The sequence below is a fragment of the Fringilla coelebs genome (genome assembly GCF_963513975.1).
Source record: "Fringilla coelebs genome assembly, chromosome: 1".
Lineage (NCBI taxonomy): Eukaryota > Metazoa > Chordata > Aves > Passeriformes > Fringillidae > Fringilla > Fringilla coelebs.
In genome coordinates, this window is record NC_140028.1 from 23,543,657 (window position 1) to 23,832,014 (window position 288,358).

Genomic DNA, 288,358 nt, shown 5'->3' on the forward strand with positions numbered 1-288,358 from the left:
TGGGAGAGGGCAGGATCGCACAGGGCTGGGGCACCCACCCCTCTCTGCAGGCAGGGGATCCCACCCGCCCAGGTGGGGAGGGGTGTGTGACCCCCACAGCCTGGGAGGGGGCTGTGTGTGGGTGTGCATGTTTGCATCAGTCAGAGAAGGTAATTTAGAAATTTGTAGCTGCATGTTACCACTTGTGGCTGGACTGTGGTTATCTGTTGTGGCTGATATTGATCCTGAATGTACTGTTCGAGATTGCTAGTTCATTACACATCATTAAAGAATCAATGCACCACTCCAACCTTGATTTGCCTTAAACTGTGTGGATTGATTGGGATTTGCTACTATGTTTAGTCAGTGAGAGCAATAACAAGCTGAATTTTGTCACATCCTCCTCAATTTGTCTGGATAACCTGGCTGGTGAATACTGAGAAGGTTCTGATGCATCCGTAGGACCATGATGGAGAGCACCACCTTTTTCCTCCAGCCTCAATCCTCCCTGCATGTGCCATTGCAACAGCACACCCTGAAGGCAGACTGCAGGGTCTCACTGCATAGACACAGTTGATCCTCTGCACAGCCAAAATGTGGGCTCTTCAGTCTGGGAGCAGCTGGCTGATTGCTCTGACAGCCCAAACACTGTTCTGCCAAAGTCACCTGGGATGACATCTTGTCCACCTCCCATAGCCTCCCTTGATTTTTTTCTGTTTTGTTCCATTGTCCATTCTCTCGAGTCCAGTGGAGCAGGGCAGAGTGCCTGTCTGTGCCCCAGCAGAGCTGTGACGGTGCCAGCAGCACTCTGGGTGCCCCAGCAGCACTCTGTGTGCCCCAGCAGCAGCTCTGTGTCCCAGCAGCTCTGTGTGTGTGTGTGCCCCAGCAGAGCTGTGTGTGTTCCCCAGCAGCTCTGTGTGTGCCCCAGCAGCTCTGTGTGTGTGTGTGTGTGTGCCCCAGCAGCTCTGTGTGTGTGTGTGTGTGTGCCCCAGCAGCTCTGTGTGTGTGTGTGTGTGTGTGTGTGTGTTCCCCAGCACCTCTGTGTGTGTGTGTGTGCCCCAGCAGCTCTGTGTCTGTGTGTGCCCCAGCAGCACTCTCCATGCCCCAGCAGCCCCGTGTATGTGCCCCCCATCAGTGCTGCAGACAGTTCATTTGTGACAGGGGTGTGAACACCATCCCTACTGAGTGGTGCCTGCAGGGGGGATGCAGAGGAGCTCTCACTACAGGATCAGCATCCTGCACTGATGATAAGTTACCTGCAGTTGTCCTGCCCAGAAAAAGGGACCTTTTTATCCTACGTGCATTTATGCTGGGCAGCAACCAACTCACAGAGAAATGGGAAGCAGTTTAACTTTGATGGCTGATTTTAAGTTTTCCCACTCTACCCCATGAAAATACAGTTGGCAGCATATGTTCTCAGAGACCACATTAGCACTGAATTCATTCAAATCTCTCCACATGGGCAGGAAAAGGATTGGAGCTATTCTTACATTATTCATGACCAGCTTTGGCAACTCACTTGATGTCAGCATTCACAGCTTCTGCTCTGTAGTACCTCCATTGTCCCACGTCTCCCATGTTCGGGCTCAGCATTTCCAGCACTAATAAAAGCATTTCAGGCTTCCAGTGCCATTATGAAAAGGCAGGATGAAAAGCACTAAGGCAACCTGGACTCCAAAAGACAAAGAAAGCATCTCCTCCCTCTTTTTATTTTGCTGATGATCATGCGCCTCCTTTTCAAGAATGCAGCTCATCCTTTTGGCAGGATAGGACATACTCAAACTTTGTCTTCACTTTTTAAACTTTCTTTTGTGCCATTAAGCAGTTGTCCTTTAACTTCTTTTGGGCAGGATCATACAAGGAAAAAACTTGGGAGAGGGGAAGGAATGGCAACTGAGACCCAGCAGCAGTAAGCGAAGGTGTGTAAATGCCCATTGCAAAAGTCTTCCAGAGTCTTCAGTTTGTCAGTAACTCATTGTTATCCCAGATCATCCTCATTCACCCCCACCACGTATAATTTAGAGGTGTTACTCTTTCTGCTGACATATGTATGAAAATTGAAAGCTCCTCAGCTTTCTACATCTATCTACCACCAGATGAATATGGAAATTATTTTAAAAATTATTTATTTAGAAATGTCTTCCTTTGGTTTTCTGATGCCAGCTGTATTCCTTTGAGAATAATGTGCAGGATGACTTTTGCAGACAGGGCACATTTGTTGGCTGTCAGGAGACTTTGGTTTCAGGTGAGATGTCCTTCTCTAGGAAAAGAGGTGTTTTCTTCTCTCTTCCCCATGTTTCCTCTGTTAGCTCTGCTGCTATGTTCATCTTCAGAGGACCTTTGTGAAGGCAGCCTTCTCACTTCTCTTTTAATATCTCCTAGTCTTGAGTGATGGAGAAATATCCACACAAAATTGTATGGTTAACATTTTCAATAGCCACAAAGTAGCTCTAAAGGGCAGGTCCCAGCATGGTGTGGGACTCCAGCATATTTTTTTAAGATTATTTTGAAAACATTTCCTTGTGTATCACAGAGTTTTTCTCCAAAGCACGTGATTGAACTGAACTTCAATGGCTTTTTCGGATCCCTGTTCACAAGTTTTCCTTGTAACACACTTGAGATGAAATAGAACAGCTGAGGCTCCTTTAAAGTTGCAAAATGTGCTGTCTGAGACTGTTGCCCTGGGGTTTAGAGTGGAAGTAAGAAAAATGGAAAATATAATTTTCCCTAAATCCCTGCAGTCCTTTGAGCATTTGTCTCTAATCCTCCTTACTCATAAGAAGTTTATTATTTGGTTAATGTTCCTCTTGCACCCATGAAAGTAACAGAATTAAGAGGGACAGGATGATTAGTAGTTGCCTATGGAAATAATGAAGTGCACTGACAGCTCATTCCCATCAGCAGAGTGCTCAGGCCAGCTGCACAGGGACAGGGATGCTGTAAAACCAGGAGCCCATGCCCAGCCTGGCACCAAAGCTTGTAGTGCAAGCTGTTGGAGACCTTGGCTCCAAATCAGACCTAATTCACACTCAGTCTTCCTCATCGTGGCCAGGAGACTTCCAGGACATCACCATTGCTTATTTTTGAGGAGGACCAAGGACACAGGGCCAGTGATCCCCAAACAGAGGCCTCTAGGACCATTGTCTGTGAGGATCATTTTATTTCACTCACTGACGACTCTCCTCCAGTTTGTTCAATGGGTGTCTTAGGTCTTCATTGCAATGAAGCTCGTGGTCTGTGAAGGCAGCTGAAAACACATATTGCTTTCTACTCTATGGCCACCAATCCACCAGCAAGTGGAATCCAATTTTATATGTAGTGAATGTACCAGGGGGAAAAGCAAGAGCTAATAGTCTTTCATTCCTAACTGCTGTAATGCTGTTCTCTTTTTCCATATCCACTCGGAGAGAAAATTCAATTAAAACATCCTTTCCAATTTAGAAAATGATTAACATGTTAATGATTTCACAGTTTTACAGAAGGGCAACAAGGAGACAGAAAAGAGCTTAGCAAATCCATCCATACTATGGTGATGAAGAGTGGGCGCTGCATTGTTTTGGAAAATCCCAGGCCTGCACCAGAGCTGCTTCCAACAGAACAGTCTCTTCCACCACCAAAAGCACAGCCAAGCAGTGCTGGGATGGCAGGGAGGTCAGGAGGCAGATGCAGGTGAGGACAGACAAACACAGGGTAATTCTTATCAGCAGAGGGATGAGAGGAGCACGCACAGTTATGTTAAACCCACAGCAATTCAGGGAACATTCTTTCACACTGAGAAGGACAGAGACTTATCCAGAGTCTCTGCCCTCATTTGAAACCCACGTTAGGGCTGAGCCACAGTTTCTGGAAGTGTTTTTGTGATATTTTATAGGCACAGCAGGACTCCAGCCCATTGCTGGGGGTGATAGTCCAGTGTGGACAGACTGAGAGACTCTTGTTTCAGAGTACACCAATGGCATAAAAACAAGTAGGGAAAAAAGCACAGTCCCGAAGACAGGTTACTGCACAGCTCCACAAAATGCTCTGGGATGCCTGGTGGCCCCTTCAAGGTGGCACCCTGAGAACCTGCAGAGTAAACAGGTGACAGTGACAGGTGTCATCTCTTCCTGCACGATGGCTTTGCTCCTGCCACCCGCGGCAGCAAAGGGCCAGCAGGGACCTCGGGCGCACCTCCATGGATGGTTACCCTGGTGGTCTCTCCAAAACACTGGGGGTTTTTCACATGCTCAAAGTACACAATGCCTAAGTAAATCATCAACTATCTCCTGATTTGGAAGATAAAGGGTTTTTAAAATTTATTTATTTACTCCGTGTTGAGTTTCCCCTTGAGCACCAGTAGTGGCAGCTGTCTCCCGAAGGGTAAATTGTCTTTTCAAAACCCTCTCCCTCACCAAATGCCCTTACTTGCACAGGAAATAGTGGGAGCTGGGCCTTTCCTTTTCTTTTCCTTAAAGGAAATACAGTATTGCCAAACCTCAAATCTAATGTGCCATTTATGCCTTCTACAGGGAAATTTAGGAAAGTAAAGCTGGCAACAGCAGCTGCTGATGATCTTCCCATACTTTGGAAGTGGGAGTAAATTGAGTGAGGATCTGCCTGGTGAAGTGCAAGAAAAAGAAAAGAAGGAAGGAAAGAAAAAAAGAGGAAGAGACAAAGAAAACAGGAAAAGAAAGTAAATTAAAAGAGAAGCTCCTGCAAAAAAAATCAACGTGAAAAGAAAAGGCATTAGGATTCCTTCAGTGGCTAAGGGTTGAGGATGTGCCTACATGATGTTGCTGATGATCATGGCAGCAAGACACATATTCTTGACCATTGTTTTTGCAAGAGCTGTGGGCAGAAAATCTGAGGGTCTTGGCTGAACTTGCCTGTGATTTCATTTTGTCTGGTCTGTCCCTAGATTTATACAAGACCATATTTGTACAAACCTTGGCACTTCACACTGCAGACTGCTAGTGAAAACTGGTCAATTTGGGGAGCATCAAATGTAAATTAAATGGATAATTTCCTCTTGCTTAGGACTTTCTACGAAAATGACCCACATATTTCTGATTGCAGCTTGCATAAACTGATGGCAGCTGAGGGATTAGCCTAAAGAGCAGATTCAGCAAACTAAGCAGGACTGTAACGCTAAACCGTAGCTGCTGTTAGGAGATGCTATAACCCAGCAGCTTTTCAAAAACCCCGAGCTCCCCCCTTCACCCCAGGCCCCCTCCCAATTTGTAAGCTTTGTAAAATTGTCTAATTAGAGTATATTTTACAAGGACCTTTGGCAGCAGCATTGACTTGCAAGCTCGATTAATGTGACAGAGCATGACAATGGCTTCTCTCTGAAGTTTGCTGGACCCCACAGCTAGATCAGGACTGCACAGTTTATCTTAGGCAGATGCAGCTTCAGCACCAGCAAAACAGTTCAAAGAAGTGGGAGGTGACTCCAAAGCCACGGCTGTCTGAGAGTATTAATGGCAGTGCTTGGCTGCTCCACCTCCCAAGCCTTCCTTCCGTGTCTCCAAAGGCTCTGCTTGCCCTGGTTAAGGTTTTTCTGAAAGGCCTGACAAGTTTCAAATGGAGCTTTTTCTTTTGGTTGGACAAATTGCTCAGGAAACAAAGACGACTTTTTCAACCCACCAGCCTGCCGCGGGGCTGCTGAGGCTGCCTCCCCTTGTGCTGGAAGCACACAGAGAGATACAGCTCCTACCCACATGGGTGCATCCAGTGCTGGTCTGCAGATATGCTTGTTCTAGAGAGAAAATGAATTTTGAGCACAAGAGACTCAAAACTTGGAGATGCTTGGAGAATTTGGGAAAGAAGGCCAGTGTTTGGACTACTCCCTTGTAGAGAGCAAAGCACTCAGGTGTTGGGAAGATGGACAGCCCTGGCATACCAAGTCTTCCCTGGCTGTCCAAGATAACATCCCTGCACTTCAGAAACCTCCTGTGACTGGGAGATTTCTCCTCAAAAGGGCAGACACAGGAAGGAACAGCTGAAGAGGTCAATTTAACACCACTTAAACATGGCGTTCCAGATTGCAAGGCAAGATGTATTCTATTGCCATCTGTATGGCAGTTGTCTGGTGTCAAGTGGGCAATTCTCCTTATCTCTCTTCCTGAGTGATCATAATCAGGGTCCCTCAGTAGGGAACATCTGCTGATAAGAGGCTATTGAATGTCACCACATGACTGATAAGAACTACAGCATCCCATTGTGAGATGCTCCGCCCAGAGGGAGGAGCCAAGCATTCCTACCCAGATATAACCTGGAGATTCTGACACACACACACAGCTCTTCTCCACTGGACTCCCTAGAGGAACAACAGCTGCTTCTACTTCCATGGATCTGCACAGGAAGAATACACCCCTTTCCTACAGGATCCCTGCTCTAACAGAACCATGCCTGACACTCCAGGAGGACTGCAGCCCCTTCTCCAACTGGACTGCTGCCAACACCCTGACCCACAGGGTGTCAGGTTGTGTTCTGACTCTGTCAGTGTTGTTCTAGTGTATTGCATTGTTTTTATTTTATCCTTTTATTTTTTCCCTTCCCTATTAAAGAACTGTTATTTCCTGCTCCCGTATTTTTTGCCTGAAAGCCCCTTATTTAAAATTCATAGCAATTCGGAGGGGTGGGGAGGGTTTGCATTCTTAATTTCAGGGGAGGCTCCTGCCTCCTTTAGCAGGCACCTGTCTTTCCAAACCAAGACACATGGAAAAGAGACGTGGGCCTTCTCCCCACCAGAAGAACACCCTCTTTCCCCCTCCTGTACTGAAGGTGCTTTTCATTATGTAGTCCTTTGGCTGGCAACATTTCTGAACATGAAATGACAATGCATGCCTGCCCCTGGGATTAATTCTGAGCAACACTCTGCAGACCATAGAGTAAAGTAGGAAAATAACTTCTGAATGTGTTGGGAATTCCCCTGTACCCTTCCTTCAAGCCGGAATAGCTCCACTGTGGGATTTTGGAGACGTCCCAGTTACCCCAGAGACGCAATGGCCGCTTGGCCACATTCTCCAGGTGTTTGCTGAAACACCCAGGAAGCATCTGCCCTCTCCTGGTGTGCTCTGAGGGGCTGGTCTGACTCAGGACCAGGTCCCTCTGGTGCTGTTCCCCAAGGCTCAGGGGTGGCTTAACCATGGAGCAGTAAAACCAAAGCAGAGCTGCATTTAAAGATGGAGGTTGTTTCTTCTGGCTTAAATTGCAAATGAAAATGTAGATGTTAGGTTCCTTGGGAAGATGCTTATTCTTCAAATGCCAGTGAACTGGCTGTAGTTCTAGTGAGCTTTCTGAATAAGTAATGAGAATAGAATGAAAGAGAAGAGGTGTAGTTTGAAAAGAAGAATTTTCTGCAAGTAAAATGTGTGTGACAAATGCAAGTAAAACACTACTGAAGAAGAAAACTCTCACTATGAAAAATTTTATATCAAATGCAAATATAGATCATTTCTCTGGAAGAGGAGAACAATGTATTAGTCATAGTAGTGCTTTGTGAAATAACAGGTTTTATTGTTTATTCCAGGTAAAATTTTGAATCTTGAGTGAGAATTGACCTGGGCTCACTCAGGCAACTGTATTAAGCATTGGCCCTTCAGCTTAAAAAATAAATACTCACATCAGATTTCCTCTCCTGTCCCAACATAACCTGCTCTTTCCCTGGAAGGCCGTGCTGGCTGACAGACTTCAGGATCGCTGGCATAACTCACTCACGGTTTCCTGCCTGCAGCGGTTCAGGGGCACATGAGGGTCTGGCATTTGTGTCAAGAGAGGTAGAAGCTACTTTGAATGATGTGAAATTGCAGGTGCTGCTCAGTCCTGCAATTCATAAGATGAGCTGAATAATTTGACTGCCCTTCTCTGAGAACAGAGAGAAAAAGGGGACAAGAGGTAATTGTGGCGTCATCTACCACAGCAATGTCACACAGGACTTTACCCTAATTTAAATCAGACTGATGTGAGGGACAGTGCTGTCTTGGATTTGCTGAAGTGGGTGAACGTGGGAAACCTCTGAGAGATTCCTGTAGCACTCTGCTTCACATGAATGCTCTCCTTAGAACAAGACAAACCCTCCCCTTCCTCTGACATATCATTCAGTACAATATCACTCCAAACAAAGCCAGCAAAGCTCCTCTCCCAAAACAAATGCCTCTTCTCTCATCGAATGGTATTTCAAAAGGGCAAAATCTTCAAATAACAAAGGCAGACATCCTTGCCTTCCACCTCTTTCAGCACCCAGCATGGGCCAAGGCAAAGTGAGCAAAGGGAGCTGCTGGCCCCCTGCTGCCCTGTGTGCTGCAGGAGCCAGGAGATGTGGAATTTCAGTGCTGTGTGGTACAGCCAGCAAGGCCACATGCTGAACTCTGCAGATAAATATTGAACAGCTGTGGGTTCAGGCAGCATCATTCACCTTGTAAAGGAGGCAGGGGTCCAGGAAGAGGCAGCCTGTAGCTGTAATGCACATAGGATGCTGCAGATGTGGAAAGAGAAGCTGTGGGTCCCACTACCATCTTCTGTCTTTCCTTGATTCAGATGTTTGTGTTTTACCTTTAAAGTGCTCTGAATGTGATCTAATAATAAAAAAGTTCTTTCTGGCATATCTTTGTCACTGCTAAAATAGAGCATAGCACTGCTAAAAGCCCCGGTTTCATCACTGCCATTTCACATTGATGTGCCACATTTTTCTTTCTGAGCTGTGGGAGCGCTCTGTCTTTCCAGAGCTTGTGCTGATTTCCAGACCTTACCCTATTGCATGGACCTCTGAACTAATCCTGTCCTTACCTGCTCAACATGGAAAGTCTGGCCAGAGCTTTTAAGTGCCTTCTCCTTCATGAGCAAATGTGGCAGTGAATGGCTTAGGCCATTTGCAAACTCCAGCTGTGGATGGGGTACGCTGTCACCACTAGGGCAAGCAAAGAGCAAAACAAACTAGGGATGGGGAAGCCTTCAATCTACCCTATCCCTTTCCTGCTAGCACTTCTGCCAATACCAGAAAGGAAATGGGCCAGAGCTTGATGATTTTTAATGTGAATAAGGCACTTTGATATTCCTTGAGAGGGAGATGGTCAGGCAGGCTCTGCTATTCTTAATTCTGGCAAACAAGGAAGCTGTATGTTATCAACCTCTGCCTCAGGCAAGGCCAGCTTGGATCAAGCAGGAAACTAAATGTTGATGTTTCAGAGATTTCTTAGCTCTGAGGTACTCTAACACTCTGAGATATTTGTGCCACAGAATGAGGTTCAATGCACTCGTTATTTTCTCCCACTGTGTGAACTCCCACGAGGAGTTCCCGTGAATGCCTGCCTGAAAACAGGCAGGGGGTGGCTGATGCCATAACTGTCTTGAAATGGTGGCATTGCTTTTTTATTGGATTAACGTTAAAAGCCCAAATATGAGCTTTCTGTGGGATGCTTCACTGAAATTAGATGTTAGATGACATGTAAATGTATATATGCCAGGGCAGAAGCTAACTTGATCTGTCATTTATGAGCAGGCAACAGTATCACTTTGTCATCTCTGCCTTGTGTCGAGTCACCGTGTGAGCCCTGAGCTGGAGTTTGGGGTTGCCAGTGAGCACAGGTCTATTTAAAGTCACTTAAGACAGCAGCTAAACAAAGGATTAATATGAGTCTGACAAAAATCATGTGTGAAAATGTATTTATTCTGTCAGATTTCATGAGTGGTAGCTATTGCTCCATTCAAGCTGAATGATAGCATTCAGCTTTTGCACTTACTCATCCTGACAGCTAACAAGATAAACATGTCAGCATGTGATTTGGCAAATATTTTCTTGTGGAACTCAGGCAGGAGTTGCCAACAGAGCTGGCTTTCGAGGGGAGGGACCGAGACATTTGAGTGTACGCACACATGCACCATGCACAGCCAGCAAAACCCACACCCAGCCTGTGAGGGACAATTCTACCACAGCAGCCAGTGCCCACTGTAGCTTTGCCCACCACAAAGCTCTCTCCTGACCCTATAGCAAATCTCCAAAAGTCCTGGTTTTGTGGCACAGGATAATGGCTGGGGTAAGATCAGACATTGATGCAAGTTCAACAGTTGCAGGGAGCTGGGCAGTGTCCATCAGGCCTTGGTACAGGGGATGCAAAGGGCAGCCCTGGCAACCCCCAAATGGGCTTTACCTTTCATTCAGGGTAATTCTTCCTGGAGACTGAGCTAGTGACCTTTATCACAGGGAGTTTTATTTACAGATTGGAAAATGGCAGTGTGTCCTTTAAGATGAAAGGAATCAAAACACAAGGGAAAAAGAAAGATTTTGCAGAAGCAAAAGATCTGACTGGAGAACTATTTAGAGAAGTCTGTATAAACAGACCCGTTAGGCTGATATCTCACATTTTAGCCACAGCTTTTTGATGCCTTAAACTGGATAATGAAGGGATTTTCAGGCTTTGGGCTCTCTGGTGTATCTTTTGTTTAATAACATAACACCTATTTATTTCTTCAGGCATTTCCAGCTAATGCCAGTAGAAGTTTTCTCTGCCTTCTCTGTTTTATGTTCTTTCTCTGCCCTCTTACTCCTTACCAGCAGATAATAGCAACTGCTCTAACATTTTTTGTCTTGAAGATGCTCCAAAGCATTTTGCAGCCTCCTGGCCTCACCCAAAGGTCTCTTCCCACCTATGAAATAGGATTAACTGCTATGTTGCTAATTATGGCCCCTGTGTGGTCAGCAGGGATCATGTCACAACACAGAAATGAATCCAGGCTCAGTCAGAGGCAGGTGGCTGTTGCAGAGATGTCCCTGCCAGCCAACAATTATGCATTATACCAAAAAATAACTAGGAGGATAAATTATTGATTTTAGTAAATACTTAATCCTCAACTGTTCTCAAAGGTGCAAATCTCTTGTAATCACTTCTGGTTGTAAATGACCAACCCATCTTTCAGGCAGCCCATTTGTTTTGTTCACAGAACAGTGAAGGTCGCTGGCATCCCACAGACATGAAATATAGTGTGGCTTTCTACCAACAGTAAAGACTTGAGACTCATAGCTCTGATTTGAGATGTCTCCAGTGGAGGAAGGAGGGGCTGCACAGGAGAGGATGGAGCAGAAGTGAACACAGATCTGCCGGCCACCTGGCTGAGCTCCCCACCTGTGTCTGTCTCCAGTGCCTCACCCTTATTTCCCCGTCAATATGTCAAGAAAATATGAGATATCTGGGTGCTAAAATAGGCAGTGAAATAAAAATTTAATCTGTCAATAAGGATTTCCTAGTTCCCAGTATTTTTGGCTTAGCTTGCTTCCAAAATACTTCATCAGCATTTCAGTGCAGGATGCCTTTCAAAGGAGCTCACCCTCTGCAGAACTTGTAACAGTCCTAAGAAAACAGAGGGCTCTTGTTTCTCACTTGTGCAGCTTCTCCCCAACCCATGATGTGTCCCACCCATCCTTTCAAGTGTTCACCACCCTACCCCAAAGCCACATCCCCCACCCTGGCCCAGCTTTGCTGTGGCTGTGCTTGAAGGGTGTCTCTGCAGTGCCCCAGGGGCCAAACCAAACACATTGTCTTCACCATGCTCCTGTGAGTGTTTTGACAGACTCTGCATTTTTGGCCTCCCTTTTCCCTACTGCCTGCAAGAAAAGTGCCCCCTCCAGCAGGACACAGGCGGTCCAGGCGATGCTTGCTCCACAGGAGCAATATGTGAGCTACCTCAGTGGAGTTATGCCTGCACCACAAAAGGTAGGAGATGGCCAGCTCTGCCAGGGTGCTTACCTAGTCCTGATTGTGATTAAACAGAAGACAGAATGCAGACATAGCCCAACAGCAGCTAGGTTTGCAGAGGGACCATCCTTCTGGCATCTCTGACTCCTTTTGAGATAGACCAGCCTTCCCTCCCATTCTTCTGATTAACTCACATGCTGATAAACCCCAGTGGTGACACACAACAAACAAGAGCTGTCTCATCTCAAAACCAAGCCTCATTAACCTGGTCTTCAGTGCATGCTCAGAACAGGTGATCTCACCTCGAAATTCCATATTTGCTCTTCTCTGGTGGACAGAATGGCCTCTGTGGGTGGCAGTAGGTTTTGGACAATTGGCATGCCCTTGCTCTACAGGTCTCCTCTTCCAGAACTCCAGTGATTCAGCACTGGTGAAGCCAACATGCTGAGGAGAGAGAGGCATCTCCCATCTCCTCTTGACCTGCTGTCAGCTGGAGAGGGGTGAGAACTGAAACCTCAGCAGCATCTTTGATCAATCAATGGAAACTGAAGGCTTGAGGTATGCCATTATTTTGTACAGTGCAGACACTTGGGCAAACCTGCAGAAACATGAGAGCAAGTTCAGGCAGTGGTCTGAGGGGGGCATGGATGGAGGCTCTGAAACTGCCTTTAAGGTCCAGATGGAGGGGGGTGCTCCTGAGTCCTACTTGCACTCCACGTGCCAAGAGAGACTCAGAAAGGAGAGCACTGTGGAGGGCTTTTTGGGAGGTTTGGTGGTTCCAAGAAGGGGCAGTGTGGACACTGCATGCTCTCAACTGGATAGGGTCTAGCTCAGTCCTCTAGGCACAATCCCTGCTCATAAATTTACTCCTCAGTTTTCTAGAACTTGGGCACAAGGCATGCACTTCCCAGAGCAGCTGTAGCTGAAAGCTTTGCCTCTGCTGGTGACAGTGGTGGTGAGACAAGCCCTTCTGAGGCAAAGAGGTTGTGTCCACCCCCTTTGCACAGGATGGGAAGGCAGCTTGTGTCCCTTTCCTGTTTCACCCTTAGGATAAATCAACACTCTGGCTTTTGATTTGATCCAATGGTATTTCTAAAGGAATCTACAGCCTTTCAAGTGGGTTGTTTTCCTGAGTTAAACTGCAAAGGGGTATAAATCCTTATACCAGAAATATACCAGATATACCAGAAATGTGTAAGCTGTGATGGAGATCTATGGAAATACACCATGCTGTGCACAAAGGGCACAGACTCCTGTAAAAATCCAGGAATTAGCTTGTGCCAGCATGGTCTTGGAATGACCTGAGGGTGCAGAGGAGGGTTTATTCCCAGGACAGCTCAGTTGGGTGTAGTGTCTGCCCCAGTGCCTGCCCAGAGAGGGAGTCCAAGGGAGAGAGGAGGAGAGGCTGGGCAGAGGGTTTTGGCAGTGGTTTGGGATATGTTTCACTCAGTTAAAATAGAAAGTGAATTGGATACTGAGCAAAGTTAAGAGGAATAACTTGAAGTTTGCTGCTGCTCAGGCACTGGAGAACCAGCCACGAGCTCCAGCTGCTCTGAGCTCAGATCCACCCCTCAGCTGAACATACCTGGTAATTAGAGGCTGCAAACAAGCAGCACACGATGACAAACAGGGAAAAATATAGCCTATCAGGAGTAACTCAAATCACAGCTATAAATATGATTGAAATGTAGTTTAAAGTTCTGAGATTTGCTGTAATTCTAAATGTACTGGAAATGTACTATATTACATTTTTAATTTTACCGTAATGTAATTTAATACTAGGCTATTTTTCAATATTTCAAGACACTGTCAAAAGGGTGAGCTGAATAAAGGAAAAAAGTATAATGGAAAAATTCAAAGAAATGTAACATCTGAAAAGAAAATCCCACACACCAATATATACATATTAAAAAAAAGTCTGAAAAGGAATTTGTGAGTTGTCTCCTGAATGCATTAGCATAGATAACATAGAGGAGTTTCACCTTTCAACTTTCTCTTCTACTTCCTCATTGTTTGAAAAGTTAGTGAGGGGAGTAAAAGAGAGTGGAATCTCAAAGACCAAAGATTTATGCTGCCATATTCAGTGTCAGAAGAAAGATGGGGGGGAAGGGGGTGGGGAGGAAAGGAAAGAATAAACCCCATTTAAGTGTCAAATGTGGAAATACATAAATGTTTGGTTTGGGGCATTCCCCTCCCCTTCCAAACATTAGAAGAAAATGAATTTTCTTCACAAATCCTTCTTTGGGGAAAAAAAGGAAAATGATTCATGCAGAAAACTTCCACTGGGTCCAGTAGTAACATCTTTGCTATTTGAACTGGTATGTAATCAAACTGCATTCTTACATCCATTTATGGGTATTTATGTTATACAGAGTATGCAGCTTTGAACTTATCCATTTAAATATAAGAATATGAGCTGATATCAGGTTAATTAATTTTACATCATCTTGTAGGGATATTTCACTAACATTTCAAAAAAGGGAGTATCTTGACAAATGAAACTAGAACTGGATCTTGCTGAAGTTACAGATTAAAAAGGATTCATATGGGTGGAAAGTAACACAGCCCAGGAAGAGAAGATGATGAACCTCTACAATGCATGAAAATAGAACTATTTTGAAGAAAGTCATTCCACAGCAATTTCTCTTTATAGGCATGTACTGTGCAAGTCAGGAAGTACACAGTGTGAAGCATGCACTGCAATTTATTTTCACTCATTTCCAAAACAGTGTTTATATCAATGCCATTTTAGATTTCTAGTCAGTATTTCTTGTGTGTTAGTTAAAAAAAAATAAATTACAAATTCCAACAACAAACAGCTAGTGGATATTTAACTATAGTTTCAGCTCTAAAGCACAAGGCCTGATGTTAAGGCTAGGGTAAGGTCCCACTGAAGTCAGTGAAATATTTGTCCAAGTGACAAAGCCAGGCTGGCTCTGTAGGTCAGGTGCATAAAATCTGCTCAGTTACAGGTTTGGCCAATTGCATTTGCAACTCCTTTTTGGATCGGGGCTTGCCTGATAGAGCAAGCACACAAAACACAGGCCCAGGATGCTAATTTGTGTTTTCTTGCTTTCACAACTTTGGTACTGCTAGTTCTGGGTTTCCTGCATGGCATTTACATTCACATATGTCCACAGATTTGCTGTTCCAGGGAAGAGAGTGACTCACAGGTTTCTACCTGAATTACAGCTTATTACAATAATTAGGACCTGCAGTTTTACTCTAATTTTGAGTACAGCTGTGGGAAGGAGACGAAGGGATGAAAGTTTATTGTTTCAAATTGTTTTAACTTTCAGTGTATTTTGGTAGGAGTGTTATGAAAAGACATGACTGGGTTAATTCTGCCAACATTTTTAATACCTCCCTAATGTAATTAATATGTTAGAGCTGTGGAAAACAAACAACCAAACAGACAATGTTGTCAAAAGTTGAAGAGGGTAAGTGGGGACAAAAACCTTTACCAGGTCAGTTGCTTGGCATTCCTGACTGTGGAATAAGCCATAGCCAGTCAACCAAAAATATGCACTCTGTACACCAGATTCCAGCTAATTTCCAACATTTGACATTATTAACGCACTCTGGTCCCATTTACTAAATTATACTTAATACAGTTTGTTCCTCCTTTGAAGAATATGGCATTCAATTGGCAGTTGCTGCCTAGATATGGGTGCATGTATTTTGATACATCTCCAATAGGATCTGCCTGTATTTCCAGCTGCTACACAGGCCAAGTAAATTCCTGCAGTATGTTCAGTTCTGCAGTACATTCAGTTCAGTTCTGCAGTTCTACTTCCTGAACGATTTAAAACCTCAAAATTGTTCTCAAATGTGTAGGCCATCCAAAAACTGAGACACATTTTGAAAAGGCTTGAATTCTAGGAGATTACATTAAGGAAAGCTTCTTTGCTTGACTTGTGCTGATGGCTGTCAATGCAATAATTCTTAGATGATGCAGGGAGATATAAGCCCCTCTTGGTGAAGGGCAGCTGGAGGGGTCTGCTCTCTTCTTTATCTGAAGTGCTGTAAAAGAAACTGAAAGAAATCAAAATACTGCAATTCTTGCAGCATCTATCACCCAGTACAAGAAGAATAAAAAATAAGGAATTGTTTTATTAAACACTGTGATCAGCTGTCAATTGCAGCCTGTTTTTTTTACGCTGGCAGAAACTGACTGTCCTTTCAGCTGATGCTTTTATGTCCCTTGATAACTTTGATACGAGAAAAAGTCAAACAGAAGGTAGAAGGGAAATTGTCTTCTTCTCATTTGTATGTGAAAAACCATCCAAATGTGGTGCTGGTCCAGCTGAACAGGACTGCTGCTGAAGGCTCTGCCATGCTCTGTAGCTGGTTCTGCTCACATGAGGAGCAACAAAGATAGAAAAGCTCTTAAAGCACAGCTCTACCTGAAAACAGAAATCTATACCTGGGAGGACTAAATGAGTGAGGTGAATAAGTTCTGTACCATCTCACTGTTTAGACTCCTTTTCACATCACTTGTCCCCACCAGTTTGCTTCTTCCAAGAACTACTCTGTCTGCTTGGTGCACTGCTTGGTGCACTGCCTTTTACACTTGGAAAAAGTCTGCTACTTCAATCAAAACATCTACTACGTACTTTCAACTACTTTTGTCCTAAACATTAAAAGAAGCATAACTTTATTTTTTATTTGCTAAAAAAGCACTGGGGCTTGACTTTAATTTAAAAGCAATTAGTAATTTCTCAGATTATGTGATCTGATTTTTTTTTGACTTCACAACCCCTCTTAAGTAACTGTAAGTCAGGAATGTGCGTCCAGACATATCCTTTATACATCTAATTACTTTTCTCATAGGTTCAAAAACATTATATTCTTTGTAATATTAACTTGCAAGCAAAATCTGTATTTTCTATTTAATAAGTTCGATACAAACCCCTACATATTACAACATCACTGTCACAGACATGTTTTATGAAAAATCTTTTCTTTAGGATTTTTCCTCCTGAGAAGCTGAGAGGCCTCAGGAACAAATGATTATCTGCTGCTGTGGAATGCAACAGGTGGATCTGTGATTGGTCTCATGTGGTTGTTTCTAATTAATGGCCAATCACAGTCCAGCTGTCTCGGACTGTCTCAGTCAGTCTGAGCCATTGTTATTCATTCCTTTTCTATTCTTAGCAAGCTTTCTGATGAAATCCTCTCTTCTATTCTTTTAGTATAGTTTTTAATATAATATATATCATAAAATAACAAATCAAGCCTTCTAACATAGAGTCAAGATTCCCGTCTCTTCCCTCATCCTGGGACCCCTGCAATCACCGTCACACATCCCCTTAAAAACACACAGTACTTTAATGTACACTTTGTTAACATTGGTTTAACAGACCTAAACAGGTTTCCCTCTACGTGGTTCTCAGTAATCACCCCTTCTCCCAGCCTGGTATGACCTGTGAAATACTTTCACACCCATATCTTTTTATTCCAGTGGCAAATAAGCTTTATTTCTTTTAATATCATACGAGTTCTCCTTGAAGATCATGCGTAACTGCTTTCCTTTTAAAAAACCAAAACATTTGCACGCTTTCTGTGGGCTCTTGGAGAGTCTCCACTTCCAGCAATCAAGTAGGAGAGTGCAAGAGCCAAAGCCCTGCTTCCCTATAGCTGTACCATCCAACAACTCACTTGGATGCTGTTGAAGTCCTGCATGCCTGGACAACACACTTGGAAGTGAGCCCCTCAGAGAAATAATATTGGAACAACTCTTCTTGTTTCAGAAACAGCCCAGGCTAGGGGCATGTGTCACCAGTGGTCCTTTCTCAGTGCTACCAGGGACAGTTTTGGAACCCTTTTTGCTATAGTATTGTTATTTCACCCTTATCAGACAGGGTTTGCTGATCATACATGAGCACACCTGCCAAGAATGGGCAGCCAGTGCTACAGACCATGAGCACAGTAGCAGCAGGGAACCTTAGGGGCTTTTCAGGAATAGAAAGTCTCACACTAACCTAAAATTTGCAGTGCAAATAAATGAAAAATCTTGGGCAAGCACTGTTTTCAGTGATGTAAGCAAATCTAATTCACTTAGGTTTCAATTTCAGAGAAGTTACTATCCTTTTATACCAGTTTCTGTAAGTGAGTGTAGCTTTGAGTGTTGCACTCTGTTGGTGCAAGATCCTGTGTTTAGAAGATCTAATAGAGAGTGTATTTGAATTTTGTCTGGAGTGGAGCCAGCCTGCCTGTGTGCATTACAGATCTATGACTGAATTTATTACATTTCCAGGTTTATGAACTCTATATAATACATTGTAGGGTCTTCTCTATAAAACACGAAGCTGTACTGAATGTAACAGACTTTGTGCCATAACATCTATTTCATTACCAGCTTTCCTAACCTCCTATGCCTTTACATGAAACCAGGTACACATGTAGCAACAACCTACAGCCACTGAGGGACTTTATGGTTGTTCTACCATATCTTCTTCATGAAGCCAAGAGAAACACCACACTTGTCTATAGGGAAGTCTCAAGGGACAGACTCTTCTCTGCTTTTCAAAAATTTTTCGTATTTAATTTCTTATCCCAAGACATGGTCAAGATTAAAGGGATGCTTGCAGGCTGTCACCATCCAAATCCAAAGAAATCAAGATGCTGGAGAAAAACATACAAAACCTTCTGGAAAAGGAAACTTCAGGAGCCTGCCAAGTGCTAGTGAAACCAGCACCAGAACAAAGCACCACAAAGCTGCATAAATATGTTATGGTTTATATCAAACATTCAGAAGGCCTTACTGTAAGATAGGGATGGAGAGGAATCTCTTGATATAAACAGCTTCAACCTTGGAGGCTGGCTGTGTTTAAAGGTAAATAAATAGCTGTTTGAAAGAGGAAAGAAAAGTATTGTGAAGTCTTAAAATACAGTTGTGTTTTCTTTGTTGTTGTGGTGTTAAATCCTTGTTTGGTTTGAGGTCTTGTTGAGCTTTGGTAATCAGGTCTAGGAAATAGGGACAGGTCGGAAATAAAGACTTTTAACAGCACAATGAAAAACAATCTGCAGTGCATTCACAGGAGTGCTTGTCTTTGTGCCAGGCACAGTCCTTTCATTTCACATATTACAAAGGAAAGATAGTAGTGGGCTTTTCTCAAGACCTAATGAAACAATTCTTCCCTCTGCAGCCAGTTAGGGAGAAAATGCAGCTTTTTGTGAAGGGATGCCAATAATATAGTTACTTTGAGGGAATGATTTTCAATTTCTTGTGAAAACTATGTTTTTGATGAAATTAGTGTGTTACAACACATTGATTTTCTTCACAGAAGTTTTGATCATCTTTTTCCCCCAGACACAAAGTGATTATGATGTGAGTGCTTGAAATCTTTCAGGGATGCAAGTTTGCATTAGAGTACTTCTGATTTAATGACTTTCCATTGGCTTCCAGGAAACTGATGTGTTGATTTAGAAGTTCTTTTTATTAACTGCCATTAAGAGACTTACAGAGGACTTGATACGTCGGAGCTCTTTGAGATTTTTTCTGTTGATTAAGGAAACCATTATTTCAAATGCAGACTGGCTGGCTATTTGAATTGACCTGAATTTGTGGATCGTCACAACATTAAGGGGAAATTTGTTATAAGACATATCTTCAGGCAAATTCAGTGGTGAGAAAACATACACCTCCCTTTTATCTCATGGAACCACACCTTCCTTTGCCAGGAAATGTCTCACTTTATCTGTGCAGAACCTTTGCTTCAACCATGTACAAAAATGAACAATAATTTTCTTCTAAAGATTAAAGTGTACAAACAATTTTTGGTGAGATTCTATTCCTGTTGCTTACATTAATGTATCAGATAACAACCTATAGCATTAGACAGCAATGTTACACACATGAAGCCCTTTGTGGGGAAGGAAGGCAGGTTTTGGTGTTTCAGAACATCCTTTACAAAGGAAGGTGAAACATGAATAATACCCCTTGGCTTTTGGAAAGCTTCTCTGAACTGATGTTGGGATACTGAATTTGCAGTGTCATACCAAAGGCAAATAGCCAGCACAGCAATTGACTGACAAGCCTTGCCTTCACTCTCCACACAGCAGTTTTCCTTTCACCTGCTATTCCCAGGCTGCTGCTGAGCTTCCACAGAGGCATTGACCTCAAAAGGCTGGAGAAGCAGCAAAACAGTTGAGCTTGCTTTCTTTATATCTTCAGTCAGGAATCCTTGTATGTAATACAAATAATCAACATCTGAGGTTGCATTATTTTCTCCTAAAAGACATATTCAAGGGTAAGTTTTTTGGGCATGAAATTTGAGCAAACACATTGAATGCCAGTGTAATCACACTAGTAAGCTACAAACTCCTAAGAAGTTTGTAGAGAAGATTCATTGCAAAGAAAACTTGCTTAGGGGAAATCATGGGATGACCATCACTTTCAAACTTTAAAGTAATCCTTGATGAGAAACAGCATTGACTTCATTAAACAATCCTCAGCAAAAGGAAAAAGGAGAAAAGCCCTGCTACAGCAGTGATACATACTGCAGTTTCCAACTGCAGCTTCACCCAACAGCTTCACCCAACAATTCTCTTGTATCAGGGACTGTTGTTCCAAATTTCTCTTGAACCAATTCTAAGTGCACTGAGATCAGCCAGTTTCACTTTCTTGGGTGATGAAAAATAATGAATAAGTTACACATCTCTTCCATCCAGCTGGCTCAGGTTTGCTTAAAGCTGCTTTCAACTTCCAAGCCTACAATCAGCATGGCCCACCTCTTGGTCCTGTAACAACATCTGAGACAACTGCAGGGTTTCCTGGATTATGATTTTCATATTTTTATTTGGATGTACTGACTACAGGCATTTTTATCTTCAGCTTCTCATTTGTTTTTTCCAGTTGCCATAATATTTAAGTGATTCAGGTACTTGGGCATAGTAAGAATTTCTTATCATCCCATTTGCACTTCTTGCTATTTTAGCCTGTGCATCCCATTTCCCTAGAGATGTTTAGTTTTCTTCCATTCTAAATACAAGACAAGAATTTATTTTTTGTTCCTGGAACAGCAGCATCTCAAACATATTGTATACAATTGCTGTTTCTACTTTTTAAATCACTATTTTTGCTAACATTAGTGGCTGCAAAAAGAGGGAGTCCTCCCTGCTCTAATTTATTTCAGCTGTGTGGATTGTGAATGCGTATATTACTAGGGATAGAAACTGAAATGACTTTTTAAAAAAGGTATTTGGAAAAAAAAATTGGGGCAATGGGTATTTTAAAGACAGTTTTGGTTTCAAAGTTCTTTCACTTAAAGCCCAAAGAAGAACTGTTTCATACAACTAAGTTCTGTTGCAATTTCCTTTTCCAAAGAGATGCCATTTAAACCACCTACCAAATCTAGAGCCAGAGTTGACAGATGAGAAAGTGAATAATTGATATATTGTGCAGTTTGAAGACCAAGTTATCAGTAAACTCTCTTCTTTAAGCCACTGGCATTACTTCAAATTTGAACCCTAATTTATACTCTGAAAAGTCTTCAATGCTATTAATTGTATCCACTAAGCAGAATCAAGAGGACAGCACATGAATTTGTAATAAACTGGACATGGAAGGGAACCCTCTGACATTTCACTAGCTTCCAACTGTTTCATGAGGGATGACTCCTAATTACTTGTACTATAGGCTCAGTAAGCATCAGCTACAGAAGCAGAATCAGTGTGATTTGTGTAGATTTCTGTCTAGGATAATGAAGAGGGGTGGGACGTTTCCTGTTGAATTTTGTCTGAGTTGACTCCAGTAGGGCATATTTACTGTAGACATAAGAAAGTGAATTAGAATTAAGAACAAATTAGACACATTATTAAAATTACTTTGAACTTTTATTAACTCTCACTCTTTGAGGAAAAAAACCAACTAACTCAACACTTCTACAAGCTTGGAATATATTCCCTGTTTTCAGGCTCATGATATTACCATACAAGACAGTTTTTGTACTAAAATTTCCTAGTTTTTCCCCTTAATGTTATTTTCCAGAAGTGTTTTTGCAGAACCTTGAAGGGAAAGAGCTGCAATTTCATGTGCAGAGAGTTTGTTTTTTAATAAACAGAAAACATCCCCAAACTCCAAGGTTTCATTGGTCTTGAGGTCAAAAATCCACCAAATTTTGATGTCTTTTCCACTCCAAATTGTGAATCAGCCACAGTGAAGATGGACCACAACTATATTCACATTTCTGCCAAGCTGTAGTGTTATTCATCAGAAAGGTTAATGCACCTATGGAGCATAAATTAGAAAATGCCCAGATCTCAGCTGTTTTCAGCTGTGAGTGAATTTAAGACATCTCATTAAAACAAAACAGTGGCCCACACTTCTGGCTGCATCCAGGCTAGGAAATAGATGGTTTTGGGGGGTTTTCAGTATGTAACAAATTAAGTCCACACAGAAGGCATACCTTTAGGGTGTGCCAAGACCACCCAGCAAGATGGTTACCGCAGCAGAATTAGAACTTGGGAGTTCCTGGTTTATTGTCTTAAGTTAAAACCACTAAACTGAGCTTATTCAAAGGGGGAAAAAAGTGGCCAGAAAGTAAACTTTTACAACATGGTAGTAAAGTTAGAGCTTGTTAGAATATTTGAGACTAACAGCAATAGGAGGATTTTTGTCAAAATCAGGATAACTTTGGGAAAAAGAAAATGTCTAATATAACTGCTTTCTCTGTTAAACTCTTCAGAAAACCCCAACACCATATGCTCACATTTGCAAATATTTTTGAAGAAATTCCTACTGAGTTGACCAATGATTATCTTGAGCTTCAATCTTTGTTTCTTGATATTTTAAGCCAGTGTAAATCAAAGGACCCCTGGGAACTCTTTCTATAGTTATTTTAAGCTAAGCTGATGGATTTTTTCTCATAGAGGAATCTAAAAGTGTAAGTTTAAAAAACCCAGGTACTAATTTTACTTTTGGCGGTTTATTACAATAAGGTAACAGCAGTCTTACAAAGCTTTAGTTTGTCACCAGAATGTTTCTGCAAATACTATAAGCCACTTACACTTCTGTTTTAAAGGATCACTCACTACTGTGTGAATAAACACTATGCAATAAACAATGTTGCCACATTTGTGATTTCCCTGAAGTTTGCCAAATTCTGATATCTCATATAATCTTATGCCTCAAATTGATTCAGTAGTATTGTAGCAGCCAGTATAACTGTTGCAGAATCACAGAGCAGTAATATTCTCCCCCTCCATCACTTCACAGATGAGGCAGGGAGGAATAAAATTTTTGTTGACACCTAATAGAGCACACACAGCAAATGTTTACTCAGCTCTTCTGCTTTGAAGATATTGTCAAGCACTCTGCTGACAGCCATTACTGTTCCTGCTTGTTTAGACACAGCTCTGAAATGCAGAGATATGGAACATGAAAAGTATTAGACTTCAGTGATTCCACGTGGGATGACAATGTTGTATATTACAAATCCAAGTCTAAAAGATATACAAGTACTGCAGCTTGGGAGGCAAAAAAGAGCTTGAGACCACAAGCTCTTCCTGAACTTTGAGAATTTGGAGAGCAAAAAAAGAGTACTCACCTCCAGATGGTCCCCAAGTACGAAAACTTTCCTCATTCTAGTTCTATGGGATCATGGATGCAAAGGCCCTCTTCATCCAGGGGATGAACAGAAAGGTTCTGTATGACAGCCCCACGTTCCTGGTATAGAAAAAGCTCAACAAACACCTGGACTCTCATCAGAATCTTCAGTTCTCCTTCCTCCACGTGAAGCCTGGAGCACTCACCCATCCCACAGAGCCACACAGGCTCAGGGGCTGGCTGAGCTACCAACAGCTGGTTCACTATTTGCTTTCACATGAAGATGTGGTGTCAAGAACAGCTGTGTCACACGCTTCTTGCAGAACATTCCCAATAAATGCTTCTGGTCCTCACCCCATAAATTCAAGCTTACATAGTTCTGGGAATATGGCACACCCAGTGTTATCAAACACACTGGGGATGGACAACCCCCTAACCAGAGGGTCTCTGGAGGGGCAGCCTCTACTGATGCCAGCAAGCACTCTTGGAATTTTGTTCAACAGGGAAGGCCATGCACATCCTCTCTAATTCCTCCTATGAGTTCTAGCAAACACACTATGTGGAACACCTGAAATGAGATTTTGCTGTATTGAAAGTAAAAGTTTATACCTCCTTCTACCACATCTGTTTCCTTCTAACAAAATTAATCCTCTCTTCATATTTAAAAGCTAGTCCCTGTTGACAAATGTTGATCTAAGTTACATTTTTTGTAACTTAGGCTGTGGATTAATACATGTGGTACTTCTACAGAACTTACTGAATGACTTCATTTATTATCTTCTCATACCTATAAAGACACTCCTGTTTATGAAAGAAAAGAGTTCCAACAACTGCAAATGCTGAAACCTAAGTTCAGCTGTTTAACAAATCAAAGGCATTTGTGCATTAACCCCCCACAGTTTCACTGTTTTAGAAAGATCTAACAAGACCAACATTTTAAGTAATTTCTTCTACTCCTTGTAGTTATCCTTCCAAGGACTTGCTATATAGCAGCCAGTGGCAGTCCTGCTTGGAGGGACAGCAGTACCAAACCTGAGCTGAATTCCCAATCGAGCTGCATCCTGATTATGTTGAGAGAAAGGAATATAGGAATTCACAGCTAATGTGCGTTTGCATCTCAGCATTTCATGTTAAGGGTTCAGGCTACATCATAAAGGCTTAAAATACCTTCTACACAGGACCCAGCACTGGGAATCCCTGCTGAAGAAAACCAAGCATTTTCTTGTGGGTATTTATAGCATTGTCTACTTCTACAATGAACAATTTTGAGGCGTAAAGCATTAACATTTAACTTTACGTGGTTAAATGTCTCACGACTCCCTTTCTAGCAATTCCTCTTGTTAAATTCACCTTCCTGATGAGCTAAAGCTCAATAATAGCCATGGAAATATCAGCATGACACTTTATTAAGAGCTATGAATATTTTGTTACCTGTTTTTGAACAATCATTAGTCTCTGCATCGTGTCTCATATTAAAATTTGTGAAACCTTTCTGTCCCAGTGACAGTAACTTAAAGCAAAATAAAAAAATGATGAAGTGTAAAAGAACTGTGAAATTTGCTTTTAAGTACCAGTAATTATATGAATTCTCTGCAGCTGTATTACTGACATAATATCTCTGGAAGAAGCAAAATATATAGACAATTTAGAATAAGCAAAATATTGCATAATCACACTCACAAAGCTGAAGCTGACATATTCCAGAGATTATAACTTGAGTCACAAAAAACCTCCCTGAAATCAGTTTCAAAGACTTTCCCAAGAGTTCAGTCCACATACATAATCAGTCAAAAGTGTCATTTTTGCACAAAATTTTGCACTTCAGCTACAAAGTTTTCTCAGTAATATAAAAAGAAAGTAGCAACTCATTTATGGGGAGCACAGATTGGCTGAAGCAGAAACTAAACTATACTTAGCTTTCGGACTGACTGGCTGCATGACTGTTGGGAAATCACTGAACCTATTCCCTTTTCCCAAACTGCCCCAGTGTGTGGCCCCTGATTCTGTGAAATACTTGGCATGTGTGTGATAGTTCAATGCAGTGAAATGATATATATAGATGGCATTTTGTGTGACCATTTTGCACACATAATTGTCCCGCATCATTCCCAGATGCAAAGTACCATTAATTTATAACTGATGTGCCTGATGTCCAAAGTTATTTTGAAACAGCAGTATCTGAAGGAGGAAAATTTCTTTTTGTTTTCCATGACAAATAGTAAATGCAAATAATGTCAATAATGCAAGTATTGCAAATGCAAACAGTAATTACTAAAAGACACATTCTACAGATGAATTCTCATGTAGCTGGAAGGTGTTTACTTCTTATTCCCTTCCTCCAACTGAACCTCACCTCTGCTAGGAACTTAGATTTTACTTGCATCATGTCTTTTAACAGTGTTGTTAAATCAGGCTACACAACACCAGCAGCAAACACCACTACCAGCATTTAACAGTGGAACTGAGGGGGGTTCCCCAACTCACACAGCAAAGCACAGTAAAACATTGGTACTTGAAGCCACAGTTCCTAAGTAAGCATAACCTTGCTCTTTTTGTGGATTTTGTGGTCCCTCTTCCAGAGCTTCCCTCTTTGGTTTTCACATAAGCCTGATTTTCACACAGTTATGGAGACAGCCATGACTAGTGAATAAAAATTCACTGCATTAGTTACAAATCTCTGTCTGCCAGTAACAGAGGTCAGTGATACTGGCAAGTGTTGGCCCTGATGGAGCTCTCTACCATGTGCTTATGTGCTTATGTGCAATTGAGTCATCTCAATTGGATCTCACAGTTCCTGAGCCCTAATGCACAAAATACGCAGATTTTTTTCAGTCAGTTAGTCATTCCTAATATCTATGGCACAGTGCAAGTGCTGAGAAATAAAGGGAAAGATAAAAAACCCTCCAGATGACATAAACTTAACATAAACTACAGTAGGTTGATCTGTGTTGCAGTGAAATCAAACTGCAAGCTGGACACAGAGTTGGATATAAGGCCATCATCAAGGCCCCTTCTCCAAGTGCAAACACGATTGACAAGAAACCTTAATCAGGTGCTAGCACAATGTACTTATTAAACACTTGTAACTACAAACCACAGGCCCATAGCTGGCCATACCTTTGTGCAAAAACCTTGGAGTTTCCAGAAATAATGACCATGAAAAAGTCCACAGTGTGTGTGTGGACAGTGCTTCCATGTATTTGCAGTAGACAGAAGCCTATAAAAGGTGTCATTTCCTTTCTATTATCCATATCTATTAGATTATATCCATTCCTTTTTGTTAGAATGTCAAGGTTTGAGCCTGGCGCAATGCCAGTGCCCCCATGAAAAGGCTTCCCTGGTATCTGCTGTGAGATGTGATCAGAAATAGAGCAAAGCAGGCTCCAGCTTAGGAATAAAAAAGGGAAAACTTTATTTACCTACAACTATACATAAAGAGAAATACACACAATTTGGAATGAAAACCTTATATGTCTCCTTCCTCCTCCTCCCCTCACCAAATTTCCCATACATCCACCTTCAGATCATCCACTCTCGACCTATCACCACCCTTTAGATAATCAATTCTCAAATCATCAAGGAGAACAGAGTCTGTCTTGCACCATGGGCTTCCCCTGGAAACACAGCTGAAACCTCTTGTGTTTCCCAGTCACACGTGGCACCACCCGGAGATCATCTGCCAGCGTGACATCTTCCTTCCATGCCCAGTGCTCTCACCACTGTGCATGGACCAGAGCTGCTCCTAGGGTTTTCCTTTTCAAGGATGCTTTGCCCAGTTCCAAAGAAGGTACAGTCCCTCACGTTTGGGACACATGTCCCCCCCAAATTCACCCCCTGGGGCCGAGGGGTCCCGAGAACAGAGATCCTCTTCTTCTTCCCAGAGGGCACCACCACCACCCTCCTCACCCGCCGTCTCTGTTCACGCCTTCCATCACATCACTGCACTTCCTTGGCTCCGAGTCACTGCCTCCCCCTAAATGCAGTCTCTGTGTCACAGGAAAACGTGGTTCCATCCATGGCTATACAAGAAAAGTCCAGCCAGAGGCCACTCCATCACCTCCTCCCACCTAGGATTCTTCTCAACTCTTCTGACCTCTTCCACTTGCACAGACTTTCATCGCACTTGCCCATTTCCTGTTATTTCACCTCTATCTCTCTTCTCATTTAACTCCAGGAGGAATCAGCATTTGTAAGGTTCCCATTATCCAAAAAAGGGTTAAAAGTCTCAGGCTTGGCCTGTCCAGAACTCCCAGGGCTGCCCTGCTGGGCACCTTCTCCCCGCACTCCTCCCTTCTCCTTCTTGGCTGGCCGTGCTATCAAATCTCAAGGTAGCACAGGCACAGACACCAGCCCGCTCTCTCGCTCTCCTCTGGGGGGAAAAGGCTGCCCGATGTCTCTTGGGGTTCCTCCATCCTTCCATCCTGCAGGGCCTTCTCCTCCCTTCTCTGTCTCTCACTCAGGCCTCGTGGCTTCCCCTCCCCACCCAGCCCGGAGCTGGGCAGGGCAGGTCCGAGCTCTTTCATGGACCAGAACCAAGAGAGTTTTCCCCCGGGAGTTCTCAGCTTTTAACCCCCTGTGTTCTCAGAGGGGTATCCATATCCTCAGTGGCCACACCAGGCGCCAGTATTCAAATCTGAGCACCTATTGGTTTGACCACAGCATCCCAAAAAAACCCCACCTACTTCCTCTCAAACCACTTCATATATATGATCAGTGTCTCCTAACATTTAGCAGAAAAGAAGGGAAAAAATCTTCTCTCCCAAAAAATCTTGAGTTTTCCCATTCAAGAGGTGCAATGCATCATTAACTTCTATGCAGAAAACATTGTTCACTCCAACCAGCAATTAGTGTCAACATTTCTATCCTGTGCAGTGATGAGATTTTTATGCTAATCATTACACAGCAGTAAATTAATCTTTTGGGCACATTTAGATGGTATGTATATTTCATGAGACAGATATAGATATCAAGATCAGTTTGATATTTACTTATGGTAAATGGAAGTGTCTCAAATCGCTATGGGGGAAGCATACTAACTAAATACACAGCCAAGGATGTTTGCAATGGAGCAGCAGAATCAGCATTGCTTCAGCTTTCTCTTTGTTTTTAATTATTTTAAGGGAGTTAAAAGTCTTGTGAGAACACATAGAATCATTCAAAGAGACAGTGAAATGTCACTATTGTCTTGGCACAATGAAGGACAAAAGCAAACCTACCCTACAATCCTTCTTTTATTACTGGCAAAATTACTTGCATTACATTGTGCAATATTGAAAACAGATTTTTCATCAGCATTTGTACTATAGTCTAGGCAGGTAAATGAATTATGTATTGGCCTCATCCCTCTGTAACTATGTCTGAAAGCTTCGAGTTGTAGCTGAAAGGAAGACTACCCTGGGGCCTCCCTTCCCAGCAGATGCAAGAGATTTGTAAAACCTTGAGGAAAATTATTATTTGAAATTTAAATTTTCGACATATATTTAAATACTAGTGCTGGCTTCAGCTCTCACCTCACAGATCTTCGCAGGAAAAACCCCAAATGTTTATTGGAGGGAAATGTACCCCTGGTCCCTTTGACCTAGAACATTAGGAAATTATTTATGATAAGCACAGATTTATGGCAGGTGACCATCACAATAATATTAATATAAATAATGTCCTAAGCTACTACTTCCTCAATTCAAAGTTGAGAAAGATTCTCAAAGATTAATGGTATGTGAGTGGAAGGAAAAGTTATGTTGGCTTACCTGGATCACCTCAGAAGTGCTCTTGAATTGAAAATTGACCAAGTGATCCATGTTTAATGGCCACTAATTGGAATAACATAATTGCTACACTGAGCAGTGATAAAGATAAGCTATTGCACAGATGGTACAAAATCCCACTGGGAAGAAAAGAAATTTATTAGCATCTCCTTGTTTATGGAAAGTTTTGAGGGAGGTACATCTGAACAGGAAGATTACCAGGAGAATACTATGGACAGATAGGTCTGACAACTAACACACATCAGGATAAAAAAACAGAGAATAAGAGAAAATGTCTTATTTTAATGAAATCTGGTTTTACAAGTTAAAAAAAAAAAATCTTTGTTTTTCAATCTCAGAAATAAGATATTTTTATTTTCATTATTTCTATAAAAATAGTTTTGGGGTTTGAAACTTTTTTTCCAAAACCAATGCATCTCTCTAGAGCTGTGTATCTGAAGCTGACAGGAAGGTTACATTTTCTTCAGGGGCAACATGGTCTTGGTTTTTACAGTCTATCTTACATAGTTGTGTTGCTTTTGGCCTGAGAATGGTTAATTTTTCTTACTTAGGAGCTGACAAGCACATCTTGACATGTGCTGTGGTGCCATGTGCACACTTGTAGTGCTATTCTCCTCTGCAGAGGAGTACTCTTGACTCCAGAGATTTTCCGTTTGACTTGAGGCAATGGAGAAAAACACAAATAAACACCATTTCCAAGAGAGCACAGGTTAAGATTTGGAACAATATAGGTAACTTCACAGAACATCCTTCTGAATTTCTGATGTACAAAGCCTCATACCCTGAGGGAAAACAATTTGGAACAACAATTCAGGAAACAGTCAGTCACATTGTGTGAAGGACAAAAAGCTGGATTTGGAGACAGCTGAGGATCTGTCAGTGGTGAGACCTCCAAGTATGCTCTTGTCAAGCAAAAAGAAACACAGGCATCATGCCTTGAAAGCAGAGGAAATCTTTGCTAACTCTATTTCAATATTGTTTCTTTAGAAAGATAGAGCAGTGTATCTCCAGGCAGCTTTTATGGTCTTGAAATGATTTGGAGGGAATATTGAAATAGTTAATAAATTTGATGGAAAACAGCTATTATCACAGTAAACAGATACCATGATTATGAATTCTATAAAAATGAATTGTTCATGATTCAGCTATTGCTCAACAGCAGAACTGATTAACAGCACCAGGGACTGCCTGCTATTTGGTATAATGCTCCATGTTTGTAGCATTAGTTGTTTGGTGCTGGCTACATTGCAGCAGTTATTCACACACTAAGTTTGATTGTTGTAAAATTTAAAATCACAAACAAGGATCACGTCACAAGGAAATGAGCAGAAATCATACGCCTTAAAATATTCCCTAAGACCAGTTATACCTTCTCTACAGATCTGCCTGAAACTCATCTGAATGTTCATAATCTCAGTAAGCAAGGAAAAACCCCAACCCCCAAACCAACAAAGTATATGAGAATCAAATTTCCAGGTTAATCCCTCCATCAAAGTAAATTTGTACCAGCATCCTCTGGCCCAGCTTCAGCACGGGAGACCATCCCTGCAAGCCAGGGGCAGCTAGGAATGGCTTCAGGATTCTGAATCAAAATCTGCTCTTACATTTTGTTTGGATATCAGCTGGCAAGTACTGAAGGTCACAGATCACAGCTGTGTGTTGTTTCTGAAACATGGCATTTCATAGAAAACCTGCCACACAAAATTCTCTGCCTGTCATGATGGTGAGTCTTCCATGAGAAAGAAAAAGACAAACATGGCTTTCCATGAGGAGGTGCCCAAAAAACCACAGGAGAGCTGGGAATCCTCTGTTGGCTTTCTATGTCTGTGTCCTGGTTTATCTGAGTCTTTGGTGAACCTCTCATAAGACATAAAAATGGACCTGAGTGAAGCTATTATACTATTTAAGCATTTTGACTATAATCTGACCATTCTACCATATATTACCATTAAAAAAGACAAGATTTACTTGTCCTATAACCTGAAAACTTCTAGAAACTACAGTATTACCTTAAAACAGTGGAAAGAAAGAGCTGTTTGGTTAATAGTACATAATTCCAATGCATAGAATGAAAGACAGAAACAAAACCAATAAACATGTACTCAAAATCAATACACTAGTCTGAAGCACAAAATTTATTTGGTATATTTTTCCTGCTGCTCAAGACCACTGTGCATACAAATGGTTATTATATCATAGTCAAAGAGGCATCATATCTTCATCTCAAATATAAGAAGTACTTAAAGGAATACATTTAAGTGAAAATCACAAGTGGAAGAGATCAAAACAGCAAAAGCAGGAATGCATAAAAAAAGAATGTGTTTTGAGGAAAATAGTATAATAATAAAGCAAAAAACCAAGGGTAGCAGAATTTACTACAGCTGCAGTCCACATGCATTAGTGGACTTACAATCTTTACTGAAGAACAGAAATTTTCTTTCTTGCTGTTTTATTACCTTGGCAACATATCCTCCATGTCAGCAATTACATAGGAGACAACAGTCCAAACAGCAGCACAGAGATTCATCTGGTTTGGATCCTGAACTGTCATCGTGTCCCCTTGAGAATGATGAAACCAGAAGTATTTATTGATGTCAGTATGCAAGCTGGCACCTACAGAGAAAAATGGGCAAAGCTCCATTATAGGAATACAAATATTTAAAGAGGAATATAAACTTGAATCTGTTCCTTGGCTGTTAATGATTAAAGCCACATGCAACTGTATAAAATTCATAATACATTTGAAATAAAATCTCTGTACAGAGCTGTGCCATGTGCAGTTTGTAGGGTTTAGGTTAATTGACTCTTGTGAGCATGAGGCAGCACAAATTCACACTGGGGAAAAGCCAAGCCTCCCCTGGGAGACTCGTTTCCTCAGCAACAGTATGCATCCATTTTCTTCTGAAACTAACAGAGTTCAAGCAGGAAAATCCCTACAGTAACTCCACAGCAGCACTTCCCCTGTTCTCCACTGATGAATTACAACTGATTTATGAATCCTTTCCTTGCTGTTATTTGTGTTGGGGAACACTTTGGAATGTGCTCCTGCTTTTGAGCCCCTCTACAACTTAAGGATGTGCTGTTTCAGAACAAGTTTCCAGATAATCTGGGGTATCCCATGTAGCCCAGGACTACATTCCTCTCACAGTCAGGAATCCTCCTCAGCTGGGGTAGAAGGAACTTGAGTGAAATCACAATTCTTTCCATTCAGGAACAACTGATTTCCTTTAGGATGACCTGGGCAGGGAAAGGACTACTTTTTCCCAAGCTAGGTGGGTTCAAGGAGTACAAATAATGCTTGCAAGGCATCACTCAAGGCAGACCAAAGCCAAGATGAGCTGGAGAATCTGTTACCCGACTAAGAGCTGCAACAGAGATGCTGGCAGAGGATTATTACCCTGGCTATTCTCTGCTCCAGTACCCACTGACCCTCTCTAACCCCCTATTCTCTTGAATTTCCTTCTTTCCCAGTTCATTACCTCTGCCTTTCCTCCAATTTTATCAGCCTCCTTCAGCTTTGTTGTAATGTCAACAACCATTCCAGCATGAACAGAATTCCACATTAAATTTTGATATTAAGTAAATTTGATATTTTCCCTCACCACACTCATTCACTGCTTGCAATTCCTTTGCATTGATTCCTTTGTCCTGCTCCCCGACCAGGGCTAGGAGGTGCACAGCTCCCAGGGGAGGACTCAGCACAAGACCCACTCCTTTCTTGGTCTACAAACCCAGAGAACTGTGTGAATTCACAAGTAAGAGCTATGGGCTCTGGGCAGAAACACAAACTGAGGATACTCCTTTCATGCCAAGTAAGAAGGAAAAAACCCCAGGACTGTTTGACTATAAAGATGAAGTACATAAATTATTGATATATTTATTTACATGCAGTGGAAATCAGTATCAGATGAGGAAGGCTTTGATAAGCTCATGTGTGCTTGTAAGACTCACTGTTATGATTTTTCTTGGTTTTCCTGAAATGCCTGAAGCCTTTGAAGGGAATGAAAGCAAAATTTCCCACGGCATAACTGCACAATCCTATAATACATATCTTTTGATCACTCAAACCATCATTCAGAGTCCAGCTCTCCCTGTGGGTAACAGGCAGGTTTCTCTTGCTGTAATGGGGACTGACTTGGATGGCTCAGTTCACTGCTATTTTAGAGAGAGGGAATAGAAAGTTAATGCATTTTAATTCCACCCAAGGTGAAGATCCCTTCACAAGAGTGATGATAAGCAGAAAGACCAAATGCTACAGCATAAGGTTATACAGTATTGTGATTGATTTTATTTTAAAAAGCTCTTCTAGATCTTAAATGACCTGTTTGCTCCTGACTTGAAGTATTGCAATCCCACAGAAGACACTGGGTCGGTTCCAGGTACTGAATTACGTTCTAATAATTTTAGCATTCAATTTTTGTCAAGTCATAGTCACTTTTAAAATTTTCTCCTGAATCCTTTTAAATATATGCAATCATGAAAGGATCGAACAACGGTAAATTCTTTAACTGATGGACTTCTGCACTACAGACACATTACAAGTTAAGCTGTTGAGGCAACCCCATTAGTGTTTCTGTACACTTCTGTAAGACACAAGACAAAAATTGCCCAGATTTTGTCACAGAAATTTCACTAATCAGAGTAACTATGGATTTACAGAATAGCACTTTATTTCTGTGAGTGGAACAAAAACAAACAACCTTTGCTTTGTCATGTTTAACTCTCTGAAACATTGGAAAAGATTTTTTTTTTCTCTGAATTGATTTTATAAATCAGAAAATTACTGACTTTGACATCAAGCAATTACTGTGCAAGAAAATCAAAAGGTTCTCAAACCGGCCATGCTGTCTCTGTCATGTTGTGGGTTAGCACTGAAACCAGTGACCTGCAAACATCTTGAGTGACTAAGGAAAAGACCCTAGGAAAGTAGCTTTATCCTCTGTAATTAAAAACTAAAGTGAAAATCCATGTTCTTGGCTTTGAGCACAGGAAGAGTTTATACCCTAGGGCTTCACACAAACCTCTGGACATGAAGCACTCTGGGGCACAGGTATGACTGCAAGCAATTTTCATTGCAAGGAAGTCTCCTGCTTCAAGCTTGAGACTCCTCCATGCTGATGCCAGCTGCCTGCAGACATTGCTGCTGCCAGAGATTGCCAGGCTCAGTGAGACACTGACAAGTGCCCTTTCACCAGCAAAGGCTTCCAGGGCTGAAACCAGCCCCTGCAGATGACCATGAGGAGGGAAGTTCTGCAGGGTCCTGCAGACTGCAGTCATGTTGGGTTACCTCAATAAAGTCCATAGGGGGACCTTCAGCCTCTTTTCTAAAAATCTAACAGAAGAAGCAATGCTGTGAGCACAATTTTTTGTTGTTGTTGTTGTTTTGTTGTTGTTGTTATGTAACATTTGTCTCAGGAACAACAGTCAATAACAAAAGGGGGCTTATTTTTACCAAGCTAGGAGTCAAGTAACAGAGATGAAGAGCCATGGCTCACAGACCTATAAATTATTCACCCATGTCCATGCTAGCCACCCAGAAAGGGAATGGCATATAGCCTTGAAAGAGTCCAGAAGCTTTAATTAAATACTTAAAAATCCTCAGTTGGGTGGTGTTATGTAGGTGAGTACCACATATCTAATTCTGATTTCCAGGTGGAATCAACACTTGAACAGAAAACCAAGAGATGGGCTAGGTGCTACGCAGTCACATTTCATGCACTTTGCTATTTTCCTGAGTTTGCAGAGCAGCCATAAAGAAAAAAAGGCAATGTTTGCCAAACAACCCTCTTTAATTGTCCTTTAATTGTCTGTTCATTTTTACAGTGATGCAAGTCACATGAGGAACTGCTGACCAAAAAGGAGATCAGTGAGAAAGTGCTTCTAGCTGGATATAATAGGTGCTGTGGCATGAAAAGAGGTAATGTTAAAAACTGCTGTCAAAAATGCCATATAATACTTGAATGCATCAAAAATACTGGAAATTAAAAATGGAAGAAAATAAATAATTTACAGCTTCAATAAAATAATACAAAGATAATTCATAGCACTGTTACAAGGTGACAGAAAACCCTCTTTAGCACAGCTTAGTTACCTAATTTAAAGCATGTTACTGCATCAGCAGCTATCTAATGCCACTAGATAGTGGCACTAGATCTAGTGCCTGGTGATCCCCTGGGGTCAAACACTAGGACAAGTTGCCCAGAGAGGCTGCAGAGCTTCCATCCTTTGACAGAACATGGTCCTCAGCAGCCTGGTGCAGCTGACCCTGCTTAAGCAGGGGAGTTGGACTAGGTGAGCTCAAGGGGTGCCTGCCAAACTCAGCCATCCTGTGGCACTCTAACCCATGGTGCCTTGGGTCTTTCAGACATCTCTTAGAATTCACACAACAACAACAACAAAAAATTCTTCAAGTTCATTCCTGCCTTGAACTCATTTGATGATTCTCTGCATAACCAGCCATGTCATACTTGTTTTGATGCACTGCATAAGTCAGGGAAAAACAGCTGCTTTAGTAATTCTTACTGACCATGTATTTTAAGTGATCAGCTATGATTACTAAATGAACTTGATGAAAATATACACAAATTGAAGAATTCTGAAAAACACTCCATCCCTTCTAGCTTCTGATCTCAGCGTGAAATGCCCAATGCAAGCACTCATTAGCTGATTATAAGGATATTATTTCCTTACAATGTGTTCATATCAAATACCAATTCTTCACACATTAATAAACTGACAAAGGTCTTATTGCCAGCTTAAGAAGATGAGATGCTGCTGTTGAGGTAAAAGGACGCATGAACCACAAAATGAATGATGGGCATGTCAATGATGACCACTGCTTCTTGTCACTCTCCGTCAGGCACTACTGCCTTCATAAGCACTGCTGTCATAAGTCATAACTAGAATGAAACTCCATTGCCAGATATTCAAGCACTCAAATGACTGCCATTTGTGCAAAAAATGACTGGAAAAGCAGATAATGATTATCAGAATGAATAAAAAGGCAGTTTCCATAAAACTGTGTTCCATAAAACACAGATATCTTCAAGGCGGAAAATGTGGTAACTTCAGAGTAATTTTACATCTTAAAACATTTTGCATTACACTCCTCCCTATATTTTCTTTTTCTTTTTATACCCCAAACAGCATTCAATTGGCAAAAGAAGTCAAATGTGAGTTGTGGAGTCAGTACACATTTGCTACAGAGTCCTATCAATAGCTTCCCAGTTGTCTTTGCTTTCAAGTGAACTTCACAGCTATGCCATGAATCTTTCAGATACAATGGGAAAATCCCCACTGTTTCTATAACTTCTCTCAGGTGTCCTGGGTCTTCAATATTACAGCTAGACCTCTGGGATACTGACCTCTGCACGTATGTTGCCTTATACAGTGAAGTTAATATGCTAATAGTTTATAAAAAAGTGTGTAACTTTTCAGGTTTCATTTTATAGCAGTCCCTAGAGGACCCAACAGAATTGCCACTCCATTATTTTATGTGGCATATATACACCTCTCCAAAGAGAAAAGACTCCAGCTCAGAAGAGCATACACTCTAAACAGACAAGAGGGACTGAAGGATGATAGGGGCATGCAGAGATGAAAGGACAGATTAATTTTCTCACAGCAGCTGAGAAGGGAATAGATGCCAGACATCTGAGCTGAGGCCAGTGTCCTGTTGAGTAAGCTGTACTACCTCCTAACAGCAAACTTGGAAATGCCTTATTTAACAAGGCATAATTTGCTCAATGTTTCCAAAAGTTTACTGATAGAAAGAGGCTATAACACAGGCTTTACTTGCTCCTTCCAACTACCTGTTTGAGATTCTTCTTTGTGTGAAGACAAACCTACATGCTAGCAAAGGTATTGATTGCTTCTAGCAAGATGTCAAGATATCAAATGCTTGATCTGAGACCTTATTTTTATTTCTGCAGTGATTTCCCTGGCTATAAAAGACAGATTCATTTTTTCTCCCCTATCTATTAAATACTGCTTTTGTTTCCTGCTTTTTCTTTAAGAAAATGCAGGAAAAATGTTTTGACTTAATTTTCAAGTTTATTCTAATCTCAGACCTTTTTCATGCCAATGACACTATTCAGGAATGTACTAAAAGTCTATAAAGCCTTAAAAATAAAGCAAATCCTGATGAAATATACATATACTTTTCTTTTATATCATCAAAAACAAGGAAATAAGAGGCAAAGGGACATACCACAATCTCCTATGCAGTTAAAAACTCGTATGTAGCAGGAAAACATAAACACATAAGTTTAGAGCATTCTATTCCTCACACACAGTAATAGAATCAATAGCCTCTCCTTTCTCCTAGCTGCAGCATTTCTGCCTCACACATTTTGAAAAGTCAAAACTTCAGGGTGGAAGTAAGAAGACACATGGCTTTTCCTTCAAAGGAGATGTGCCAAAGACCTACAAAAGGAAAAATGGATGAAAGAAAGGAACAGGAACACAATTTCTTATTTTTATTTTTATTTTGTGCCTTTCTAAAGCCCAAGAGGTCACAAATCTCAAGTGGTCAAGGAGTAAATCTTCTGCAATGGTAACTGTGTTTAGGATGGGCTGGCTGGAATGCTCCATAGGTACCTCAACATCTCTTCTGCTGCAAGCCCTGCAGAGTGCTTGACTGCTTGTTTTAGGTGTTGGACAGATGTTTTGTGTGCTGTCCCTGCCTAACCTCAGCCTGCAGAACTACTACTGTAATGAAAACCCAATTATTGTGGGCATCTCTTGCGTGTATTTTGGTGCTCATATGAACCTCTTCCTTTGTGGGATAACCTGACAGCTGGCTTTAATGCCAATGATTTCATTATCCATTTTTCAAGTAAGCAGAGGCAATGGAGAATGCTAATGCTGTTTAGTGGGCACTGACAGCATTTGTTTTCTTGTCACTTAGTCTGAAATGATGAAATTACAGGCTAAGTTGCTTGAGTTTCATGGCTACCGACACTGAAATAGTTTCCAGTACAGAGCCTATAAATGACATCAGAAGCCCTGCTGCTTCACCTCCTGAGTCACTCTCTCCAAAGTCTTTAAAATTCATGATTCGAATAACAAGACAGAGGGAAAGCTTTCAGGAGGTTGTTTCAGTGACTAACTAAATGAGACTACAGTATAAGGGAGACAATATGAAGTTTGCATTACTTCTTGTTTTGCTTAATGCATTTCAGAATGAGTCCTGTGGATACACTAAATGGACTAAATTACAGCTCAGGATTATCACAGTTACTTTTGCAATGCATTAACCTTTCACTTATTGCATCAGAGGACCAGTGACAGCAGGGGATCCAACCTAAACTTGCATGAAATGCTGTGAAATGAGGTGCCAGGGAAGGAAGCAGTTCTACTTCATAGAGCACAGGCTGACTAGACTCTAAAATAATATCCTAAACAGCCTTGACTGGGAAAAACCCCACAAAACCCCAGATAAATCTTCAGTAGTAAACAGCACTGAAAGTTCTTCCTCCATTCATCCACCCTCCGTCTTAAATTGTCACGGTTCTTTTTTTAATAAAAAAGAGAAAAGGGTAAGTCTCCCTAGCTGGTGCTGCCTGAACATGACCCACTTGCAGGTTCATTCTCTGGGATGGAGAGATCCTCCACAGCCCACTCATCACTAAGTTTTGAACCTGTTTACAGTTCTGCCCACGGCTCCCTGCGGCAATGCATGGTGTGCCTGAGCATTTCCTGTGGGCTCAGTACAGTTCTCACTTCCTGAGCTGTAGGAGCAGCACCTTCCGTTTTTTCATTCAGCTTCCTGCAACTGGTGGCTTAATACAGTTTAATCAGAATAATCCTCCCCTTGCAGAAACTATTCAGCATCTCTTCAGGCTTCTGGTGATTCTTCTTCTCCCTTTCCTAACTGTGTTTCACCGTTCCTGAGATGAGAGGTCCAGTACTGCCTGCAAACACCAGCACGTGAATGGACTCGTGATGTGACTACAGCACACCAGACTTGATCTCCTTTCTGCTTTTTCTCTCTTCCTTCCTCCCTCAGCTGCATGAAACACTGTTTTTTACCTTCCCTGGGTATTGACTTGACAATTTCAGACAATTATCCACAGTGATTCCCAGATCATTCTTCTTCAAGATAACATGGATCCTGTTGCTCTGTATCCATAGTTCCTATACTGCATCACTCCACATTTATTGACACAAAAATGTCAGTGCTTGTTGTATTCTTTATGTATTTTCTACTATAAGATTACTGTCACATTTTCACAATCAGCTTTAGTTTTGATATCAAATATTTGAAGCAAACTTTGCCAACTTGCTATGCTCGCTGTTCACTCCCTTTGCAGCTGACATGGAGTTTTGTGAACATCCAAAGCTACAAAAAAAAGTGACTGGGCAGTCTAATAAAGACTTTCTCCATTAAGAAGACTGGCAATTTATTTTCTACCTTTTTAAAATCAGGTATTTACCACAAAAGAGGAAAATACCTCTCACCTCACAGTACCTTCTTCCTCTATAGTCTTTGATCCAGGGGCTTTTGAAGACTCAGCTATACTTCATTGACCAGATCCAGCTACAGAAATGGTTACAAACTCTTCTGAAAATTCCTTGCTAGCCTGGTGAGGCATGACTTCTTTCTTCCAAAGCAACATGGACTCTTGAATTACTTTTGTATTTTGTGTTCTGGCTCTGTGACCACCCTGGTTAACTAAACCACAGATCCCTGTTTAGGGGATTCCCTATTTAGAAGGATTATGTACCTGTATGATGTGCCTGTTTATGTTTGTAGATATTGTGTATATTTTAATATAATTTACTTAATTTGTGATTTCTTTAAAATTATGCATATCCCTACATATGTTGTGCAGAGACTATTGAAAAAGTTGATAGTTGTAAAAGTGATTGTTGGATGTATTAACACTTACATTTTGCATTCTCTTTTAAACACTGTAAGTGGAATGAAAGTCATTGCAAAATCAGCAGTTTCTCTAATTTAGAATTCTTTTTCAAGTGTTTGTTTATGTCTCAGCTCAGTAAAGCAGTTAAATATTGAGCATGTGATTTATTTTAATGCCATTAAGCTTTAAATGTCACACAAAAGGGTCAAGTGAATACTGGGACCCATTTGAACCATCCTTTCCTGACCAAATGCATTTCTGTGTTTCTATACTCTCTGTATAACTGCACCATGTAACTGACATTTTAAGGCTGCTTAGAAACCCAAACTATTGAAGTGTTTTCTTCAACATTCTCTGCTAGCCAAAGAGCCTCCTGCTAACACCCAGGGCTAGACCCTTGCTCCACCCTGTTCCAACAACTTCCAAAATCACCCCAGAAATGTTGTGGAAAGAGACACTCCCTAGACTGTTTAGAAGTCACATGTGGGGAGAGAGAACCACGAAAATGACCCATTTGTCAAGATTTTGAGCAGCATTTCTGTTTGCAGTAATTATCTGCATTCATTTGCATTTTCAATCCATTCAAGAAGCTTCCTTGTATTTTACAAGAAATGGAGCTATTTCCTAACTCACAAACCAGTTTAAAGCAAGCCTTCAGGCCTGCTTTTCTAGAGGATGCTGGAGGCAGAGAGGAAACACAGAGGTTCTCATTTGCTGTAGCCTTCACTCCTCGATACGATTACAGCAGTTTAATCACAAAGTTCCTGTAGGAGCCTTCCCACCAAGCAGTCCACTCCTAGAAATGCCAATGGTCATAGGACCCAACTAAGCAGGGCTCCCTTCTGCTGAGATGGTGCTGAAAAGAGTCAGTTAATGAACATCCTGGTGCTCAACTAGTTATGAAAAAAAATCCCAAACCATCAAACCAGGCACCTAATTAAAGTAAAACACATCCTAAGCACACTACAAGTCTATTGTATTTTATATCACAGAAATCAAAACTGCCTTTATTCAAACACACCCACAGGATGAGCATGGTTTTACTGTCTCTATATTTGCACCCCACTGAGACTATCAAACTCTTCAAGTTCATGATGGATTTTAGATGTAGGACCATTATACAAAGCTGGAAGGATATACTATGCCTACAACAATAAAATACCATTTAAAATATCTGTGTTACTTGAGTAATGCTTACTTGAGTTCTAGACTAGTAAGTTATTTCATTACACGTTAGATGCTCCAGATATTGGCGATGAAATATCTTTTGCATTTGATCTCCAGTGTATATTTAGTTATTTCATTAGTAACAGAAATGTTGAGAAGATCTTGAAACAAAGTTCAAAGCTTACTGCAAGGTTCAGGACTATCCAAATGTGGGAATGTTCAGGTTTTAGGGTTGGGGTTCTGAGAGCCACAAAGCCCACAGGTCCAGGGACACTTTCTGGGGCTGCAAAAGGCATGTGAAATGGAGCACAGCACTGCACCAACACTGTTCCCTTTACACCTTTCTCATCCAGCCAAACCATAGTGCAGGGCACCTCAGCTGCAAGCCACCACTGAGACTAGGGTTCAGAGAACCCCAAAACCTTTCTGCTCTAGTCTAAAATCATGTTATCCAGTGTGTGATGAACAAAAAGTAGCAGGAATGAATATTTATTCAATATTTTAAGCAACAGATGGCATATTTTTATCAGCAAAACTACAAAAGAAACCACACGTAAAAAAAAAGAAATACAAAAACAATTGAGGTACAGTGAAGACACCTGCTGCAACATTGCTCTTCACAATCTCAGAATCTCTCTGTTTTAATAGTCCATGAAATTACATGGGGCTCCATTTGGAAAAGAAAGGGGAAATTGAAGAATTTCTGGCCTTAAAAGTAAGGAAGTAGAGAAATTCCTCACACGTAATCTGACTCTGCAGTGTATCACTACTTGTACGTGGGCTCTGGCTAATCCACAGAGCAGAACTAATCCTAGAAGAAGACAAAGCAAATGAGGCAATGACCCTAACTAGCACAACTCTTCCAGCCTGTACATTTGAGTTGCTGTGATAGCTATTTTGCCACAGAGCAAATGTGCTTGTCATAATGCTGATATATTAAGAGAAAAAAAAAAAAAAGCGCATATAAGCTCAGGAAGAACACAAAGAGAAGCTGACAATTAATTTCAAGTTGAAAGTTTAACCTGTTTGTTTTCACTGAAAGATCCTCAGTCTGTGCATCAGTAAGTGCCAATAACATTTTTGTTAAAACAGGCTTACTGCATTCTATGCTTTACTACGCTGCTTTCTTATGAAGCTGAGCTTTACTTTGGTTTTGTTCAAATTAAACCTATATGGTTGAAGGCCTCATTTAAAACATGGAAAGCAAAGACTGATTGGGTGAAAGAAACAGGACAAGGCACAAGTGAGTCCAGCTGGCATGAGTGTGTCAAGCTGCCGAGTACAGCTTTGAAAATCTTCCTCCAGAATCAGTATGATTATCTCCATCACAATCACAATTTTGCAGAAATCAAGGATCAATATACACATTTTTCTCCATTTGTTAATAATCTGCAAAGGCCTATTTAAAATTTTATACCTCTACAAATTTTTTTAAAAGGCATGTTTTACATATGATGCAACAATTGCAGATAATTTGATAACAGTGACCAAGCTCTACACACTAAAAAGAAAATACACCTCTATTAGCTCACCATTATTATACCTCACCATCCTACTGATATATTGTGTCCATGCTAAAACTAAAAACAATGTTTACAGCTGTTTAAATGGAAGTCATTTCAATTTGGATTTAGCGAAAGAAATCAAGAACAAGCACATTCTCATGAAGTTGTTTATGTTGCCACAATCAAATACCACCTATAGACTAATGCAAAGGGACAGAAAGACCCAGTGATCATGATTGTTAACAGCCTAGAGCAAGATTATTATCAAATGATTAGAGAGAAGCTAGAATTTAATACATTCATTAAAAAAAAACAACCCTTAATCTCTGCATTGCTATGCTTGCCTTCCACAGGAGAAAGACATGCTCCCCAAATGTGAGTTTTTTTCACCAGAATACCATTAGACTATTGATTCCTTTCAGACACAAAAATTGCAGACTCTTTTTACAGAGCAGATATATAAAAATAAATATTAACATATAGATACAGATATATCTACCAACCTACACATAATTAAAAACCTTTCAGGAGCCAAATGCACATTTGCAAAACAGAATGGCATGCTATATGTTCAAAGGACTGCAACAAATACTCAGCAAACTGGGATTATAAACCTTACCTAAAAATAACTTGAATGAAAAAGTTTTACATTTTAGCAAATATTTATTTTAGATTGACATCCTCCCTTTTACATTCTGGCTTTAAAACTAACAGGAATCTGATAGTTAAAAAAAAAAAAAAAAGACAGGATGATTTTTCTTGCTTTAAGGCCCATCATTGCAAAATAATTGTGCATGCTTATTGGTTGAATAGTTTCCATTTCCCACTCCTAAAAGAGAAAGAAAAAAAAAGAAGAAAAAGTGGTAGGTCTCATTAGTCCTTGGTAGTCTAACCTTAGCCTTATCTATTATCAGATTTGTCAGAAAAGGCAAAGAAAAAGCACAACCCTTTTGGAAATGCAGCCACTGAAATTAGAAAGCATTGAGTGAAGAAGAGAATATTTCCCCTGTCACATATTCCTTTCAGGGTCAAAAAGCACACAAGTGAGATTTTAAATAAGTAACTCATTCCAGGTAAATCCAGTCAAGTGGTTTCCAGGCTGACAGACTGCCATTACATCCCACCACTGCCAGCAGGGTTCACTGCTGTGACTCCAAAGGTGGCTCTAGGTTTGGAAAAATAGGGTGTAGTAGAGAAGACAACAATAACTACTTAATAATTAGATTCTTGTGCTGTGTATCGAGAGCCCAAGGCTTTTGTGGAATTAGATGAGGCACCCAGAGTGTCTTTACCACCGTCTATTTCAGCAAATGGAGTGGCCAAACATTCACTCCTTGAAACAGCAGAAGAGCAACACACTTTTCCCTATCTCAATGAATTTAAAACGCAATGCAAATCAAAAGAAAAAGTGAATGATCTGGAAAAAGAGCAGCAAAAGGCAAGGAATAATGCTATTCCTGATGGGGACATGTATTTAACACTTAATTTTTTTTTTCCTGCAAAAATGATGCTCTACACCTAAAACTGGGGGGGGGAAGATGTTTTTGCCCAGGTAAATGTAAAGACAGCTGGAGCCAAAGGCCAAGCCACAACTCGCAGACCTCAGGCAGGTGAAACCAAAAGAGGTCTGGGTAGGGGGGATTGACACAAGCCATGGGCAAAGCAATGATCCTGCCCATTTCCACAGATGCAGGAGAACTGGCTCAGCAGGCAGGAGCTCTCATACCTGTTAAATTATTACAGTGTTCCTTAGCAGTCTCTTAGCTCAGGCTCCAGGAACCACAGGCAGTCCCTTCCCTCTTGCTCTCTAATTAGAAACCTGAAGTCATTACTTGGGTTAAGGGATAGCAAAATTGTCATTGGATTGAGTAGGCTGAGTGAAAAAGTTTTTAATCAGAGATAATGCTCTCAAAAACAGCATTATACCTCAAAAGCATTATACCCTTAACAAATTTCCTGGCAGCTATTTGTCTGACTGAAAGAGACAAGCTGCATGGCAAAGATACAGAAAGCAAATGACATTTTTAACTGTGTGATGATCCCTTCTTCCCCTCAAGCATCCTGAAATAAAAGACATAAATGCTGAGCACTTGGAAGCTTCAACAGCATCCAATGCTTGTGCTTTTAATGATGACTGCACAAGAACATCTGCCCTAAAATCTAGCCAGCAGTGCTGGTGGACAACAAAAGTACCCACAGTAATTAGGAACTCTAGAAAGAAGCAGTCAGACTAATTAAGTTTTCTCAATGTTTCCCATTTAGCATATCTTAGGGATTTAAAATTAAAGATGTGTATAATTCAGGCTGTTTTCAAGACTGAGATGTTTAAAACTTGTTGATTAGTTTTAGCTGCACAATTAAATCTGTTTCTTAGTTGAAGTCAGAAGGGCTAAAATTGTTCAGGCCAAGAAAACAAACTGCTGCAGTAGGATGACAGGATCAGCCTGTGATCCTCACACTGCAACTCAGCAAGAGACTGAGAGCTGCCCTGTCCAACCCCATCTCTTTGATGTTGGTGGTTCCAAGCTCAAGAGAAATGGTGCTGGAGCACAAATACCAATTTCAAGGCTGGCAGTGGCAATTCTGTGCAAATATCTCAGGACCTCCCTGGTCCTTCTGCGTGGGGAAAAAACGCACCTCAAAAACGAATCAAGGTTTTGCCAGAACAAGGGGTTTTGGCTATTAGTGATCATCTATTTCTGCTACCTTTGAACAGTGAACACAAAATGAGGGACCAGCATTGGCTGTGTGAGTGCACAGAGCAGCCCACAAGATTGTGCCTCTTTCTCCAGTGGCTGCTGTGGATGCAAGGGCCTGGGTCAGGCTGCAAGATGCATCAGTCAATGCCTGGGTGCAATAAAAATCACCATCACAACTGCCCAGCCTTCAGTAGTATTTGTCTACAGACTTCCTTCAGTGACACCTGTAGCACATACAGCAGCCCTTAATTCTGCTCTGAAATACAAATGAAAACACAATGTGTTAACAACTGTCTTTTATTATTTTTTAAAATATGTTTCAAATCCATATAGCTTATCTCAGAGTCTCTGTAATTTAGAAATGAAGGGCTGCTGCTGCAATGTATTATCTGCCCACAGATTTAGTTAGCACTTTTAAAGCACAGAACAGAAACAATGCACAAGGAGTCAATAACAGTAACTGGAATCATTAACACTTCTTGCTTGTCTCTGGCTTAATCTGAAAACCAACTAAAAGATGCTTTAGTTTAAGAGTAGTTATCCTAGAAAGCTGGAAGTCCAAGATCTTCCACAGCTCTATGCCTGTCTTTCCCTCTTACCCTTTTCCTTTCCCATCTGCCATACACTACCTTTCTGCTTGAGCCAAGCAAAAAGCTGCAGGTGCCTCTCTACAAAGGCTCAAAGGAAAGACTTCATCATAATTTACATTTACCTCTTTAACTAATTCATCTAACACTTTAACTAACTCCCAGAACATTCCTGCATCTAAAAGGGTACTGACTGTAACATCTATTGTCAGCCTGGTTACCCAGACTACTTAGCAGTGCTTGGTCTCTCAGCAGACTAGCACTACACAGGACAGAAAACCAGATGAACTGGGGAAAACCTCAAAGGTTCAATCAGCCTTTTCCCCCCTCTCTGGTAGAAACCAATGTTTTGAGAAAAAATGGCAGAAAGGGGTCTCATCCTTCAGCACACCTGTCTAGCCATCAGCAGATTAAGGACTTTCTGAATAGGAGCTTGCCTTTATATCTCTGTGTGGACAGCCTTCTCCCATGCAGTATTCCATCCACGTTAAATGTGTGTTTGATCTTGGTCTTCAAAACATCTTGTGATGCTCATTTCCTCCATTCAATTATGTCCAGAGAAGTGTCTCTCAAAGCTGGTTAATGCTGATGCTCTGATCCTCTGGTTATATTACAAAAGGTGAATAGTTACTCTCTATCATACAGTAGTGTTGTTTATATATATCTCTCATATAGTTTTCTTTTTTTTCCCCCAGAGATTATAATAGTTTCGTTGGGGGATTCTACCTTAAATGATTTGGTCAATCTGATCAAACCTGGAACGAGCCTGGTTCCTGTCTGCATCAAACTCCAGACAGCAGTTTGTACAGGATAAAGATGGGTTTCCTTTGATTAAACTAATAATTTGTAACCCATATTATCTTGCTGCAGTGATACATAGTGCAAAAACTGCAGCTTCCTGGAATCATAGGAGAGGCAGACCATGAAAGGCAGAAGTAGGAAACACTGAGCTTTCCATTTTGCAGCAAATGACACAATTCTGCTTTTCTCTTTTCCAAACTCAAATGAAAAAAGGCACACAAAACTTTTCTCATAAAGTAAAATAAACCAGCAAAAACAAATACTCAAATCATGTGTATTTTCTTGACTCAATACATACATGAAATAAGATCTTGAAAAATTAATATTTGTCATTAGTCTATATTTTATCTAAATGCTTATTCTTAGTGAAATATTCAGAATTCTGTTATCCTCTATTCTAATTTCATCAAAATACATCTTGTTTATATAAATGAACACATCTCAGTATCTTTTTTTTTTTAACAAAAAAGATAATCTACTGAGAGAAACTACCTCTGCAATGCATTCTAGCTACGAAGAAGCCCCGAAACACACACCTAGGATCAATGCCTTTAATGTCAGGCACTGTGATCTCCAGATGTTACCAGAATATAGGATGGTCCAGAACCTTGGTGTACATAACAGCTCTCTTTGAACTAACTTTCTGATCCTATAAAATATGTATAGAAGTTCAAAGTTATGTTAATCACTAAGGATACCAGAAGTGGAAAAGGAAATTATGTATACTGCAAGGTTGATCCGAATGGCATGAAAAATATACTCAGACATTAAAAAATGGAAGGATTTTAGATTGGGGCATCATATAGATCTGAGACTATTTTCTATCTTCATTCTAGACCAAAGCAATGGAGTAGAGTCCTCCTTCACTATGAGATGGCACTAATCAGGGACATATGGCAGGGGCACTGAGAGCATGATGAGAATTTGTTAAGTGATGTTCACCAATGAGATACTTGAAAAGGCAAGTCAGGATAATGATCAAGAGGTGCAAGCATTAACTACTACACCAAGGAAGGAAAAAATCAACTTCACATAATAACCTGCTGCAAGTGGAAAGAAATAACCATGTCTTTGGGTTCACAATGAAAAGAAATGAGAATTAAAGCTCTTAAATTGCAGCAGAAATAAGGTAGATAGGAGAAAAACCTTAAGCACTAAGAATAGCACTGGGACAGGCCATCTGGTCTATAATGTTTCCATTACAGTAAGTCTTCAAGTTCAGTTTAAACAAATGCAAAAGATATGACAGGGACATTGGCAAGACCATGCTGGAATCAAGAATATTTAGAGGTTCTCTAGACACCTCCTTGCCAGCTCTGTGGTTCTTTGAAATCTCCTCTGTTTGTGTGGCTTTCTGGAATAGCTGCTGAACAGACTAGAGCTCATATTTTTCTGGCAATTGGCTAGACCCATGGCTCCAGCCAAGTTTGGCTTGTGAGGCAGAAGGAAATTCAGGATCACTATGCCAAGCGAACCCTGCAAATAGCAAGTAGACACCAAATTTCTGGAGTAACCTTGTTCCATTTTATGAACAATCAGAAAAATGCCCCACTCCTGAAGATTTCACATGAACTTCAATTCATATGTGTGTGGAAAACAGCGCTAAAAGTTATTCCTCTAGAAGTTACCCATTTAAGGAATTTAAGGCAAAAAAATTCTTGAAAGTCACTTCTGTGACTTCACCAGTGATAGCTTTGGTTTGTGTTTCTTCAGATGTCTCTGATCAAAGATGGACAACTGAGCGCTGTCCTTTCTCAGCCAGCTCCCATCAACTCCCATTGTGCTTTGTTTGCTGTTGCTATAGGCTTGGATTTGGGGGGAAACAGGCAGGCAATTGAGACAACTCTTGTTTAGGTAAAACCACCCTGCTTTAGAATTCTTCATTGTCGCTGTCGAGGCGGTCACGACACAAAGCAGAGACTACAAGCAGTCTCAGTTGGCAACTCTTTATTTCTGAACATGGCTGATCTTTTATACACTGTTCAGTTGTTTATGGTTCTTCTACTTGTACTATTGGTCACTATACATCAATATGATTCTATTGGTGCAACGTAGGGTGACTTAACTAACTTTCTAAAAATACTTTGTCCAGCTGCAAAGGTGTTATCATTCTTCCATTCCTCTCTTCTCTCGGTCTCCTTGGTGATAGCCTTGGAGAGAGCTCCTTATCAGCTTTTTCTTGCTTCTTCTCGCTCCTTTCTTGCTTCTTTTCGCTCCTTTAGCTGACAGGCCCGCTGTCAGCCCCTTCCACACTTCATAATAACCTTTGTCCTCAGAGAATTTAAGTTTTTCTGTCTCCTCTCTCTAATTAACAGCTCTAAGTTGTTTTCAGTATCTTTCAGGAGGTGAGGTGCTTGCGCACATCCCCAAAGGAATTTGGGATAGCTGCAAAATGCCAATGCTCCAAACTCCCATGTCTTTGCTTGCAGGACAGAGAATCTACCCACTGAGAAATCAAGTTGCTCAACTTCTTTCTCCTCCACAATGCCACATTAATGGTTTTCAACTGCTTCCAATTTAAAATCCATAATCATTTTCTAACACACAAATTATCCCAACTGACAAGTGGATAATCAAGTTCACTTACAACAAACTTGTGCTCTTAGCAGCAGATGAGGTTCTACATTTTTAGGAGTAATCCACAATCCCTCAGGAGTCTGGAGAGCAGAGTCTGAAAATCCCTAGCTTTCTTTACTTCAGCTTTCTTTAAAAAACTACAAAAATCCTTCTGTCTCAGAAGGTCATTGCTTGTGTTTAACATAATTAATAGAACTGAACTGCAAAAGGAAAAGTGCCTATTTTCTTAGGTTGATTTCCAAGGCCCCACATGGCAATTGAGACAGAGCTCTGTCATGGGCACTGAAAACAGCTGAGAGCTGTGAACAGACTGGCCCTGATGTATAATAAATCTTAATTAGGTTTTCTGCCTCTACATGGGGAATTCCAATAAACTGCTTTTCTTGTTGAGATTCATGCTTTGTCCTTGCAGAAAGATTTGTTTATGTATGTTTATGTTTTGTATTGTTGTTAAAATACACATATAGGAAGCTTATGATTCCACCTAGGCTCCTCTTTTCTTTACACTCCACAACATTTGCCCAGGTGAAGCTCTTATGCTAAATAGCTGCAAGGTCTGATGAATCCAGCAGAAGATGGACCAGCTTAATTAGGAAGGTAATGATGGCTCCTTCCTCTTTATTGCACCTTATAGACAGAAGGTAACTCACAAGTGGCCCTTGGGTAACTGTTATCATTAGGGAAACTGAGGAACTATAAATTTTTCAGTGATTATGGCAGATGACGTCAAAGACCTCATCTGTCTCTGTACCTTGTCTCCTATGCAGCCTGTGATCCTTTCTTGAGGATTTGCCAATACAAAATACAAATGTATATTCAGTTTCTTTCACACTTAAGTATTTTTCTGTGGTCTGAATTGACCATGTCTGAATTGACTGAAATTGTTACATTAAAACACATATAACTGGAAAGGGGTTTATGGGAAAAATAAATTGGTATTCAATAAATTCTGCTCTTTAGAAATTCAATTGCACTGAAGGCCCAACCTGTAGAATGAGTTTTGAAGACAAACACTTAGAAAGGTTCCAATCCTGTGGTTTATAAATGTTAACAATGTCCTGGAAAGGCTGCCACTGGAATAATTTCGAACCTGCTCTTTTGAGGAAGATGCCTTTATAAATTATTTCTGAGCTTTGTACTCATTCTGTTTGGACTACTATCAAAAGCATTCTTCAAAGGCCTCAGACATTTACACCTATAATGTCACCTGCAAGTGAAAGTGTGTTGTGTTTGCTGCTTCAGGAAGGAACAAGTTTTCTGATTAATATCTAAAACTCTGTCACTAAAAAGTATTCAGATCCTAAATCAAAATCATACTTGGTTCAAAACTCCAGTGTGCTCTGCACAGTTAGCTGAGATGTTTCTACAGCCTCCTTGTAAAACTTGTGGAACTTTGGGGAGAAAACTGCTGTTGAAATGCTATATTATTTGCTATATTAGCTATAATAAGCAATGAAAGAATACTAAGAAGGTAACTTCTGAAGCTTAAAATTAAAATCACTCAGGTCTCTGCATGGCAGCAGAATTGGAAAGATGGGAAGAGGTACTGCTCATGCTATAGGAAAATTATCTAAGGGATTACTTAGCCAAATTGGACAAATAAAAATCAGTGTTGCCGGATGCATTGCTTGGGGCAGCTGGCCAATGCCACTGGGAAGTTGCTATCTATCATCTAGGAAAAGTTGTGGCAATTAGGGGAGGATTCCAATGACTGAAAAAAGGCAAATGTCATGCCTGTTATAAAATCTAAAGCAATAGGATCAGAAGCATGTCCAGAGGCAGCCACTAAGTTGATTGGAGGGATGGAGCACCTCTCCTATAAGGAAAGGCTGAAAGAACTGGGATTGTTCAGCCTGAAAAAGAGAAACCTTTGGGGTGACATAACTGGGGCCTCCCAGTACCTGAAGGCAGCCTACAAGAAAGATGGAGTGGTACTTTTTACTAGAGCGTGTAGTGACGGGACAAAGGGGAACAGATTCAAACTGAGAGCAAGTTTAGATTAGATGTTAGGAAGAAATTCTTTACTGTGGGGGTCACGAGGCACTGGCACAGGCTGCCCAGAGAAGTTGTGGATGTCCCCATCCCTGGAAGTGTTCAAGGGCTCTGAGCAACCTGACCTGGTGAGAAGTGCCCCTGACCATGGCTTAAGGGCTGAAACTAGTTGATCTTTAAGATCCCTTTCAACACAAGCCATTCTATAATCTTGTGATGATTCTGTGAACTATAAACTAGAAAAACTCAGTCCCCAGGAAAATTGTAGACTGGAGGAGTGGGATAAAAGAGGGTGGAAAACAGCCTGGATAGCTGGGCCCAAAGGGTGGCCGTCAGCAGTTTGAGGTGGCTGGTTCTGAGCAGTGTGATGCCCAGGGGTCCCTGCCAGCTCAGACCCTTTGCATCCTCAGCAATGATCCACATGACAGGGGTGGCCTGTGTCTCCCTAAAATCTGTCAAAGTAGCAACTGTGTATGCTGGAAGGCAGAGTTGCTATTCAGAGAGCTCAAAATCCAGAAGTGGCCTGACATGGACTTCAGAAAACTCATCAAAGACCAAACCAAAATCCTGTATTAACCAATGGCCACAGAACTGGTGGGAGGTGCACCAGCAGTTCTGCAGAACAGGAGCTGCCGTGCAAGAGGCACCATCAAAACCTTGCGGCAATGAGGTGATGTAGGGGCCTCTTTGGAAATACGGCAGCCAAGAGGTCCAAGGAAGTGATATTTTCTAAATATTACACTGTTTGTGACTCCAGAACAAGAAAGGTGTGAACAGACTGGCCAGAGGAGACATAATCACCCTGGCTGGCTGATCAGCTTGTTCTCACAATTCTTTATCAATCCAATATAGCAATTACATCAGCTGTGTTCTGCTGTAGCTTTAAACTTGACTCCAAACCAACGGAAACTCTAAATAGTTGAGGATGAAGCAAGCCCTGAAGAATCCTATTAGAAACACTCATCATATGACTTCATGTAGGAAAGTACTTGGAGAGCTGCAAGCCAGACCTTAATACATTTAACCTCTGTCCTTCCCATCAAGAGTAGTATACCTGTGGTCTTCCTGGAATGCTACTGAATGCTTTACTCTTACTCAGCTTTTAATACTGATGCCATTACAATTTGTTTTCCAGGAATGAAATCTATGAATCCACAGATATTTCTGCTGTTGTTACTAACAAATATTCTAGGTCATTATACATTTGGGGAGAAATCTCACAACCACAACAGTTCATTACTATCAATGTGTCTTATTTTTCATACAGTGAAATTTCTAAGCATAAAAAAATAAATAAATTGTGGATAGAATCTTATTTTACTTCCTCACTTTTTTTCCAATTGGCAAACATCTCCAAATTCCTTACAGAACTCTGACTAAACTCTTTTTTAATATTATGTTTTCTTTCTGTTTACTTAATTATTTGCATAAGCTTCACCAAAGCCAAGGACAGTTCTAGGAACAACGTTTGACTAACTTGTACTTCCGAAATGCCTATTGAACACTGAGCTCTGTGTGTTAATGTAGAACACTTGTTTTTTAGGATCAACAAATGGCAAATACTTCCATCTGAAAAAGAATATTCCCACCCACAGAAACAGAATTCAGCTTTCCTAAGCAGCAAACAATTGAGAATTAAGATGCCTCTCAGAGGCACAGCCAGAATAAAAACAACCACACCCCACATCCGAATGAGATCCTCAGTTGGATATTTTCAGTGTTTCTTTTCCAAGACAAAGCATATTCTGATACTAAAAAGGTGAGTTGGAGAAGCAAATTTATTGATGTTTTTTGAGCTGTTTAGGAATTGCATATGCAGGAATCTTCCTGCAGCATCCAGGAAGAACCTATTTATTAAAAGGGTAATTTACGCCAGTCCGTCTCATGTAAGTTTTGAAGAGTAAGCATCTAAAAGGAAAGAAGAAATCAAAACTTAGTGATGTTCAAAGGAAGAGTGACAAAATAAGAGAAAGAAGTCTACTAGCCAAAAAGTGCAAGAACCATTACAATTTATGATTTTATTTTAAACACCACAATTTAAATTTTCATTGCTAGATTAATGAACTTATATAATATTAGTACCGAGTTGAAAGCACTGGAACAGTTTTACTTCTAGGATCCTAAAAGCCAATCAGAATGTCAGTGTTTCAAACTAATTTATTGTAATATTAGTACAAGATTATTTTAAAGCTGTCTTGCCTAAGTTTATTAAAAAACAAATTTTAAGAGCCATGTGCTGTAATTCTTTACTTGTGACCATCAAAAAAACTTTGCCAAATAAAATGCATCACAGATACTGAAAAGAGTACCTAGAAATGAAATAAGAAATTCAGCAACGTGATTAGAAGTTCAGCAATGTATGATAGCATTTTGCAAATATTTTTGGTTTCCCAGTTCAAATTTCCTCTGGGATCAAGTTAATGATAGTTCTATTTTTGTAACTGTAATTAGGATTATTTAAATGTTGTACAAATGAAACACAAGAATTTATGATATTAAAAAAGCTACTCTGAAATGGGTGAGGCTTAAATAAGAAAGAAGCATTTCATTATGAAAATGCTTGTAATATTTGGCAGACTCACAGATATTTTAAGGCCAGCAAAAGCCATTACCATCACACCTTCTGAGTAACACATGGCAGAGAATTTCATCTTCTGTCTACTGCACCAAGCCCATCCCTCCTGCTTGAATTACCCTGTACTTTTTGAAGGACACCTAAGTCTTCTTTTACACATTCAAGATAACAGAGACTTCACCAAGTTTGCAATGTTCTTCTAGAGCTCACTAACATTATTAGAAGAAGGGGTTTGCTTTCATCCACTTTGACTTTGTTTAGACTCAAATAGCCTGAATTTCTAATGAGAAATATAATACAAAAACCCTCTTAAAACTACCAGGAAAATTTGCATTCAGGCACTGTGCCTAATTGCCTGACTCCATCCCTCTCTCCAACAGCATTATCCCAGATGTATTTTTGCATGGTCTGTGTCTAGTCTGTGCGAAATAAAAATACCCTTGCAAATCTGATGCTTCCTGTAAATGATTAGAAGTAGACAATACTCCATTGTGCCAAAACAAGACTAAACCAAGCAGAGCAAAGGCGGAAGGAATTGTATGTACAGTATTGTCAAATTTGTCTGGTAGTCTAAGAGCACAATTTATGAGAACACATCATAAGTTACAGACTATTCCTTTCATTAAATGATTATTCTCAAGGACTTTATTAACTTTATTAAGAACAGAGCAGGTCATATGAAAGGCTAATATAACTGAGATACTATGTTAAACTATGTGCCTTTTAAGGAATTGACCTTCATAGAAAAGTTGCAACATATTAAATTTATTTAATTACTCTAGAGTAATTTCCAATTTCAAAAGCCCATTTTATTGGAACAATGATAAATTAGAGAATAGATGAATTATTTTACAGATTAATACACACAGTTCTTTCTGCAATCAAGATTTTAAATGGGTCTAATAGCCTTAGCACTTACAGTAGGTTCCTAAAGTGCCAAGCAATTATAATTGTTCTCTTAGCATACTGGTTTAATTTAATACCACCCAAGTTGCAAATGATTTGGCTTTTGCAGTGGAACACACTCATTCACCATGATGATAAATATGAATTTATGAATGATAAAATAAGATATTTTAAAGGAAAAGAGTGCCCTGGAAAAAGCAATACCATATTGCTAATTATGAGACAACAGTTCTGGTATATCTCAGACTTATTGAGATCAAGACTGAAGCAAGACATGTATGTACACCATAAGTCCTTTAGCCTTCATTTCCACATGCAAATAGTAGTTTGTGTTGGCACTCTGCTCAATAGATGTCCAGAGCAGTGGGAACTCAGCAAATACAAAAATATAGCACCTATGGAGTAACTAAAATTATCTAGGTACTTACAATAGTGTCCCTAAAGTTTAGTTTTGTAAGTAGTGTTCAAGAGTTTTGTCCAGCTTTTTGCTTTTTGCAAATGAGGAGGCATTGGCCTTGAGTTTGTCACTTTGTCAAATACCTGGAGCCCTACATGTGGTTTCCCGCGCTAAACATCTCAAATTGCAAGTGACACAAATGCTTCCTAGTAAAGTTTAATGCCTGCTGTTCAGAGATTTTTTTTTTCCCCTTCTCTCATCTTGTAGGAAGGTTTTGTCAAGTGCAACACCCCTTACCCCTGCAGCATCAAGTCCAAGGCTTTTCAGCATTGGCTTATGAAGCCCTAGACTGTACACCTAATGTTTCTTCTGGGTTTATTCTTTTGGAAATAAAGAGATGCTTAGAAACTGGATCCAAAGAGCCTGCCTGAACCTGTAGGCAGTACAAAACAGGTCATCTGACAGGCAGCACTTCATCTGACAGTGGACAATCACTTCCAAACAGTGACACAGCCAAGAATGAGCAGAGGTTATTCACTTATAATTTGGGAAAGGGAGTTTGCTCACTTCTTCATGTCCAGCTGGCAACCTCAAGTCCAGGAGTTTTCCTGCTATGCTGCTTTCTCAGACATGTCCCTGGCAGACACTGAGCAGAGGAGCAGGCTTGGCACCAGTGTGCCATCAGGCTTGCACCTGAGTCTGGTGCTACAGGGATGATGGGGACAGGGGTAAGAGAGGGCAGCATGCTCCAGAAAAGGGGTAGATTTAACCTCTTACATAATACAGAGGGAAATAATCCGAATCAAAATCCAGTGTCTCAGGCCAAAATACAGCATATTTTAGATGAAGGTAATAAAAAAGCACAATGAACATGCAAAAAGGAAAGAAGTTATATATTATAGTCTTTGTTTGCCACATCTGAATGACTAATAGGTTGGGTTAGCAATGAATTTTTGATTTCTGAAGAAACATTAAAATTAAATGGACTACTGGTTTATTAATTTCTGGAAGAACAATTCTTCCTTTTATGCAGTGTAACAAAACATCAAGTCGCTGTGGAGACAGAGAAACACAAACAAACATCAAGGTTCAAAGTGATAGTGTAAAAGGAGTTTCACCTTTAGGCCACTGGTTGATTTTTAAAAGAGAACTTGAAACATGCCTTTGGGGAGTTGTTTGATGTCCGGGGTCAGCTTGATCTCAAATACAGCTCAGTTCCTAACAGACAATTGTTCCCATCATAAGCACTGCAGCAACAGATAACCACCCTGACAAGCAGAAAGGAGCATCCTTGAACCAGTTTTCCTGGAAATAATGTGTCACAACAGCCACTTCTTTGCAAAAATACAAAAGCACCTGTTTTCATCTCCCCAAACACCTAAAGCTGAACTAATGTTTACTGGGTTTCATAATACAAATAAAACCGCTTCATCCCCCCTTCTCAGATTCTTGCAGGGAAGGCTGATCCAGACCCAGGGCTGTTACCTTAGGAACTGCCCTAAATCACGTTCAGAGAATTTTGGTCATCATCAAGTATCTGTGATCATCAGATACTTCACTTTTTCAACAAGAATATCCTAGCACTGATTTAGCAGGGCTTGTTTAATAATTTTTTAACCCTTTCAGACACTGAGGAAACCTGTTGTGAAAAAGTATGTTAACAAACCCAATAAATAAGGCAAATCAACCTATCTTCCCACTTATATCTGCAAATTCTAGCCAATTTTAATCTGGGATTTAGTGTTGCAAAGGAACAGCTTTATGTGCCACTATCTGGATACATCCCTAATTAAAAAAAAATATGGAATTGAACACTTTAAAAAAAGATGAGGAACATAATTGCATAATTATTAAGTGAGCAGTCAATGGTCACCTCAAATTGTAAAACCACATCATAAAATACAACACCCCAAACCCCCCCCCACCCCTTTCCTCTGATTTATGCTTAATGAAAAAGCAAAACAAATGTTATACAAATATTTTCAGTAACTGAAAACTGGCTATCAGTGCAAAACCACAACACCAGACATTCCTCTCTGCTGGGCTGAACTGTTCTCAAAACAATCCAATGTAAAGGCCACTGACAAATATTTCTAACATTCTGCAGCCACAAAGAACCAGAGCGCCGTGTTGGGTACAGATCACATTGCTTGTGCTTTAGAGGTATTATTTAGGCTTCAGTCTCTGGTTTGCTAAGGACTCTGAACTCATGGCCTCTCTCATCCTAAAATCTCAGAATAATCACTGCTGTTTAGTAGCATTTCATTGCATGTCCATCAAAAATAAACATGCTCAAAATAGCAGAGATTAAGAAGCTACAGTCTCTTTGCCTACCTCAGCTATGAACAGTTCTGAAAAACACATTTAGTGTTGCCCTCTGTGGATCTTTCAGACCAAAAGATGTAGGCGAAGAATATTAAGAGCATCTAATAAGATGGAATCTATTTCACACTGAAAAGGGGAAAACTCAGGAGAAATTGTCAGAAACCATTCTAACTGTTCAAGAAGTACACCATATTTTGTCTCCCTGTTGCAGAAACAAAGCCATCAAGCATATTTTCAAGAAAATATTTAAATAAAATTGATGAAGTGTCAACACTTGACTGCTTGTTTAAATTGAACATAATTATAAAAGCTGTTACAGAGTGTTCAATTTGTTTCAATGTTATTATATATCATAAAGTCTCATTCAAGCAGGGAGAATAGTGTAGACAAGGCATGAAGATTAGAAGATGTCTTACACTTCTCCCTGGAACAGCATGAAATACAATCTAAAGCAGCCAAAATTCTTTTAGTGGAGCTAATTTCTTTTCAGTAGGGCTTTATGAAGAAAAGAATCAGTGTTCCTTTATGCTGCAAGAACACTTTGCTATCTGCTTAACAGGAAGTTAAATGAACCAAAGCTACAGGCAGAAAAAAAAATTCCACCATCAATTAAAGTGACAAATTCTTAATAGGAAAACAAATCAGATTTATTTAAAAACTGAAGTCTTGGTTCTGGTGTATTCATGTTTTCCCAAGGCTGAGTTTATATTCCCAAGGTTTATATTTTTCATAGTTTATGCTTTCTGAGGAGTACAGATGTCCATGGGAGAGGGCTTTTTCCTGCATCGCTCCTGCTGAGTAGCCCAAAGACTAATCAAGAGGACCATGGCAAGCTGTAGCTGCTTATGCTCCAGGTGCACCACAGCTGATGAGAAGTGGTGTGCAAGAGCTCAACACCCACTGCCATCACAAGCACCACTCATATCATCAACTGAAAATAAGGCATTTGAATGTTAAATTTTTCTCTCTTCTTCCATAATCTGTCACATTCAGATGGGAAGCACAAGGCAAGTCCCCAAGAACCCCCTGGAATGCTCCCAGCACCTTACCTAGGAAATAATTCTGATACCCTTGCATTTTCTAAACATAGGCTGAGTGGTGAGTTCTTCTATTCCACCTACAAGACAGATATGTTGGTCTGAAATTCTGGACCAGACATCTTTTCACAGGCTCTTCCAGGCTGATGCTTGGCCACAGCCTCTCAGTAGTGCTTACAGCCTCTCCAGTCAACTCAGCACGCCATTGTTACAGCTGCATGACATGGTACTGAACGGATTCCACTTCACCCAGAGAGCAGGACAGAAGCTGAATTCCTAACTGTTTAATAATATCCATTCATCCATACTTTTTGCCCAGTATAGATATTTTTGTTTCAAAATTAGACATCCATACATTTATCGAAGCAGCCAACTTTATGGTATCTCGGCACACCCTGAGTGAGAAGCAAAGGTTTCTGACCATAAATAAGAATAATATATTCCATGATTCACTCTCTTCCACAAGGTAAGAAACAGCAGTTAATTAAATATTAAAAGATTCTAAGCATATAGTAGCAAGTAGTAACACTAGCATGAGAAATGTGCCTGCCTACTTCAGCCGTAAAACACAGGAGAAAACCTTAAAATTTAAAAGTGATCATAACTTTTTTAGTACCACTGTTATGAAACTTTTCTTTCTACTATTATTCAAGTGGAAATTCACTAAGGCTTCACTCAGGCTGGCCTCTGGTTGGGATTCCTGTGCTCTGAAAGCCTCTGTGCTAGTGTGGGGGGTCTCCTGCATGGGGGAGCTGCCAGTGGTGGATCTCTCTCACAGCTCACAAGTTTCTTTGCCAATAACCTGCTCCTCACTTGGAAACAGATAAAATCCTCGAAATAAACCCCTAAACTACTTCAAACTTTTCAGAATTTTACCCCTTTATCACACTTTAATGACTCATAGCTTTTTAAATGTCACATCTCAAAAACATTGTTTCTCCAGCATATAAAATGGAGAGAAAAAGTCCTGAATTTCAAAGTAAAACTAATAATAATTAAAAAAATATTTCTTCTGTATTGGAGAATTCCCCTCTGCCTTGGTTTACTATTTATAAACCACCAGTCTGGGATTAATTATTATAAATCCTTAAAGCCGAAAAGAAGATTTTAGGCATTTTATTCTACGTATAATCTATACCATTATTAAACTGCAGCTCAAATGCACTTTGTGTCCTATTTCTGTTGGTCACCTTTTAACATTTATGCATTTTGCCTATGGTAAATTTTACTCTCTGGGAGAAAGAATTTCTAGGTACTTTGAAAACACGGGACCACCCCTGTGATGTGGCAGCGCTGAGTGGGAGCAGTGTCCCCTGCCAGGCTCCAGGGACACTCACCAGGCACCCCATCTCTCATCCAGTAAGCGATGTCTGTTCCATCTGCAGGGTCGTAAACATGCGTAACATTGATGGGCCGCAGCAGAGTCATGATCTCCTTCACAACGTCCCGGGCTTCAGCACTGCCAGAAAAACCCAGTCCAGATGGCTGGAAGGTGCCCTCATCAGACTCCATAACAATATCAAAGTTGGAGATATTTTCCTAAACATGCAAGAAAAGAAGGTATTATGCTGTGGTTGTTATTTTAGCTGGCATCATATATTGGATTCTAGGTGTCTTTGTGAGCATACCTCAGCAAATTTGTTTTCAGAAGCAGAGAAATGCTTCCTGTGAACGTGTGCATGTAAGCATAAATGAGCTTGTCTTTCTGTATGGAAATGGCTGAAACCGTTCAAATTATATTCCGAGACACCGATATTCTGTAGGACCCACAACATGACTGTTCTGCTGTTCCCTAATACTTGCTTTCAGATTTCTGAAGTGCCACCTAGAAAGGTAAGCCATCATCACCATACTGCAGCTTTCATTTGCAGCTCTCCCTTTCTTCTCAGAGTTGAGACTCTGAAATTCTGTTGTAGTGGTCCTTTGGCTTTAAAATTGGAGGCATCCAAAGCCTTCATAGACTGTGAGGAACAGCCTGTTTAAAAGCCAGCTGCTGCCTGTTCAGAAACACATTATTTTCAATATAGCATATAGTCAATTCTGATATCGATTGGAGGATTAAAATGCCAAGGTTTTCCCCCAGACCTGAAGGAATAATATCTATTTTAAGGAAAATTTGTGCTTCCAAGGTAAATCCTCACAAGAAACATGAAAGGTAAGATTTTGTGTACAAGCAGCATAATATTTGCTTTTAGTGTGTACTTGGAAGAATCTTTTAACCTAAAAGAACAAATATTAGCAATTTATTTACTTACCATATTTGCTTAGATTGCTCAGTTACAAAGGTCTAATTTGAATCAAATACATAGTGTTTTTACATGAATGAAGATGTCATTTAAAAAATGAGATCTGGAGAGGCACAAAACTTTTTAGGAAGGATTTATGGTCATGTCAGGCAAAAAAAAAAAAGCTATACTTCAGGCCCCCTTGCATGTGACTAAGAGAACCTACTGCAGGTTTTACTCCTATGCCCAGATCTCATGACTGAATTTTATGGCTGCCATGGGTTATTTATTACAAGAAAATCATTACAAGGGATATGTGATAGCAGCAACTAACAGATCCATGTCACTACCAGCGTATACAAGCCTACAATTCAATAAATAATTCTTTTACATTTTTCTGTATATAAACCAAAATATGTACTACAGGTGGCTGTGAATAATTCACATAAGTTTGCAGATGCCCTTTATACAATTTGCCAAGAACTGTTTAACACTTTCCCAAAACTCTTCTCTTTTGAGTGAAACAATTCTAACAGAGCAGAGCTATTTACTTTAAACTTAGAAATATATCCAGTAGTTAAAAAATTTAATATAAAATCTTTGCATGATAAAGAAACTGTAGATGTTATAATACCTTAAGGTAACCAATTTATCCACCCATTTAACTACTGGAAATCAATGTGCAAATAACCAGTCTTGTCACCTTGTTGGCAATCACCATTTTTAAACAGTGAAAAACATCTTCATTTTGTGAAAGATTAAATGTAAATAATTAGGCTACATATGGTGTCTAGGCCTATCATCAAATGCTGTCCTGAGATTATGAGCTTCAACATGAATCATAATTCACAGACTGAGTAGAGTGGGAGAGAAGCAGGCCAAGAAAAGCTCACTGCAGGCTAAGAGGGACCAGTGATGCTCCAATGCCACAGATATAATAAAAAGAATGTCTCAAAATATAAATCTTATTTATCATATGCCCAAGGAGAATGACTTAATAAAGACAACACACATTTCAGTGTGCTTCTGAATTGCCAGTAAAAGCTAACTTAAGTGTAGTGAGCCCTACATAAATATGATGCTGTGGTACTCAGCTTCTTTGGTTGAGTTTCCAAAGCAGGATTTCTGTCCATTTTTAGAGCAGCTGAAATGAGGAAAGCAATAAGGCCAGGGGAAGGGCAGTGAAGTAAAGAGAAGAGTGAGCATGGGATCAACATGGACACCTAAAAGAAATCTCTCTTATCACTCAAAACAATGGAATTCCTAAGTTCAAGAACTTCATAAACTGTTACTACTGCAGAATTGCTGTGCTCTTCAGTTGTGTTTTCTCACATAAATGTTTGCATGTGTTTCTAATATGAAACTGAGTAAACAAACCGCCCACAATACATTACACCATACTGTTGCTCTGTAAGAAAGCTATTCAGTTCTGAGAACGTGCTGGAGAGGCATGAAAACAGGACACCCTAGGGAGAGAAACGGACTTCACTGGGGAACAAAAAAGAAACAGGTTACAGCTACTTGAAATACCACGTGTCCTTGAGAAAGCTTTTTCCATATTGGGTCCACTAGAAGATAGGATTACTTATAAAACTACTCACCATCAAATTTGAAAGTTGCAGTCTTAAAAAAAGTTAGGTTGGCTTCCCTGTTCCCATTTTTGTACATCTACATTGGCATTTCTACTTACACAGAGAGAAACACATGCTGGAAAACATGCTTAAAATATACTGCTTAAAAATAGTAAAGATGCTTTGACATCATTTGCCATCTATGATGCAGGAATATCTACCACTAACAAAGTGAGGTGAGACCATACCTTCCCCTTGACTAATTCAAAGGAACAAACAAACCAGACAGATTTTAAAAAATAATTGCAGGCTCAGCTGCTTCTTTCAGTCATTCTCCTAGGGAATTTACCATTTAAATAAGCATTTTAAACTCAGCAGGTATTTTTTTCAGAAAGTAATCTCATCTGCTGCATCTTGATATTGTGCCACTTCTCTTGGTACGTACCAGAAAATTAAAACTTCTCTATGTAACCTGCTGCCTAATTCTCTGAACATCAAAAGAGACTTTTATCCTTTGCCTTCTTATGACTCTGTTGCAGAGGAGGTCATCTGTCTTTATTATGTCATGTTTAGCTCTTCAATTGAATTTTTAAATGAAATATTACAATAAATACTGCATGGGAAAATTGGCTTTCTATAGCTTGCTATTCTCATTGAATACACAATTAGGCACAATCCTTACCAATACTTCTCCTTTTTAAGTTTTTAATTTTAATTCATTTTATTTCTGTTTTCTCTATAAACAATCTATCCTTTTGTGTCTGCTAAGCAGAACTAAAAATATAAGTACTTGTAATCTCTAAGGCAAAAACCTGATAACATGAAATCACAGAATCACAGAACAGGTGAGGTTGGAAGGGAGCACAGAGGGTCATCTGGTCTAACCTCCCTGCTCAAGCAGGGCCATCCCAGAGCACATGGCACAGCATTGTGTCCAGATGGTTCTCAAATATCTCCAGTGAAGGAGACTTCACAGCCTCTCTGGGCAGCCTGTTCCAGTGCACCTGCACAGGTAAAGAAGTTCCTCCTCATGTTCAGGTGGAGTTTCCTGTGCATTATCTTCTGCCCATTGCCTCTTGTCCTATTGCTCGGCATCACTGAGAAGAACCTGGTCCATCCTCTTGACACCCTCCCTTCAGATACTTACAGACATTTACGAGATCCTCTCTCACTTGTCTTCTCACCTTATCTTTTTCACTCTCTGTGTGATCCAGGAACTTCGGTAAGGCCACACCTTGAGTATTGTGTCCAATTCTGGGCCCCTCAGTTTAGGAGGGACATTGAGATGCTTGAGCGTGTCCAAAGGAGAGCAACAAGGCTGGTGAGGGGCTTGGAACACGAGCCGTATGAAGAGCGACTGAGAGAGCTGGGATTGTTTAGCCTGGAGAAAAGGAGACTCAGAGGTGACCTTATCATTCTCTTCAACTTCCTGAAGGGTGGCTGTGGTGAGCTGGGGGTCGGTCTCTTTCTCCGGGCAACAACAGAGAGAACAAGAGGACACAGTCTCAAGCTGTGCCAAGGGAGATACCGGCTAGAATTAAGGAGGAAGTTTTTCACAGAAAGAGTGATCAAATACTGGAATCATCTGCCCAGGGAGGTGGTGGAGTCACCATCCCTGGATGTGTTCAAAAAAAGACTGGATGTGGCACTTAGTGCCATGACCTAGTTGAACTGTTAGAACATGGGTTGGACTCAATGATCTTAAAGGTCCCTTCCAACCTAGAAATTCTGTGATTCTGTGATTCTGTGATCTCTCGTACTGTGGAGCCCAGAAGTTGATGCTGTGTTCCACCTGTAGCCTCACCAGGTCTGCAGAGAAGGGCAGGATCACCTCCCTCAACCTGCTGCTAGTGCTCATCCTAGAGCACCCCAGGATCCCTTTGGCCTTCTCAGAGCACACTGCTAGCTCATGGTCTGCTTGCTGTCTGCCAGGTCCCTCAGGTCCCTCTCCATGAAGCTGTTTTCCAGCAGGTCACCCCCATCCTATACTGGTGCAGGTTGTTCCTCCCCAGGTGCAGGACCTGCCCTCACCTCTGTTGAATTTCAGCTGGTTCCTCTGTGCCCTCTCTCCAGCCTGCCGAGGTCATTCTGAAGGGCTCTCAGCGCTCGGGGCTATCGGCCGCTCCTCCCAGCTTTGTGTTGTTGGGGCACTTGCTGAGGAGGCCTCTGCCCCTTCACCCAAGTTATTGCTGAAAAGCTGAACAATACTGGGCCCAGTACTGAACCTTGGGGGACACCACCAGTGACAGGCCTCTAACTAGACCCTGTGCCAGTGATTAATGTCCCACCTTCTGGGGTCTGTCATTTAGCCTGTAATTACATTAAACTCCTTCCACTAAGAAAACAAACCCTTGTAATATGTACATCTGGTACTTCTGTTGGTAGGAAAGATCTTTCTTCTAGCAGGTATACCTTACAATAGTTACTTATTGAGTCAAAATCCCAATTGTTAATTCTTTTCAGATGTTAAACTATACTGCAGTATCTCATGACTAATCCATCGAGTCACAGACAGCAATCCCTCTTACTCAGCTTAAGCTGGATCATACCTGAAAGTTTAATGCAGGGAACAACTATCCTAAAAGCCTTCAGTACATTGTGGCTGTTTAAAATAGAGTATTACTTGTCCAACAGCTCATTTACTGGTTTTCTTTTTTGTTCCACTGAGAAGAATCACCACTTTACAGGAAAAATACCAAAGTCTGTAACGACAAAGCACTTGACTAATGGTTCATTTGTTCCAGTGATAAAGGACATCAGTTAATCTGACATTGTGTTTTCAGCTTTCTGATATTGATTTACACTTTAAGAAACAACAACACTTGTATTCCAGTATTTGTCCCAGAGCAGTCAGGAAACAAGTACAGCATGGCAACCATGTTGTAGAACTCACAGGGAAGTGGTGGTCATCCCACTTGCAGTACTTAAAAAACCGTTTAAATCAGCATCCAGATTTTTTAGGCTGGCAACTAAGACTACAGGAAAGACAAGAAAAAACACTGGAAACACCTAAATGCATGTGACAGCTAGAAAGAAAAAAAAAAAGAGAAAGATAAATAACATCTTCTAAGTATTCAATAATATATAAACATGATGTAGTGTAATTTTGAGTTGCTGTTTTGTATGGAGGTAATTTAATGAAGCAAAACAGGATAAATTGAAACTAGAGAAAAAACACCACAACAGCTGTTAGGAAGCAGAGATGCACCAGCATCAAGCCATAATAAACGCCAACCACAAGTGTGATCATACCATTTACACTCTTTTTGAATGAAGACAGGGAAAATCTGGAACACTGTGAGTTATTCATTTTTGTAAATTATCCCATCATTACATGGGAGAAAGCTGATGTAAAGCTGAAGATTTAGAAGCACAATTTTTCCTAGATGACAAGGCACAAAAAGGCTCATCCTTTTGTTACAAGATAAAATATTCTTCTGCTACATTTTATGGGAAAGCAGTATGTAAAAAAGCCTACAGGTTTAGGGGTTTGTTCTGTAGGACAGTTACAAGTTCTGACCTCTGAGAAGCCAATGACAAAAGTCCCTGGAGCAATTTGGTCATGTACTTATTAGCACTTCACTCAGTAAAAACATGCTACTGCCATGTCTTGCCCTGTACAATACCACGTCTGTTTCCCCTGTGATGATTTCCCAGCACTCACAGAGATGACCATTCAGTATTGTAAGTTCCCTGGGATGACAGACAAGAGAAAGCAGAGAGCTCTGAACATGGCAGCAGGCTAAGTAAGGTATGCCTGAAGCCTTGTCTTGGGAGATTTTTTTTTTCTTTTACAAATGGGCATATCAAAGATAAATTCTCTTCGGGAAGATGTTCCATAACTTTAGACCTTTTACTGCTCAAATGCAAAGGTATCAAAACAATGTCTATGGCTCTGAATGACCATCCCACCACTGTCTTTTTTTGACAGGATTCAGGTTTTCACTAGAAAATAGGCAGCAATGCCAAAATAAAAAAAAATTGTGGTTTACATCTTTCAAACAAAGATGTAAACCACATTACTCTTTTGGGAAGCTAATGAGTACTTCTGCAACTTTCAACAAAAGATAAGTGAAAATAGGTTTGCAGCACCTTAGAAATTATCACAGCACATACATAATTTTCTACATCTTTCACAGCTGCAGGGAGTTTTTACAGGAGGAAGCCAACTTTCTTACAATTGAACATCCCAATGGACCAAGGACCTGTGGATGGGTGAATCTGCCTGAAGCATGCGCTGGAAGCAGTGATCCTCAGGAGATTCTCTATCAGAATCTCTACCAGATTCAACTGGCAGCTCTGCTGAGAGAAAGAGAAGAAAGATGCACAGAGAAAAGTTTTTCTGACACTAGACATGTAAGAATCTTATCTACATGGAATGAAGACTAGATATCCAGGAGACGCTATCATGACTGATTTGGGGTCTTCCATCCTTTAGGCAGTGTAAGGAATAAACTTGGGTTTGTGCTTTAGCAAAATCTTTCTTGTGCAGCTTTCACGAGAAAGTTTATTCCTAAATACCAGGGAATTAGAAATTCCCATGGACCTAGAACTGGTGTAAAAGAGAATTCTGACACTATGCTGTCTTTACTGTGCTTAATATAGTCAGTGGTGCTACTGCTTGTTGTGGTACTGGAGAACACAATGTGATTCTTTCTGTAGTTTTGCAAATGGACATTTTACTCTTTCTGCATTTCTTTCCCTTTGCAATGAAAGGAATCAACAGGACATCAGTGGCCTAAAAAGGCAGCAATAATTTTATGTAATTTTTGATTATAGAGAGTATTGCCTGAGGAAAGTCAAAATGCTAACGGTCAACACATTTTCCTGGCATAAAAGAATCCCCAATAAAGTCCTTTATATGTTTGGCTCAAATCAGACACAAATTCATGTCTTACACTTCACCAGAATACTTGGTACCTCAGAATATAAAGTCTTCTGAAAACTATGGTTTTAAGGAGACAATATTTTCCGAAGAATCATTTCACCAGAAAGTGATATTTTCTTCTTAGAGAAAATATTGATATTTTCTTCTTAGAGAAAGCAACGCATTAGCAAATCACAGTAGAAATCTTGTGTGATCATCAACAAAGAGTACTTAAACTAGCATGAAATAAATGCCAGCATTTCAGAAAGTCCTGTTGTCATGCAGACACAGTTTGAACAAAATATCAGGTGTTGGTAATACAAAAAAGAAACCATAAAAAACACTGGTGATTGATTTTTTTTTTAATGTAGTTAAACCTTTACTAAAGTTAAAATACTGTATGGTATTTGCACCAAAAATTGAGGTAAGGTCTGTAAATATCATTAATATAAGAATATCAACATGCAGAAATATTGAGAATGCCTTCTGTAATGGGGCTTGAATGGAATTAATAACATCTTAATGTCTCCAGTGATCACAATCAAGTTACTAAAGTAAATTTGAACATGGCCTAGGATTTCTTAGTCTTCTCATTACAAAATATATTTGCTTTCCCAAGAGATTGTACGCAATACTTCTATTCCAAAATAAATATTATCAGTCATTCATAGTCCCTTAATTCAGCTGGGTAAATAACTGTAACCTTGTTTCATGGTACACAGACCTTTCACAGAATCTGGTCCAAAGCTGAATGAAAAGGAGGAGAGACACTTCATTACATATATTTCTTTCTCCCTTCACGAAGACAGCATAAGAGTAAACACACAAAAAACTTAACCCTGGCCAAGGGCACTCAGGTATCATCGGCAAAGGTTGCAGCAGAATCTGTACTGAAGAGTTGCATCATGAGGCCTTCTAGCATTATGCTCCTCTAGTTCTTCAATTTGACTTGTATGAGAAAGCAGTGTTGCAATGTTTTATGATTCTGAAGCTATTTCATGTATTGTCTGTACAGAAGAGCCCTACTCAGCAATTGGGTCACACAACACTAAGCACTGGAAGAAGACTTCATATGTAGTGTCAAACTCCAAGCTCTACAGTCTGATTTGAACTTAGATCCTTTAATTTCACTGCTCTTTATCAAGATAAGGATCTTTAGGGAAAATCAGCTATTTTTCTAGTCTGGGATTAAATCTAATTATTGGCTGAGAGCTAAAAGCAGTGAGCACTTCAATAGGTATCTCCTTTGGAAGCAAAAGTGCTGGTAATTACCCCAAGAGGCTTCTACCCCTCAAGACTGGTCAAGACTGAGCAGGTGCTCTGTGATGTCCTGGTAGTGGCAGGTACCCTTGCACTAATGAAAGCACTAAAGCTGCTGGAATATACAGGGCTTTCATCTCTTGGAAATGGCTTAGAAAAATCATGCAAAGAAAACAATGGATGAGGACCATGTGATGCTCTCCAGAAAAACATTTGATAAACCAAAAGCATGGTTGTGTGGGTAATGGATGTGTCTGAGCTTCACCTGACTGCAGTTGGGCAAATATACTTTTCCTAAGCACATATTTACTGGATGCTATCAGAAACAGGAGACAGCACTAGACTGTCTAGAGCACTAGAGCTTTTGATCAACAAATATGGCAGCTCTTAAATTCTCATAAAGCTCTGAACAGCAAATATACTCTATCTCTAGCTTTAATAATCAGAAATTATAATACTGGGATCTAGAGAAAAACTTGAGTGTTATAAATAATGCTATTACATGGGGATACGTGTTAATTATTGGCACCATAGTAAAACCACTATGCTGCTATCTCAGTTATTTCTGCAGTAACTTATCCACTCTCTAGCAGTGACAACCTACAATGATGGATGAGGAAGGAGGACCTGAACTTAAATTGAAAGAAATAATAAATAAGTGACAAAATAAGAGCATCTGTACTTGTCCAGTACTATATTGTCTTCATTTCTTCTCCTTTGCCACATTTCCACTGACATGAGGAGGTAATTTACTATGCCAAGGAAATCCATGTCTGCCTGTGCTGAATTACTGCATTCATATTTCTACTTGTTTGTAGCAAACTAAACTCATAAGTCCAGCTATGTAGATGAGTCATACAGGCTGTCTTTCATTTTACAAGGCATCTTTAAATACCACTCTTATTTAACTTGTACTCATTACCATCAATGTGTGTGCCATACTATCCTAATTGCCAGAAATTTGAGCAAGTAAATCATTAAAAGGTTATTTTTCATGCTAAATTTAATGTACAGTATTAATCAACTTTATTTCATTATTATGAGTAATGCAACATCCTATAGTCAAATCGATTTATAATTATGCCAGATCACATGGCAGGGAGGAAACAAGAACAACAAACAACAGACGGATGTCATTTCTGCTTAAATTCTCCATGTAAATTGCAAACTGTTAAGTCAGACAGGGCTTTCTTTGCAGAGCACAACATCCAGATGGAATCTCACCAGCAGAGCAAGAACTGAGACACATCTTTGTCTCAACATTTTAAAAGCAAAGTAACCAAATATCTTGCAACCAACACTCAGCCTGCTTTATATTTCCCTATTTGATCCTTAGGTCTGTTTTTTGGTATTATTTCTAAATAGAAATCTTTGAGACAACAGTGAAAGAAAGCCATTTTGGAAAAAGATGAGACACACATGAGACAATTTCCTGTGTTGCTGACATCACCACCATAGGATGGATCTTATGTCCAACATGGACATCTACAGAGGTAAATCTTCAGATACATTTCTGATGAGTGGTGTGCACAGAACATCCTTCCAGCTCCTCCAAAATGCAGTTCTGTACATAAGAAGCATCCCTTTCATGTGCTACTTATTCCAATATTTTATTCTATTTAATCCTGCTGAATATCAGAGTACCAGTGGTAAATCCAGAGTCCTTAACATATATAAACTGTCACCTCCCTGAAGCTGAGAAAGCAAGCTCAGGAGTACCTCTTCCAACATAAATGACAGAGCTGAGTTATCCCTGTAATTTGGAGATACAAGGAGGTACAACACTATACATAGGCAGCTAAATATACTTCTTAGCAATATGAAACTAGTTAGTGGGAAATATTTGATTACTCATCAATTAGTCAGAAAACTCTAACTGCTCTAAACCTATCTCTGACAACTACTGCAGATGCAAGTTGATCTAATTTGGTTCGTCACAATGAATTTGATTCAAAGTGAGGTTTCCGTTTATTTGCTTGGATAGGTTGCCTAGCATTAAAAAATGCTCTTAAGAATTGCTTGCAAGTCTGCTTTCATGCTGTTGTAGAAAAGGTAACTTCCTAGGCACATTTGCATTCACCTTGCCTCTGCCTTGGATGTATTAGCCATTGTTGAGAGTTATACTACTTAATTAGGGAGAAGAATAAAAGATTACTTTAGAATAGTTATACAGGTATAAACTATTCTGTATATTCTACTATGCAGGTATAATTATTCAAGCATAATTTTTCTGTGGAAAAAACACTCAAACACACACATATTCCAAAGACTCATCTCCAAAATAGTTTTGGCAACTGTCCTTTATCTCATGATGTATTTTGAAATGGCAGCTGTTGGCAGGAGAGATAGATGTTATATTTTTATCCTCATAGCCATAAGTCATAGAGTTTGTGTGTTCTTTGCATCACCAGAAATCAACCTTTTAGGATGTTCCAGATCCCACAAAACTTACAATTGGTAAGTACATTATAGACTACACACTATCAAGATAAGGTAGAAAATACTTTTCTTTGTATTATTTTATGTTTTACATTGTAAAATATTATGGGAAAATGCAATGAAGCAGAAATACATAGGGCAAACAAAATTTATTTATATTGCAAACATATGCGGACCATTCATCCTTAATTCTCAGAAGGTTAGCTATGTTTGAAAGCTATGGCAGATATCATCATGAAATATCTGTTTCAGAACACGTTTCTGACAAAGTATCTTAGGTCAAGTGGAACAGGCACACGTGTGGCTGCATGGCTTATTGTTAAATGTAAAATTAGGTTTACATTTATGATTAAACCCAGAAAATATACTTTCAGGCAGAACTGGAATCACCGGTTTTGGTGAGATATTACGATGAACATCTTGACAAAAATAGGAGTCAAGTCATAAGACTGGGGAGAAAAGTGCTGTCAAGAAAATGGTGAAAAGACATATTTACCTTGTGCAACTGATAGTATTGCTTGGCACCTACTCCTCCTTGCTCCTCTCCTGTCCATAGCACCAAGCGCAGTGTCCTTTTCGGACGAAGTCCTAAAACACAGTTTTTAATATTGTTTTTAGTATTAAATACAGATATATTTTCAGCATTTTTTGCATTGATCTCCAGCCTCCATTGGATGAAAAGCCTGTATCTCCACAAACCAAACACAACTTATATCAAGCGTGGGTTTTTCTGTGAAAGACTGGGGTGTGGGGAGAGAGCCCAAATGAGGAAGAAGTGGGCAGTTGAGGTGCTGCTGCCAGTTGCAGTAGCACAAGAGAAGCACATTTCAGGGACACACTGAAAACCTCACCAGAAAGTAACTACCTTGATAGATTTCTAAAACATGTGCTGCTGTCCTTGTGGTGGTCTGCCATAAGTAATACATATCCACTCGTGGCAGATCCAGATCCAATTTTCATGAAAACTACCATTGCTTTGTCATGGTTAATTTATTACAATTAATTGAAAATGAGCTGCTGGATTTTTATGAGAAATGTTTATCAATTTCAAGAACTGAGGAGCTATGTAATATCATTTTGCTTTTTATCAGAGAAATGAAAAGCAGCAATCTGTGCTTTGGAATCTGAAAGAGTCAGCTGCTAAATGTATGCACGACTTCCTGAAACAAGGCAAACACAAAGCCATTTTCTATTTTGCTATGGTAGCTCAATCAGAAAGATAAGTTCTCAGATATATTTTGAAGCCATTTTTGCCATGGTAGAACTGATCAGATAAAAGTTGCTTCCCTCTATTTATTTGGTTGTTTCTATTCATAAATTAATACATTGAGAGAAACTTGAGAGCATGGAAGAGCAAACAGATAAAGAAAACTCTTCTCTGTGCAGTGGAATGCTAATTTTGTTAGAGAAAAAAATAAAGAAAAAACATGAGATTATCACAAGTGATAAAGTACCACACACACTATCATGCTGAAGAGAAATAATATCAGTATCATTATCAAAACTTATTTCATTTCCTAACTGAAATGGATGAAGACTGCCAATAGACTTGACCTCCATTAATTCTTTTCTTTTGACACAATGAATATGATCTGCACATTTCTTCTCTAAACTACATGCTAGCAATCCTTCAAACTGAAGGCAGAATATAGAAGGAATACCCCAAATCTGAACAAAAGATTTTCCAATATTTCATAAAGTGCAAACAAGTTTAAAGCTGTATTTTCTGAATGTTGATCTGCTGACTGTAAACAGATAGGCTGTCAAACTTCATTACTTTAAAGACAACCTTCTGCACACCTCCCAGTAGATTCCCTGCTCTCCTAAATCACAACAGTAAAGGATTAGCCTTCTTTGCTTTTCAAATTAGTCAGATGGCTTATGAGGTAAATTTGAGATAATAAAATAGCTCCCAGTTTGAAGTCAGAAAAATTTAAGCCCAAAATAACCCCAAATGTGTCAACAGCTTGGTTAGAAGAGGTGGCTGTAAAAAAGAAGTGCTGGTATAAAACATAGAGGCCAGTGCTGTAGTATGGTTCCAGCAGCCCTGCAAAGTGGAAAAAGGAGGTTTATTTGTCATATCAAAAAATGCAAAGTGAAGTCCAATTTCCAGCCCACCACACCAAGCCTGTAAGCGTAGCTTTGGTGAGAAATAATGTTCCAGATTGCAAGGCAAGACGTATTCTATTACCATCTGTATAGCAGGTATCTTTTGTCAAGTGGGCAGTTTGCCTTATCTCTCTCTCTGAGTGATCACAATCACTCCTCCCTCGGGAGGGGACATCTGCTGATAACAGGCTCTTGAATGTCACTGCATGACTGATAAGAATTATAGCATCCCATTGTGAGAAGCTCCACCCAGAGGGAGGAGCCAAGCATTGCTACCCAGATATAATCTGGAGACGCTGGAATAATTGCACAGCTTCTGCACTGGATTCCCCAGAGAAGCAGCAGCTGCCTCTTCCTCCCACTGGATCTTCGGAGGAAGACTACACCCTTTTCCACAGGATCTCTGCTCCAGCAGAACCACTGACACTCCAGAAGGACTGCTACCAACACCCTGACCAACTGAGTGTCAGGTTTGAGTTCTGACTCTGTCAGTGTTGTTCTAGTGTACTGCATTGTTTATTTTATCCTTTTATTTTCTTCCCTATAAAAGAATTGTTATTTCCTGCTCCCGTATCTTTGCCTGAGAGCCCCTTAATTTAAAATTTATAGCAATTCAGAGGGGTGGGGAGGGTTTACATTCTCCATGTCAGGGGAGGCTCCTGGCTTCCCTGGCAGACTCCTGTCTTTCCAAACCGAGACAAATGCTTAAAACAGGGAAGCAGCATCTTCTGGCTCCTCCCAGACAAAAATCAAGCTGCTTTAGTCTGCCACTACTGCCCTAAGTGGGACTTGGGCCAGTGATCAGGGCATCCTCATGGTAGGCTCAGACGGGCTGTAACCTCAGCTCCCACTCTCCAGGGGCTGGAGATGATCACAGCTCACTTGTGGAAAAGATATTTGAGATTCTTATGGCTTTCCCCCATCATTGCATCTGTCTGTCGAAGCTGGGGAAATAAAAAAAGCCCTGCTGAGCTTTGGTCTTTCCAGTCTGGGACGTGGTGTATCGGCTCTTCCCATCTCACAGATTCCTGTCAGCAAATTCATTTGTCTGTTCTACTGAATTTAAATGGGCAACTTGAAAAAAATAAAAATACATGAGCTATGGAGGCAGTTATTTTAAATACAAACAAAGTCTACAGAGGAAAATTTAATTTCCTCATTATCTTAATCTGAAAGTGATAACTATTTATCTACCTCTTATTAAAAACAGAGCTAATCTGGCCAAAGAACAGCAAATGAATCTATTGTACAGAAGTAAAATTGCTGAGAATATTCTCAATGCATGTTTTTATTAGAAAAAAATTGAAGTACTGTTTTCAAGTTACCAAAGTTTTTCAAAGTAAGTTTATCTACTTTGGTTTGCTTCTTAAAATCTACTGGTTCCTCAGCAAGGTATCATCTTCACAAAATCAAAAGTCTTTCAGATCGCAGCCCAAATATATATTGAAAAGACATGATAAAATAGCAATTGGGCTAGAAAACTGAATGGGTTTTATGATGGGTGCAACATATAGAAAGGTGGGTAGGCAATTTTAAAATGAAGGAAAACTGTTACACAAATAAAATTGTGCCTCTTTCCTTGTTATTTGAATAAATGACTTATTACATAGTATTAAAAAGAAAGAGGCTATCAGAAGAAAAACCTTACAGATGAATTTCCAAATCTCCAGTGTTTTAGAAAAATATATTATCTTTTTTTCTCCCTTCTACCTTGCCCTTAACTGAAATAAAATCATAGTTTACCACAAAAGAGCATTTTGGTGATCAGCCTCTATATTCTTATGGTTTATCTCAAGCATAAAAGATACTATGGGCATGTGGAATCACGAATGAAATAAAAACATCTATATGGTCGATCTATGACTAAGGATACATCTGCAGCAAGCACAGCAGGACACCTACTCTATTACACTCCCTCTGTGCTGGAGTGCCTGCTATCCTTTCCTTCTTCTTGGGTACCACAAACACTTCTGTCATACCAATGTGTGCTTATTGACTCTATTTTCTGTTTCTTTTAAATCATCTTAGATTGCCCACATTCACAGATAACAGCAGCAAGACCTGAATTTTATGTCCTACATGTCTGGCTCATGCTTGACAGAATTGAGACATTCCCACACAGCAAAACTGAAATGTAACATTTTGTACATGTAGAGACAAATCCTAATGGCCTGTCACATGTAAAGCAGAAAAATAAACCCACTTCATTCTCAATATAGCCTACAAGTCAGGAAGGAAAACTTGAATCATCTTTTTTAAATCAAAATCGAGATCAGTATACTGTATCAGTTTATATTACTATAAACACAAAATTTCCTTCAGTAACTATTTTCCTACTTTATAAACATAAATCCTTACTGATGGGGAGGATCACAAAGACAAAATATTTTCTAAGAAGACAGTGTGTAGATGGCTAACAGGCTTCTTCAGTGTCATTTTAAGACTGACCAGCTTACAAAACCATAAAAAGCATTCACCTTTGTAAAAATAGATATTTTCCCTGCAAATCAAGGCACTGGGATCACACACAAGCAAATCACATAGCTTTTCAGCTTATATGAGGCATACAAGCAAACTGCAAATGGATGTGAGTAGACTAACAGGTGTCAAGGTTTAACCTCAGCTGGCAGCCAAGTCCCTCACAGCTGCTTGCTCACTCCCCCACCAATGGGAGAAGGGAGAAAATCAGGGGGATAAAAGCTAAAAATTTAATAGGGAAAGCAAAAGCCATGCACACAAACAAGCAAAACAAGGAAGTAATGCATTCCTAAGACCCTGCAAAAATGGCCTAGAAAAGCCATAAAGCATAAAGTAGAATAAATTGCACTGCCAATCAAGGGAGGTGATTCTGCCCCTCTACTTCCCCTGGTGAGACCTCACCAGGAGTACTGCATCCAGCCCTGAAGTCCTCAGCACAGGGAAGATATGGACATGTTTAAGTGGGTCCAGGGGAGGGTCACAAAGATGATCAGATGGATGGAACTTCTCTCCTATGAGGAAAGGCTGAGACTAGAGAAGGCTCCAGGGAGATCTTAGAGGACCCTTCCAGTAACTGAAAGGAATCAACAAGAAATGGGGACAGACTTTTTAGCACCTAAAAAGTGGCAATAAGGTCAAGGAGCAAAGGCTTTAAACTAAAGGAGGGTAGATTTAGATTAGATCTAAGGAAATGCTTTTTACAGTGAGGGCAATGAAACCCTGTCACAGGTTGCCCAGAGAGATTGTAGATGCCCCATCTCTGAAGAAATTCAAGGTCAGATGCAAAAGAGCTCTGAACAACCTGATCAGGTTGAAGCAGTTCCTGCTCATTACAGGGGTGTTGGACTAAATGACCTTTAATGATGTTTTTCAACCCAAACTATTCTCTAAATTCTCCTACTTCTAATACATTAGTGACTTAGGGAGTCACTAATGTACTTGCTTTAGGAGCTACTAGGGAGAGGTATATACAGATATATCATCCTCAAGTATTCCTCTGCTGCACTGAATATACATAAGCTATGGCCTTTTCTGCACGGTTACCCTGTGGCTTGGAATTTGTTTAAAAGGTATTAATACAAAAATATTTTATAAGTATTTATATGAAAAAATTACCAAGTTGTTGCTGACATTCTTTAATTCTTATTACATTCCCTACCTTTTTCAAGTCTGGAGCTGATTACACATGGGGGATTTCCTGAGTGTCATTAGTTGAGATATTTCAATCACGCATGCACTTCTCATAAAACACCTGGAATTTCCATTTTACAGCATAAAATAAAATTAAAACTAGTATTCCACATTTTGCTGAAGAAGATAAGAACTCATCATCAAAAACAGTGGTACAATCTGCTAATACCTGATTTATGTATCCTGTGGTATGGGTAAGGAAGAGAAAAAGCTCTTACCACTAGCAACATGTTTCCCTGCCTAATTTCAAAGAATATACATACAGAAATAAGCTGTAATCAATAGGATGATAGTAATAACACAGTTCATTGAAGATGTCCAGACTTTTCTTCTGAAGACTCCTTTCTTCCTCTTCCTCTAGAAGAAATCTTCATTCTAAACCAGAAGGATCTTGGCTTTCACTCTTGTTAGAAACACAAGCCTTCTATGGTTCAAACAATTGATCTAACTAGTGGTGCAGAGACATACCTGTGTACTCGTTTATTGAAGAAGAAATTGTTTCTTTAATTGAGTGACAAATAATGATTTCACAAAGAAGATCATAGAATCATAGAATGGTTTGGGTTGGAAGGGACTTTAGAGATCATCTAGTTCCAATTTCACTAGGTCAGGTTGCTCAGAGCTTCATCCAGCCTGGCCTTAAACACTCGCAGAGACAGGGCATTAGCAACATCTCTGTGCAACCTGTGCCAGTGCCTCACCACCTCACCCAAGGAATTTGGATTCCTTCCAAATATTTAATCTAAACCTCCTCTCTAAGTCTGAAGCCATTGCCCCTTGCCTTGTCACTACATGCTCTCCTAAATAGACTCTCCTCATCTTGTGCACTTCCTTCAGGCCACAATCAGGTCATCCCTAAGCCTTCTCTTCTCCAGGCTGGACAATTGCAATTCCCTCCGCGTTTCCTCATTAGGAGAGCTGCTCTGTTCTTCTAATCATCTTCATGGCCCTCCTCTGCACTCACCCCAGCAGGTCCACATCCTTCTTATTCTGGGCTCCTCAGAGCTGGATGCAGCACAGGTGGGGTCTCACAAAGGGAGACCAGAGAGGCAGAATCCCCTCCCTCACCCTGCTGGCCACCTTGCTTTGGATGCAGCCCAGGACATATTTGGCTTTCTGGGCTGTAAGTTCACATTGCCAGGTCATGTCCTCCCTCTCACCAATCAGTACCCTCAAGTTCTTCTTCGCAGAGCTTCGAAGTTAAAAGCTTCCAAAAACAAGGCAAAGAACAGCTGAAAAAAACCCTTTTAGTACTTCTTAAACCTTGATTATAACATATTTCTAATTCTCTAGTGAGGCTCAAATTAGACATGGGAAACAGCTTTTAGCTTTGGAAACTGTCTTTCTTTTCTTCTTAAACCAGTCTAATGCAGTGCAATCTCCTTGATTTTTGTCTGTTGATAGCTTCTTTTTGTGGCACCGAGGACAAAGCACTGCAAAAAATAGCACTGGGAAGCAAGCAAACCTCAGAGTGTCGAAAGTCTGGAGTAAGGAGAAATGAGGTCTGGAGCAGAAGAGATGAAGCATTGCAGGAAGACAGAAAATGGTCAGGTCTGGGGCTTGGGAGGGGGAAATCAAAGCGGAGTGATGAGCCAAGCCGGATACTGCAGCTCAGCCTTGCCTGGGGCTGTCAGCTTGCTCAGAAACATGTTTTGGGGCTGGAGAGGACACGACTGCCACTGGCACTGACTGTGAGCAGCTGTTTGGACAGGCCCTTCAAAGAGGGCACAGGGGCACTGCAGTGCCCAAGGTGAGCCAGCCTAGGGAAAGACTGGACTTGCAGAGCACTGGCAGCCTTAACAGCAGTGCAGCAAGACACTGAGATTACACAAGCAATTTTCTTTTTCTGTTTTTAGGGAGCCTGATGATCTTATGACAGAAGGGCAGATTTACAGAAGAGTGGAGAAGGGAAATGTGAGAGGTTTTAGATAGATTTATTTTTAAAAAGCAAGGCAATATCCAAGAGGAAATGTCAAGGAAGGAGCTGGGTATACAAGACTGGAGGGGAAATCTGTGAAGGATTTGCAAGTCTGGTAACTAAAAATAACATGCATTAAGCCCTTTGACTGGGGAGGTGAGGGAGAGAAGAGGGAAGCCGAGCCCAGAGCCTGGTGCTTATGGGCTGCAAGTCAGGCAACAACAGTGCCAGAGAGGGGGTTTCTCTGTGGACACCTTCCTGCCACCTGGCAGCACAGCTGAGGGGCACTTCAGCTGAGAAGTACTGCCAAATGTGCTTGTCTGCACATGGGGTTTCAAACTAAGAACTGTTTCGTGTAGTGCCATGAAGCCATTACAAATCATGTGTACCAAAAAAAAAAAAAAAAAGAAGGAAAAAGAAAAAAAGGAGAAGAAAAGGAAAAAAAACTTGCCTGTGTAAAAAAGCCAAGTGCAGAGTCAGCAGAGAAGTCCTCTACCCCATGCCTAGCCTAGCTCTGGTCCTGTAAACGTGTTCTCTGAGTCCCACAAAAGGAATAAGACACTGTCCATGTTTAAAACACACTTTATTCCTCTTCAGGAAAACATTCTTCCTTAAGGGTATTTGTGATCTCATCAAACTGTGGAGCAGAAGATGCAATGTGGGGCCCACTCCCACACTCTATGGGATTACAAATATCAGACATGGTTTGATCTTAATGAGAGGTGGGTCTGTATTCTGCCTCTGCTGCCCCACTCTTTGGATGACAAAACAAATCTGTTAGGCTATTCTGAGAGCTGATGAGTCAGAAAATGAAGCAGGCACACTTCTGTCTCCATACTGAAAATATTTATACCTTAGAAAAAAAAATGACAGTGAGGACAAGATGCCCCTTACTTCATTTGGGAAGGATTTCAGCACTTCACCATGTCAACCATGTTAGAGACTTGAAAAACAAAACCAATAACACACAACAGCTAGCACTGTCAGGTTTTAAAAAAATTTTATAGATAATATAAAGCTCAGATTTTTTCTTGAATTTTCTGGGTAAATTAAATCTTGCAGAGAAGCAGCAGTCTACAAGACAGAGAGCAAAATTGCTATGGAGGGCTGTATATCCAAATTTACCACCAGATCAGCAACCTTTTGTGTTTGTAGTCACCCCTCTGCTATGTCAACACAATATGAAAATTGAAGATTTAAGTACTTGCTAAATATGCACTCAACCAAATGTTAAAATGAAGGAATAAATGCATTTGTAGTGAAACAGCATATGCAGATATTTCATACCAAGAAGATTTAATAGAATTGAAAATGTGAAGGTCAGAATAAAACACTCAGCCTTGCTGAAGTGAAAAGAATGTAAGAACAAGAAGGTAATATCAGGCATATTTGATTAAAGAAAAAACCCCAGAAACTGTAAAAGTAGTTATTTAATTATGTTTCACAACCTATCTCCTAGACAGCAAACAATTACTACAAGAAATTCAGAAAAATGTTTAACAAAATATTTTGCAAGCACATTAAAATTGCATTTATTTGACTGCAATTAAACTAGCAGAAAAGTAATTACTCTGTTGATCATATTTTTAATAACACATATCTTTAGTCCTCATATATTAGCCAGTGAATTTGGACTGCATAAATGTAGCTTCATACAAAGACTACAGTGAACTGTACAAAAATCTGTCTAACGGTTTTCCAGTTGCATTAGTCATGGGTATAATTCAGATGAGAGTTACAATTTCAATTTTAAATAAGTTTTAAAGGGGAAAAACTGTCTAATCAACTCCTTATGAGTAATAATAACTCCATACCTTAAAATTCTTACATGCATTGTTTTAAAAACATTTCTGTAGTTTTCTGTGTCTTTCTCCTATAAAGCAGTAATTTGGTCATGCCAGATCCGTGTCTACATCCCCAGGAAAGCTGATTTATGAAGCCCCAGTTAGCTTAACGCTGGCAAATAGACAAAGAAGAGAAATGGCGCCTATCATCCATCACCATACATTTCTCCCTTTTTCACGTTTCATCATCGTCTAGGAATGCAGGAAAGCTCTGTAAAAGGTGTGATGACTGGGATTAGATTTTGTCAACAATCATTCTTCCTTCATCAAGCTACTCTAGCAGCTATCTAGCTCTATCACCATCCTACCCTGGCTGTGAAAAAGGAAAATGTTCCCTGTTCATCTACTTGACTGCTGGTATTCGCTCTGGCAGCTCCCCACAGCAAATGTTTTCTTACATGGAAGAACAGGACTCTCAGAAGCACTTTGAGGCACAGTCCAAGCAGAAATTTCCTGGTCTGAGGCAGTATGCAGACATGACTGAACATGAGCTCAGTGCACAACACAACAGCACGAGCAGGGAACTGTTCACTGCATCACAACCCACTGCTGTGGTGGTCCTTGGAGTGTAGCCTTTCCTGGAGTCTGCACTGACTACTTCAGGGGAAGCAGGGCTTCAGATAGCATTCACTGGCAACCCCTCACACTGGCTGCAGTTCAAGCGATGGAAGAGAAAGAGGAAAGGTTTGTCATTTGGCAAATTCACAGCTCAGCCGTTGACTTCTGAAGATGTCCCCAGATTGAGCAGTAGCTCATGGACAGGTATGCACCTCTGGGCTTGGCAGGGAACCAAGAGCTGGCTAGCAATGAAGCAAGAGAGACCCAAACATAGCCAGGAAAAGGTAGAAAACACATTTTTTGAACAAGGAAAGAGAGTTTGTGGGTAAATGTCGCTGAAAGAAACCTGGGATGTGAACAAAGAACCTGCTAACTCTTTCATTCCTCCTGTGCTAGCAGAGATGGGACTCTGAAAACAAACTAGACTGTAGTGTCAAGTAACATACCCATCAGTTTCTATTCTCAGGAGGAAAAAAAAAATTATTCCAGATGTTTTAACTTAAAAAAGACATAACAATTATAATTTCTGAAGTATTTCAGAAGAAAGCACTGAAATTCATCTAACAAAATCAACTGGATTTCTAACACCAGTAGGCTCCCTGCTGCTGTTAGGAGACTTAAATACTATGTTTGGAAACCTGACACTGCCATACAACCAGCTTCTAAAGATCTTTCTCTATTATTGTCATTATTCAGCTCCTTCAAGCTCCCTTTAGGGATGAAAAGCCCACATTTCCAGCACTAGAGTGTGAGGTGGCTTTGGCAAGGCTGAAGGATGGCAGAACACCTGCAGCCTCAGCTGGGAAATGCCCCTCAGCCAAGCAGTGTGGGAGCACAGCTGGATTAGGAGCAAAGAGGGGAGGGAGCACTGGCTAAAGCTCTGAAATCATTGGATACATACTAGCTGCTTCTTGCTCAAATACCCAGGGCAGAAGTATGACTCCTGAGCAAGAAGAGAGGCAGGCTTGAAGTGGTGGGAAAGGAGGACAAATATCTCCTCCACAGAAACTGACAAACAACATCCAAAGCAGGATCAAGTCCTGCAAACTGTCCGACCAATGACAAAATATGGCAGCAAAATAAATGTTGTGTGATTTTATGGTGATGTTCTATGTGTAGCTGATTATTTAGTCTTTTATCTCACCTTGTGTGAGACAGGGACATGAGAAGCTGTGTTTCAAACAACACCAGAGCACTAACTGGACCAACATGAAAATGCTGAGGCAAATGGCATTGGCCAGCTCCAGAGATGCTCTTCCTTCCACATAAACTAACAAACTAACAAAAGTTTAGAATTATAAATGGAACCTGAAAACAAGTTGGGTTTGAGATTTCTAGACTGTAATTAGCAACACAGCTGTAGTTCTATAAAACTAGAAGACTGCAATTTGCTTGAGTGCTGTCTCTCCCACAGCTTCCAAAGGCCCTCATCACACTGCATTACAGCTCATCCAACACCCCATGGATTCCCTCAGCTTAATGATGGGAACCTGTTAGCCTTTCCTCTCTAAAACACCTCCAGTGTCTTCCCATCATCTCTTAATTGCCCCAAATAACTCTCTCAATACTGCCATGGAGATATTTGCAATCTATCACACAGAGTTTGCAGACAGGTTAAAAGGAAAGAGACTGGTGATTACCACCATGCTACACGGTAACCAGGTGTTTGCCTTCTTTAAGAGAAGAATAAAAGCGCCTTCTTCCTGCCTGCCTCTCCTCAGGTGGGACATAAATGCACTTGCCCGTCTCTCCTCAGTCACTCACTTGAAGAGCATATCAGAACTGCCTTTTCTAAATATTTTTATGCCTCCATCAAAATTAGTTAAAATAGATCAAAAGATTAATGCCTGCAGAGGGCTGGGCAGGGCAGCTGCTGCCAGACATCGCAGAAGACAAACTGCACGTTGCACAAGTTTACTGCCATGGACACTCTGCCTGCAAGTGTAGAAGGATAATTTCTTAAGCATCAGAAATTCAGAGCTAATCACAACTGCCTTGGCTTCCCTGAAGGAAAGGGAGTTCACCAGTTCAGACCAGTTCACGAACTGCCTCAGTGACTTTTTAAAAACTTCTTTATTCCCAGTAAAAGGAATAAGGAGTAATAACCAGCTGAAATGTTCATCTTTCTTCACATAAACAACTTCTGTGGAAACATTTCCAGTTCTTCCTTTTTTAAGCACATCAGCCATGAAGCAGCTTGCCACAGATCTTACCTATCAGTGGCATAAGTAAGCTTCAAGAATTTAATTCATGCTTTTCTTTCCTTTGTGCTTCATTACACTTCATTATTAATGGTGAGAAAAGACCCCTTTGAACACCAATAGTCAGTATGACCATTACTCAGTGAATTTTTCTGAGATTAGCTACCAGCAAAGCTAGCAGCCATAAGAGTTTAGTTGATACAGAGAACTTTATATGGATGAATTAGGGAAAATGCTTCTTTTTACTCAGGTCAGGAGATGTCTGCAGCCAGCATGGGCACCAACAGGTGCACAAGCTGGTACTGAAGTTTAACTACACCCTGCTGAAGGGGATGTTTTGAGAGTGAAATTGCAGCTGCACAGAAAACGTAGCAAGATTCACCTTGTTGAAACGCAGCCATCTAGAAGTTGAAATTTGCTCTGAATTTGCTGCCTGCACTTCCTCCCTGAAGAGATGGATGAGAGGGAATGGCACCACCAGCAGGTACCCCCTTCCCATCATCCCACTGTGGAAGATGAGCAGAGAGATATGACAGCTATTAGAAGCAAAGTATTCAGACAGACAGAAGCTTTCCATTTGTTAGCTCTTCTACTTTCCAGAGCCAACTGAATGGTTATAACTTTAAACAGTGTTCAAAAACTACAGCAGATCACAACTGGCCCTATGCTTTTAAGGTACTACTCTTATGAAATGTATACATGGGATTTTACATCAATAAAATACTTTCATTCCACTCTCTGCTAATATAATGCAAAACAGTTTCAGTTCAGCCTGACTTTCATGTAGTTGCCTTTCCCTCAAAAAGAAACAACATTCATGTGAAGCCAAAATGGAAATGGAAAAAAAAAAAGCTACCAAATATTTGAAGTCTTGAAGACTATGTAAAACTACTTCAGATTGTGCTGGACTGGTACATGTCCTTGTAGGGAGCGTGAAACTATTATGGTGTCTGAAAAGCTAGAAAACCCAAAAGCAAAACAAAACTAAGAGAAAAAAATATACCAATATAGAACAGAAATTGCCACCTCAATTAAAAAAAAATAAAAGTTAACACTGAAGATTCAGGAAATATGAGGAAGTATAAAGGTCAATACATTAAGTAACTGATTTACTTAGAAATAAAAGCAAGAACTATTAAAAAATTACTTGAGGCAAGAAAACAAACTGTATTGCCTAAAATAAAATCTTACCCATCTTAAACCATAATTTTAATGATTTTTCAATTAATTACATATATTTGGTCTTAAGCCAATAGCTACTAAGTGGTTTTGGGAGGATGCTATGTTGAAAATATGGAGTTGCATTTGCACTATAATATTCTTCAAGTATTACATGAAAATTTCAGAATCCAAATTAACAGGCATAATTTGTGTCCTGTCCATAACACATGTCCAAGAGTCACAGTGATATCATGATGAAATGCTATTAGACTATCACTGAAAACCCTGCTTTAATAGTGTAATAGTATTTTGCTTTCATTAACCCAAAGGACCATGGCAGAAGTACTGGTGTTATTTCTCACTGCCCAATACAAATTAATATTTTAGAAATCATATTTCAGAATGCTCATTTCAGCTTGAGGATCATATCACCACAGCTGTAAAATCAGTTATACTTTGGTAAATGCTGACACAGTTTTATGGCTACACAATGCACCCTGGCTTTAAGACTCTCTGGACATGATGAAATGTTTCTACACATCCATAGTCAACTGAGTTGTCTTATTTTCATTTCAAATTTATTTGGTGAACTAGTGTGAGACTAAATTTATCAGGGTCCAAAAGAACATCAAACAAAGTCTCCACAGTGCAAAACACAATGCTCATTCAAAACACAATCTGTGGAATTTATTTTAACTAGAAGTCTTTAATTTGTTTCTCACACAATCTTCACATCTTTTTACTTTGCTGTCTTTTTTTTTTTGTCAGATTTTAAATGCATAAGATATTAAATATGCATTAACCAATCTACTGTGGAGGCCAGTTTGTGAAAGGCCCCTTGATTACCTACAGCTATGAAGACCCAGAAGCTCTGTCCAGCCTTGTGTTCCTGTTGAACACTGGTACAAAGAGAAGAGCAGAACACAACAGCTGCCCAGAACAGAGGGCATCAGCAAAGGCTCCAGCATGTCCCAGCTGAGAGAACAGCATTTCACCACAGGTTGCACAGCAAACACACAGGCTACTACCAGAGGAAATCAAATATTTAAACAAGAAGAGTGCGATGCATTTCAGTCATGCGTGAAGGGAATTCACCCAGTGAATAAAAATTATACAATGCCACCATGAACTTGCCCTTAAGAAATACACAACAGCTAATTTTGAACGGAATAGAGTACCCAACGCAGCAGAATAACTTTCTTTTCCTTGAAGGAGGAGGAAACACAGCAAATTAAAAAAAAAAAATTAAAAAACAGTAAAAGAGGGAGTACACTTGGATTCTTTGTAGAAGAATCCTATTTAGTTTGCTTTTAAAAGACCAAAAAATTTAAACAGACACACTTTGTTTTGGTTACAGATTGATAATCAAATCATTCCAAAGCTGGGAAATTGAGAGATTAGAGGTTCAAACAATGCAAAGTAAAGGAATAGGAACTCACAGGGATGTCTGATGTTCACGACTGCAGTATGCAAGTAGCTAATCACATGACAGAGCTTGTCTACACAGAGCTCTTCAAGAAAGACTGAGATTGTTGAAGTGCACAAATCCTTCCACTGGGAAGCAGGGAAATATAGTTTATTGTTTAAACACTGCCAGGGCAGGAGCAGCAGTTGATTTTAGTTTCTAATGAATATGCTGGGCATCCCTCTTGACCACAGGTTACATCTGTGGAAAAAGGGAATAAGGAGGAAAAATAGCTTCCATGAAGGAGGAAAACTGTAGCAACAATCTAAAAAGTCTGTTTTGAACTAGTTTTGAGGGGTATCGTGACAAAATGAATATTTGTGCTCAGAGACATAGATAAAATAGAAAATCCAGTTTAGACATCATACAAAATGTCCTGGAAATGTAATGCGTTAAAAATATTTTATAATTAAAGATTTACCCAGATCCTTAATGAGCGATAATGCTTCCCATGATATAAATGCTCCACCACCATCATCCATAGCTCCCTGCCCAACGTCCCAGCTGTCCAGATGTCCACTGACCAATACAACCTGGAAAAGTAGTTATGAGAAAACATATCTACGTGAAAATGCTGAATCAGAAAATTTTGTTTAGAATTTAAGCATTTTAATGATTTTGTCACAAAGTTGGCATTTTCGTTTAGAAATATTTCTTTCTTTAGAGGAAAGAAATATTTCAAATAAAATTAAACATTGTTCTCTAGTTGCTGAATATTAATTTAGATTCTACTACTTTCAACTACTGTCTAAGGGGTGCTAGATAAGCTATAAGAAATGTTTAAGTGAAAAGTTTTATCTCTTACATTACAAAAGTGCATACTTTCCAGTGATGCTGGACTATTACACTGCTGAGTAGTGAAATTTTCTTTCATATTCCATCTGTTTAAGCCCTTAGGCATGAAATTTGATTAATCCTATTTTTGGTTGCATAAGGAGAAAATATGAACTTAGACTGAAGCATTCTCAGAGCTTTTTGCTTTATTATATATCTATGGTACTTGCCACAGAGGACTTCTAATTTATTACTAGATCCCCTATATGCTACAACAATGACAAGATATTTTATAGTTCATTAGTCATAAGGATATTTTAAAACACGGTAGCAAGTCCCAGATGGTTTTTCTGCAAAGAAGGTTTTGTGACTACAGTAGAAAATTGTAGTATGGGCATATCCAGAACATCTACTTTCAAATCTAAACCCTTCAAATGTTGACAAGTAGCATCAGACAAATACCACAAGTGTGACAGTTCCCCGGCTGGGCCTTGAGCTGAATGGCTGATGGATCTATGATTACAATGGAAGGGTCAAGGAGGGACAAAAACTCTGAGCCAAGCAGGAAGTGTGGTAAAATTGTACAACAGCGCAAAAACAAGAGCAGGATGTGTTCAACCTATGACAACTCAGCAGTAAGGAAAAACTGAAGGAGACCCTGGAGCATCCACCTGTTTTCTGCTCAGAACTTGCCATAAACAAAGGGATGCTTCTCACTGTCTGGTTAGCTGATGTTGAGCAAGCCTCAGAGTTGTGGGATCCAGAAAAATGTAAAAAATATTAATTCTTTCTTCCACCTTCTTCTCCCTAAGGGATGAGGATCTCCTGGTGTATTATCTCATCTACCACTCACCACTGGATAACTAGTCTAGCACTGTAAATGAGAACACAATGCATTTTTCCTGTTGTAACTCCTGGAGGGCAAGAGTCTATGCTGTAAAGTATGCAGTAAACATTACAAGGAAGTAACTTGGAGCCCAAACATTAAAATCTCTATTTTCTTCTTCATGTCAGATAAATCTAAGCATGTTTACACTGGTTATTAAAATAATGGACTATCATGGCAAGATAAAAAGTATCAAGTGCTCATCATCCAACACTGCTTTTTTCATCTAACCAAGCACAAACTCAGGTAACATAACTGAAATGCCCATAGTATGAAACAAAGGCCGTGAGAAAGTAATAATCATACCCATTGAACTGCCATGGGTCCAACCAGAATGCACCAAACCACTTTAAATTTAGAAATTAGACTGTGAGATCTTTATAAATGTGTGTGTTACAAGAAACAGAACAGTCATGCCTCAGAAGCAGAAAAAGCTTGTGATCAAAATCTGAAGAACAAATTACTCTTTCCTTCTCACGTCTCAACTCCCTTTTCTGGTTATCCAGCCTTAACATGTGTTTGCTTTCCAGCACAGACCCATTTTCTTGGTAGAAAATAGACATGCTGCAATCTTAATTCCAAAACGTCCCCTCCTACAAAAGTGCTTAAACTTGGATGGATGGCCCCTCTCTAAAAGCCTCAGAATTTCTCAGGGGTATTCCTGTGATTTTGTGATTTAATGTCATGACCCTCAAAGGGCCAACACAAAAGATTGCAAACAGCACATTTTCAAGGGACACTGCCCTGCAGTAGAAGTACTTAATAGCAACATAGCTTGAAACCAGATCATCTGAGAAAGGCAATAGGAGCTTTGGAGGTAGAAGTGTTCCCGAAATGAGAGCAGAGAAGAGAAATGCTCACTGTGGCTGTTCTTTTTGCTTTCTTCTAAGGGAGGAATATGTGCATGTTCACACTTGCTGGTAGTGAGGGCAATGTGTGAATGAATTCTGCTCTGTGTTCTGTTCATTCCTGAATGTGCAGCCCCATTGCAACCTGCCTATGCAGGAGAGAGCTCAAACACCACCACGCTTTGCAGCCAGCTGATGCAGATTCAATAGAGTCCACTCAATAAGGAATCCACAAATAATAATAATTTTTTTAAAAGAACAGAAAAGGCTCTGAGTGAAAACCCAGTTGTCTGTGGTATAAAGGACGTCTATTCCACAGCTTCAAAATCACAATGCAGCTTCTTTGTTCTTAAAGCAAAAATTGGTTTTAAGAAACTAACTATTTTGTCTCCCAGGAAACAGAGCTTAAAGATTAAGTGAATTATTTAGAACAAGTCTGTAAACTCATTGAGAGACAACTGAGTTTACAATAGGATGTCTTTTCTTTAGCAGTGAAAGAATACATCACTAACGCTGTTCCTTGGAGCAATCTCAACAGTGTCTGAGAGGGAATTACTCCTCATTTCTGTGGAACAACACATATTGCAACAGCAGGAAATTCTGAATCAGAAGAAAGTGGTGTAATCTCATTTGGGGTTACAGACTCCAATTGTAAAGCTTCTTCACCAACTCCAGACCATTACACCAAAACAGATCAAGGTTCAAGTGGATTGAGAAAGTCAGTTAATTTTATGGATGAACTTCAACTTAAATTTACTGAAGCTGTTGCCAAGAGCAGCTACATAAATACAACCATTGTATCTCTAAAGTTTCTTCAAAACAGTTGTTTTTGTAGCAGCTGATGAAATGAAAGTTTCACTGATCATGCTGATAGCCGTAGACATTCTTAAAATAAGACACAGTTATAAAATAACAAAACCCACTGTGTTTATCTTGGTCTTTAAGTAGATGGAATGTGTCTCACAAATGAATGGAAATATTTCTGAAATTCAGTCTAAACCACTATATTCTTTAAAGTAATATTATAAAGTAATAGTATTAAAATACTCTGTATAGGTGGGCTAATAACAAAGGCAGTTAAAGCTATCAAGGACATATGATTATCGCATTTTCCACATTGCTTTCAAAGCTGTTATGTGATTCTCAGCTCCAAATCTACACATACACTTATAACTTAAACAAAACAAGCCTATAGGAACACCAGAAGAGCACAAGCATTGCAAAGCAACGCTTGTAAGTATCTGTAAGTATAAGTATTTGTTTTAAATATGCAGAGAAACTACAAGCAACAGTGCAGGGCAGTAGAAATACATATTTGCCAAATCGACTAAAAATAAATTTGGAATAAGACAGCTTGCATGCAACATGACAACTTAAGATTAATCTTTCCTATTCTATTTCCTTCTGCATCAGCATGATGATTTCTATAGGCTGCCTTTAGGTCATGTCCTGCATTTCAGTCAAGCATATTGAAATATTTTGGAAAAAAATTAGTATTCTAAATTCAAGAAAATTAGGAAGAGGAAATACACATTCACATGTATGTGCATGTCTCATCCTTTTCTAAGCAGGATGGTTTATGCCACTAAAAAATAATCTCCCATCCCATATGTAGTCACACAGGACAATTGCATTTGTCCTGCAACAGCTTCATAAAATGCAGGTGAACTATCTTCTGCTTGATTAAACAGAATTTTAAGAAATGTCTATCCCATTTTTAGCTAAAGCAAAGGCTTCTTTCTATGCAACCTTAGAGATCATAAATATTAAACATTTGGAAAGAACTACGAGCAACATTTTCAATCACTTCATTTAATCTATAATAACATTTGTATTAAGTTTTGAAAACCACCAGGGTATTTCATGTCCCTGAGAGAGATGTATATCAGGTAATGTAAGAGTACGGGAAGAGTAATGGTTCTTCATCATTGCCCTTCAGGGATGAAGAAGACTTCATGGGTGGAGGTTTGGGTTCACAGAACAGGATTTGTATTGCATGAATCTGCCTATCAACATATTTCTCTTAGAAAAGCATAGTAATAACTTTCAGCATTCAAAACACTCAAAAGTACTTTTCTTTACATCTTCCTCCAGCAGACAGTGAAGATAAGGAGTACCTTAACTTGCAAGAGGACAGAAAACTTAAACAAGCATCACATACACAAAGAATCACATAACCACAGAATCATGGAATCACAGAATCACAGAACCAGTAAGTTTGGAAAAGACCTTTGAGATAATCAAGTCCAACCTATGACCAAATTCCACCTTGTCAACTAGACCATGGCACTAAATGCCACATCCAGTCTTTTCTTAGGCACCTCCAGGGACAGTGACTCCACCATCTACCTGGAGAAGCCCATTCCAGTGTCCAATCACCCCTTCTGTGAAGAAATTCTTCCTAACATCCAACCTAAATATCCCCCTGTGCAGCTTACGACTGTGTTATCTTGTTGCTGGTTCCCTGGGAGAAGAGACAAAGCCTTACCTGCCTACACCCTCCTTTCAGGCAGTTGTAGAGAATAAGGTCTCCCTTGAGCCTCCCTTTCTCCAGGCTAAACAACCCCAGGTCGCTCAGCCACTTGTCATGGGACTTGTGCTCCAGACCCTTCACCAGCCGTGTTGCTCTTCCCCGGACATGCTCCAGCCCCTCAACATCCTTCCTAAATTGAGGGGCCCAGAACTGGACACAGCACACTTCACCAGTGCCCAGTACAGGGCAAGAATGACTTCTCTGCTCCTGCTGGCCACACTGTTGCTGATACAGGCCAGGATGCCCTTGGCTGCCTTGGCCACCTGGGCACACACTGGCTCATGTTCAGCCTGTTGTCAATCAGTTCCCCCAGGTTCCTTCCTGCCTGGCTCCTGTCCAGGCACTCCATCCCCAGCCAGTAGTGCTGCATGGGGTATGACCAAGAACTAAACAGGATATTAGAACCAGATCAAGCAGCTTTAGTCACGACACATTCAGACCCCAAGCATCTGTATGCCAAAACACCAAGTTTAAATAGCGAAGTCCTCTAGACTGTAACGCGACTTCTTTTCAACTCTTCATATACATTTTCAGTTAAATAATGCTAGAAGTTAGTTGTTTCCTCAGGCAACAAAGGTTTGCAGTGTTCTCATCCAGTTCACAATTACCTGGAAAACCATGAAAAACATTTCTATTCAAATTTTTGTGGTTCACTTTTTCCAGTTTGCTTCCAAGTGAAATTTCCATCTGAAATTCTAAGTACCAAAACAAGGTCTTACATCTTTTAACTGGATATTTTCCTTGCATGAACCCTCTGCCAGTGCAGGGGTATTTGTGCAATACTTACCTTAAACGTATAAACAGCATATAAAGTTGATTTATGTTTGGACCAAAATCAGAGGAAAACAGAAGTCAGATAAGAATTAGGATCCCCTATTTAATCCAATTTTAAAATTGCCTATAATTTCTGTCCTTCCCCAGATACTCTTTACTCATTTTTATTCTCACAAACATTCCCTCACTTCACAATTTCCTATTCTCTTTAGTCCCAACAAAATTTATGGCACTAAATAAGCCATGACTAAAAAACTCTTGATCCCAGCTTCTCTTGACAGAGGAACCCAGCACCAAACTCAGGCCTGTGCTCCTAAGCATAAGGGAATACATTTTTAGTAATTTACACATTTGGATAGCATTACAGCTATGAACAGCCAGATGGCTTCAGTTTATAAGGACTTAGAGATTTTCTTCATTTCATGGTGTTAACAGCATGAGAATAAAGGAAAAAAGAAAGGCAGCATATCATATACCTAACTAGTGGGCATATAAAACAGCTGGCAGGACTAAATTTAAGCCCATCACACTTAACTTGCTTTCAGAACTATGACTAAGTAAAGTCTTCACATACTCAGATTTACAAATATAGAACAGTAAATATGGCATGGCAATTTTAGGATGTATTAGTATCATCCACAGTAGGAGCTTCCAAATATATTTGGGGAAATGGCAACACCAAGAAACACGCATTTGTGCTCCTTTACCACATAGCAAAGCTGGCACCAATATTCACAGCATCCTTCCTTAAAGCACTTCTTAATCTGTAGACTATATTTCCTTTCCCCCTTCTTATGGGGGAAAAGGAAATATATAGCTTTTTTTGCCCTGACTCATTCTCTTCCTACTCCACCTCAAACCTTTCTGTCTTCAAGTCACACAGCAAAACAAATGCAACTCTTCCTACTTGATATTTTGTGTGCAGGCAGAACTTCCTTCCTGTATGCAAACCAACATTCCTCAAATTTTAAAATATTTATAATTGTTATTTAATTTGTATCATGCAGCACAATTCTGTAAATCAGTCCCTTGGCTTTTCCCCAAAGGCCTTCCAAAACCTAAATAATCAGAATTTGTAATCCTGTGTGCTGTAGCACCACACTGACTGCAGCAAACACATCACACATCATCTTCCCTTCTGGAATCCAACCTAGCTCTTCCAAGAGCAGGATAAATACTTGACCAAAACTTCTCAAGCACTGCATTATAAAGATAACAATTTAAACAGTTCTTGCTGGGACACTGTGTTTTGTATACACTATCATTATTCAAGCTCAGCATTTCAACATTTGAGGAAGACAGGAGGACAAAGCTGAGTGCCCATCAGCAACACAGAGTACTGAGTACTGTAACATAGTACATATGGCATGGGATTTGAGTTAAACTAACATGAAAGGTAAGATATACATATCATGCATATTTGAATTTTAACTCTCCTGTATTTTAAGATGTGTGGGGCATTGCTACCAGAAGAAAAATACTTTGTCCAGTAATTGTTAAACACAAGCCTACTCTATTGTGTGTAATTTTATCAACTTCAACAGCTAAATTCAAGCATGGAGCTGTATCAGAAATATTCAGTTGTAAAAAACTTACTTGATTAAAACTCTTTATGACAGTCTAATCAGGCCATTCCCCAAATATTTGTTTTGGGTGACAAAGATTTGTGTGTTTTTGTACTTGCTTTTAAGAAAACACTAACTGCCCCCAGTTAAACTGCAATTAGATTAAATCATGCCCTACATGTAAATCAGGAGCATCACCACATTTAGTGGATTTTATTTTGTATATATAAGGATATTTCTTCAAATTAGTTTTAGCTTTGGTGTCCAAATAATATGACTTCACAGTACAGCTTCTTTTATTAGATTTTACGCACATTAGGAATGGTTTTTAAATAATCAGTCTAGCTGTCTCAACTAATTTACAGTCCTAAAGATATAGTGAAGTTCAGAAGGAAAAAAAAAATTATTAAAACAACAACTGTCTTTTCTATTTAATATGCAGTGTATTAAGTCTTAACTTCCAGGCTTCTGATTAAATGACAGATCTGCACATGAAACAGAAGTGACTCAGTCACACAAGAATCCAACCCTATTATTGCTAAAAATCTGATTAACCTTCAAAGAGCCCCTGTGTTACAACATACAGTAAACTCTATAAAGTTGAATCTCTACTTCATAGAAGTGATTGAAACAAAAGTGTTCTTGGAAAGTACTGCAATTAAACCTCCCTGTTTGAAGCGAATCTCAAAACCACTGACTAGTAGTTAATATGTAGTGGTAATTAATAACTAGTAGTTAATAACTAGTAGTAGTAAATGAGCTGGTATTATTTATTGTATGTATGATAGTGAATGAGAAAATTAGTCCAAAAAGAAATTATTACTGAATTGTAGCAAAGGTAATAAGACATAGAAACTATATGGGCATTCAAAAGATAACCAAGTATTGAAATGACTTCCATTTTCAGATTAAATGTTGGATTTTAAGACTTAGAATTTCCATATTTAAGTCCTCAAGCATCTTTTATTTCCTATTCCTGAGCTGTGACATTTCAGAAATAATACCACTCTTCATAATACTCTACTTTGAAAATAAGGATTTAAAATAACATATTTCAACCCACTTCTAGAGGTTTTAAAAGGAAAAATTGTAACAATAACTACCTCTAAACAAAATCAGGTATCACTGAAATATCACATACCCTTGCATAAAGAAGATGTTGTATCTGCTTTTTTCTAGTTCAAAGATCAGCAAAGAATCTCTGCAATACCCCTGTAGGAAAGCTAAAATGTCATCTGAGTTCATGTGAAGAGAGAAGCTCTCTTTTTTCTACACTTATCAAAGGAAGACTTCCCTTACATATATAGTAGATAATTTGTATAATCTAGAGTATATATATTTATATATTTTTCCCTTCAGGGATATAAAGGATTCTACATTATTATAGATCTAGCAACGTCCCCAAATGTTCTATCTTTGAAATTCCTTTTTTCAGATATCAAAACTAATCTCAGCTAAAATAAACATTAATATCCAATACTACTTCTTTTGCTGAAGCATTTACAAAGCCTACTTGTACACAGTGATACGAGGCATTACTAGCAAGCTTCCCTTTTTAAAACTGTAAAAACAGTAGATTTTTCTCCAAAACAAATTACAAATATTGTTTCCTCTCAAGAACACTAGAGGATCCCTAATTAGTCATAACCTTGCCTCACTAGCACTGCTTTAGAGCATTGTGATGACCTAAAACGTCCTGAAAGCCATCCTGAATAGCTACCTCTCAACTGCCCTCAAGAAAATAGACTTTACAAATTCCCCAAGAAGAATGCTGATGGAAGCAAGTCAAAACAACCCTTACATGGCTGTAGGAACAGCAGAGCACTGTAAGAGAGGAGGCTTAAAAACTAACACACGTCCCTGTGCAGACAGCAGGCACTGGAGAAAACTTGAGGTTGGAGGGGACTTCTGACTGTGCACTGATTTCCATATCCTGCTCGCAGCAGGATCAACTTGTATCTGATCAGTTAGAGTTTTGTCCAGTCAGGTTCTGAAATTTCTCACATTAAAAATCTGTAACTTCTCTAGAAAAGCTGGTTCAGCGTTTCTGAAATGCTATAACTTCTCAGGAAAAACTGTTTCCTTAGGAAAATATTTTTTCTAATACCCATTATAACACAAGCCTTTTTAAAAAATGTGCCCTGCTGGGCTATCACTGCAGCATTCAAAAGCCAAACTGGATTTTGAATGCGGTCAGCTGACAAGCCTGCCTTGTGAGCCGCACCTCCAGACACTTTTATTATTCATCACCACCAACTGAACACAATGAAATTGCTGCATCTCACCATTGCACATACTAAAAGAAGTGTTGGTCATGTAATCCAGCACTCTCCCAGAAGAGTCCCACTTCTACAGTCACAAGGACCTATCAGAACTAGCAATGCCACTTGCCCTTGTTTCTTTATAGTAGATAGCAGCCCCAGGCCTTTCTGTAGTGATAGCAAAGACATCCTTCTCTCACAGGTCTGTGTTCACAGCCTGTGACAGAGGTTTTCTGATCTTGCCCTTTTACTCCACAAATCCTCACATAGGTTAGGTTCTTGCCATTTCCTCCATGCCCAAAGGATTTCATTGTCTAGTATGCTAAAACACTCAATTAGTCTTTCATTTGATTACTATAACCCTCTTATATTTTTATGGCTTATCCTACATTCCTTGCACCTGCACAAGTTTTCTCAGAATTTTGCTGAGATTATCCTCTTATTAGTTACAGGGTTTTTTCTAAGAATCTCATTATTCATTACTGATTTTTTTTAATCTGCATGTAACATTTTCTCTTTCCCATACACGTTGCTTCTAAAGTGTACAATTAATGTCTCAATGCAGCACTAGCTTCAGGCATTCCCAGAACTGCAGGAACACACCATGGAATCAATCCTTGAGGGAAATGCTCATGGATTAGACCTCATAATTACGAACAAGGAAGAACTGATTGGGAATGCAGCGAAGGTCTGCAGTAAACATAAGATGGTGGGGCTCAGGAGAAGGACCTGAGCTCTGATCTTGGGGAAAGTAGTGCTTAGCCTGTTCAAGGACCTGTTTATAAGAATCCTATGGGAGACAGAGCTGGAGAGAAAAAAGACTCCAGGAGAGCTGGCTGGTTTTCAAGGAGCATGCTGGGGATAGGCTGGAAAGCAGCTTGGCAGAGAAAGGAGCTCAGGGTCCTGGTGCACAGCTAATTGACCATGAGCCAGCAGTGCACCTGTGCCATAAACAAGGCCAGTGGCACCCAAGCTGCATCAGGCAGAGTGCTGCTTGCAGGTCAAGGAGGGTGATCCTTCCCCACCACTCAGCGCTGGAGAGACACCTCTTCCACATTTTTGAGACGCATCTGTGTGCTGTGTCCAGCTTGGAGCTCCCCAGAACAAGAAAGATGTGACTACACTGGACCACAGACGTGATGGAGGTGTCACTGAAACAGCATGAGAAACAAAAACTCTCCAACAACATCTTTTCAGTGTTAGAGAATTCAGGAATTAGTTTATTCTGGCCAGGATGTGCAATAGAAATAATTTCATCCACACATTGCCCAGGTTGTGCAGTGAAAATCATTCCATCACACATGGTTCTTTACTAGATTTATACATACAAACCCAAAGCAATTCTCTGGTTCTATGTTCATTGGTCCCAAATTACACAGTTCTTAATATTTGGGTTCCTATTGGTTGTTGATCCCTTCACCTCTGATGATATTTTGGTTATTTGGCTCTTCTATTGATTTTTTCCCAGACCAAGTGTCTCCAACACACCAGGGGATGATGTTAAAGGATAATCTTTGTTAATGGTCACTTATTTCTTGTGAATCTTCTGGCAGCTCCCAGTCCACTGAGGTGTTAAGCTCATCAGCCCTCACCCAGGGAAGAGAGTGTTTTGAAAAGAAACTTCAATACCCTTCTCCCTGGGCAAAGAAGAACAAACCCCTGACTAAAGTTAGTTTAAAAAAATGGAGAAGAAAAGGCTTCAGGATCTCATTGAAGTGTATAAATTCTTGGTGGCAGCTGTAAAGAAGGGGAGACAGACTCTTGTCAGCAGTGCCCACTTACAGAACAGGAAGCACCATGCAGAAACTGAAATAGAAGAAATTCCACTTAAAAATAAGCAAAAAATCTTTTTGCTACAAGGGCTGTAGAACATTGAAACTTTTGTCCAGGGAGTCTGTGGCGTCTCTGTCCTTGAAGATATTCAAGACCCAAGCCCTACACAACCAGCTCTAGTTGACATGGCTTTGAGCACAGGGTAAGGCTATGTGATCTCCAGAAGTCACTTTTTGTAATTATGACACTGATTCCAGAAAGACTAATTCATATTTTCTTCTGGATCAATATATAATCCACATTTCTTTTGCTCAGAAAATTCCATTAGAGATACAAAAAGCAGAACACAACTTGGAAATCAATTCTACCAAGGCCCACTATGTCCTTCTAGATTCAGATGGATAAAATTAAACTGCAATCTTCAATATAGTATTTCACTAGCAAAAGACAAAAGACCTCTTTTCTGCTTAGGGTAGTCAAAATCACGGCAAAAATTAAAGTTGGTATGAAATCCATTTTATTAAATAATTTGCAATTCATTTCTAAAAGTTTTATGAACCAATGAATGAATCCACAGAAATTACTTGGCTCTCAAGATGGAAGAAAATATCTTACACTGACCATAAAAATAATTACTTTATATATTGTATGAAACATGTCTTCAAAGCATCAACACAATTTTCAAATTACAAGTCTTCTTTCACCAATGGTACTCCCTTCAGTTTCTTCTGTTGCTGTCATTAAAATAGCACTTCTACTGAGGCTTAATTGTCAACTTAAAAAATAATTATTCCTTATTTCTATGTTCAAATTAGTTCATTATATTGTATTGATTTCTTTGTCAGTAAAATGGGACTAAGCAACTGTTTATTATGTAGGAATAGAGTGAAGATTAACATTTATTCTTATATTTATGACAGCTTCCATGGAAAATAATAACAAATAGAGACTTGAAACCTCTGTCTTATTTAGAAATTATTGGAACTGTATGTCTTCACACAAGCAAGAATTCAGTCCACAATTTCTAGTACCAACCAAAGTGACATTCACAAAGACACAGCTAAGTACTTGCAAGTAACACTGGCAGATTTCCCTACTCAATGCCATTTGTGTGTCTCAAAAAACCAAAGTTTTGATACAGAGCAATAGCACACCCTGCATGTTTATCTGTCCCTAATTTCTTTGTTTATATACTCTTGTGAAACTTAAAGTATGTTTGACACAAGTTTTCACCAAGATGGAGAAGAGGCTGATTTTCAAACTCAAACAATGTCAGCAAAAGACCAGATGAGACAACTGTTGTCAGGATGATTTTCAGGGTGGAATTTCTGCTCTAAGTTAAAAGAGATTTGCTTTATTGGAAGCAGTAACCCAAAGGCTCTGGAATGCATTTAGAGTGCAGGGGACTTTGGTAAACCTGGTGCAAAGTACAGATGTGGCAAAGCAGGAAAAAAGAGTGACAATATGCACTCCAAGATGTTCGGCTTACTCCAAGGCTGAAAGACAGTTCAAGTGTGTAAGTTGCCTGGGCTCTGTATGTCTGCTGCCTGTTACCATCTTTTAAAGCATGCACAGATGTGTCCAGAGAAGGGCAACAGAGCTGGTGAAGGGTCTGGAGCACAAGTCTTATGAGGAGCAGCTGGGGGAACTCGGGTAGTTCAGCCTGGAGAAAAGGTAGCTCGGGAGGAACATTATCGCTCTCTACAACTACCTAAAAGGAAGTTGTAGCCAGGTGGAGGTTGGCCCCCTCTCCCAAGCAGTAGTAATAGGACAAGAGAAACAGCCTCACCTCGTGCCAGGGGAGATTCAGGCTGGACAGTAAGAAATTTTTTTTCACCAAAAGGGTTGTTAAGTACTGAAACAGGCTGCCCAGGGAACTGGTGGAATCAGCATCCATGAGGTATTTAAAGGAATGTAGATGTGATGCCTAGGGACATGGCTCAGTGGTGGACTTGGCAGTACCAGGTTAACAGCTGGACTCCAAGATCTCAAAAGTTTTTCTAACCTAAGTGATTCTATGATTTGATAACTCTATGCCAGACACAAACCAGTGCTTTCCCAACACAGAATAGAAAGCAGATGGATAACTCAGAGCCCTGCAGAAATGTGAAAAACAAGTCAACTGCATTAAGAGAAAGAAAGAGATACAAAGGTTCCTTGTCCTGCTCTTTTCCAAAAACCAGTGTGATTACCACAGATGGGGGACCATAAAATGGAAGTTATCTCACTTGGAATTGGTTCAGCATATGTGAAACATTTGAGTATTCATTAGAAGGAATATGTAGAGTGATTACAGCATTTCCCCAAAAACTGGGAAAGCTGTCCTCAAGGTCGTCACGCTCTGGAATCAAACTGATGTCTTACAAAGCTGTGCTTTTTACATGGAATCCAGCTCCCTTTTATCAGGTGCCTAAGGAATGGTTGCAGGTTGGTATCATCTCTGCATTTTCAGAGGCACAAATTTATTCATCTCCTCCATAGCATGAGAAACCTTTAGAGCTTGTTATTTTTTTTTCCCCCATGTGCAGCTACAGAGAGGAAATCAGAAAGAACATCTGAAACACCAGCTAGATTCAGGTTATACAGATAGGTTTGTGTGATGTGGGTTTCTGTCTACTTGGACTTAACATCAAATTTATGTCCCTAGGGCACATAAAATCTGTCAGTACTAACTAATACTCCTGTCACTTCACCTTAGACTTAAATCCCTGACCTTCATCTGAAAGGATGTGTCTCATTGCCAATGTCACCTCCCTCTAGTTTCTCCTCCTATGGCTGCAAGCTAAAATAACTTATTTACCTAACTATCCCTGCACTCCCCAATTTCACACATGACAGAGGACTGTGTGCTTACAGAAATTCTGATATCTAACAGAAAATCTGAAATCTACATAGCACTGGCTAACCAGATGGCAAGCACCACAAACTGCTATTAAACATTAGTCTATCCTCTAAGATAAGTATCAAAAAGAACCTACGTTCAGTCAGCCTCCACAACCCTGACACTAAATGCAATAAAATAGATTTTTAATGAAATCTTGTGTCATACTAAAATTATTACTGCAGTTCTATTTGTACTTCATATCTTCTTGTGTTGGAATGAATTTAATTTCTCCTTCAGGCACTGTTTTCAGAGGCTTCTATTCTAATTTTATTAGGTTTTGTGTCTCTAACTTTCAAAATTAAACACAATGGTTATCACAGTAGTACACAAAACTGATTATATGTCCTGAATTAATAAGCTTGAAAGGCATGTTTAGTAAAGATTTTATCAGGGCTGTACCTGCTTAAATATTTTAATAATTGAATGTTAAAAGAAACTTATTCTATCCTTTAAATAAACTTCTGGCAAGATTGCACAGAGAGAAATAGAGTCGCGAATAACAAGATTCTCCTAATGCATCCATTCCAGCTCTTGTTATCAGACATAACTGCATGAAAAATCTGGTTAGTATTCCTAATTAATTGAGTGCATTCAACAATTTTTACTCCCACATACTAGTGTTAATAACACAACTATTTCAGAATAACTGATAGGAATCTGTAGCTATTTCTGAACTTTTCTCCTCCCACTGATGACTTACACAACTTTCCAAGCCATTCTTGGAAGCTTCATACCTGTTGAAACAAAAAAATATGCTTGAATGCTGGCCAGCATTTCTTATGTCCATCATGTTCTTTTCAAGAGACTGAAGTTTTCAGGCAGACAGTTCATATTTTAACCATATAAGATGGAGACAGACCAAAGGGAATGAGAGTCACCAATTTGTTCAAAGGTGAGGACATTTTATTATGGCTTTTAAAAATTGTCGATTCCAAGGTAAGGTCAGAAGTGCAATGAAACTGATACATTTATTTAATTGATCTTCAAGAATAAGTAAAAGTGTTCACCTGGATTTTGCATTCTACAAGTGAAACAAAATGCAAATTAACTTGTTCAATTACTAGGAATGAAAAAAGACAAGATGACTCTGCTAGCAGGTGCTACTCCTGCCATAGCGAAATACATGTCAAACATCCTCTTAGAAAAAGCTACTCCAAAAAACGGGTTCTCTGCAATGCCCATATCCCCAAAACACATAAGTTGCATGATGGTTTTCTGAAACAACCTACATTCAGAAAACTCAGACTGTAGTTGCAGCTCTTGCTCAAGTAATTAACTTTTACTCTTCCCAGCTGCAGGATATTCGATACTAATCTATCCTAATGACACCATTGTAATCGAAGCAGAGCCACACATAAGGAAGACAGATGCAGAACTGAAATATTTCCTTTGCCTACAGACTTTGCAATTTAACAACCAACCTTACACTTCCTGTTCTACAACTGATTCACTTATTCTACATGCTCCAATAAACATGCTTTTCAAAAAAAGCTAACTAATATTTAATTTCTTTATAAATATACAAGAAGTTAGTAGAGAGAGTAAAGAAGTCAAATGAGGTAAAGAGAAAGCTGCAGATAAAAAGTTTCCACGATTCTGTGGAAAGGGTTGAGTCCAATTCAAGTATGTCCAGAGAACATGACTTGTTGCCACTATCATCAAGACAGCATAGGTTTGAGGTGAAGATATTGATAGAAACTGCTCCCTGAGAACAGATATTGGCTGGTGTTGCTGCAACATGTTCTTTGTTCTGTGCATATCAACAGTGAAAGTACAAATGAGTACACACATGAACATCTACAAAAAAACTGTGCTAGATTGCCACAGTAATGATCTCTACTGAGCTACAGCAAATTCTTGTACTAAGGACGCAATATCTTCAAATTGTCCCAAGGAAACACTGAGAAATAAAACCAGAATGGAAACCCAGGCTATAAATATGTTACAGAAAAACTTTTAAGTGTTTATGAGAGACCTGAGTTTCTTCTGGAAAGAACAACAAAGCACAATAAAAGCTCAAGGTACACTGAACAACAACTGTACTGGCAAAAGGTGGGTATTAAACACATTAGACTTTTCATGTAATAACAAAAGCTGCACTAGAGAATGCCAAAGAGTTTCCATCACCAGGTTATCTTGGCAACACCACACACCATCCTTACCATAGCTGCCATTACAGCATCTGGAGACTTTCATTTGCTAGCTCTCCAGACTATCTTCATCATCAGTTGCACCTGTAAGTACATGCTGGTTTCCAAAAGCCCAAGTACCTGGTTGTAACTAAAATTTCCCTCCCATCTTCCCCATTCCCAATTTTCAAACTTCAGGGAGGAATCTGGAAGCCAGCACAGCTGTCAGGTGTGGGTCAGTCTTCTTCAGTGGATTGCTTTGGCTACCAAGCAAATCAAAAGAGAGCATTTATCTCCTAAAGAAACTCCATTCCTCTCCCACTACCCATCTCAGGCAGAATCAGAGTAACTTTGTGTGAAAGACAGGAAAATGAATAATCAAATAAAGGACAGAGGGGAGAGGGCAACTTAAACTGGCAACCAGAGAGACTAGAAATGCAGAATTTGTATCACATTCCTGGAAAAATATTCCATCACTCAGTGTCAGCCTTTTCTCCTGCCTCTCCAATATTCAGCTTGAATTTCCTCTCAGTTTTTTCAACCAAAGAGCCCATTTATTGACAGCTTGACCACCGTGGAGGATACAGAGAAGAAAACCAGAAAACACTTCATAAAGCACTGTTCATATTTAGAACTTCATAACAGGCCATACATCTTCAGGTATGGCATGTGTGCATTCTAACCAGAAAATGTAACATTTAAACTGTCCTTAAATGTCCCACAAGTTATTAAATTTTTAGTTTACTGAATCTTATCTCAGATCATGAAAGACTCAAATCAACAACTTATATATAAAATGAGATGCACATGTTTTTCAATATGAGAAAGTGCATGCAGATACAAAATACAATAGAGTGTTACAAGATGAAAGTTCATTTCACATGACATTTGTAGCAAATTTCTTTTCTGAAGTAACATTTTGGAACCCAGAATTATACAAAAACCAGAGAACTACATTTTTCCTATACTTGAGGGGAAACATTGATGGTGGTATTATCTAGGCTGGTAATAGCAAATGTGATACAGTAAAATGAAGAATTCAGCCTCAATGACTCTGCATTTTGTTTTTGCAGCGGTTGCCTTCCCCCTAAATCCAGGACACTATACCCAACTTTTCATAAAAACACAATTTACTAGATGTTAAATCATATTTCTTGACTCCAGACTACTATTACAAATTTTAAAGGCATTTTCTTCATGACAAACATAGCAAGAAAACTGTTTTTCCAAAGGGCTCAATAGAAAGGAAATGACTAAGTGTATTACTTTCACATCAGGAGTATTTAACAGTGACCATGTTGAAATTCTAGTGAACATATGCCTGTATTTTGTTTAGAGATAGAAGCAAAAGACCTTTTGAACACAAATGTTTTTAATCCAGGCAACATATGATGGAAGAGACATTTAAAGAAATTAATATGCGAGCCAATTCTCCCTTCCATGTACTCTGCAGGGTCTGGACTATATTCAGAGGGATGGGTTATGTGTGGTTTTGCTGAGATTTTTTTTTTTGGTTGGAGGGGGATTGTTTGTTTTGTTTGCTTTGGTTTTAGGCTGTTTTTTTCAAAACCTGCACACAAGGACTATTTAATTTCACTTAGTTTCTCAGAATTCATGGAATTCAACAACTCCATGGTGCTTCTTGACATATCCAGCACCCCTATATTTTCCCTTATATAGGATGCTATGACAGCATAAAATAGTTTGCTGATTAAATAGCACTGTTTGCATGTTACACTAGTTTGGTGCAGTATGCAGTTTGACCTTTTCCCAAAAAGCTCTTCCCTCTCAAAATGCAGATGCTTACCACAATAGACTGCAAGTTTTGCCAGAGAAACATGAGTCTCTACAGAGAATAATTTTAAGCAACTTTCTGTAGGTAGGAAGTCAATAAACAAAGAACATGGTCTGACATTTGGGGTTTTTTTCTGCAAGGATTAGATTCTATTAATTGGGTTGCAATTTTCTTTTTTTTTTTCAATTGTTGTTCCTATATACTTACTTTTAAAAAGTTACTATTTTCAGTGTCAGGGGCTTTGGCAGTGCATCCATTATAAATGACAGTATTAGTTAGCTTTATTAGTTGGAACATGTTAAATACAGGCACAAAGAAACCATTGTGTATGCCTGGTGCTTTGATTGGAAGTTCCTCCTCTCCTCCCAGTGCTTGCTGGAAGTATACATCTGACACTGAGCACTAGCCACACACCTAAATTTTGTGATAAATGGCACATTAAATAACACCTCCTGCAGCAAAAAAAAAAAAAAAAAGGCAAATTTTGATAGATTTTTAAAAATAAATAAAAGCATAAAGGCAGCAGAGGACAGTGCTAACAGATTACAAAAATAAAATTTGAGAAAAAGATATACAATAATCTCAAGCATTTTTCTTTTGACTAGTGTGGCTGAAGGTGGGAGCCCCTTAAATTTTATGAAAGGAAAAGTATAACACAACTAGTGTATATTCATATCAACAGAGCAGGAAAGCAGAGAAGGAGACAGCTTTTTTACTCATGGCTTTTACAGAAGGGAGATACAAGGAAACTCTGACCCTGTGTGAAAGCATTTGAAGCTGTGTATAAACCTTCTCTACAGCAGGCAAGAAACAATTTGTTGGATCTTGTCTAAACACTTACAGCTAATGCACTTCAAATATAGTTTTGATTAGTCTGGCTGCATCCTTCTGAAACAAGCAATATTTATAGCATATATTATTTCTTTTGGTTTATATAATGTGTTCCATGCATTAACTTCCCATGTAAATAGTCAGCAATTAGGACCAATGTCTAGCAAGTGTCCTCAAATTTTCACTACCCTCCTGATGTAACACTTAGACAGCAGAAAGTCAATTAATCTCTCTTTTCCATGAGAGGCTTAGATGTGACTACAACCAGATCTGCCTTGATCCCCAAGTTGAACAAAGTGTCTTTAAAAGAATTTTGTTGTAGCTTTCAGATAATTCAGCAAATTGACCATTTTGGATAAGTCACTGTTAACATCAGCCTAAAGGCAGAATACCTTGTCCTGTTAGATTTTACTACACCATGAAGCACCTGAAGGAGCTCTAAAAGCAGGTCCCTAAAATATATATTGGGAAAAGATGGATTATTTCAGAAGGTGGAAGTCATCATCTCCAGAGAGCTGCTGTAAATAGTCCAGGCTAGTTTCAATTTCCATCAAAACAGAAGTGATCAAAGGATTGGATGAGCAAGAGAAAAACAAACTAAACTACACATTATGAATACCAAAGCAGCATCAAAGATGTACAAGGCTGCAAATGCAGGGCCAGCAGAAGTTCAGCCAGTTCCAAAGTGTCTTACAAAGACAACTGCAACGACTCTGCTCCCAACAGCTGTGCAACTTCTGCCACTGCCACCTTTGGCTCATTCACTATCTGCTACATAAACGGGCAATTATCAAATGAAAATCATCACTCTTTCACATGCTGCTTATGCAGATATTTTAGAAACAAATTTGTTTCTCTTTTATGCTTTTCTCCCAAACTTTCCAGGCCATGGAAACAATCATACACTAAATAAATGAAAATATCTCTTACTAGCTCTGACAAGCTTCTGTCATGTTCACTAACTGGAGATAAACCAAAACCACTGGCTGTAAGAAAAAGAGAAAAATCAGCTTTGAGAACAAGCAACAGTTCCCAACATCAAGCCTGATTTAATAATGACAGCCCACAATTCTGTTTGGACTGGGCATGTCTCAAGGCCTCTCCAGTAACAAGACAGCTGAGCAAAGGTAATTTTTTCATACATTGGAATTTGCTCTGCCTTTAAAGTAGAATTTAATTTAATAAGTTAGTGGAACTAACAAAACCAGACTAAAATCTAGAGGTAGAAGAGATGGAATATGACAGCAAACTTTTCTATTTGTCAGTATTTTGCAGCATTTGAAACATTTAAACATAAACCAAGCTAACTCAGGGAGTTAAGTGATCAGCCGTTCTGTAGACAGCTAAATGTCATGGTCAGGAATTGTTTCCTGATATTCCATCTAATATTCCCTGCTTAGGTTATCCCCAGCAATTATTCTTGTTATGTGCAGTCATTTTTCTTCCTCTCCCACCAACCCACTTACAGGAACAATTATTCTACAATAATTTGTTCCTGTCATTCCATATCCAGTACCTACATTTTGTGTTCTTTCCACTGAATTCTTTTAAAGTGATAAATACTATTCCTTTGCAGGACCAAAAATTGGAAGTTAAAGATAGGCTTCCAGATGAAGTCCCATCTAAGATACATAAAACGGCAACAAATCCTTGCAATTTCATTATGTGGTGGTATGGCAGCTCAAGTCAATTCAATGTCAGAAAACCTCTGTATTAGTCTGAGAAAAGAAGTGATAGAAAATAACTATCTGTTCTTGAAAATATTAGTAATAGAAATCGCCAAAAATTACTACATTAGGAGAATTTAAATCTATATGCAACCATCAAAACAAAATATCTGAGGAGGAGAGTTTGTGAGCACATGAGAAGGCCAGCTGGCAGACTCCTCTAGGACCCAGAGCAGCCTGCAAGGAATGCTGGCTTTGAGAACAGACTTCCATTTCACAAGAGCTGAATGGTTAGAGATTGTCAAATATGTTATCTGACATTTCTCATTTCTCTCTCTCTCTGTCAGGATTAAAAAAAAACTAGGGTCTTCTGTCTCTTACTATCCTGTGAAGTCATTCTTGTTTTAATTCCCTGTGCACATACCATGATTCACACCTCCCTCCATCCCTTTCATTACCTCCCCTTTGTAACCTCCTTTTTTCTGACAATCCTAATTCCACAGTTAAACATGACAGAGTAAAGGATTTCTCTTTCTACTGCCCAACCATGTCACTCCCCATGCCTCAAAATCCTCTTAGTGAGTTTAATCCCTCAGCTTCCCCCAGTTTGTCAAACAGCTTTCTGTACTTGCTCTGGACTTCTGGAACTTTTATTAAAATCTGTTTTAAAAACTTCTAAACTTTTTACAAAGCAGTATTTTAATTGCTCCCTATGTGTCATCCACTTCTCAAATCCCTAGTTTCAGTGGTAAAATCTTTGGTAGGGTAACTACCCTATTATTCTGTTTAAGTGTCCTGAAAAGCTGGAATACTATGGACACAACTACAGCTATCTGCATACAGCAAAATTAGAAGGGCAATCATGTTCTTTGTTCTAGATGAGAACAAAGCTCAGTCTCCTTTTCTTATTATTAGACTGTAAATTTGGCAAATATTCCCACAGGGGGTAACTTCATAACTGTATCTGGATTTCAAGATTAAGAAAACACACCCTAGACTGTTGAGTGCCTGTGAAATTCTACCCTACTACCAGCACAAATGTCACCTTTCAGCAACATGGACTAAAGTCAAAGCAATAAACCCATTTCATGCATTTCTCTAGAACATCTAATCAGCTTCAGACTACCAGTCCTTATTGCAAGGTGCTCAGTGACCTGAACCTAAAAACTGACAAGGATGACAAAACACTGCAGGCAGTGCTGTGTCACAGCTACTGTGGCAGAGGAAAGAACAGAACAGTCAAGGTCACAGGTGGTGTCACCACCAACATTCAGTGTGGTGAAACACAGTGTATTGGTTAAAATGCAACTAACTTCTGACTCCTTAAATAAGATTAAATTTGCACAAGTCAAGAGGACCGCTTTCAGAAAAACTACTTCCTCCAAAAAAATGAGTCCAAGTGCCTGATCCAGTGAATGCAAACAGGTTTGGTCATCACATTTGATTTTGAAGTAGCAATGAGTATAAAGCTTTTCTGTTATTTGCTGCTGTAACTAACACACTATCAACATTTATCATAAAGAACAGGCAAATAAAGTGGCATGTCACCTATGAGCTCTGTTCAAAGCATTTTCTGCTCTGATAAAAATTTGCATAAGCTAAAAAAATTTCACTGCCAAGTGAATTTTCTAAAAGACACAGTTTTGGATGAGAGAGAACACAGGAATTTCACATAGATACTTTTATATCTTGTGCACAGAGTCAGAGCTGGCATCCATCACATCTTTAACTTGCAGATTCTTCCCCTCCTCTCCTTCAGGCCTGCTGTTGGATAAATATCAAATTTTCAAGTGTTCTCTCAAGAACATTTTATCCCATCTAATATAGCTATGGTAAGTGTTTAAACCTACTCTGAATCCTGCAGGACCCACAGTATTAATATTTTCCAGCTATAAACACTGTAATTTAGCTGAATGCTGTTCCTTAATATTGCTTAGGTCTGTTTCCATTTCATCACATGTAAAACTGATCTGATATTAATGATAAAATTATAAAGACATCTATCTGCTTTATCTCCTGAAATCTCTTTAGCAAAGATTATACAGTGGCAGTTCCTCATAAATTTCACTTGCCATTATATAGCCTATTTAACTAGTTCAATTGAATGTTTCTTAAGTTCATAATAAAAGAATTAATGACTTGTAGCTCAACAGTGAGAATTCTAAGCTAGTAGCATTCACCGTATCCACCCAATTTTTAACAACTATAATGATGTTGAACAATAGTTCATTCCTATTCTCTTCCCTTAAGTAGCTTTATAAACACAACCACAAACTGCTAAAAAAAGGTTAGCGATGAGATGAAATTTCCCCAGTGGTTATTTGTAAGGATATTTGCTAATAATTCTGAAGTAAAGTTATATTCCATCACAGTTTCTTTCAAAAGCTGAGAAAACTGAAAAATAAGATAAGGGTTTTTTTTCCCCTAAAATGATTGTGCTTTGCTCACTTTATATCATGGCATCTACATTTCTGTCACTTTGTTTTAATGCTTTATAAACAATTTGTAGAAGCAGAGCAGTTCCCATGATCAGATTTTTAGATATAAGAATGATCTTTTGCCCCCTGCTTAAGCCCTTTATTATACAAACTGTAATCTTCTCACCCAATTTTTAAAGCATGATTATTGCTCATTATAAGACTTAACAGAAAGAAGCCAGTATGGTTCAGATGATAAAGTTTCTGCATGGAAGGCACAGTGAAAGCTAAACCAGATTCTTCTGCTTGTTTTTTGCTTATAAAAATATCACACTTAATTAAGGGGCTTTTAAAAAATTTCTGACTGAGCAGATTATTGGCAAAAACAAATCAGGCACCAGTCAAAACAAATAATCCCTTTGATTTACTCCCCTGACGACTCTAACTGGTTGAGTGTAACTCATTCTTGAAAGAATTTTGCTCCCCAGATCCCACACTGTGAGTGGCTTTCAGCCCTGTTAACAAAGTGAAGTGGTCTCTGGTTTTCACAGGGAGGCTCAGTGATGTGGAGAACTTTGGCAGGGCTACAAAGGCTCAGCAGAATGGAGGCAGTCTAAACAGATACGGCTGTTTGGTTTCTGTGCCGGAACTGCTGAACACAGAAGTAAACTGTGTGAACTATGAACCCTGCTTGCTCGCTCCAAGTACCACCAAAAGCACAGCTCATGATAAAGTCTGCTTTCTACTGACAAAAACATGCTCAAAACCCCCTTTAAACAACAGGCCTGTATAAATGGTAAGTATTCTGTACATACAAAAGAGCTTAGCTGAGATGGCTAAAAGCCTAGAGGAAACCTGATGAGCACAAAGGACACAAACCAAGTTAGGAAAATAAAACACAGAATTCCTCGTGTCCTGCCTGGAAAATATGGCAGAACTGACATTCTAGCCTAGGAACACCAAGTAAGGGTCTTGAAACACTTGACCTACACCCTTGTCAGAGAAACTTTACACTTTAATTCAGGAAGGAAAAATAAATAAGGATCAAAATATGCTTTAAAACCATTGTGATGTTCCAGATGTAAGACTGCCATGTTGCTTCCTCAGCATCTACCTCAATTTTCCCAACTTCATGGAAATACTGTCAATGCCATGGACTTCAAGAAAATAAAACTGGGGCAGACTGGGTATAACTGCAGTGGGGCAACTGGGTCTTGAGCAATTCCACTTGGCTTCATTCTCCCCACTGCTCAGCTTCACAGGGTGCAGATCCCACTTCACTAAGTTGATCCTACAGACTTGCTGTCACAGCACAACAGGGTAGGCAGGAGCACACTACAACCATTCCAATACTAAAACTTCATTAAAAAAGATAGAAGGGGATATATTTCTCCAGGACAATCTCTTGTGGCATCTTAATAAATGTAGTGCTCCACAATGTTTGAATTCTATATGATATCCCAAGTGTCCCCCTTCCAACCCACAGTAAAATGATTTATTCCATTAAAAAAGGGTGCATTAGGTAGTCAAGTACTGAAAGCACTGTTCCAAATATTTCATTTCTCTGTAAAAAACTTTTTTTGTTGTTGCATGATTTTTTACTTATTTAGATACAGCTCAAGTGATTCACTCCAAGATACTAAACCTGTCACTCATTAATCACTCCTTCTAGTCTAGGAATTGCTGGACAAAACACACTAAATAAAAGTCACAAACTCTTCTATCCTTGAGCAATTTTCCTTGGATACACAGCAATCCATTTACAGTATGTAGAAATTAGCTAGTGAAAGGATTATTACAATTTCTTTTATCTTCAGAAGAGTTATGGTTTCTGAGTGCAGCATCACTGGGAAGATCTTTCACATACACTTTCAAACAAGACAATAAATCAAGTTTACCCAATTTACTTTCAGTTATAGGATTTTCATTCTTATAAGACACAGCAAAAAGCTGAAAACAGTGTCACATGTTTCAAAAGATATGTCTATACAGTTAAATACTGAGAATATGTTCAATTAATGCAGAATTATACTGAAAAGTACACTGCATGGGTTACCTCTGAGACAGCAAACGGAGCAAGAAAGAGCACATGAACCTGCTGGATTTGGTCATTGCCCTTTATCCTTCACACAACTTCTTGAATAAATAACTGTATAAGCATTAATCAAAATGTAGATCCTAGATATAATTTCAGATACTATATATAGTAAAAAAAAAAAATCTCAACTAAGAAACTCAGATGGATTATAATTCCAAGGAAAAGTGAGTTGCTCTTACGTTATTGTTTTATAAGTGTGTGCTCTGGTCCATTCCCAGCTCTGACAACATTCACTAAATATCTTGCTGATTAGATTGCCAAGAACAACGTAACTCCATACCCAAGTATGTCAGATATATATTATTTGTGCACTGTCACACCCAGAAGCAAAGCATCTTACACAGCATAAATTTCTTCCAAAGTTTTCCAAGTCTTCTAGGAAAAAGCAGGTTTTAGTGGATAAAAATACTCATATTGCAGTGCAGAACATTTGCTTCCAGCCAATGATTTTTCCTAAAGTATGCAAGTCAGGCTGTACAACAAAACTTTCAGCAAAAAAAGGAAGATTCAGCATATGCTCCTTTTTTAAAAAATAGAAATAAATTTAGAAGACATTTTCCTTGGTATCTAAGATCCCCCTCAGGATTGTACCAACACATTCCCATGAATGTAAAAATAGAAATCTCTGAGTCCTCCTTTTCCTGAGACTAAGTAAAGAAATAACTTCATTCACTCATATGACTGATTGGTTGGGACAAGAATGATACCAGCAGAAGGGAAAATTAAAATCCTAATAAATGGATATAAAGTCTGATTTTTTTTTTCCTTGGGAGAATCCACTTCAACAACTATATTAATTTCTTCTGGTAGTTGTCTCCTACTGGCAGACAATCTAATTGTAGAGATTTTGACCAGTAAATTTAAAAACGGACAGTGGAGTCATGTAGAGCATTAAAGTAGTAACATCAGATCTTGACTCTGTTCAGCACAAAACTACAGAAGTCAGCAGTACACTGAGATGGGAGCTTAGCACACAGGCTGCTCCTATTTGGTATTTGCTGAATCTTTGAAAAGCTGTTTAACTTCCAGCAAAAGAAAGAGAGAAAAAAAATATACAGATCAGCATGAGTCATGGATCTGGCCTACTTTATCTTTGAGCAAACTAAGCTTAAGCCAGTGTTTACTAGCATCATGAATATTTGGGCATCTGCAAGGACTATGAAATCCAAGAGAATCCCCAGGCAAAGGAATTACTTCATCCAAGGGCAGAACTTGCATTCTTGGACTGGTGACTTGGGTTTCTCTTTCTTGACAGGTCCTGTGTGCGAACCCTTGCAGGGAGGGCTGCTCTGGGCTGTTTCCCACCATGGACATACACTTCTCTACATGAGGAAGTTCAAATGCCAGACTACACCCCAGTGGAGTTGTGATGGGTAGTCATATTCTGCTTGACCTAAAATCTATTTCAAGCAGACAAAACCATGCATGGGAATGTCTTCTAAAAAGTTTTGTTTATTCTTTTTTCTGGAGAAACAGTGTTTACAGTTGGACACGGTCCTGTATCTCTACAGCAGAGAAAGTGAGGTCAGAGAAGGTTGCCTTTCTCTGGAACAAAAGGCCAGAGAATGCCTTATTTCCTGAGCAATTTATTTCTACAGGACAAATTTTAGAAGTAACATCTCCTACAACAGCTTTGTCAGAAAGTGGCCCACCATGCAAGAAAAGAATACCTACTGACTGTGAAGTTTTCATTCTGTGATTTTAGGTAGTATAGGCCCTAGTAAAATTCAAGAGCATTAAAGAAGGATCACTACCTTAAATACAACCAAATAAAATTTACCAATATAAGGTACATATCTTCAGTAGAAGACAGCAATACCAGGTTTGTGGGTTTCTCAGCATGCCTTTTTGTCCCAGTAGAACTCTCCTCTGCCAAGTTCACTCTCATCTACCTGTTCTCCATTTGTGAACTGATCTCATCTAAGCACCAGATCAATGCAATCTTGGTCCTATTACAGTTGAAATCCATGGTGAAGGAGAAAGAAAATGTAAACTTGTCTCATTGACATGTTATTGGTAACTGAGTTTGTTTTCTTAACAGTTCATCCCACAATTCTTTGAGGTTGCTGAAAAGTAGGAAGAGAGAACAGAACAACAGGAGTTTCACCACCACTCATGGGGACTGCTTGAGGAAGGACTAGAAGCATTTTGACAGAGAAGTGAGGAAGCCATGAATGTTGTTCTCTTTTTTAACCATTAACTTCAGAACACAGGCATCTTATCTTCTGACCTGGACACTGACCATGCCGACTCTAGAAGGCTAAATCCCACCAGACAAGCTTACAGCAGCCTTTAAGTAGCACGAATGAGATGTTCAGACAGAATAGTAATTGGTACATTCAGTTTGTTTGGAGTCACTTTAATGCATAAATACCCAAAAGTAGAAACGTTTTTCTTAATACTTCATTCCCCCATTTCCTTTCAAGGTATAAACTGGAAGTGGGTAGGAGAAGCAATCCTTTGTAGGTTACCTTGAACTCGGAGAGCAGTTACTTAACATTTGTAATCAAAAGAAATGTGCCTCACTCATAATGCTAGCACTGTATGGATTACATCAAGTGGATCAGCTGAAGGCAAAAAATCTCTTCAGCAACACCCAGTGAAAGCTCCCAACCTCCAACTGCCTTTCCCCAGGACCCAGCCTTGCAAAGTCAGCACTCCCCAGGCCAAACCAGCTGGGGGAGTTGGGGAAAACCCGTTTACCACACGTGCAGGCACCCAGCAGTGGAACAGCAGAGCAGGCACACAGTTAAAGCATCACAAAAATAAGTGAGGATGACAGTAAGAAACACAACGGGGATTTCAGCACACCTCTTCATTCAAAAATCTGCTCCTGGCCCACAGAATGACCCCATTCATGGCTGAGCTGAGCCAAAGCACCACAAGGGTCACAGTCTTGTGACCTGCACAACACTTCCTTCCCCTTCCCAAAAGTGCAGCCTGCCCACCAGCTGACTCATTTGGCCGACCACCAATAAGGTTTCCATCATTTAGTACTCTGCAGGCCACAGTGTGAGAATCTGGCTGTGGCACACAGCTAAACAATTCCTGCATTTAATTTCAAACAAATGGGAGAAGGACGACAGACAATCCACACCACTTCAAAAAGGGACTGCAGTAAGCCAGATGGTGGGGATTACATCTTGGGGAAGGCTGCTGGTTTATGATGACAGGATGTGAGGCAAAGAGAGGTAGAAATCTGGCACCCCACCAATGCAATGCAGTGCAGTATCTGCTATGTAGGTATTGTTTCAATGGTAAAGGCTGCAACTCCAGGTCCAAGACTGAAGCAGGAAATAATGTCTGATATCTTGAATTCACATTTGCTTTGGATTTGTAAATTTGTGATAGCTGAATTACCTACAAAGTGGTTTCATTATTCACAATTAAATATTTTGTGTCATTTATTATGCATGTGAAAAAAGTGATGTAGAATAATTTCATTCCTTTGTTCACAGTTTGAGTCAATTTTGCTATTTATGCTACCATTTATCCTCTTTTCCTTTTCAAAAAGCATTAAAACAAAGACTGAAAAGATCCTTTTTCCAAGGTTCAAAGAAGATTGTGATAAACATTATATATATATCACATTTTAAAATACTGATCTTCTGTATGGATACACACATTCAATCAATTCCAATTTCAACTGCAGAACAAAATCATTAAGCATGCATGTTTGTTAAACCTGTGGCAGAAATAATTTTATTTTCTTCTAGAGGCAAAAGTTTAATTAAACTTGAGACACTGGAGAGAAAATGAAGAGAGCTCTGAAAAAATGGCAGTTCACTAGACTGTCTAGAGAACCTTAGATAAATGGAGGTTTCTTAATTACTAATTCAGTAGGTCAGTTTTAGAGCAATTGCACATTATGCTAATTGTTTCAGAAAAATAACTTCTGTGAACTATCATCTGACAGAGTTTCTATCTGCACTTGGTTCATCAATGAAAAAGGAGACAAAGAAGTCTTTTATTCTACACTGCAAGAGATGGATGGTTTGAGTTACATGATAGAAAAGACACAACATTATCAGAGTCACTACAGTCATATCCCAAGTCAGTGCTGCATCCATAAAGCAACATGCTGTATTTATTGAACACAGCACAGATAATCCTTTGATCTCTGGTTCTGCTTGTTTCAGCAGCCCAATTTTAAATTGGTAGTAGCAATTATGATTCACATTACAATCAAATTTGTGGTTTCGGATAAGGGAAAAAAAAATCAGTTCACTGCTTCAAAGATTCAACAATAGATTATAAAGTGCTCAAAGAAGCAAAATGAAGTTATTGCAACCATGTTAGTATCTTTTTGTACCACCCTGAGAGAAGAAATCCTTATCTATTCCTAAAAAATATACATTTAAATGCAAATGCAATTATAGACAAAGAAGATCTGTTCAAACCACTAAAAATGTATTTATAGCAATTTATACAGTTTCTATGCCACTAGATTTTAACAGCTAAAATTACTGCAAGCTAGCTGCTCGTTCTTCAACATTTTAGTGGCTTTCAGAGATCATCTTCATTAAATGCCTGAAGAGATCCTCAGTTAAGCAGAGGAAGGTTTGATTGGAATTTTCTTTTTGTTTTACCTTTAAACATATACAGCCTTTCCCAACCAAAGAAAAGTTTCTTATTAGAAACCAAAGATGAGAGGTCTCTTGTGCTTTTCAACACAAACTTGGACTCCTTTACCCTTTACCAACATTGAATTTAATAGTAAATGATTTAATTTGACAGACATGCAAATTCCGTACTTTCCCAACTATATATTGCTCTCTGGATCTTAAATAACTAATATTTGTGCTTTGTCATGTTGCAGAACCCTATGCTGCAAGGTCACTAAAGGATTTTTAAATGGGCTATCTAGATAATTAGGAAATAAAGCCATCTCTTTCATGCAGAGGCTTTTGAAACAAACAGCAGCAATTACAGCATGCCCGACCAGATGCTCTCTTAGGAACTTATGCACTCATGAAAGATTGTCTAGATGCCTCCACTTGTCCCTGTACAAACATGTCCTTCAAGTGGCTCTCTTCAATTCCCCAAGTTGTGAATGTATCTAAAATATGCTTTCTTATAGGGCAGGGCAGACTTCCAAGGAAAAGCTGGATATAATCTCATCATACAATTTGTGCCATGGCTGCTGAGTTGCAAGTACTTTAGAACTGCTTTCAGTGAATAGGGGCAAGGATCTCGGATGAGGCACCTTGCCAGGGGCACATCATACATTATATTTCTGCTTCCTAAAGATAAACAGATCCCATTTCATCCTGATGAGTATGAGTGATTCCTATGAATTTGCCAGGACTATTCTGAATTGCTGTCTTCTTCTTCAGAGTACTTAGTACTTTCATGTTTCTGACCCTGGCAACACCTGTAATCACATTCCCTCACCATGGTCCAGTCATCAACGAATTCAGAAGGTCACAGTGAAGTGTGACTGTGAACTTAGCTCAAATTGTTCTTAATTCACTGAAAACCCTGTTAGAGATTAAAGAAAATTAAAGCAATTTGAGTCCTAACCATTGCTGACTTTGAGCATTCTGAAAACATTCTCAAGCATTCTGAAAGGCTTGCTGGGTATTTTGAAGGAGCAAGAAGGGCTGTTACGTTGATCCCTAGCAGGATATTGTGTGCGTAACAAAGCTCACAGACAAAAGAATGGGAAGTTTATGTATTTTCATATAATCTAGAATATTATCCTTACCAATTTTGTTGAAATTTAACCAATCTATCAAAGACATCTTATTTATATTTCTTTATACTTAGTTGTATCTCTGTCCTGAAACTAATAATTTAAATTAGTCAAGGCAATTTTAACTTAAACTGCCAAATTAATCAACGAAAAACTAAATGTATCATACTTAGTGGATAAGGGTGCAATCCAATTATTTTGTTGAGCTTATTTGAAGGCTGGAAAGTCTAATTGGCAAGAAAAGAACATCAGACTTGGGCTTGCTATAAATAGGGTTATTAACTATAGCCTGTTTATATGCACAGCTGCAGTCTTCCAGAAGGACCCGCAGAGCCACTTGCAGAACGTGTTAAGAGACGGTCAAATAAAGTATCATCTGAACGTTCATTCCAGCTAAGTGAACAGACCCCTGCAGCACTTCAACATATAAACTAGGGTCAGTGGACTTCAGGCAGAAATGGACAAGATAAATCCAAGACTTCAGGTTCACAATGCCAAGAAACAAAGTCATACAAGCAGAACAGACCATGAGCTGTATTACATGCTTGTAAGATAAGACAGAGAGAAACATACTTGACAACAGTTAAAGATACTGGTTTTCTTTTCCTTCACAAAGAATAATGTGACCTCAGGTTCTCTTCCTGATTATTTGAAAGGTGAAAGAAGAGGATGAAGGACAACACATTTCAGACCTGAGTAATTTCCTCTTGACAAGAAGCTGGCTGACTAAGATTTCCCATTTGGAATGGTAGAATATGCTCTACTCTGCTGAGCAGCATGCCACAGAAGGCAGGGTACTATCTTATATATATACACACATCTTACAAATTCCTTTACAGTGAAAGATTATTATTTCATGATAATTATTTCATGATTATTATTTCATGATAATTCATTTCTCACACAAGCAGCATAATAAACTTGGCACACAAAGAGGATAAGAAAAATCTTTGTCCAGCTGACATCACTGAAGGTAAAAATGAAGCACAATGATCATAAGGCCAGGTACATGATTAAAAAAATAAAGCCCAGAATTACAGAAGTAGTGTGACAACACTAATATAATTCCCCACATTAAAATATTTAAAATACACAGAATTCTACATCTATTTCCTTATATGCACACTAGGGAAAAAAAGCCCACTTATGTGGTACAATTTCTAACACAGTATAGTTTTCAGATTATTTCATTTTACATCATGATATCATTCCATTTAGCCTCTACATAATATCTGAATAAATGAGTTAAAACACAGTTGGGTTTTTTTCCTGAATAATTTATACCAGAACATTGTAAATTGTTTTTAATATTTCGCAATGATGGTTGTAAATTCAAACACTGGGAAAGAATTCAGATGTCAAGGAATTATGTAACTACCAGAAGAGTACACACTTTAGTATTTTTGTACAAATCTGTAAATTAGTCTATGGGATAAATGACAGACTAAAAACTAATGTGGAAAGCCAATGCAGACTGTGAGGAACATGCTTTTCAGCATGTATAAAGAAGCAAATCTAAAAAACCTTCCCAATGTAGTACAAAATACATTTTCTGTTTAAGACCCTGAAACATCCTTTTCTCCTTTGCGACTTCAGTAAAAAATAATGGGATCTCAGTTTTAAACACATAAATAATTTTACATTTGTGACAAATACTATTGAAAAGAGGCAAGAGGATTTCTGTCCAAAATTCCATTTACCTGTTACAAGGAATTAGGATTATATTTGTGCACAATGAAATTCTAGCAAACTTACATATTATATCATGACATATTGTTATAAGTACTGACAATAATTGATACTTTATGAACAAAATTCCTTCTTTGATTTAAGATCTATGCCTGCTAGACTCATAAGATCTTTAACATTTTAATAGCAAGCATTTTGGACAGATTTTACTGGTATTATGTGTTCTACAGGGTATTTTGCTTTGCTAAACCATAGTAAATATGTTTGTACCATTGCAACTACATTTACAATAAAGCTAGAGTGGCAAAGACCTTTAAGGTCTCGGAAGCCTGGGGGGCCTTCTTCTAGACCAAAGTATAAACTACACAACAATAGAAAAAGAATTTTTAAAGAATTTTTAAAAGCTTTTAAAAAGAAAAAGAAAAAATGACAGTAACATTTTAATCATGTACTTTGTTAGTAAACCAAGGTCTTGAGAACAATTCCATCCAATGTGGTCCATTAAAGACCACACCAACTGTATCAGCTTATTGTTTACACCACCCCTCCCCACTCCCAGATCTCACGAGGCAGCAATGGGATGCCTAAAACCCTACAAGTCTATCCACAATTCAGGAGCTGGTTCCATGTTTCACCAGCTCTCTCTGTCCACCAAAACTATGACTTCTGCTACATACTCCACTACATCCTTGAGTAACCATCTCAGTTGCTGCAATCACACAGTTCTTAGAGTAACAACTCTGCTGTCCGTATCTCAATGTGACTAGCAGACCGAGTTCTTTCTCCCTTTCACCTCAGCCCCAACCTGACCATTTTTCATTTCACTTCTTTTAGCATTTCTCCTTTCATTCCATCAACAATGTTAGCTCTGTCCACTAGGTAAAAATCTCACAGTCAGATATTCCACCTTGGTCCTGCATGTGGGAATCTCTGAATTTGTGTTGAAGAACTCTCAATATCCTGCCCACATACTCTTAGACAAGCAGTTTTCCATCAAACTTGCATGACAAATATGTACTTTTTTAACATGACATTCATGGAAAGACAAGGTCTTGGTAGCCCTCCGTCAATTGTACAAGGTTAAGCATATAGTCTGCAGCTACCAAATACAAACATACAAGTACAGGTATTTGAAAACCCCTGTAGAGAGCAGTTGTTTTGAGACTAACCCTTGATACTTGGCACTAGTCTTTCTGGCACCTACTTATCCACAATGAAAAGAAAAATATTGTTTCTTTTCTCCTTCCTCCTCGATATTGTGGTGTTTCTTACTTCACACCTCAGGCAAGTTTTACATCTGCCAAACGCAGGACTACCCTTTAGACATTCTTGCATATCAGAATGCAAGAAATACACTGTAATTTTAGAAGATAACTTTTACAATGTGGAGAAAAAGAGCTTTCACAACCATTTGTAAATCCTATGTGTATTTGTAAATTATTACTGAAATAAAATCCCACAGCAATTCTTTAAACTGCTGTGTGGGAGTGGAGACAAAAGAACAGTTGGAAAGAAAAAATATTATAGCGTATCTGTTTATACTCACACCATCAAAAGGACTACAAAACTGCATGCTCTGATGAATTTGCTGGCCAACAGAACAAGCACTTTAAACGTTACTTTTTAATTTCTAGTGTCAGAATTTAATTGGCTACAGTTTAGGATGTAAAGGATTTAAAACACAACCAAACACTCTGAAGAGTAGTGCCCAGGGAAAGGTCCAGCAAGTAGCTTTGGCTAGAAACCAGTCTAGATTCAAATAAAGGAAGGAGCTGGGGTGGGCAGCCAGTGGTCATGTACAGGTGATATCTATGACCATGCTCAGGTGGAAGGCAGGAAGCTCACTGGCTAGACTTACATCAGGAGAATAAAAATAGAACATATATAGCAGGGTGACAGTGCCATTCAATTCTTCCAAACTCCACTTGACTCTAGTGAGGAAGGCCACCTACACATCCTCATCCCTTGTCACTGTCACCCTGGTGCTGCAGTGACCCAGGACACTGCCAGTTGTATGCCAGTGAGTTGAGACTCTAAGAAGGTGCTGCTCTCTGTGGAGCAGGCATTGGTAGTCACTAAAGCTAATACATTTTTCCTTCATATTGAAATGATCTATATGCAGTGACAGCAACTGTGCCTCAGCTGGCAAGAGGAGAACCCCTTCCAAGAGTTGCTGGTTTGCCCAGACATAGTGGAATACATCCCTTAGTTCTCCTCTGGTATCACCAAGCTGGGACACAGAGCAGCTTTGGGTGCCTTCCAGATCAGCAGAGACAATTACCACCCTGACCATCTCCCCCACTCTCACCTGCCCACATACGAACATGGTCTGGTGGTTTGGAAAACACATGAACTTCATAAAGGTCACAATACACTGGTGACCCTTCAAGAATTCCTTCAAGAAAAATTCTATCAGGAAATAATTTTTGAAAAATCTAAGTTGTTTTGAATCTTTCTTCCACGTCTCTTTTGAATCTTTCTTTCCCTTGTTCCACCAATATCTCAGACATCCCGCTCTAAGTAGTACAATGTTTTTCAACTGTTGCCACAAAACAACATCAACCCCATATGTACAAATGAAATTTAAATTGTAGCTATTGCATAGCCAGATACTGAAGTTTCTAAAAACAGGATTACATTAGGGTGCAATGGCCATTTAATCAGAAGGGAAACTACTGCCAAGTTTTCCCTAGCAGAATTAAATGCTTTCAGTTGGCTCTTGGGTTTTAAATAGGCGATTCAAGTTTTGGAATGTTTGCCATGCTTTACACCACAAAATCTAGCATACACTTTAGTCTTATAATCTGATAGGCCTTCTGATAGTTAAAACAAACAAACAAATAAAACTATCACATTACAAAGAAAAAAATCCTCCATATCAGTCTCATATTAATTTGACTGTTTTCAACAAGACAAGACCTCTGTTTTAGAACAAATGACAGCAATATTGCCACTCCCACAAGGCACAGGATAAAAGACAGACTCCAATTAATAGTATGAAAGCCAGTTTTTAATAAAACAAACAAACCCAGGGGTGCTACTTATTTCAGCAAATATCAACAAAAATACTTCAAAGAAAATACATTTCCTAACATGCCAATGTTCTTTCTTCACTCTTTCTCTTGTTTCTTTTTCTACTTCTCTTGCCCATCAGTTCACTGTCATGAAGTAATGGGCTGGCACTCTCAAAACTTTCAAAACCAAATCTCCATAATAATCTTCTAATTCTTTCAAATTCACTTAAATTGTAGCAGCAACAGGGATCAGCTTACAGTCACAGGAGAGAGGCTCACAGAATTGTATTTAGAAACCATTCAACATTTTGGAATGAATATCAAAACAATCCACACGGAGAAAATGTGATAATGGAGCCATAACATGATGGCATCAGGCTCTTAAAATATTTCTCCTCAAAGCTCTATTGTATGCATGATTTACTTTGAGCATAGGGATATCTGGAAGCCACATCAAAGACCTAATGGATAGACATTTTGTTAACATATGTAGAACTGATGCCAGGCCATAAAACAACACTGCACTGAGTATTACACATCTTCAGAAAAGTCTGGTTGTTTTGTGTTGATTTTTTTTTTTTTCTTGAGGTTGGGGTGGATTTTTGGTCTACAAATTATTTCTTCTGTTACGTGCATGAATGCCTAACAGGCTCAGAAGCCTGGACAGTTTTTATGTTCTCTTGTTCCCTGGATCTTTGCCCAGTATCACAAAATCTAAGACAGGGCTGATCTTTGAAACTGGGAAAGGAAGAATGAAAAAATAAATAAGCATCTATATCCTTTGCAGAACAGGCTCTGTTACATCAATCACAGACTGATAAAGAACCTCACAATCCATGCTACTACGTTAGCATCTCTGATTCTCAGGTCATCCCTAGGACTGCTGCTTTCTAAGTGCTGATCAAACTTGGCTCTAAGCTACAGTGCATTCTACAATGGTCTTTCATGTCCTTGGTGTTCAAAATGGAGACAATTTTCAAATTGTACATATTGCAGATATGGCATTCCATAAAACCAGGAGGCCAAAAAGCTTTGTAGGGTGAATTCCTGGAACAGCTCTCCAGGACTCTGAAAAGGCCACTTATAAGCTCCTCTGTTTCTGCTCTAAAGTATTTATCCTGGATCACAGAATAATGAGCAGCAAATTTATGTACTTTGTAGGGCACTTAGGAAACAGTTTTTCCATCACTTACTAACTGTAAGATAAGTAAAACAGCGCTGCACACCAAGAAACACAGAGTACGAAAAGGCACTGAAAGTCAAGATTGCAGAGGAGTTATAACTTATTCCACTTTGATACCTTTCAGTTAATCACATATTTTGTGGTTCCATGTTTGGTACATTTGGTACATTGAAGCCAGATTAACAACAAACAGCTGCTATTTATAGCATTTCCCCAAAGATGGGAACGGTTGCTGCTGCACTTTAAGACCAATCATGTTACATCTGTATTAAAATGAGAAGACAAACATGTTTTACTGCCAGCTCTGCCTGAATTTCAAATGAAAACCACATTAGCTAACTTGTGAATTTCTCAGTCAGTCAGCCTCCAGTGTCAGCTTACATAGTTTAAATAAAACATCTCACCAGCACACAGTACAGCACAAAAAGGATGCTAGCAGCATGGGCCTAGGTGCAAAAGAATTCTCAAATACTCCTCCAAGATAAAAGTCAGGAATGGACTGCAAATGTCTCTAACCTGCAATAGCCTGGACCTCAGCAGGTTCTGCTACCATACCTTTGTCATTTCACAAACTCTTTGGCTCAGTTGTCAGCAGTGATACCAGCTTAAATATGTTAAGTCCCACAACCCACAGGTTTTCTACTCTCACTGCTGTCCTAAGCACCGTGAGAATGGGATCCCAAACTCAGAAAGGCTGCCAGGACATCAAGTCATAGCATGTTTGGTCCCACTGTTTTCCATTTGTTTATATGAAGAAAAGGTGAATCTTGAATTCATAATCTTACAGGCACAGGCTCACCTCCTTCAGGTTAATCAGGCCTCAGCAGGCACTAAACAAGGACCTCAACTCCCCTGAGGATGGCGGATGTCTCTGCTCTGACCACGCGCGATCACACCCGCTCTGACATAGGAAGAGTCTTGTCTGGGGTGAACAGTCCTTTCCTAACTTAGAAGGAATAATACAGTTATAAACAGAAATTGATGACACACTGAACTTTATTGTCAGAATGACAAAATCCATTTCCTATTTCTGTTCAGATGCTTTCCACACCACCTGAAAACTTACACCTGCAAAGCTGCAGCTTGCAGTAGATTTCACCGTACATTTTTCCTACCTGGAATGTTTGTTTACTGCCTGCTGGCCAGCCAAACAGAAAGGATAAAGCAGGAAGGAAACCTGAGGTAGCAGTGGGTTTTCAAAAATATTTGCACATGGGGTACAGAGATGCCTCAAAAAGACACAGGACATGTGCTCTCATGTCACATCATCACCCCTGACGATGAAGGCACCCTTGAGAGCTTGATGCTTCACAAAGCAGTAGTAGCATTTCTTTTACTGCTTTAGGTTACTTGGAAATGCAAATGTGTTGAACTTAAGCATAGGTGCTTAAAATAAGGTTTGCAACTCAAACAATTCTGAGTATCCATTTTGATGATTTCAACATTTTTTGTGGCAGCAATGACTTTCAGAATGGTAACTTTTAGGAAAATATACCAAAAAACATGTCAACTACTATTTTTCTGTTTTCCTTAATGTTTTTCTAGTTTTACCCCTAATCCCCAATTGCTATATGCAAGAATCCACATAAAGCATCACAAAAAAAAAAACCCCAAAGCAAAACAAAAAAGAACCCCCCAAAAAACTCTAAAGAGGTATGAAAAAAATAATTTTCTTCTTTAACATATTTCAATAATAATAAATATTGTTTGTAGCATAAACTTGTCAGACATATTATTGCAGTTCATGGTGATTATTTTTAATAAATATGTTAAAGTCTCATGGAAGGAGTCAATGAATTATTTATAAATCAAGCAGTATATTAAATTCTGGTCAATATATAGATGAACACAAGTATACCTAAATGTGTAGCTACATCTTGAGCTGAATCACTTTTTACCAGACTTCACACACTTTGTTCAGTGTCCTACAGCAGCCCTCATTTTCAACTATGTTTCAGGGGTTTAAGTTATAATTTGCTGCAATACCCGTGACCAGCTATGTTGCAGAGGTTTTTACCTAATTTTAAACTGTTTTGCTTTAGACCTTTGTAAGAGCAATACCAAGCAATACCACCCACTGTTGATTTCTCACCCAGAGTTCAGAGATCCAGATTTGGGTTTGTTTCAATTCAAAATTTAAACTGAAATTTTGGCCCGTGGAAAAGGCACCTTCCTGTTCTCCAGGATTTGCAGTGCATTTTGAAACACTTTGGCATAGAGGGCATTGTAAGAGTTTGGATCTGTAATGTATTTTATTGCCTAAATAGCGAGATGGTTCCCATTTTTACCAGAGTAACGCAATGGAATGAGCAGAGAGAAGCACCCGTTAAGGCTCCAACAGGAGCTGAGTACTAAAAAACCTAAACATTCACTAGTTTTATTTTTCTGTTTCTTAGTTACATTTTCAAAGTGTGTGCACTACCACTCCCATTATCATCAGCAGGGGGCTTGTAAATAAGCCTTAACCCAGTGTTTAAGAAAAATGAGCTTGTCAGTGGAAGTAGTGGAGAGATCCCAATCCACTTCAATACTTAAAGAAACAGTGCAGGACAGCAAAGAGAAAATCAAGTCCAGGCAAGCACCTTAACATCTTTGAAGTCTGCATTTGAACACTTCATAACCTGAATTGAAATGTCAAAATTTGAAATACACTAAACATAATTCAGGAAAGATAGCAAATTAACTGGTTAGAAACATTGTTAAAAATGCAGATGACATAAAACTAAATGAAATGCACCGTAATTAGAAAGTTGGAACATTTGCTTGGTAAATATGTGTTTCATGAAGCTAGACTCACAGGTGATGTTATATAAACCAATCAACCATCAGGGTAGTTACTCTTTCCCTGCCCAGTGACCAAGCTGCTGAAACTCTACACTCATGCTAACACTGAGAATCTCTGACACCACAAGCCAGAGCTACTGAACTGTCATCCCAGAAAAGATAAAATCTCTTAAATATATATAATCTCTCACCTGGTTTAAAGGTCAGAGATAGTCATTCTTCTCCTCCATTAAAGCCATAAAAGTACAATGTTTAACAAAGCATTGTGGCTCAGTAGGTACTCCAGCAGCAATTTCTAGTGCTGCTGCAATTGAGGTTTCATCAACAATTTCACAATAATACGTACTGCCAGAAAAATAATAACCTGTTGTCAGCTGATACAGAAGGCCTTGTACCAGGCACAAATCCTTCAGCACCAAGAGTTTGGTTTGTATGATTTTTAGCTAAGAAGTTGGAAGAAAAAAGAAAGCAAGAAGAAGGGTCTTAAAAATGGAAGACAACAATGTAGAATTATGAAATGTGCAAACAGAATTTGTGGTGCAGACAGTTTATTCCAACCATACATACCTGCTAAACATAGCCAGGAAACCTGTTACTTGTAAAAGATTGAAAAGCTAAAATGTCTAAAATATAGAAGAGTGTGTGAATAAAAGTTACTTGTTTTAGGAATTTCTTCAAAAGGGCCGGTTTGGTTTTTTGATTGTTTATTCCATATTTTTAAAGAAAAAATGAGGGGGTTTCGTATATTTTCACCCACCTGCTCTGGGTACTTGCTTCCAACTATCTCTGCCACAGTGTTAAAGGACAGAGAGTCTGGAAAAGTCTTAGCTCCCATCCTCAGGTGCACAACAATCTTAGTGCCACGGAGAGACATTCGTGACATCATTTCAGCATCTTCCACAGTGATGCAAGCAGTGGGAACCTGGGGTACACCAGGCTGGTAACTCTGCCCCCCAGTATGTGGACTGTTAAAAAAAACAACAAAACACAGTGTTAACAACTTTGCTCTGTAATTTTTTTAGCATTACTGTAGAATTATTAAAAAGAATGACCATCATGACTATCCCTGCCATACTCTCAAAAGGGACATAGCTACAATATTTAATAAAGCTTTTGACAAAATACATCAAGCGTTTTTACACTAATCAGAATATCTGACTGTTACTATTAAATATATCTAGAATTCTATTCATTGTCAGCTCTATTTAGGTCATTGCCATGCTTTGATATTATACTGCATTCACTGCTTTACCAGAAAGAAAAGGAATGAAAAGTCTAAATGAACAGGTTACCAAAAGTGCATTTTTTTCCTGTGGCAAGTAATGAAATAAAAATTCACTATTAAATTTTAATGCTATTTGCCAAATAACAGAATTGCAGAACAGATGAGGTTGGCAGGAGCCTATGGAGATCATCTGGACCAGCTCCCCTGCTTGAGCAGGCCACCCAAAACCATGCACAATGCATGAAAATCTTCACCTGCGAACATTCTCACAGCAGCAGACACATTTTTTTAATACATTTAAACAAAGAATAAAAAATTTTAACTGGGTTATTTTCAAGTCTTCTAAACTGGGAAAAAACCCCTATTTAATTCCTGGAGGAGATCTGTTAAGGAGGAGAGGAGAAACCTACTTTGTAAAGTTATAGATTAAGTGAAATAGGAGAGATTATTCAGTAATATTTATTGAGAGGAATAATCCCTTTTCAACAATAACAAGTCATATGGTAATCAATAACATAACCTGCAGAGTAGATATGTATAAATATTTATTTCACATGGAAATACTAAAAATGAGTTACAGAGGTCTTACAGGAGCTTCTTCAGAGTATAGACAGATCAGTCTATACTATATAAATGACAATAGTTCAGGAATTTATTGCTCCCAGTTGTTTATAGCTGAACCCAAAGGCCAGTGTCTCTTCCCATCAGCTTTGCAGGTCAGGTGACCCATGGCTCACCTTTGAAATAACATTTAACCTGAAACTCAGCATTTCCTGTGCCATGTAATACTCCCTGAGTGGGATAAACCCATGTAGACTTATAAGTTCTGACCTTTTTTCTTTTTTTTTCTTTGTCAGATTAAAAAAAAAAAGGCACCCCTCATCCCCACTTTTAAACTGTGATAACTTGCTGCATATGTTTAATATTTCTTTGAGTGTTTGGGGATAAATCCAGCATGTTAACCAAAAGACTTTCCAAACAATGTAAAATAAACAGACTGGGAAAAAAAAAAAAGAGATGATGGTTTCATGTACTAATATTAAAAAACCCCAAACCCTACATTCAACAATGGAGCAAAAACTGTTTGTTTCTGGTAATTTTAAATTAATGTTTTTGCCTGTGTCTTCTGGCAGCTTTATGTCTTAGTACTAACATGGTGTATATGCTGAATTGCAGTAATTCAAGTTTCATCATTGATTTCAAGGTCCTTGTTATTTATCAGATGCTCAACAAAAGAAACTCCTAAAACTGTATTTGTTTCTCCAATTTAAGCAGCAAGCACATTTATTGCAGATGCTCCATCCCGATGTTCCACCACAGTTGTGGATAAGGCTTCTGACAACTCACTGTGATCTGCAGTGCTTACACACCTCAAGTGAAGGAACAATTTGCAGGTACAAAATTTACCCAGCTAGTCCAAAAAATAAACCTTGAAGTTACCCAGAAGTGCCATTTGTATGCTCAAACTACCACTCTGCCAAGATTACAAAGGTAAACCCTATTACCCAAATTAAACCATACTGGCACAGGCCAGCAACAGCTCAGACGATTCCAGGATCTGACAGGAATGGATGAGTGCCCAAATTATTTCTCCAAAAAGGGAAATGGACCCTAAGCATGACCAGTACAAAGACACAAAGCAATACCACAGTACTGTAGATTCCTAATGCTGCAAGATGAACTCGCATAGAAAACATCTGTGGCAGACACTAAGCATCCTGGGATGCACCTGATTAAAGTTTACATGCATGCAAAACATGCCATGTTTTAAGTATAATAAAGAAAATAAATTGCATAATAAATTGCTTAATAAAGTGCCAAAGAGTACATTAAAAAAATCTAAGCAAAGCAAATTAAGTTCCTTTTGTGTAGAGATAACCAAGAACTGGAAAGGCTACTGACCATATGGCAAGACCTGAGCAAGAACTAACAAAATAGAAATTACTAGCAGACTCTGTGTAACAGATGGACAGAAGCATTCCTGAGTTTGGCGCAAAACAGGGCCAACAGGATGTAGTTTGGGAAAATCAGGAGAAAGAATTTTTTTGGTGGGGGGAAGGGAAGCAGCAGGGATGACAAGAAAGCGGTTTTTTCATTGAGTCTGAACAAACATTATTCTGGGACTATTATTTCAAAAGAAGAAAGATCTTATTTAAAAAAAAAAAAGAAAGAAATTAAACTCTCTTGCATTTACCATTCCTTGCACCTTAAAAAGGAAATGAAAGGAAAGCATCACATAACAGCAGCTATAGAATTCAAAAAGAACCCTGACTCTGAATCAGAATTCAACTTAAAAACATTGGCACCTACAGGCAAACAAGGTGCACCTCTAGAACTTCCCAGTAACACCTGGGAGTGACCTTAGCATCTGCTTCAAACACACACTCTCTGAAAAATGCTGTTATCCAACAAACCCTAAATTAATTCTGCAAAACTTTAAGGCTAGTTAGGTTATTTAATATATGATACCCCAGTTCAATACCATAATTTGGTGTTCAGAAGAGATAGTAAGTAGTAGTTCTCCCATTATTTTTTATTTACTTAACAAAAGCATCTGTTTTGATTTTAGATCTACTGAATCACCTCACATCAATATTTAAACTATTAATTGTAAGCATATTAATGTTACTACAAACTCACAGTCATTTGGTCCTGACATTCTTGCTCAACAGCTGACAAAATTCAGATAAATAAAGTGGTTGAGTTTTGCTTTTGATAAACCCCTAGATTTCACATCTTGGAAAGTATTTAAGAAAAGTGTCATGGTATGAATAAAAGCAGAGAAAAGGCTTAAAAAAAACCCCACATTTTCTCTGTGAAAAGTACATGTCAGAAGGCTAGGAAGAAACAGATGTGGTTTGTATCTTACACAAAAGTGTAAAGGAGGAATAAAAAATTCAAAAAGCAGCTAGTTAGTTTCTCTTCTGAGTAAAACAATCAAATGTGGAGAAACTAAAAAAATGTGGATGAAAATATTTGCTGCTGGTGTCAGGTCAGTTCTAACTCTTCTTTCTGTGGTAGCTGACCAAGCATGCTCCATTACTTTGTTCCTGCACTTCCAACCCTTATCTCTAAGATAAGCTAAAATGCCCAGGGAAAAGTAAACTGTGTAAGAACCAGTGCTTCAAGCTAAACTGGATGCTCTGATAGAAAACAGATCTCAAGCTGAAGCCTTGGAAAACGATAGCAATCTCCTAAGGGGAGAAGTAAGCATGACATTACAAGAACTCCAACATGGCTAAAAGGAAAAAAAACCCAGCCAATCAAACCTTGATTATACAAAAACTTAGAAAGATTTATTTCAGCCATATTGTGTATGCACATACCCGCAGTGCACCATTCTTCACATCAACCTAGAAAAGCAATCTAGAGTTGGGAAATGCAAAATCAATGTTGTCTAAGAATTGCCAGTGCTAAATTTGCTCATTCAGACAAACACATTGCAAGACTCTAATTACATATGTGACCACTAATTTTCTACAAGACCTATGTAAAATTCACTGTATGAACCACATGTAAACTAAAAATTCATATCAGATCAGCCAGTTTGTTAATATTGACTTAAATCAAAACATACACTCCTGAGTAGAGCCATGACTACATTAACCACTAGCTATTCCCACAGCAAGATCACAGCCTTAACTCAGTAACCCGCTCACATCTTCCACTGACTTTGCTTTTGTTTTTTCACTTGTATATTCTACATAGCACAGAAAACCCCCTCATCACATACAAAGCTTTTCACTTTAAAGGGGGTGATGGAACATACTGCAGCAAAACAGGAGCAAAATCACCCATCTTGTTCTCACAGTTATCTTTGGAGAGTACCTATTCATGAATGCCTCACTCCTGTAACTTTCTCTGCATCACAAGCAGCATGGCACAGCCTGAACTCCATGCAAGTAAATCCCCTTTTTCAGCACCACAAACTCCTTTCAAAACAAAAGTTGCCCTTTTGTGCACTCCAACTGTGCATGTTCTTCCAAGATTCTCACCAATATCTGGATAGAGAGGCCAACCGTAATTGCAATTAGTCAAAATGTCAAAAGTATTGTTAATCTTCTCAGAAGAATTAGGTCTATAAAAATAAAATCAAGACTATTCCCCATTTACAACCATTTGGCAAAACACAAAAGAAATAAATTCAACCTAATTTTGTGTTTCTGTCATCATTTGTCCCAAGACTCACTTGCTTTGTTTGCTTCTTATATTGTCTTGGTGGAATTTGATTTGTTGGTTCACAGTAAGTTGAAAAGATATCAAGACTGTCAAATTCAAAACCAAATAGGAATATGCACAGAAAATTTTAAGAAACTGCAGAGTAAAAATACTATACAAATATGGAATCAAATAGTATAAATAAATAATAAAGTGTAACAGAGTGTAATGGAGTGTAAGAAAGGCTCCAGAAGCTACCAGCCTTACCAAGGGAAGCTCCCTTTGAAGAAGAACACAGCATTATTCTGTTACATGGACTCCAATTAAATTAACTTTTAGAAAACTGCATTTAGTGACTGCTGGACACTCAATAAAATTATGCTTTACCAAACAAGCATAATAGCTTTGCCATAATTACACATGTCCTAGGTTACAGAATATAACTTACACATACATGTTTGTATTTCACTATAATATTCAGTAACACAAGCACCAAGAGAATTCTCCAATAAGTACAGAATCTTTTAAAAATAGCATGGATTAGATATGGTTTGCCAAACAAGAAGCAGAAAATAACTCTGAATAGTAAAATGATCAAATGAAGTTCAATGCATTCTACCCTGGGACTATCCAACTGCTGGGGAAGTAGAACAGCTTTCCAAGAATCTGCAGAAAATGAAAGTTTGCATCAACTGCTCTTCAACTGAAAAAGAAACTTGCTGGATCTTAAAGACATGAGAATGACTCTCCAGCAGCTGACATCTTGAGGAAACTATTTAAGTCATACACCTGTTTGGCCTCCTCCTGCTCGGTACAAACCACCAAGCTCTGTCCTTCTGTGAGAATGCAGCTGTGTGCTACAATAGGTACATTAGGAGCAGGCTCCTGGAGTGAACACCACTGGCAACTCAAACTGCCAGCAGCTGTAAGGACTCTGGCTTCATAGGCTTTGTTTGTGACTTTTTTTGTTGAATTCCTAGCTTCTCAGCCTTGAGCACAAGTCTTATTTATATCTTCAATGACCCCCTCAATCACCAGGGACCAATGTGCACAGAGAACCAATTCAAAAAACCTCACTGAGAACAGATGTTATATTTTACACCTACAGGAAGGATATAAATAAATCCAAACAAACAAACAAAAAAGAAATCAAAACTCAAAACAACAACCCCCCCCCCCCTCATTTTCTTTATTTGGAAAGCAGCAAATCAGATAAAGAAGCATCACAAGGCTAGCAATACAAAAGCAAACTAAGAGCTAGAATATTGACCTGCTCTCCATACCATCTCCATTTAATCATGTTTTTCATTGTTATAATTACCTCATATCAAAATTATCAAGCACAAGTAGGTGTGAGGAGGCATTAGAGCATTCAGGGTGCAGTATCAGTCCTTCCAAGTCTCTAATTCATTAGAGATAGGGAGTAGCAGAAAGGGTCAAGCTCTCCCACACACAGGCATATACATACACACCAGAAACACGAGTCAGCCCTGGCACTGAACTGAGCACATCATGGGGCAGCACAGGGAGCTCCCTCCTCCTTTCAAAGGATGGGCATGGTAAAGGGTAACATGCAGCCAACACTCAGCTGAAGGAAAAGGGTAGGGATAGAGGATATGTTGTCTTACCACCATAAAACTTCTCCTTTTTAAACAGCTGACCCCTGAGGTAAACAGAGGGGAGCAAGGTCTGAAAGGAGGCAGAAGAAAGTCTCAGATTCACAGAACAGGATATGGATGGCGCTTTCCTTCTTTCCCTCCTTCTCTGTGCAACCCACTATTCAGAGCAGTGTGTTCTTTGGACACTGTCCTCCATAAAAACCAAACCAATCTTAAACTCATATGCATTTAGGAATGTCTCCCTTCAACAAGCTGTGGCAATGCAAACAAACCTCATGGAGATACACTTTAAAGTGTAAAAAATAAGACGAGTATCAACAGGAATACAAAGGTAGTCAAGGAAAAAAACATAAGGTAGAAATGGCAGTGACAGAGGGTAGACATGTTTCTCAAGTCAGCAGGAGACAAAACAGCACCAAAGGCAACTATGTGGCTGGACTAAAGAGGAGAACTTTTAAATATAAAAAAACTCAACAGTAGAGTAAAAAGCTATTATCATCTCAGATAGCATGGAATTAAATCCCAGAAGTAAAAGAGAAGAAAATAGTTATCTTTTCTGTTGGTGAGTACAAGCTTTTCCACTGAAACACTTCCATTAACTTCAACAGAAGGGGGTGGGACAACAGGGGAGAAGACTTTAAAACCTAACTGGATATGAAAAGAAAGCGAAGGGACAGGCTGGATTCAATTTCAGGGAATGAGCAAAAAAAAGCTACTGCAAAACACTTGTCCAGGTGAGCCACAATATTTTCTGAAGAAAACTGAAACTCAGAAAAATCTTCACTACATAAATGCTTTTTTCACTCCCACACTTCTAATTACTATAGAATACTAAACACCTTTTTGATGTTCTGTTTAACAATCCAATACTTTTACCATTCAAATAAAAAAGAGAATAAAAAATATGTTAGTAAAAATAACACAGAGGGGGCACAACTTATTTCTCCTCTCAACTGAAAAATTTTAGTAGTGTCACTTGAAAGGGATTGCCTTAACTATACCTGATCATTACATTAGCCTGTTATCTAGTTCACACATTATACAGTTTCACTTATGCAATTTAAAATACACTATAAATGCCTAAGTGATAAGAAAATGTTATCTAATAGTGTATTACACATATTTGATAAACTCCTTCAATAAATGGTATATTTTATTTCCAAATTTCGGGCAAGTCTTGCCTGTCGCTTCAAACTTACAGACACCCGGAATTTTTCATTTTTGAACCTGAAATCCATTGTAAGCAGAAAAGTCTTTTTTAGGAACAGAGTGTATTTTTAAAGTTTGTGATAGTATTTTAACTCCAGTGAACTACAACTAAATATTGAGCTGCCCCACAAAATGTCATGCCAAGGGTAAGTGTTCTTTATTTTTTGAAGGTAGCATATTCTTCCAAAAGCTTCATAATCTACATCAGATGATACAAAAATTGTCCCAATAGGTATGTGGATCCTCTTAACAGCTCCTCTCCTGGCAATTAGTTGTGTCTGGGAAACTAAGAGTGTCAGGCTTAAAAAAAAAAAATCCGGTAGAGACCATAGTTGAGAGAATGACTGAATAAGTTTTGGAGATCTTGCCGTGCTACGGGTTTCTTCAGAAGCATGCAGGAAGAACACCTGGCACATAGTAGATTTCATAAGGAAATTAATGTAGGGGTTTTCTGAGAAAGTAGCTCAGTTTGAGAATTGATGTAACTTTCCTTCCTCAGAAGGAAAAGAGAAATTGCTGACAAAATGCAACACTTTCTCACTGTATTTTTTTGCTCTGAAACATACACCATATAGTCATTTTGTTTTGCATAATGTTTGATAGTTTTTCCTCTTCCCATTTAATCCTGGAGATACAGCAATTCCTTCATCATCTTCTAAATGGGAGAGAATTCCCCTTTTGCAATTTATGCGTTTCTTTAATATCTAATAAAAAGTGCCTATGAGAGTCTGTGCTGCAAGAGAGACTATCTGGAACAATATAATTTTCTGTCATTTTCATTAGTTGATCCACGTTGCTCAGGAAAATGTTGTTGTAAAAAAGGTAGCAGGCTGGAGGCTGGTACAATAATGATCACCACTTTTACAGCCTGTACATAAATTAAAATACGCAAATGATTTTGAACTGGAACCAAGAGACACAGGCACACAGCCCAGTCAGATCAGATGAGTTGTTAAGGTGACATGGGTTTAGGGACATGATGAGATTCCAGACAACCTGAAAAGTGACAGCTGTGAAAATGCCAGAGCTCTCCAAGTCCACCCCTGGTAGCTCCAGGAGAAGAGGACTGCCACAGAGGACCACAGGCTTCCCCACTTCCTGCTCACCCATGTATCCAGGGTCTCATGGTGCTCAGGCAGGCTCCCTGAGGAGAGGCATGCAGCAAGGCACTGCACTCAGCCCCAGGTATGCCCCACAGCCTTAGGGCTCAAGGCAGGAAAACACTGAAGATCAAGTAGTGATCACTTAGATCTCACTGCAGGACAGCAACAGAATAAAAAGTGGGAATTTTCTTCCCAACGTTCAGGTACTAAGTAGTTATTATTCCCCCACCCCACAAAGTACACTGTGCAAGAAAATTATCTTCCTGATTGTGAATGATTGTTAACACTGAGACCATATATATAAAACTTCATAAATAATATAAACAGAAAATCTTGAAAAAACTATACCTACTTAGAAAGAAGTGCATAATATAATTTTTAGAAGCAGAAATTTTGCAAGCTAATATACACTGGCTGAATTACCTTGCAGCTGTCAAGCTAAAATTTCCTCCTCTAAAATACTCTATACTACACTTCAGTGTAAGCGTAGTGGAGTTACTTAAATTATTCGCTGGAAATTGTACTTGTTTCAAATCTAACTTTAGACAAATCTAACTTTATAGACATAAACAGGTACTGGATTCTACAGAACAAACCCAAATATGTGCAATTCATAACTATTTATCAAATAGTTTCAAACAATTGTTCTGTAAGTGCAGCGCAAAGATCACCTGCAGTTTGCAGCCTTTGTAGACCCAACTCTCAAAATGAGAGCTTTAAATAATTTCATGAAGATAAGTTTCACTGTCCTGCAGGTGAATCTTGTGATGTAGCACATACACTGGTTAATACCAATATTAACAAAACTTTTAAGGGGACTGTGCTTGATGCGTAATTGAACCACAGAACTCTTCACCTGCAATGAACAGTTGATGTGACCCAGGATACACTGCAAATCACAGGGTAGCACTTTTAGCTACAAAAATGTTGCTAAAACAACTTCTTGGAAGTTCCTGATTTGTCAAACATTTGGGGGAAACAGACCTGTCTAGGACCATCTTTATGAAACCATGACTTGGACTGTCCAGCTCACAAGCTCTGCTCCCAGCTAACTTTTGTAATGGCCTGAAAAATTCATGTGGAGGTGGAAATAACAGTGCATTTGTGGCTAAAATTTCTGCCCCAAACATATCTGGACTAAAACTAAACAAAACTAAAAGCTTCAGATACCTTATGTGGGAGATCCTAGAGGACTGAATGGAACCCTCCTTTCCTTTCTCAGGAAACTTCCATGGACAAACATCACCTACAAGTTTAATGCTTTCCAATGGTGTTCTCCAGTTCCTTGTCATCTTATTGCAATTGCCTAGATTCTGGCATCCTTTCACTAACTGTTAAGCCAGTCCATTAAGTAAAATCAAAGTAGTTAAGGAATAAAAAATACCACTCTATATGGGAAGGGTTAAAGGAATCCATCACTGATTGTCACTCAGAAGTACAAAGTTTTGCATGACTGAAACCTAATTTTAGACACTGAAAAACAGTTACAATTCTAAAAACATAAGCTGCAGCTGCACTTGTTATTCCAAGCAGCTCTGCTAAAGTTTTCTCATGGGTCTGTCTATTCACATCGCATTTCTGGCAAGACTGAAATGGTAGCATTCTCTCAGACACTGCAGCACACCACTGCTGTTTTCCTAGAGTCAGCATTATAGACTAAGTAAAAGAAGAGGGGGAAAAAAATCCCCATAGTTTAGTGGAGTTACAGCCTTGGATGGTCTCTCAGATGACTGCCCAGGACTCTGGCTGCACTGGACAGTGCTGGTCCCTTCTCAAGGTCTTTGAGCTTGAGCACAAAGGTACAGGCCTCTAATGCCCCTTATGGAGATACAGAGCAAGTACTCAAGTTGCCTGGTCCCTTCACATAATTTCTGTGTCCACATAAATTCCAGTGTCCCCCTGCAACCTCCTCAAAACCTCAGACTGGAAGCCCTGAAAATTTTTCTTTCCTTCTATAGAGACTGCAGATAGAGATACTCAGAAGGAGACACAAACTGTCCTCAAAGAAGGATCACAAACTGCTTCCTGAAGAGGTGAATGCAATAGACAGATTACAGAAGAACAACTAAAACTTCCTTACATCTCTCCTGGGAATTCACTCTTTCCAAACCTCAGATTGCGAAAATCACATTTGAATCCCAGAACCTGATTTCTAAGGTTCATGTTGTCCTTGATGATATAAAAATGTTATTAAGAAAAAGCCTTTTACTTTTTTGAAATTCCAACTCCTTTGTGCTCTTTTCAGTGGGTTTAACTCTCTCATGAGGAGTTAATACTGAATTGAAGTCAAATCCTTTGAATTACAGTCAACAAATTATTTTTAAATGTTCAGATTTGAAAATACGATATTACTACGTAATGAACTGTATTCTCTGTTATTCACCTCCTGCTAGAGCCTTCCCACAGATCTGAATCTCAATCTAGCAGAATTTAACAATCAACCTAATAAAACCCCCGTGGTTATATAATGGATTATTTATCAGCAGTAGTCACCCACTGTTACGTGGTAATACAACCATTACTTGGTTTTGGCACGTGCAAATTGTTGCAGAATCTACTACTGACTACTTAAGCACAGTTTAGAAGAGCTGACTTTTAATGTTGTCCTCTTTACAGTAAACAATGTAAAATCCTACCCTAAATTAACGTTCAAGAAATATTAATATTGGTTATAAACAGAGAAAGAGAGATAATACTGTGACCTGCTCAAGATACCACGGGGGCACAAGGCAGAGTGATGAATGGAACTTCAGAACCCCTGGGTTTAATTGATTCACTTGATTACTCTCCCTTGTCTGACAAAAGTATCCTTTTGTTCTTCAGTGCATAAATGTCTAGAATCAATCTGGATTTTTCAGAGCTAAACAGTGTGTAGTTTCAATATTTCTTGTTGAGGTGGTTCTGTGTGCTTCACGGTCACAAGCAAATTAATGTGAAGAAATCCAAATAGAAATATGTCAGAAATTATGTGGTTTTTTTCTGCTCTTTATTCTTAGAAGAAAAGTTCTTCTTTTACATTCACAATGGATTAAAAAGCCATGAAGTGCAGTCAAAGCTTAATCCTGCTTAATAATAATAATAATGAACAGAAGCAGATAAAAGACAACCCCTCTCTGTTTCACAGAGTATTTGCAGTATTCACATTAGACAGCCAAGGCAGAAGTACTGGGAATAGTGACCAGGAAATAAAGGCAAGGTGATACAGCTTGTCACAGACTACTCACCTAACCAGCTAAAGGAAACAATCTATAAATACTAAACAAAAGTCAGATTTAAAAAGCAAAGTTGGAAGAGAATGAAATTACAGCTTTAGGTTTGTATCATCATCCTAAATATAGAAACAAAAACAGAGAAAGTATAAGATGCCTGAAGGAGTGGACAACAGGCAAGTAATCAAAGCTGGCATCACTGGCAGAGCAGAGACAGGAGTTGGCACCTCTCATTTAATAAACCAGATGGAGAAGGATTTTCACCATTTAGCTGTACCCTGGAGGCAATACAAAAGCATTAGTATTTGATGCAACAAGATGGACACAACAAGAGAAACGCAGGTGACTGATTGGATTTGAAGGGGAAAACAAATCTGGAGAAAGGGATTAAAGTAATGGTTACACTTCTGAGGCACAAGACATTGCTTCTACAGGGAAGAACCCGCTACTGCTGTTGGCCATCAACACCAGCCTACATCTAGAACTCAATTCTAAAGAACAGCTGTGCAACAATTGGCTCTGCCCTCCTAAAAACACAAGTCAAAATTTGTGTGCCATAAACAAGGGGTTTCATCACACAAATAGGTCTAGCTAATTATACTTAAATGTCTGACATACACTGCAGTAAAGATAACAGCAGGGTGAGGCCATCCTATAAGAAGACAATGTCTAATGAAAGAACATTGAAATACCCTACCATATGGACAAGCCACAAGTAAGACAGGGGAAGAAACAACAGAAAGAAGAGGCCACCTGCCCTCTGAAAAATAGTGCAAGCATTCATGTAAAGAGAAATCACAATATGTTGGAATAAACCATACACATTTGATCACATGTTTAAGCAAACAAGGCAAAACAAAATGAGGAATTAGCATTTCCAAATCCTCTGCATGCCTGGAGTGTTGACCAGAGAGATTAACTGTGTTAACAGTTGACTAGCAGTCAAATATATTTTAAAAGTGGCACCTATATTTGGTTGCTTGTTTGTAAAGTAAAAAGCTATACATCAAAATAAAATTTTATGTTGTATACATGCATATAAATCCAGCCAAAGTCCCTGCAAAAGCCTCTGCTCACTTTTGGAAATCAGCAGTAAACCTTAAAAAGAGTAGAAAAGTACTTCAGGAGCTTTAGAGCAGATACAACATGTTTCCTAAATAAAACTTCAATATATATAAACTGAATGCAATATGTAGATAAATTTTAGTAACATCATTAAATTAAGAATAATGCCAAACAGATTCAGAAAAAGTATCTTGAGTAATATAGGAAGTAGAAACAATACTCACTGGGAAATAGGAACTGTAAAACCATTAAAATAATGGAAAAAGACATGAAAAAATAAAATTGGATAGGCAGGTGAATCTATAAACCTCTGTACAAGCTGTTTTAGCGCTATCTGGACTAAAATTTAAAAAGTGAGGTGCTATGTACCTTGGAAGTAATCCTAGAATACATGAAGAAAAACCTCTGCTTTACTCTTTCTTTTTCTCCCTCTTTCCTTTTTTTTTTTTTTTTTTTAATGGAAAAAAAGAGAATCTTAGGCTGGGACACCCCAAACACCCAAATTCTGTAGCATTCTGGTGCAAACATTCTGGGACTATTTAATCTTTTCCAGTTGTCCAGGGCCAAATGCTCATGTGCTCTGGATATGAACACTCCAGATAAAGTTCACAGTTACTGCACTTTTACAGAAGAAACATGCAGAATTACAGGGAAACAAAGTAACAGTCCACATACTTCTCAGATCTTATCAGCAGCTGAAAATAAATACACAGATTAAGGAACACATTCACTGGCACTGTATTAGCTGGATACATCTCTGTAATTGTTATCTGGCTTTGTGTTGTCAGGTTTTCCTTCAGTCCTTCACAAATGTGGCTGCTGCAGACTAGTGAGACCCTTGGTGATGTAATCAAGAAAACTGAATATTGTGAGGGCTTTAAAACAAACCTGAAGTTGATAGGTCAAGACGTTATAATCATGTCAGAGGGTTCTGAACTTACTAACAGGTTTCCATAGGCACCACAACTCATACAGACTCAGAAGAGGTTGGCAGCACTGAAGAAAGATGGAGCTGATTAGAGAGAAAAGGAAATCATGGGAAATTGCTGAAGTTCCTGCTGCTCAACCCACGACAAGCACAGCTGTAACTCCTTGTAGCCCAGTACACAAAAGCCAAAACTTGGAAGTTTTATACACTGAACATCTTTATATATGTGAACCAGTAATGCAAAGGTGGAATAAACTTAATCACTTCAGAATACTACCAAACCTAATCAGTGGGTGCTCATGGTACTCAAACAAGGGGGTGGCCATCCAGCCCCCAACTTAATGTATGACTCAGTAATGTTAGGAAAGTCCAGAAGACAAGGAAAAAAACAAACCAATGGAATACTACATTGTTAAAGGTTTGCCTTGGGAAGTTATTGGTGAGGCAACCAGGACTTCAATAGAGCTGTTAGCCTCAGAGAATCTTTGTAGAGAACAGAGTCTACCAAAAAAGATTTTACTAGCCCTTACCTCTACCAAGTTACAGGATACTGCTTGTATGACTAAACGGATGAAACTCTTCACAATTCCTGAACAGGAGGAGTCAAAATTAGGAGGAGGCAGAGAAAGCTCTAGTTAGTCTCATCACCATTTTAGTGACTTTGTAAGAGAACCAATATGCCAGCTGTGTGAAATTACACAGAGATTGCAGATGTCACATCAGGCTCCATCTACTGGAAACAAAAAAACAACCAAAACCCAGTTATGCAGTTCAAAGCAAAAAAGAGGAAAAAAGTTGGGCAAAAGCCAAAGAGAGATTGGGGCTGAAGAAACATCTACAGATTTCTCACTATTTGATTCCTAACCTCTGTGCAAATAGCAAGAACCTATTGCACAATACAATAATTTCCTAAAACATAGGCTCCGTTTCTTCTGACAACTTCTTCTAAGTCTCTTTTTGGCAGCTAGGCTTTGCCCAAAAGTGAGCACAAAGACTGCACTGCAGCATTCAGTGTGGCATGTTGGCCTGAAGGAAACTTAGGAAGCAAAGTGAAAATTAACAAATTGTCAGTCAACAAAATTTACAGACATCCTGGAGGGAAAGCCTCTAAGTGCAGAGCAAATCCCACAGCACGCCACAAATTCATATCTCTAAGAGCAGCAAGACAACATGGACAGTGCTATAAAACATAACTAGAATCTTTCCATGAGCTCCCCAAACACTTATAAAACATGAGCTGCTCTTATTTTCCCTTGTTAGACCCCAAATAAGGGTTTTATCCTTCCTTCCTGCTCCCTTAGTAGAACAGGAGACAATACTGCTTATATCCCATTGCCACATGATATTGCCTGAAATAAGTGAAAAGTTTGTAGTAAGTGAAATTGCTCGTAGTAAGTGAAAAGTGATCAGAAATAATCAATGGCATTTCCTGATTTCTTCAGTCATGCTACATCACTACTGTTGCATCTCTACAATCATCACCCTGCTTCCTGCTGCCCTTAGGCTTTGTGCATTCCCCAAGCCTGTGCAAAGCTTGGGGAATGGGAAGATGCTTGCCACTGCTTCCCCTTTATGGACAGCAGAACAGGTCACAAGAAAGATTCCTAAGACAGCAGCAAAAAATTGGGTATACTGGCATTCATAGTGGAAGGACGGGCAGAACAGGAGAGAAAGGAACCTTCAGGGCTCAGGACACAATAAGAAAATACAGTTTCAAAGACAGAACATTCATTTTAAGTGCCAGATGCATCTCTTCACGATTAAAACAAAACCAAACCCAAACAACTAAACCAACCCACCAAACAAAAGCCAACCAAAGAGCAAAATAAATACTAGTAAAAGTACTGTATCATCCAGAATTCAGAAAACATGGCAGAGCAAGAAGAGGAAGCTGAATCTGTCACTACTGATATGAATAAGCCCTTGCTCTTCTTGGGCATGGAGTTTTAGAGAAAGGAAGACGATCTCCTTAGAAAGCAATTCTCATGCCTGCAACCAAAGGCAGCAGACCAAGCATTGGAAGAAGTGATGTGGTAAAAAGTCCTGATTAAAGCACCTGAGAGCTGAAAAATGCCACTAATGCACACACATCATCAGCAAGATTGCGAAGGGCATGACCTGCCTAACAAGCCATAAGGAACACAATGGAAAACAATTTATATACAAAAAGGTATCCATGACTATACATGGTAGGAGAAAATAAATGAAGTGAGATTACAGAAAGAGAAAATTAAGACAATGAAAATGCAATGGAAAAGAAATGGTTTTCAAATTCACATACATCCTGTGAGATGATGTACTAGCTTTGGGCCATATGTAATGACATGGATCATCTATGCAACCTCAGTCATAAATCTTGAGTTGCACCATGCCATTAATGACTTCAGCTTTCAACCTGACAAAGTTTTTTATTAGAGTTACTGAAGCTTCACAAGCTGGTGATGTGTCCTGGCCACCTGTAGACTGAAGAAGGAAAGAAAAAGTGAAGGAAAACACTTACTTCAGGTAAGTATAAGATGCTGAATTTTGTCCAGAAAGAAAAGAACTTGACCAACTATGTGTCCTTGTTAAGAGTCTTTAGATTGTGTCAAAGTACTACTTGGTCTATTTTGGCCTTGTAATATGTTCCCTGTTTAATTTCTTGCATTTTGGAGAGATTGTTCTGCAGCATCTAAAAAACCGTAATAAGAGGGCTCTTGGTATCTATCCTGAGGATTCTTGGGAACTTCCTTTTTGAGTTCTCAGAAAAGCACTCAATTTTGCTTCTTTCTTGAGCCTTTAAAGGAGTTATGATTACAAGATACAGTGTTATGACATTATCTAATCTGTGGTTCTTGAAGAACAGAAAGATATACTGAAAGTTTTAGATTCATAAGAGTACATTCACTGCAGAATAAATACTGGACCAATAGCTAAAGGACACCTTTTTATTTACAAAATGTTTCAAAAATGTACAGCTAGGAAACAAAAAAACCCCAAAGACTTGTGGCTAGCTTATTACAGTCAATTTCAGGAGCCTTACAGCTAAACACTTCATTTCTCCTATCTTCTTTCCCTTTGATTATTTAATTATATTAACTGCTGTGAAAAAGCGAGCCTAAGGTAGCAGAAAATAATTTTGTCATCACTATTTCTTCAGTAACACTGCCTATTGTACCATGGGACTGGTCATCCAGATTACTGCTCAGCTTCAACCATACCTTGTAAACTGAGTATTTTCACTCTAAAAAAATCCACTGTGAACTGGGAACACCCATCAGTTTGTTTTACACTACAGTAAGGGTATGTATCATTAATCTCAGCACAGTTAAGTTATTAAAGCAGAAAAAAAAAAGTAAGTACCCAGATTTCTACAAAAGGTCAAATATTATAGATACTGTTGAATTACTACAATAATACATGTTATTTGAGAAAGTTCATTAAAAATAGTTCTGTTACTCTTAACTCCTAATACGCATGTTTAAATATTTGACCACCAAATTGCCAGTGCTTCGGAAAATTGTTAGTGGGAAAAGGACCCTACAAGAAAGATGGAGAGAAACTTTTTATAAGGGTCTGTAGTGATAGGACAAGGGGGAATGGCTTCAAACTGATAGGAAAAATGGGTGCTAATATCTTCACAAAAGACTCAATGGATGGGAGTCTTCACTAATGATAGCAGAAATAGGATGTTAATGTCTTCAGGAATGACTAGGTCTGAAAGAACCAACCAGAAGGGCTGTGGTGATCTTTAGGACAAATGGGTGTTAACGTCTTCAAAATGGGTCTTAATGTCTCTAGGAAAATCAAGCCACCAAGTTTATCACAGAGCCCAGACAATTAACTTTAGGGTAATAGGAGAAATGAGTCCATACAAATCTACTGCAGAGCCCAGATGGTCTGAACTTCTGATGGATCCAAAACCCAGACATCCTTCCAAACTTTAGGGGAAAATGACAATACACCTGTTTGGGGAAATATGTGGTAGGCGGTTTGGGAAGGCTGTACCTTCATCAGTGTGGAATGGAAGAGGGCAAGATGTGGTCAGGAGTTTAGAATAGATGGAGGCTGCATCCTCTAAAACCTCCAGAGAGACCTCATGGGGGAATGGCCTAGTGGACTCTCTCCCTTTATTGGAATAAAATTGCAGGACTCCTCTGTCTCCTTTAAGGACACTGGCATTTCACAGCATGGCTTTTCTGCAAAAAACTTTAAAAGAATAGCTTTAGATTAGATACTAGAAACAAATCCTTCACTGTGATGGTGCTGAGGCACTGAAAGAGTTTTCCCAGAAAAGCTGTGGATGCCCCATCCCTGGCAGTGTTCAAGGCCAGGTTGGATGTGGCTTTGGGCAACTTGGTCTCGTGGAGAATGTCCCTTACACCAATTACCTATTAATTACAGTTACCTTCTCCTACATAAAAAAACCCCATTCTTACATGCAACCAATAAAGAGAAGAGATATAAAAAACCCAAAAGAATCATTTAACACAAGAGGCACACAGTGCCATGAGACACAACTGTGGCACATTGTAACATTGCAATGCCATGTAACTACTGCCATCTCTTCATAGGTCAAGGAAGATGTGGTTGCTAATTTTATTTCCTATTCACTTAGCAATGCTGTTCAAAACGAATGAATCAACTCATTGAAACTCAACAGCAAATACTTGTCACCAGTGAGTGTCATGAGTCCCTGTACAAACACATCAATAAGTTTTCCAGAGTATAATGGCACTCATCCCTTCCTGCCCTTATTAAGAATTGGGATGCTTGAGCCCCCAGGGTGTTTCATTACTCCACAGTTAAACTACCACATCTTAAAGAAAAATAAACTGTCCCCAGGTAAAGATTCCCTTCACACTTTTTGCCTTGACAATGTGGCAGCCAAGTACCATTTCTGGGACAGGGAACAGCCATCAAGTTACCAGCAAAAGAACAGTGATTTAATTCATGTTCTGATTTCACCAATTCCACCTTGTAAGTAAGCTTTAATAATGAGCCCTAATAAGCCTAGTATGTTAATGACATTACCTAGTTTTAACCTATCAATATTACTCATATTGCAAGATCACCTGGAAATCACACCACAAAGTTGGCTTACATTGTTCCAGCAAATTGAGTAACTAAATAACAACAACCCCTGTTGAAAAGGGGTTGAAAAATTTGAAAAACAAACAAACAATCAAACAAAGAAATGAAACAAAAAAAACCCATCCACCAAACTTGATATAGTTTAGGAAAAATTGTGAAATTACGTCTTTCATTTACCTGAAACTGGGATAGTGCAGTGTGAGGAGGATGCTTTCTTCTAAGATGTTTCCAGGATATTTTGGAAAACTCCACAATCCCACTATCATGTATTTGTATTATCAGTGAACATGTTAACACACAGGCCAAAGAAGTACAGGCTCTGGTTAACAATGCAGCAGCATACAAATTGCAAGAATGCAAGACTTACTTTCACAATATTTAGAAACCTTTTATTAGCTTTTTACCTTTCATCTCTCACCCTTCTAACACACTACTCTCTGCAGCAAGGCAGTATTTTCCACCAGTCAATTAAAAAGGCAAGTGACTTGAACAAAGAGTGCCCCAGACACTGACAGATAAGAAGCACCACATCCAGCACAGACTCCATCCAGCACAGCACACTGCTAGGACAGACAAGGAGACACTCCACTGATGATTAGAAGAAAACATTGGAGAATGCATAGAGATAAGAAAATCCATCCTGCCTACAGGAATACCTACTTGTTAAAAATAAGAGAAACAGATCTAGGCATCACTGCATAACTGAAGGGAAGGACTGGACCTGAGTACCTTCTGTACTATAGGAAAAGATACAATAACCAGTCTATTCCATATTAAAAAAAAATAAACCCTAAGTGAAGGTAAATGAAGAGAGTACAGAGAGTGCCCCATAAAAAAAAAAAAGCTTAATGGCAGCATCTACATTTGAAATTACTTTTGGGAATGTCACCTCTGCTCCCAGTATCAATTAAGGATTCAATACTTCTAAATAAATATGCATTTGGCATCTACTTCCATTCAATTTTCAAATAGCTGTAATGCCAGTTCCTTCAGTCTCCACCTGTGTTCCTCACCTCTAATCTTTTCATTCCACACTAAATGCACTTTCATAAATACTGTAGCAAACAGAGACAGAAGATACAGTAACTTTTAATTGAACAATTCTGCATAGCACCCTAACTACAGCCAGGACACAGATCATCATCTGGTTTTCAGAAAATCAACACATTGCAATATTCTTTGATGATACCAGCTAAGGCTATTTCAAAACCATAGGTTTTTTTGTAAAAGTGTTTCTGAAACACATTTCACTATCTGTTCATTATTATGAGCTTTATTAGAAAGTTCCAAGTATTAGAAAATACATTGTAAACATCACATTTGCTGGACACCAAAAAATACACTAGTAATAGTTTCGATAGTACTTGAATTCAAGTCCTTCATATTTCAGAAAGCATTTTTAAAAGGTAATTTTGACTTCTTTAGGGGAATATGGAGCATTTTCATAGTTCAACCCCACCTGGCAACTGAGTACCATGGAGCTGCTAGCTCATTATTGCCCTGAGCGGGATGGGAAGAAGACTCAGAAAAAGAAATACAAAAACTTATGGGTTGAGGACTGTTAAGAACAGTTAAACAGTTTGGAAAAAGTCAGAGTGAAACATTATAATAAAAAATATCATTTTAATGACAAAAAAAAAAAAAACAACCCTAACAGCAAATAAGTAAATCCAAGAAGAACAAGTGATGCACAATGCAATTGCTCACCACCCTCTGACCAATGCCCAGCGTGTTCCCAAGATGGGGTTGGCCCCTTCTGGCCAAGCTCCTCTTCTCCCTCCCCTGCCCAGTTTTCATAATGAACATGACATCCTATGGTATGGAATATCCCTTTGGTCAGTGTAGGTCAGTTGTCCTGGCTGTGCTTCCTCCCAGCTTCTTGTGCAGCTCTGATTAACAGAGCATGACACACTGGAAATCCTTAACTTAGGGTAAGCACTGCTTAGCAACAACCAAAACATCAGTTGTGTTATCAATGTGATTCTCATGCTGAATCCAAAACACAGCACTGTACCAGCTGCTAAGAAGAAAATTAACTCTATCCCAGCTGAAACTAGAACAAGCATATAAAAATGCTACCAAGAAACTACCGGGGCAGCAGAGCTGTTCTCTGTTGTTGCATGTATTCCAATACACAGTTGGCTTTACTGACTTTTCTGACTCTCTGAAGCATTACAAATAGAGAAGCTTGCACACTTCTTATATTGCTGACATGTGACCACTCATGTTCTCTCTGAAGTGTATTCAGGCATGCCTCCAAATGCCTCCCAAGTCCCAACCTCAAGAAAGACTCAAAGCTATATCATGCTTTCCACCTACCAGCCCAGACTTCTGCAGAAAGAAAACCTAGGAGCAGAGATCAAAAAGAAATCATGGTGTTACCTAAACAGAACACAAGTCCAGGTTATGTTGTGGCACACATTCAGGGACAGGTCAGCTACTGCCAATGACTCCTCTGTGGGTAAAGAGTTACTGGGCGGGCATCTAGGGGGAGGAATAAAGGATCTGTATTGCTCTAAACATGTACTTGCCAAAGAAAGAATGTTACAAAATATAGCACCTCTTGTATAAACTGTATAATTTTCTTATGTAAATGATTTTATTAAGAGAGCTCTACAGTTCAAGCACTCCAGCTTTGTGTGTGGCATCACTTATGCTCTGCCAGTCCTGCTCAGGTTGCAGCTCAGGGACAGGATGGTGGGCAGGTGGATGGGTCTGTCCCGATCCAGTCCTCAGCCCAGCTCTCCTGCCTGGGCCTGCCTGACCAGAACTCCCATCACAGCCAGAGGCTCCTACACAAATATCACTGCAGGCATTAAGGTCACCAATAACAGTGTAAGATCCTAGAAATACTGTGTTAAAGGACAGTGTGCATCTGTCAGCCTTCCACTATATGGTGAACCCTTCTCCATTTCCTCTCTATGCCTCAACCAGTCTTATTCACAATAGATAAGCATTTTAAGTGTAAACTTTCAGAGTTGGAAAAAACTCCCAGATAAAAAAGGAATTCTGTTACCAACCAGAAAATGAAAATATATCATTTCAGTAGCATAACACTACAGCGATAAAAAAATAATGTACTAAGAAATAAAAAAATATTTACATTTTTGAAAAATTTGTCATTTCCACATACGTTACTGAAAAAGCAGTGTGAGAATTACAAACCTTCCTGCTAAAGAGTTCTAAATAATTATGTTCAAAGCAGACTACTCCTTTATCTAGCACAAGTCAGCCTTATGCCAGGAAAATTAACAATACATTGAAAACTGTACACGTACATTCTAGTCAAACACACAGAAAGACCAGTTCATATCATCACTGACAGCCTGTTGTCACTGAAGACATTTGGTTTTGGTTCTTCTCAGAATATTTATGGCAGCCTTGAGAATGCAGAAAGTTCTTTAAAACAAATATTATACAAAACTTGGATCAAGAACAAAAAAAAAAAAAAGAAAACATTCTGAAAGAATGACAAAGCACAGGGGAAAAGAATTATTGTGAAGCCAATAGTTTCAAAACCAAACACCCACTCATAACTGGCATTCTTTAAGTGATGGAGAACAAAAATTCCTGCCCAGAAATGACAAGTCAACTAACATTGAAATGTGAGTTGCAGGAAGAAAAGAGAAAAATACTTACCTGTGAATAGAAAAAGAAGCAATAGACCTAATAAGGGATGCCACTGCTCCAACTTTAGCAGCTTCCACTGCTCCCTGTACCCTGTATTGCACAGTTTCACCATAACTGACGAAAGGTTCATTGTAGACGACAATCTTCCCCTTGGCCTCCTGAGCTCGTTTGTGCAGTTCATCAAAGGAGGCTACAACTATGACTTCTGCTGTAATTCCTGAAAGAAAGCATTAGAGTGGTTTTAGCAATGCTTTCCTATAGCTCTCCTATGGCCACTTCTAACATACAGAAAAGCATGGACTGTGCAGAACTCAGGAAATCAGCATTAGGTTTTATTCCCGAGGAAGGAAGATGATGTGAAATGCTTCATCAGGGATCAGATAGATAGATGTGATAGAACCATACTGTAAACCATACTATCAGGCTGGAATTAAAACATAACTTGAAGGGCAAGAAGGATACATGGGGGCAATTTTGCTCTCTGCATAGGCTTTAATGTCTTACTGTTATCATTTGTTGTACAAAAACATTTGCAAAAGCTGCCTATGGGATTAATTAAAAAAAGATAGTAATCTTTTCGTGGAAATGTTTTGATATGTTGCTAAACAACTTTGCTTAACATAAGACAGCTGGAAGCCCATCTTTTTAGACTGTAACTCCTATAAAATTATTTAATCCATAAATGAAATTAAATTAAAACTCTGCAACGTCAACAAATTTTGCAATGTGTTTAATAAAAAAATAATAATATAATCTTTATATTTAAGTCATGAGAATATACCAGTTCTATTGGATGTCCTTCGGGGAGTTTTTCCAGGAATCCACACTCCCCAGTTCATGAAAACACAGGCAGGTTCCTGTGCAGGACTGTTCACACATATAGGTTAGATCCCACCCAGATCTTTGTTTTTAATAGTTGGAATAGTTTTAAATTGCTGTATTGTCTTACTTGAAAAAAAAAAGAATGTTATAGATAAGCCAGAGAATCCTTCTAAATTTTAAGGACATTAATTGAGGAACTATATTTCACAGCATTTGAGAAGTAATTCATTCAAATGACCACAATGCTGAAAATTCAATTTTGTTGATTGGTTACAGAGATAAGTAGAGACTGCTTAACAACATGGGCTGGTACTTTGCTTCTAATATAGAAGAAGTAATGGATGTCTGAAATTTAGTGTTGTACATTTCACCTAATAGTCACAAAATATGTCAATGGAAACTAAACTAATAACAAATCCTCTAGGAAGTTTTTCAGAATAAAGTGAAACTCTCATGTTTTTAAGAATAAAATTATTCTCCTTGAAAAAGTCCTTTTTTTTCCCAATTGGTTGGCTGTTGGGTTTTTTGTGCATGAAATAAGAACTATTTAGAGGATTTCAAAAACTTGTATTTAAAACCACAATAAATGAGAAAAACTCTTAGAAAAATAGGAAGGTAATGTCTCCCATCACCAGTATGCCCAGGCTCATGACTTTTTTAAGATAAAACTATACTTCAAAACCTTCAAGAAACCATTCCACAGAAGTTTGGTTTCATTAGAATGTACCACTAAGAGTAGAACAGACATTTAATGTTACAACGAAAGTGTAACATTAGCCTAGTGTGTAACAAATAGCCTAGTGTGAGAGGGATCAAAATTTTAACTATTCAGATTCTTACCTTAACCTGTCAATGTTTTAGAAAGGCAAACCAAAGAATAACCTTCACATATTACTAGCTGCTGTTGGCAAGCACGTGAGCATACTGGCAGATTCCAACTGTTTGTAATTAATGGCAGGTTCAGCCACCTCGCTAAGAAACATCCCAGCAACAGGATAATTTTGGGTATGAAACCATGCAACTGGAAATAAAGCCAGGTATCTGCAAAATTTCATTTTCCATGAGAGAAGTTGTGGTCTCAGTAGGTTGATACTGCAATCTCTATTTACTTTATCTCTCCCCAGTGCTCCACTTGGATCACGCAGCAGGCACTGGAAGGACACACGTCTTGGTGACTGTTCATCAAGGGAAGCAAGGAATGTAACTCTTCTGGGCATTACTGCACACATGAACAAACACCAGCTCTGCAAAGCTTTTTAAGAAAGCTACAGACAGCTAGTAAGTATCTATAATCCCTAATATGATGGTGAAATAAATGTATGGCCCTTCCTAGATGACTGGCATCAGGAGTCTGTACAGTGAGAATTACTGGAAATTTGTGCTAAGGGAAAGCTAAGGGAAAGAACACAGAGCTGCAAATTCTAGCTCAGTACCTCTACCCTCAAATGTCCCCAAAGAAGCTAAATAAAGCCATCCTTTGATAAAATGAAAAAACCAACATTCTTTCTGCAAGCTTTACTTAATGGCAGCATGGTATACATAAAACATGAATTACACTGCTTTCCATAACAAAGTAAAACTTCACTCTTGTGTAGCTTCTGACTAATTCAATTACTCATTTGCATTTTAGTGCCATTTTCTACCATTTCAAATTCTTTGACTGAAGTTACAAGAGCAATGTTTATCTTAAACAAATATGTGGACCCACATACACAAACCACCCTTAAACCTTTTGTGCAAAAGGAGAAATAAAACAAAAACCCCATCAGTTTACCTGTTTAAGGAGAATGAGTTATTCCCTTTAGAAATTGGAAACGTCTCACCTTACTGAGCCTTTAAGCAAATTAATAGAAATCTACCCTAACATCTCCTACCAATTCAGTGCCTCATAGCTCTGCTTCCCAAGTTAAAAGATATTGTCTCTTACACCTATCATTACATTATTGGCTGTGTGTTATTGAACAGAATTCTTCAGAAACCTCATGTAAGGAGGGAGACAGATTGCCTGCTTACTTCAGCAAGATATAAAGATTATAACACACACAGTCCAAGAGATGAATATAGAGTATTTGGGGAATTAGCAAAGTAAAGGGCATGAGTCATAGAAAGCAGAATTACAAACATGATCAACTTGGCTGAGTGAATAAAGCTATTCACTATTAGATTATTTATTTGATCTCATCACATGAAACATATTGTTGGGTTGGGTAAGTGAACAAATAAATCTAGGTAATACTATGGGCTTCCTCTCATTTCTCATATTAAACAGAAAATTGTACCCTATTCTTTCTGAGAATTAAGGTATAGGAAGGGTATTAATGGTGGGAACAAGCATGCAATTTTCACTTATCAACAAAATGTTATTTTATAGAGTCGTCTGTACACTGAAATGTGTGTTTCTATCTCAAAATTTGAATATGTCACAATTCTGATGATCACACTGCCCGTCGAAATAAGTAGTATGGTATGCATTAGCAATCTAAAATCTGTCACAAGCAGGATGAACACAAGACAGATTGTGTATATATATAAATATATATACATATATATTTTTATATATGTATTTTTTTTTAATATATACATACACACACATATATATAAAACCACCCATAAATCAGCTGTGTGTAACACTGCTGTATAGAAGAAGTCTGATTCCTGGCATGACAATTCTGTCTGTAGAGTCACCTCCTCACAGCTGTTTACCTGTCAGCAGTGAAAGAGTAGATTAGTTCAAAGGGGATTCCTCGCAAGATAACTTCTCCCCAAGATTAACTGCAGCTACTACTTAAGTCATTTCAGTATCTAGAGATGTGCATCTGTCTGTGTTAGTAACAGGTTTCAGTGAAGAGAAAGAAAAAAGCAAAATCCACCCTATGATCAGATTTTAGAAACTGGTGGATCTTCATTAAAACATCAATGAAATTTCATGCGGAATACATTTTTACTTGTCCCAGAAACACTCTATCCACAAACACAAAGAAATTCAATCAAATGAGTTGTAAACTATTTCTGTATTAACAGGATTTAGTAAACCCAGAAAGAAATATAATTTGCATACTGTTTAATCTTATTGGATACCAATTTCCTCATTACTTAACTATGGCCTTACACTCTTCTTTTTTCCCACAGTCCTATTTTTGTCATCCAGGTAATAGAATCAGTACCTTGGAGATCCAGTTACAAAGCCAAATGCAGTCATCATTAATTTGACAATAAATTCTTTTCAATAGCAGCAAGCAGACAACTCATTCCTGTGGACCTCCTAAACTTCATTTACTTCACACTAAAGTAAGAATTATTATTTCTTCTACAAATCACAGTATGGAACAATGATGTTACTGATCCCCATGCACTGAAGTTACCACTGTCAAATAAATAAGCTGATGGGAAAGGCAATTTTTGCTTAAAACAACTAAAATACAGTAATTCTAAGCCTAGACAAGACAAAGCTGGAAAAGAATTATCAGCACAAAAAGTCAACAACACATCTAATTGCTCCTACAACAGAGGAAATTTTGAAACTGGAGGAGATGTATCTGAAACATATCCTGGCCTCTAGCCATGAGAGCAAGGAGGAGATAGGATGTTACCTCCCCATTCACCAGAACCAGGCATCAGGATATCAGGACAGGAAATCAAGACAGTTCTTCATGGTAGAGCAGGCGCAACAGCACGCCACAGCCACAGTGCCTGACTCCCATGTGGTGATCACACATCAGCCACTCTCATGCCTCACCTCCTGCAACATCCCAGATTTCTCTGTTTCTACTTCAGCTCTCCCCACAAAGCTAATTTAGCCCAGAAGCTGCTTCATCAGGTATACTGTATTCTATGCTGACCCTGAACACATGCAAGCAGTAGCCCCAAGCTTTTCTTACCTTAGTCTGGCTATTCCCATTGTCCTTCAGACTTGATCGTCTCTCCAGATTAAAAGTAACATGCCCCTGCTTCTTTCAGACACAGCCCACAAGCACTGTCTTGTGCCCATTTGCAAGGTAGCTGCTTTCACAGAGCCTAGAATTTTTTTGCATGGGTTATATGATGCAAAGGCAGGTATGTATGTCTGGAGATAAGGTAGTTGATGGGACAGGTCAAAGGAAAGAATGTCTTGGGGAGTGGAGGGAAAATGAAAATAAATTCTTCAAAGCTAAGTAAGATTAGGGACCTGGCATTAAATCCTTTTTTAAGTTCAACATGCTCTAAAATCAGTTCAGAATACATTTTCCTTCTCAACTTCTAGCATACCTCTCTTAAAAACATGTTGCTTTCTAATACTCTCCAGGAATTAGTTCAGCTTTCCTGAAATGATCCACAGACTTCAACTAGATTTTTAGAAAAACAAACCCAAAGTCTTTGTCTCTAATGACCTCATCCAATTAAGGCTTTGTGTCAGGCTGAAGCAAATGGAAGATTAATATCATCACTCCTTTTTTTTTTCTCATTCAAAAATTATTAGCATGTACTGAAAATCGGAATATTCCAACATCTAGAAACACATTTTCTCTGTCCATACATACAAATATATACTAATATAATAAGTACAGTCTGAAGAAAACACTTAATATTTTAAGGGAACTGTGAAACGAAGAAGAGGGTTTTATCAGGAAGAAGCATTTTGTAAAATATGAACAATACTTCTAGAAAATGTGACCTTCCTACTCTGTGGAACAGCAAAGAGAATTACTTCATGAAAATGAAATTACATAGGACAGTTATAAAAAAGGATATGAGGCTATTCAGCTCTGATGCTTTGCACAGAGACTAAACATATTGTACCATTCCTTAAGAACACTGAGAAAAATATTACACTATATAATAGTTAGGTTTTTGACTAATACGACTTAAAATTTCCAGCAAGTATTGGATCTCTTTTGAACAGGTTGGTTTCAATGACTTGTAGCTTACTGTGCAGCACAAATCCTAGGAGAAAATTGGTGTGTCCCAACCCCCAGCACAAAGCATTGGATGCCAAAAGAGTGGGGCAACAGGTTAGGTTCTTCCAGGAGCAGCCCTGGACAGAGCACAGGCTTGCTATGCAATGTATAGGGAGAATGAGATACCCAAAACCAAGATCACAAAAATCAGTTTCTGAGAACACAGGTGCTCAAGGCAGGAAGAGCTGAGGACAACCATTCTCTCCTTAGTAAGTCAAGGGTGCCAGTCAACTCTGCATATCCCTTGGGATGAAGGTCACGTGGCCATCCAGCTGTGTCTGCATACCCCACACATGCAGAAAATCATATTCAAATCCTGCCCTCAATAGCTTCAGCCTGGCCTTAACATCCTTGAGGTAACCTTGAGGTCACCTTAACTCAGTGACACTGCAAAAGGACAAGACCAGAAAATTCACTTGTTGATCACTGGCCATCCACACAGTTCACCTGAACATTGGTTAAAGCAGCAACTGGAACCCATGTTCTCCCCAGACAACATGTCCACCTCAAAGCCATGCAGACACTTCTACTCTCTAAATCTTTGAAATGCTACTGCATTAACTTCTAGCCCAGATGCTGGGCCACTGAACACCACAGTGTCTGGTGTCCTTCACGAATGTCACCTTCTATGTTCCACCAAAAACAGCAGCACAATTGCCACAGTACAAGCAGTGCCACTCTAAGTAATAATAAACAATGCAGGTATGCAGTACTGGGGCTCATGGTCTCAAGATGTCCATCAATAGCTCCTCACACATTAAAGAAGAGGAATCCAGTGAAGACAGGAGGGGTTTGTTGTGCACTGTGCTCTCATGCCTACAACTCTCTCCAACCCCTGTTCTCAGCACTGAACCCCTCATCACAGGGGCACCCAAGTCCCTCCAGAAACATCACTTTTCTTCCAGGAGATCAGTGGTCATCCAAGATGCTGGCAACTTAAGGGTAAATCCTCTGATACACATGAAAAATAACTTTTTTGTTGGCCTTTTGTTTATCTAGCTGAATTCCCTAATCTACTTCACTGAGATAAAAAAGAGGATGATCAACACTGGGGAAAAAATGCATCAACAATGACAGGAGCTAGACCACTTCTTTCAGCAGCATTCCTGATTTAATAAAATGGTGGACTGACAGCAACAGCCCACACTTCAAGACAAAATGCATTATTCCCATTTTATACAGAACAGGCTGGAATTGCTTTCATATTATGTAACTGCAAAGCTCCTATCACCTATAAGAGCACATCTGGAGCAAATGTTGACAGTTAAACAAAAAAAGAAAAAAATCCCCATCACTTCAACACAAAAACCAGGAAAAAGTCTGCCAGTGCATCATCTTCATGTTTGAATTATTTCAGTTTTGTTGCAACCAACAGTATATAAAAAAACAGAGACTGTTCCTTTTTTTGAGGAGATGTTTCAGGGCAGGCTGCACTAAAGTTGGTTCTGCTTGTCAGTATTTCTTTAAAATTAAAGGGCATGGTCACCCATCAGGGTAAAAAAAGTGCATTTTAAAACATATGCAAAAAAATGAACTCTTTGATACTTTATGGTCAAACATCTGCTAAACTACCACTTTCCTTCAATTATGGGATTCTCAAAGCAACAATTATATTTGGGGGATATAATCAGTACCACCAGAAATCAACACAGTCTCTCTCTCTCTCTCTATATATATATATATATATGTTTTGCCAATGTTGAAACACTGAAAATGAGACAAGGAAAATGACTAAATATGGTAAATCTCCAGTTTTCCAGCTCTCAAAACCAAGCACTTTCTATCATTCAATCCTGTTTGCTACCTAGGAATCCATTTCTTCAAGGTGATGACTATTTTCAGCCCCTGCTGATTTCTGGAAATCCAGGTCATTCTGTTTCGTGTTTCTTCTCTCCCTGTCACTAAAGCGGGCAGTGAAGTTACTCCCTCCTTATAAAGAGATCAAAGGAAGTGAAAACTTTCTCTTTGACCCAACACCTTCATATCTTGGAATACACTTGGAGAGGGAGAATGTTGGAGGTTTTTCCTCTTCAATAGAAAAATCTAACCTTTTCTGTACTCTCCTTTTCTGCTGTGAAAATCAGATGGAATCTGGGAACTTGACATCTTGGCATATTTCCCAGTCATGAAGAAGAAACTAGGATTTTATCCACAAGATCACAAGGTACTGAAAAGCCTCCTGCACATCATCCAACTGTTCTGTATCTGAGCCAAAGTGGGCAAATCTCATAAAATCAAATAAATGAGAAAAGCTCTCTGCACATCCCAATAGGGTTTCAATGCCATAGGCATGAGTTAGAAGACCTGCAGGAAGAGACACTCCTGGTATCCTGGAGTCAATGGACTGGCTCAGACTTCATAGCTAAAAATACTGCAACTATTTAGAGCTTCCTGTTCTGCCCTGAAGGATTGTGGATTTTTTCTACACTTGCATGGTATATGCTGAAATGGAAAATAACCAACCTCAGCATGTGCTCTAGCCATTGGGTCGCTCTTAGGAAACACTGGTTTGAATTTCCATGGGCAGAAGGGAAATTAAACCCTGAATTTCCAACATCCAAAGCCAGGTGTCTTGGTTCAGGCAAATTTGGGGGGAAACCTCTGAATGGGATCCCTCTAGAAAGAAAGTAGCCCCTCCCCCAACTGGTTCAGGAAAATATTTCCTTGGAGAAAAGTGGAAGATACTGCTTATTTAACAAGCAAAGTATTCACAAGCATAAAAATTGAATAATATTAAAAAATAAAATCTCTCTCTGTTCTGAAGAGATGGCAAATTCAGAAAGTCCCTGTTGCGGGGTAACTCAGCTTGCTCAGTCTCTTATCAGTCCCTCCTGTGCTGGAGAATGCTGTGTCCCAGCCCCTGATGGGCCACAGGTGTTTTTCTGGGTTTTCAGTCCAGAGCAGGTTTGAACAGTTTCAAGAAAAAGAAAAAATACAGTCCAGGGAACTTCTCTGCCTCAGCTAGCTAAAAAAAAACCTAACTAAAAAGCAAAGAAGAGCTCTCTTGTGCTGTCTGTCCGTGCTGTGGACAGTACAGTCCAGGAACAGGAATGTAGAGGAGTGAGTGCAATTTCTGAAAACAAACTGTGCACTTCTTTTCCTCCTTCTTCGCTCTCAGAACCAGTCTTAAAGGTGCAGAACTCAATATCCAGCATAAACAGAACAGACAATTGGGGATACAAGCATCATAAAGCAACCCCAAAGACAGCAGGTTTCTAATTGCCCTTAGTCTATTGCTATGGTAATGAAGAGCCCTCTTGAGCACTTGCTTGGGGTGCTGAGCTTCAGGAGGGGCTCTGAGAGAACCAAAGGCCACCAAGTCCAGCACCAGGTTTTAAGTTTCTGCCAATGTCTCCTATTTTCTTAGCTTCTTGGGTTACAAGCCTGGGGCCAAATCATGGGAAGAGAGGAATACAGGACATAACTAAAAAGATTAAAAAGCAAGAAATGGTCTCCTGTACCTCCTGCTGGGATGGGGGAGTCAGCCCCTCTCATCTTAACTCCATTCCTAGACCTTAAAAGACAAGAAGTCCAACTCTGTCTCTAACAGGCATCAGTAGTGTCAAGGAAGGGATCTGTTTGGGCTGTACCAAGACAGTGGTTTGTAAATGGAGGATATGTCTGAAACATATCCTGACAGGAACACTGACTTAAAACTTGACGCAACTATCAAGCTAACAGCAAACAACTTCAGGAATCATCTGCACAGTCCACTTTAGAGCCAAAAATTCATCATAGAGCCAACATCTGAAGGACAGCCTTCAGCCTTTAAACATCCCTCTGCCAAAGCTCAGCACAGCAGTAGGTCTCCCTAGTTTGATCCCATGTAACAACAGTACTGTAACAACAGGATAACTGGCATCAGGCATCTCATATTGAGTTGCATTATTTTGATTACAGGGAGAGTCATACCCCCACAACTTTATGCCTAGAACAAAATGTATCAGAACTGCTGATAATCCCTCAGTGAGGAAAATTGTTCAACTATTTCTGATGCCATTTAGGGCAGCCTTCTATTCCTTTTTATTAGGAATAAGGCACTGTGGCAATCCTCAGAAGTGATAATACAGTGGTTTTAATAATAATAAAAACATTTTTTTTATTCCATGGTATGAGTAAGAGTTTTAGGACAGACACTTCACAACAGCATGCCTTCAATTCTCTTGCCTGCAGAGGCTGGTGATGAGCAGCTCTTACGAGACATTTCCGTCAGTCAGGAGGATGGTCCAGTGATCAGGAGAACAAGAGCCAAGTGCTCACCAGGGACCAGCTACCCCACACAACCTTCCCAAGCACAAAAACCTGTCACAGTTTGCATAGAGTGAGATGAGACCAGCAGAAATCAGAACAGGCACAAATGGCAGGAGAGTCAGAAGGTAAGTAATCGAATCAAAATTATTCCATGAAGTTTGAGAAATTACGCACTCTTTTGTGAGAGATCTCATTGCCTTAAAGTCTTCTAGTGCCAACACATATACCTCTTCAGAGACATGGCAGATCTCAGAGGAAAGTGAAATTGTGAGAGAAAAAATAATGTGGGGGTTTTGAACCAGGACTCAATAATACAATCACATCTTTCAAGATATAGGATCTTTACAGATGAAAAAGAAGGACATAATTAGCCTGAGTATTTTTAACATGTAAATTCAGTATATCACAAAAAAAAAAAAAAAAGCAAACCGAGGAGTAAAACTGGGCACCTGCAAATAACTACACAAGTAAGAAAGAGATGTGAAAAACAGACTTTTATGGATGTAAAGATGTTTGCTAAAATTAAATTGCAGGTTTTCTTTTCAGGTTCAGCAACACTTGCTAAATACCAAAAAAGACCTTTTAATTTTAGCTTACCTTTTAGGAAGCTTGGAATAGGACTGGAAAGAGTACAAAATAAGTTGTAGGCTTAAAATTTGCTCTAAATTTTCTCCTATCAAAGCACTAAACCTTGCACATATCATGGGACAAACAGACAGTAATGGTTCTAGTTGCTTTGCATTTTAGGCATGTTTTTACCTCAATATGACAGAACTATCTCAGATAAAATTCACAACAGCAGTTTTGCAAAGCAAGTATAATTTATTCCAAGCATATCTTAAATTATCCAGTTTTATTTGTTGCATTTTGACAAGCTATATATTTTTTCTAAACCTAACATTTTATATGTTGTTTCATTTCAAACAGAAAGCTCGCTATCACAAAAATTTACAATTCATAAAAAAATTATGAGTATCATGTTACCTTTTATTTCCTAAACTAAATTTATTTTCTCATAAAGGAATACAAATGCTTTTGAAGTGGTCTAAGAATAAATATATTGTTTTTTATGGAGAGCAGTCACAGAAGAAGGTTCTCATCTGGCCTTTAAATAACAATCCTCAAAGCCTCACATCAATAAATACAAATAGAGAATCTTATAAATCATTTTGTTTGTAGACAATCTAATATTTTGGGGTTTAAAAGACCAGAATCTTGTTAAGCACACCTAAGGGTTATTCTTGCTCCTGAGTAACATATCACACCTGATCATCTAAAAGGCAACACACAGTTCAGTGACAGGTAAGTGACAAAGTGAGCATGTAAACAACGTGAGCAGTAAGTTCCAGGCTGAGCATGAGATAGGAAAGGGAAGGCACACAGATACCAACTGCTATGTTTAGTGAGGGGCTTGAACTCTCCAAGCTCACCTCCTTTTCCTGCTGCCTTTTTTTTTTTACTGGAGTGAAGGGCTGAGCCTGGCAAAATAGGGCACATGAAGAGAAGGAGAAATCATGTGTCAACTTGACACCCAATGGAGAAATTCTTTCCTACCAACCACAATGGAGGACCACAATCTTTGCAAATGACATTCAGCAGTGTTTAAAAAAAAGGGCATAAATTTAATGGAAAGTTAGGAACCAACTCGAATTTTACAAGGCTGTTTAACCAAACTGAATTCATATAAACTGCACCAGTCACAACCATGCCATATAGAAAAGTCCCAGGAAAATAGCACCTTGTTTTGCAGAACTACTTCAGCAAGAAGAAAACCACAGTTTGACCACTGAGAGAAGTTATTAGGGGTACAAGCCAGTTTGTGCTAAAAAGCAAGTCACATGTAATTCCAAAAGGAAGTGTTACCTTCTGGAGGAGTTGCAATACTGTTGCCAAGTCCCAAAATAGCAATGCTATGATTCCTTGGTTCCAGCATCACTGCAAACTCTTCTCCTCTTTCCCAGTGTGGTACTTTCACAGGCTCTAGATGCACATTTTCCAGCCCATCTTTCTGCAGGGCACTGAACATATATTTGATGGCCGCCTCTAAGTTTTTTGAACCACTGAGTCTAGGTCCTATGGTGTCAGCAAAAACTGCTAATCTTTCATAGGATCTGTTCTGAGCCTTTCCATGAACAGCAAGATCAATAATAGCCTTAGCAATATCAGTATAGCCAGCTATCTCATTTTTAATGTCTTCAAATGACTTCAGGGAATTTCCATCTCTTCTCAAAGATTTCCCAGCATACTGGTGTAATAAATTCATGAGAAATATTAAGAGTAAGTGCTTCATTTTTTTCTCTTTCTTCTTTTCCACAGATGGCCTGTTGGAGAGGCAAAAAGAAAAAAAAAAAGCAAGTTAAAAAAATCATACACCTATCAGAAATACTTTTAGTTATTTGGACTGGCAGACAGAAATGAAATGAAAAGAAATTAGTTTATCATGAAAATGCTTTGATCAGAACTAGCAGAAAAATAAACTCAACTTGAAGACAGAGTTATTGAAAGCAAATGAAAAAGATATTTAGACCACTGGACACAATCTTTGTGGTCTTTAGAAATATCCTTGGAATGCTGCATCTCTTTAAATAAACACATTCTTCAATGAATCAAAACCAAGGGCTGCTCCCATACAGGAGGAGGTTTGCATCCTCTTTCTGTTAGGAGCAGGACTTTTCAGAAGTGTCAAATCAAATGTCTTTACACAAAACATCCATACAAAAACTCTTCTTACACCATTCATGAATAAAAGTTCTTCTTGATCTCCATCTTCATATTCAGAAAAGTACTTTCTATTGTAATAAAATGATTTAAGATTTAGATCCAATGCCTCCAGTGTCCTGGTTTTGGCTAGGATAGAGATCATTTTTTTGCTTAGTAAGTGATAGAGTGCTCTGGTTTGGATTCAGCATGAGAATCACATTGATAACACACTGATGTTTTGGTTGTTGCTAAGCAGTGCTTACCCTAAATTAAGGATTTCCAGTGTCTCATGCTCTGTGAATGAGGAGCAGCACAAGAAGTTGGGAGGGAGCACAGCCAGGACAACTGACCTACCCTGACAAAAGGGATATTCCACACCAAGTTGAGTACACAAACTGGGGGAGTTGACTGGAAGGCCTGATCACTTCTCAGGGAAAGGCTGGGCATTGATCAGCAGGTGGCATGCAACTGGATTGTGCATCACTTGTTTTTCTTGGGCTTTTTTATTTTTTATTATTATCATCATTATTATTATAACACTTTACTTATTTTCATCCACTTAATTGTTCTTACCTGAACCCACGAGTTTTTGTACCTGTTTTGGTTTGGCATGGCCTGGTTTTTGGCAGCAGGGGGGCCACAAAGATGTCTCCTGTGGGAAGCTGCTGGAAGCTTCCCACCATGTCTGGCAGAGCCAATGGTTGATGGCTCTGAAGATGGACATGCTGCTGGCCAAAACTGGGCCAAAGAGAGAGGCTGGTAATGCCTCTGTGATGACATACTTAAGAAGAAAATCCAAAGAAAGTCACAGGTTTTTGCTCCTAATCAGAGAAGGAGGTAAGAACATGTGAGGGAAACAACATGGCAACACTAAGGTCAGTGGAGGAGGAAGGGAGGAGCTGCTCCAGGCACCAGAGCTGAGATTCATCTGCAGGCCATGGTGAGGACCAAGGTGAAGCAGCTGTGCCCCTGCAGCCCATGGGGATCCATGGGGGATGCAGAGATCCACCCACAGCCCGTGGGGATCCATGGGGGATGCAGAGATCCACCCCCAGCCCGTGGGGATCCATGGGGGATGCAGAGATCCACCCACAGCCCGTGGGGATCCACGGGGGATGCAGAGATCCACCCACAGCCCATGGGGATCCCCAGGGGATGCAGAGATCCACCCCCAGCCCGTGGTGATGCACAGGGGATGCAGAGATCCACCCCCAGCCCGTGGGGATCCACAGGGGATGCAGAGATCCACCCACAGCCTGTGGGGATCCATAAGGGATGCAGAGATCCACCCCCAGCCCGTGGCGATGCACAGGGGATGCAGAGATCCACCCCCAGCCCGTGGGGATCCATGGGGGATGCAGAGATCCACCCCCAGCCCCTGGGGATCCACGGGGGATGCAGAGATCCACCCACAGCCCGTGGGGATCCATGGAGGATGCAGAGATCCACCCCCAGCCCGTGGGGAGGTGCCCAGGCTGGAGCAGGCGGATGCCTGGAGGAGGCTGTGATCCAGTGGGAGCCCCGGTGGAAGGAGCAGCCCCTGCTCCAGGCTGGAGCAGCCTGTCCTTGCAGTTCTGCACCCCGTGGGACAGTGACCCAGGGCACAGCAGTTTTGGGAGGGCCGTGTGCCTGCGGAGGGACTCACGGTGCAGCAGGTGCGGTTCGGCTGCTGCTCATGGGAGTGCACCCACGCCAGGGAAGTTCACAGAGAACTGTCTCCTGTGGGAGGGACCCCACGGCCTCACGGGGGAAGGACTCCTCTCCCTGAGCAGCAGAAGAAAATCTCAGTGATGAACTGACCAAAACCCCCATGCCCTGTCTCCCTGTACTGTCTGTGGGAAGGGGCAACCCACAACATTTATGAGAGCTTCTGATCAGCTTCCAAGAAGGGGGGATAATCCACCAGGCATGCACCCATAGGATGCCATCTGAAACAGCCACCCGGCATGCACCCATAAGATGCCATGTGAAACACTGGCTGTGCAATGCAGAAATAACACACAGAAAGAGTCAAAGTACTAACCACATTTCTAGGATCCATAAACCATTAGAATTCAGAAACAAATAAACTAAAACACCCCCATACCCACAAAAAACCATTTGCACAATCATTTTGGAGTCACCAAGCCTAGCTCATACGACAACAAACACAAACTGCCAGCCTTCCATAGACTTTATGGGTCTTTTCACAAACAGCAATTTAAACAATAGCTTTAGCAATAGAGGAATAATAAGGTATTCTCCTTAACTATTCAAATGTCCCCTAAGCTTGAGATCAAGCAAGTAATAAGTTCTTCACAGTGAAGCATTGTTTTTGCAAAATGACAAAAAAATCATCATTTATTTAATCAGTGAATGATAAATCTATCACAGAGATTTCTCTGAGACAGGGCAAAGGTCTTACACAACCAGGAGCAGAAGACTTGGGTTATCTCAGGACACTGCCTGAGAACTGCAAAATGCCTTTTATAGTCTGAGTTACTGTTTATTTGTGGTTATACTACACAGAGAGTATTGGTGTATTTTTATTGCTATGCTCTGCACTTTCTTCATGTACTTTCCCTTAACCAGTTAATTACATGCTCTTAGACATCCTCTTCTAGAGACATCAGTCATTTTCTCATGATGACAGAATGGATGACCGCGCTCGTTCAGTGATTTTTGTGAAGTTCATCACGCAGAAAGAAGCCAGCAAAAAAGTGGATAACTGCTGAATGGAGTAAAACAATTCTGCAGATTTAGTTTCAAAAACTTAATGTTTGGGGGTCTGTTTGTTTAAGGGTTTGCAAAATCTACCAGAAAAAGCAGATACACTTAGCTGTTATGCAAAAGACACAGAGGGATTGTCTAAATTGCACTGGCCACCTCAAAGAGCCCCCAGCTACCAACTTCATGCATTTTTTTCAAAGGACAGATAAAGCTGCAGTTATCACATTTCCCTTAACTAAGAAATGGTTTCCTTATTGTTCCTAGCCTCATTCAAAACCAGCGGCTTCCTCACTCCAAAGGCTGCCCCAGAGGACCTGCATTTAAGAGATATACTTCTTCCAGGAATTTCCCACTCAACACTGAGAACAGACATGTTTTCACAACTTTTGTGGATGTAACACTTCTGCGTTGCACAGCATTTCACTGCCTCCAATGCACTATAAGAGGAATATAACTCAATTCAAACCCTGGTCAAGAACATTAAAAAAGGAATGTAATTTATTATGCTTTCCTTGAATACTCCAGCATAATCTGTTCAAAAGCAGCTATCTGAAATATTTCCCTGCTGGGTAAAATAACATCATACTCAGACTGCAATACAAGAATCACTTCACTGCTAGTCCAGGGAAAGAATCACACATGTGTTTTCCCAGTCTCTGCAACTTTATCACCCCAGTGAATCATCTACCAAAGGCGATTACTTATTTTTCCACATCTAACTAGTTAAGACTCAGCAAATGAACCTCACAGTGCCAGCCAAATTAATAAAATATAACAGGGCAATTAAAATTGTTCAATGTGTTTTATTGTCCACGAAGCAGAAAGAGGGCATCCAGCCATGGTAGTACCTCGGTCCATACAGAAAGAAGGGAATCCTCTGATTATAGTTCATAGAAAAAGAGATTTTTTTCCCTGCAAAATCCTAACAGAACATTTAAAAGGGAAAGGCTGGAGTAAGGAAGCCTCACTCAAGTGAGGTGGCACTTAAAGAAACTACATATATAAATCCATGGGGCCTCATGGGTTGCACCCACAAATATTGAGAGCTGATACCATTGTGAGGCCACTCTTGTCATGCCACTCCTAACTTTGAGAAGGGCAAGAAATAAAATGAACTACAATAAGAACTACAGACCAGTCAGCCTCACATCAAGCTCTGGCAAGAGAAAAGTCCTGAAAATTACTTCCATGCATACAAAGGACAAGAAGATGACTCAGTATAGTTAGCATGGATTTACAAAGGGGAAATTGCATATTCAACATGATGCCCATTTAGGACAAAAGTGCTGGCTTGGTAGATGAGGACAGAGCAGTGAATTTGTTTCCCTTTTACATTAGTAAGGCAGTTGACAGTCTCCATAAAAGTCTCAGGGAAGCTGATGAAGTATAGGCTGGATGAGCAGACAGTGAGATGGATTGAAAATCACCTGAACAACTAAGCTCAGAGAATTCTGAGTGACATCTAGCTGGCAGATGGTATTTAGTTGATCACTTTAAGGTGATCCCTTAAAGTCCATACCTGGTCCAGAACTCTTATAAATCTCCATTAATAATCTGGATGCTTGGACAGGGCATGGCCTCCGATGATGGGAAGGTTGGGAGGAGTGGCTGTGTACTCGATGCTTGTGTGAGGAGGCAGGCAGGCAGGAACCTTGTAAGTTCAACAAGTCCTGCCTCTGGGGAAGACTAACCCCCATGCACTAAGACAGCTGGGGATACCTAGCTGGAAAGGAGCTGGCAGAGAATGAGTCAGCAAAACCTCATGTTGGCAAAAACCAACAGCCCATCAGGAGTGTTGCCAGCAGGCAGAGGGATGGGATCTTTCCCCTCTAGTCAGCATTAGAGAAGACAGACCTGAATTATTTCTTCATTCCTGGGCTTCCCCGTATGTGAAATGATGAGAGAGATGTGGACATGCTGGAGGGTGCAACAAAGGGCCACAAAGATGATTAAGGGACTAGAGTATCCAGTATCCCTATTAGGAGAGGCTGAGAGAGCTTTAACTGTCCAGTCTAGAGAAGAAAGTATTTTCTTCTACAGAAGGAGAGGGAGGGATTAATCAGTGGATAGAAATACCCAATGGAAGGGAACAAAGACAGAGCCAGGCTCTTTCCAGTGGTACCCACCAACAGAACAAGAGTCAATGGAAACAAACTGAAATATATTAAATTCCACCTACACAGAAGTGCAAGTGCACTTTTTTTTTTTTTTAAGGGGGGGTAGTCAAACACTGGAAGAGGTTGCCCAGAGAGGTTGTGAAGTGTCCATACTGGGACATATTCCAAACCTGTCCAGGCAAGGAATGTCATAGTTGTCCAGGACCTGGACAATCTGCTGCAGCTGACCTTGCTTAAAAAGGCACTTTGGTCTAGACCTCAAAAGATATCTTTCAAACTAGATGTGCGATTTGGAATATGAAAGGAGACCAGAGACACAAGCTGAAAGGCTTTTTAAAATTCAAGGGAGAAAGGTTCTAGGTCTATAGAACAAAAAGATAAACTGAAGGCAGAAATAAGTCTTTTCCAACTCAAATTAGTATGAAAGAATGAAATGTACAAAACAGTGCAATGCAGGTAGTGCAGAGGCTGTCAGAAGATACATTTATTAGTAGCTACTTTAAGGATACTTCTATTTATTGAGTGGCCAACTGGTCTGTACCTAACTGCTGTCTTTGATGATGAAGTGCAAGCTCATTGGGATTTTCATCTTTTAATGGTGCCCTTATATAAAAGAAGAGCACATCCAAACTTTAATCAGGCTAACTGGCATTTCCACCATTAAAAACATTACAAGAGAAATTACTTAAATGTTACAGATTGAAAAGAATAAAAGCAGAGGAAAAAAGAATCTCTCAGGTGAGAGATTGATTACGGTCTGATTGATTACTGTCTACAGCAATCAGATAAGAGAAAGAGGAGCAGAGGGCATAAAAATAGGATAAACAAAGCAAGAGCACTGCTTCTTCTCCAGTGTGGCAAGGTTTTCCCAAATCCCAGCTGAAAATACAGACAAAAGGATACAGACAGTTCACAGAAGTAATGGTTATGGGAAATGAGGAATGAAAACACTAAGTTGAGGCTATTAACCACTTAATTGCCAGAGATCTGCTATATCTGCAAAGTATCTATCAGTTTCCTAACCACCATTTGATTTTCCGTCAGGGACTCGAGGAAATCTTGAAATCACACAGTGGTTTTGATGACATGAGAATAGACTGAAAAGCCCCAGGGTAACAAACTAACATGCTGCAGAGTGATGTCTGATATGTTTAATAGCACTGGAAAAAAGTTTGTTGTGACAGCTGCGGAGTAGGATGGCTGGGAGGCTAGGTGAACTTGCAAAATGAGGCGGAGATTTCTGCCTAAAAATAAAGTCATAGAGTTCTTCCACCACTTATAAAGATAAGGAGGAGGGGTGGATGGGGGGAAATACAAGCTTTATGATCTTGAAGAGTGAAGCAGAAAAGCAGACATTCCTCAAAGACTGCTTTTTTAGAATTGTCATAATTCCTCATCTGGGAGAACATTTAATCAGTTGGAAAATCTTGGGTTTGGGAACACACACAGCTGAAGCTATCATTTACATTACAAAGCCCTTAAAATTAGCCTTGTGAATCGTAAACTAAGGTAAAGAAGAGTACCACACAATAAGGATATAAAGTTTTGGAAAATGTTATTACTTGGACCAAAAAGTCTAAAACCCCACCTGAGCTGTTTTACCAACTTCAGTAGAACTATTTTGATTTTCTACAACTGAAGATACATACTGAAATCCATGACCTATGACCATATAGGCTCTAGTAGTGATACTGACTTATGTAGACATAATAGGAAGTGAAAAGTTTTAAGAACTCTATAAAGATTAAGACTGAGAAAGTCCAAACATTACAAGAGACATTGCAGCCACAGTTCCCCATTTGGCAGAAGTTCATACCCTATTTATAGTCGGTATGGGGGAAGTACTACAGCTTAACACAGAAAGGAAGCAGCAAAAGGAGCCACTCTTCCCTCTTTCTTCACCTCCAAGCCTCAGAATAGTAACAGGCTACCTTGATATATTCTTATTCCGTAGCTGCTGCTGAAATGGATGGCAATAATCCTGAATAATCACGCCATAATACATGTGCTGGATACTGTATCCAGCATACTGTATCCAAATTCTGTATCAGCAAAGCCACAGAAATGATCAGCCAACTACTTCTCTAACAAGTGGTGTCCAGACAAAAATTAAATTAAGAATAACAAAAAAACCCCCACAAGCACTGAACAATGCCTCAGCCACACAACAGCTGATACTATTCTTCTTAATAAGCATGAAACACAGTCCTCAAAAGGGAATACATTATCTTTTCAGAAGCAAAAGATAGGAATTCAGTGGGATTTTTAGATGAGAACTGAAGAGAGAATAAATACTTAATGAATAGAAGGCAGTTAGGAAACAGTGACACCAAAATACAGTGTTGTTCATATTACATTAAATGCCAAAATGTACAGCTAAAGCCAACTGATAATGTTGAAAGACAACTGAGGTGAGGGGGAAGGAATGATTTTGGAAAAATAAATCAACACATACAAGAATAGGGCTACAATTATACTACCTGGTATTTTTACACTCAACTTCATTCAAATCCACTATTGTCCTAGTGTAAAAAGCCAGACAGGTATCTTGTACCATTTCACAAAATTCGTAAACTACTGAGATACAAACTCTCCAGAATTGTGTATTTTTGTGTCAGCCTTTCCTACAGGTGAAAAGGGCTCCCTTTTTAAGGAAGCAACATAATCACAGAAATCTTCTCTCACAACCTCTTCAGTACTCATGCTTAAACTTCTTGCACCCAAAATTCTAAACTAAGTTTCTTTTTGAAAACTTGTTCAACAAGAGATCTTACATGCTGTATTAAGTTAAATCATTCCCACAAATTGGATGTTAAATATTTGCCTTTTGAGTTTTTATTGAAAGACTGGCAGATTGCATGTAGCCAAATGATTCACGAAACTTATCTCCCTACCAGGAGAAAGCCTATGACAGAAGGTATGAGCCATGAGCAAATGATCAATCCACACCTCTGAATAGCAAGAGCTGCTAACATTGATGGACAGACATCGTAACCAAGGTGCAAACCAAGTTCTGTTAGTGACAGTCAGTACAGGGCTGTTACTGACAAAGGTTGGTCTGCCACTCCTGTGAAAGCCAAAAGGAATCCCACTGCCATGCATCTGGCACTTGCAGTTGCTTCTTGATGTGCCTCCAAGCACCGTTCCAGCAGAAGGCTCTTCAGTCCTACAGAACACGTGTGTGCTCTAGATTTTGGCCAGAAAATCTAAATACTTTGAGTTTCTCCTTCCAACAATTAAATCTCAGTTTTAAAGACAACTACACATTACACTACTAAGGGTCAGGACATTTGCCAAAATGAACCACCAAATTAAGCAACCGTAGTTACTAATTATGTAATGTGTAACAGGAGTTCAACAGACAAACTTTTCTACCGAATTTTAACAAAGATTGCACCAGATATTTGCAGCTACATATATATTATATACCACCTCAGAAACTTTTAAGTTAAATTCTTAGCATTTTCATATATGACAAGAATAATATGCCTCTACAGCCACACATTTACAAAGCACTTTTTGCTTTGCATATGGAACAAAATCTTTCCTTTTAAATCAGCAGGTTCAGAGAAAAGTTACGCACATTAAACACCTTAAAGAAAAAGACAAAAAAAGGGCAATACCAACATTTTCAACAGTATCCAACCATTTCAGTTACTTTACTTCATACATCTGCAGTCCCAGTGTACAAACTATAAGTAGCACAATAATTCCAAATTAAGTCAATAATCATTCAGCAATGCTGAATATAAGATATCTAAACATATTAATAAACAAAATTTCCAGATTAAAATAACTGCAACTTTTAAGTATTTAATTTGTCATGTTTTTTCATACAGTCTTTCTCTACAGTCACAAGAAAAGGTAAGTCCCTCATACTGCTACAGTAAAAAGCAATAAAGTGGTTTTGTGAAGCTGAGAAGTCTGGTCAACATATCGCTAGATTTGTTAAGAACTCTTATTTTAGTCTTTCCCCTCCTTATCTTCCCTTTCCAAAACAACAAAAATTTGTAAATGCAACTATACAAAAAAGTAAAGGATCAAGAATTTCTCATTACAATTGACAGAAAAATTATTTTTATGATGCACACTTTCTTTACTTATATTAAGGGTGGGAAAAGATATTAATTTCAATGAGATCTATTATGAAGTATGTCATTTATGATTTCATCATGTTCACTAGAGCATAATACTGGTACTCAAATACCATACTGTAGTCCAGCATACCAGCATTAGAAACAAGTGGCTACAGTTCAGTGGCAATGTACAACTGGGGCCACCATCCAACTACAGAATGCAATGAAATATAAAAAAAAATAAAAGAAAAGAAAGCCAGAAAGAATCTTAAACAGCTTGAATGCAACAGACTGCTAGCAAGATAAATACACTTTACTTAAAGAGCTTGAGAAAAATCTGGGTTTTGGCCAATTTTGAGAAATAAATTAGCAAAACCAGACCTCCTTCTGATGTGGAAGAAAGCTCCAGCACCACTTTTTCATCAAAGCTACTCCCCAGTGAGCACACATTTGATCCTGAAGCGCTACACTTACCATGCACAAGGAAGATCTGATTCTGTATTTAACTTCTAATTACTTTTTACTACCATTTAAAAGACAAAAATTATCAAACTATTTTGCTATTGCGGGATAAAAAAGCCAGCTAGGACAACAGACATATATCACTATTTATTTATTTTTAGTTTTTAAAATTTTTTTATTTTGAGCAATGTTCAACACAGCACTGTTATGAGGGTCCTCTGTGCTACTCACTGCACAGACACACTGACAGAAACATGCCTGACAACTACAGCCAAAAAGAACCAACAACTGGAAGAGGAGGGACCCAGAAGTGACACCTCCAAGTGCTTCAGTTGCCACATGAAAGACATTAGCATAACCACTCAGCCCCTTTCTTCTGACACTACCAAGAGCAGACGACCAGAAGCTTGCTGCACTGAAGCAAATGGTCACCTTACAAAATGTCAACTGGCAATCAAAGTGAAAAAAAGAAAAAACAAACAAAAAACAAACCACCAACAAAAATCCCAAGCAACCACCTCCCCCAAAACATACCATAGAGTAAACACACTAATTATATAGAGATGACAGCGACAGAATGTGATCAACCCTCTCTATAAATGTTAAGACATCTCCCTGACTTTACACATGATTCTGATACTGCACCTGAACAATACTCAGAGATTAGGTTATGCCAAGAAAGTACGGAAGGAAATAAAACAGATGGGAGTTTCCTCCTTGATCTTAAATACTTCTGCACAGTTCAGATTGCATAAGGGAAAGTGAACACACAGTGCCAGCTCCCAAACTCCAAAGTACCTGCCTCTGAAAAACCAACCCATCAGCACTGACAAGAACACACCAGGCTCAGGTGAGTGACTGCACCTGAGCTCAGGAAGCACACAGTGACTTCAGCCAGAGTCCAGAGAGACCACAGCTTCACTTCCATACCCCCACTGCTCCTCCTAGTCTTCTGCTATTGCAGGTGACAGCCACAAATTCCTCCTGGCTTTGCTGGACGTTATGCCTGGTACACAACAAAATTAGCAGAGCTCAGGGAATTAAGACATCTCTGGCTTTGGTTCTTCCTCCAAAACAGCCTTCTGCAAGCACAAGCACTGGGAATGTGGCCTTAAACTGTTTCTAGTCACAAGACCAACCATTGAGGAGACAAAAGCTTGAAGAAATAAAGCACTTGGAGCAGTCTACTTTGATTTAGCTATAAATGTTGGTTTTCAAACCCACACAATTGCTCAGTCATAACTACATCAAATTCAGAGGGCTTTATCCACAGCATGAAAAAAGCAACTATCAAACATTTGGGACTGACTATTACTAGTGTGAGTTAAAAATGAAGCCTCTGCATCCTTCAGTAAATCCAGATATTGCAAATGTCAGTCTGTTGATTAATTAAAAGCAATTCCAAGTTAAAATGGAACTGGTGCTGGAGGATCATTTACACTTGGTTTCAATTTTATCACATACATCAGCTTGCAAGCAGAGGCAATTGATGAAAATAGAGTTCACATGAAGTTACTAATGCTCCCTCATTCAAAAGCATCTTTGACTTCTTCATGAAGTGCGGATCCTTTCAGGATGATGATTTCACCACGTGTGATTAAACTTATGTTTTGGTTCTGCTTTTCTATGACAACTTCCCAGTTATTCCCTCAAACACATCTGATGGCAACAATAACCACCCCTTAATCCATGTTTACCAACAAGTCATACTTATTGAGCACAAAGTACTTAGATATAAACACCTGGAGGGCAAGCAAGGTCAGCAAAAAGCTTACATTTCTCAAGTTCACTATCCAATTTAATTCCTAGATTAAGGCCTTTTTTACAGCAGTTACATTTTGCTGTCAGAAGAGCAGCTGAGTTTACACAGACAGTTTACCCACAGTTGCAGTGATGCTTGCAGCAAACAGCCCAGTTTATTGCATCACAGCTGAAAATGTTTTCCAGGGAAACAGTTGACTTTCATCCTTCCTATGTCACTTGTCTGTGGGGACAGGCGATATAAGACAGCATGTTTCATTTTGATCATTTTTGGGAGGTAACATTAGAGAGGTGCCTACTCTAATTTTTATTTATCCAGTATGCATCTGTTTTAGTTATTTAAAGTTCACATACTGATAAGCTCCCAACAGTTATTTTTATGTAAGGTTCTTCAAAGGAACTTTCCTATGCTCCCATTCCTGTCTTCAACTGCTCAACTGCTCTTGTTCTGGATTTTCAGTACAGTCACTCCAGAGTGATAGAATGGTTTGGGTTGGAAGATCAGTCCAACCCCCCTGCAACAAGCAGGGTCAGCTTCAACTAGATCAGGTTGTTCAAAGCCCAACCCAACCTAACCTTGGCTGCCCCCAGGAATGGGGCATCTACCACCTCTCTGGACAACCTGTGCTAGAGTTTCATCACCTTCAGTATAAAAAATGTCTTCTTTATTCCTAGTCAAACTCTACTCTTTTAGTTTAAAACCATTACCCCTTCTCCTATCACAAGATGCCCTGTTAAAAAGTCTCTCTCAATATTTCTTATAAGCCTCTTTCATTGCCAGATTTGCTTGAACAGCCCAAACCTGTACAACTACCAAAGAGCCCAGTACAATCCATCTGTATTGGATACACAGCATTTGGCTGTGCCAGGTCCTCTAACAACCGCAGAGTACACCAGAGAGCACTGCAAAGAAAAATATATCTGCTGACTTGGTGGCACTGGTTGCTGGAGACAAGCACCATCTGTCCTCATTCAGTTACTCTCTGAAGGGCAGCCACAGAGACATTCCTGCTCACTACCACTCTTTCTGCAAGATTTCTCTTCAGCTATAAGACCTAAGTCCAAAATGAAGCACAAATCACAGACTCTAGCTGCTGGAGCAATGTATATTAAAATCAGTGTATGTGTATTTTACCAGCCTGGACTGAGAGGGACACAGATCTGGATCAGTAGTGGCTTAAGTACATCTAGATCCCAGCTACGGTCGTTCTGCCCTTCAAATTGACATTCACTTGCAACAGAACCTTGTCCATCTGACCAGCAGCTGAGAACCAATACCTAAATAGCAATTTTGCTTTGTTTGCAGAAATTAATGATGAGCATTAGTACTGGGAGGTTACTACCAAAGAGAAAATAAAGATGTACTACTCAAAGGAAGACTGTGCTGCAGAAGTCCCTGCACTCTGAGGAACAGACAGCTCTGCTCTTTCACTGCCACTGGGTGAGAACGGCTGACCAAAGGCCACTAGGGTGGCTGGGATGGAAAACTGCAGCAGCTGCAGGTAAAATGCACAAGGGCAGTAACCCAGAGCCTGCACAGAATTTTCCACGCCTATTCCTGAAACTTTTTTCAACTGAAAACCCTCTAGAGATTCCTAACTCAACGGCTATTTCAAGACAACCAAACTGAACAATTAAAACCATGATGACTTTGTTTTCCTTCTTGGGTATCTCACAGTGCATTGCTGAGGCAGAAATTGCCTGCTCTGTGTATTTTTCAACAGCACTGAACAGATTACCTGAGATTAGTACTGCACTTGTCTGCTTTACCTAGTTGTCATAGGAGAAAATATTAATAGCTCACTGCAGTAATATACAGAATCATTCCTAAAGATTGATCATATGATCAATCTCAAAGAAATTAGTAGCTTACAATTCTTTCTGCTTCCAAAGCAATAAGGATTTTCATTAAACTAAAACTCCAAAAAGTGTTTCATACTCTGCCAGAAAAGAGGAGTTGTGTTTTGTACAGGAGAACATGACCAGAGAGAGAACTGGAAGATCAGCCTTGTGATTCAAAACAGTATGAACCAACAGAATCAGAAACACTAATCTGAAAATGTGTGCAGAGTAGAAGGGGAAACCATTTAAGACAAATCAAATTTAAGTTCTGGTCGGCAAATGCTACAGATAAAATAGTGGATGCTTTCCCAATGGAGCCTACTGGCTCAGATCATATTTTAAGACCTCAAAAAAGAACATTTCTTTCTCAAATTACTATTGGCACATGCATAATATTATATGCGCCCCTCTTTGTGGGGCTACTTGAAACACAAAATTCCTCTGGACTCACTTGCTTTAAGTAAATTCATAGTCAAGTGCCTCCTCTGGGGAAAAAAAAAAACTAACAAAAAATTAAAGGCACAGTGTATCAATGTACATGTAGCAGATAAAAGGTAGAAAAATTCAGATTTAAACCCAGAACTGTTTTCTCATATCAGTACTAAAACAGGCTGTAATAGGGTGACAACAATTCTCAGCTGGACAAGATGATGAGTCTGAAGATCAGGTTTGGGGCAATTCCTGAGCCTGCAGAAACTCTCACTGTTGTACTGAATGCAAGATGGTCACTCAGCTAAGTTTAAAATAATCTTAGTTGTTTATAACTCCTGTGATGTAAGGAATGCCCATGATAGGTGACCTGAGATTAACCTCCTCTTAGTATAATACAATGATCATTGACTTAAAATTTATCTTAAAGAATGATATATTGTCTTTTTTAAAACAGCATTAGTATTCTCTTAAAATCAGGTTGCAAGATCAGAAGTCTTTTGCCATACCCCTGATTGCAGTGTGTAGTACAATAAAACACTTTGCCAAAATACATAAATTCTTAGAGATGTATTTTAATCTACATGTCTATTCATTAGACACTTCTATCAAGTCTCTCTTGGCAGCAACAGCACTAAAGGGATTTCTACGTTTTTCTCTCATCCACTGTGGAGAAAATTCATAGAAGAGACCTATGTTAGATAGACCTAAAGAGTCTGATAAAATATTACTATTATTAATACCAGTACAGAAAAAAGAAAGAATCCAAATGAGCCAGGTCTTCGAATATTCTTCATTAAAACAAACAAAAAAAAAGGTAGGTAGGTAGGTAGGTAGGTAGGTAGGTAGGTAGGTAGGTAGGGAGATAAATTAAAAGCAAACCTCCCACCATTTGTCCATTCTCTCCATCTCAATATCAAAAATCAAGTCTCTTGTAAGAGCAAGGTACCCAAATTACCATTTTTTTAAAAAGGCTAACATTCTTTACAGGCTAACAAGGCTAACATTTTTCTCAAGCTCACATACAATTTTCTCTTGTACTGTAAAAATGAAACAAAAAAGAGCACAGCATTCTTCAAAGATTCTGGCAAAAATACTGACTAAATCGAGTAATTGGCATTTAAGAGATTACAAATCTGAGCTAAAACTTCACTACTGCCATCACAGTGAAAATGCAAGTGACTTGGGGTCAGCTGAAGAAAGAATTTACATTTATTTCACTACTTTGAGATTACTGCAGACATTTGGTAACAAAAAAGTGAAAGATTACTGCAATGCAGTTTTTGACAGATAATATTTCCTGTCGAGACAGAACAGAAAGAACTGTAGAGCTTCAAGATTGTAATCGTTTTGTACATTTCTACCCACAAAGTACTTCTTTAGGCAAAATATTTCACCCCTGCAGCTGCTACCTCTTAGATGTACTGCCACCCTTCATCTTCATCCTCCCACAATCAGGAAGAAAGGAAGAAATGACAAGGCAAAGTTTTCAACCTTAACACAAGAAAGTTTTATACAATATAGCAGGAATAGATAAAAGAATCCCATGTGCATTATGAGTTTCTGCAATTATATCAAGAGTAAGATATTATAAGTCGCTTCCTTTCTCAAATCAGTATTAAAGACACACAAGCATTTGCAAAATCGTGTTATAAAACAAATACAGATTTATATGAGCTTTTGCTAACAGATGTCTCCCAACAGGGGTCAATGACAGGTTCTTCTTCCCCAGCCCAGATTTGCAATCTGTTCTTATCTGATTCAGTATCTTATTGTTTTGCTGTTCAAAAGAACTATATGTATTTTAAACACCAAGAAACAAGATCAGGTAAGACAAAGGCTTTGTATGAATCTCTAAAGCTGTGGTGGCTTTGATCCAAGTTTATCTGCACAGCCTTCATCTGAAAGACAGAAGTTTAAGTAAAACCGATTGCAAAGGAAATAGATAGATGCTATTCAACATAGGGTGGATATGTCAAAGGGAATTACAAAATTTACAAGGAAACAAGGAATGTAAGTACTCTCACGCACATGGGAGGCTTTGTGGGGTTTCTTTGAGGAAATAGGGTTTAAGATTTTATTAAAAATAATCTCACAGAAGGAGCAGCAGACAAGACTAGAAGGTGATTTTAAGAACTGACAGGTAAGCATGAGAAAGACTTCTAATAAAAGCTTTCATCCCTGCAAAAAATTAACCAGAACAAAATCAAGGCTAGCTTTTGTCAGCCTAACTTAAATCTTATGAATTTTCCCAAGCTAAAATAGAAAGATACATTACAGATAGATGAAGATACATGCAGTTATTCCATTTCACACATGAAGTCTGCTCTACAGCCATCTCAAGTATTGCTTTGTAAGAAGAAATGCTCACACGCTCCCCCTTAATCAATAGATTACAACACCCCTACAACAGTTATAGAGAACTATCTTCAGAAACAATTAGTAAAAACTAGTAAAACAAAAATTAGTAAAAACTAATCTAATTTTGAATAGAAGGAAAAAAACCAGACAGGCACAATTTTGAAAATTAAGGCTCACTTAACAAGACATTAGGATTTTAGGTGCCTTTGTGCATGGCACTATCTGAGCAGGCACTTTTAATGCCCATGCAGCACTTAGGAAAGTCAGGTCCTCAAAACATTGCAGATTGGAGGAAAAAACAAGTAATTAATACACAAACTGAATTCTTGTGCTTATATCTTGAATTTGCTCTTTTGCAGTTTTGAGCACACGTACAACTCGGCAGATATAACCACTACATTCAAAAGGTTCCTTTGCATCTAATGCTTCCTTACTCAAATCTGATCAAGCCCGCAGAACTTGTACCTTTTTCATGTTTCTTTATATATATTTTTAATATATCTTATTTTCACAATATTTATATATTTTTTAGCTTTTGGTCAGTGACTGCTGTCAACCTTGCTCACTTCAGGATCATGACAGAGCATCATGCTTTGCCTAACACTGACCATGCATTGCCCAAGCACTGACTGCCAACTTTGAGTCTATATTTGTTTTTAAATTACGAGGAAAAAGTGAGTGAGCAAGGGTTTTGTGGCTGAAAAAGACCTCTGAGACCTGTGAGTACAATCTCTGACCAAACATCACCACATCAACTAGACCCTGGCACAAAGTGCCACGACCAGTCTTTCCTTAAACACCTCCGGGGTCGGTGATTCCACCACTTCCTGGGCAGTCCATTCCAATGTCTAATCACTCTTTCTGTGACATTCCTCCAAATGTCCAACTTAAAACTCCCCTGACAGAGTTTAGGCTATGTTCACCTGTACTGTCGCTTGTTACATGGGAAAAAGGACTGACCCCCACGTGGCTACAATCTCCTTTCAGGTAGTTGTAGAGAATGATAAGGTCCCCATGAGCCGTCTTTTCTCCAGGCTAAACATTTCCAGCTCCCTCAGCTGCTCCTCACAGGACTTGTGCTCCACTGCCCTTCTCTGGACACGCTCAATGTCTTTCTTGTACTGAGGGGCCCAGAACTGGATGCAGTACTTGATGTGCACCCTAACCAGAGTCCCGGGGGACAATCCCTGCCCTGCTCCTGCTGGCCACACTATGGCTGATACAGGCCAGGATGCCGCTGCCATTCTTGGCCACCTGGGCTCACCGCTGGCTCATGTTCAGCCAGCTGTCGACAAGCGCCTCCAGATCCTTTTCTGCCGTGTCACCAATGGAACGTCCACGCTCCTGAGGTACGACCATGCTGGTGTCGGTCACCCCTCCAGCAAAGGGCGAACAGCAGACACAGCGAGGCGGTGCCGAGCCCCGCTGCCAGGCTGGGGGCTCCAGCCCCCCGAGCCGGGGCAGGGCCGGCAGCACCGGGGCTGCGGCCCAGCGGGCGAAGGCTCCATTGCGGGCGGGGAAAGGCAGCACACGCTGCACGGCTCTAACGCAAGGCAAGGAGCCGGGGCTGAGCCCAGCTGGGCGCCGGGAATGGCGGCGAGGTGCCTCTCCTCCGGAGCAGAAGCCTCCCGGAAAAGCGCTACAGCGCGGCGGATGAGCGCCGGCAGCCCGGGGGGACGCCCTGTGTGGAGGAAGAGGAGGAAGAGGAGGAGGAGGAGAAGCAGGGGGCAGAGCAAACACGCACCTTCCCCGTGTAGCTCGGGCGGCGGCGCCGGCACAGCCCTCACCCCCGGCCGGCTGCGGACAGGGAGGGAGGAGCCGCCGCGGGGTGGGAGGGCCCGGCCGCCGCCCGGGACCCGCCGGCGCCCCCGGCCCTGGCGCCGCGTAGCCCGCCCCGAGGTCAGGCGGGCCCGGCCCGGCCGCTGCTGCTGCTGCCCAGCCCCGGGGGCCTGAAAAACATCATCCGTCACCAGCGGGCTTTCCAGGCACTGAGACCGTCCGTGCGAGGGGCTGTGAGGGTGGTGAGGCGTTGGACGAAGCTGCCTCCCAAAGAAGTTATGGACGCTCCATCCGTGGAAATATTCAACGCCAGCTGGGATGGGGCACTGGGCAACGCGATCTGCTGGAAGGTGTCCTTACCCATGGCAGGAGATTGGAACGAGACAGCTTTTAAGGTCTCTTCCAACCCAAACCATTCCTGTGATGCTGTGATGATTCTATGATTGCGCTTTTATAGGGAATGTGTGATAGTGGTGCAAGAGCACATGGAAAATGGATGAAGCATGAGCAGCCTTTCCTGCTGGCTGCACAGTGGCAGCATCCTTCTGAGTATTTGAGAGCATGGCAATTCTTGCTTGTGTAGTTCATTGAAGTTTTCCAGCTATCTGAGAGCCTTTCCTGCCTTCACGCTCCTGGGAACTGAGGCAGGGCCGCTGCTCCTCAGATGGTGGCCTCCTGCAGAAGTAACATTGCATTCATTTAAATAAAGGTGTGTTTATAAAACACTTAGGTAAATGAGTGCAATTTCTTCTGTAGATAAGATCTTAAAATACAAACATGGGTCTTAATCTGCAAACACTTGAATTAAAGCTCTCATTTTATTCTATTTAAGTCAATGGGACTACCCAGGTGCTTAGAGGTGAGGGTTTTTAGGATCAAAGCCTTTGGTGCATTTCCAAAAAGCTGCTGTAGCAGGAAGACATTGAAGAATTTCCCTCTAATATTCAACACTGTATTCCAATATTAATGAACTTTCTGCCTCAGTGAAATGACTGTTACACTAATGAGCTTCATGGGTGTGTACCTTGAGGAGGGGTTTGAAACACATTATTATTAGATAATGGCTGTTCCTGCCAACTTGACTCCTCCACCTCTGTATTTGAGGTGACTAATTTCGTTTTTTTTCACTTGTGTTTTTCAGTACAGCATCTGAACAGTATGTTTTTGCAGCTGGAACTTTGTCCTCTGCAATACAGATCAGGGAGCCTGCTGGTGGGATGACACAATGTATTTCTCAGACTGCCACAGTCCTTAAGAGTCCTGTTCCATTGAGGGTAACAAAACAACTGCTTCAACAAAAATGTTACACAAGGAAAAGACTGTCAGATATTTTCCTGTCTGGCTCCTTCTTTGCTGCACATTCTGGATATTTACATATAAAGAATACTTATAAAGCTGTAAGCATCCATCTAGTACTGTACCTCTGGAAAAAGATTATGCAGTGATTAATGTGATAAATATGTCACTGAAAGTCATGCAAGAAAATATCCTCAAAGTTTGGCTGTTCCCCCCCAACACCTTGAACTTAACTGCCAATGTACAGCCTTCCTTTTCAGCTTCAGCAAGAGAGAACATAGGACATGTCTTCATGAACAAGCTCATGTAAAACTGTACTTGCAGTACATTAAGTATATAAATCAATTCATGAGAGTGATTTAATTTCTTTTCATTTGTTCCCTTAGCAATTAAATCACTTCACCCAACTGGTTTCCCATTATTTTTTCCTTAATTAGCTTCCTTTGTTAATCCTTCTGTACCAAGAAGTTGAGAGTCAGGCCATCTTTTTTTTCTCCTTCATCAGTCAGTAGTCAGAAGGATGGAGATATCTTGCTGTAGCTGTCATTAATCCCAGGTCAGAGGGTAGAGAACTCAGTGCTTTAGTCTTCTGCTGTCCTTGACAGAGGAGTGACAAAAGCAAGTTGAGGCATAACCTCTAAGAGGCAAAACCTAGAGCTCCACCCCTCTTCAGCCAGCAACATGCACAAATCTGTTTACAGGTTTGAAACACATCAATAGCCATTTAGCCTCGGGAGAGGTATTTCCCTTATACCCACCTCTTACGTGATTTTCTCTACTTTGCATTATTCACTAAATAAATATATTTGTTTACAACCTCAGGACTTTCAGATTGCTTGGTTTTTCCTACTCAGGACTGTAATTGTAAATCTGGGAGAGTCTGGAACTGAGGAGTCTTGTGATCAGTTTCACAAACTTTATAGGCTACTATGCTGGGCAAAATCCCAGCCCCACCATCCAGAAATCATCTTTGTCATCCATCTTGCATACTCTTGAACTCATAAAGACTATCAGGTGCTTGAAGGGCTCTGTGTGGAAGCATCTTTTACAAGACTGCTGTGATTATACTGGTAGAAACAGTGTCAGAGCCAAGAACTTACTGTTAAAGAAAGGGATTGGATATATATGAATGTCAATAATAATCAGAATTATCTGATTGTAGCTTGGTGCTTCAAGGAATAAGCTGGTACCTAGCTCTTGGAAAGGGGAATTCAACCTAAAATGAGGACATATGACACTACTTACTGTTGGATTTTTTCACCTCCTATTACAGACCATGTGAAGCAACTGGTGGAGTGTGCTGTTAGGCACAAAACACTCACTGCCTGAGCAGCTCCTGAATCTCTTCCGATGGAAATTGCTTGGTACAAGGTTTCTCCCTGCAAAGAAGGGGGAGTGACATGATGCTACTTTGCTCTGCTTTGGTTTTCCATTCCATTTAGACTGCATGGCTTTTGGAGCAAGAACTGCTTTGGTTGTCCTCCAAACTTTATTGAAGTCTCTAAAATGTGACTGTATTAAAATAATAAGAAGAAATCACAAGCATGTTCACATACTAATTATTATGCAAAGTAGGGAGGGGGAGGGAAGAAAGTATGAGATTCCTTTGAAAAGCTGCCAGCACAGGACCAAATACAAAAGGTGTTTGAAGTGGGAGCACACTGTACCAGACTGAAGAATTACCAATATACCAGTTACCCTTGTTTAGGGGTATGCTCTCAATTATCACTTTATGACATTTATTTACTTTATCATAGCATTTTTTATTTTTTGACTCAGTCTCTCAAAAGTCTCCTCTAAGTCCACAATGGATTTTAGTATCACTACAAGATATTTTCTTCATTTAAAGTTTTTCGCTGTTGCTTTGCACTGTAGGCAAGTAAAAATGGACTGCTAATTAATGCAAACTTCAGTTTTTATTTCATCTTTTTTTTTCTTTTCAGTTAAAGGAGTTGAAAATAATCACTCATAAGTTTCAAAGAATAATTTTTCTTCAGCTCTTTGTAGAAGGAAGTATTTAAGTTTGATCCTGACTTATATGTCTCCATTTATGCAGCCTAGCAGCAAATAAATATATCCTAGTAGCGCACAGAACAGGGAAAAAAAGCAGGGACTTTGTGAAAGAAAAATAGCAAGGACCTCAAAACATGTATTTTTCTACACAGGTCTGTTTGGTTTTCTGCTGCTGTGTCAGAGACTTGCTTATTTCAGGTATCAAGTCAGATCATCAGGTGAGAACATCTGCCAGCAGTGGGTTGGCAGGGGGTCCTTGCTTGGGACACATCGTAGCTGCAGCCTGGCCAGGGCAATCCAGGTTTCCAGTCAGAAGTCAGCCTTAGCTGCCTCAAGTTTCTCTGCATTGCTGATATAAGCCAACAAAAGTTGATACAAGCCAACAAAATGAGCCTTCTCCTGCCAAAGTGAAATCTCCTCTCTGAATAACACCAGCCAAAATAGCCAGCAGCAAAATGCCACTGTATATGTGCTCCTGGCAACTGCAAGCCCTTCTGCTGTTACAGCCTCTTGCAGTGAGGGCACACAGCATCTCCAAAAAGCCATGGTGAACACACATGCTCCAGGGACATAAAAATGCCTGCAACTCATGACCCCACAAAAGTTCTGGCAGCAAAACTTGCTCCTAAAGACACAGTCTGGCAGGGTGATTTCTCCTGCAGACTACTACATGTTTTCTTACAGGGGCAATGGGTTTGCCATACCACAGAAAGGATTTTGGTAAAAATTGGGGGAACATGTTCCCATTCAAATCTTCTTATAAACTGTGTGACTTGTGCTGCCATGGAAGGAAAACAGAGCGTGGGCACCTCATATAAAACCAGACCTGCAAGGAGCCCTGAACATTCCTGTGGATTTTCAGTTTTCAGGTAGCAATTGGTCCAGCAATATACAAAGATATTTGAATGTCTGACATCAATTATCACACATTTGCATTAAAAATACATTAAATACTGCCCTAAAGAGCTTTCCTTTCAATGCAGCAATTAAATTATAGTTTCTCTCAAGAACTCTCTTCCCTAGAGCTAGGTACCTTCATTCTTCTCAGTATTTTAGTGAGGATAAAACCCAGGTTCAAATTACTCAAAATCCAAATTTGACTTATTCCACCCATATTTGTCCCAGACAAGTTAAATCCATGGGTAGTTTAAAAAATGCAGATAAAATACATGCTTTATTTCGGGACTTGGCCTGAATTGAACTGTATTGAACAGACCCCCATGCCCATCACTGGAGGTGTTTAAGGCCAGGATGGGGCTCTGAGTAACCTGGTCAAGTGGAATTTCGAAGTGGCTAACAGCGGACCTGTTAGCTAAAGGAGCAAGAAGAAGCAAGAAGAACCTGATAAGGAGCTCTCTCCAAGGCTGTCACCAAGGAGACCAAGAGAAGTGAGGAACTGAAGAAAGATAAGAACTTTCAGCTGGACAAAGTATTTTTAGAAAGTTAGTTAAGTCACCATAAGTTTTCACCAATAGAATTATGTTGATTTGTTGTGGCCAATAGTTAAGGTAGAAGAAGCATAAACAACTGGAAAGTGTATAAAAGATCAGCCATGTTCAAGAATAAAGAGTTGCCAACTGAGACTGCTTGTGGTCTCTGCTTTGTGTCGTGACCGCCTCAACAGCGACAGTGGAAGGGGTCCCTGCCCAGGTCAGGGGGGTTGGAACTAGATAATCTTTAAGGTCCCTTCTAACCCAAACCATCCCATGATTCTATGAACTCATTACAGTGTTCATACAGGATGTGAACATAAAACCTCCATCTAACAGGCAGATGGGAGACTGAGTAGAAGTGTGACTTCTCTCAGTAAGCTTCAGCCAGCCTTTTTACTGGGAAGGGAAATGTTCTTGGAGTGGCAGATACTAGACAGATGGACAGGAACTCAGTGCTAAAATAGCTTGTTGTCATCTGAACAGGCCCAAAAGTGAGGGTACTTTATTTTGTGACAGGCTTTGAGCAGAGACACAACTCAACGCGTGGATTCATGCCTTGAGACCTTGCTTCACCAATATCTCATTCTAGGTTTTACTACAAGACTGTTCAAGTCACTCATTAATCATTTAAACCTAAAAAATACGTGACTCTGCAAGAGAGTTAATGTGTTACTTCCAACGAACTAAAATTTTGGAGTCCTGATCCTCTATGGCATATATTTAGAAGGTGACATGATTCCTGTTCAAATTTGCAAAGTCTGTCTGATCATGGTTTGAAAGTTTTGATAAACATGCTGAAAAGTGCAAAGTTTATAAACTGGTTGTCTAAATAAACATATTGCTCCTTTAAGAACAAGTACAGCATTTCTTAGACGAGCCAGAGGTGAACAAGTCTATGGAATTTCAGAATCTGCATTAAAAGTACCATTAGGAAAGGCAGAAGTAAAATTCTGCTTGGCTTTTAGTGGCTGAAAGTGTGTGATAAAAAGCACAGACTGGACGAGAAAAAGTTATGATTTCTATTGCCAGAGCTTTTATGAAAATCAAACCATGAACTGGGAGAAGTCACACGGCTGGGGACTTGTAACCGATTTTTGAGATGATAAAAGAAAACTTTAGACACTTTGACAGCTCTTCTGTGGGTATAATTTTTTTCAGGTGTTTTTTTTTTTTTTATAAAATCACTTAGAAGCTGAAAAAGAGGAAAGTTTGTACTTCTCCTACTTATGATAAAAAGAGAAGACAGACTGAGAGTTGCTGGTTCTAAAGTATTAACAGACATTGTGATTGGAATTACTCAATTCCAGTACTAGCAGAAATGCTTCTATGTAAAAAATAATTTACAACAATTGCACAATTTACTTTATAGTCAAAATAGTTTTGCTTATCTTTGTTCTGATGGGCCTAATGTATTTGATTTTATAAGAAGTCCCAATTTCATGCATTCATAATGAATTCTCAATTTACATTGAAAAGCAAGTTGAAACAAATAAAAGCTATAAACTGAATTAGCTGGTAAATATTTACAATTTTAACATAACAGAATGGGAAAACAAATATAAAAAATTGGATATTAAGCTTTGTAATGGTGTAAGTATGAAAATAGTCTGTACTACTGCAAAGTAAAATTTAGTGTAAAGATTAAATAAACTGTGAGTTAACAAGCCATCTTGCTTCCCAGCCAATAAAAATGAATTGTTTTTAGGAAAATATCTGCAAATATTTTGCATTTGCAAAACAGGGTGAAAACTGATGATTTAAAGACAAGTTTCTAGCTGCTGCTTTGACTGTAGTCAACAATTTAAGCTTACAGTGATTCTCAGGGAAGGTAGTCCCAGGATGGAGCTCAGCTCATGAAGATTCACCAGAACTGCTCCTGAAGTCTTGGCTCACCAGCACAGAAGTGGCGGAGCTGCCAGCCTGGCAGTGAGGCAGTACAGCAAGGCAGGGTCCTTCATTCAGGCTTTTTGGTCTGAGCAGGAGTGAGCCATTCCCTCTGCCATCTGAGACTTTTCCCAAGTCAGCATTAACTCATCTGGCACTGTGGGCTGGTCCAGAAGAAAGCACATGCTCTGCTTCTGTTCCTTTCATAAGAGACTCTTGTGTTTGCTCTGTGGTATTGAAAATTATAGGGATGAATGATGAAAACTGCACTTCGGCTGTTTTACATTCTTTCAGTACCATTTAGTGTGATGGTTTTTGACTTCTCCCTGCTGCTATACTTAGAAAGGGGAGTAGGAAGGAGATGAGTGTTAGTATTATGGGTTATGACACAATAACATCAAAAAGAAAGTCTATTCTCATTTCTCTTTGGTATCCTTTAGGGACCTGCAGTGTTTAGAAAAAGCTCCTATTCCACCACAGGAACTTAGGAAAATGGGTACCAAACTTTGTTTACACTCCAGGACTACATGTGGCCATACAAGGTGGGTGGGTAACTAGGACACAGAGCTTTTTCCTCCACTGAGCTTAGTTTCCCACCACTAGATAAACTTCAAGTAGGATGCCTGGTGGAATTATTGTTCCTTATACGTCAGCGCTTGGATTAAACATAGAAAAATATCAGAAGCTTCCTCTGCATTCATCAAATAAAAATCCATGGGAAAAAAACCTGCATAATGCCCCAGAAGAAATCTAAATTAATTAAAGTCACCCCCTACAGAGAAGTTGGGCTCTGTTTATTTTCAACAAACTATTACAGGTTTTGCAATATTTTTCTGGAAGTTTTTCACAAACATTCCTACTTCCTCTCTTTCCAGGCCAGGGCTGAACTGCCAGGATGGAGGAATTCTTTGGACCTGACCTTTAGTCATGAGAGACAGAGGCGCTCAGCCTCAGTAAAACTACAGCATTTTACAGATCTATTACATCTACAGATTGAAAGCTGCAACGTGAATTAAAAAACTAAAGACTTGTGCAAGCTGTGTCACCAAAAAATGTATCAAGAGTTCGATGCAGCGAAAGTGTGACATCTTCCAAGCATGGGAAAGAAATGGAAAGTTACTTCAATAGGCAACAGCATGTCTCAACTGCAAAGTCCCTGCTGCACATCTCATCCCTTTCTTCCCACCTCCCACAGACAAGACAACCCAGAGCCTTCCATGTGCAGCACAGCACCCCAACCACGGCCTCCTGTCAGCCTCCCAGCACCTTGTGTGAGCAGCAGGATATGAGCAGGGTCAACCCTGCACATCCTTCACCTGCTTTGCTCTAGCCAGAGTTCCAGGGTAGAGCCACCAGCAGAAGCTGTGATAGGCAATATCTCTGCTGTGCTGGGAAGCTGTGTGCATCCAGGAGCATCTCTCGGGGTATGACACCAGCACCTGCTCGCTCTCCTGCCTATACAATCTCTCTGTGAAGGACAATTTCAGTGCAATGGTAACAACTCAAGAAAACAAAATGCCTTCTAACTTTCAGTGGAAAACAGGGGCTGTCAGGACAGTTTCTCTTCCTGCCTTCTTTGCACTCACCCCCAATTAATGTCTGCAGTTCTAAAGGAGCCCTGTCCCCTCCCCCTCATTCCCACTATAAAGTAAACTCAGATACTGCAAGTACACAAAGGGATTTTCAGATTTCCACCCACGTAAGCAACTACTTGGCACATCTGATGCACATGTGAAATTGGTTCACAGGGGCCAGGGCAAGCACCCACATCTCCATTTCTAGCTCTACTGAGCTTAAATTTTATCATTTATTTGATTTCAAAGCAAAAAATACACAACTTACTTTACTTCACAGAGGAAGAAACCTCAGCAAAGCATCTTTTTTCTCCCTGGCAGGGTTTGGTTACAGATCCCCCACTCCCACCCACACAGCTGAACCCAGTGCCTGGTCAGCCTGAGAGCTGCGAGGAAATCAAATGCACATGTCAGCATCCCCCTCTCCTGCTCCAGCCACGAACCACCCCAGAACCAGAAGACATGCCAGGGAGTGGTGTACTAGCTGAGTCTTTTCTCAGATGAACTGTACAGCAAAGTCATGTTCACTCAGCCTGATGAAAGTTTTGGAAAGCCAATACTCCAAACATTCCCAGCATGGAGTTTTCATACCAAAGTTCAAAGCTCTGGGATACAGAGCCAAGAGCTTAAATGTAACAAAGTTAATATTAATGCTCATTAAAAGTGGACAACAAGTATTTCCTTAAAGGAAATTATGACAGTCTGATTAAGTAAGTGCTAATTAACAAATGAAACTGATTGCAAGTCTAAAAAAATTTGCTATATTATTTCCATCTATAATAGTTTCCACAGAGAGCTTTCCTCTTTGCATTCCTCCTCCCTTGCTTACTTAAGCAAAATACATAAATACTCAGCATAATACATAACCTGCCTCACTCCAATAGCTTTTATTTAGCTGGGTACTTGTTTCCTTACAAAAGTTTCCTGTATTCCATTCCATATTCTATATGTTGCTAAAGAATAGTATCTGTCATTTAAGACTGCACTTCACCATCATTTCCATACATAGCTTTAAGGAAAATAAAAAGGAACAACTAGTCAAAGTTACAAATATGCTACTCTCTTGTTAGGAGATACAAGAGAACAATTTTTATTTTAATTTATCCTATTTCAGTGAATTGCAATGCTCAAAGTGAAGAAAAAAACTAGCTATGCAGCTTGTAAACATGAGCTACAATTCACTCAAAGCTGACAAGCAGATGAACCATGTAGTCAACTTCTGAAGTTATTTTGCCATGAATAAAGCAGGGACGAGTCTTCTTTTGAATAAGCTTTACACTAGTTGTATTTATTTGGCTTCTTTTACTAAGAATCTAAGAGGAAGTAACAATTTATAACCAGGGTAAATCAAAGCAAAATGACATTTTGATAAACACTAGAGCTAATCAATCACAAGGAGACAGTGTATCAGATTGCTGAGGAATTCTAGAGCTGCTAGAGTGGCTCGGGCAGAGCAGAGCCAAGGGTCTCTAGGACAAGCCATCGCTAGCTGAGGGCAGGTGGCGCAGCACACAGCCTGGCACCGACACTGCCAGCTGCCCAGCAACATCCACCAGTAGCCAGAGTATTGCTAGAAACACGTCCAGGAAGCTGAGAACAAAAGGGAAAGGAAACCGAAGACCAACTCGTGCTAGGAAGCCTCAGCATAAGAGACACACACTGGGTTGCCAATTTCCTCTGAACAGCATGGCTGGGAGTTGAGTGTCTGCATCAGACTGATGAAAACTGAAGTTATGTTTATAACTAAGATGATAACTGTTAGAATTTTTCACTAATAGTATGGTTTGGCACTGAAAACAGAAAGGCAAAGAGAGCATGAGATGATAAATCCTGTTAACACACCGACTGCATGTTCAAAAGTTTCAGGTTTTTGTTAGGGAGGGTGGGAAGACTGCAACATTTCAGTTCCACGTAACACAGCTGAAGCATTAAACCTCTTCTGCAAATAACAGAGTAGATAATGAATGTGCAGGGGAAAAAAAGGTGAATGGTGAAATAAAGCTGAAAATTTACCTTTGTTTCCGTTTGTAAACAGATGCAGGAGGAACCAGACAAGCATAATATTTGGTAGTCTGCATAATTACAACAGATGTCTATGTTGGATAAAGTGGCCTGTACAATAGATATAGAGGCAGTCTAACATATAGAAATAAAATCAAAACAGCTACTTATTATCAATTTGCTTATGAACAAGGAGAAGACAGTTTATCTGGTGTTTAATATTTATAGCTATACTTACAGCAATATTCATTTCACCCTTGAAAGAAATTCAGATCTACTATCTTAAGCAAAGTGGGCTTCAAAAAACTGGATGTCAGACTATACAAATAAAGTATTAGTTTAGGCATAGTAGACTTTATTTTGGCACTTTAACAAATGCTTTATTTTACAGCAGTGGCACAGCATTTGCCAGAAATTTTCTTTTCTTGGCACAGTTATTTCAAGCAGTTATTTTACTAATTGAAGTTCACTAAATATTGCACAAGATATACCTGTTAAATTCTTACCCTGTTTTTACTTGCTGAACTTGTATGGCTTTGAAACCTTGCCAGTTAAGTATAAGTAAAAAGCAATATATTAAATATTTTAGCACAGGATAGCATTCGTTGGTTCCTAAATGACCACTGAACTTGGGACAGCAACAAATACAAGTTGCACAACTCTTATCTGAAGAGCTACCAGATCTTATTTACAATACATTGCCATTTCTGAAAAGCACTTCAGCTTGACATCCTGAACACCTGTATTTTGGGAATCTCAAAAATAAAAAACCAGGAGGTCAGCAGAGCAGAAGACGAAGCCATTTGTCTGTTACAAAGCATAATATAAGGAGGCAGACTGTCGTCTTCTCCCTGTGTCCCTCTACCCAGCACCTATCTAAGGTCTAAGCAACAGACACTTCTCTCTTCTACTTGGAATATTTCTTTCTTCTCTTATGAAGACATTCCACTTGTCTCAACTCTTCTGCTGGAGTCTGAGCAGAATAAACCAAAATTCTTCAAAGGGACGGGAAAAAACAAACGCAAATAACAAATCAAAAGCAATTACACAGAGTAAATGAACTGGGGTACTCCTTTGAATTTTACAGTAGGGAAACAACATTTGCAGGAAGAACAGGCCTGTGTCAACACTGCCATTAAACATAATGCAAAAGTCAAATGTCTCACAGCTAATACACCAGATGCAAGACTTAAACATTCCCACTTCTCTCAGCCACCTTAGCAATAAATCTGGTGTGAGGATCACCCTCATCAACAGCCTTTCTTTTTTGGTCTGGATTTTTAAGATCGACTAGATGTACTCTGTGACATTAAAACATAAGCAAACAGACATAAAATGAAAAACATACAAAAGTATATCACAATAGAATTCTCAGTATTAGGCCACATGATTTATTCAGTAGTGTTTATGTTCCCAAATTACAATTATGTCTATCCATGTAAGACTACAAAAGTTACCATTAGAATTGTCTGTGCTTATAAAATACCAACATTTTCTTTTACTGTTATATACTCATTAACACCAGTCTGCAACGAGTCACATATAATCATAGGCACTTCAAAGGCTTTAAAGACGTTTACAACTGAAATGCATTTTTAAAGAACAAAAATTTAAACCTCTACTTGTACCTTCAAATTGCAAATAATTAACAAATACAGTGGCCATAGAAATCTGCAGCAACTTCTCAAAATACTGTTAGAGTCTTTGGGTTTGCTTAGGTTCGTCAGTAGCTTACTACAAATCTTCCTTACAGGAGATTTGTTTAGTAAGAATATGACTATACAGTTTGTAGTAATAATCCAATTTTACACATTAATTTGCTGTTACAAATCTCACTGAAGCTACAGGTACGCTGAGAAACAATGCAAAGTGTAAAATTGATATTCTGACACTTAAATTTATACAAAGTGGAGGTTGAAGTTTACATAGCTGAAAAATTACATTTACACTAAAAGTTACTGTTATCTGAACTTTCTGAAGACAAATTGCACCATGACAACTACAAAAAGGCATTTTTTGGAAACAGATAAATTAATGAAATAAAAACTAACTTGTAAGATCAATCTGAGACATGCTGACCAAAATTAAACAACTTTAATTGAACCATAGGATAAAACAATAATTTTCATTATTTTATATTTATGCATAAAGTTTTAAAAATCATTCAGTGAACATCAATGGTTTTATAAAATAATGCTTTGCCACTGTTATTCACAGAACACTGCAAATGTTAAGTTTTAATTTTACATTTTTAAACGAATATGTGAAAAGTTTTAAATACAATGGGGTTTTATCATAAAGGTGCCATAACGGCTCTTTAATGAAAAAAAAACTTCATTATTCTATGCAAAAGCTTTATTTAAAAAAGTTCAGTGATCTCATAAATAGAGACACTAAATAGGAATTTTATGCATAAAACTCCTTAGTTGGTGCCTTTTGATAGGCAGCACAGGATGGTTTACGTTCACCAAGGTCGTAACTGCCTTCATCCTTTTTTCTCATGCGATACACCAGCAGCAGGATAAGGAAGATTGCAAAAAGAAAACCAATAACTCCGCCAGCAATAACAGCTGTAATCAAAGAAACAGAGATTCACAATATGCCAGTAAAACACGCTTAGCACCATACTTCTTTTTCATCTCACACAGTAAGTTTGCTATTATTTTCAAATTGCAGGAAAGGGCTCCCATTATGCAACTGTCTTCATTATTAGTATCCTGAAATATACTGTCAGAAAGCTTGTTTGCATTCATGAAGGCAATCATTTAAAATGACATTCCACTTATAAGTCAGAGATCCAGCAACCCAGTTTTAAAAAAGTTATTAAAGTTTTTTCAAAACCTAAGCTAAGACCACCACTAGTACTGCCAGAGCATAAAGCTGTCTTTCAAACTCATTTTTCAACAGTTACATTTTCAACATTAAAGATTTTGTTACCCTAGCTAAGAAATGGGCTTTTACTTTTCTCTGTCAGTTTTCACTCTGACTCTACGCTGAAATAAACTTCCTATTGATCAATAATACGAGAGAACACTTCATGCATTTGTGGGTGTGTGAGAAGCATCAACTCCCAACCAGACTTTAAGAGGAAACCCAGATGCTTCCACTGATGTAGATTAAAGGTTATTTCACATTTTGATGCTCATAGGAAGATGTGGTCCAAAACTATGTGATTTTCATGGCACCCAACTCCCTTTCCAAATACATGGGGGGAAAGTACACCTGTAAACACTGTCCTTAGGCTAGAAAAAAATCTCACACGTAGTGAATACATTGGTGGCCAGCTTGTGCCTCCCTGGGTTATGCATAGAAATAGACCCTCTTTATCTGAAGGGATTTCTGTACTCTAATGGATTGTGCTTATCTGCCTCCTTCCAACCACCCATGCCTGCCATGAGCTCCTCCCAAGCAGTGGTCATCTGCACCACATCGACCAGACAGCAATGTGCTCTTGGGAGGTGAGAAATACATTTCTTCATTACAAGCATCAATCAAATTCCAACTCCTTTTCTGAGCTCTGAAAGCTCCAGATACTCAGCTGGCAGTGTTCAGCTTGCGGGCATCAAATCAATTAGCAAAGGACTTCACTATTAAGTATTTCCCCAAGATGCCCAATTTATTCTCATCAAATCAACCACTGGCTACCCACTATGAATGTGCTTAGTATTAATGTGTTTAATAGAATGAATCTGCCAAGAAAACTCAAATGTTGAGCTTGCATTATTTGATACGGATTCTCTCTGTTTTACATTTTATTTCGTGTGAGATAGACCTTGGCAAACACTGCCTCACCTGCCAGAACTTCTGTTCTCTGGAAGAGGTTTTCTGAATGCTTCTGAGTGAACACGTCCGTGTCATCCCCTGGCTCTTCGCTCTTTTTCTTGGCATCCACCTCAGGCCTTTCCTCTTTATCAATTTCTTCAGGTGACTGTGGCACAAAAAAGAAAACTGAGCATTGCTTACAAAGAGGGCAGACCACAAGCTGGCACAGTCACTGCCTGCTGTGGGCAGTCATGTAGCTGTGGCTCCATGCACATACTGCACAATACCAACACAACACATAGGAAGCTTTTAGAGCACAGAAAGCTGGTCTAGACATTGTAATTGGATCTATTTGTCGTCATCATGTCAGAATGAAAAACGCTGCCCATAAGTTTAAAACCTCCAAAAGTACATTTAGCAAACAGCTCTTAATATCTGTGTTTATCAGAATAACAGCCTCTGAAAGAAATAACAACTCTGAAATTAACAAATCAGATATGTTATATGCAGAACACCTTTGAGAGTAACTTAGACAGTATCATCTATGGTGGTAGAAGGAAATACTAAAATACTAAATGGAACCTGCAGAGTGTTCAAACTACAGCCAAACCATACAGCATTCTCCTTTGAGAAGGAAAGCTTCACAAAGAATTTTTGAACACCTCTTCGAGAAATATAAAAAACGTACAGCTCAGACTCAAAGGTATCATGATATATTATTTTGCATCTCTCTTTTCTTTCATGTGAAATCCAGATGTTGCCACACAGACTTTCTAGCACGAATGAAACCAAACAGCTCTGTAGTCATTTAGCAGGCTGTAGTAGTAAGTGAAGTTTAGGAGTGCTTTTTAATCCATATAAATAGAAGACTTAACATCAAACCATCAAGAATGCACAGTGGAATCATTTTAAATGGTCTTGCTCTCCAGCCACGCACCTTTGTTTGTGCAGGCACCTTGGTCTGCATTTTCACTGTGGTGGTCTCGGCCCTGGATGCATCACTAGTTGTCGGTAACTTTGGAACTGTTCTGGATGTTGTTATCACTGCGCTATCCTCATCTTCCTCGGCACCTGGAGACAAAATGGAACACTTCACTGACCTGTGAAATTCTTTCAGACCAATTACATTCTTTGTTATGACACCACCAAAGTCGAGATTGTTGCACAGCCCACCCTAGGCAAGGGCCTAGATGACAATGCCTACCAAGATAAAGATGTGTGTGCAAACAGTGCACCCAAACTGTCAGGGTGATTCTTGCCCCAAGTGACCCCCTGAAAAAGGGAGTGCATCACCTGGTATAAGTAGCAACCAGGAAATTACCATGACACTTTTCAAACAGAAGAACCCTTCCTGAAAAGAGATATGAAAAAAGCTTTGACACTTGCAATAGGGGCAGAAATTCTGGAGTGAAAGCAGCAGCCATCAGGCCTGTGTGACATGGGCAGACCCCAAGTGCCATGGGTTCTGATGAGGTCCCACAGCATCAGGAGCTCTGCTAGAGCTTAGCAGTGCCACCCTCACCCTGTGGTTACCCTAAGCAGCTACCTCCAGCTTCCCCAGAGCCACCATGGGCACCCCCAGAACGCACACCCTGGGCTCCAGTCTCCTCCTGGGCATGGCAGGAGGTGTTGGTGGGGCCCCAGGCTCATATGGGGTACCCAAGTCTCCAACAGCAAGGATGTTTGGACAGAGGGTCCTGTACACTCAGGTAAGACCTGTGAGACGGGTGGCTGTGTGCACATGACACACACTGGATCAGTTACAGAAAGTGATTTAGAAATTTATAGTTGCTTGTTACCATTTTATAAATGGTAGGTATTGTGGTTGTCTGTTGTACTGTTGATATTAAACCTACAAGTGTAGTTCAGAGACTGCTAGTTAATTGCATACCATAAATAAATCAATACACTTCTTTACCCTTACTTAAGCTGTATGAACGGAACAGTTCTTGCCTGTCACATACTGCTTCAAAAGAATTTCTCTTCTACAGCACATCTGTTGAATTCTAAAAAACTAAGCAGTTTCTATCTACAGGAAGATTACTACTACTTTATGTTTCAGTCACTAGGAATTCACATGGTTTTAAACTCCACATAATTCAGAAGGCCTTTTCTTTTGAACTGAGTAAGAGGACAAAAAACTCCCTAAAGATTACCTTAAATTTAATTTCCTCCACATTCAAAGCCCTGCTGGAGTATGAAGGCTCCTTTAGAATAAGGTAATGGACATGTCTAATAAATATCCTTTAGTGATAGTGAAAGGAAGAAGACACAGGAAAGAGACTAAATTATTAGCAAGGCCTGAAAGAGGAAAAAAGAACGGACCCATTCTTGGACCACTCCTTAGGAATCTCAATGTGTTCTGCTCATTACAGGCACCGGTTACCCAAGTAACCCCTGGGTAATAAATCTAGCAAATGTGCATAAGAATAGTTCCTAACAAATAAAACACTCCTACAACAGAATAGTATGACTCACTCATTCCAAACTGATTTTTTAATTTGTTTTTTTTAAGAAAGAAGAAAGGTTGAAAATATGAGCACAATAATGAAGTTTTGAAGTCATGATCAAGAATTACATACATCTGGTGTTTAAAGGAGAGGAATTAACAAGACAATAACAAAAACAATCTCTGTATGGTAGAAAAGAAAATTTAGAATCATTAAAAAAAAGATACTGGCACAGAACAGTACTGGGAAAAAAACTTTCAGAGATACCAAAATTACAACACAACTTCTAGAATGAAGACCTCACAACAAGAATCAGGTATTTTCCTGAAATGCAACTCAAAGATCAAAAAATCAACATCCCGCTTCGAAACAGAGGTGTGGAAAGGCATCCAACATGAAAATTTTTCTGGCTGTGATTCAAGAGTTTTCTTTGAGACATAATGGCTCACTGGATAGCTCAACCTACTTTATCTTCTGAAGTTTCTCCCTATTACACAAAGCTTTCACAGGCAAGGAAATTAAAATTGATTATCAGATTAGAGATCTGATAGAACACATCTTCAGAGTACAGAAATGTATTTTCTTCTTTTTATGAAATGAAAAGTCCTACTTAATCACAACTGCTTCTCCAAATCCTTAAATGTCACCTTTGCTTCAGGCAATAGTTGTGTCTGCCAGACATAATGGAGAGCATTACAGTCTGAACCTCTTTGGCTAAGGAGCAGATCCACCTTCTCTCAACCAACGGGCAACTAATCTAATGCCTGGACTAGTCACTAGATTTGCACCACAGGTACCCAGCTCTTCTTCCATGCAGCCTCAGGGGAATTCTAACAATCCCCAAAAAGTTGAAGCAACTATCATTTAGGGCTGATTTGGATACCAGCTAAGACACATCCCCCATGGTTCCTGCTTTCTAGTTGGCTTTATCTGAGCAGGTCCCTGCTTGGCGTGGAATAGATCTAAACAAGGAAGACACTTCCCTTGCTGAACTGACAGTAGTGTTTTTAGAACTACCTGTAATAGGACTGAGAGACCAAAAAAAACCAACTCCCTAGTTCTCTCCAGAACATAGCAACAGCATTTCACACAGTGTCATGTTCCCTAAAAAGCACAAAAAAGAGCATCACCAAATCCAACTAAGATTGGAAAGAAAAAGCCTACAGTGTCATGAGTGTGACTTCCAAGCAGGTTGTCAAGAGGAATAGTGTGAAACAGTTGGAGTATAAGAACTTCTTCCTCTGGAAAATATCATTGTTACTATAGCTGGTTTCTGGATTTTGTCAGCTTGGGTTTTGGTGCTGGCTATTCACTGCCTCGAGTCCCTCTTATTGAGGGCGCCACAAAAACCCCACAGTAATTAAACCCATAACCATCTTTGTGGTAGAGCTGAGAGCTCTTAACCATCACTCACCCTCTTTTATCCACTGTGACTTCTTCAGGACGTCCAACTGCTGTCTTCATAGTGGTAAAAATAGCTCTAAATTGTGCTGTAGCACTGGAAATACCTAATATAATACCTCAGTGATTTGTCTATTAGCCATCCTTGGATGAATGTGAATACTTTCTAACACCCTTAGTGCTTGAGGAAACTTGTCAGGAAATCATGATTGTGCCACCTTAAATTACTGCATAGAAGTAGAAATTACTGTATAGATAGTAGTATTTTTTGTAGAAAAAAGCCCACAGTAGTTAGCACTTTGACTTGCAAAGCAGGCAGTGATTAACACTTCCTATCAAAAAAATCAAATCACCCTATCTTTTGGAATCTTCTTTGTTTGCTGCTGCACATCACACTCTGGGACTACCACCACCACAAGCAGATTTGTGATAAGGTGGGCACATACATAACCACCGTCTCCTTCACACCTTCCATCTCTATCAGCAATGTGACACACACCAAAATTACATATTTTTAGCTGACTTATTCACCTCCATTCACTGAACAGTCCCCAAAGCAACCCTTAATCAACATTGTGTTAGGCACCCAGAGATGACATTGTAAACATAATTCTATGCCCTGCCAGGGAACTGCAGCTGAAATAAATTGAGACAGTGAAAGGATGTCCTATCTCTGATAGCTCTCACAGAAGGGAGAAAAAACCAAGATACTTTCAAGCAGTATCACAGTAGATTTCTATGTCAGAAGACCTGGAGAGCCAGGCAGTCAATGTTATGAAGCATGCTTGGGGCTGGTTTAGCAGGTGGGCAGAAGTTGTTCTTGCTCCAAGAGAATCTGAAAGGCACTTATGAGTGAGACTGAAGCAAATAGAACATGAAACCTTGCTGTGTTGCCTGCACCATGGCAGGGGAAGCACACCAGGAGAGGTGTGCCTGCTGGGCATGCTGCCATAGAGCACCCAGTGTCAGCCCTGGACCTGTGCTGGCTCCTGGGAGAGCGCCCGTGCCCTGCAGCTTCCCCAGCACCATCACCATGACACACGGTCCCCCAGCCACATCACCCCTGTCCCCAGGCCCCACACCCTGCTCCCACAGGACTCCCAAACTGCCTGCTGGCCTTGGAGTGCAGCATCAGCTTCCCTCTTGGTCAAGAGCCAAAGCAGATCTGCTCTAGTGTTTCTTAAAAAAGCTCCAACCCCATCACAACTTTTCTGCCAGAAGAGTCCCCAGTCACAATGTCAGAATACACATAGTTCATCCTGAGCCAATGTTCCCAACTCAAGCTGCTATTGACAGAGAAATGTTAGGTTGGGGAAGAGAAGAAGGGGAAGGAACAAGACAGAAAGTTTTTCAAAGAACTTGTAGATAAATCTGACAGAGGTGGTACCTTTTCTTCATGTAATGGGTAGTCATGCTGCTTAGCAGCTACTTTCATTTATCTCCAAGACCAAGGGTCTATTAAAATCTTTTATGCCAGATGAAAAAGTAGCAATAGTTATAAAAGCATTTCAAGTTGTATATAGGTTGGAAAACAATTTCTACTTTTTATGATTATGTTACATAAAACACCAATGCAAAAAAGAGTGATGATAGACTGAAGCATCTCCTCAGAAATAGAGACTACATGAAGGAAACAACAGACTAATTAAATCCCTATGGATATTCTACTGTTTATATAGGACAATCAGAAGGCAGGCATGGCTTCTCTGGAAACTGCTGACCCATGGATTCAGATTCAACACTTGGGCAAATGCACAATAGTAGCTGAATGTACACACACACAAAAAAAAAGAGGCTATGGAAGGGAAAGAAAAAAACAGAACACCATCACCTTTGCTACTCCTTACAAAAAGCCCTCAGCCAATTTCTACTTAGAAATGTGTCATGCCTACAGTGACATTTGTCCATGTTAATGCTGTTTGAAGACCTGCAAGGGCATTAATGGTGGTGCTGACAATTCCTGTTTATCTCCATAGGCCTGGTGGCAGCTAACAATTTTCACAGCAAAGAAAGGAGTCAGCAATGTTGTCATCTTGGATCTGTTTGCTTGTACTATGCTTGCTACATAGCAAGAAAACCACTCTTGAGTGGGAAGGCTCTTCCTGGTAGAAACATTACATTACATCACTGTGTATCAAGTAAAAGAGAGACTGAACATAAAATGAGAAACATTGATCAACGGTACATCTGCAGGACACTTTCTACAGAAAACACAGAGCAGTAAGTATAGCAGGAGTAGGGTGCAAAGGATGCTACTTTGCTTCCCTGAACTAAAGACTTTTTGCTTGGTTCAAAAATATTAAATCTGGGTATGCTGTCACATGAGCTCTTCGCAGGGGCATCCAGCTTGTCTCAGTCTTTCCTGTTTTCTTGTAGGAAAGAAATGGAGACTGCCAGAGACAGCAGAAGTGCACTCCAACTTCCACCCATGCCTCAAAGCTGAGCACAGGAAAAGAAAGACAAGGTGTTACTGTTGGTGAAGTCTAGAGGTAGTTTCTGTCTTTTTGGCTTCACTTTTAGCACAGAATCACAGAATTGGAAGGCTTGGAAAAGACCTTGGGAGATCATCCAGTCCAACCCCTCTGCCCCTCTACAGCAAACTACAAAGGAATGTGTCCATGTGGAATTTGAATGTCTCCAGGGAGGGACACTCTACAACCTCCCTGGGCAGCCTGTGCCAGTGCTCTGCTTCCTTCAATGTCAAGTTCTTCCTCCTGTTGAGGTGTTCTAGTTTACGGCCATTGCTCCTTGTGCTGTCACGGGGCAGCACTGCAAAGAGTCTGGCGCTGTCATCTTGGCACCTGCATTTGAGCTATGAGAAGGGCTGTCATCAACACCTACATTTGATGAGATCCCTTCTCAGGCCCAGTCTCTCCTCAGATGCTCCAGACCCCACATCATCTCTGTGCCCCTCTGCTGACCCTCTCCTGTAGCTCCTTGTCTTTCTTGTACTGAGGAGCCCAGAACTGAGCACAGCTCTCCAGATGTGACCTCACTAGGGCTGAGCAGAGGGGCAGGATCACCTCCCTCGACCTGCTGGCCACACTTTTCATGATTCACCCCAGGATACCACTGGCACTTCTGGCCACAGGGGCACTGCTGGCTCATGGTCAGCTTGTCTTCACCAAGACTTCCAGATCCTTCTCTGCAGAGCTGGGTGAATCCCCAGCCTCTGCTGGTACCTGGGGCTATTCCTCACCAGGTGCAGGATCCTACACTTCCTTTGTTGAATCCTGGGTTAATAAGATCTGAAGCCAGTTCTTGTGTAGTCTTTTTCACTTCAAAAGCAGGTCTGAATTTTGAATCTACCATAATAGAAACAGCCAGACACCAAGGAGGGATGGAAAAAACTACACTACAACCTATTTCCTTTTCTGAAGCTTACAAAGTCACCAGCATCTGAAGACATGACAGAATGGGATGCTGACTGAAAGCACATTTTTCTGGAGATCAGAACAGCCCTTAGTCCTGGGAACTGAATGAAATCACTAAATCACTAATATATTTTTTCCAAATGAAATATTCAATTTTTCCTCAAATAGGTCTACATCAGGGAGGTCCAGTTAAGACTCTGATCACCCTGGGATGTCAAATTACCCCAACAGAGGACTCCCAAAACACAGGACATCACCCAGGTATGAAAGACGATAGGCCTGTATTTGCCTGGCAACACAATCAGATGTCTGCAGAAAAGAAAAACAAAAATCCATCTGAAAAATCTCACACGCTCCTTCCAGGTAACACAGAAAAGCACCAGAAGAAGGGCTCATTCTTTGAAAGTACACAAATTATATATAAGCATCAAGACATAGTTAAAAAAAGTAGAATAACAAACATGTAGGTAACACACTGGGAAAATAAATGGGATTTCCACAACAGCTCAGCGAATATAACAATAAGGAAATGTCTTTTCCAGAACTACCATAAAATCCTGCATTTAGCTTTTAACATTTGGAGTCTCCAAGTAAGTCTAGAAGCTACTCCTCAAAGAGACTTTTAAAGAAAGAAATTATTAAGGAGGTTTCACTGACACATTTTCTGAAAAATTTTGAGCCAGCTACATGTCTCTAATGAGTGTTTAAATCTGAGTACTCAGGATGCTGTATTTAAGAATTTCTTTATTCATTATATGGATAAAATTTCCACAGAGAAAACTCACAGTTTTGGCAGTATCTAGATTTCTAAATATAAAAGAAAGAGGAGTGGACACCATGTTTACATGAACCTGACTGCATACAAGAGAAAACAAGAATGCTGCTGCTATGTTTTCTTACAGAATGCTAAATTAGTATTATGTCATGGGAGAACTAAGCCTTCTCTAATCCTTACTTCTAAACTCCAGGGAGATCTACACAGAAATCAGAGGGAATGGAGAGAGCCAGCAGAGAGAAAATAACGCAGTGAAATGATGCAACTCAAGAGTAAGAGAAATGAGCAGAAAGTTATTGTATAAAACCCAGCCCACAGGGGTGCCCAGTGCTCTGTAAATAGCGAAGCACTCACAATATTCACTGTAAGTATCATCCCCAGCTTATAAAGAAAAACTGCACAGATTTCCCTCAAATAATTGCATTACTTGTTACACTTTTAAAAATCAATTTGTGACATGTTGTCTCACCTGAACCTGACCCAGAAGAATAATCATCATCATCAATTGGATAGACGCCTGATGCTTCTTCAACAGAGCTGTTGTCAAGGTATAAATCTTTATCAGAGGTCAAATCTGCTCTCTGGAAAAAAGATAAGAGGGAATGGTTAGAAAGATACCAGTTCTCCAGCGCAGTCTCTTCATCTTCAGTTCTATTTTCTAAGTTGATGGTGGCACACTGAAGTTTGTACTTTCAGTTTATGCCACGCATTCATCTAAGTCGCTAAAGAAATTTGTAAAAATTACAGCAGCGCAAAAAAAAAAAAAGATCCAAGGCTGCACAATGAAAACCACACTTCATCTCATTAAATGCATGAATGAATAAATAGGATTTGCAAATATACTCTGCAGAGCTTCTGTAACAAGAAGCAAATCCCAGGACTGAAGCCTTCTTTCAGGATCTCAAATAGACAAATCTATAGGCTGTCACATGAAGTCTGTTCATTTGATCTCAGATGAGAAGGAACAAAAGCATGTATGAAAAACTATCTCAGAGTTTAATCAAGCCAAACCTCACTAAACTCTCTAGTAGTAGTTAGAATGAACGACCACAAATGTTTCTAAGACAGTGCTATTGATTAAGGATTATAACATTTCCAGCCAGATCAAACAGCATCATGCTCCAATTCCTAAATGAACATCTCTCCTAAAATTTAACTGCATCTTCAACAGGTTAAAAATCAGGTGTATTGTGACTATCACCACATTTCTACATCTGCAGGTATTTCCCCACTAAAGAGAGATTCCGTTAAAATGAGCTCAAAACAAAACAAGGTATCAGCCACCTTTTTAATTGGCAATTCAGGTTTAGCCAGACTAACAATTGTCTTCCTCCACCTCAGCTTGTGCTTTCTTAACAGAATAAACTTTCTTAGGAGAGCCAAGTATCTTGGATGGCTGAGAAGGTACCTGCCACTATTATTCCTATTACTTTAACCAGCCCTTCTGTCAAAGCCTGTTTGTCATGTATTTTGAAGAAAATATTACAGTTTTAAATGAAGTTTCAAGTAAAAAAACCCTAAATAACAAAATGCTATACCAAAATTCATCTATTCAGTATCTCATATAAGCACTCAATTCTGCTCCTCTGAGTCCCAAAGTTTTCCAATTTACTTATTTCTGCTTTAACTGCCCCTTTTATTCCACCCAACATTCACTGTAACTTTCCTAAAGGAGTACCAAACTGTGAATAGGGCAACTCCTGTATGCAAAGACTCTTATCTGAGTTTACAAGGTAACGTTCCTCAGAGGTCTTCCCCAGAGGTCTAAAATTATTGTTGAAGACATTTGTGATTTCTTTTTATGATTTTTTTCTGGCAACAGATTCTTGTTTAAAGCTTCTTCACAGCGAAACACTGCTCTTAAATTGGATCTACCATAAAAAATTATTCTTTATGAAAAGCAGAAAGGCCATGCTGATTACTAGTGCATTTCAGAGTAAAAGATCTTTGCACACGGGATACCTAACGCTTCTCGGAACAGCTCTGATCTAAAACAGTATTACCCCTGTAGTTCTCTCTACAGAGGAAAAGAAAACCCACTTGATTCTTGGTCAATGTTTACTCCTCCTATGGCCACTCTTACGTGGAGGATATACAGGGGGGAAAAAAGTGCCCTGTTATTAAGATAAGCTTGCAAAGACCCGCTCTGATTCTGCTGTTGTTAGTTCACATGGTCTGTCTGGAACTGGCTGCAGTCCAAAGCAGAAATTCAAGATGATGTCTGGTCACTATTAAACAATTTAACTCCTTTAAAAGATGTCTCCAAGGGAAATAATGAAGTACCTTAGTAGGTGTATAGGTGGAATTGTAATTAAGACACAGCTGAGACTGCTTCCGTATAGGAAAACAACTCCCTGTCACAGGAAAAATATCCTGCTCTTGATCCAGCTGCCACAATGGACCAAGCTACTTCACCCTATTTTGCCTTCAGACACAATCATGGTACAAAACAGACCACTCCTCAATATCAGGCAGGAAAAAACAAAACTTTTATAAAAGGACACGCAGGTGTGGTTGGCTGTGAGTATAGAAAAGGCATACAATATTCAAAAGGTATCAAGGCAGTGAATGTTACCCAATGCTAAGTTGGGGGGAAAAAAATTAATATCTACATGCAGGAATTTCCCAACAATGGAAGTTGCTTTTGGTAAGAGATGAGAAATAGCCTGAGTTTGCAAAAGTGAGGTAGTCTTCATGAGAACAGAAGCATCACACAACTGTGCCCAGAATTTTTGATGTTCAGTAAAAATATTAACTTATCAATACATTTATTCCCAAGACCATTTCCAACTTCTGTTTGTACCAGAAGCAAACTGTACCAGCAGGATTCAAAAAACAAACACCAACTTCTCCTTCCCCACTCTAAACAACCAACCTGCTTTCTTGCTCTTTCCAGCCTCAGAGAACCCAGAAAAGACAGAAATGACTCGTGACAGTTCTTGTAACAACTCAGTTTCTGTAAGAGAGATGAGCAGCTAACCCAACACAGCCTGAGCTGCAAGTGCCTGGTCAGCCAGGCTCCCCACCTTCATATTCACTCCCTTTCTTTCAATGAATTATGTCTCTTTGGCTGCCAAAAGCTTTCATTTCTCACTATGCCAAGATGTTATCAGGATTTAAAGCAGCTGAACACAGAGGAGCAGAAATGGAAGAGAAGCCTAGGCAGCTTTCAGCAGGAATTTGAGTATCTGTTGTATTTTATTCTGAGGATGCAAAGAATACAATGTGAAACATTATTGAATATCTAGTACTGTGGATGACACAACTCCATCAGAATAAGCAAACTATTGCCCACAGTCTTATAGAACCAGCACAATATTTACTATAGGGAGAAATACATGGTACAGTGAATTGCAAATGCATTCAGATCAGCCATCAAGCTCCACTTGAGGAAGATGCTTTGCAGCCTCTCTGACCAGAGCCCCTTGCCTCAGTTCAGCCTGTTTCAGTACAAATTATTCTTGTCTGGTGGAACTCGGGCAGGACACAAGCATACTCTCTAATCAAAGGCAAAGGAAGCATATTCTAGCTCAAAAATCTACAAGCATCTGCACAGATAAATGCATTCAATGCACTGTCTTTGCAAGCTGGCTAGTAGACTCGGGGTAGAAGCACCCCCTCTGCACCCACAGCTTGCACTTTTTATCCCAGTTGCTCAGAAACACACAGATGCCTTAGGCCACTTGGAATGAAAACTGCCTTAAGGCTCAGAATAAAAAGAAAAGCCCAACAGTTAACAAAAAACCCCACAGCCATTAAAAAGAATTCTGTGAAGATTAAGCTTAAGAAAAATGAGAGAAAAATAAAGAAAATAAAAGAATACTTCGTGGTGTTTAAGTCTGTTCCAAGCACGGAAGCCATGCTTTACAATCCTACATTATGATATGTTAAAATAAACTTGATTTAGTATTTGCTCTAGAAATGTTTTCTCACTTGTCAGCTGGGAATCCATGGGGGTCCATGGATGACTTCCAGGACGTTCACAAAAGACAAGTTGGAAAAACAAATCTGTTGTCAGTAGGCTTGGATACAGAAAGGTCTGTACTAGCATTTCAATATATTTAGGAGGAAAATTTTTAAAAGTTAGCAAATTCTAGTTCTGTAAAACTATTTTTAGGTATTATGAACACCAAATATTTCAGTGACTATTTCCTGTGGCTAACAACTGAAATGAGAGCACTCATGTCCCTTTTATGTAACAGCCTTATTTTCAGACCTATTAAAACGGCAGGAACACCAGGCAAGGATGCCTCTGTTATCAGCCCTTTAATCTGGCCCTGAAGCCACAGAACTGCTCGTTACCTTTTGACAGAGATTGCATTCTTGTCTATCTTTGTTATCCCGCTTACATTTTTATTCCAAGAATATAATGCTGCAAAATCCTGTGACCTAAATACTTCACATGCTACATGCCAATGATCACTGAGTCCTGCCTGGTTATTGGCTACATTGGCATAAATCTAAATCTCATGGAAGTAGTGTAGATTAGCACCCATTTAGTACTAGATAAAAGGTATTTCCATACCAATAATAGGTTGAATTTGAAATCTCAATGTCTTTATTTTACTGTATTTTACATTTACAGTAATTTTTAATTTAATAAACTGGGATCATCCAGGACATATTAAAAAAAAAAACAAAACAAAAAAACACCCAAACCCCTCATTTTGACACTGAGAGAGAAAACAAAGTAAAAAACCCCTTTTTCCTGTCTCATCATCTCATAAAAGACATAAATCATTCATCAAAATTACAATGACAAAATATTGAAAACAATCATCAGACAAAGAGAGGTTTGGGAATGGATAGCTTTTTTTTTGTTTGAAAAAACACAAAGTGCCTTGTCATAGCCATTCCCTTTTCCAGTGCTGCTGTTACTGTCAGTCCTCTCTCATTCCGTGGGGGTGGTTTAGGAGTAGAACATTAAAGACTTTTATGCCATGTGGATGAAGCCAAGAAAGCTGGTGAGAGCAGCAATGAAGGAGTAATGTCTACCATGGCTGTTGTGGCTGTTCAAACTCAGATACTGGAGCAATGAGTAGCTGAAACATGGAAGGAAACACTTTATTATTTACAGATGAACTCTAATTTTTGTTCTCTGTCTTTGGGTATATGCATGGGACAGAGAACTTGAGTTTTGCAGCTGTGTTTCTAATGATATTTTGCCTCCCTTTTTCCCCAGATGGAATTCTTTTAGATGTAACCCATTTAGTACGCAGAGAACCAGAGACTAATATTTTAAGAGTGATGTTGCATTACAAATATCTAAGCCAGAAGTCTCTGAAAACTTGCAAGCATTACAGCTGTTGATTAGGCAGAGTTCTCCCATGTAAGAAAGAGAAAGAAAACAGATTTTCTCTTGTACTAACACACAGTGCAGTTTCATATATGCCTGTATGAAAGCATGCTCAGCTGGTGAGTCTGAGTTCACTAAAGTGCTGTACACTACATGTTTGGAAAGCTAACTATATGAATGCATTCATCTGAAGCCTGAGAGTCATTGCAGAGGTTCCCACTGAAGGCTGGAGAAAAGGCAGTTGTGTGAAGAAGCTGTTATTTCCCTCTAGGCTTCCTGCAAAAGGAACTATCATCTGCCACGCAACAGGATTGAGTCCTAACAGACCTCAGCACTGCTGACCTTGCAGTTGGCAGGTGTGTTCCTATTATTGTTTGCCAGTTCTTTGCTTTCCTTCATCATACTGGAAAGGTGAAACATTAAGAGTTCGTTAACCTTATCCAGGAATGAGAGGCATGATTTTAAACAAAAAACAAACAAACAAAAAAACCCCAAACCAAACAAAACAAACAAAAATAAAAGGAAGGAAAAAAACCCCTTCAAAATCGGATTTTTACCTCAAAACACTATGTTCTTCCAGAGAAACATGCCAACCAGAAGAGCATCCACTTTCCACTTCTCATTGTGTTACTAGTTCTCAAAGATGAGTCTCTCCTGGCTCCTTCAGTCTGCAATTTCCTATGCTGCCCACATGTATCCAGCTACACACATGTAATTTTAATGGAGGATTTTATGCTACAAGGTAAATTTACCACTAACTGTCTTTGTACATATGTCTGCCTTTCCTTTCACTGATATGCCCTAGGGTTGGCCACAGCAGAAAAGGGGAGAAGTAGTCCCCATTATTTCCTTCCAAGGGGACACTGCCCACTTTTGAGGACTCCCAGGAAAAAGTCTTCTCAGCAAACCCCACCTCAGGTGCACTGTACCAACTATGGTGGAGCCTTCAGTGGAAGTGCTGGTTGGATGTACAGTTGTGGGATTTTCTGGGAAGTAAGATGCTAATAATTGGTAACATCCTTTAAGCACAACACTCTAACGACTCCCAACTTTCTTCCTTGGAGGAACCATCCTGCTCGCACTATGCTGATATTAGCCCTGCATCTCAGTATGGGTAATTGTGATCACAGCTAAAATATCCTTTTCATAACGAAAGGCCCCAGATTGAACTTTCCAAGTTTGAGAGCAAGGATTTTATACAAAAGACAATATCTGCTCATTTCCCCAAATCATTCTGACAGTCACCATCTCCCAATTTTACATCGATATGGCTTTAAATCCTTGACAATCCTTGTGCCTAGTAGCATGCCCAGTATGAAACCTTGCAAGGGGAACTGCCTAGATTTGCAAAAGCCAGTCCCTCCTCCACTGCTGCCTTTGGCCAATTAAATAATAAGCCTTGACTGCCCTGACTCATTCTGGAGATCTCACTTCCACAGGTATTTTTAAAATCTTAGAGGACATCTGCTGTCCTTCCTCAGGTAAGAGTGGAAGAGCAGACTGGCTTTGTATGGGTGTCCCTACCAGGGTAGCGTTTGCCCTGGCGATGGTGTTGGTGCCCGCAGTGCTGCTGTCATCCTGTACGGTGCACAGCAGAGCCACCACTGTGGCTGGAGCACCTGCCAGAAAGATTATTCATGCTCCTTGTACCTCATGTATAACTTCCTGATCCTGCACAAAACTATAGCCTTAGGCCTCCAATCTCTCATGACAGATATAGAAAGGGTTTGACCATTTGTGGCTGTTGAGGAAAGGCAGAAAGCCCAAAAATAAACACAAGTACTGCAAACTGCTTCTACTACTGCTTGTGCTCAACAATACAGAAGTCTACCAGAAGAGCTGATTTACAGAGATTGCCTCATGTCAGAGCCAAGAGTCTAAATATGCTGGCTTTTAGGATGCACACAATCTGTTACGCCAGACTAATTACCAAAACAGAGGCGTGTTTGACAGGGATGGCATTAATAAAACAACTCTTGCTGGTGTCAGGAATTTCAGCAGTCTATGTCATGGCTCACACTGAAAAAAAACACACCACATCCAAGGAGACACCAACAAGCCACCACCACGTCAGCTACTGCTCACTTAAAGCCATGCACCGAAGAAATTACAGTGCTGCAGTTGATAGGTTTGAGTTCACACTCTTCAGGAAGCCACAGAAACTCATGTGCCTGTTTTCTAACAGTCATCTGTGCCTTTAGAAATATTCCCTAATGTGCAATTACATGCCGTATGGCACACTGTGTGGTAACAGAACTTAAAATGGCAACAGGCAATCTTGTTTAACCTTCAGTGTTTTTCTTCCCATTATAAAGACTCACTGATCTGTGCAGTGGGTCTTTGGCCTGCTTACAGATTTGGAGCTGAAGCCTGTTCCATCTTGAGGAGACCGATAAATGTCCTCTGAAGTTCTGGACTGTCTGTGATGAATTCCAATGGGAAAAGCCTGTCTGTCCATTTATTTTCAGGGCATCTGATTTCCAGCTGTGTATCATTTATCCAATAAATGCACAACTGTCTCTGTCCCCTCTGGGCGCCCCTCAGGAACCCCCGGCCAGCCCCAGCCGGCAGACACCGGGGGAGCAGCCCCAGCACGGCCGATGGCGGGGAGACGCTCTCGGTGCCCGAGGGGGCTGAGGGCGGCCAGGCCAGGCGCCTTTGCAGCAGGAGAGACACCAGAGACTCCGGTGGAAGAAAGGGGCCGACTCTTAGCAGGGTAAATCCAAGGGTTTATTCAGGAGCTCTGGGGAGTTCCTGCACCTTAGGGGGCCTCCCGCCGAGAGGACCCCAGACGAGCCAAGGTTACATTTAAAGGGAGGAAGAAACCGAAAGTAGATAACATCTTACCAACCAATAAATGACCCTAAGGGATGGGTACTAGGGGATAGACATGTAGGACAGCGTATAGGGCAAATCTCGGGGGGCTGACCCCTGGCCTCTGGCTAATCACTTGACGTTTTGGACCAAAACTTCTAGATGGAAGGGATGGGATGCTGAGTTATTGATAGAGAGCCAGGACGGGGATTTGGGGATGATCTCATCAAGGGAGAGGAATCACATAGGTAAAGGGAAAGGGGGTACAGTCTGGAGTAAACTATTTGGGAAAACTACAGGGATACAAAAACCAAACTACTTGAAAGTATTACAAAGTATAAAAACACACTACAACACACAACCAGACCAAACTCTAGTCCTTGCCTGTAGTGTTGTATTGGTTTTTCTGTTCCCCCTTGTGTCTGTAATGGTTTGGCCTGGTTTCACTCTACCCTCCTCCAAGCTGTCTGTCACCCTCACTCCTCCCATTTTCCCATGGCAATCTCGTGTACCCCGACTGTAGTCCCTCCCTGGTACCCTGTCCATCACTCGGCACTCCCTCCTTTCCCTCCAGAAACTTCTACCCAGAATGTCGTGTGATTGGACCAGAGGCCAGAGGCCCCCCCTTTAATGTATTCCCACTGGTTCTTTCCCAATGTCAGTTGTCTGTGTACCACTCCCTCCTAGGCTCCCATTTGCCCAGGAGTCAACTCCTCCCCGGTTTTCTTGCCGTTTATAAGCTATTGTATCCTTGCAATTGTGTCTTGAGCTTTGGGTTCCCTTGGGACCACAATAAAGTGGACTGTGCCCACAGCTGGAGTCCGCTCTCTTCCCTTCTGCTGATTGTAGCTGCAAGCCTTGTCCGTCAGAAGGAGCCGTGCCCATGATAACATAGGGCGGTTTCCTTAGGCGCTGTCCGGGGTCGCACAACTCCAGACAGTGCCCCCATACTGCAAGCAGTGCTGGTTGCTTGCCGGGCGACTGAGAAGGACGATCCTTCTCCAACCATTTACACCAGCTTGCTGCTTCACTTACCCAGAAATTGTCTTGCCCATGGTGGGGGACAGGTTGCTGTATGAAGATGCAGGAGGGAGATGAGCAAGAATGTGGGGAGATGGAATTTAAGAAAATAGTGCAGCAGATAATCTCACAGCTGAGGAGTTGCTGCAGAGCCAATTACTGAAGATTAGAAACAGGCCCAGCTCTTACCAAGCCATACCTGTATCCAATAAGAGCAAGTGCTACAAAAGAGCAGGTTGGTTAGCTGTGAGGAGAGAGCTGCAGTTTGCTAACTTGCTGTGAAGAGTGAGCTGCAGTTTGCTAGCTAGCTGTGAAGAGAGATGGTGTTTGTTGGCCGCACTGTGAAGTGAGATGGATATGTTGGCTGTGAGGAAGAGGAGTCAGATGACTGCTGCAAGGACCAGGGACAGGCAGCGCATATAGGAGCTGCATTGCAAAGAACTTCAAGGAGGCATGAGGCCCTGGAGATATAAAATCCCTTGCACTATAATGACGCTAGAAGTCGTGTTAAGACGACACAAGAATAGCAGCGAGAGCTTTCTGTCCTTACTGGAGTACCAAGAGCATGATCTGTGATGAAGGACAAATCAAACTTCCTCCATGGTCTACACATCAGTTGCCCTACAGCCTGCCTAGGCTATTAAATTAGGCACAAGCTCATGAGTAGTGTTAAATAAAGGACTCCCAGCTGAATGAGACCACAGTTACACCACTCCAAAGATATATTCATCATCTACCCTGACAAAGCTACCCGTATCTTCATTCAGTTATAACAACTTTTTGCAAAAAATAACCATTACCTCTGTGGATCTTTGCTACCACGACAGTACACTGAAGAGCAGCTCTGCACATGTTATAGGTTAGGACCAAGAGACCTTCCTAATTCCATGACCACATAAAATTTACTCCAACTTCAAAATGGTTACTTAGAAATTAGAAAAGGGCCCACCAAATCTGATGTCAACTGAGTCAAACAGTACTGCTGTGCTGTTTTTGTAAACCCCCCAGCCTGATGTTCTCTAACTTCACACCCTACAGTCTTTTCTTGTATGTGAAACCCAGAAATGAACACTGCAGTTGTCTCCTTCACCTTGAAAACCTCAAGACTGCTTAACAGTCTATTAGAGTATACATGAATTTCGTTTCCCATGCAGAAGTAGTTAAGTATCACAGTTTCTCTGGGTACCCCCAAATTACAAGATTCACAGCCCTTCCAAGCTTTCATGCCAAGCCATCAGTCGATGCCAAGAAGAGTTTATTCTTCAGCTCTGCCTCTGACATAGGCACAATACAACAGGGAAACTATTTTAAAGGGGCTACATCAGCTTCCAAAGTGCTACTCCAGACTGAAATATTAAAGGGCAATATACAAGTGAAACAGCATCAGAAGCAAGCAATGTGCATCACAGATTGATTAATCTCAATTAGCGCAGCAATTTCCTGCAAATTTTCCAAGAAGCATCCATTGGTTTCCCTAAAAATAGGATCAAAATCACCATGCAAATTGTTGTCACAGCTCAAAATGCTAATCAGTTTTTTAAGGACATGTCAGCCCATGTGCAGACAAGTTAAATTTAAGGCACAGCTATGACTGAGAAGCTAAATGCAGTCCTTTGAAAATGGTGAATGCAGAGGTCAGCCTGTCTTTGAATCACCAGTCACAAGTCTGACAGTAACAGCAGAAGCAGGTAGCTTTTTCTGTAGAGGTCCTAACTCCAAGTACCTGCCCCAGTCAGTGCTTTTAAGCCTAATGCATGCTGGCTCTTCTACGCACACCTCCTCTCTCCTTTCATGCTTTACTGATCCTTTTTGCTAATCAATCAGAACTACTAACACTTACATTTTCCTCCCTCCTCTTGAGAGTGTGGATGAATGATTAAAGCTGCCAGGGTAACCTCTTTGGCATGCATGCCAATAACTCCCCACCTAATAGCCTTTCCTCTGCCTCACTGCCCTGGCCCACTGGTGATTACTGCAATCCCTTGAAGTGGTCAAATTGCAGGGCAGACCCCATGGAAACCTATTTGGAATTGTTCTAGTTCATACCAAAGAATAATGTTTTTAATACAGATTGTTCTTTTTAAAGCTCTACAAAAGCAGCTGTAATCAATCGTAGTGAGAGCAGTGCAAACCTCCACCAGGTTTCAGAAGCCCCATATTGATTCCTTTCCAGTCCACAGATTTCAGCAAAATAACCCCACATGAGGAACTGAGAGTCAACTAACTTGTAATCACTTAAATTAAGATCTCTTTGCCATTGGTAGCAAGAATCAGCAATAAACTGTCTCAATCAGTTACATTCCTTCTGCATAAATAGGAAAGTTACATATAAAACAACTCTATCATGATGGTTACATTAATCACCAATTAAATACTGCTAGCAAGCGTTATGTACAGCAACTGAAGTTTGCCAGAGATAAGGAGGAATCAGACTTCACAGTTCAAGGAGCGAGCATTTCCAGTTCTGTAATGCATAATCTGTTACTCAGCAGGGCCTTACTCATTGAACAAAGTCTATGACTACCTCAGTGGACACTCCTGTTTGTCATCTGCAGCCACCAGCACTCCTGGTGACATCCCACCAAAGCTGCCCACAAGCAGAAAAATGACTACTGGTAAATCTACAATCGGCTTGACCTTTCTAAAATTTTGTGCAGTTGTAGCAATTAGCTGCAGGAACTTCCTCCCACAAACACATTCAACCTATTTCAGAAGGTTAACTCTACTAAATAAAGAGAAATCCTGGATTCTCCAGAACGAAGAGGAATGCTACTAGTAGCACATTTATATCCCAGACTCACCAGATTCTTAGTTAAGGAGAGCTCAAATAAGGTGTAAGTGTGCTTAAATGGAACACCTTTGTACCAGGTCTCTGTTTCACTGCAACAGAATATGTAGACTGGGCACTCAACACAAGAACAATTAATCACTCTTTAAACAAATATACAAAACCCAGCAAATCATCATCTTTACATTACTTCGGGTGCTAGTAGAGAAGATAATCTGCTCAGAAGTGGTGCTGTGTAATGATGCTAAATGCAAACTGAACTGCAGATCAATGTGAATTTTGCACTAGCCAGAACGTGCTGGATTTGCTGACTTCTTTCTCCAGTCCCGGAAAACAATCACTTTATTTATTCAGGTAACTACTTCCAGCTTGTTTGGTGGTGGTTGGAAGCACAGAGGTAGAGGTTTAGCTTGTCCTAGGTCAAAAGCACTGGTAAATTCAAAATTTGGTTAAATTAGGCCACAGTCTCTGCTGCCAGATGGATAAATGGTATCACAGCTACTCCTTCCACTGGTATAGGCTTCTCAGACACCAACAGCAAACACAGACAGCGTTGAGGCACCAGGTACACCCGTGTGAGATACCTCTTTGCATTCCAGATCCCCAAAGAGAAAGACAACAAAAGTGATTTTATTGCTATTTCCAGGTGTCAACTCATCTTGCTGGTTTCCAAGATTAAATTGTTGGATTCAGCACTGTGATCCCATCTTAACTGAATTTTTGCTACAAAGGCTTGGTTTTCATATCCTCTTTGATGCCTACAAAGATAAGAAATGAGTTTACTTCACATGGGATAAAAATCATCCTAATAACTTCCACTATAAAAGCAGTTGAGTGAAATCAGAGATGGGATGGCTTGTACAAGCTGTGTGGTTTCAGAAGCAGTCTTCTGTCTGGTACGGTGCCCTTCAGGCATGACTCCCCTCCTTCCACCACCAGGGAGAAGGAACTGGTGCAGCACTGACACAAGCCCACCTGGCTCCCCAGCCAAAGACAGCAGACAGGTTGTGCTGGGGGGCACACAGCATCCTGCCAGCAATGCCAGACAAATTCCTAGCCAGCTGGGGCTGAGGCAAGAAGGAAGGATGTTCTCTCCTACCCTCCCTCTGTCTTTGACCTTCCTGTGGCTCTCTGGGGCTTGCAGTGCAGCGTCAGACTGGACAAGGGAACCAGGGGGACACAATTTCTTCTGAAGACATACACAGCCCAGAGCTGTCTTCAGAAACTAGATGGATATACTGAGCAGAACCATTAAAAGTGAATTATAACTGTATAGTTAGGAACATCTCCCCACACGGCTGCCCATATCAACTGCGCAGCAAGACAAACCAAAGCAGAGCCTTGGTGAGGCAGTCAGTCTGCTGGGAGCCTCCATACTGCACTTCCACACTGTAACAATTAACAAGCATTTTACTTCTGAGAAGAACCAGCAAATGTGTCTGTTCTTAAAAACATCCACAAATGTATATGGACATGGAGAGCATCAGGCTGAAACTGGGCTGTAAAAGGTACACTAAAATAAAAGGGATACTCCACAAGCAGTGGAAGGGCTGACATGGGATTTCCAGCACAGGTTCCCCTTCCCTCTTTCTTTCCCTTGTGCTACTGCCTCCCTATGAATTGTGCACATGGCAGAACATGGATTAAATTACTCTGAAGATATAGGAATTTCTCAAGACTAAAGATTCAGCTGGAATTACATAAGGGACCATTTTCAAACAGGACATAATTGTTTTGGTTTAAAGCATGGTTAAGAAAGATGTTGATTTAATTGAAGTTTTATTGATAACAATCTCTCAGAGTTCTCATAAGCAACTACTTTTAATAGAACTGAAATAAGCTTCATATTGATTACCTTCAGCTTATGTTTTAAAAATTATGCCATATAAAATGAGCACCAAAAGAATTAATACATTTGTAATAAAGGTAAGGATAAATTACACTGTATTTGACAAATCTACTTCCCTTGATTCAATGGAAAGCAAGCCAAGTAAGTTGTTTGACAGCATTTTTAACAGTCATAGATCTGACTGAAGAGTAAAATACAACAAAGACTCTTTAATGATATTAAGTATCTTCTAACAAAGAAGAATTCTATCTTTCTTTCTAGCATTCATACTTTAAATAAGAGTTCTGCTGGAGGGAACAAAGATTTCTGTATTTCTATGGCCAAATCTCAAATCTTCATATATCTGTCTAGGCACCATCAATACAAGGTTAGCACCACTCCACAATCTTTACTGCCTTATCAACAGTCTACAGCTTTTAAAAATCTATATGCCTACAAAACCTCCGGGAGCTGTTACACATTGAGGATTTCACAGCATTATTGACCTGGGCAGCCTCTTTATCCTCAGTAAGTTATTTTAAGCAACTTTCTGCCAGCAAGCAAGTCTCTTTGTTAGGCTTTGTCTGTACGATTGCTAAAGCACTGCTTACAATACAGCACAAAACAGGGAGCAACTAAGCAGAAACCAGAGTGAGGTCTGTCAAATTCTTTTTTTTTTTCATTTTTTTCCTCCACTCTCCTGTTATGCTTCTAATACCCTACAGATCACTGCCCTCACTGCCCTGCTGCCAGGAATTCTTCCATGCACCTGAGCCACATCCTAAAGGGGGCAATGTGAATGCACAACAGACAAGACAGACTGAATCCATGTAGTTTTGCCCATGCTCTCTAGCTTGCACGCTTTCTTTTGCCTTGTTTGTACATATATATATATATATAGATATACATATATATATATATATACACAGTGGAGAAACAGAACCTGGCAAGTGTATTTACCTCCTGAGTAAGAAAATACATCACCTGGCTGGGGGGAAGGTGAGGAAGAGAACAATAAAGAGAGGTAAATTTCTCATACTTGGAACTCAAACCCTGAACACTCTGCTCAATTCTTAAATCCCTTATCAGATAAAGGTTTCCAGCCTGAGGATCGGATTTCTTTGGCATGGTAGGAAAAGCAAATCTCAACCTGATACATATCGGCATACATCAAAAAGCAATCTCATGGTCTTCTGCAGGCTTGTGCCTGGAGGTATCAAGAGAGAAGGCCAGTGCTAGCACAGCAGTCTTCCTTGGATGTAACTTATGAACAGCCACAGCCCAGCAGTCACATCCACGCTGCTTCCACTTTTCTACCAACAAAAATATTTACGAGGCGAATTTGACGGAGCAGCTCTTGCTTGTACTTCTACTCTGAAGCTTCGTATCTTGAAAGCTTGTGTGCCCATTCACCCATACTATCCCTTGGTGTCATCAGAACTACTAGGACCTAGATTGTTTAAATCCAAGGACACAACATAAAATCTACGAAACTGACAGCCCACAGAGGCATAGAGAAGATTTAGATTTGATACCAATTTCTGTATCACACTTGATGACTAGACTCCCAGCTGAGGACCAAGATACACAGTGGAAGCTGCCCAGGGAGAAGGGTAAAAGAAAGAGATTTAAACTTTAATCCACAAAGTCTTTGATAATGGTTTTTTATTTCTGAGTATTAGATCAACTTTCCTATTTCCTTGTTAAACCTGTACCTTGTGGAGAGAATGGAAAAAATGGATGTTTTATAAATTATAAATTCTATAATGATTGCAAGTGCCATAAAAACAGCTTTCAACCAATGTCCTATGGAAGTAACTAATTCAGCACTGACATCTTTCTGCTACTTAACATGGTTAAAAGTTGGCAAAAATAGCAGACAAAGCGAGTAAGTAACCTGTCAATCCTATGTTATTCTAGATAAAGTGCAGATGTATTCCAATTATCTGCACCTTATTTCCAACAGTTTTGCTTCAAAAATACAGCACATAATCTGCTCCATATAGCTGTCAATCAAATGGACAAATTCCCTTCAGTTTTCATTGCAGATATGTCTAAAGCAATTGCACTTTGCCAGAGTATCCCAAGATTAATAACAAAACTTTAATTCAAATCACACATTTTTCTCTGCAAGCAATAAAAAAGGTAGCGACACTGATGGCATTAGAAAGCTTCTTAGCTCCTGCTTCTGTTTGCTCCAGGAAAAGGGTCACTCAGCACTTAGAAATGGAACAAAGAAAAAGGGGTTTCATCAGTCTAAGTGTTATGGATGTCAGCTGCTTAACAGACCTGACCTTGCACAAACCTGCTCACCTCCCTGGATTCTATGAGCTTAAAAAAAAATCCAAGGACAAGGAGGGAAGGTGTAAAAACTCTGCTTAGGGAGACCATACAGCAAGATATTCAAACCACTCCAAGACAAGGCAGAATAGTTTAGCAATGTTACTAGCACAGACTTGCATGTGTACATCTAAGAAAACAGAGGTCAAGAATTACATGTCAAATGACAGCAACGCAACACGAAGCAACCTTTAAACAGAAGCATCTATACAGCTAGCAGTATAGAATGCTCAGGTAGTGTTATTTTAGTAGAAAATGTACAGGAGTGATCAAGAATAAACCTCTCCTCAAAGGGCAGGGCATAAATCAGGTTTCCTCATAAACACACATGAACATATTAGATCAAGAAGTTATCCATAAATACAATTCTTCAAACAACACAAATGGAAGCAGCTTTTTACGGCAAGTTGAGGAAGAAGAACATAAGGAGGCAATTGCAACATGTTACATCATGAAAGGCAGCATTTGATTATTTGCTCTGACAGAGGAGATCAGAAAAAACAATTTCCTATGCCTTTCTCAGGGACAGCAACTGAAGAAGGGCAGATGATGACCGCAACATTTGAGAACTGAGAAGGTGAAGATCATTTCTGCTGAAAACTAAAGTCATGTCACTTCATTCAACTTCATAATGACATTATAAAAAAGGACCACTAGGCAGAGGAACAGAATACCTACTGTCATTTGATAAAGGAGAGGCATCAACCTATTTAATTTAAGAAACATGAGTCTGTACTGGACACATCCCACATAAAGTAATGATACTTGTCCAGTGAAATACACAACTACACTTCACTTGCAGGAAAAATTGTCTTATCAAGATATGCTGACACCTCCCGAGTTTGCTGTGCTGAAACTGCTCACCTCACAGCCTGACAGAGCACAGCCCCCTCTGGAGACCGAAGCCCCAGCCTAGCTCCTGACAGGGACTGTCCTTCCTCCACTAATTACATGGGCACACACACAGGCCCACGCAGCAATCCCCTGGGAAGCCTCTAATGGGCTGGGAGAGCCGATTAGTCCTGGCTTACAGCTCAGATGTGTGCAACTGAAAGGCTTAACAAGCCTCCATTTCATTCTTTTTAAGTTAGTTTGAAGGGGGGAAAATGAATGGTTATGAAGAACATCACCAAAAAAAGTGACATAAAACACAGTGCAAAGCAGTGGGATAATGCCTCAGGTCTCACTTTCTGCAATGAGGTCTGTGTCAGACACCTCGATGCCTCCCAGAAAGACAGAACTTGCTCTTTATTTTCTCCCCAAACACTGTGTCCTTCATGAGGTGGTCTACAATTTTAAAAAGAAAGACCAAGCCATGTTCTGCAGGTCTAATATCAAAATCTGCTTTGGAGGTCACTCCCTTTTCTATGGCAGGCCATGGGGCAGAGAAGAGAGGAAAAGGTCCATCCCACCTGACCCCTGCCCACAGTGCCAGCAGCTACTGGCCATCCCACAGTAACACTACTGCTCCTCACGTGCATCATCTCAGCAGCCACTGGATTCAGGCAGACAGCAAACGGCACCGGGAGCCAAAGGTGTCCCTTTGGGCAAGCTGCAGCCTGCTTTTACAGAAAATTTCAGCAGCATTTTCCTCATTACTTTCCCAGCAGGGCCAGTTTGAAGTGGCACAACATTTGCATTCAGAGAGGAAAAAAACTCATTTTGTCATCAGAAAGCTGTGGAGAGATTTCCAGCAAGCTATCTTCAGGCACATGCCCACTGGACACTAATTTGTCCCCACTTGCTTTGTGGCAGCTCCAACGCAAGCCCAGCAAGGCACTGGCCAGCCCCTGGGACTTGCTTCTTTGAAACCCCATTTTGTGAGGATGGGAGAGGGCTGTGTTGTTCCCCTCTCTGTGTTCATTACTCTCTGTGCCACGTTTCAGAGGTAACACAAAATGGAAAGCACTTGGGTTGGGAACAGCCAAAAGCAGTCCTTTGGCAACTGCTGAAAAAAAGGATAGAAGTGGCACTTAAAGATCCAACCACAAAACCTCAAAACATACAGACTGCACAAAGAGGGAGGGCTGCAACAGTACTGCTTTTTTTTCTGTTCTCTTTTAAAAATCAATATATGAGATTTAAATAAAGGTGTAAGTTAGAATACCTCACCCCATTGCTCTATCTTACAATATCTCAGGAAACAAACTTAATATGCACTCTTGATGTATAAACAAGATATATAGTGTCCTGTATATCTTGGGATATCCCATTATCAATTTATAATCAGCCCTATCATCTATAAATTAAAGTTCACGTCACTGAAAGAGTTGCTAAAAGGAGTGAGCTTCTCCCTGACTTTCAAGCCTCCTCCACTGAATCACACAGCTGAAGGTTCCATTTTGTTGGAGAAGGCTGTCATTCACGACATTATGCAGCACTGAAGGAGCCAAACAGATTAAATGGACATCTGCATTTCCAATCTGCTATAAAAGTGGTTTAATACCAAGCAGTGTTTAAACAGTAAAACTGTCTGCAATTTCTGCTCTATAATCTGGGAGTAATCAATCAGTCTCAATGCTCAGCTTCCATTACTGCTTCTCTGCAAGTAGATGGAAAAATTTCCAGGGCACATACTTCTTATTTATACCCCAACACTAAAGAGGAATTAAACACAGATTCAGTCTGCATTCACAGTGATCCTGGCACACGTCAAGTCTCAGGCTTGTATTTTCAAAGCAAAGCACAGAAAGTACCGTGAAACATCCAGTTATGGCAGCTATTTGGCATTTTACTTCCCCTCTGAATGCACCATTGCAATAAATACCCTGAGGACTTGCCAAAACGAAACAGTAACCCATCAGAGCCCTCATCCTCCTACTCTGTGAAACCTCAGCACCTCAGAAGAGAGGTGCTCAGAGAAAGCACAGGATGCAGCTGTGGTCTCATGACACCAATGGAGTCTGGCTGCTTCTACCTTGGGAAGCCATCCCAAGCAACAGCATCAAACTCAACATCTTTCTCAGACTTGTTGTTTGATGTTGTAATGACTGTGGGATTAAGACTGTGGTGCCGGGGATTCAAAGGCTTACTTCTTTTAACAATGCAATCTGTGTTGACAAATTCTGTTTATCGTGTAAGTGTCCCTTGCTCTAGGGAGCTACACAGACACTCTGCAGAAAAGCTATGCAGATCAGCAGCCGACCTCCCTGCTCAAGAAAACTGAAGGTGTTTGTTTCCATTTAAGCAGAGGAAGACCAAGAAGGAGACATGGGCACACTGACCCAGGCTGGAGTGAGGCCAGAGCTAAAGACAGGTAGTTCCCAGAGGCTCAGTGGACCTTGTGACAGGGTCACACCTGGATTACACTGCTGTCTCAGCTGGATGTGAGCAGGCCCAGGCCAGCCCTCTTATGCAAGAGATGGCTTCCAGAGTGGATTAATGCTCAGCCTTTGCACCTTCCTTAATTCTGGTGTGCACAGGTTGTTGCAGAGTTCTCTCTGACATGGTATATAAAGCATGACTAACATCACCACCCGTTCACCCCTTTGATACCAAAAAGGGGACACCTTCACCCTGCCACAATGCCAGCTTTCATGTGACAGAGACCCTTGCTTTTACTGAAGTGGTCATACAGGTTGGCTCACAAGCACACTAGGTTACACCATTCAATTCAGTGTGGCAAAAGTGAACCAGTTCTCCCTAACAGGAATATCAGTGGTTGAATTTGCATGTCTCAGCTGACAACTACCTTAAAAGCACTGCCTGCTCCATGTATTTATTCATCAATAAATTCTGAATGTTTAGCAAGTGCCCAGCATGGTGGGCTGGATGAGGAGCTCAGAAGATGGGCACTGCTCCTCACTCAGCTCTGCTGTTGCCTGCAGTCACCAAACCTCAATGGTGTCTCCTGCATGGGATGGGGGTTTCAGTCAGCCTCACGGGACGTTCCACAGCCTGAAACATAACATAAGCCTTGGATGAAACCTAAGGTATTTTTCCAGTGTTATCTGCATCTACTCCTACTCACTGTGTCCCTCTGCTTGGCACATGGAGACAAAGGATCAAAGCAAGTCCTTGAAGAGTCACATTCACATGCCTTTCCCTCTCAACACCTATGTACAATTAGGTTTAATCACTATAGATAGAATTCACTTGAAATTTTGAATCCACTGGCCTCATGCTGGTTTATCCAGTTCAGAGCTTTGGGACTCTCAGATGAGACTGAGGAGGCGGAGAGACAAACTCACTCTTTCATTTCAAGCACCTAATTTTACTTCTATGCAGTGCAGCTAAATTTAGGACCAAAAGGTCCTTCTACACATCAATGGAGAGAGGCATACTCCAGCAGGGTGCTCACAGTCCTGATTTGATGTTTGCATTCAGACTCCTCAGGTAACAGTTGAACAGTCTTTCCAATACATGGTAAGCAAGGGAGTCAAACTCTGACTGAAACAGCATGTGTGACGTCAGGTTCCAGTAGGTCTGAGTGAGTTTTGGAATAATGGTAGAGAGGCACATTACAAAACCAGCATATTATCTGCATCTTCCAAGGGAACAATTACTGTGACGGCAGGCACATTTACAAGACTGAAAAAACCTCAGTATCTCAGAGATGCCATGAGATGTGCTGAATTAAAACTCAAACCCCATGACTTGGGGCTCCAGACACATACTTGTGCAACTGATGGTTTCAATAAGAGACCTCTGTTCATTTGCAATGACACAGTATAACCCAACCAAGTAGGTGACTTGTCTCTGGGCTGAAACAGCAAGTACTCATTTCTCTGGACACTTTATAGGGAAGGGGAAAAATAGCAACCACAGCATAATTCCTGGCTGCAGAGTTCTTTCAGCTAGAAGCAGCTGTATTTCTCTGGCCATGTACAACAGCAGCTATTCCAGCTATATAAGCACCTGGATGTCACTGTCATGAAACTAAATGTGCAGACTTGGCTGTATAGAAAACCAATTCTGCTAGATAATTAGCACAGCATCACGTGCCAAAAAAATTTCTTCCAGGTAAACTTTTTACCTTTCCCACTGCTTCTTATAGTCACTTGTTGATGGATATGAAAATTATGTTGTTCCACACTTGGAGAACTATGACTCTTCACCAGTTCCTAATTTTACCCTGTACAGTCATGAAATCAATAGCAGCACAGATCCCTTCTAAATGCCATCCAGCATGTAGAGGAGAATGCACGCTGACAATAATGCTTTAGAAACAAGATTTTTCAGGCGCCGCTTTGAGGAAAGGAAACCAAAGGAGTAGCTGCTTTGTGATAAAGTCATTGAAATCCTCAAGACACAACTATTCAGACTTATGCTATCCCAGAAGGATGCAATGGTTTGTAAAACCTATAGACTGTGTATTTTACTGTACTGTCTTATGCACAATGAGAATGAAGTATAATCTACTAAGGCTTAAAATTAAACATCCTGTATCTATCATGCCATGGGACAGAAACCAGTCAAACCAGTTCAAAATTCACAGCTCTCTTCTATGTAAAAGAGCTTGTATACCTATCAGTTACAGCATAGTAGGAAAGTTGACCTAAAGCCAACCTCTAAAAGGGAGTTGTGACTGTGTTAAAAAGTGCTTGAAGTTTCTTGCAATTATGCACACCTATTCTACCTGCAGACAATAAGAACTTACTCCCTCAGTGTAAGACAGCATTCCAGTTCCTATTCCTGTGCCACCTTCTTCACTTTAGACCCAGGCTAATGATAAATACCCACACAGTACGAAAACCCCCTAAGGATACCTGCATATAATGCATTTACAAACAATGGTGTCCTGGTCAGCACAGATGAAATTACCTTAGAGTGGCTTAGAAAACCTTCCAAAAGGGACAAACTGTCCTAATGTAATAGGAGGCTGTGGGAACAAACAAGGCGAGAACAAAACAAGACAATTATACAAAAGCAACTTCCCAACAAACGTCTGAGAGGCAATTACAGGATACTGGTGTGTTTCCTGGCCCCAAGGTGAAGTACCATTGCTGTTCATCAGCAACAGGGAAAAAAGGAAAAGAGAAAATGTAGCCATGATATTTTCTGAAAAATCCTTTCCTTAGGATTTTTTCCCCTGAGAAGCTGAGAGGCCTCAGGAACAAAATGTAAACAATGATTACCTGCGGCTGTAGGATGCAACAGGTGGATCTGGGATTGGTCCCATGTGGTTGTTTCTAATTAATGGCCAATCACAGTCAGCTGGCTCAGACTCTCTGTCCGAGACACAAGCTTTTGTTATCATTCTTTTTCTATTCTTAGCTAGCCTTCTGTTGAAATCCTTTCTCCTATTCTTTTAGTATAGTTTTAATATAATATATATGATAAAATAATAAATCAAGCCTTCTGAAACATGGAGTCAGATCCTCGTCTCTTCCTTCATCCTAAGACCCCTGAGAACACCGCCACAAGAAAAAGCACAAACAAGCATGGAGAATTTAAAATCCATTCCCAGAGAGCCCAAACTGCCCACAGGGCCAGGCCTGAAGTGGGGTATTCAGTTTTAGAGACAGCTACTTTAAGGCAGGTACTTGTATTGAGCTCTGTGCCCAAAATCCCATTTTAATCACTGGAAATCTTGTAGCTGTGGCCAGGGGAGTCCTGTTGAGCTCCCTAAACACAGGCACCTAGCACCTTGAGATGCCTCAGGCACACTGTCCTGTTCCCAGTTCCTGCTTCAGATGGACAAGTGGCTCCTGCAGGTCCCATCACACCTTTCAGACCGTGCAAACCTCCCAGTGCCAGAAGCTGTCTCAAATGTCACAAAAAGGTTTAGATGACTTGTCTTCTGTGCCCCGTGCTGGGAGGGCTGGGTTAGCAGGCAGGAGGAGGAGGCTGTCTCTGAACTGGGGACTGGCCTGTGGCATACGAGACAGAAGACCCTGAATGAAGTTGTGCAGATGTCTGAAACACTTCTGGAAGGCTCAGTTTTGCAACATAAACAAAGTTCAGCTTATCACCCTTCAGCGGCAGGACCCCTGCACTGCAAGACAAGCTTTGGGGAGCCAAATCCCCACCTGCTCCCACAGCAGCAGACATCAGCCTAAACTTCTGCATCCCATGTATGCAAGATGATTACACAAGATACAAGACCTATGCTCAGAATTTTTTTCCCCCACCATAGTGGGTTTTTTTAACTAAAAATGCCAGGCACGGAAAGTTTCCAAACCTTCAAAGCTAATTTAAGTAACTTTTTGCTTCAAGAAGTAAAAAGAACACTAATGTCTTCATAACACGAATCTATGAGACAATGTCTTTAACAAGTAGAAAACCAAGAAACTAAATCTTCTCCTTCCTCCCCACAACTTTGATTTGCTTAAACTGGTTATCCTTGCTTCTGTGAGAATCTGCAATAGCTCCTGCACCAGTGAAGGGACACGTCTGATCTCTCCCAGTGGAGCTTTTCAGAGATCACTAAGGTCCCTTCATCCCCTGCTGCCTCCAACACATCCGTGTCAGAGGCTGTGGGAGCGCAGCCTGCTGCATCAGCCACAGCTTCTTGCAGAGGGAACAATCCTCCTCCCCTCTGCCATCATGAAAAATATGTTAGGAAGGACTTGAAGGCTGCAATCCCAAACTGGATCTTATATAAATGAGCAGCTGAAGACAGCACAGTGAAGCGTTACCAGTTACCGGTATTAAAACAGGTAGATCTTCTACTTCCAGAGTTTCCCACTGTACAGATCATCAGCCATACTTACACACACATCAGCAAAAAATCTTGGTGAACAGGTCCAGGCAGAATTTGCCCAGACTGATGCCTTTCTTGGCTGGATTAAGTCAGAAACTGGCCAGACAGGGGAGTCAATAGTAGCTCTCTCTTCCTCATCAAGGTGGTGATGAAAGCTCCAAATAAGGCTTCCAAAATAAATCCTACTATGAGATTTTTAGGGCATAGGCACACCCCAAAACCGCACAAACCAACAAGAGGGCTTTTGTTCTCTTGACTGAAGTCCAAGCATTTCAGAGCACTCCACTAAAGACCAACCAGAAAGGCTACCTATTTCCTTCCTTCCTAGGCTCTTAAAAACACTAGCAATGGTATTTTTCTTCAACCATAAATCAGGCTGTCTACTAACACACTGCAGCATGGTATGTAGAATTTCATTTCTACAGGCAGTGAAAAAAAAAACCAAGAAAAAAGACTGTATACCATACCTCATTCACTTCTATTCAAAAACAGGCATTTAGCTTCATTGCAATAATTCCAAAGGAGATAAAAGGACAATTTTAGATTTTTAAAAAACACCAAAAACCTGTATATACATATACACACAAAAGAAACCCATTCAAAACCCTGTTCACAAAGTCCAGCCATCACCAGAAAAGGATAAGTCCCAGATTTTAATTCCTCTATAAGCTTGAATTCTGTGATTAAATTAAACATATGAGCAATTAACTTTTGTGCAAGTATCATATAAGCTTTACTGCATATACAATTAGGAAGCCTGGACAGCTTTCTACAGAACAGCCATTCCCACAGGGGCTTTTAATTTCTTTTCAATACAGGTACCTCTTGTGATGAACAAAAAACAATACACAAACTCCTCACAACAGCCTGAGGATCATAGCATAGGCTGGGGGAAGGAACAGAGGAATTTTTTAAAATCTTTATTTAGAAATTCAGTAATTTTTTAAATCTTTATTTAGAAATGTAGAAAACTTGCTATACTTGTATATTTCTTTGATTTTCCCATGAAGTGTTGTTGCTGCAATAACAGTCCCAGGTATCTAAAAAGTTGTAAGCAAGCTGCTTGCTCTGTGTTGTGTCCTTTATAGGCAGAAAACATGCTCCAAGTTTAAACTTGCTCAATGAACTCTTATTACCTGGGCCTAAATTTTTTCCTGTGTCAAGCAAGACATCATCTAAATGTTTCTACTGTTTTCAAATACACAGGCAAGATTTGCTTGTTTGTGTCTTCCTGATATTGCCTTGAACCAGCAGCATTAAATCAAATGTCTCTTACTTAAGGAAGGAATGAGCATTATTTTCAAAATTGATCCAGCATAAGTACTACACATAAATTTAGACTTAAGTTATTTGGGGTAACTTTCTTAAACAGTAAAACCTTAAGGCTGCTTCTGGCAACAGGAAAAAAGAACACATTCATTTTGTTGGAATTAGTGAGTGAGGGATGTCCCCTCTTCAGCACCTGTAATGAAACCCTCTGTGTTGGTTTTGGCTGGGATAGAACTTGTTTTCTGCACAGTGGTTAGTATGGATGGGACTGTGTTTCAAGTTCGTGCTGAACACAGGGTTGACAATACAGCTATAGAGTTTCAACAATCTCATTTTTGTTATTGCTGAGCAGGGCTTAAACACAGAGCCAAGGCCTTTTCTGCTTTTTGTACTGCCACAGTGGCAGGGGCCTGGGGTTATATGGGAGGGGACACAGCCAGGACAGGTTACCCAAGGGCTATTCCACAACCTGACACCAGGCTCAGGAAATGAAGTGGGGATTAGGAGGAAAAGGGAAATGTTTGGAATGACGGCGTTTGTCTTCCCTAGTCACCGTCACACCTGATGGGGCCCTGCTCTCCTGGGGATGGCTGCCCACGGGAAGTGGTGAATTAATTCCCTGTTGAGATTTGCTTGTGTGCACAGCTTTTGCTTTCCCTATTTAACTGTCTTCATTCCAAGCCATGAGTTTTCCAGCTTTTACCCTTCAGCTTCTCTTCTCTCCCTGATCTCACTTGGTGGTTGGTGGCTGGTTGGGGTTAAACCATGACACCCCACCTTGTATGTGCTGAATCCAAAGCACAGATAATATTATTGCCCTTGGAGAGGAAGCCTTAAATTATGAACTTGTTCCTGACAACCACTGACAAGAGACAAGAAAGGTAAGTTCAGGCTTTAGCATATTCTACGGTTATAGGTTGTGGAAACACTGAAGCCAAATCTGAGGGATTTTTTTTCTCTTCAGAAATAATTAAATCACATTAGAAAAAAAATAGAGCAGAGGTAGCATACAAACCTATCTTTATATCAGACACTAATGGAAAAGGATACAAAACCAAATAAGTTTAGGAAAACATTAACCTTAATTATACTGTGAAAATCCATAGCCGGTAAAACAACCATCCACATCTAATACCTACTTATTATGTGCCTTAAGAAAAACTGAGTACCTAGCTCAAGAGAACCCCTGCTTAAAAATTAAACATAAATAAACTGAAGCACAATAAGCCTCCACATTTTAAAGGCAGTGCTCTTAAGAACAGTCATGAAACAACAGTTGTACTACAGGATCTCATCTAAGATTATGTTTAAAAAGAGATGCCATTAGAGGAACAAATTTATTAGAAAGGAATGCAGCAATTCCTGCCAAGCTGTTTGATAGAAACCAGGCACCTATATAACCTAATCTGAACAACTTCCCATTACCAGTACCACTTCCTAAAAGGAAGGCATTAACTTTGAAGGGCTCTCACAGCAGCTACCACGATTCACTACACAAAGCAATCTAGCAGAATTCCTTTTCTAAAAAGTAAAATGGTCATCCTGAGATGTCTTTCCAAATCAGAATTATTTAATGCTTCTTAACAGAGAAGGACTTGTAGCATACTATAGAATTTGCAAGTAATTTAGTTGTTTACTTTTTACAGGCACTCAAATGGGACTTGTTATCCAGCCCTCCCTCCTTCTACCTTAGCTCTTGGTCATGCTGAAGGCAACAGTGCTGTCACTTATGGTTTAGATAAAGAGACCTCAGTGCTCACTCAGTGCTGTGGCGAGAAATACTCTTGACACAGCGTGGATCTGTATTTTTATCTCTTTGCAATCTCATTGAAGACTACAGCTTTCTTTTACACAGTTGAAGTATCAAGTTCTAGCAAGGAGGCTGTAACACTGAGCTCTCAGTACTCACCTCTCTTGAAACTCAGATTACCAGGAAAAAAATGCTCCCCTCTTATTAGCCTTTTATAATGAAATAGCTATTCATAGATTCCTGAAATACCTGCAATTCTTTTCATTCACTAGGAAGAAACTCATATAAAGCTTAATGAATTGCAGAAACATTATACACTAACAAAGGCAAGATGCTTCAAGAAACAGGAGGAATGCTCATTCAGCATTGCACAACCCCAAAAAAAATACAGAAAGAAGCAATGTTAAAAAAGGTATATTTTATAAAAAAGTTCCCACAAAATATATGTGGGTGGGAGATATAGAAACAGAAAACTGATTTATAATGCATACACTTTCTAAAATTGAGTAGTTTGAATTACTGGAAGAGAATGAAAAATAGGAGACAATGGTAACATACTGTTGATTCCATATACAACTGTAATAAACTGTAAATTATACCTTCCTTGTCAAGTTCTTCAAAAGGCCAGTAAGGCAGAGTGAGGTGACAGGCTAACAGAAATCCCACACTACAGAGTACACTGTGCTCTCAAACTGACACAACACTTTTTTTTTTTGAGGTGTATTCCCATGGTATAATTGAGGGGAGAGAGGTCCAAAGCTGAAGCTTCACTGGGAAAAGGCAAGGTGGAAAAACTTCCCCTGCCTATTTTGCTTTTCTCAGCATTATTCCAGCATGTGTCTCAAACTCTGAAGGACAAATAGTGGTCATACCATCAGCTGGCACCAGCTAAGTCACAACACCAATAGAGTTTGGAGACCTGCTTCCCCAAGAGTCACACCAGAAGCATGGCTACTGAAATACCTCAAATAAAGCAGACCTGCCAAAACCAAAAATCATTTTGCCATGTAGCCTACACCAGTTACTTCTACTTCACAGACACCACCCTCTCTGCATTGCTGGTGAGGCAGCCTCGGGAGCAGCCCAGCCCTCCATTGCCAAGGACAGACCCACCCATAGGAGCAGCAGGCATGGCAGTGAGAAAAACTGAAAGACAAGGAAGGAAGGAAAGGGTATAGTAGGGCAGGTGAAATAAAGGGGTAATTCTCCAGTATAGCTTCTCTTCAGTAGAGCACCTCAAATTTTACAGTAGCAAAAGCAACCCAGTAGCAAAGATGAATGATAAAAAGGTTGAGCAACTGCAAAAACAAAATATGATGAATCAAACAGTGACTGCAGAAAGGCAGCATTTCATCGCTAATACACCCCAAGAGGATAAATCATGGTGAAAGTCCTATTACATGAAAACTCAGCCACCTGGGAATTCAAACAGTTAGCAGCCAGATCTTTTTTTAATCACATTCATCTGTCATCAGGTCTAACAGCAGAGAGGGAAGGATTTGACAAAGCCAGATCCTCTGAAACAGAACAGAACTGACTGCAGGCTTCAGTCAGTTCTGCACCTACTATGTGTGTGTACGGATGTGCCTACAAATCCTGCCAGGACAGGGGCAAACCATCCTGCTCCAGAGGAACATGTGCAGGAGTGCAGCTTCAAGCAAACCCTTGACTCCAATAAACTAGAACTCATCTGTGCCTGATCTACATGGGACAAGGCACCAAAGCTTCTCTGGTAGGAAACAGGAGAACCAGAAACATCAACAACTTCCAGGGAGAGTGAGTATGTAAAAGCAGAAATGGGGTCTCAGTCCCTGTGTCACAGGTGACACAGATGTGGAGGACCCACGCTGCAACGCTGCTGAGGTTCAGGTGCACCAGTACCTACAGCTGGTGTGAGCTGGCCAGCTAGACCAAAGGCTGCAGCTGCAGATTCCCAGATGCCACAGTGAGACTCCAGCCCTTGCAAACACGCACTGATCTTGCCCTGAAGAGTACCTATAAGCAACAGCAAGGCAGAAGCAATCCTGGGCTTCAGCCAGGCCTGTGCAGCAGTACCAGAGACAGGGGACACCCCATGAGTTTATCCCTACACTGCTCAGTAATTTGAGTAATTTGGGGCAGGCGTGAGGATCTGCAAAGAGAGAAGAGCAGACAATTGCCAGTTACCAAGTAAGAAAAGCATGACTGCTTTACAAATACTTAGCTAGGAGAGCTTGGAATGGAAAGCATTACTTAACTGAAATGGGCACATGACACATGTTTTAATTCAGTCACACATACGAATGACAAGTTAACAGAGTTACACAGGAAATGACAACCACTGGTTTCCTTCATGAGAAGCACAGAAGAAACATCCTTTCTTACACTGAAGATTTGTCAAGACTCACAAACTTCTGTCATTTTGATTTCCCCTTTCAAGGGCTGACCAAAGTAAATGAGCCATTTGTACAGCACTTTCTTCTGGAGTTACTCATCTTTTCCACTGAGATAATTCCATGTTTGTCTGCAGTGATCTGCATCCCCCATCTCAGCTGCATTCCTAACTTTCATTGCCAAACACAGCACACCAACTGCCTTCAGTATACAAAATTTACTTTTGATAGGAAGCAACAGTTCATAGGACAAACTTCCAAGCAGCCAGTTGTCTGTTCTCTGCGTTTTTCAGCTCCTCCTGTTCAGCCTGCTCCTCTCAACACAACACTGTGACTTCACCTTACTTCCATCTTTTCACTCAGCACCGAATGAAGCAACCAGCGCAGTGTTAGTCTTAAGTGTTCACACAATTCCATACTCATACTGAATTTTGTACCATTCCCTCTTCCCTTCAGAGCACTAAAATTGCTTGTTATTTTTTAAGTTCATAAATAAACTAAGCAGCAGACAACAGCACGCTCTGGCCTGTCTTGGATCAATCCAAAACTGTGAAAACACTTTGTGGAGCAATAGAGCCAGCAAACCCTCCAAGGAACATATCTGGTCAATTTTGGCCCTGTACCTTGCTATCACTTCTGGATTTTGCACCTGTAACTCTGAACTTGGACCTTTATCAGATGCCTGCACTCATGTCTCACTTTACGCACAACAAGGAGTCCCACCAGGGACTCCATCTGGGCTTGCTCAATGTGCTTAACTTAGAGCATGTGCTAAAGTAATGGATTTCATCTGACTTTTAAAAAATTTTAATTCATGCTGAAATAAACTGCTCTAAAAATACAAGTTCTCTTTATTTTTTTCTTTTATTTACTTATTTACAACTCCAAAATACTTTAGGACACCACACAAGTAAGTGTTTGCACTTTAAACCCCTAAGATCTTTTTATTTAGCATCATCAACAACTGAACAGTCCTAAAAATGAGATACATGCAAGAGAAACAAAAGAATAACACTGGGGATCCATCTAACCTGAACGTCAAACCAGCCTCTCCTGACAGTACCTACACTGCACACATCCAACATGAGGCCCAGCAGGAGCCCACCTGTCACAACACAAACACCATCACAGTTACACAAAGTTTTATTTAAAGGTCAACAATCATCAGAAGCTGAAGAGATGGATCAAGCAGTATTTAGTGTTATGCAACCAAAAGACTTTTTTTCAGCAGTATCTAGTTCATAAGCAGAGACTGGGATTTTCTTAAACCACAGCAAAATAAGACCATCATCCAGCAGAGCAAAGTCTGTGCACTAACAGATGTGGACTCCTGCACAAGGAATCTCTGCCATTTCAACCCCTCTCCCCTGATGTCTGAAATCCTCAAGCATCCTAATTTATCTTGGTTTCTGTTACTGATACCACATGTCCAAGCCATGGCCCCTGGGCCCACAGGTGGCACTTATCCCACATGGCCATCACATGCCAATGATCCCCTGGTGTGGGAGGAGGAAAGGCTCAGGGACCATGGGGCACTGGGGGGCTCCCAGCCACATGCCCAGCTCACCTGCTCCCCTGCAAGAACACAGCTGGCAGCAGAACCATGAGCCCCAAGCTCTCCTCTACCTCTGAAGAGGTGACAAGGGGACTTGGGGCATGATGCCCCGGGGAAGCTGCTGGCAGGGCTCACGCAAGAGGGCTGTCCACCCCACTGTGGGCACTAGGGATGTACTTGGGAAATCAATGGTCACAATTCTCTGAATGCCCTTTTGCCAGTTCAAGCATCAACCTTATTTGGGGGTTAATTTCATTTAGCCATAACCATGAAACAGTCAATACTTGTTTGCATCTATCAAAGTTATCAATGGATACCGAGCATGACCAAAGCACCTTCCTTTCACATACACATGAAGTTCTGCTAAATCTACATCCTGTGGGCACACACAGATATTGCTACAGAAAATGGCTTGGAAGAAAAGTTAAGAGAGCTGTGAGCATGTAAGGAACTTTTTTTTTAAGAATCACTTTGGTGCAGTCTATTTAAAATAAATCTCTTTTGAAAGGCATTGTAATGAAGTTCTGCGTGCTTGTCACCATGCACTTTTACAGGACATACTTCAAAGCACTTCCTTTCTTTGCTGAGATGCCACCTAAACTTCTATCTTTTTCTGTCACGCCATATTTATTTTTGTTGCTCAAAGTTTATTCCTCTATAAATCAAAGTAGTAGAGAAATAGATGTGCATGTATTTATTATCAAAACAAGTAACAGGTCAGCTATCTTTGTCATGCTTTCACTCTGAGAAAAACAACACCGTTCCATACGCTGCTTCCTACCTGAGGTTATTCCATCCTTCAGTATCTCTAAAAAAAAAAAGCTCCAGCCTTTTTTTTTTCTTTTTCCCCTCTGGAATAAGATTTCCAATTCCTACAACACAAACTTCACTGAAGTCAATGCCATTTGCTCAGGTACAACCAACAGTAAAAGCAATACTAAGTATCCCAATAGAAATTAGAAAATGCTCCAGTAAATTTTGCCCAGAAGCAGACAAGGTGAAAGATGCTGTTAACAAGAGCTACTTTATGCTGCACTGCTCTAATAGGCAACACTGAGCACCATCCCAATTCTTCAGTAATAAGACTAACACTGATATGATGGAGGGAGAGAAACAAGTACTGGTTTGTGGGAAAGAGAGAAGAAAAAAAGTCATCATATAGCAATATATAGCTTACAAAACTGCTTTTTCCTATACAGATTCAGAACACAATAATGTTTTACAAAGCCCAAACCAATACATTTTCATCCAGAGGATACCAGAAAGTTGAGGTTTATTAATTTCTACAATTCTCTCTGCATTCAACCAAGACATCATCAGGTTAGCTTTCCCCATAACTTAACTGGCTGCAAGGCTGGCCTATAATTCCCCAAAAGCAGAGTTCCTGACTGCCCAAGTGACCCTGCCAGGATTCCCATTTCATCCTTAGGGCACTTTTCTCACCATGCACGAGACAGAAGAGTCTGGAAAAAGGCACCCAACCACAGGTACCACGGCCCCAGCGCTGCTGTTCACCCACAGCATGCTCAAGAAGGAGCCACTGAGTTTGCTGCATTGCATGAATGCCTGCAAGCTACCAGATGAATTATGCATTTCGGATAGCACCGGTTTCTATTTTTGTGGTGCTGAGATGGCCATGTGCAGCTGGAGGTCTGGACTCTATTTTTTTCTGAGCAGAAGACTTAAAATACTTCAAGTTTGCTGCCTGAGGGTGGGAAAGCAGCTTATGCTATAAAACAAGAACCTTCTCACATTGTTATGAGAGGTTCTAATTTAATGTAACTGGGGTACAATTTTAAGCGGGTGGTTTGGTTTAAATATTAACTCTGGTGGTACATAAGGCTCTATTCAAAGGGTAAGTTCAGCTGCAAAGTGACTGTCACTGTGTTACACAGTTTACAAACCAAGTGTAACACAGCAGAGAACTGCCTTGTAATTAGGCGTTTTTATTGAGTAAGAAATGATATAGATTTATTAGAAAGTTGATTGGTATAATAGTATGTTTTATATTTAGAATTAGGCCCTTGAAAGTTACTTTTAATCCTCAAAGTTTCATATGCTGTGGTTTCTTTTTAAAAAAAAAAACCCTCACACAGAGCACACTGACTGAAAAGGAAATTAATAAAATAAGAAGCATTGACTTTTTTATATGGTAAAAGCATATAACTGAATTCAACTCCATAATCCAGGCAGATCATACTGATGCGTGGAAATCCCTGAACTGCTGGGCAACAGGAACTGTACTTTTGAAAAAGTAAAGTCCCTACCTTGTTTTGACTCCTCAAGGCATGTCTGCAGCAAACTGCCACTTAATGCATAAGCAAAATATCACCTAGCAATCATTTCTTTTCGAAAAGAACACATCCCAAAGCAGTTGTTTGAGGCTAGATTGCTATGCCTTTGCTGATCATGGTAAAATCAGTTCAAAATTTGGGGCTGATCTTTTGTTTTGTTGTACCTAGTCTGTGGTTTTTTTAAGAAACAAGCCAGTACAATTTTGGGCAATTCCTTTTGGTTTCCCTTTGTTCTGCCTCATAAATGGAGTTTTGCCTTTGCCATCAAACAGTCATAATGCATGCATATGAATTACTGTTTAACGATCCTGAAAAAAATCCTGCCTGCTCCAGCCTGAACTCTATATGCATTTACACATTCTGGATGTTCTGGATAATGGTATCTGTAGAACACCCAGCCATCCTCTGACTCGAAAGCTGAGCAGCAATCCCAAATAGACAAATGCTTCATGACTGCTTTCCTACTTCCCTCTCCGCAAAGACTCTCTGGTCCTAAAGAGACACCTGTCAATTCTGGATGCTTAAGCTTCTGAGATGAATCTACTGACATTTAAAAACAGATTTTAAAAAGAAAAATGTGTTCGAAAACTCAGCTGTATGACATGCATAATATTCACCTAAATCATTAATAAAAGCCACAGCATTGCTTGAGTAGGTGATCCATTCCAATCCTCCCTGAGAAACAAACAAATTTGTATCTCTAAAAGGATTTGTCTTGGAGAACTAGCCCCTTTCTGAGTGCTGGGAAGTGCCAGATACCCACATCTCCATCCAGACCCACTGACAAGCGCTGAAAAAGGACATTCCAACAGCAAGCAAAAAGCTGCAGGTGGGAAATATACTGCCTCATGTAGATCTGGGCAGGGAGGGCAAGAAGAGAGATACCTTCCCAGCTGAAGCTGCCTCCTGGAGAACCTCATTTATCAGTCATGAATGACTGATATTTAGCAGCTACTAAATATTTATTAGGTAAGAGCTAAGTAAGCTTTAATATCTCATTTAAAATATTAGCTAATTTTCACCATGTAAGTAAGAATTTATAACCATATGCACTGTAATGCATAAACTTCAACTTGGTTAATTCATATGTTGAAAGCCCTGAACAACACAGATTTTCAAAGATAAAACTGATAAGATACAGGTAGTGTACTTCCTACATGAGCATAACAAAGTAATAACTGATTTGCTGTTGCTGCAGAAAGAGCTAGAAATTCCTTAGATTATGTTTAAGTATTGCCATGACAGCCATATCACTTCAGATGTTAAATACCACAATGGGTATTTGTGGTTTTTTCCACCCAAGCAGTCAGCTCCAACTTGCCAGTCTGTCCCATTTCTTCTCCTGCTGAAGGTGGTCTTCTGTTTGCACCAGAGCTACACAAGAACATCCCCACTTCCCTGGGTCATCCTCTGAAGTCTCACAAACAAATCCACCATTACCATCTCTCTCATCTCTCACATAACTTGCAACACTATCATGCTTCCCCGATGAAGGAAGAGTTTGGAGGAGGTGAGCAGCTCAGGGACTGGTGAGAAGTCAGCTCTTTCACCTTCTGGCACATGTAGTGGGAATGACAATGCCATGTACCCACTCATTTTCCATCAGTGCTTCACTTGGCTCTTGGACAGAGTAGAGTGAGGAAATGACCGCAGTCACATCCTCCATGCAACAAAAACAAAAAAACAAGCAAACAAAAAAAACCCTAAAAAAACCAACAGTAGAAGGAATCATAAGTTACAGTACATAGATTTTCTTCAAGGTTTTCCTTTCTTTTCAGGGAAAGCTGCCTCTCTCCTATCTACTGTTGCAGCCACTTTCAAAACATGCATAATCTTCTGGAATGGCATTAATTAACAATTGTGAGCAGTCACACAATGGTTTTCAGCATGTAAAGTCACACCGTGGCTCTTATCTTTCCTTGTGTCTCTGCACCTTTCTCAGTGCCCTCTGTACACACAAGAGACCAGCAGCAGTAACAAAGCATTACACCATCTCCTCTACAAAATCTTCAGCAGAGTTTGACACTTTTTATTAGTTGAGGGAAGATCTCTCCACATTGGAAATACAGACACCCAAACCAGCTCTGTTAGCAGGAGTCAGCTGAGAGGTGAAGGTGAACAGAAGTTGACACCTTTTTCTCACAGGAAGTACTGAGACACCATTACTGGAGTTCAGGCTACTTCACCCCTAACCTATGCTAACTTTACTAAAATTCAGCGTATTTATTTACTGTGCATCAATTCAGTCATAATCATAGAATTAAAAAGTAATTTGAAATTAAGGAAATACGGAAGAAAAATACTTGGATTTGATATCTTTGGTATTTCCAAGACTGCCTGGAATTGCAATCACAGTGAGGATGGTATGACATAGTAACTACATATTTACTTGTTTGACCATGATGCTGCCAAGAGACACACTGTCCTTTTGGAAAATGTCATCCATTTCACAACTTTCCCAAAACCACACTTTCTTATGCTTTTGTGAACACCCTAGCATACAAACCCAAGCATCAAAAATACAAGAAAACTAAGAGTCACATACTGCCAAGTTTCTTAATCACAGGCTTCTTCTCCCAGCATTAGAAAAAAATTAATCCTGCTCTGCTTGGCATGCCAGTGTATTATTTTAAATAAGTAGAAGGGCTAAAGAAAGTCTCCCTTCATTTCCCAAACCCCAAGAGAAAATGGAGGAGTTATTTCCAGAGCATGTACTCAATGACCATCCAGTGAAGCCTATTCATTTAGGTCAGTCATCATAAGTCCTGCACCACACCTAATGAACACACTGCCTTCTTCTGATGCATCTTACATTGCCTGGAGAGGATTAAAAATAATTATGGAAAAAGAAAAAAAAAACCAAAAAACAGCCTTAAAAATCTTATTAAAACAACTCTCTAATTTCCTTGGTTTGTTCCTCCTCCATTGGAAGATGTCTCCTCATGCAATAAGTCAGCCTTACAGTTTCAGATTCTGCTTATATTTTAAAACAAAAAAATCTCAAGAATTTGGACAGTAGGGACATATGGGGTCTCTGCTGCACAAGAAGGGACTTGGCACACCCCAGCCATCCTCCTGCAAAGGTTAAATAGTTCCCCAGCAAAGCCTGGATGCATTACCCAGTCTTCTGCTGATGGGGAATTTGCTATTGGGGTGCCTTGTGCTCCAGATCTTCTATGAGCAAAAGATTATGAGGTACCAAACTTGTTTGCCAGATCTTCATGCTCTCTCACTACTGAGCAGTTTCTCCACTTCAAAATGAATATCTTCCAAGAGTCTCTGCAGAGCATAGGCTTCGTTCAAGTTAGGTGCGACTGAGAAAAGACAAAAAAGTAAACTACGTGCTTTTAAACAGCTGAGGAGCTGAAACCCAGAAAACACTAAGTTCATGCTCTGCCAATAACTTAACTCTGATCTCTTTTCTTTGCCCTGACTGGAGTATCAGCACTGCTCAGTACATACTCTAAACTCTGGAAACATTTCATGTAATTGACCACAAATGAAGTAACACAGATGTGCTTTTCCTTAAGCTGGAGGCTCTTTGGCCAGGGGAAGGTGGGTTTTCAGTCACACTGGCAGTGCAGAGGACCAGGAGGGCTGCATGGAGGGAGCGAGGAAGGAGTCTCCTGCAAGCTCTGCAGCTGGAGGCTGCCCAGCTTCCCTCCTGTAACAGCCAGCTATTAAAATATACTTAGTGAAACTCCTAGTGCACTTTTTCAGATCTGAGTCAAGTTTGACTGAGATGATTTTCTCAGAGTCCTTTACTCCTTCTTCTTGTCTTCCCTAACCTGAGAGGGGATGTGGCAGTTGGATGTTACAGCTAAAGCTATGCTTTCTGTACAGTGCAGCTCAGCAATTAGAAGATTATTCTTGGCTTTACCCCCTGCAATTTTTAAGTCTCTTACTCCTGCTGTCTCTACAGATTCAGGCTTCCCAGTTCAACCTCCCTTCTTCTCATGCAGACCCTTCCCCAGGTATCAGAGAAAGGGTCCCTCTGCCTCAAAGGAAGCCACAGCTTACAGCCCTCTGACTGCTCTCAGAATAAGCCTCTGGCAGGGCAAACACTAATTCTTTCTAAAGGGGTGAATATAAAGGAAAGGCTTTGTACCAGATGATTATTCCCAAAACTTTACTCAAAGTTCCACAATAAAGCCCGGGACCAGCATATTCTAATAGTCTTATTTATCCCCTTCTTTCAAATGAACTTCTTCCCTACACAGGCCTGCCCTTCATGTCTGGAAATAAACTGCACCTAAACCTCAGCAAGGTATTTTGGTTTTTGTTTTTTTTTTCCTGTGGCTAAGACACCCACATGAGTTTTTCTTTAAAATAAAACAAATTGGTATTATTCAAAGGGACGTAAAAAAAAGGCTCAGAGAGGACTCTCATAGCCTGCTCCTCAAACAAGGCTTCTCCTGTACAGCCCATCAAGGCTATTTCAAGAAGCACCTCCCATTTTTCACCCCTGAGTACGTCAAAGAGAGTCAGCTTAAGAAGCCAAAGAAAGAAATGGTTACTTAAGGGCAAGTGCAAATACCTTGAAGGGGTGGGAGGGAGACAGGGTTGGGTTAACAGGTTGCTCACTGCAGGGTATGGAGAGGTGTGCATCCACACAGCAGCTGCTGAGCCACAGATAATCCCAGCCCTCCCTGTGCCAGGCTCAGCATCTCCAGAGCACAAGCACCCCGGGAGAAACCACTTCCCTCCCTGCACTGCAGGCCTTGACTATGGTCATTAGCTCATGCACACGTTTGCACTCTTGGGGTAGCAACACTCAACATTTTCCCCTCTGGTATCCATGGAGAGAGATTAGCACTCCCATATTTCATTAGCCAGGAGTGCTAAGTAATCCACCAACTTGTGGAAAGAGTAAAAACACTGAGGTTAATGTATTTGGTGAGGCTCTGTTGAATGGCTGGGGTATTTTGTTTCAGTATAGCATAAGGAAAGCAGCTGTCACCTTGATTCTAGTGCCCTCAGTAATCTGACACTTCAGCTAGTCCCAACTTCAGACGGCTCCCCCTCCATTTGAGCGAACACAGTTACTGATCACTTCAACAGACAAATGGTCATTTGCACAAAATAAGTTTTGAAGTGAGGCTGTAGATCAGAGGAGGAGCAATTTGCACCCATCATTCCCATCCTGCCATAGTCAGAAGGGACAACACGGAAGTCTTCCAAGAAAATCTAAAGAACAGAAAGAAATGCCAAGCTGCAACATTTGGCTCCACACACTCACTTTCCAAAAAGCAAAGGGGATGAGGGGTGCAGTGCTCAAATGATCCATGTCTGCTTAAACGCTTGGTCTGCATGCTCCAGTGCTGTCCAACGGACACAGCTGATGAGTCAAAGATGGAATTAGCATCCCTGATACAGCAACTCTTTTCCAGCACAAACCAGTCACCTCCAGGCTTCTCCTTTAATTAAGGTCTGGCCAAGACATGTCAGCAGTCCAGCATCCCCTTCCTGCCAACAGCTCTGCCAACACTTTGGTCACTCACAACCAACTCCTCCCCACTCCCTCTTTTTCACTGCTGTGAGCTGAGTGAGCAGAAGGATTCCTGAGAGTGGGCAAAGGCCCAGAGCCAGCCCAGATTTTCATCTACCTTTTCTTCTGCTCTTGGATCTTGTACTTGCAACATGAGACTGAAGAGCAGTGCCAATGCTAACAGTTACCTTTTGTGTCTGATAGCACAAAAGCAGCAGGAGGGAAAGAAAAAATCAGTCTAATGAGGTTGGAAGCACAAGAGATTGCAAAGAAAAAGAGCAAATAAATAACTTAAGGTACAAATTACAATTAAGTGCACTACAGTTACTATGTACTGTGCAGTATTGTTCAGAAATATCACCAGCACAAGTTAAAACACCACACACTGAACAGAAAGCAATACTTTTTTTCTGGTAGGAAACTGGTAGTCTTACACCACCACTGTGGTGATAATGGCATGAGAAATTGTACAAGTGACAGGTCAGACACAATTTAAAAGCCTTCAGTTTGTGTTGCTCTCTTAGTTTTTATCTTCTCATAGAAAGAGTCTACACCAATACAGACAATAGCACAGAGCACTGTCCATCCCTGCAGTAAACTCTATTTTGCCACTGTTGAAAAATAAACTTGTTTTCTCACCATTTTCTTTTGAAGACAGAAGTCCATTAAGACATGTCTTACATCTGCTTTGATTTATTCAGAGGAAAGTCAAAGCAATTATGCTTTATGCTTTAACTGATAAATCTACATAGCTACATGGACAATGCCTTATAATTTAATGATTTATTTCCCTTGAAAAGAAAGCAAACTTTTATTTATAAGCTGCTTTACATTTTAGAGGTTTTCACTAAAATAGAAGTTTGGCATAATGCGAAGCCTTTACTCACAGGTACAGAGCCAGCACTGAACTTCAATTAATCACAAAAAATAAAAAATTAAACCAGCAAATAAAAAGAAGTCTTAAGGAAAGCTAACTGACAACTGCAAAACACAGGAGGACATGTCTCTGATAAACTGAATGTCTTTTCTGTTAAGCTGAGTACTATATTTACCACCTAGCCTGCAAGGGCTGCTTTTATTCAAAAGCTCTGCAGTAAAATATATGCACATGTAGAGGATGAAGACTTTATCATTGAAACCTTCTGCAGGAAATTAGGGGAATGAGAAAGACTCACACACTTCTGCAGCAAAATTAGGTCAGGACGCCTTTGAACAGCTCCATTTGAAGGCACTGCCATTCAGATCAAATACTTTTTAGTGCATTAGACCCAACGGCTTAAGAGATGAACTTCTATACTGCTGATAATTATTACTGGTATTATGCATTGCTGCTTCCCTCTCCACCTGTGGATAATTATAAATAGCCTAGATTTTCCAGTCCCTGACACATGCCACTTGGTTAATAGCACTTCCAAAACCTATCCTTTATAACCACAGGTCACACATTCCAAATATAACAACCGCGTAACTCCACAGAGATTGCTAAATCATGACTTGCCCCACACATCCTCTTATCCAAATGCTCCTGGAATACAGAGAGATGGCTAAATGGCATTAGCATCACAGTAATTAATAATGTGAAGCTCTAAAGTGCCAAGCTGGTGATTCAAATCCAAACCTGCCTCTGCCCTCCTGTGCCTAGGTACAGCCCTGGACTGTGCAACCAGGGAACATCACTGGCAATGCCTCCATCACCTCCTGATGGGGCTGGTGCTTCCTCCATGCCAGCTCTTGCTCTTGATGGCCTTCAGGGCTATCTGCAAATAAAACACAGTCCAGTAGCCAAGCTGGGAGGGAAAAGGCCACGGATATGTCCCCATATATATAAAGCAGTTAATTATGCACCTCTTCCCTGCTCAGCTTTACTGTTCACACTCTTAAGGAACAGGCAGTAGAGCCCACCAGACCCATATCCAGTAATGTTCGTGTAAATTTTCATTTAAAAAAAAAATCAATCTATAAGTAATCTACAACAATGCCCAAACCTCAAAACTATTTCACTGCGTCATTCAGAATTTTAAGTCTTTGAAAATTCAGACTTTTCCTCGGGTTTTTTAAGGTCTTAAAATTCACAGCTGAATTCACTCTAGGAAGCTTGGTCCTTGGTAGGGTTGTTAAGATACACCAAAACATCCTACTCCAGTTTCCTACTGCTCCTTGTTTTGCTCTCCTGTTAGGTGACACTACTAATTGTACAGCTGCTACAGCTAGCTGCCAGAGACTGCTCTAAGGAGGTTTTCCAATTAGATTAGCTGAATTGAATAATGAGAGATAGAGAGAGAGAGAGATTAGCTTTTTCTGTGCATCTCTAGGAAGCCATAGAGAAATCCCCAAAAATATTCTTGCTAATCCTCCCTTAGGACCCCTCATCTCTGATCACAAATACAGAAATGTGAGCAACTTTACTATGAGGGAACTGTGCCAGCTCTGACTGTCTGTACAGCAAGGGATGTCATGACCAGGGATCCTACCTGGTTTTTTTTGAGAATGACAGTGTCTGCCAGAAGTTTTCCTCAGTCCTCATCAGGTTCCTCAAGTCAAATACATTTACCCACATACACCGGAGGAGGCAAGCCTCCAATGTTACATGAAACAACAAGAAATGGCAAAGAAGAATCACAGAGACTCTTGCCTGTGCATTATAGAACCACCACATTTCTTTCTCTAAAGTAAGGGGATTTTTGTCATAACCTAAAGCTTCCAAATTCTTTCAGTGCAGACAGAGAAGGTCAGAGGAAAAAACTCAAAAATTAAATACTGACTGGCACATGAAGTCAGTAGCGTCATAAAATACTCAGAAACACAGAAGACTTCTTTTACCCACAGACAACATTAATGGTTCTCAAAAAAAGTATAAGAAAATCTACATCACTATTAAGTTTATGTCACCAGGCAGAAGAACAATTCAAGGTGTCCACCAAAAGAGACCAACATAAAGATGCCAAGTCACCAGCTTTTGGTTAAATAGGAGAGAGATGGTCAAGCAACATTAGTGTAAGCACAAAACCCAAACCAGCTAAGGGCAGAATAATTCACAGCTTTTCAAGCTGTGAATTATCATAAGAACAAAAACAAAGAAAAGAAAGGTATTTTCCCTTTTCTAATGTCCTACAGCTTCGAAACAGACAAGAAGTGGCACTTTCATGGCAGCAATACTATTAAGAGTATTGCCTCAAACCATTTTGAATCAAATGCTCTGTTAGCAAGAGCTCAGAAGTTCCCTCCATCAGGGAGAGCCAATGGCATGGGCACAGGACTGCCTCTCCACTGCAGCAGAAAGGCTATTTATTACAGAGCCTGAGCCCCACCAAAGGCAGAGATCCCCCTCGCAGACACAGCCCTGCTCCTCAACATGGCATGGCATGGCTGGCTGGGCTAAACAGCACCAGAGAAAAACATCTGCAATAGGCAGTATGACTGGAGACAATGAGCCAACTCAGCTTCAAGGCCCAGCCTCCTCCAGCACCTGCAGACTTTAAAGATCCAAGTCTGTTTTTACCGGGTGACCAGGGAACCTACTTTCCTCTCCCTCAAACACTGCACAGTGACCATCAAGAAATACCGAGATGTCAAAACATTATCCAAACACGAATCATGACTCTAAATTATTTAAGACTGTGAAATATTGTATCTTTTCATAGTCAGTTATCAGACTTGTTCCTTCTTCCAACACCTTCACAGCATTCCTCTCCTCTGCACACCAACGGATGCTCTGTGCTGCAGGAAGGGCCACAGCTCCTACCAGAAGAGCAAAACCCATCTCATGGTTTGCCAGGGGGCTTGGTCACTGCCAAACTCTCTGGAAATTTCTGGAGACATCTGTCATACTTCCATGCAGCAGACGGACATGTCCACTGAAATATTGGTCAAAAGCCATAAAAAGGCAAATTCAATTGCAACACAGTTTCTGCTGAGCCAGGAGTCCATTCAGGTCACAGCAGCTCCGGTGGGACCTCCCAGCCTGGTCAGGTCGGGTACGGACCTATGCTAACCACTATTCCGGGTTTTTCTCCTTAGACCCAAATTTTTCCAACTCATTCACATTTTGCAGTGATGACCATGCCTATCCCCTTAGGCTTTGAGGGCAGAAAAAGGCTGTGCTGGAGAATCAAACCAAAAGCACCAATAGGAGCTACTGAGGATCAAATCATACACAAGGATGGAAATTTATGAAACTGCTGTATTAAATTACAAGTGAAGAAGCAAGAAAAAAAAAGAAAATAACACCTTTTGTTTAAGGCTTTTCTTCCTGGTAAGTAAAGTCAGAGAGGCTACCCCTTCCACACTAATTCAGGCCAAGAAAATTATTAACACAATTTTGAGAGAAAATTTGTTCTGTTTATTTAACTGGAAAGCATGTTCTCTGGGACGTTTCTTGTCCTGACACTTGAAACAGAATAAAAAAAAAATAAACAGCAGAATAAAAAAAAATAAAATATATGTAAGATAGACCTCCATATAGAATAAAGTTCTATATAAAACACATAAATGCACAAAGTTTCAAAGACCTTTCAAGCTAGAGCTGCAACAGCTGGAGAGAGGTCAGTACTGAATGCTCTGTGGAAGACAGTCTTTGTGAACACATCATTTCAGAAATTTCAAAAGTACCCCATGAGGTTTCATTTCATGACATTTTAGATATCATATTGAAAAAAAATCAGCCTTCATGGATGAGAAATAATCAAAGAGCACATGTCTGGAAAATCATATGCAGCTTCACCTAAGAAAAGAATTTAGAATGTACACATGGCATTTGAACAACTTTTCCCGTCTATCTCTAGGACTAGCCATTTTTCTTGTTATACCATGGAGAAGGAGATTTGTGAGTTGCAGATGCTACATATGCTTAAGCTACCAATTATTCTAAGGCATTAATCTTCTAACTTTGGACGCTGCCTCAGCAGCTCCTGAGAACTTTACACCTTCTCTCAATGACATTTACACAAGCCTGTAACTAACACAACCAAATTCCACACAAGCTGCTCGTGGGTGCTCCTTCTCCTTGCTGGACAAACACTTTCCTTTGTGCTTGCACTGCCACCCCCGGCAAGTACCAAGTGCCTCTGAGCTCCCAAATGGGAGAGGATTCAGTCCACAGACAGGACAGGAAATAAAGGTTTTGCAATCTGCCTTCCACAAAAATCGTCAGAAACTTGCTTCTCAGCAGCATCATCTTATGCACATCCTTGCTGTAGGAATTGTACATTATTATTATTATTTATAGGACTAAGACATACCTATTCTTATTTATGCAATGTCACAAATTTATATTCAACGGAAGCTAAGTTTCTGGCTGTCCCAAAGATGGGGTGTTTCCATTACTGTGAACCACCTTCACCTTTCCGCTTTGCTTCCCTTGCAGGCTTTCATTTTGAATTATAAGAACACCACTAATGTCACACCTCAGTGACTACATATTAGAATATGGAACCACACTTGAAAAGGATTTGAATGGAAAGGCTTTGTGGATGCTTTCACCAGGTAATCAGTTTAAGTGACATCCTGATTCTGGAATCTCCATATCCAGAGTGAGCACAAATAAACAACCTAGAAAAGAAAGAATCTGTCTGCTGGACGTCGCTCATCTCTGCAGCCTGCAACACACACCATGTATTCAAACCCATTTCTAGCCTTCCCCTGCAGACCCCAGTCCAAAAGGCAAACAGGACTCAGCTCTTAAAGCCAAAAGATATCAAGTGGGTGGGGTTTGGCTGTGCCCTTCAGGTACTGTGTCCAGCCAGCTACTCCTGCAGATACTGAAGAATCAACACAGCTGGAATTAATATAGCTCAGCCCAGGGAAAGAGGAAAGCTTGCTTCTACTTGTATAATTAATGGAAAGACATATGAGAAGAGATCCTGTTGAAGGTGGGAGAGGCAAGACCTGGTTAGGTTATTCATTGATGTGGCAGCAACTATGATACATTTTTTTCTTCTCTATTGAAGCATCCTTAGTCTTGAGGCTACACTGGTCACGCACCCAACTACTCCCTGGGAAGTACTTCATCTTCCAGGCTATATTATTTTAGCAGCACTCTTTCCTACAGTTCTGTGAGAGTCAGTCCTCCCAGTCCACATAGAGAGTCACACTTCTGAAATACACTTCAAATAACAGGGATGGGTCACCTCACACCAATCTCAAAGGTGACAAGTGACTTCCATTAGTGTGGAAGCACCTCTAGAGAAAATTATGCATTACTATGGTTAATAAAACAGGAATAAAACATGTCTGACAACATAATATTCAAATACACACAATATATTCTGGTTGTTAATCCCAGTGCTGGCCTCCGAACATTTTGATTCTGTGCCTGTGTATACCACAGGGTATTTGACCTTCTATAAGTCCCTTTGTCTCCTTACTATTAATAAAAGTACAATGTATTTATCTTCACCCTCACAACTCAAACACAGCCAAACAGGTTTTTATTTGAACTTCCCCAAATCAATTCACCTCGGGAACAAAACAATTTAGCTTAGAAGGGAGATTTCTGAAGAAGTTGTTTATATATAAACTAAAAATAGTGATTTAAGATGGAGCAGACCAGCTCAGGCTTTAGTTAAGCACAGCTTATATATACTACACTCTCATAGCCTATCTATGGACAAGGCCAATTTCTGCAGATTCATCACCACCCTATTAGTCATTATTTCACTTTAAATGAAACTCCTGCTTGAGACACCAACAAAAATAATTTGCTCAGCGCAAATGCACTTGTTGCAAATGGCTGTTAAATGCTACATTTTCTCCCACTGCAATCAGTATTCCAGTACTTCTGAGGATTACACATATTCTGTTTTTCTGCCTAAATATCTAGTACGCTTTTGAAAGCATCCCCCAGGGCTGAGCTAATCAAGAAAACAACATACATACAGAGAACTGTCATTATTAGAGGGTCAAACACCAATGCAGTCTGTACTCCAGAGCTTGGAAATTACACTTCAATGTGAGCAGGAGAAATAATGTTCCCAAATCACTGAATAGTGTCATGTAACCTATGAATAAATTACCAGTCCTGCAAAGATTATAGATAGCAATTTATTACCATCTTGTAAGCTTGAACTGAAGATAACCAAACAACAAGCTGCTCACAGAACAGCCTCCAGTAATTCTCTCATGCTTCCTACAACACTGTGACACAAAGTGACTTGAATGTAGACCAAATCACTTGCTTATGACTTGTGCATCCTCTCTCAAATGCAGCAGCACAGAGGGCATCTTTATGATTCAGATTCAAGTAGGGTCTTATATGAGGCCTCAATAAGCTTGCCAATCTCAAACACAACATTTATGTTAAAAATCACAGTCTGTCAAATCTATTCAGAAGACAAAAGAGTACTTCTCCATAACCAGACAAGAGCTCTTTGTTCAGCCATTGAGCCTTACTAAAGCCTGCAATTCTTTGCCATAAGCAAGATGTTTAAATTGCTCAATGGCAAAAGTCAATTTGTTGAGAAAATGTAATTAATAAATGCCATCCCTATGCTTCTGCTTGGCATTTTATAAAGACAACTTGCCACAAAGACTAGTGCAAATGGAGAACTCTGCAAACGACTGGCTCCTCTGCAGGCTCTTCTCCAAGCTCAGGAAGCCCTGCCAAAATGCCGTGTTCCCCACCAAAGAAGGCAGGCAGCTCTCCACCACCCAGCCCACCCTTCCAGAGACATTAGATCATGGCTGTGTGTTTGACATGTGACTTCTCATGCCTTGCACCTCTACCAGTCAAGAAATTAGGTCTTTATCTTGTCATCCTGAGATTACACTTAATTTAGGGCTACAGAAATCTCCAAGCAAAATCCAGACTTACTCCACACTCTCCAGAGTCCACCATCTTTATTCCATTAGCTGCAGTAACTGTCTCAAACCTACCACAGAGGGGTTATCTGCCCAAGAACCACAATCCCAGCACCCAACTTCAAACCCTAAGATATTTGTCCTGACTTGTTCCTGAAGATGATGCTCTCATCTACTTCTCTGATAAGGATCTAGGAAAAAATGCAGAGAAAACATCTCTGCACTTCAGGCCTCAATACTAAGTCAGTTCCAATGCAGACCTCAGGGATGAGATATTAAACACAGGAACTTCAGTGTGTCATCTGGGGTCAAGATACATCTCTTCTTTAATTTTTAAAGGCTAATCTAACCTGAGAGGGAAACCCACTTCCAGAAGGCAGCTCCTGAGAGCATCCATCTAAGGGGTGACTGTAATACCCAAGACTGGTGGCAAACCCCAGAGCACCCCAGAATTTCCAGTGCATGGTAGTGCAGGCAGCAGTTGGATGGCAGAACCCAGAAGTTCAGCCAGAGCAAGGGAAGCAAACACGGCAGATTCCAGGTGTTGCCAAACCACAAAAAGCAACGGATGAACATTTATTAATTCTACAGTGAGAAGATAAGGTACATGTGAATTGGAGGTGGGTAGAAATAAATGAAGACTGAAAAGACTTCCTCCCTTCTTTGGAACTTACTTGACATAGCAAATTTGACACACGTACAAGAGACACACACAGCATATAAATCTAAATACCAGCTATCTCTTCAGCCTTTCATTTCCTCTAATTACTATCTCTGAAGTCTAGCTGCCTTTTTCAAAAAAACATTCCTCCTCTCCAATACACTATCAATTTTCCAAATTCCAAAACCAAAGTAACCATTAGAAACAAATGTAGGGAAATTACAGCATCATGGTTCTCAAATACTAAATACTTCTGAAAAATATACCAAATACCACCCTTGGGTCATCTTTCAATGATTGCATTTATGCTGACAACTCAGCGGTCAGATGCTTACACAAGAAACTGAAAGACCACTCAGGTGATGCCCCAATGCTCTGTTTCACTGCAAGTCCCAAATCCAGCCCCACATGCATGTACTGATGATGTGAAGCTGTCTCTAGATTCCAGAAGCTTCCTGGGGAGAGACGGACTCAACCTTCTGAGAGGAGAGCAGCACCACAACACTACAGCATGCAGCACAACCTGCTAGCCAGCAAAGTTTCTCAATGCGCACTTGGGTATGCAGAGAGGATGCGACTGTCACACAAGCTCTGGAAAACCATTCGTCCCACTGCTGCAAACCAGAACGAAACGGAAAGGTTTATCAGCCTCTTCCGAATGGGAGCTGACAACTACAGCTGGATACTTGGCACTGCTCTCTGGTGCTATTAAAATCAGCAAAAGCTGGCTCCCAGCATCATCAGGACTGGCCTCAGGGGCTCAACCTTTTAAAAGATGCATCAGGCCTCTCACTCAGTTTTCCTTTTCTTTCCAACAGTTTCATGTCACTGTCTTTCCCTCTCTTATAAGCAAACCAAGAAACTTTCAAGGTAGCTAAAAAGCACATTTATTGCCATTCAGCCAAGTCTGGGTGAATCCCCTATGTCCTTCCAGACACACATAGGTTACCAGAACCCACCGTAACCTGATGTCTCACTGCACACTGCTCTGGTGGCAGCAAAGCACTCTGCAAGCCCCAGCTGCAATCCCCCAGCTTTGGTGTGGCTAACACTTGCCACCGTGCGCAGGCTGGCACTGACAGGTTGGGCTCCCTCTCTCCATCTCCATCACAGCTCCGTCCTGAAGCAGCTGCTCCCCCGGGGGAGCCGGCATGGCACAGCAGAGCAGAGCACAGCTGCGGTGCGACAGCCCACACCACGGCACGCAAAGCAGGCAGCCAGCACCGACAAACCACTCCCGGCATCGTTCGGGGGCAGGTCTCACTTCCAGGGCATTCTCAACACAGCGCTAACACCTCCTTGGCCCACCCCAGTAAAAGTGTTGGCTGGTGATGCGGACCAAACACAGGGAACTCACTGCTTTAAGAAACAAAATCTGCTGCAGCTTCCCGCTCCTCTGCTCAGAAATATTGTGGATAATTTGCTTCATCAGAAACAAGACTTTTACCATACGATTTTTATCATTATCCAGGTTTTGCCTAGATAATGATAAATAGTAGAATCTAAAAACATGAAGAAATTTAGAGCTAACTCCATTTGACAGTGGTATGGAGAGCTGGGAGGGTTTTTCAAGCATCCATATAGAATTCTTCTTATGACAAGGACAGACTTCTGCAGAGAACACAGATTTGGCATCTGTCTTTTCCCAGAGACTGGTCTACAAAAATCCTATCTTTAAGGGACTGTGAAGCTGCTGCCAGGCACAGTTAAAGGAAAAAAAAAAGGAGGTGAAAGAAAAGGAGAAAGACCAACCTCCTTTTACTTTTTCAGCCCCTCCACAACTTTCTGGCAGCAGTAAGGGCGCTGCAGCAGAGCCAGGCAGGCTCTCCCCATCTCGCTCTGCCCCCTGCCCCCTGAACCACACCGCACGGAATATGCCCCAGCAACCCACCTCACACTGACACAGCGTGTTCATCCTACGGCAAAAACCCATAAAACTTAATACTCTGCTAATTACTGTGGGCAGTTTAATAGCTACTCCACCATCAGAGAACTTCGTACTAACAGCATTTCTATAAAATTAAAGGATATTGTAGCTCATTAGCCAAGGGTGTTTCTGCAGCACGGTTATACTTAGCGGAAACAAAGGTCAGCGTTCTACCCAACCCCTTTTTAAGCAGTCTTTAAGAAAATGTTTTGCAATTGTACCCTTAGAAATCCCTAACGATGAGCCAGATTTTATGAAGGCTGTGACTTGGCTAATTTATTCAACAGCTAGAGAACTCCAAAAGTTAACCCAAGCTAGTGACGTTATTTAGTTCAGTGAAGCGGCTCATTTTAATTGGATTAAATTGTCATGGTTTTTTTTTTAATTTCATATTGAAACCTCAATTTATCATTTCCTAATATTTGCCCAAACACTGCATCAGTGTCATTTGCATACCCCTTGCCTCAAGACAATCTCAGATCCACAGATGGAAAAGACCAAAAGCCTCTGGCCGGTCCTCGCCGGCTCCTACCACGACAGGGTGGGAGGTTCGCCGGAGAGGCTTTCCCAGAGGTACAAATCCCAGCAACAGAGCTAATTGCATTAAGCAGAGGGCCCGGTTAGCGAATACACTCGTGGCACGGCAAAAGTGTAAACAGCGGCATTATCCCGAGCACCTCGCGGCGAGCCCCTGGGGAAAGGCCGGCCGGGCGCGCAGCAGGCTCGGGCTCCGCGGAGCCGGGACCGGGGGCTGGCCGGAGGCGCGCAAGGCGCTCTGTCTGAGGGCTCTGGGAGGCCCTGAGCCGCGCAGCCAGGGGTAGTTGCTGCCTTTTTTCTCTTTTTAGCCACGGGCCGTGAGGAGCGGATTTTGCAAGGGACGCTCCCACCTCACCGCCCGCGAAGCCGGGGGAGGCGGCGATGTCCTCGGGCGGCCGCTCGGACACGGGGCGGCCCGGCGGCTCCCGGCGCTGCTCCGGGACGGGGCACAAGCCCCCGCCACCGGACCCAGCCCCGCGGCCCCTCGGGCTCCCCGCCGCCGCCGGGCAGCCGCCCCTCCTGCGGAGAGGCAGGGAGAGAGGCACCGGGGGGGCTCCGGGGCCGGCTGGCGGCTGGGTCGTCGCGGCAAACTTCGGCCGAGGTTCGCTGGAGGGCGGCAGGGTGCTCCGCTGCGGCAGGGTGGTCCTCTCGGCTTCGTGGGGGTGTTTGGGGTTTTATTGTTTTTTGGGGTTGGTTTTTTTTTTCGGGGGGGAGGGAATCTCTTTTCTTGGCGGGTGGGACGGAAAGGTGCCTGCCGTTTGCAGCCCGCTCAACTATCAACAGATGCCCCCCCGAGCCAGCCCAGCGCCCCGCGGACGGCGATCCCACGGGGCAAGGCTCGGGCTGCGCGCCCCGCGCTCGGCTGGCAGAACCCAGGCGGCCGCCCTCGTCCCGTCCCGTCCCGTCCCGTCGCCTCCCGCGGGGCTGCCGCCGCCCCCTCCCCTCTGCCCCGGCACTCACCGGCTGCCCGGAGGCGCAGGCCACGAAGCTGACGGTGAGCGCCAGCCACACGCCCCGCATTATTCCCGCGGAGCCGGCGCGGCGGCCGCCGGGGGCCGGGCACAAAGGAGAAACCGGGGGCCGGAGGCGCTCGGCAGCGCCCGAGGGGCGCGGGGCAGGGCCGGTGGCGCCCCGGATCCGGCCCGCCGCGCTCCTGCCGCTGGGCTCCGCGCTCGGCTCCGGCGCTGCCCGGCGGGCCCGGTGCTCGCGGCGCTGGGGCGCGCGGGCTGCAGGCTGCGCGCTGCCGGCTCCGCCGCCCTCCCTCCGCCCCGAGTGCGCGGCGGCGGCGCCGCGGCTCCCAGTTAAACCCCGCAGAAATTCCTGCAGGATTACAACACAGATTGGCAGCTCCCCCAGCCAGTGGAAAGAAGCAGCGCGCCGCCACCGCCGGCTCTCGCCCCTCGCAAATTCAAGCAACTTTCCCCCCCTCCCTCCTCCTCCTCCGCCCTCGTCTCCCCTCTCTCGTCCTCCCCCCCAGTGGAAAACATGAGCAGCGCCGCGGACCGACTGGACCGACTGAGAGAAGGCTGGCCCCGTATAAAAGCGGGGACGTGGAAAGGCTCCCCCTTGGCAAGAGAAATCCGGCCGCGGCCGCGTGCTGTTAGCGCTGTGCTGCCGGGGCTCGCTCCGCCGCTCCGCGCCACCCTCCCCGGTTAGCCTCGGTGGCAGCTTCAAGTGTCAGAAAAATAGCAAAATGCAGGGGTCAAAAATCACGGGAAGCGGGGCTATCCCGAAATTGCCAGCTCGTAGTGAATCCCCACTTAGCTTTTTGCGTCAGGATTCACTTTTTAGAGTTTTCGCCCTCAACAATAAGACTAGAAACTTTTAAGGATGTGGGGCGGTAAAGTAAGAGAGGGCTGCGATTTGTAGCTAGTTACATGGATCCAGAAGTTATGACTTCAAAATAAATATTGCAGGAATTGACAGCACCAAGAATGTGTGCTCCAGACGCCAAAACAAGAAGTCTTGCTAGAACTAGTCCATGATATTTCTCAACTGGGGAAAATGGTGCTTTTGAATAGCTTAGGAGCCTCAGCCCGATCCACTTGCATATGCCAGAATGTTTCCACCACTGAACGTGTACACACATGATATCAGTCATTGGACATGGGAAAGGAGCAATAACCAGGAGAGCAAAATACCTCAGTCTCACTTATAATCTACAACTGGTGATTTAAGTCAGAAGGTAGCAAACAGCATTTTATAGCCTGAATCAAATGGTCACAAGGACCATAATGGTCTCTTTTGTTTTAGCAGAATCTATCTCTCTCAGATGACCCGGGTCCTGGTGAGGGTAAGAAAAGCTCAGGGAGAAACCCTGGGGAGATGTTTTTCCCAGGCAGATGTTTTTCCGTGCCCTTCACTTTGCTTGCCCTGTGCTCTGTGAAGGACTTTGGCCAACGGGTTGTGTTGAGATCCTAAGTGCCTCCAGTTCCCAATCTGGTTGCCTTCCTATCAAAAGAGGCATGCCATGTAAGAAAATAAAATAATCTGGCACAAGCAGTCTCTCACCCCACTCATCACCTCCCAGCCTCTCCCAGACAAAGACATCCCGGGCGATTCCTGCACAGTGTGGGCGCAGTGGCAGGGTCTGTGCTGGGACAAGGCAGGACCCTTCTCCTCAGAGAGGGGGCTGGCCGTGCCTGGATTGCTCTTACTGTGTGCAACCCACTCCCAGGAACGTGATACCTCTCAGCAGTTACTACACTTGCTATTTCTAGATCCACCTTCTGGACGTGCCATGTCATTGATTTTTAGGCTGCATTCCCCACTGCAATCCTGCCAGATTTTCAGTGGTCTGCTCCTTGTTGGTGTCACACACACAGATTGTTTAATATATTCTTTATATTAAACAGATTGTTTAATATAATCTTTCTCCTTCAAAGTATGTTGCAAATACTTAAAACCTAATTCTGGGTATCCTCTTCCTTTGTAGGCAGCTGGATTTCAATTCAACTAAGCAACAATTTCAGCACTGTTTGATGTGGGTGAGTGAAGTACAGTGAATAAAAAGAAGTAAAACTCCGTTTGGGCAAAATCTGTAGGACCTCACATAGGCATGGGGTCTTACAGGCAGCCCAGTCTGCAGGGAGGGGAGAGATGAAGAGGTTGCAACTTGCCCCCAGTCAAGGGGGAAAGAGAAAACGCATTCCTTAACAGTAGGAAAACAGAACACCACATTAGAAACAAAAAACATGAAAGAGCAAATGTGAGGACAAAGACACTGCATACAGGAAGCATCCTAAGGGTCATCAGACACCAAGGGGCAGGTGATTTACTACATTAGGGTATTTTTTTTAGCATTCTTGAACATTTTTTTAGTGTTCTTTAATGGGCATGTCTTCTAACGTACAAACCAAGCTCAGCTTTGCTTCCGTGTTACAATGCATGATTATCAGGGTTTTACATACTTGGCAGAATCTATCACAGGTCAAAATATCACCAGCAACAAACAAAGAGAAGGCCTTCCTCAGGCAAAGATGACGGGAGCAAATGGGCTCCTCATGGACCACCAGTGTACTTATGGGCAGTGCGCTTGAAGGATCTGGGGCTAAGACCTGAAAAACCTCCTTAAGCCTCTATGGGGACGATGTCTGATGCCAAACATGAAGATAGACACAAGACATTAATGCTAGAAGGAGCAGAACTAAAGACCAGAAGCCAGACAGATGATTTGAAAAGATAGACATGAGCATGAGGATTAAAAAATAGAAAACAATTAACCCTTGTAGTTCACAGACATAACAAAATATTGTCCTGTATCCCACTTACTCCCTGCCCACTCTCCTGGGCCTTCTATCTTGAGAGCACCGTAGAGCATTAAGAGCATTTCCGCATGTGGTGCCATGGAGAAGCAGCTGCAGGCCTTGGCATTTCTGCACAGGCTGTCAGGCGGTGTTCACTGTGGTGCCTTTGTGTCCCCCTGTCCAGCCCTGCAGGGCACAGCCCACCCAGTCACCACACTGACATTGAGTCAAACCAGGCAGGAGTGGGATTCAGGTGAGATTAAGGGACAAACTTCACCAAAGGCCCTTTTTTTTTTCCAAAATATTCTCTATGCTGGAAGGATGCAAGAAGACCTCAAGTGCAGCATGTGCTGTGTGGTTATCAACTACAGAAAACTCAAATGTCCACCAAATTTGAAAATTCAGTTTTGGGTCTCTCCTAAGGGGAGAGTTACTGGAATTTTAGGGAAGAGTCATGATTAGAAATACATGGGAACTGTGCAAAAAGCAAGTTGGGAAATCTTGGGAACAAGTTTCTAGCTGATGACTGCCAAGGCACCATTGGGGATAAATGTGCATCACAATTTTTTGAGTGCTTCCCAAGCATTCATTTTTTCATGGCCAGTCCTGCAGGTGATTTGCACAACCAGCAGGGCTAAGGAAAGAGATCTACATGGTGAGGAGAGTTCCTAATCATGCAATTTCTCCATTAAGATTTGTTCTGTAGTACAAGTTGTGGTTGAGAAGGCTTGACCCAAAGCCCAGCCGTGGGCATCACACTGCAATGGGTGACAAGGTGGTGTTGACCAGAGCTGTTTGTCATGTAAATGACTGATTTGTTGTATTTGTTGTATTTGACTGGTTGTATTTGTGTCTAGGATGGGATAGACTTGGCATCACATTCAAAGGTCATAAGAGAGGGCAAATTTTTTCAAATAACTTATTCAAAGAGAGACAGAACCTGTGAAAAGGAAAAATACAGCTGATATTATATCTGTTTGAAGCCACACTGACAATGACCTGAAAAAAACTTGGTAAGATGTGTTGGTAGGACAGTTTAAAGAGATTTATTACCACATACCCAAACTCCCAAATTTTATGCTTCTAATTTAAGAACAATAAAACTGTTTATCTCTTCTGTAGAAATATTTCTAAGTAATATTCTTCTATGTAATATTTTGAAGTGCAGTTGTGTTCATTTCTGTAGTATAATCTGAATTCAGGGATGTGGTAGAATGGGACTGGTACTCATGGGGCCATTGAACCACAAAGAGGAGCCAGCAATTTTTGGTAACACATCAATGAGTGATTCTTTTCTGCATCAGTTTTTAACAGTGTAATTACATGAACATGTGTCCTTCCTCAACAGGCTCTTGTTCTAAAGGGTAGTTCTTCTGAGCAGCCCCAAAATACCTTAGGACATGCTTGCTTCTCCTTGATCCAGAGGCCTCTTTTGCTATGCAGTTTCTGAATCACAGACATATGCGGGTTATTTAATTTTCATTGTATCTATAGTTTTACTTTGGTTAGATATGAAGTTCAAAACATGTCTGCAGAAAACCAGGCATCCCTGATAGCTGAAACAGCAGCGCAGCAGGAGCTAAGGGCATTGCTGAGCAACCAGTGCTTGTTGTGTCTGCTGTGGCACTTCTGGGGCTGCACAGCTGGACTGTATGGGGTTTGTGGTGAGAGGCTTTATATGAATGCAGCAGAAAGTCTGAGCATGGCCTGCAACAGCTGACAACAGAAACATGCAGCTGACAAAACTTTATTTTGTTCATTTTTCGTAGACAAGTATAGCGGTAGGGAGATGTAATAAGAAAATAAAAGGCTGGCATTAAAGGCAGAGCACAAGCAGCAGCCTCCTACCAGATGGTGGGTTGGGTGAAACAGTCCAGAAGTAGCCTGCAAATGGGGCTGCTTTGTGTTTGTCACTCTGCAACAAAAGGAGTGAGTATCCATGCAAAGAGACGGAGACATGCACCCGGGCTGGGGGCTTTGCTGCAACGAAGGGATGCAGGGGGGATGTGCAGGGCAGCAGGGGGATCTGGAGTCATCTGTGCTCCTTGAGAATGGTGTCAGCCAGCTTTCCAGGAGAGCTACTTTCAGAAAGTTCCAACCCCTACCTAGAGGGGAACATCTGAACCAGTCATTGCTCCAGATTCAAAGATGGCCTGTACACCTGTCATTGAAGTCTGGCTTTGGCAGCAGTCCTGGAGTAGGGCTCATCCCCTGCCAGTCAGCAACTTACTGAATCTTTTAAATGTAAAATACATGCCCCAAGTGCCTTGCTGATTTAAGAATCTCTTTTCCAGTGTAGGTGCCTACAAGAACCATAAGTAAAGTGAATGACACAATGCTGACAGCTGGAATTACCAAAAATTATAAAACCTGGCCAAAATCCACTTCAGTTATGGCTACAGAAGCTTTGTCTTTGGACGTTAACTGCAATAAGAAACTCAGTGTCACTTTGTGCTGGCCTCCTGAACAGGATAAAATTTACCACTCTGACAATTCGAGCCAAGGCTATTGAGCTTTTTTTTTTTTTTTTTTTCTTTAGCCCAAAATGTACCTTTAAAATAGAAAAGGTATTTCTTTATCTCTGGAAGTTCTATTTAGAGCCATGGCTCAGTATTTGCCCGAGACATTTGCATACATGAAAATGTCTCTTATGTGATGATCTCTGCAAATGAAATGTGTTGTTGATTTAGTTTATTATCCCAGAAGATGATATCATAGTTAAGGTTTGTATGCAGTACATCAGAAGAAAAATACAGAAGGGTTGAATTGAAATAGATTTTAATACTGCAAGGTATACTGCTCAAGTTAATGAAAGTCAGACATACATTTGGCTGCTGTTGCTAACTGAATAATACAAGTAATTACAGAAGCATCTATTCAATTTCTGATGAACATGAGTAATTTCCATTATCTTAAAATGTGTAGGAGTTATGAATTAGAGGTGCAGTGATTGCCCAACACTTTTTCATTATTATATCTTGTTGTCAGTTACTTATACATTTGCCAAAGTTTAATGCAGCAAGCTGAAATTTCCTATACTGGGTATCAACCTCCAGCTGACTTAATTTGTTTCATTTTATTTTTGTTTTGCAGGTTTTATCAAGAATGCTGCATCTGTTTCCAAGAGCAAGGTTAGGAGAAAGTATGTTATTTTGTCTATATCCCTCCAGAATTTCCCGAAGAAGATGTTTTACCTCCATGCATGGAAGGAAAGCACAAAACTTTGGCAAAAGAAGTCAACCAAACACCAGAAATTTTCTTTTCAACACATTTGGGAAATTATTCCCAGCTTTGGACTATGTCTAAGCATTACTGTCTTTGCAGTTTGTACATGCTCAGTAGAGACTTGTTAAATTCTGACATCTAAAAATCCCATCTAGGCCAAACATGTTCCAGCTCGGAGCCGTAGTGATCTTTCTGTGCTTGGTCTCCAAATAAAAGGGCTGTTGTGATACAAGGTCTGCTGTGTGTGCCTGTGCAGCAAGGGGAAAGAGAGGGGAATACGGTTTACTCCTGGAGGAATAAAGAGAGGTTCAGTGGTTGTAAGAGTTGGAGACTGAAAAAGAAGAAGAGGGGGATGTAGGGAAGGGAGAAGGACAGGAGTGAGGGTAGAAGGAGACATTGGCACAGAGGGGCAAATGTCAGGACGTGAGGCCCATGGTAGGTGATACCCATGGGGGCAGCAAGGGAGGAAAGCAGGACCGTGCAGTGTCTGGGGGGGGGCTGGGAGGAGAAGGGGAAGGATACAGTCCTGACCAAGACAAGATGATAACTTCCATCATTGAATAGCTGTGTTCTCCTCCAGACCCTGAAATCACACTGCCCAACGTAAGGCACCATCTTCCTTTGCTGTCAGCAAAGAGCAGAGGGAAGATGTCTGTTAGCCCCAACGCTCTGCACTGGCTGATCAGTATAAATAATAGGCTTTTTAGTGAGAGATAATGTTGTCAGTAAGATCCATGCAGCAATAAGATCCATGCAGTACTTTGTTGCAGAAATTTAAAGCTATGGAGACAATGACGCAGATGACTATAATTAAAGATGGTATCAAAAAGCATTAGTTGCAAGGAAAACATTAATTTTGATTTTTCTCAACTTCAAACACTTTGTTTTGTAGCTTAAATGTTTTTATAGCAAAAATTTTCTTCATATTGGTCTCAGTATATATTACCCAACCTGTCCCACTTAACTAATTTTGGTTGTCTGGCCCTGGAAATCTGTACCCATATGAGTAATGCTTGCACACATGAAAAAATCACCAGAATTGGCTGACACCACTTATCACCTCCTAATTTACGGGAGTAAACAGATCCTGAAGTACTTGCCCATTTAATTCACAGAACATGCTAAAGTTAGTCCAGCTTTGTGTGTAATTAATGAAAGCATTTTAAAACAGTATCTGCTACCTCTTGCCTGCTCCTGCTTTATTGTTCAGATATAAATATATTTTAAATAAATATATATTCCAACAGTAAGTGAGTATCTGTCTATGTCAAGCCTTATCAGAGTTATCTGGGTTTTTTACATTTCTGTTTCTCTCTCTGTTGGTGTTGCTTTTACCTTCTCAGGATGGAACTGGATCCAGAGCCAAAATAATGAAGTAAAGATGTGTCCAGGTTGTGCATGTTTCAGCACATTTATTCCAACTTCAGGATATACATCCTGTGAGCATCAAAACAAATTAGTCTACTGTACAAGGAGAGTCTACGGTCTGGCTGTTTGCAAGAGAAAATGCAGCTGGACTTTTCATGCTAGAGGAAAAGCTTCGTTTTCCTGCAGCAAGCTTTTATTTTTTAAGTCCAATTGCAAAGTCCTCAGGTATGTAGAAAAAGCTGTTTATTAGGGGTGAAATGAAATAATAACCACTGTCCCTCAGAGCTTTTAGAACAGTCTCCAGGAATGTCTGGTACCCGGGTGAGAAGAACCACCACCTACTGCCATGAGAGGGAGCGGTGTGGGGCTTCCCCTGGCTGGAGTATCCCTCATTTTGGGGTTCTTAAATCAAAGGGTAGTTGGTATGCACATTCTTAATAATGACCAGCTTTCTAAGATAGTAAAATGGCAATTATGCAGGGCTGCAAGCAAAGGACAGATTCTGAATGAGAGAAAATGAGTTCAAAGCATGTGATTAAATAGTGGTAGGCTTAAGGTCTTAATTCTCATCTCCCACTATGTGAAGCAGGAGTAACTCATTTATAGTCAGTGAAGCCACAGAGATGTAAAACAGCATTGGGGGAGAATCAGGCCATTGTTCTCTGAAAAACTCACTGATAAGATATTAATTACTAAAGAGAAAATGCCATCAAAGTATTTGAAATGCTTTGCAGAATTCAGGAGACAAACTCATTAAATACTATGTCATACAGGGAATTAGTTCCAAATTTGTGAATGTGGAGAAGGCAAATACTGCACTACAGATAAATGAAAGATCATCTTGAAAGCCTTCTTCAGAAGACCACTTGCTTTTGGAGCGGGAGCCAACCCCACACATTACATCCAGAGACGTGAAACAATTCCAGATAAAATAAATCACCCTGAACCTTGGTCCATCTCACATACTGAATGCCAGCCAACTGCAGTTGTTTAAGGTTTGTAGAAGTTCACTGGACTCTGTTTCCTGCCCAGCCTGTCTCCCCTTTCTCCTCTCCACTCATAGCTCTTATCTTAGGTCAAGCAAATCTTGGAAGCGGAAAAATTAAACACCATGTGCGGTCTCTCTAACTGAACACCCAGTGAAGGCGCAAGAAATCTCTGGGGAAAATCCCACCTCCAGGGATATGATAAAATCTATGGTAAAGTTTTCATTTGATCTCTCCAAGGGAAAGATTTTATGCTCATCCTCAGGATAATCCCCAGATTGTTTTTCAGACCCTAATTGCTGAGATAGGGTGACCAAGGATTTGAAGATTCTGATGTCTTTTTGAACAAAAGACGTGAGCAGTTAAACCTCGATTAAATCCACCATGCAGGAGATGAAGAGTATTAGTATCCAAGAAGAAGCAGCAGAGGAGTTATGAAATGGCCATGTCACAGGGCACAGTGCTCTGAGACTCAGCCACCACACATGCTGGCAGACCCTGGATGCTGAGGTTCTCAGTCCAACATCATGGTTGTCTTGAAGGCACAATTTTCCCCCAGTCTCTTTGCTCCAGGCAGGGGCAAAAGCCCTGTGGCAAGATGCTGGGAGTGAGGTTACTCAGGGCTGAGTTCCTCATCTGGCTGTGTGATGCAGCAAGCGAAGCAGGACAAGAAGATATACTTGTCACATGAGACAGGGGCAAGGTAAAGATGCCATGGTAATATGTCCCAAATAGATGACCTGTGTGCCACACTGTCCTGGGATCTGATGGGGTAATTACATTCCTGTCATGAGATCTGTATGGACAGAGCCCTTTGAATGTCCCTTACACCCAGCTCTTTCTCATCACTATTGTTCAATCCCAACTGCTCAAAGCAGAAGGTTCACTCTCTGCCATTGGCGTCATTATGTACTGATCACACTTTGGGACTGGTGGCAGGAGCTCAAAAGGATTATTCACAGTCCCTCGAGCTGCCAAAGAGGCTGTCCACTGCAGAGCGGCAGGAGTGGCTCTCTGGCTCACGGGGAGATGCGTCTGCCAGGACAGCATTGTCCTCAGCTGGGGGACATGTCTGCCAGGACAGCAGTGTCCTCAGCTGCAGGACTTGCCTTGTCATTGCCATCCAGTCCTGGGCGCCTGCAGTTCAAATTTCTGGGTGACAAGAAGCACAACAGGTACATAGCCATTGTCAGAGTGGTCATGAGAACTCAGTTTCACTCCTCAAAAGAGAGATAGATAACTTGTGCATCGGCCAGAGGCTGCTCCGATGATGTCTCTCAGTGAATGGTGCCGCTGCTTCACAGACATAATTTCCATCTTGAGTGACACAGTGGAACTCTCCTTTGCACTCTGGGATGGATGCTTTCCCACTACCACACAGTTCAGACTAATCTTTGAGTTTCCATGGTTTGGAGCAGTGCAGCTATCAATCCTGTGGTATAATTCCAGGCAATAGTGCAGATGCTCAAGGAAATCCAGTCTGACCCAGTGGGTGTAACCAGAGGCTCACAGGCAGAGTCCCTGCAGGTGCAAAGTCTTAGACACGATGCAGAGACTGACCTGGAGAGTGTCCAGCTGCAAGTTGAAGAGGGTGGAAGTTTTGGTTGTCCTGTTGCAATGGTAGTGGTAGCTGTGAGCATGCTGGTGCCAGACAGTGTTGCTCACTGAGGCAGCATGTGGCCAGGCTGACTGACTGCAGGTGTTTGAGACCATGGTGGGAAAGGAAATGTGTGCTACTGTACAGCATGAGGTCCTTCAGTGAAGGTAGCCACTGTCTTCGTGGAGTGTGGCTGACCTGGCCCCTGTGATTTCCTGAGGCAGCAAAAACACACGGGCCTGGATCAAGGTAGAACCCAGAGAAGGTGTGAGCCAGAGAAACCACCTAGTGATTCTGGGAAGGACCAGAAGTTGACATATATCAAAGGTCAGGAAAAGGCTTAGATGTAGCCACAAAGGGCTTAATTTAACAAGTGGATGAATTGCAAGCATGCCTGGAGCAGCCAATCATCACACTAACATGCAGCTCCAAGGCTAGCCAGGAGAGTGTCCTTATCCAACAACAGGTCACACATTGAGGAGACATAGAAGAAAGAGTGTCTTTTTTCTGAGTGATATATTATCAATCCAAATCTACGTGGAACCTATTTTAATAGTAAATTTATACTAAGTTGAGGAAAATTTTAGAGATACCCTTTTTTGTTCTTGCAAAGGTATCTTTTCAAAACAGACCAAAAAGTAGATTAATAGTATGGAATAAAAAAGAAAACAGCAAACATCAAAGTCATGGCTGTGCTGCTTCAGTGTCTCATCACTGGGCATCAGCTTGCTGGAGCTGTGTCCGTTCCAGTGTTTTGTTAAAACACTGCACTGGGAACAGTAATTAAACAGATTCTGATGATGGTTTTCAACACATGCCAGCTGGCTCCCAGCCAGTGTCGAAGCAGAAACATTGTGGAAACTCATGGTCAATGATGACTTTGATCTTTGAAGGGCTTTGTAGTGGTGGAAGGAAATGGGAGGATAGGAGGGAGGGAGAAGGATGCAAGCAGTAGAGAGAAAAAAGACTAATGTGCATTGGAGTGAGAATTATCACCTTGACAAAGGCAGTGGGTGCTTTCTTCTTTCCCCTCTTTCTCTACGTGGGGTAGTAGGCGCAGTCATAAACTTTATGGTAAAGATTCATGTTTGTTAATGGCAACCCATATGAGCAACAGAAGTCCCTTGAATATTTCCACATGTGTTGTTGGGATTGCTCTGTGAGTGCCTTCCTTTGCAGGCTGGCTTGCAGTGGCAGGCTCTGCCAGCACACTGATTTGCAATGGACACTGCATAGTGTTGGAATCCTTCAGGACAGGATCCAGAACAAAGATGAAGGAGAGCTCTTCTGCAACCAAGAAAATCCTAAACACACATGCTATTCAAATTATCTGCTTAGACATTGCCTGAAATGCTACAACAGCTACAGCCCTTTAGGCACAAGGAAGATCATTGCTTCTGTCCCATGAGGTTCACTTTACAAGGTTTAGGTGTTTCATGAATGAAGAACAGGAGTAATGGACAGCCACATCTGGGATGAACGAGCACATAGGGATGTTCCTACAGTTCCAACCAGTTAGCTGAAATTTGGTATGACTTTCCCATGTTAACAGCAATAGGTACAAAGAAGGAGGATAATTTTATCCTTTCAAAGCCCTAGACACTTACAGAGGTAGAGGATGTTGCTGATTTTCAGGTGTAATGCCAGCTGTGACTTGGTCAGAAATGAGCCCATGTTCCCAGCCTGTGCTGGAGGACTCTGAATACTGGTGTGGTCTCTCTAAAGTAAACCTCACTTCTGAGATTACAGATGCTTTCACTCTATTGTTCTTAGGAAATTCTTTACAGAAGTAGGCTTTGCTTGACAGGAACTTACAGAACTATGTACAGAAGTAGGATTTGCTTGTCCTTCTATAGGACCCCAGGAAAGCTGGAAAAAATTTGCAAATATCTTCACATTGAAAAAAAATAATATCTATTTGCCTTCCAAATTCTTCACTAATATTAGATGGTGACACTTGTTATTTTTCTTTCTTGTTTTCTGTAGTGAAGAACATTTTAAATTCATTAAATCCTAACTCAGGAAGGACACATTTAGCAGCCGCAGGGTTTTGGTGCATCTCCTAAGAATTTCAAAGAATAAAGTCCTTAATGAGTCCTCCTGTGCTTTTGCACACACAAAAGATGCTGTCAGTGGAAATAACCTTTATTTTAGTTCAAGGGCTCTAGCAGATAACTGAGTTAAGTAACTAACCTTGCATCAGCTGAGCTCCTAAAGATGTCAGTAATCATTTCACTCCTCACCTGCTTTAATTGCAAGGTGAGACAACTAAGCATGAACTCTGGTGGGAGCATTTTAAACTAAAGCATTTCCTCCAGAACTGAATGACAGTAGTTCAGTTTTGAATCTGAGTCATAAGAAAACAATAAGCTGGAAAAGATAACCCTATTGTTTACAGGATAGTGTCTGGCCCCACTGCGAGGAGACCTTGAACTGGAATGAGAGTACAAGCAATCTGAGAATCATTCTTGCCTTTTATATCAACCAGGTCCTCTGTGCAGACATATTTAATTGACTTACAAGTTACTAATAGCAAAGGAATTTATGTAAACCAGTTATAAAACAAATTAAGGGTGCAAGATGTATCTCATCCTCTTAATGATAAACTTATTAATTAATGTATTTTTTTGTGGTTATACAGTACATATTGCAAACTTCTTCATGTAGTATACCTTGAACTCTGACTGCAAAACCAACCATGGCATTGAGTGCCCCAGCAATATGCAGAAGTACAAATGCCATTCCCAGAAAAATATTCTGTTAATTACATCCACTGTGGACTCTTAGGTAAGATATTTTTCTGTGTGCTTCTCCAGTGTGGCTCACATAATTTGAGCATCTTTGCTTTCTGAATTTGTTTGTATGCTGAGGCAGGCTTGCAGAGATGTGAAAAAGGAGGGCAGCAGGAACTCAGAGGTGCTTCCTCAACAAATGGAGCATGTACCCACTTGGTCTCCCTGTTGGCTTGCAGGAAAGAGACCTGTCCTCATAGCAGAGCCAACTAAAATGCTCAGCCTCTTGGTAATTATCTCAGTGCTACGACAAAATCTTTGTTTAAAAAACTGGGAATAAAGAACAACTCTAGGTGCTGCAGTAGTAAGGACTGGAGCAGGTCTGCAGCCACTGCTGGAGAAGCAGCCTCTTCCTGCAGGGCTCCCAGCTCCTCTCACTCCCAGGTCAGCAGCCATGGGTGCTGCCAGGCCCCTGACATAGGGCAAAACCCCTGAAATTTGCCCACCTCGCAAGGAGCCAGGAGTAATTCTTTCCAGAGGGTGCATGGGTGCCTCTGTCTGTCCCAGGATGATGCTGCCAGCACTGGGAGGAGCTGCAGAGCTACACTGCAGCTGGAATATTGGCCACCTGCATTTTTAATTGGATTTTTCCCAGGTGGGTAGACATCTATCCATCCATGGCTGATTTTCTACAGCAGGGTGGGGTTTTGCTAAGTGAAGGTAGTCAGGCAGAGAATCTTGGTTGGAAACAAGACCTTGTTTACTGCAAGTGAAAAAGGGAAACAAGGCCAAGGTAATAATCTTCTCCAGCACTGCCAGTGAAGCCACTCTAACACTGGCCAGCCCTGGGGTGAGGGCTGGGGGGGCTGGTACCTGTGGGGAAGTACAGGCACTGCTCTGCTCTCCACCAGCAGCTGAGGCCGTGGTCCACTGTGGGAAGGTGTCCATGGCACAGGCAGGGGAGTGACAGCCACATGTGGCTTAAAATTGTCTTGTTGCAAGAGCTCAGCACCAGGCTGAGCTCTGACCTCAGGCCTCTGCTCTGCCAGGAGCACCTTCCATGAGGCTGAACGTTCAGGTAGCTCAGCTGCAGGTGGAAGGAGAAGGAGGGGGAACACTTCTCCACTGCCGAGGAAGAGACAAGGGCAGTGCACTGAGAGGCTGTCCTGTAGCAGGAGCAATGTGTCTGCAGCTTTGTGTTTTGTTGGAAGTCACAGCATGAATGGCTAGGAAGTCACATCTGCATCCCAGTGGAGAGCTAGACAAAGCACAGTAAGAGTAGCATTTCTTGATGAGCCTTCCTTCCTTAATTAATTATTATTTTCCAAAATACTTGATGAAACTAGAGTCACCATTTTCCTTGGTAAACCAGGTTGCTGCTACCCTTACTCTTCTGGACTGCTGCTCTGTCCATGTGAGAGGTGAAAGGGGATTCCTAAGAAATCTTTAGTCATAGTTTAAACAGACCTTGCTTTCTCAGTGGAGTGCGATGGCTCACAAAAAGTTACTCCTCCCTTAATGAGCCCCTGGGGATCCAGTTGTGTATTTTTTCAAGATCTGTGATGCACATATGTATCTATATGGCATCCTCCCAAATCCTTTCAAAGATAAAATGTGAGATGAACATCTGGTTTGCACTATTACAGTCCTTATTAAACACTAATTTCTTCTTCAGAAAAGCACCATCTGCCACAGCTCAAGCCCTTGTTTTCTAACATGGATTTTTCTTCAGAAGTACACAATAAAATAAATCTTCACCAGTTATAGTCCTCAGAAATTTCCTGAGATGAAAAAGCACAGTGACAGTAGTAGACTCCAAGAGCTGATTTGTTTCAAAAGTCCTACATTCTTATTTAACTTGGTAAGAAAGCATACCAGTTCCACTTCACATTATGAAGAGTACATCCAAATGTTTTGATAAATCCCTTGCTGGAGGATTTGATACTTTTTCAGCAGCTTAGAGCACTGTGTCTTCAAGCCTTAATACTCAAGGTGCAGATTTAGCAAAAACTCTCTTGTTTCTCACAAAATTTCTGGAAAAGAGACACTATGGATATTAGAAGGTTAATTTTCATGCCAGTTCAGTTTATCTTTATGACCCCTGTTCTTCAGCCCAGCGGTACCAAAAACCAGGAGAGGAAAACACCTCTGAGCCATCCATCATCTGCTGCCTTGTTCAGAGGCAACAGGATTCCCTGCATTTCCTGTGCTTCTGAGTCTCTCAAGTCTTTTACATGACATTGGGAGATTCACCTCACTCTGCTCAGGAGCTTGAGTGTCTAAAAGGATTATAGTCTCCTGGGCTCTTAGGCCCTTATTCTTGCCCATTACTAAAGCAAATCTAAATAAATGCTATTAAGAGGCTAAATTCAATTTGCTGTCTCCTGGTGTTCTGGTATCTCACCCACGAGAAGCTGTGCATATCACTGTGCCCAGGGAGCACCACAGAATCAGCACCCTCACAGGGCTTTGTGAAGTGCTGAGTGGGCAAAGGGCAGCAATGACTCCAACCTCTCCTGCCTGGAGAAGATGAAGCTGAATGAGCACATTTAGCCTGATTTCAACCCTGCTCAGGTATTGGCAGCTGAAGAGATTTGCACAGAAAGAGCTACTGCCAAGATCAATGTTGGATTCTGATAGGAAAGGAAGAAGATCAGGGTGCACTCAGTTCCTCCACCTGTAGATGGCTGAGGATCTGACTTGATGAGAACAGGCAAGCCCCTGTAGGGAGCTCTTCTCCAGACATGATACTGTGGGTCCTTTCTCTCTGAAGAGACCCCCAAACCTGCTGAATGGCTGGTGTCAATGGCAGGCTGGAGCGTGGCTGAACTCCACAAATGCCTCACAAGGATGCTTTTCCTCATGTCAACATCCAAGAGCAGCCTCCTGCGCCCCCAGCTCTCTGTGATGACAACACGCTTGCAAAACTTGTGTTTGCAAGTTCTTGCTGCATTTTGATGCCTCTGTAATGGGCAGGTGTTTGCCTGGTCCATGGTGCAGCACAGCATGAGCACAGCCATGGAGAATGGGCCTCCTGCTCTTCTCTGCAGCCTGCTCTTCTGAGCTGCCTGCCCTGCCTGCACTCCTCTCCCAGGAGTACTGGAGTTTATGGTCACAGCAGCAACAAAAAGGAATTAAGAAAAGTGACCTCATCATGATACAGCTTCATGGTGAAATTGTTAAAGTTTACATACTACATACTACATAAGCCTCATTTTTCTAGTCTTGACCTGCTCTTTGAAGATTACTAGAAAGCTGTACCAAGTAGTGACAGTGCAAGGGATGAGGGGTGTGCCTTTTTAATGTAAATCTAAAATTGATCCTAAATTTGCTGCTGATAAAAGTGCTTCAAGAAAAACCCTTGGGAGGTATGAACAGTGTAGGGGTTTTCACCAGTTAAGGCCTGTTGGGTGGAGGTTCACATCTGTATCAGCTTGACAGTAAATTCTACAAAAGTGAGGGATTAACAGGTAGCAACTGATTATAAAGAGTGGGAGAGCATCACGTGGAGTCAGAAATGCCTGCTCACACCATGGTGGACATGAGGAAGGCATGAGTGCTGGAATGCTGACTTAAGGGAAACTGTGCATTTTCCTGCATCTGATCCTGCATCTGATCCAGATCTGTATCTGATCCAAAATCTGTATACCTGAGGGGAGGGAAATGTTCAGCCTCCCATGGAAATTGACACTAGCAAGAAGGGTTCAAGGGAGACCCAGGCATGGCCACAGCTATTTCAGGGAAGAATGACCTTTTCTTAGTGGTTTCTGGATTTCAGTGTTAATCCAGCTCAAATAGTCCTCACTTGCTCTCTGGTACCAGAACCGGACCCTGAGGTAAGGTTCAAGAGAGCAGCTGAACCACTGCACCTCTCCTGTTGGACACTGCCTATGGTGCTGCCCCTCAGACACACACTGGTGCAAAGCAATTTCAGAAGCTCTGTAATTATCTCAGCAGGAAATGGGACCAAAACCACAGTGGGTTTAGTGCATTGGTATCTTCTTGAGCTGTGCCTATTGCATGGAAATCCTCCTGTTGTTCCTCCAGTGACGCATCTTTGCCAAACAGCCGGGGGTCTCAGTATATCTGCTACTAATACTGAAACACAGGCAAGGGGTAAAATTTGCTTCAGAATCACAGAGAATCCTGTTCTTGAGGGTGGCACTGGCAGAGCAGCCCAGGGCTGGCAGGCTTCTGCTCTGCCCATCACCCAGCTGGGTTCTTTGGAGGAAGGGGGGGTCAGTGGTGGAGGTCACCTCTGTGTCACCCTCCAGGTCAAGGATCAATCCTGTGACATTGCTTAAAAAACAGAGGAGTGAATGTGTAACCTCAGCAGTGTCACCAAAATTCCTTTTGACCATTAAACAAAATGAAAGAGCCACCCAGAGCCACTGGCATTGCTGTGCCTGAGAATTACCTATGCAACATTGCTGTATGGTTGCTACCAGCTGATGGATATCCACTGCAGTTTTACATACCCCAAGTGTGAAAAATCCAATACAAACTCAAATTCCTCAGGACTTACTTCACGGCAGTTTTAATTTTAAATGGCTCATGCACACAGGCAGACTTGGAATGAAAAGCAGATGTCCAGACCCAATACCTGTTGTCAAGCATATCCATAGGATGATGAGATGCAAAGCAACAAACTCTAAACATGTGACCCGAGTTAGTGGTGTGAGCCCCTTCCATGCACTGAGCTGAGAGTTTACAGGAACTTAGTGCACTGAATAATTCCAGCAGGGTACGAGGAGTTTCATCCCGTGCCTGAGGGAGGTTTGATGACTCGGTACTGCATGTTGCAATCCTCAATCAAAACGTTTCACTGTGTTCAGTTCCCCGAATGGGAACATCTGGCAATTTACAGCAGAATGTCTTGTAGCATTTAATGCCCAAGTATCTCTTTCCTACAACCTATTTTCATTTTACTGAACAGAGTCCCAATTTCCTGAATTTTTAAACAGTCTTGCTAACATAATCAAATTACCCTGATTCCTCGGCAAGGATTTCTAAAAGTCATAAAAGCGCTGTTCTGGCTTTGCAGTGAATCCTTATTACATGTAGAAGATTTTGTAAACATTTTAAATAGAATGCTTTTAATTCAATCAGACGAGTAAACAGTGTTTGGTTTTGACTATTCAATGTATTTGAGCCACAAGCATTTTTTCAAGTGAGTGGCTGTGGGAGTTTGTAATGCAGCACAAAGCAAACACTGAGAATATAAAATCACACTTGTTCAAACAGGATTAGAGAGTTTATTCTAGCAGAGTTTCCAAGGATTTCAAAGAGAAAATAGCAATTTTTTTTTTTTTTTTTTTGCTTAGAGAGGTGGAAACTATGTGATGCCTGGTCAGTGATTGTACTTGGTAGAATCCCAGCGACACCATGCAGTGGTTCTTGCTGGGTAGCAGGGCAGGGATGCCATTCATTTTTTACAGTCTCCCAGTCCTTTGCATCTCTCTCCCGTTCTGCCTTTGCTCAGCAATTGCTTTCACTGTATTTCGTTTACATGAGCTGCAAGCCAGAAAAGAACTAAAAGCCTATTTCTGGCACACATGCAGCAGCTGCTGAAAATAGGAACTACTCCGTGTGTCTTCATGTATGCTTTTTGCAAGCCCTGTGTAAGATGTGGTGGTAAGGAAGGGAGGAGTTTCCTTGGCCTGGGGTCTGGATACAGTGCCTCAACCCTTGCTTCAGCAATAGCTCTTGCTCCCCTGCCCACACCACTGCACCTCTCCCTGCATCCCTCCTCTTTCTCCATCCCTCCTCCCTCCCTGTGCCTCCTGCAAAGGTCTCCAGGTACCTTTTACCAGCATTTCCCAATAAAACATCCTACACAGGGCTGGAAACATCCAAAAGCTTGGAGTGGGCATCATCCCTCCTCCACTTCCAGCTGTGTTGGACTGAATGGTGTCTGGGCATCCCCTCTCCCACAGCCTTCCTCCCCAAGGCAGCAGCACATCAGGGTGATAACAGAGCTTTGTAGGAAATGACTGCAAAAACCTCGCCCCGTTCCAAATATTAGGCAGCACAGAGAGGTCTCTGCAGACTCCCCTAGAAGTATTTCCTAGGTACTGCATTCCAATTTCTGTGATAGGAAAGTACATGTTGTGGGGGTGTGGGAATCCTTTGTCCTGGATGGTGGATAGCAGGTCAGCTGGTGAGCCCCCACCCTTTTCTTCAGAGGCACTTGTTATTTGTAAGCAGACACTGAACTGCTTGAACATGTGATTTGTAGAATATGGGTTGTGCACAAACATAACCACGCAATTTTATATATATATATATCTAAAAAAAATATTTTTGTTTGTTTTTGGGGTTTTTTTTGTTTCAGCCACTCACTCTTCAGGATTTGTTTTATGCAATTGGCAATATAAGTGACACAGTGTCATTTCTGATCCTGGATTAGATGGCTGAAGTATTTTAAAGAGAAGAGGTGAGAACAGCAGACAGAAAACAATGCAAAGACACATTTCTTCTACAGCTCATCATCAACTTCCATGGAATTTTTGTAAGCATGAACAGTGGTACAAATACTGTCAAAATGTCAGTAAGAAATTTCCACTGTACCCAGGGTATAAAAAAAATATACTAAAAATGTAGATTTCTTTTACCAGCTGACCTCATGTGTCTGCATACACACCCACATTTGTACAGGGACACGTGTGGATGCAAAACCAGAAAAACAATATTAACCTTGTGCAAATACCATATGTACAAACAGTTTGTAGGTATTTACTGTAAAAATATACAATTTTGCAATCCTTCTGCAAAGTTTGAGGAAATGTTTAGTGTTACCTATTATTGTGCAGAATCTCTTAATGCTGCTTTGATTTAGTACTCCATTAGCAGTCCAAAATCCTTGTCAAAAAAGGTTAGAGAGCTGAATTTTTATTGTCAATTTCCTTAAAGTTGATGTTCAGAATCAAATAATCTTTAGCTACTGCAGTGGTACATAATTATTTCTACTTTTGTTCAGGACACTGGAGTGCTCTAGAGAGCCTGGGTAATATGAGTGAAAATTTATGAGTCATTATGGTGAACAGAAGCTCTGATATAAGATAAAACCAGCTATTCCCCATGGGTATTTCCAAAACAGGGTGAGAGTCATCCCAGACATTTTGGGTCTGGGCAGCACTGCCCTGTGCTGTGCCCCTCTCACTGCTCCACAACTCTTCATGCTGAGCAGCTCCAGTGCCCCACCATTTCGAGGCTGTGGAAAAGCAAAGCTTAGAAGAGCATCCTTTCTGCAAGTCCTTCCTACATCAGCAGATTCCAGAGCTAACAAAAAGTGCAGGTTAGAGCTCCTTTTCATTCATGATGTAATGCTCACTTCCATTGACCAAAGTAGGAAGAATGGGCTTAAAATAGGGAAAATGAATGCCTTCAGTGGAATATTTAGATTCTGAAGAGTTACCAAATATATTTGTCACATGGGTGGGAGAATTTCCCCATACAGCTTGCAGGATGATATTGCAAAAAGACTGCTTATAAGGGTAATATTAGGCAATAGTCATATTTTTAGCAACATTTTAAGTAATTTAGAATCTGGAAATAAGGAGAGAGAATCACTCCCAAGTGATTCACACTGTAGAATCTGCTTTGTAGGCCAGAGTTTGGGATGCTCTCTGTTCTCAGTAGTTATTTCTGCAACAGGCTCCAGTGAGATACCATGAATCATTCAGCACCAGTGTTTAGTGCTTTCTCAACAGCCTGTACCCATGTCGGACCTTTCTTAGAACCCAACCAAAATGGCAAATCTTGCACAGTAGGATCTTCAGACATGAGACTGTCTCAACCTAGAAAATCACCTTGTCCACAAATCTAATGGTGAAGAATTCCTTCATGTTTTTCTCAGCTATATGTGTGGCATTCTTTTGACAGTGGGGGGACATGAGAAAGTCTGTGGCCCTAGACAATGGTAATGGAGTGAGTTAAATGGCAACAGTTCTCCTGCTGGAAGACCTCTTGAAGTTTTTCAATCCCTCTTTCTTGTTTATTTTTATTTAGATAAGTGAAACATAAATTAACAAAATAATTACTGAGCATTTTGGATACAAATTTCAAAACTTTATAACCAGCTGATATAGTTGGCTGTTCACAAAATACTGAAGCAATGAGATTCTCATTGCATTAGTTGAGAAAGGGAGGGCTAGGGTATTAGTAGAATTTATTTTTCCCTGACCAAAACCATTCTCACAGCACATTACACCTCTTGCATCCAGGTATTGATCTTTGGGTTTTTTGTTTTTTTTTTTTCTAGATGAAAGCCTGGTACATAGGATTGTACCCTATCAGGATCACATAAAATAAATTAAACCCTCCTTTACCACAGCTGCATGCTACAGCATCCATGGGGCCTGCTGTTGGGGCCTCCAGTCAAGGCCAGCAATTCACTGACACCACAAATCAGACACTGGCAGCTAGTTAGGCACAGTATGAAACTTTCAATTCCTGCCTTTTATCATTTAATCTCATCACCTTGTTGTGGAGGCAGCATTTTATTGGTAAGCTTTGGAAGCTGGTAAATAAGGTTGTGTAGAAAAGTGGTGTGAATTAAGTGCTCATAATTGTGAGCAGTCGGAGATTTCAAATACCTCTGCAGATGGTAGAAGCAGGAGATGGGCACTGGGATGTATGCTTTTTTAAAAATTTATTATGGTTTGTGTTTGGGTTTTGTTTGAACTGCTGCAGGTTGTGTAGTTCATTTGCAATTAAAATAAGAAAGACGAGCGGCCCCAGGAACAGAGTCATTTCCGATTGTGGCCGTGGAAGACAAGAATGTTGAAATTTCAGTAAATGTTATTCACAGCCTCTTACTTATCAAAAGAGCCATGCTATTTAGAGGTAACTAATGGATAAAATATGAACAAAGATTAAACTACAAAGGCTAAAAAGGATTATTTAGAGCATTGCCATTATGCAAAATCCTGACATTAATATTTAGACGCTCATGAACACTTACATAACTGCAGCTTATTTTTAATGGTCTTCTATCTTGCTTTGACAACAGGCTGACAAAATGTAATTTAGGACTATAAGCTGTGAGCCCCACATGGAGAAGAAAAGCCTGTAATTCACATCATGCCCAGGCTTTTAAGACTTAAGAGACGATAGCAATTGTATGGCAGAGTGCAGCTTGCAGGGCAATATCCATTTACATGCCATTTGAGCACCTCGGGCTATACGAAGCGCTGCAGAGTGCATCATTAAAAAAATAGGATGAAAAGAAGCCAGTTTAGTTACAAGTGAGCTGACATGAAGGCAAATTAATTCATAAGGTAAGAAGAAGAAAGGAAGTCCTGGTTCTGTCAGTGCGGCCACATACCCACTGACTCGGGCACATCTGTGACTTCACTTTGTGTTGTTGATTCATCACGCCAGATTTTCTGTCCTTCCCTTGGTATAAAACTGCAGGAAGGGGGTAAAGCATCAGCTCAGTATTTCCCAGGCAAATAGAAAGTCAAGCAGAGCCAATGTTTTAAAAAAACCCACGGTTTGTGTGTACTAGGAAATCAAGGTTATTAGTTAACATTTGTTTTTTCCTCATCCAGCCTGAAGTTAATAATTATTAGGCCTGTTTTGAGAAAGACAGGGCCAGGGCTTGACCCCTGTTAAGCATGGATGTCACCAGTAATTAGCCGGGGTGGCCCCTGATGTGCTCCCTGGGAACTCGGCGTGGGTGACGGGCTGCGGCGGGGCTGCTGCAGCACCTGAGTGCCCCATCTGCCCCTGGTTTGCCTTGCTGCAGCTGTTTCTCACTTGGAGGAATCTGTGAGGGGTTCCCTGGGAAACACCTCCAGCCCCCGTGCGTGGCTGTGCTCTGAAGTGTGGCGGGGGAGCGCTGCTCCTGCTGCCCACGCTCAGGACACGGCGCACAGGGCTGGGCACACCGCGGCCAGTGGCTCTGCAGACAGAGGACACGGCGCCACAGGGCTGGGCACACCGCGGCCAGTGGCTCTGCAGACAGAGGACACGGCGCACAGGGCTGGGCACACCGCGGCCCCTGGCTCTGCAGACAGACCCCGGTCACCTCGGGGTCAGGGCTGATGGTGCCTTGGAAAGGCTGCCTAGGACAGAGGCTACACAGTTAGAGAATAAAGCAGGTCTTTATTGAAGGCCTTCAGTAGGCCTCACTAAAGGCCTTGGGCAGTGCAAAAGCCTTGCAGAGACTACACCCAAAATGGATGATGGTCACGAGTTTTTCAGGCAGATGTAAGTTTGGTCTGTTTGCATATCGGGGGTTAATTGTCCAATTGCAGCTTCAGGTAATGAAGTCATATTCCCCCAGTTTGCTCCTCCCCAATTCACTTCTGTTTATACTTTTCAGGCCTGAGGTGGTGAGGGTGACCTTGGTTCTCAGGCCTGGAAGGATTGTTTTGTCTGACCAAAATGTGAAGAGAGCTTACTAACATTCTGTATGGAGCTCAGAGTTAAACCCTAATGCAGCACAGGATGTGAAAAATATAGAAGCTAAAAACTTAAGGCATCAGTGATACTGCTGCTGTGCTGGGGCATGGCTGAGGGTGGCTGGCAGGGTGGCTTCCCCTTGGTTAGACCTCTCAGGAGCCAGTGACCTCTGAGGGGTGGAGCAGGAGTCCCATCTCTTTGCTTGTCATGGTATGTCCTGTTTGTCTCCAGTGTTACGGCTGCATGATTTGGCCTTGAATTTATATGCATAAAAATAAGTGTTTGTATTCCCACTCTAACAAAGGTTGGCGTCACTCAGAGATTGCAAGCAAGAGAGAGTGAGTATAAAAGTAAGATGAAGACAGAAGATCACACTTAAATGCACAGCTGACACATCTGTCATCAGTCAAGGTCTGTTGCTGCACTACATTTCCAACCTCCTCCTCAACTAAACTCCCAGTGGAGACTCATGGTGGCGTGTTGGTCTGGGTCTTGGACACTCTGGGAGAGACCTCAGACATTGTTCCTACATTGTTCCCCTCCTTCTCCTCCCAGAGCTCATCAGGGTGCTGAGCAAGGCTCTGGTTCAGTGCTAGGCTCTCCCTGTCCAAGCCCTGGAGCCTGGGCTGCAGATCACCACCAGTGGTCAGCACTTTCCACTCCTCTTCCTCTTTTATGGCTAATGAGCTCTCAGCTGGGCTGTTTGCTTTATGTCAGCTTTGCAATAACGGGTTTCATCAACACCTTCATCCACTCTGGCTGGCTACAGATGGAGGGAAGTAACAGGCAAGGTTGTTAGCCCTCTGTGTGACCTCCAGGCCTGCCTACCTAGTGCTTTCCAGACCGGCATAGGTGTCCTGAACCTGGCTGAGACCTGGCTCTTCCTTTTGTTGATGGAGCCTTTCTCAGGATAACAGCCCTCTAGAAAGTGCTTTGTGGCCTCACAGCTTTCCCAAATCACTGAGATGGTGTAGTCCATCTCCACAGGTAAAAGAAGCCTGATAACAGTGGTGACATGCTAAAGAGGTGTTGGCCTCAGTGTCCATGCAAATTGTGGGAGGGATTTGGGACAATCTTGGTGGATTAGTCTGGGAGAAGGGTGGGCACCCATGCTTTCTGCTGAGGCTGCTGGAGAACACCCTTACCCTGAAGATATACTTGATATTTCCACAGGATTGTATCACTTGGGTCATCTTACATATTGTTTAAGGATCATTCCAGAGTCAGCCCAAGGGTGTGATCTTAAGACATGATGTGATCATAGGGCTGCCTCCCTCAGCTCCTGCTGCCAGCAGGTAACATGGGCATCTCTGGAAGGACTGACCCTCCCAGATCAAACACTGCTGCAGGGAAGACAGTGGCTGATGGCTCTTTGTGGTGTTGATGCAAAGTGTGGTGGTGTAACTTCATGAGTCTCAACATGCCACTGTGTTACTGTATAAAAATGACTGTGAGAAAAAGTCACTTCAGATCTGACAGTTGTAATTTTTCTTCACTCCTGTCTATAAAAATAAAATCTTCCTCTTCCATGTTTTTCTGTTCATCTTTACTGAGAAGGTTTGTGTCTTGAAGACATTTGTAATAGGGAGCTGGAAACCCCCTGTTTAATGTGTGACAGGCAAAGGAAATCACTCAGCACAGAATTAACTTGACAGAGGACAGGCTGACCTGGTCCTGAGCTGGAGCAAGCACTGTTATGGCTCTATTGGAAAAGAAGCATCAGGCAGAAAATCTGGGGAGCCTGAACTGGGGTTGCACACAGAAACAGCACCAAATGGTATGAGCTGGGAAAGCCACACTGCCCTACCCGGAGCCATATGAAACAAAAGGGACCCTACAGGTTCTCCACCCATTAAGGGTATTGTGAAGAGCATATCATAAGCCTGGAGGGTGTCTGCCATGTCCCCACCCCGAGGGCTGCTGCTTTGGAGCAACAGAGAATGATGAAACCGGGTGAACAAACCATCAACTGGAAAGAAGACTAACATCTCCTGCACCAAAAGTGGAGAAAGTGATTGGGGGTGCCTACTCAGGCTGTATGAGGATGTCACCTTGGGTGTGCAAAGTTTCAGCTTCTCCAGACTGCAGGAGGGGGAAGAAATGCTCCTGAGACAGCCACTCTGCCTGAGAAGGCTCCAGAGACAGCTGTGGCTGCTGGCAATCTTATTCCTGAGAACATGAAGTGATGGTGATGTTACAGAACTGAGCTAAGGAACTCCCTCCACAGTGACACAGGTAAACCTCACAGGTCATGAGACTGGGCAGCTGCTGCCTGCCCTTGGACCAGGAGCCTGAATCCCACCAGAAGTACTGATCCTGGGAAGGAGGAGGCAAGAAACTCTTGAGCCTTCCCTGACCTCTTGGGCAAGTAGGGCAAATTCTAAGGTTTTTTACTATGTGCTAGGATTTCTGTTGTGCTAATAACAGTATCAGTGACCTTTTGGTTAGGCTGGGAAGGGCAAGGGAGAGGTTGGTGACAGCCCTACAAGAGGCCCACCAGAGCCAGTCACTGTCTTGTGCAGCAGCTCATGTTAGCCCTTGTTAAGTGGTTTTGACTCAGACTCAGCAGAAGCACATCCTTGATGATTCTGTTGCTAAAAGAGGTTTCTAAGCAGTGCATCTATCACCTGCTTATATTTTTATGTGTGTAAGTGTATCACTCCAGTTCTGGATAAACTATGCAAAAGCCACAGGTAAAGTAGCTGTTAGCCCAAGCACTTCAGCAGAGTTGGAAAAGGGATGACAAGAGATGCTGGGGACTGCACTTATTTTGCCTGCACTCTTAGGAGGCTGGTTGTTGGTGCTGTTTGTGAAGTTGATGTCAGTGGCATATTTTCAACACAAGGTAGTCCATTAAATATCAGATGACAAATCAATGATGTGCAAATGCTGTGTGCCACAGAGAGACTTCTGCTCGTTTCCTGTGTGAAACTGTTTATTTATTTTCTTCAAAACATGTAGGCTGGAAATTCAGGCTTCTAAATTGAATGTAATTCATCCATCACAGCAGGATAGCCATCATATTCCCCACAAAACCATCTGTAGTAATAAAAATAAAACATAAAACCCAGGCCTCACAATGAAAAGTACATTTTTAAACCTTCTTCTCTGCAACAGTGATATTCTTCACTTCTCTCTTCCTTACTGGTACTGAGAGCTCAGATGCCACACTGGTTTAATATTCTCTTTGGAATATGAAAAATATTTGCTACCAGTGATACATTTTTATTAACCTACCAAAGAAGGACCCCTTCCATGATTCAATAGCTGCTGCTTTCTTCTGTCAATCTGAGTTTTTAACTTCTCTGTTTATGACGGATTGGGCACCAGAGGAAGGGAATTATTTTGGGGTGCTGCAGAGCAAGATGCTTAAAGGATGTTTGGCTGTAGAAGTGTTGATTTGCTGGAGGGTAGGAAGGCCAAGGCTGGGCTTAGGCCAGTTGTGTGAGGTTCCACAAGGTGAAGTGATGAGTCCTGCACTTGTGTCACAAGAACCCCAGGCAGTCACACAGGCTGGGGGCTGGAAAGTGACTATTGGAAAGGACCTGGAGGTGCTGGCTGACAGTGGCTGGATGTGAGCCAGAGTGTGCCCAGATGCCCAAGAAAGCCAGTGGCATCCTGGCCTGTGTCAGAAACAGTGTGGTCAGCAGGAGCAGGGTAGTGATTGTCCCCCTGTACTGGACACTGGTGAGGCCACAACTTGAATTCAGTTCAGTGTTCAGTTTTGGGCCCCTCACTACACAAGAGACCGGTGTCCAGAAAAGGGCAATGGAGCTGGTGAAGGGTCTGGAGCACAAGTAAGGAGCAGCTGAGCAAGCTGGGCTTGTTTAGCCTGGAAAAAAAGGAGGCTCAGGGGTGATCTTTTCACTCTCTGCAACTGCCTGAAAGGAGTTTGTAGTGAGGAGAGGGTCAGTCTCCTCTTTCAAGTAATAATCAATATGACAAGAGGAAATGGCTTCAAATTGTGCAAGGGGATGTTTAGATTGGATATAATGAAAAAGTTCTTCACTAAAAGGGTTGTCAGGCATTGGAACAGGGTGCTCAGGGAAGTGGTGGAGTCACCACTCCTGGAGGTATTTAAAAGACAAGTAGATGTGGCATTTAGTTTAATGGTGCACTTGGCAGTGCCAGGTTAATGGTTGGACTTAATGATCTTAGAGGTCTTTTCCAACATAAACAATTCTATAACTATTTGTTTTAAACATTTCTTTCCTTGATCACCCCTCAGCTGCCAGACCACAGGGCAGCATGGAGCAAGGAAGACCCACATGAGTTTTGTTCCCACTGTAGTCTGCAGAGCAGCACAAATAAGCAGTGAGGGCCCATGCTGTTCAAATGCCTGAAACTTCACTGCTTCCTAAGATCCTGAACTCAGCCGGGGCGTCCTCACACTACAAGCTTGAAGCTTCAATGTGTCAGTGGAAATTGAATCTTTCTGGGGGAAGAAAAAGCTATTGTTTGGGCCCATGAACGTCCTCTGAGTCCAGTTCATTAGGTTTCTGGTAGGCAATTTTGCCTTGGATTTCATCACAGATTTATCTTGATGCTCTCTGGGTCATTTCCTTGGCTTTACCTGCTGGCGTCAGGACTGTGGCTAGAGGCAAATTGATTCTCTGATGTCCTTGCAAATGAATTAAAAAATCATTTCAAATACAGTTGAGAAAGGTTTTTCAGGTTGCTGCAAACAGCGACCTTTCAATGCTAAATGATTCTGGCTCCAAATCTTTTCCTTGAAAATAAACACAGTCTCATAAAATCATTTAACTTGAGTAAGACTGAATGCATAATTGCTGTTCATAATAAATGATTAATCCAATGAAGGAAATTTTAGCATTAGCTCTGTTTTAATTTTCCAAATAGAAAATGATATCAAATAAGAAAATGGAATTGCTTTTCTAACACAGAAATTACGGGGATGGATTTCCCCTCCTTTACATGGACCTGGAGTCCCTCTGGGTGAGTGTAGGATCTGTAAGGGGAGGGCTTACAGGTTCAGGTGTAACCAAACCCAGGCCTGCTGCAGTCAGTAGGGTGTTCCCCTTCACTTTGGGATGTGCAGACTGAGTTTTAGATGCACATTTTCCTTTAATGTGAGTGCACACCAGTTAATTGTTTGTGTGTGTATGTGTGTATGTGGACCAGATGCACAGATTTGCGGACCCCAGAGAATTTCAGTGCTTTCAAAGGATGTGATGTAAAATTCTGTACACTAAATTTATTTCTTCCCATGCAACTGTGTACAATCAGTTCTAATAGGAACTAGACACTTCCTGCATGTCTGTTTTTTAATGGAATCTGCTAAGTTTTACAAGGGCCATATTTAGCTGTACATCCTCTCAACTGTTAACTGTATTATCCTTTTAAGGAAGTCATTAGCTGCTCACTAAACACTCTTCCTATAGTGGTTTTACAATGCATGCACACTGAAATGTGGTTCTCTGCAGGCTAAATAACTCTCTATAGTAAAAGAGTGCATATGTATGTGACTAGAATAAATTAGGAGAACCTTTAAAATGTATGGCACAATTAGCAAATGATTCCTTCCTCTCTGCCCTCCAACAGCTCCTAAGACAAACTTCATATACTTAAACAATTTCCTTTTTTTTTTTTAAGCATCTGATCCCAGGACTTTTGCTCATGCACCACCTGGACATTATATTTCCTGCTACATTTCTGTTCCAGCTTGAAGGAGAGAAATTATTTTTGCATCCTGACTGGTTCAGCATTTGCAGCTGAAGCTGTTTTCTTCCATGTATTATTCTGGTCTAGCTTCTACTTTTCATCTCACACCATTCTGTTACGCTTTGCATGTACAAAGTGGAATCATCAACTTTCAGCCTAAAAGGTCTATTTTAATATGAAGGGCAAATAAAATGAGGAAGATCATAAGTGAAGTCTCCATGAAGAAGTTCACTGCACTTCCTCTTTATGAAAACAAACTGGAGGCTGCCTCTGGCAAATACAAGGTTTGTTTTAATGTAAGTGTACAGGAAAGACCTTACTCCTTGAACCTGCCACAGCCCTGCTCCATGAAGTCTGTGTAAAATTTACATGGGAGTTACAAATCAGGAAGAGAGAGCACTGAAATAATTGGTCTCTACTTCCTATGGAATAATGGTATTGTCCTCTGCCAAACTGCAGGTTGGATTTTTGCTGTACCTCTTATTGCCTTGAATAATCAAATACCAAGAATTTAGAATCCACATTCCTTTCTTTACTTACCTGCATCTGCTTCCTTTACAAAAGCAAAAAATAAAGACCCCACCAATTCTTACTTTCCAATGTATATGTTTTCGTCCTAAGTTTTGTGGCTCTTCCTCCCTCTAACTGAGACTTGTGGAAGCATGTGAACAGGTGCCTAAAAAATTTCAAGCACTCCCACATCAGAAAAACTTCCTGTTCTGACTCTATGGGACTCTGTAGCTCCTGGAGATGGGTCAATGGTAGCAGGAACTGCCCGTGGGCTTGCATAATCCACCTGCTCTGCTGTTCACTTTTGTGGACTTCTCCCACAGCAGCAGTAGACAACAGAAAAAAATAAATGGCAGAAAAATTATTCTGTGTTACATTTTTAAGGATTTTCCTGTCTGAGGAAAGAGTTCTGTCCTCTTGCCTGTCCTGGGCAAGTCAAGGATGGATGGAGTCACAATCCCAGTGCAGAAGCAAAATGCTGAGGCATGGGCACAAAAATAAGATGTTGCTATCCCAGCTGCCGGTTGGCTGGCCTATTTGGAGAAACAATGAGATGGCCGGGGAGGATGAAACTGTGACAGTGTTTGCTCAGAACAGGCAAGTAACGAGCCTTGGGCTCATCCTAGGATGCTGGGGGCATTGTGACCTCAGCATGACTTCTGCTCTGACGTGCTCTAACCAGCACAGGGGCCAAGGAAGTGGGAAGGAGCTGATAAGTCTTGTCTTCAGTCTGGCAAAAGGACACCTCACTCTCAGGCTCTGTGAAGCCAAGGGGCCACACCACGTCATTCCTCCCAAAAATGCAAATTCCAGGAGTCTGATAACTGGGAAAATCCAGAGTAAAACATGAAAAACTTTTTAGAGAGTTTTTCCTTCATCTGCATTTTTAGGAGGTGTGATCAAACTCTCAAGGTTGTTAGCCTAACATTTGGTATCCATTAAAAAAAATATTTATTTTCATCATCCACATAAACAGGATCTTTCTTTTTTTTCCCTCCCCTCTGAAAGAAAAAAAATACTGGCTGATGTGTTTCTAGGAAACTAACAAGAGCAAGAGTGCAAAGCTGGATATGTCCACTTCCCACAAAGCTCTGCTGTGTTCTGGTGTTTGTAGGACTTGGTCCTTAATGAAGGAAAACAAGATAAATTCATTGAATTCAACATGACTTAAAACAAAGATTCCTGGAGAAACAATATAAGAACAATGAAAAGAAAGTGTTTCAATTTTTACAGAAATTATGGGGAAAACCTACTTTTCAAAAAATCCCCAAGCTTCAAAAAAAAATCAAATACCAATTTCAAAAAAAATGCCCAAGCCTCTTTGTAAAAATAGTCAGAACCTAGTATTTCAAAAATTCTCCTACATTTTGTTTTGCTATTCAGAGACTACATCCGTTGATGGAGCAAAGAAAGCATCAGGATGGCCATGTGTGTAGCAGACATGCCTCCAGTCACACAGAGGGCTGTCATCTCCATGGTAGGCTTCCAGGGAGAACCCAGGGGCCTCATTCACAGCTTGCCCCCCCCCAAACTAGGCCCTGCATAAATTCCCTGAGACACACACAGCCAATTTACTTTTAAGAGCAGAAATATACAAGTCACTACTATTATTATTGTTCAATAGGAAATGGATGCGGAGGGTACGGTTTTGATTAATGAGCAGTTTACCGCTACTACATGGAGGAATAAATGACTGCACAGAGAGTGGAGCAATGGGGAAAACAGTCCTTTTGAGGGACATCTTCAGGCTAAAAGCCACAGCTTGGTGTTTAGGGTAAAGGCAGACCCTGTGTCTCAGAGCTGGTGGGAAACCACTGTGCACTGACTCTTGGCGGACGCAAAGAATGAGAGCGCTTTGCTTCTTGGACTCCTCACCAGAGCCCTCGGACCACTGCAGGCTTGGTTGCAGAAAAGGAAACAAACCACATCTTTTTTACCATGGAGGAAGGCAGGGACAGACTTTAGCAATTTGTGCTGGGACCTGCTGATCAATAGACTCATAAATGACCTAGACAGAGAGGTGAGTAGCAAAACAGGGCATTTTCTGATGGTAGTAAGTATTGATGATAGGAATTTACCAGGGCAGGGTTATGAAGTTCAACCTGATGCATAAAACACACGAGATAAAAACTGAACATGCATCACCTAGTGGCAATGCTAGTAGGTCTAGACTGCCAATGGTGTGTTGGATGCATACCTACACTGTAAATAGATTTATTTCAGTTGATCTTTCAATTAAATTCATGTTTATAAGCTGCAAAACCCAAATACTTCCTGCGGACTCAGAAGGGCTGTGCCGGATGGAATGACGTTCTTCAGCTTTGAATCAGATCTCGTGGCCAGTGAAAGAGTATGATTAAGAAAGGCTAAAACATCTGGAAAACAGCTGATGATGATGTCCCCTCAGGGGACATCATCAAAATATCCTGAAAGAATATTTTTGTTGCAGAAGCAAGGCCAGTGTTGCACACACAGAAGTAATTTTTCTTGGGAAAATAAAAAACTGACCTCATCCAGAAGTTTTTTTCTTCTCCCTATTAAAATTCAGGGGAAAAAAAATTGAAATAGCAATTCCTCCTTTTTCGGATAATGAAAACAAATGCTTACTAATATCTCCATATTTAGACAGGACAGCATACTTGGGAGATGTAGTCACTCATTTGATATCAAGGGTTCCTTTGTTTGCAGAAGCAAAAATAGCGTTTGAACAACCCTCACGGACACTTGGGCCTTCAAGCATAATGTAGCTTTAATACAAAATTGCAAGTAGTTCAAACCCCGTTTGAAATTTATGTTGAGATTCAGCTCTTTAGAAAGTTGGTGGAGAGGCTGGCTCAGGAGGGGCTTGCAGGCTGTTTGGGTGTCTGTCAGCCAAGCTGAGCCCTGCGGGTTCATCCCCAGAGCTGCGCCTCTGGGCGGTGCAGGGGCTCAGGCCAGCAGCCTCCCACAGCACAGCCCTCACGAGCCTTGCTTCTTAATGGGACAGACAGATAACTGGGCATCATAACTGCACACCAAAGCTCCTTCCACTAAAGAGCGACCTGCCACTCCTGTCCTTAAGGCCTGAACTCATTTCCTCCCTGGCAGAGTCAGACACTTCCTCTTGTTCAGTGACACAGGGCTCGGCTCTGTCCTCCATGGCCATGTGCTCGTGGGATGGCACAGAGCTGGCATGTCACCAGCACAGCTGGTCAGGACAGAAGCAGCACAGCTAGACAGCTCCTTGACCCCAGTAATGGAGGGAATAACACCTCAAAATCTTCCCGAAGAGCATTTCCACCCCTCTGGCTTTCTGTCTGTGCCAGTCTCCTCTTAATAGACAGGAATACATGGAGCTGGCTCCTTCAGCTTAACAAAGCGAGACCTCAACAACTGCTCTCTGTAAATTCTTACCTGACCATCCAAGGACATGGAGGTCGTGGGTCAGTTTCCTAGTCGGGCAGTAGGGACAAGATAAGCTGATGAGTTTTAAGAGGAGCTTGATCTTTTTAGAAAAGGACTTCAATGAGTTTTTGGGCTGCTTTGTAGCAACCTGGGAGACCCAAGTTCCTAGGAAGCTATAGGCTCTGTGTTTTTCTATCTGTATGGTACCAGCTGTGTTCCCAGAGGGTGATGGGCAGCATCAAACAGCTACATCTTGGAGTGTTGTAGAGTCACAGAAATGCTGGCCAGTACTGTTTTCAGATATTAACCTTTGATGATGGCATGTAGTCAGTCATTGCCCACACATTGGCAGCAAAAGGCTCCCCCTTATTCCTCATTATGGGTACTGTCGAGTTCTCTTCTATTTCTAAGGTAGTTTTCTCCACTTCTTTTACATTTCCAAAGAGGAAACCAATGAATCAAATGGCCTTAAACCAATCTTTTTTCAGCATGATATTTTTCCATTATGTCTTCTGGTCAGCTGCCTCTTGTGCCTGCCTCCATGGGATTCATTTTTCCCCTCATGGCAGTGTTACGTTTATGCAATTCTGCCATTACCTGCTGTGTTTCCAAGGTGAGTCAGGTAATTTTGGCAGGATCTCAGAAGCAGGCATGATTGACTGCAGCAATTTCTGGCACATGGCAAGTACCACATTCCAACTTGCCCAAAGCAATTATCTCTTTAATACGAAGTTAGTCTACATTCAAGGTAAGGGAACTGAGAACATGGCAAGGAAACTGGAGAGCTGCAATCCAAAATTTTGGGTAGTCAGAGCCAGGACAAAGATCGAACAAGGTATCTAAGTCTGCATCACTCCATGCTTCAGTCCCTCTTCACATCCTCATGCAGTTCTGCTGAAGCCAGGGACAGTCCGTGTGGCTTCCAATATTTGGAATTTCAGGATTTTTGCCTGAGTTTCAAACAGTTACCATAATGTAATGGGAAATGTGATCACAAGGGGTCCAGACTTGGTAGTTTCCCTATATAGTTAATAAACACATTTATTTAAACTTAGCAATTTCCTGTGGTCTGCAGCATATTTCCAGAAAGGAAACTCAAGTGCTGCTGTACAACTGCTGTCTATAAGCAGCACCACAGAAAGACAATACACAAGCCACTTTCATTTATTTCACAATTCGGAAGTAATCACACTCCTTTGTAGTCATGTGCTTTTTACTCAAAGCTCTCCGTGTACTTCCCCTCAACACAAAGTCACGTTCTGTTGCTAAAATTAATGCTTCCTGAATAGTGATGTCATGCCAGAAGAGCTGGTAACACCACTGACTCAGAGCCAGCCGCATGTATCACTCCACCCAGGCAGCACCTTGCCAGAAGAAGTCAGCCTGCCCTAAAAGGTGCAAGCTGACCCATGCAGGGTCCTTTCCCCAGCACCCTACCCAAGGCTCCTAGTGGCCTCCTAATGGCCAGCTCCATAGCACAGCACTCACACTATCTTCCTGCAGAAGAAGTACTCAAAAGAAGATTTGACTCAGCCTGTCCAAGCTGGGTGTAGGACTTGATTTCCAACCATTAGTAAATTCCCACCTGGTACTTCAGTGGTGTTTATTTAAAACAATAACGAAGTCTCAAAATAGTGTAGCATCCTGCTGTCCAAAACCAATCCATTTATGAAGAAGAGCATCATCACTCAAGACTACAAAAATAAATACAACAGGATAGTTACTTGGGGTTTGTTACAACTGGTTGCCAGCTCCAGGCAGCTCATGCTGTGCCATCAGACCTTCTCAGAGTTCATCCCTATAACACCGATTAAATCAGTTGTCAGTAATCTGGCTGAAGATGGCCTGTGGGGATGAGTTAAAACAGAGGAAAGAAAACTACAGCAATAAAGGAAAGTGAATTGGAGAAATTATGCATAACAGTAAACAGCAAGAAACCTGGCTCCACTTTTCAACACATAAAGGGTTATGAAAATTCTGTGTGATCATTACAGGAGTGGGGGGCGGGGAACCACAGGAAGCATCAAATACTTACAATCCAAATTCTTGCAGAAGAATTCAGCTGTTAATGCAGGCACTGTTGTGCTGACTTCCCATGTTGCTGGCCCTGGGCAACCCTACACTCCAAAGTACTGGGTAGTTTGCCATGGGGAAGTCTGGGAAGGGATCTAGAAAACATGTTCACAAAGATACTATTTAAGACACAGAAATTCAAACCAGCAAATTTGTGGCCAGATTTTATCATAACACTTATACTTATTCTTCTATACTTATACTTCTATACAGAAAACAGACTAATTAACCGTTCTTCCTGTATCCACAGTAACTGAAAGTATTTGCACTGCCCAGGGCATGCACAGTGACTCTGAAACCAAGCTGAAGTTTGAATTTCTAGCCAAGGCTCTTCACTGAGACCTTTGCCAGTGGGGGCTTTGGAGTGAAATAATCTCCCCATCCTTTCTTGGAAAAACTATCTCTAAAGCCCTGAATATCCCATATCCTCTCTTCTGTTCCCTTTTGTTCCCACACCATCTGTGCACGTGCTGCCACCAAGACATGATTCCTTGCCAGTGGCAACTACTCCTGATGGGGAACTGATGGGAGTAAGCAGAGCAGGCCCCAGCTGAAAGGACAAATATTGCCCAGGGTCAAGCACCTGATGCCACCCCCAGTCTTACCCATGCCATTGGATACAAACAAGACACCTGACTCAGACTGGCTAGCAGTGGGGCAGGAGCAGGTTAGGTACCTGGAGACTTCCACAGGCTGGTGTGGAGGGCACCCAGCTGAGCAGGTCCTGCCTCCATCCATCCCAGCAGCCACAGGCAGGGTGTGCTCACCCACAGGAGCTGGAGCTGCTCAGAGCTGGGGATAAGCAAGCACACCAGTGGCCTAGAAGTTGGAGAAATATTGACACATGGATGGACTTTAATTTGTGCAGGCAAACTCTAAATATCACTGCATTGAGAGCAACTGCATACTGTTCCTGCTTTTCCAATTAGTCTGAGGTAATTTCATGGGAAAGTACTTAGATTCTCAGGTGGGAGTTTTTGGGGTTTTCTCTGAAGCATGGACTGGGAGGGACTTTTAACTGGTTTTTCAGGGTTCCCCCAGGGAGCTCCATGGCAGAGAGTCTGAAGGCTGGTGAGCATCGCTGTGTGGATGTTGTTTTACATACATGTGGTGTTAGCAATGCTATCCCTCCCTACACAGCAGAGCAGGCTTTCATCTGCCTTTCCAAGACATCACAGCATTTTTTTCTGCTTTTAGCCTTAGAAAAGATTGGAATAATTTCTCCAAGAGCAGCCAGGTTATGGATCTAAACCTTAGCTTCATTTGGTGTAGAAATCCAAGCAAAAGGAAAGTGGCATTACAGAAAACTTGTCTTCATACAATCATTGCTGTTTCCTTTTCTTCTCAGGCTAGGATTTATACTTAGGTTAACTCTGCATTTCTAACTGTCTTTTTGATTTAACGGGGTTGGCAGGAAAGGGAAGAGCTGTCATAAATTGTTTCACCATCCTTTTTTTTATTATTATTCTAAATCAAGCAAACTTTGGAGGAAACTGTTTTACAAACCAAAAAAATAATCTTTAATGAAACTTGGACAGCCGTCTTGTCCCAGTTTCACAGTGATTTCTGGAGCAGTCACTCACACATAAAAATATGGGTGCAAAATGCTGAAGAGGATCTGGTTCTGGAAAACTTCATCTAACCTATGTCATGAAAAGTATGTTTCTATTACAAATGCTAAATATAAAAATATACATAAGATTTTCAGGCCAATATCAATGCCCTGAATGTTAAAAGGTGGCCCACTGTGTCTGTTTCACACAACAGATAAATTGATAACTGACTGCTACCATTTTCCTCATGCTTGGGTCTGAAATCACGTCCTCTGTTTACAAATGCTTTGGGAGAGGTTGCTTAAGAAAAGGTGTGAAGTAAAGCCCAGCTTGTAAGACATTAACAGTTGTTGGCTCCAGAAGAAAAACTACAGTGACAATTAGATTTGGCCATTGACTATGGAGCACCTAATCACCTAAGCTAAAATGAGATTACCCAAAATGAAAATCTTGCCCGGCTGCAGCTGAGTTTCAGATGCTCTTATTGTAAGTGTACCAAGAGGAATCACAACCCTGTTATTCAGACAAGGACCAAAAGCCCAAATCAAATACCAGACAGATTAAACTGAGGCTTCCCATGTCCCCTCCCTCCTGCTGAGCCCAGAGCCAGGCACTGCCCCTCCTTGGACACCTCCTGCCAGGCACTGCCTTCGGCTCTCCTCCAGCAGCCTCTGAGCCAACTCACAACACCCAACCTGCAGATCCAGTTTAAAAGATGATGTAAATGCTAACTGAAAACTTTTTGTCTCGTTGGTCTCTTGAGCTTTTCCACTCTTTGTGTTCACACATTGGTTGCAAGACGGCACATAAATTCAACAACAAATTTTATCCTCTGCTGGACAGGCATGCTGTGGTCAGAGATGGTGCAATATCATGTTGGCAAACATTTGGGCTCCTTGGTATTTTTGTAAATTTATTAATATTCAGCCAAAGTTTGCAGAAGGGTTTAGCTAAAAGGTCAATGAAAGAATATCTGCATATTGTAAATCTAATAATCAGAGA

General features: G+C 40.7%; 2 protein-coding genes across 2 annotated transcripts; both read right to left on the reverse strand.

Annotated features, from left to right (window-relative positions):
- Positions 1 to 31,179: 31,179 nt before the first annotated feature.
- CPQ (carboxypeptidase Q) lies at positions 31,180 to 178,747 on the reverse strand. Its single transcript, XM_084213501.1, has 8 exons — positions 178,715 to 178,747; positions 160,377 to 160,834; positions 148,516 to 148,723; positions 126,045 to 126,252; positions 86,109 to 86,220; positions 71,259 to 71,350; positions 59,738 to 59,939; positions 31,180 to 31,580 (listed from the first exon to the last, which is right to left on the reverse strand). The coding sequence occupies exons 2-8, from the start codon at positions 160,801 to 160,803 to the stop codon at positions 31,420 to 31,422; spliced, it is 1,410 nt and encodes a 469-aa protein (XP_084069627.1). The 5' UTR covers positions 160,804 to 160,834; positions 178,715 to 178,747; the 3' UTR covers positions 31,180 to 31,419.
- Positions 178,748 to 188,342: 9,595 nt separating this feature from the next.
- Positions 188,343 to 251,354, reverse strand: SDC2 (syndecan 2). The gene is made up of 5 exons (XM_084203014.1): positions 251,051 to 251,354; positions 201,182 to 201,293; positions 193,650 to 193,783; positions 192,743 to 192,878; positions 188,343 to 191,520 (listed from the first exon to the last, which is right to left on the reverse strand). The coding sequence occupies exons 1-5, from the start codon at positions 251,108 to 251,110 to the stop codon at positions 191,357 to 191,359; spliced, it is 606 nt and encodes a 201-aa protein (XP_084059140.1). The 5' UTR covers positions 251,111 to 251,354; the 3' UTR covers positions 188,343 to 191,356.
- Positions 251,355 to 288,358: the final 37,004 nt, after the last annotated feature.

Excerpts from the sequence above, each read along its gene's own strand:
- CPQ (XM_084213501.1), bottom strand. The coding sequence starts at position 160,803 with ATGAAGCACTTACTCTTAATATTTCTCATGAATTTATTACACCAGTAT. Across the intron at positions 59,940-71,258 it reads AATACTATCAGTTGCACAAG|GAAAATATCTCCAACTTTGA; the intron begins GTAAATATGTCT and ends TTGCATGTTTAG. Across the intron at positions 31,581-59,737 it reads GATGAGAGATGGGGTGCCTG|GTGCCAGCTTGCATACTGAC; the intron begins GTGAGTGTCCCT and ends TTTTCTCTGTAG.
- SDC2 (XM_084203014.1), bottom strand. The coding sequence starts at position 251,110 with ATGCGGGGCGTGTGGCTGGCGCTCACCGTCAGCTTCGTGGCCTGCGCC. Across the intron at positions 192,879-193,649 it reads AGGTGCCTGCACAAACAAAG|TCACCTGAAGAAATTGATAA; the intron begins GTGCGTGGCTGG and ends TTTGTGCCACAG. Across the intron at positions 191,521-192,742 it reads GAGAACAGAAGTTCTGGCAG|CTGTTATTGCTGGCGGAGTT; the intron begins GTGAGGCAGTGT and ends CTTTGATTACAG.